This window comes from Budorcas taxicolor, chromosome 2, assembly GCF_023091745.1.
Source record: "Budorcas taxicolor isolate Tak-1 chromosome 2, Takin1.1, whole genome shotgun sequence".
Taxonomy (NCBI): domain Eukaryota; kingdom Metazoa; phylum Chordata; class Mammalia; order Artiodactyla; family Bovidae; genus Budorcas; species Budorcas taxicolor.
This window is the reverse complement of record NC_068911.1, coordinates 24,178,016-24,415,475: the sequence shown is the minus strand read 5'-3', so window position 1 is coordinate 24,415,475 and position 237,460 is coordinate 24,178,016. Positions and strand designations below refer to the sequence as shown.

Genomic DNA, 237,460 nt, shown 5'->3' with positions numbered 1-237,460 from the left:
TTAAACTAACACTATGATAATTAGAAAACACATGAAAATTAAAATCTCACTATAAAATGTAAATGTATAATGAAAGTAGTGAATCAGTTACTTATAAAGCAAGCAAAAAGATCGTGAGATAAAAGCAGTAAAATGAACCAAAGTTAAAATAATTAGTTAAGTAATACATCAAATAAAAAGATATAAAATGTATCCTCAAAAGAATAAAATGTTGGGGTGGGGAGTGAAAACATAAAGCTTTGGAATGTGCTAAAATTTAAGTTGCTATAAAGCAGACTTCTATTTAATAGAATGTTGTGTGTGAATCTTATGGTAACTACAAAGAATAAACTTATAGTAAATACACAAAAGAATTTAAATATAACACTAAAGAAAACCACCAAAACATAAGGGTAGAGAGAAAGAGAAAAAAGAAAAGAGAGGAAACACAAAAAGAACCAGAAAACAATCAACACAGTGGCAATAAGCACACACCTATTCATAATTACTTTAAATGTAAATGGACTAAATTCACCAATCAAAAGACACAAGTGGCTGAATGAATTTAAAAAAAAACAAAATACATTGATGTGTTGCCTAAAAGGGACTCATTTCAGAAGTAAGGACACACAGAGACTGAAAGTGAAGAGATAAAAAGATATTCCATGTAAATGGAAATGAAAAGCTGGAGTATCTATACTCATATTACACAAAATAGACTTTCAAACAAAAATTTTCAAGAAAGACAAAGAAGAGCATTACATATGATAAAGTGACCAATTCCGCAAGAAGATATAATTTTCATATGCATCCAACATTAGAAACATCAAGATACATAAAACAAATATTAACATCATACATCAGGAAAAAGACAAGGATGCCCCTTTTACATCATTTTTATTCAACATAATATTTGAAGTCATAGCCCTGATAATTAGGCAAGTAAAAGGAATGAAAAGCATCTAAGTCAGAGAGGAAAAAGTAAAACTATCATTATTTGCAGATGCTGCTGCTAAATTGCTTCAGTCGTGTCTGACTCTGTGCGACCCCATAGATGGCGGCCCACCAGGCTCCCCCGTCCCTGGGATTCTCCAGGAAAGAACACTGGAGTGGGTTGCCATTTCCTTCTCCAATGCATGAAAGTGAAAAGTGAAAGTGAAGTCGCTCAGTCGTGTCTGACTCTTAGCGACCCCATGGACTGCGGCCCCCCAGGCTCCTCCATCCATGGGATTTTCCAGGCAAGAGTACTGGAGTGAGGTGCCATTGCCTTCTCTGATTTGCAGATGACATGATCCTATAGACCCTAAAGACTGCACTAAAAGAAAACAATTAGGACTAACAAACAAATTCAGTAAAATCAAAGAATACAAAATCAATATACAAAAATCAGTGGCATCTATACACTAGTAACAAACTATCAGATAATTAAGAAAATAATCCCACTTACATTTGCATGAAATAGAATAAAATACCTAGTAATAAATGTAACCAAGGAGGTGAAAAACCTGTACACTGAAAACTATAAGACATTGTTGAAAGAAATAGAAGATAGAAAGAAATGCAAAGATATATAATGCTCATGAGATGTAAGAATAATATTGTTAAAATGTTCATATTACTTAAAACAATCTACAGATTCAATGTAATCTCTACCAATATGCCAATGGCATATTTCACATAACTAGAATAAATAATTCTAAATTTTACTTGGAGCCAAGAAAGAATAATAACCAAAAAATCTTGAGAAAGAAGAAAAAAGTTCAAGGTATCACACTTTCTGATCAAACTATACTACAAAACTATAGTAATAAAAACAGTATGGTGTAGAGGAGCTGGAAGGCTTTAAGCAAATACTGAAAATGTACTTGCTCCACTCATGACGCAGGTTGGAAGCTGGAACGAGCATAACAAAGGGTTATGAGCATTCACTGAGTGCCCAAGGCTGGGAACGGATAACGAAGGGTTATTCGCCCAGCCTTGAGGCATTCAGAGGCTTCCTTCTGACCACAGGTTTCTGGGAGCAAGGACTGTTGTTTCATGATAAGACTCCCTTTAAAGTTTCACCAAAGCTATGTTATGGCTTGGGCGGTGGGAACTGTATTTTATGCTTGAATGCTTTGATGTTTTATCGAGAAAGGCTATGTGCAAGTCTGCTTTATGCTCTGCTCCCTGAGACCATATATCTGCAAAAAGCTGGATAATAAAATTTGTCAGTCCACTAGAGGCTGTCCCTGAATGTCCTTTTCAGAGCGCGGTTCTCCGAGCCTTACAGTATGTTATTGGCACAATAACAGACACATAGATCAATGGAACAGAAGTGAGAGCCCAAAAACATACCATACACATAGAGACAATTAATTTGCAACAAAGGAGAAAAGAACATATTATGGAGAAAGGACAGTCTCTTCAATAAATAGTGCTGGGAAAACTGGACAGCCGCATGCAAAAGAATGAAATTAGACTATTACATTTGGGCTCCAAAATCACTGCAGATGGTGACTGCAGCCATGAAATTAAATGACACTTGCTTCTTGGAAGAAAAGCTATGACCAACCTAGACAGTATATTAAAAAGCAGAGACATTACTTTGCCAACAAAGGTCTGTCTAGTCAAAGCTATGGTTTTTTTCCAGTAGTCATGTATGGACATGAGAGTTGACTATAAAGAAAGCTGAGCATCAAAGAAGTGATGCTTTTGAGCTGTGGTATTGGAGAAGACTCTTGAGAGTCCCTTGGACTGCAAGGAGATCAAAGCAGTCAATCCTAAAGGAAATTAACCATGAATATTCACTGGAAGGACTGATACTGAAGCTGAAGCTCCAATACTTTGGCCACCTGATGCAAAGAACTGACTCATTGGAAAAGACCCTGATGCTGGGAAAGATTGAAGGCAGGAGGACAAGGGGATAACAGAGGATGAGATGGTTGGATGGTGTCACTGACTTGATGGACATGAGTCTGAGCAAGCTCCTGGAGTTGGTGAAGGACAGGAAAGCCTGGCATACTGCAGTCCATGGGGGTGCAAAGAGTTGGACATGATTGAGCAACTGAACTGAGCTGATACATCATACACAAAAGTTAAAAGGGGATGAAAAGCTTGTAATACCTGTAATAACCAAAATAATAAAATTTCTAGACCAAAAATGTAGGCAATATCTTCATTGACAAGGGCCTTAATGATATTTTTTTGTGGCTCTAACTCCAAATAAAGGGAAACAAAAGCAAAAATAAACAAATGGACTACATCAAACTAAACAGCTTCTGCACAGTGAAAGAACCCATTATCAAGATGCAAAGGCAACAGACTAAAATGGGAAAAGATATTTGCAATTCATATATCTGACAAGTGCTAATATCCAAAATACATAAAGAATTCATTTAACCCAGTGACAACAACAACAACAAAAAAAAAAACTAGGTGGAAAATGGGTACAGAATCTCAACAGACATTTTCCCAAAGAAGACACAGAGAAGAGGGAAAGATGTTCAGTATCTCTGATTATCAGGTAAGTTCAAATCAAAACCACAATAAGATCTTCAGACCTATGACTATCATCAAAAAGATAAGGAATAAGAAATGTTGGAGAGGATGTGGAGGAAAGGGAACTCTCTTACACAGTTTATGGGTATAGTCCTATGGAAAACAGTATGGAGATTTTTCAAAAAATTATTAATAGAACAGCCATATGATTCAGCTGTTTTACTTCCAGGTGTTTATCTGAAGAACAGAAAAAGCCACTAATTTTTAAAGATATATGCATCCCTATGTTCACTGCAGAATTATTTACAACAGAAAAGATATGGAAACAACCTAAGTGCTTATTGACAGATAAATGGAAAAAGAAGGTAACAGATAATGGATAAACATATATATGTTCATATATGTGTGTGTGTGTTTAAATAGAATACTACTCAATCCTAGAAATGAATGTAATCCTGCCATTTGTGACAACATGGATTGACTTTGAGGTATTATACTAAGTAAAGTAAGGCAGACAGAGAAAGAAAAATATCATATGATTTTTATTCATGTATGAGTGACTTCCCTGGTGGCTCAGATGGTAAAGAATCTGCCTGCAATGCGGGAAACATGGTCTTGATCCATGGGTCAGGAATATAAAACAAATAAGTAAAGAACTCACAGGTACAGAGAACAAAACAGTGGTTACCAGAGGGTAAGGTGGTTTAGGGTAGGTGAAATGCAAAAGTTAACTGTATGCTGATGGATGGTAACTAGTCTTGTAGTAGTAGTCACTCTGTAGTGAATATAGATGATGAACTATAATGCTGTACACCTGAAATGCATATAATTAAAAAAATATATCAGGGCCCCAGAGATCTGTGGGACTATCATTTAAAAAAAAAAGTAACATTTGTGTCATTAGAATCTCAGAAGTCAAGAAAACTAGGGCAGGTCTTTCTTCAAAGAATGGTTAAAAAGTTCTAAACTTTGGCAAGAAAAATAAACTATAGAATTTGGTAATATATGAAAATAATTATACAAAAGGACGAAGTGAGGTTTATTCCAAGGAAGCAAGGCTGTTTGGTATTTAAAAATCAGTCAACATAATCTACCTTATTGACAGGGTAAAGAAGAAAAAATCACGTGATGGTGTTAACTGATGCATAAAAGGCATTTACCAAAATTCAAGACTCATTGATTATAAAAACTCTCAGGAAAATAAGGATACATAGGAGAATTTCCTACACTTGATAAAGTTTTTTGTAGATGCTCTTTATCAAGTTAAACATGAAGGACTGAATGTTTTCCCATTAGTATCAGGAACAAGGCAGGGATGTCTGCTCTCAACACTCTTAATCAACATAGTGCTGGAAATTCTAGGCAGTCTAATAAGACGAGGGAAGTAAAATGCATATATCTGAAAGGAAGAAGTAAACCTGTCCATACTTGTAGATGATATAATTATCTACAGGGAAAATCCCAAGGAATCAACAACAACAACAACAAACTCCTAGAACTAAAAAGGGACAAATAAATTCCTCATCTTGTTTAAGTGAATTTGATTTGGGTTTTTGTCATGTGTAACCGAGTCATTTATCTTTTCATCTTCCCATCAAATATTTCTTGAATGCCTAAAATTTGCCAACAACTGTTCTAGATGATAGTGATGCATCCATAGAAAAAAGAATTGCTTACTCAGCCGGTAAAGCGCCTGTCTACAATGTGGGAGACCCGGGTTCGATCCCCGGGTCGGGAAGATCCCCTGGAGAAGGGAATGGCAATCCACTCCAGTACTATTGCCTGGAGAATCCCATGGACAGAGGAGCCTGGTAGGCTACAATCCATGGCGTCGCAAAGAGTCGGACACGACTGAGCGACTTCACTTCCTTTCTTTCTAAGGGTGGTAGTAAGAGATGTAAAAAGTTAAAATAGGGTAAAGAGACAAAAATGAGGGATGCTATTTTAGAAAATGTGGTAAGGGAAGACCTCTTTCAGAGGACATCTCATAGAAGAGGGATTTGGTGAAGGCAATAGTCCAGGGAAGAGTGTTCTAGGCAGTGGAAACTGTAAGTTCAAAGCTCCAAAGGCTGGAACACGTATGTTACAAGAAAAGTAAGGGGGCTGATGTGGCTGCAAGTAGAGTGAGGGAGAAAAGGAGAGGGCAGTGGGTCAGAAAGGACCCTATGCCAGATCATGCAATTTCTTTTAGTCCATGTAAAGACTTGAATTTTTACCTGGCATGAACTAGAAAGTGTTGAAGGATGTAACCAGAAGAGCAAGCTGATACAATTTATTCTTAGTCCTGACCGGTTCAACAGGTCCAAAAATAAACATGGCAACTGGTTCACTGAGACCTAGAGCAACCTATACCTTAATTTCTTTCCTTTTTATTCAAAACTGCTTTGTTTTCTTTCACCCTTTTTTCTTTCCTTCTTCTGAGAGAAAATTCCCTCAATCCCTTTATGAAACTAACCCCTCCAGCAACTCCATGGACATTTTCCCTCTAATAAATACATTATTTTCCCATTCCTGCAAAAGCCTGTGGTGTGTGTAAATTATTAACTATAAAAGGGATAAGTGACCCCAGGGGATTGTGTAAACTTACAGTGTAAACTTAGCCCAGAAAGTTTGCTCCTCCCTCCAGAATGTCTTCACCAATCCAAGCAAGACACTTCTGAGCATAATTTAACCTTTTCCAACTGTCAGGCTATTCTCTCTTCTTTTGGTTATTACCACCACCAAAGCAGATGCAAGAGTTCAAGTTTCAGGGATCCTCCTCTAGGAAATAAGTCTGCCGCCATCCGTCATCTCCAGCTGTGTCGGAAGCTGCCACTTGAGTGAGTACCACCTTATCTGTCTTCTAAGTAAGGTTTGCTGGGCTGGCACATGTACTTTTAAACAAAGACAGCAAACAAACAAGACCAACAAATCAAAAATGGTTTCACTGAAATCTTGGGCAGCTGGGGTGTTTCTATCAGAATTTGTCAGTGGTCGTGTAATACTATCGAGTAAGTGACCAGGAGTATGTACACAAAAAGGCTATAAACATAGCAGCTAAGTTTTTCATTTTAAGCTTTGATTGCTATTTAATTTTTTTAAAACTATGTTCATTTGTTAATTTCTTAAAATTTTTTTTAAAAAATTCAGTTGAGTCCAAGTAGCAGCTGAGTTTTTCACTGTACTACTTAGTTCCCTGCCCTGCTCAGTGGCAAATAAGAATCCATCTTCTGCATCATCCAGGAAGTATGCAAACTTTTTCTAGGAACTTTTAGGAAACATGCATGCAAACTCAAGGAAATAACCTGGGGGCAGCCACTTTTCTCTGCTATGTGGTCAAGCGTAGATCTAAAAACTCTGTATAGAAGTTTTAAGGTAGGATCTGGTTAGGTTGGGGAAAATAGTAGGGATTTTACCTTGCTTTCAGGCTATATATGCCAAGCTACCATTATTGCTTGGATTACTTGATAGGAAAGATAGTTATGGAGATGTGGGGTGGTGAAAACTCTCTTGGCACTGCAGCTTATATGGATGTAGAGGCTACACTGCAGATGAGGCCCTGAAAAGTTCATCTGGCCAGAAGTGGTAATGTCTTTATTACAAGAGTTTTCTATGGCTCATTATGAAAATCCAGGCTCACACTGGGAAACTTAGCTCTATCACCTATAAAGAATACTAAAAGCCTAGAAAATGGATGTTATGAAAAGTTAAAATCTGGCCAGAAATGGTACTATCTTTATTACAAGAGTTTTCTATGGCTCATTATAAAAATCCAGGCTCACACTGGGAAACTTATCTCAGCTCTGTTACCTACAGAGAATACTAAAAGCCTAGAAAATGGACATTATGAAAAGTTAAAATCACTGAAAACATAGGAAAAGAACTTTGTTGGCAAAAAGGTGGTCTTAGTTTTGGTGAAAAAGATGTTGGTATTTTCTTTTTGGTAGAACGAAATGATTAGGCCATTTTAAGCTCCAAATGCCTGGCCAATTTTCTTTTCAACATATGTTTGAAGGATTCTGAATGCAGAGGAGAAAATTGTTTGAAATTTTCACTTTATTTGCAAAATAATGGAAACAGTCCAAATGAAGATTGATAGGGGACTGGCTTAAGATACTATAGTACAGCTGTTCTGGAATGCCACACAGCTATTTAAAACAAAAAAGCAAAATAAGGAAGATCTGTGCACAGATACAGAAAACTCCAAAGTTGTATTACCAAAAAAAAAAAAAAAAAAATTATGGACAAAATCATGTGTATTCTGGACTACATGTGGTATAGAAGTGGTGGAGAAAAAAGAAACTATAGTCATTTGCTTAAATACATATAAAGAAACTTTGAAAAATACATAGAAATAATAATAAGGTTTTCTGAGGGAATAAGGATGGGATGATCAAGACCATCCCCAAGAAAAAGAAATGCAAAAAGGCAAAATGGTTGTCCGAAGAAGCCTTACAAATAGCTGAGAGGAGAAAAGAAGCTAAGGGCAAAAGAGAAAAGGAAAGATATACTCATTCAAATGCAGAGTACCAAAGAATATCGAGGAGAGATAAGAAAGCTTTCCCCAGTGATCAATGCAAGGAAATAGAGGAAAACAATAGAATGGGAAAGACTAGAGATCTCTTCAGAAAATTAGAGATACCAAGGGAAGATTTCATGCAAAGATGGTCACAATAAAGGCCAGGAATGGTATGGACCTAACAGAAGCAGCAGATATTAAGAAGAGGTGGAAAGAATACACAGAACTATACAGAAAAGATCTTCGCAAGCCAGATAAATCACAATGGTGTGATTACTCACCTAGAGCCAGACATCCTGGAATGGAAAGTCAAGTGGGGCTTAGGAAACATCACTAGAAACAAAGCTAGTAGAGGTGATGGAATTCCAGTTGAGCTATTTCAAAACCTGAAAGATGATGCTGTGAAAGTGTTGCACTCAATATGCCAGCAAATTTGGAAAACTCAGCAGTGGCCACAGGACTGGAAAAGGCCAGTTTTCATTCAATCTCAAAGAAAGGCAATGCCAGAGAATGTTCAAACTATTGCACAATTGCACTCATCTCACACACCAGCAGAGTAATGCTCAAAATTCTCCAAGCCTGGCTTCAACAATATGTGGATCAAGAACTTCTGGATGTTCAAGCTGGTTTTAGAAAAGGCAGAGGAAACAGAGATCAAATTGCAAACATCCACTGGATCACAGAAAAAGCAAGAGAATTCCAGAGAAACATCTACTTCTGCTTTATTGACTATGCCAAAGCCTTTGACTGTGGATAACAACAAACTGGAAAATTCTTCAAGAGATGGTAGTACCAGACCATCTGATCTGCCTCCTGAGAAATCTATATGCAGGTCAAGAAGCAACAGTTAGAATTGGACATGAAATAACAGACTGGATCCGAATAGGGAAAGGAGTACATCAAGGCTGTATATTGTCACCCTGCTTATTTTACTTATATGCATCATGTGAAATGATGGGCTGGATGAAGTATAAGCTGGAATCAAGATTGCTGGGAGAAATATTAATAACCTCAGATATGCAGATGACACCACCCTTACGGCAGAAAGCGAAGAACTAAAGAGACTTTTGATGAAAGTGAAAGAGGAGCATGAAAAAGTAGGCTTAAAACTCAACATTCAGAAAACTAAGATCATGGCATCCAGTCCTATCACTTCATGACAAATCGATGGGGAAACAATGGAAACAGTGAGAGACTTTATTTCGGGGGGCTCCAAAATCACTGCAGATGGTGATTGCAGCCATGAAATTAAAAGACGCTTACTCCTTGGAAGGAAAGTTATGATCAACCTAGAGAGGATATTAAAAAGTAGAGACATTACTTCGACAACAAAGGCCCGTCTAGTCAAAGCTATGATTTTTCCAGTAGTCTTGTGTGGATGTGAAAGTTAGACCATAAAGAAAGCTGAGCGCCAAAGAATTGATGCTTTTGAACCATGGTGTTGGAAAAGACTTGAGAGTTTCTTGGACTGCAAGGAGATTCAACCAGTCTATCCTAAAGGAAATCAGTCCTGAATATTCATTGGAAGGACTGATGCTGAAACTGAAACTCCACTTGATGCGAACAACTGACTCACTCACTAGAAAGGACCCTGATGCTGGAAAAGATTGGTGCCAGGAGGAGCAGGGGACGACAGAGGATGAGATGGTTGGATGGCATGACCCAACTCGATGGACATGATTTTGGGTAAGCTCCGGGAGTTGGTAATGGACAGGGAGGCCTGGCGTGCTGCAGTCCATGTGTTCACAAAGATTTGGACACGACTGAGTGACTGAACTGAACTGAAACTGGGCAGCTATTTGATGGGGTGGAAGGCAGATTTTTCACTGTGTACCTTTTATAATTTTTTAAGTCATTTGAAGGTATTATCCTCCAAAATTAAAAACAAGGTTATAGTACTAAATATAGTGTTGTGCTGTGCTCAGTCTCTCAGTCATGTCCGACTCTCTGTGGCCTAATGGACTGTAGCTGCCAGGTTTCTCTATCCATAGGATTTCTCAGGCAAGAATACTGGAACCAGGTTGCCAAAACTTAGTGTTGACTACTTAACTGTTTCCTTCCCATCGAAGGAAACATTGTTAATTCTGTAAGAAGGAAGAGAGCTGCAAAATGTGCAGAATATAACTTGCCAGCAAATAAGAGAAAAGGTTTGTTCCTTCCACTCAACCCTCACTGCCAAAGAGAATGATGTTTGAAGATTCAGGGGTTCATTTCTGTTCTAAAAAGCAGCCTCTTTTAGAGCCTAAGAGAACTGCCAAGGGATCTCTAGTTAATAGTTAACACTTTTCCTCACACAGCTTCAGACAAGAGGAAAGTGATGAGTAAATAATTTACTAAGCCTAAACTTTTAGAAGAAGGCAATGGCACCCCACTCCAGTACTCTTGCCTGGAAAATCCCATGGATGGAGAAGCATGGTAGGCTGCAGTCCATGGGGTCGCTGAGGGTCAGACACGACTGAGTGACTTCACTTTGACTTTTTACTTTCGGGCATTGGAGAAGGAAATGGCAGTCCACTCTAGTGTTCTTGCCTGGAGAATCCCAGGGGCGGGGGAGTTTGGTGGGCTGCCGTCTATGGGGTCGCACAGAGTCGGACACGACTGAAGTGACTTAGCAGCAGCAGAACTTTTAGAAAAATCTTATCTTAGGAACGCTTCCTCTCAAGTTTCCTGTATATTAATGTTTCATATCACTCCAGTTCTGAGCTATTATCAATATAGGTTAGCACTATCAACAAGAATTTTCTGCAATGATAGAAATGTTTTGTGATTCCACTGATATATGTATGGTAGCCACTGGCCACATGTGGCTATTGGGCACTTGAAATGTAGTTGCTGCTGCTGCTGCTGCTAAGTCACTTCAGTCGTGTCTGACTCTGTGTGACCCCATAGATGGCAGCCACCAGGCTCCCTCATCCCTGGGATTCTCCAGGCAAGAACACTGGAGTGGGTTGCCATTTCCTTCTCCAATGCAAGAAAGTGAAAAGTGAAAGTGAAGTAGCTTGGTCGTGTCCAACTCTTAGCAACCCCATGGACTGCAGCCTACCAGGCTCCTCCGCCCATCGGATTCTCCAGGCAAGAGTACTGGAGTGGTTTGCCAATGTGTTCTCCGTGAAATGTAGCTAGTGTGGCTAAAGAACTAATTTTCAAATAGTATTTAAATTAATCTAAATTAGTTGCACATGAACAGTGCAAGTTGTCACACAATTCTGGTTAAAGTAGGAGAGGCCCTTCTCAGGCCTACTATAATTCTGCTATGTTGTGTGTATGTGTGTGTGTGTGTGTGTGTGTGCTCAGTCTTGCCTGACTCTTTGTAATCCATTGGACAGTTCTGAGTTATTGGGGAAAAAAAAAAAAAAACCCACTGTGTTTAAAGTTTCTGCCTTCTGAATAAGTCATTTATCCATTCAACAGATATTTATTTAGCACTTACTCTGGCCAAATGCTCAGCCATGAAATTAAAAGACACTTACTCTTTGAAAGAAACGTTATGACCAACCTAGATAACATATTGAAAAGCAGAGACATTACTTTGCCAACAAAGGTCCATCTAGTCAAGGCTATGGTTTTTCCAGTGGTCATGTATGGATGTGAGAGTTGGACTGTGAAGAAAGCTGAGCACTGAAGAATTGATGCTTTTGAACTGTGGTGTTGGAGAAAATTCTTGAGAGTCCCTTGGACTGCAAGGAGATCCAACCAGTCCATCCTAAAGGAGATCAGCCCTGGGATTTCTTTGGAAGGAATGATGCCAAAGCTGAAACTCTAGTACTTTGGCCACCTCATGTGAAGAGTTGACTCATTGGAAAAGACTCTGATGCTGGGAGGGATTGGGGGCAGGAGGAGAAGGGGATGACAGAGGATGAGATGGCTGGATGGCATCACTGACTCGATGTACGTGAGTTTGGGTGAACTCTGGGAGTTGGTGATGGACAGGGAGGCCTGGCGTGCTGTGATTCATGGCGTCGCAAAGAGTCAGACATGACTAAGTGACTGAACTGAACTGAACTGGCCAAATGCTATTATAATTCCCATGAACATAATAGGCAATGTCCATACCGTCATAAACTTTACATTCTAGTGCAAAGATTAGCAAACTATGGCCCATGGGCTAAATCCAGCCCTCCACTTGCTTTTGTACAACCTGTGAACCAAGAATAAGTTTTGCATTTTTAACTATTTGGAAAAATAAAAAACAGAATAACAATTCATGATGAGACATAATTAGTATTTTTGGTAACACAGTTATGTCTATTCATTTATGTATTGTCAGTGGCTGCTATCTCAACTAGAATTGAGTGGAGCAGTTGCAAGAGAGACCAAATGGCCCACAAAGCCTAGAATATTTATTATTTGACCCTGTACAGAAAAAGTTTGCTGACTCCTGAGCTAAAGGATAGTAATATGCTAGACACCATGATAAGCATTTTGTCTCATTTAATCTTTGGGACAACTCTCTGAGGGTGATTCTACTAGTCTCTTCATTGGTAAAATGTGAAACTGGGGTCTGAAAATGGGTATTTCTAATAAGGTTCCAGGTGATGCTGATATTGATTGTTCATGGATCACAACCTCCAAATCAGTGACTCTCTGCCTTGGTTGCCCAGCAGAATCCTCTGAGGAAATTTTTAAAATTATGATTCCCAGGCCCTACTGAAGAAGGAAACAGAGCTGGACTCCATCTTAGGCCAGGCTGCGAACATTAGGCTACATGCATGATCACCCTCCCAATGGACTCTGAACTTTTTGCCCGGTGTCTATAGAAATGGCATACCAATGGAAAACCAGACCCCCAGATAAAAGAGCCTCAGGACTTGTACTTGGACTCTCCGTTGCCTAAAAGAATATGCTAATTATTTCTGTAACAGAACAAAATGGTAAATTCCATTATGTTTATCGGGATATGACCACAGGCCTATTGATAAATATCCACTGTTTATCTAGTCTTGTGACACGTGAATCATGGGTTAACTTTGATCGTATCTCTCTTTTACCTTGTCCAGACTAGTTTCAAGGAATTTGGGGAGGTGGGTTTGAGCAAGTACACTTAGGGTATATAAGGTTTTCACAAAAACTGGTCGGGGTCCTTGGCTAAGAGGAGATTCTGCCTTGGGCCCGCTGGTGTAATAAACTGCACTCCATTATCTGCATTGTCCTTCTGAGTGAGTTTGTTTCCTGGAACGCGTGGCTACAACACTAACCCCAAAGATTCTGATTTAATTAAGACTCAGGCATCAGTACATTTATAAAACTTTCCTCATGATTCAATTATATAGCCAGGTTTGAGAAGCACTGTTTGAATGAAATCCCATTGATCTGTAGACCAACATTCTAGTCCTAATTCTCGTATCACATTAATGCAAGTTGCTTCCCTTCTGTGGGATCCTGTTTTCTTTGCAGGTGAAAAATGAGGAGGTTTAAATCAGATGATTTAAAAGGGCTTATTCTCATTCCCTTGTCAGGTCTGCACACAAATAGATCAAAGGGTCAGACGAAGTACCCAGGTCTCCTTGGCTTACAGTAAATCTCAGTGAAATATTTGTTGAATTAATATCTTTATTATCATAATAAATCATTATATTAAGTAACTATGAGGATGCATTGAGTGCAACAATATGATGCCTAATTGCCAGGTCCATTTAGGGTTAAATGTATGGCTGGCATCCATTATTAATCATTGTTCGGAAATATATCAATACATAAATGCTTCCACACAGCTACTCTGCCTTACATACTGTAAAGTTAGAATTGAAGCTAAAAATGATGATTTAATGATTGTGAGCCAGAGAAGGCAATGGTGATTCGCTCTAGTACTCTTGCCGGGAGAATCCCATGGACAGAGGAGCCTGGTAGGCTGCAGTCCATGGGGTCGCTAAGAGTCGGACACGACTGAGCGACTTCACTTTCACTTTCATGCATTGGAGAAGGAACTGGCAACCCAGGCCAGTGTTATTGCCTGGAGAATCCCAGGGACTTGGGGAGCCTGGTGGGCTGCCGTCCATGGGGTCGCACAGAGTCAGACAAGACTGAAGTTACTTAGCAGCAATGATTGTGAAAGTAGTGTTTCATTGCAGGAAATTTGGAAGATTACAGAAAGTATAAAGAAAACCCTTAGTCCCTAAAACTGTTTTTAAATAGCCTCAATTATGAGACCTCAGCCAAATAAATGATATTGTGATCAAATGATTTCCCACAGAAGGAGGGAGGGCTGGCTGGCCCAGAGAGGCCTCTCCTACAAAAGGCTAAACTCTATTTTCATATATCTGGTAAATGCAGCTCCAAGCCTGAAGGTAGTGTTGGCTCCTATCTGGAGTGTGGGAATTATAGTGTTTAAACTAGAGGACTTTTGACAGTGCTTTCATGAGTAACTGGTACTTTGCTACCTGTTTCTTCATCTATGGATTATCCACTGGGAAGAATTCTCCTTAACATTTCTACACTCCTTTTGAAATCCTTAGATGAAAGAGATTAAAAGCTTAACTCTTTGCTTTCATTGAGAGTAACTGGATGACCCAGATCTTTTCTTTTTTAGAAATGTATATGGGAGGCACTAGCCCTTACTCGTCAGAAGAATGGGCTGGAATGAGACAGTTCTAGGTTCAAATCCAATCAATGCATCTGTTACAGACTGAATGTTATCCCAGTTCAAAACAGTTCTTATGTTAAAGCTTTGACCTCCAATGTGATGGTATTTGGGGATGGGGCCTTTGGTAGATAATTAGGTTTAGATGAGGTCATGACAGTGAGGCCCCTGATGGGATTAGTATCTTCCAAGAAGAGGAAGAGAGAGCAGGGTTCTCTCTCTCTCCATCATGTGAGATCACAGAGGGACAGCAACCATCTGCAAGCTAGGAACAGAGCCCTCATGGGATAACTGAACCAGCCAGCAGCTTGATCTAGGACTCCCTAGCCTCCAGAACTGTGAGAAATAATTATCTGTTGTTTAAACCAGAGACGACTGAAACAACCTTTTACTCATCATATTCTCCATCTGCAGAGACGATAATAGCATCCACTTTACAGGGTTACTCTGAAGATTTAATGATAAATTGTATGTAAGTAAAGCATTGCGCACAGTATTTGGGACATAGTGAGTTCTCAGAAAATAGTACTATATGATGATTAATAATAATAAAACTTGGCTGCTTGGGGATATGTCTGAAACAAATGCATGTCTTTTTGCTTGTCTTTTAGATGGATTGTATCTGTAGAAATTCTGGGTGCTAAAATACTTAGCCAGACTGACGTTAGCCCTTGTCACCATGAAGATATTACTTTGTGCCAAATATTTTCAGTGCCTAGCAATTCCTGGCTCTATGAGAGCATTGCATAAAGATTACAGAACCGTGACCCCTCAGAATTTCTCCAACTATGAATCCATGAAACAGGACTTTAAACTAGAGATCCCAGAGTATTTCAACTTTGCCAAAGATGTCCTGGACCAATGGACCAATATGGAAAAGGTATGGAGCAAGGACCAGTCAGACTGCAGTTTCTTAACAGAGAGTGGTTTTTTCCCCCCAGGGGACATTTGGTAATGTCTGGAGACCCTTTTGTTGCTATGAGTTGGGGGAGGGTGTATGCTAATCGGTGGAGGCTAAGGGGTGTTGCTAAATACCCTGTAATGCACAGGACATCTGGTTCACCATCAAGAGTTCCATGGTTGAAAAAGCCTGGATTATAAAAATGTATGATTATAGGTTAAATTTTTTTTTTGAATAAAAAGGAGTAGGGACTTCCCTGTTGGTCCAGTGGTTGGGAATCCACCTTCCAAAGCAGGGAACATGGATCTCACATGTCATGGGGCAACTAAGCCTGCTGGCCACAGGCCACAACAAAAGATCCAATGTGCTGCAGTGAAGATCCTGTGTGCCACAACGAAGACCTGAAGTGGCCCAATAAATAAATAAATATTAAAATTAAATAAATATAAAGTACTAAGAATGAAATGTGAATCCAAGAATTAAAAAAATGGTAGGAAATGAGGCAAAGAGCATTGAGAGAAATATAAAGGGATGCAAGAATTCTACCTTTATGGAAAGAAAAATAATCAGGCTAAATGAGAAATCACATGTGCTGAAAGAAGTGACATGGCTCCCAAAATCTAGAAATAAGGACCCCAGAGTTACTCCCAAATACTCCAAGTATGTCCTAACTAAAGACCTGTGAATTGTCTTCAGAGAAAATATTACATTAAGTCAGTTGAAATAGAATTTAGCTGCATAACCACCTTTAAATCTATGACTGGTTTGTCTTTTCTCAGGCTGGGAAGAGACCTTCCAATCCAGCCTTCTGGTGGATAAATGGAAACGGAGAAGAAGTGAGATGGAGTTTTGAGGAACTAGGATATTTATCAAGGAAATTTGCAAATATACTTACAGAAGCCTGTGGTCTGCAAAGGGGCGATCGAGTAATTCTGCTTTTGCCCAGGATCCCTGAATGGTGGCTTGCAAATATAGCCTGTCTGCGCACAGGTTAGTAGTGTTGGTGTTGCAATATTTAAAGTATGGTGGATGAGAGATTTTCCAGAACATCTAAGTAAACATGAGACATTTATTTTGGCCAATTATTTGAAGAACTATACACAACATGGTATTATTCTCAAGAACCTTAGAAATGTGTTGGAAACATGTCTTATCTTTTCACCTAACTATGAGTTGGTTTTTTATTTTTTTAAATAATGAAATACATTTAAGTTAATACCAATCAACAATTGAACACCTATATACCAACTTCTTCTCTCCTCCTATAGGATCCACAATCATCTGCAACTCAATCAGTCACAAACTCAAGGAACTCATCCTTGTTCTTGTGTCAAACCTTTATTCCTCTCATGGGTCATTACCATTCATCTAGTGCCCTAAGCCAGGCATCTGCTACTCCTCCTTCCTAATCAGTTCTTACATCTTATAAATTTGACTTCCTACATGGCTCCAAAGTACCTCCTCTTCTCCAACTTCATTGCTCTTTCCTTACTTCATTTTTACTACCTTTTGAGTGGATTTTCCCAAAAGAATCCCTACTCCTGATTCTGTGTGTGTTTATACCCCATCTCAATCCAATTCATCCTCCACAGCAGTGTTCTTTCTAGAACACATATGTTATCCTTTTATTTTGTTGCTTGATAGTATTTAGTAACTCTTTGTTGCCTACCAGATAAAATCTGAGGTGAATTGTGGAAGGCTCTAGATATCTTCCATTTGTTTTTCTCATTTTCCCATACTCCTACTCTTCAGCCATCTCAAATAGTTTCCTATAAGGTTTGTGATCTTTCTTGTCTCCTTGATTTTGTGCACACTATTTCCTATGCTTAGAAAGTCTTTCATTCACACCTAATCCCTTGACAACTCCTATTAAACTTAAAAGTCTCAGTTCTAATGTCACCTTCTCAGCAACATCACCCTGATCTCCCAGTCTAGGTGCTTTCTTTTTTGGGCTCCCCTAAAGAAATGGTATGTTTCTAATTTAACCTGTACTGTACTGTCTGGGCATACTATTTGTTTATAAAGCTGTCATTCTCATCATTTCATTTCAGTTTGGTCGCTCAGTCATGTCTTACTCTTTGGAACCCCATGGACTTCAGCATGCCAGGCTTCCCTGCCCATCATTCCTGGAGCTTGCTCAGACTCATGTCCACTGAGTCAGTGATGCCATCCAACCGTCTCATCCTCTGTTGTACCCTTCTCCTCCTGCCTTCAATCATTCCAAGCATCAGGGTCTTTTTTAATGAGTCAGTTGTTCGCATCAGGTGGCCAAAGTATTGGAGTTTCAGTTTCAGCATCAGTCCGTCCAATGAATATTCAGGACTGATTTCCTTTAGGATTGACTGGTTTGATCTCCTTGCAGTCCAAGAGACTCTCAAAAGTCTTCTCCAATGCCATAATTCAGAAGTATCAATTCTTCAGCGCTCAGCTTTATGGTCCAAATTTCACATCCATACATGACTACTGGAAAAATCATAGCTTTGACTAGATAGGCCTATGTTAGCAGAGTAGTGTCTCTGCTTTTTAACATGCTCTCTGGTTGATCAAAGCTTTTCTTCCAAGGAGCAAATGTCTTTTAATTTCATGGCTGCAGTCACCATCTGCAGTGATTTTGGAGCCCACCAAAATAAAGCGTCTCACTATTTCGATTGTTTCCCTGTCTATTTGCCATGAAATGATGGGACTGGACGCCATGATCTTAGTTTTCTGAATGCTGAGTTTTAAGCCTACTTTTTCACTCTCCTCAAGAGGCTCTTTAGTTCTTCTTCGCTTTCTGCCATAAGGGTGGTGTCATCTGCATATCTGAAGTTGTTGATATTTCTTCCGACAATCTTGATCCCAGCTTGTGCTTCATCCAGCCCTGCATTTCGCATGATGTACTCTGCATAGAAGTTAAATAAGCAGGGTGACAATATACAGCCTTGACGTATTTCTTTCCCGATTTGGAACCAGTCTGTTTTCCTATGTCCAGTTCTAACTGTTGCCTCTTGACTTGCATATGGATTTCTCTGGAGGCAGGTAAGGTGGTCTGGTATTCGAATGTCTTTAAGAATTTTCCACGGTTTGTGGTGATCCACAAAGTCAAAGGCTTTAGCACAGTCAATAGAGCAGAAGTGGCTGTTTTTCTGGAACTCTCTTGCTTTTTCGATGTTCCAATGGATGTTCCAATGCTGTACAGAAAAATAACTATTTCTGTTTTGTTGACTATGCCAAAGCCTTTGACTGTGTGGATCACAATAAACTGGAAAATTCTGAAAGAGATGGGAATACCAGACTGCCTGACCTGCCTCTTGAGAAACCTGTATGCAGGTCAGGAAGCAACAGTTAGAACTGGACATGGAACAACAGACTGGTTTCAAATTGGAAAGGGAGTACATCAGGGCTGTATATTGTCACCCTGCTTATTTAACTTATATGCAGAGTACATCATGAGAAACGTTGGGCTGGAAGAAGCACAAGCTGGAATCAGGATTGCCAGGAGAAATATCAATAACCTCAATATGCAGATGACACCACCCTTATGGCAGAAAGTGAACAGGAACTAAAGAGCCTCTTGATGAAAATGAAAGAGGAGAGTGAAAAAGTTGGCTTAAAGCTCAACATTCAGAAAACTAAGATCATGGCATCTGGTCCCAACACTTCATGGGAAATAGATGGGGAAACAGTGGAAACAGTGGCTGACTTTATTTTTCTGGGCTCTAAAATCACTGCAGATGGTGATTACAGCCATGAAATTAAAAGATGCTTACTCTTTAGAAGGAAAGTTATGACCAACCTAGACAGCATACTGAAAAGCAGAGACATTACTTTGTCAACAAAGGTCTGTCTAGTCGAGGCTATAGTTTTTCCAGTAGTCATGTATGGATGTGAGAGTTGGACTATAGAGAAATCTGAATGCTGAAGAAATGATGCCTTTTAACTGTGGTATTGGAGAAGACTCTTCAGAGTCCCTTGGACTGCAAGGAGATCCAACCAGTCCATTCTAAAGGAGATCAGTCTTGAATATTCATTGGAAGGACAGATGCTGAAGCTGAAACTCCAACACTTTGGCCACCTGATGTGAAGAGCTGACTTATTTGAAAAGACCCTGATACTGGGAAAGATTGAGGGTAGGAGGAGAAGGGGACGGCAGAGGATAAGATGGTTGGATGGCATCACCGACTCAATGGACATGGGTTTGGGTGGACTCCGGGAGTTGGTGATGGACAGGGAGGCCTGGTGAGCTGTGGTTCATGGGGTCACAAAGAGTTGGACACAACTGAGTGACTGAACTGAACTGAATGGGTGTTGGCAATTTGATCTCTGGTTCCTCTGCATTTTCTAAAACCAGCTTGACTATATGGAAGTTCATGGTTCACATACTTTTGAAGCCTGGCTTAGAGAATTTTGGGCATTGCTTTGCTAGCATGTGAGATGAGGGCAACCGTGCAGCACTGTGAATGCTCTTTGGTATATCCTTTCTTAGGGATTGGAATGAAAACGGACCTTTTCCTGTCCTGTGGCCACTGCTGAGTTTTCCATAGCTGGCATATTGAGTGCAGCACTTTCACAGCATGATCTTTTAGGATTTAAAATAGCTCAACTGGAATTCCATCACCTCCACTAGATTTGTTCTTAGTGATGCTTCCTAAGGCCCACTTGACTTCTGAATCTAAGTGAGTGATCACACCATCATGGTTATCTGGGTCATGAAGATCTTTTTTTACAGTTCTTCTGTGTATTCTTGCCACCACTTCTTAAAATCTTCTGCTCTGTTAGGTCCATATCATTTCTTTCCTTTATTTGGCCATCTTTGCATAACATCTTCCCTTGATATCTCTAATTTTCTTGAAGGAATCTCTAGTCTTTCCCATTCTATTGTTTTCCTTTATTTATTTGCACTGATCACTGAGGAAGCCTTTCTTATCTCTCCTTGCTATTCTTTGGAACTCTGCTTGCAAATGGATTTATCTCTCCTTTTCTTTTTGTCTTTAGCTTCTCTTCTTTTCTCAGGCCTCCTCAGACAACTATTTTGCCTTTTTGCATTTTTTTTGGGGGGGGGAGGGCGGCGGGGAGATGGTCTTGATCACTGCCTCCTGTGCAATATCACAAACCTCTGTCCATAGTTCTTCAGGCACTCTGTCTATCAGATCTAATCCCTTGAATCTATTTGCCACTTCCACTGTATAGTCCTGACGGATTTCATTTAGGTCATACCTGAATGGTGTAGTGGTTTTCCCTACTTTGCTCAATTTCAGTCTGAATTTTGCAATAAGGAGTTCATGATCTGAGCACAGTCAGCTTCTGGTCTTATTTTTGCTCACTGTATAGAGCTTCTCCATCTCTGGCTGCAAAGAATATAATCAACATAGTCATTAGTCATTCTCATCACTTCAGTTCAGTTCAGTGGGTCAGTAGTGTCTGACTCTTTGCAAACCAATGAATCTCAGCATGCCAGGCCTCCCTGTCCATCACCAACTCCTGGAGTTTACTCAAACTCATGTCCATTGAGTCGGTGATGCCATCCAGCCATCTCATCCTCTGTCGTCCCCCATCTCATCCTCTGTCGTCCCCTTCTCCTCCTGCCCCCAATCCCTCCTAGCATAAGGGTTTTTTTTTTTTTCCCATGAGTCAACTCTTCACATGAGGTGGCCAAAGTACTGGAGTTTCAGCTTTAGCATCAGTCCTTCCAATGAACACCCAGGGCTGATCTCCTTTAGGATGGACTGGTTGGATCACCTTGCAGTCCAAGGGACTCTCAAGAGTCTTCTCCAACATCACAGTTCAAAAGCATCAATTCTTTGGTGCTCAGCTTTCTTCACAGTCCAACTCTCACATCCATACATGACTACTGGAAAAACCATAGCCTTGACTAGATGGACCTTTGTTGGTAAAGTAATGTCTCTGCTTTTCAATATGCTATCTAGGTTGGTCATAACCTTCCTGCAAGGAGTAAGTGTCTTTTAATTTCATGGCTGCAATCACCATCTGCAGTGATTTTGAAGCCCCCCAAATTAAAGTCTGACACTGTTTCCACTGTCTCACCATCTATTTGCCATGAAGTGATGGGACCAGATGCTATGATCTTAGTTTTCTGGATGTTGAGCTTTAGGCCAACTTTTTCACTCTCCTCTTTCACTGCCATCAAGGGGTTCTTTAGTTCCTGTTCACTTTCTGCCATAAGGGCGGTGTCATCTGCGTATCTGAGGTTATTGATATTTCTCTGGAAACCTTGATTCCAGCTTGTGCTTCTTCCAGCCCAGCGTTTCTCATGATGTACTCTGTATAGAAGTTAAATAAGCAGGGTGACAATATACAGCCTTGATGTACTCCCTTTCCAATTTGAAACCAGTCTGTTGTTCCATGTCCAGTTCTAACTGTTGCTTCCTGACCTGCATACAGGTTTCTCAAGAGGCAGGTCAGGCGGTCTGGTATTCCCATCTCTTTCAGAATTTTCCACAGTTTATTGTGATCCACACAGTCAAAGGCTTTGGCATAGTCAATAAAGCAGAAAGAGACGTTTTCCTGGAACTCTCTGGCTTTTTCGACGATCTAGAGGATGTTGGCAATTTGATCTCTGGTTCCTCTGCCTTTTCTAAAACCAGCTTGAACGTCTGGAAGTTCATGGTTCACATATTGCTGAAGCCTGGCTTGGAGAATTTTGAGCATTACTTTATTAGTGTGTGAGATGAGTGCAACTGTGTGGTAGTCTGAGCATTCTTTGGCATTGCCTTTCTTTGGGATTGGAATGAAAACTGACCTTTTCCAGTCCTGTGGCCACTGCTGAGTTTTCCAAATTTGCTGGCATATTCAGTGCAGCACTTTCACAGCATCATCTTTCAGGATTTGAAATAGCTCTACTGGAATTCCATCACCTTCACTAGCTTTGTTCATAGTGATGCTTTCTAAGGCCCACTTGACTTGACATTCCAGGATGTCTGGGTCTAGGTGAGTGATCACACCATCGTGATTATATTGGTCGTGAATCTTTTTTGTACAGTTCTTCTGTGTATTCTTGCCACTTCTTCTTAATATCTTCTGCTTCTATTAAGTCCATACCATTTCTGTCCTTTATCAAGCCCATCTTTGCATGAAATGTTCCCTTGGTATCCTGAATTTTCTTGAAGAGATCTCTAGTCTTTCAAAGACTTTTAAAGACTAGATCTTTTGAAGATCTAGTTTTCTAGATCTTTTCTAGTCTCTAGAAAACAACCATTCTGTTGTTTCCCTCTATTTCTTTGCATTGATCGCTGAGGAAGGCTTTCTTATCTTTCCTTGCTATTCTTTGGAACTCTGCGTTCAGATACTTATATCTTTCCTTTTCTCCTTTGCTTTTCACTTCTCTTCTTTTCACAGCTATTTGTAAGGCCTCCTCAGACAGCCATTTTTCTTTTTTGCATTTCTTTTTCTTGGGGATGGTCTTGATCCCTGTCTCCTGTGCAATGTCATGAACCTCCATCCATAGTTCATCAGGCACTCTGTCTATCAGATCTAGTCCCTTAAATCCATTTCTCACTTCCACTGTATAAGGGATTTGAGTTAGGTCATACCTGTATGGTCTAGTGGTTTTCCCTACTTTCTTCAACTTAAGTCTGAATTTGGCAATAAGGAGTTCATGATCTGAGCCACAGTCAGCTCCCGGTCTTGTTTTTGTTGACTGTATAGAGCTTCTCCATCTTTGGCTGCAAAGAATATAATCAATCTGATTTAGGTGTTGATTATCTGGTGATGTCCATGTGTAGAGTCTTCTCTTGTGTTGTTGGAAGAGGGTGTTTGCTATGACCAGTGCATTTTCTTGGCAAAACTCTATTAGTCTTTGCCCTGCTTCATTCTGTATTTCATAACCAAATTTGCCTGTTACTCCAGGTGTTTCTTGACTTCCTACTTTTGCATTCCAGTCCCCTATAATGAAAAGGACATTTTTTTTTGGTTGTTAGTTCTAAACAGTCTTATAGGTCTTCATAGAACCATTCAACTTCAGCTTCTTCAGCATTACTGGTTTGGGCATAGGCTTGGATTACCATGATATTGAATGGTTTGCCTCGGAAATGAACAGAGATCATTCTGTCATTTTTGAGATTGCATCCAAGTACTGCATTTCAGACTCTTTTGTTGACCATAATGGCTACTCCATGTCTTCTTAGGGATTCCTGCCCGCAGTAGTAGATATAATGGTCATCTGAGTTAAATTCACCCATTCCAGTCCATTTTAGTTCGCTGATTCCTAGAATGTTGATGTTCATTCTTGCCATCTCCTGTTTGACCACTTCCAATTTGCCCTGATTCATGGACCCAACATTTCAGGTTCCTATGCAATATTGCTCTTTACAGCACTGAACCTTGCTTCTATCATCAGTCACATCCACAACTGGGTATTGTTTTTGCTTTGGTTCCATCCCATCATTCTTTTTGAAGTTATTTCTCCACTGATCTCCAGTAGCATATTGGGTACCTACCGACCAGGGGAGTTCCTCTTTCAGTATCTTATCATTTTGCCTTTCCATACTGTTCATGGGGATCTCAAGGCAAGAATACTGAAGTGGTTTGCCATTCCCTTCTCCAGTGGACCACATTCTGTCAGGCCTCTCCACCATGACCCGCCCGACTTGGGTGGCCCCACACAGCATGGCTTAGCTTCATTGAGTTAGACATGGCTGTGGTCCGTGTGATCAGATTGGCTAGTTTTCTGTGTTTATGGTTTCAGTGTGTCTCCTCTGATGCCCTCCCAGAACACCTACCGTCTTACTTGGGTTTTTCTTACCTTGGTCATGGGGTATCTCTTCACGGCTGCTCCAGGAAAGTGCAGCCACTGCTCCTTACCTTGGACGAGGGGTATCTCCTCACGGCTCCCCCTCCTGACCTTGAATGTGCAGTAGCTTCTCTCGTCCCTCCTGCACCCGCACAGGCACTGCTCCTTGGAAGTGGCGTTGCTCCTCAGTCATTCTCATAGGACTGTGAAAAAGCTTCTAAAAGGCAATGACTATGATATATTCATCTCTGGGACTCCAAATTTCAGTAAAATATTTGTTGAATTAATATCTTTATTATTGTAATAAATCATTATATTAACTTTCTTAATTTGCTATAATCATTACTTGCATTTGAGGAGAGCTATATGCTCTAATCTCATGTGTACTTGTAAATTATTCACTGGAGTTGCACCGTCCACTTTTGCATAGTTTTTTAATAAAATGACTGCTTTCATGAATACTGTTCAAGCTCACTGTCTTAATAACACAGGGCTTCCCTGGTGGCTCAGTGGTAACGAATCTGCCTGTCAATGCAGGAGATGCAGGCTCAATCTGGGTTGGGAAGATACCCTGGATAAGAAATGGCAACCCACTCCAGTGTTCTTGCCTGGGAAATCACATGGACAGAGGAGTCTGGTGAGCTACAATCCATGGGTCACAAAAGTGTTGGACACAACTTAGCAACTAAAAAACAGCTTAGTAACAGACTAATCTTTTTAAATATATATATTTATTTATTTATGGCTGCAGTAGTTCTTCTTTGCTGCACAGACTTTCTCTAGTTGCAGAGATTAGGGGCTAGTCTTTAGTTGTGGTGTGTGAGCCCTTTCTCATTGTGATGGCTTCTCTTGTTGTGGAGCATGGCCCCTAGGGCACGAGGTCTTCAGTAGTTGCGGTTCATGAGCTACAGAGTGCAGGGTCAGTAGTTTTGGCACAAGGGCTTAGTTGCCCCGTGGCATGTGGGATCCTCCCAGACTAGGGATCAAACTGGTGTCCCCTGCCTTGCAAGGTGGATTTTTAACCACTGAACCACCAGGGAAGCCTCAATAACAGACTGTTTGAGTACCAGGACCAGAAATCCATTCATATTCAATAGTTCAATAGTGAAGAAGAATTATTGAATATTTACTGGAGAATTTTACAGGGGAAAAAGTGAAGAAAGAAAAGCTGGCCTCTGTAAGAGGACAGGCTATTCAGCAGGCAGTTTCTGTCTCTACCTTTTTTGCTCTGAAGCTGTTGCACAAAGGAGGACCCCTTCCAGGGCCCGAAACTGGGCTCTTGTCTAACACTCGGAAATGAATTGTCTGAGGAGACACATGTGCTGACAAAGCAAGAGATTTTATTGCGAAAGGGCACCCAGGTGGAGAGCAAAAGGTAAGGGAACCCAGGAGAAAAGCTCTGTCACATAGCTTGCAGTCTTGGGTTTTATGGTGATGGGCTTAGTTTCTAATGGGTTGTCTTTAGCCAATCATTCTGACTCAGAGAACTTCCTGGCAGTGCATGCCTTGTTCAACCAAGATGGATGCTAGAGAGAAGGATTCTGGGAGGTGGTCTGACATGTGGTGTCTCCTTTTGACCTTTCCCGAACTCTTCCAGTTGGTGAAGGTTTATTAGTTCTGTGTTCCTTACCAGAACCTCCTGTCATAAAACAATTCATGCAAATGGTTACTATGGTGCCTGGCCAGGGTGGGCGGTTTCAGTCAGTGTGCTTCCCCTAACAAAGCCACAGGGCCTCTTGTCTCTCTGCTTCTCTCAAACTCCTGCTCCTTTGACCTCTTCTTTCTTGCTAAGGAATACTTTCTCTTCATTTTCGTTGGTGCATGGTTTTGATTTGCCAGACAAATATCTCAGATCCTAACCTACATATTACATCCTCTAATCCACTCAGTCTCTTAAAATTTAAGGCAGAATCTGATTGGCACAGCTTAGATTAGGCCAATCAGAAGTGATCAGAGGCAGCTTCAACTGATAAAGCTTGGTTATTGGGGCTGTGGGCAGAAGGAAGGCAGGTTCTCTTAGAATGAGGAGGAATAAATGGTAAATCTAATATACTAACAATGCTAGTCTTCATAGTAGAATTAAAAATGAACTTATAATTACTGGATTTCTTAATAATTTTTCCCTTTTAATAAAACTTAAATAATTTTTGCAAGTAGCCTCAGCTATTTATGTATTACATAGGGCTATATACATGTGACAAAATGATAAAGGAATGCAAAGGAATGGTTAACACAATATTCTGGATCATGACTACCTGGTAATTTGGGGCAGAGCTCACAGAATGCTTTAAACATATTGTTAAACTCTCTTTTTAAAGCTAGATGGTGGATAATTCTTATTTTCATATTTTTTTAAGGGGATACACAACATAAGCTCTGTTGCGCAATTGGCAGTTTTTTCAAAGAAATAAGAAAAATATACAACTGAACTGTGCCTTTGGAGGAGTCTTAAAATGTTTGGGGATGCATTACTAAAGGGTATAGTAGTGAAAAAACTGTTACTGTGCTTTCAAAAAAGGAAAAGTACATAGTACTGAAGAGGGATAATGTTACAATGTAGCATTCAAAATCAGAATTACTGGAAACTTGGAGAAATGTAAGTTCTTTAGCTCCATTCAAGGTTTACCAAATCTAAAACTGGGGTTGAGATATTAAAAACCTAGACATCTGTTTTATTAAGCCCTGCAGGTGATTCTGGTGCATGTCCAAGTTTGAGAACCACAGAACTAGAAGAAGTAAGCCTCTCTCCCTCTGGGGGCCTGGAGAATGACAAGAAAGACTTGGGTAAACTGGCAGATTTTGCTACTGGTCACTAACCAGCTTATGTTAGTGTGTGGAGAGTGGAGCTCTGCATCTTAGGAGAGGCTTCTCATTATCCTGTTTATGATTCAAGGTGTATAAAATTACCAATTTATTAATTTGCCTGAAGGGCCAGAAGACTCTGGCATGAGTAGCCCTCTCTCCCTGCTAACAGACCTACATAAGACAAAAATAAGCCAGACGTTTGTTTAGCGGACAAAACAAGTAACTTTCATAATTTAATTTATTGGCACTGGAGTTTGAAAGCTCAGTTCATCCACCTCATCTTATTATACCCATCATCCTTTCAAGCAATAAATGTTTATTGGTCAATTGCTATGTTTTAGGAGCTGTGGAGTTTATGATCCAGTGGGAGAGAGAGTCAGGAGTCAAGTCAACACAGAGTTGATAAGTGTGACAAGTGCTATCAAGGAAATAGCACAAGAACCACTGTAATGTTTGAGGGGTGCTACTACAGACTGAGAGAAGGCCAGGCGCATAACTTAAGCTGAAACTGAGGGATGAGTCAGCCAGAGGGAGAAGGTATGGGTGATGGGAGCATTCATTCTAAGCAAATGGAAAAGCTCTACAAAGGTCCCGAGGCAAGAAATAATTTGTAGATTTGAGAAAATGAAAACAGTGCAGTGTGAATATAGGTACTGGCTAGGGGCCACCTCATCCCAGGGACTACAATATGTAAAATCCCTTAACAGAGACTTCTCCTCTAGACAGGCTTAGATGAGTACTATCAGGATTTGCCCTAGTAAGTCTCCTTTTTCTATGTTCTGTGGCTGCAATATCCCTTTCTGAAACCAATTCTATATTAATATGTTATATATAAGGGTATGGCTTAATCTTGTTGCCCTGTGAATCATATGTCTGTTTATATTGACTATGAATATCTCTATTCTATTTTATATTGAGTTTACAGTTTAGCTCTTGGAAGGCAATCTATTTTCCTTATTTCCAAGTTCTTAGATATGCCTATAGTCTCCAGGGCCAACAACAAACTCATCATATTTTCGTTTTCAAACTTTTGCAAACGTATTGTAGGTCAAATTCCAACAGAAATCTCAGTATATAATCATTAAAAAAATAATAATTGCCAAGAATATGTTCCTTTAAGTGCCATTTACCACAAAAATCTACTATCCCACTTCAGTCTCTTGAAGAAGTTTATATAATACTTGTGGTCCCTCAGGAATTATAATAAACATTCACTCATTTTGAAAGATTGTTGCTGAGCTGTGAAGACGCTGGGATTCTTGGCCTCTGGAGGAGAGGAATTCATTAGGGGCCAGTGACGAGGCTTGATCGCTCAGAGCTTTTGTGTAATAAAGTTTTATTAAATGAGGAAAAACAAATAAATAAATAAATTTTTAAAAAAGTATAAAAGAGATAGAGAAAGCTTCTGACATAGACATCAGAAGGGGGCAGAAAGAATGCCCCCCCTGCTAGCCTTTAGCAGTATGTTATATACCTATCAGCAAGCTGCTAATTAGAGCAAGCAGATATTCTAAAATTCAGAGAGGTACCAGGTCCCTCACCCACACATGTATTTTAAGATAACATTGGCACCTGGTGAGTCATCCCGGGCCATAAAATGATTGACATGAATCTTGAAGAAAGACAGTTTTCCAAGTAAATATAGTTTTATTAACATAGATTAGGAGAACAATGTATGAGTAAAACATACAGGTTTGTTGAGCCCTTATCGTTATGAATCTTAATTGAACTGACTTGAAGAAAGACAGAGTCTAGGGTGAATACATAGTTCATTAACATAGCTTAAGACAAACATTTCCATAAGAAAAAATGCATTGGCTAGCTCAAGATTTGAGAAAAGTTAAGTTCAGGTGGAGCCAGGTGTCATCATGGCAACACAGAATTTTAAGTGAAACCTCCTTTTAATTTTGTATAAAGATGGGAAAAAATGTGACATTGTTTGTTTCCTCCTGCCGCTTACGAGAGAGAGAAAATATGTCTGACACTTGCAGCCTATTTCCTCTGTTTGGAGACCCCTGGGCTTCCTGCCTGTTACTCTCTCAATTTGCTCATTTTATCATCACAAGAGCCTTATGATTAGGAAGAGAAAATCTCATTTTATAAACAGAGAAGGGAAAGCTTTCATAGTTGGGGAAAAAGGAACATTAAGTCATTTGCCCAAAGGCATTCAGAAACTCAGTGTAGAGCCCAGTGTACCCTCTAGAATTTTCTAGAAGTTTTTATAAAATTTGAAAATAAGAACAGCTTTCAAAAAATCAACTGTATCTCAATAAATTTAAAAAAAAATTATCTAGATGTGGTAATTCAACATCATGGTAGTGTGAGATGTTTCCTTTTTCTCTCCCCTTCAATTTGCAACAAGTAAAACATATATAACTCTACAAAGGTCCTCTGCACAACACACCAGGATACCAGAGAGATCCACACATCTGTACATCTGAAGGTGGATGGAATGGTACATAGGAGGCAGAATCAAGGGAACAAGGTGAAGGAGTGCCCATAATCCTGGCTCTCCGACCACAGTGGATGAACACACATCTGAGAAAGAACTCAGTGGTAGCTGGGGAGGTGGTGTACACAACTCTAGCTTCCCAGTGGCAGCAGTACCTGCAGCTAAAGGGAACCAGGCAGCAGCAGCAGGGCCTGCAACCCCAGCCCTACCAGCTACAGCGGTGCCTAAGGCTCCAACACCCCTGCACAAGGCAGCAGTGCCTGCAAACCTGACAACCCCAACAACCCCAGATGTAGCAGAGGTGCCTGCCATCATGGTGCATCCAGTGGTGACATGAGCAACAACAGCAACACTTGCAGCAGAAGGCACCAAAGACTCCAAAGGCACAAGCAGTGACAATGAGGGCTCCAGGCACACCCCTGACAGGTAATAGGGTGGAAAATACTGATTCCGTAGTACTGTCAGAGGCTGGTCAGGTTAGGGAAAACAAAGACACGTGTTGTAGTGCCACCTGCTGGAAAAAAAAGAAGGTCCTCTAACTACCAATGTATTGAATTTTTAGAATCAAAGTAAACAAATCTTCCCAGGTGGCCCCTAGAAGTAAAGAATCTGCCTGCCAATTCAGGAGACACAAAAGATGCTGATTCAGTTCCTGGGTCAGGAAGATCCCCTGGAGTAGGAAATGGCAACCAACAGTATTCTTGCCTAGAAAATTCCATGGACAGAGGAGCCCAGTAGGCTACTGTTCATGGAGTTGCAAAGAGTTTGATATGTTTGAGCACACACACACACAACAATCTTACCTAATAAGAAAGATATTCACTCCTTCAAATGTGTGGGCAGAGGTACAAGATACCAAGCACTGTGAAAAACCACAGTAATAAGGTATCACAAAAAGAAAGTGACACTTCTCCAGAAACCAAACTTAAACTCATAGAAGATTGCAATCAGATAGAGAATTCAAAATAGCTGTCAATAAGCACAAGAAAACTCAGAAAGTCATTTCAATGAGCTCAGGAATAAAATAGAATAAAAACAGAAGGGATATTTTACCAAAAGGTTGGATCTCTAAAAGAGATACAAACAGAATTTCTAGAGCCAAAGAACTCAATAAATGATATAAATAATGCAATAGAAAGCGCTGGAAACAGAGCAGACCATAAAGAAGAAAAAATTAGCAAGCATGACTTCAGAAGTCTAGAAATGATCCAGACCAGAAAGGATAACTAAGTTTTATTTTTTCTTTTTATGCAGAATTTCTAAGAGATCTATTGATTCCATTAGGAAAGGCAACATAAGGAGGCTTCTGCAGAAAAACTAAAGCTGAGGGAGTGCATCACCTCTGAGCGACTTCATTTTACTTCACAGCGGCCTTACAGGAAATGTTGAGGGCTTCTTGAAGATGGCAGAGTAAGAGTACATGGCAGTAATATCCTCCATGAACATATCAAAAAAACTAATTGGAAACTGGCAGAAGGACTTCTATACAACCAAGGCTATAAGAAAGATGCACATATAAAAGGGTAGGATGGGAATAAGAGTGATTGAGCTGGGACCTGTGCCACTGGGAGGGAACTTAGAGGAAAAAGGAGATTTCTTGGGTGGACACCTGCCCTAGGGAGTGAGTAGGTCAAGTCACAGACTGGGCATCTCAGCCCTGGGGACCCATGTGGAGGAGGCAATACCCACTAGCTGCTTGGAGAACTATTGGTACAGATAGAAAGGCTGGAGAAGCTTAGATTCCTCTCATGAGGAGCACACAGATGCTGGTTTGTCCCTGGGCAGGGCAGAGAGAGGTTTGCCCTAGGGGTTACCAGGTTTTCTGAGACCACCTCACTGTGCACCCCAGTCCAAGATGACCAGTTCCTGCTCATTCCACACCACAGCATGGAACTAGATATAGGGTAACCACAACCCAGGAAAAGACATGACAATAAGCTGCATCTAAGTGGAGCCCCAGACACCTACATAGACAGAACACTGGACCTCTAGACACACGAGCCCTACTTCCTTTATCACTTCCCACCTTTGGGGCAAAGGTCCTGGTGTAGGAAGAAGGAAAACACACATTCAAATGGAACAGTGCCAGTTCCAAATGGCCAACAGACATATGAAAAGATACACAGCATTAGTAATTATTAGAAAACTATAATACAAAACTACTAGATATAACCTCATACCTATCAGAATGTCTATCATCAAAAAGCCTACAGATAACAAATGGAGAGGATGTAGAGAAAAGGGAACCCTTGTACACTGTTAGTGGGAGCTCAGATTGGTGCAGCCACAGTATTGAGGTTCCTCAAAAACTAAAAATAGTACTATCAGGTGACCCAGCAATTCCATTCCCAGGTAAATATCTGGAAAAAATGAAAACACTAATTCAGAAAAAAGATACATGCACCCTAATGTTAACAGCAACACAATTTACAAAGTCATGGAAGACATGGAAGCAACCCAAGTGCCCACCAATAGATAACTGGATAAAGAAGATGTGAGATATATAATGGAATATTATTCAGTCATTAAAAAGAATAAAATTTTGCTATTTGCAGCAACATAGATAGAGCTAGAGAATATTATGCTTAGTGAAATAAGTCAGACAGAGAAAAACAAATACTATATGTTATCACTTATATGTGGAATCTAAAATAACAAATGAATGTGTATGCAAAATAGGAACAGATTCACAGATATATAAAACAGAGTGGAGGGGAAAGAAAAACTACAGTGTATAAAATACACAAGCTATAAGGATATACTGTATAGCACAGGGAATTATAGCCACTATCTGTAATAACATAAAGGAGTATAATCTGCAAAAATACTGAACCATTTTGCTGTACACATGAAACTAATGTAATATTGTAAATTAACTAAACTTTAATTTAAGAAAGAAATGCTGAAAGGCTCTTCTACCAAAAACAAAAAGGCAGAAGTACACAAAACCTTGAGGAAGGTAACAGAATCAGAAAATTGCAACTGTACATCAGAATAGATTGTTAAACAATTATAGCATAAAGGTTAATGGGGGAAAGAAATAAAAAATAACTATAGTTACTTCAATTTGATAATGAACTCACAACACAAAAAGATAATTTTGAAACAACAAAATAATTTGAAACAATAGAAAAATAAAAGGGGAAGAGAGAAAGGAGAGAAACTGTATAACTAAATGAAGAGAAAGTGAAAGTGAAAATCTCTCAGTCATGTCTGACTCTTTGCAACCCTAGGGACTATACAGTCCATGGAATTCTCCAGGCCAGAATACTGGAGTGGGTAGCCTATCCCTTTCTCCAGCAGATCTTCCTGACCCAGGGATCAAACCAGGGTCTCTACCAACTGAGCTATCAGGGAAACCCCCAAGTGAAGACGATGTTATTGGTAGTAAAAGGACTATTGAGATACAGTACAACCAGAAAACAAAGATAAAATGGCACTACTAAATCCTCATTTATCAATAATTACCCTAAATGTAGATTCATGGGTAAAAACCTTAAAAAAACTTTTAATTAAAAGAATTAAGTTAAAAAAAAAAAAGAGTAGCTGGATGGATTAAAAATAAACCCCAACGCTATACCTCCTCCAGGAAACTTCTCTCAGCTCTAAGGTAAAAAACAGCCTCAAATTGAAGGGATGTTAGATGATACTTCAAGCAAATGGCAGCCAAAAAAAAGTGGGTGTAGTCATACTCATATCAGAGAAAATAGACTTTCAAGCCAAAAGATATAAAGCCAGAAGAGATAAAGGTGGACATCACATAATGACAAAGGGAACAATCCCTCAAGAAGATACAAATAATTGATATCTATCTATGTATCTATATATCTGTATCTATTTGTCTGTCTATCTATCTATATACATACACATGTAACACAGGAGTAGCAAAACATATAAAGACCTACATGGAGAAACTGACAGGAGCATAATAATGGAAGGGTACTTTAATGCCTCACTTACATCAACGGACAGATCATTCAGACAGAGTGTCAATAAGAAAACATTGACTTTAAATGAAACATCAGACCAGATAAACTTAATAGATTTATATGAATATAGCATAACTCATCCAGTGCAACAAAATACACATTTTTCTAAAGTGCACATGGGACATTCTCCAGGATAGATCACATGTTAGGTCACAAAGCAAGTCTCAATACAATCAAGGAAATTAAAACCATATTAAGCATCTTTTCTGACCACAATAAAATGAAACTAGAAATCAACTATAGGAAGTCTGGAAAAATCACATATATGTGAAGACTAAACAACATGCAATTTAAAAACTATTGGCTCAATGAAGAAATCAAAGGAGAAAATTTAAAATACCTAAAGACAAATGAAAAGAAAAAGATGATATGCCAAAATCTATGGGATGCAGCAAAAGCTGTACTAAGAGTGAGTCATCTAGGCCTACCTCAAGAAACAAGAAAAGCCTCAAATAATCTAAACCTCATACCTAAAGGAGCTAGGAAAAAAGAAAGAATAAAACAAGCCCAAAATCTGTATGAGAAAGGGAATGATAATAAAATGATAATAAAAGTTAGAGCAGAGATAAATGAAATAAAGACTTAGAAGACAATGGAAAAGATCAATGTGACTAGTTCATTGATCAAAAGATCAATGCAAAGAGCTGGTTCTTTGAAAGGATAACCATGACAAATCTTTAGCTAGACTCACCAAAAAAATAGAGAGAAGGCTCAGATAAATAAAATGAGAAACAAAAGAGGATAGATTACAATGGATACAATAGAAATACAAAGGATTATAAGTCTACTATGAAGTCTACTACTATACACCAACAAATTAGACAACCTAAAATAAATGAATAAATCCCTGCTGCTGCTGCTGCTGCTGCTAAGTCGCTTCAGTCGTGTCTGACTCTGTGCGACCCCAGAGACGACAGCCCACCAGGCTCCCCCGTCCCTGGGATTCTCCAGGCAAGAACACTGGAATGGGTTGCCATTTCCTTCTCCAATGCATGAAAGTGAAAAGTGAAAGTGAAGTCACTCAGTCGTGCCCGACTCTAGCGACCCCATGGACTGCAGCCCACCAGGCTCCTCCATCCATGGGATTTTCCAGGCAAGAGTACTGGAGTGGGGTGCCATTGCCTTCTAGAATCCTACAATCTTCCAAGACTAAAGCATGAAGATATAGAAAATCTGAATTGACTGATTACTAGTAAGGAGATTGAAACATTAATAGAAAATCTTCCCCCAAATAAAGTCCTCCAGCAGACAGCTTCACAGGTGAATTCTATCACACATTGAGATTTAGTAGCTATCCTTCTCAAACTATGGCTTCCCAGGAGGCACTAGTGGTATAGAACCTGCCTGCAAATGCAGGAGACTTCAGAGACGCAGGTTTGATTCATGGGTTGGGAAGATCTCTGGGAGAAGGGCATGGAAACCCACTCCAGTATTCTTGCCTAGAGAACCCCATGGACAGAGGAGCCTGGCAGGCTACAGTCCATAGGGTTGCAAAGAGTTGGACATGACTGAAGCAACTTAGCACACACACATGCACTTTTCAAACTATTTCAAAAATATTGAAAAGGAGGGACTGCTTCCCTAACTCATTTTACAAGGCCATCATTACCCTGATTACAAAATCAAACAATGAAAACACACAAAAAGAAAATTATAGGCCAATGTCTCTGATGAATATACATGCAAAAATCCTCAACAAAACATTAGCAAACCAAATACAAAAATGCATTAAAAGGATCACACACCAGGATCAAGTGGGATTTATTCCAGGTATGCAAGGATGATTCAACATCTGCAAATAAATCAATGTAATACACCACATTAACAAAGTGAAGAATAAAAATCATATAATTGAGAATTTCCAGGCAATCCAGTAGTTTGGACTCTACTTGCTCACTGCCAAGAGCCTAGGTTCAATCCTTGGTCAGGAAACTAAGATCCCATAAGCCACAGGGCACAGCCAAAAAAAAAAGTAAAAAAAAAAAAAAAAAAAAAAATCATATGATCATGTCAATAGATGCAGATGCAGGAAAAGCATTTGATAAAATTCAAAACTCATTTATGATAAAAACTCTCAAAAAGGGGATAGAACAAATGTACCTCAAAAGGCCATTTATGACAAACCCACAGCTAACATAATTCTGGTGAAAAACTGAAAGCTATCCCTCTAAGATCATGAACAAGACAAGAGTACCCAGTCTTACCACTCTTACTCAACATAGCACTAAAACTCCTAGTGACAATTAGGCAAAAAAGGAAATAAAACACATCTAAATTGGAAAGAAAGAAGTAAAACTGTCATTATTTGTAGATGACATGATTTTGTATATTGAAAACCCTGGAGATTCAAACGAATGAAAGACCATTATCTTACACCATTCATAAAAAATTAACTCAAAATGGATTAAAGACATGAATGTAAAAACTAAAACCATAAAACTCCCAGAAGAAAACATAGACAGTATGCTTGTTGACATTTTTCTTAGCAATATCTTTCTGGATATGTCTCCTCAGGCAAGGGAAGCAAAAGCTAAATTAAACAAATGAGGCTACATCAAAATAAAAAGCTCTGGACTGCAAAGAAAACCATCAACAAAACAAAAAAGAAAACCTACCAAATGGGAGATGTTTGCAAATCATATCTGATAAAAGGTTAATATCCAAAATATATTAACTCATGGAACTTCCCTGGTGGTCTATTGAAGGACTCTGTGTTTCCATTACAGGGGGCAGGGGTTTGATCCCTGGTTGGGGAACTAAGACCCCATGTGCCACACAGCATGGCCAAAACCACACACACATCCCAAAAAAAGTTAAGTCATGAAACTCAACAACAAACAATCCAATTGAAAAATGGGCAGAGGATCTGAATAGACATTTTTCCAAAGAATATATATGATGTTCAACACCTGTATGAAAAGATGTTCATCAGCGTGAATTATCAGGTAATTGCAAATCAAAACCACAATATCACTTCACATCTATTAGAATGACTATTGTCAAAAAAACAAGGAATAACAAATGTTGGAGAGGATGTGAAGAAAAAGGAACACTCATACACTGTTGGTGAGATTGCAAATTGGTGCAGTCACTGTGGAAAACAGTATGAAAATTCTTTAAAAAATTTAGAACTACCATATGATCCAAATATTCCAGTTCTGGTTATTAACCAAAAGAACATAAAAACACTAATTTTAGACATAAAAGACACACATACCTCTATTTTCATTGCAACATATGGAAACAGCGCATGAATCCATCAACAGATGAATGAATATAGGATATAGGGAATGTTTTATACACACACACACACAAACAATGAAATACTCAGTTCAGTTCAGTCACTCAGTCATGTCCAAGTCTGCGACCCAATGAATCGCAGCGCACCAGGCCTCCTTGTCCATCACCAACTCCCGGAGTTCACTCAAACTCACGTCCATCGAGTCAGTGACGCCATCCAGCCATCTCATCCTCTGTTGTCCCCTTTTCCTTCTGTCCCCAATCCCTCCCAGCATCAGAGTCTTTTCCAGTGAGTCAACTCTTCGCACGAGGTGGCCAAAGTACTGGAGTTTCAGCTTTAGAATTGTTCCTTCCAAAGAACACCCAGGTCTGATCTCCTTTAGGATGGACTGATTGGATCTCCTTGCAGTCCAAGGGACTCTCAAGAGTCTTCTCCAACATCACAGTTCAAAAGCATCAATTCTTTGGTGCTCAGCTTTCTTCACAATCCAACTCTCACATCCATACATGATCACTGGAAAAACCATAGCCTTGACTAGATGGACCTTTGTTGGCAAAGTAATGTCTCTGCTTTTGAATATGCTATCTAGGTTGGTCATAACTTTCCTTCCAAGGAGTAAGCGTCTTTTAATTTCATGGCTGCAGTCACCATCTGCAGTGATTTTGGAGCCCGCCAAAATAAAGTGTGACACTGTTTCCACTGTTTCCCCATCTATTTCCCATGAAGTGATGGGACCGGATGCCATGATCTTTGTTTTCTGAATGGAATACTACTCAGCCATAAAAAGGAATGAAATCTTGCCCTTGAAACAACATGGATGGACATTGAGGGTCCATAAGCCAAAGTTGTGAAATAAGGCAGACAAAAAAGACAAATATAATATGGTTTCACTCATATGTAGAACATAAAACAAATAATAAAACAAAATAAACAAAAATAAAATAACAAAAACAAACTCAGAGAACAAAATAGTGGTTACAAAGGGCAAGGGGTTTGGGGTGGGAGAAATGGGTAAAGGAGGTAAGACGAGCATGGAAACTAGTCTTTGGTTATAAGTTAAATTATAATGTTGTCAATTTATAAGTCAAATTATAAGTAAATTTACAATTATTAGTCAAATTATAATTTCTAAGTCAAATTAAAATGTGCACACAAAACATATGTGATAAATCAATGTTACTGGAATTTTAAAAAATCATCTAATTCACTATCTCAAGCCTTGATGTGCATATGAATCACTGGGTTCTTGTTAAAATGCAGATTCTGATCCAAGAAGCCTGGGAGAATGCTGAGATTCTGCATTTCTAACAAGTTCCCAAGTGATGTGGATGCTGCTATTTCAGGGAACACCCTTCAGTTCACTACAGTCCCTCAGTCGTGTACAACTCTTTGCAACCCCATGGACTGCAGCATGCCAGAATTCTCCGTCCATCACCAACACCCAGAGCTTGTTCAACTTATGTCCATCGAGTCGGTGATGCAATCCAACCATCTCATCCTCTGTCATCCCCTTCTCCTCCTGCCTTCAATCTTTTCCAGCATCAGGGTCTTTTGAAATGAGCCAATTCTTTGCATCAGGTGGCCAAAGTATTGGAGTTTCAGCTTCAGCACTAGTCCTTTCAGTGAATATTCAGGACTGACTTCCTTTAAGAATGACTAGTTAGATTTCCTTGCAGTCCAAGGGACTCTCAAGAGTCTTCTCCAACATCACAGTTTAAAAGCATCAATTCTTTGGCCTTCAGCTCTCTTTATATTCCAACTCATACGTCCAAACATGACTACTGGAAAAAACCATAGCTTTGACTAGATAGACCTTTGTCGGCAAAGTAACGGCTCTATTTTTTAATACACTGTTTAGGTTGGTCATAACTTTTCTTCCAAGGAGCAATCTTTTGATTTCATGGCTGCAGTCATCGTCCACAATGATTTTAGAGCCCAATAAAATAAAATCTGTCACTGTTTCCGTTGTTTCCCCATCTATTTGCCATGAAGTGATAGGACCAGATCCACGATCTTAGTTTTTTGAATGTTGAGTTTTAAGCCAGCTTTTTCATGCTCCTCTTTCACTTTCACCAAGAGGCTCTTTAGTTCCTCTTCACTTTCTGCCATAAGAGTGATATCATCTGCATATCCGAAGTTATTAATATTTCTCCTGGAAATCTTCATTCCAGCTTGTGCTTCATCCAGCCCTTCATTTTACGTGATGTACTCTGTATATAAGTTAAATAAGAAGGGTGACAATATATAGCTTTGAAGTACTCCTTACCCAATTTGGAATCAGTCTGTTGTTCCATGTCTGGTTCTGTTACTTCTTGACCTGCATACAGATTTCTCAGGAGGCAGGTCAGGTGATCTGGTATGCGAGACAGCAAAAGAGACACAGATGTAAAGAACAGTCTTTTGGACTTTGTGGGAGAGAGTGAGGGTGGGATGATTTGGGAGAATGGCATTGAAACAATGTATATTATCATATGTGAAATGAATCACCAGTCCAGGTTCAATGCATGATACAGGGTACTTGGGGCTGGTGCACTGGGATGACTCAGAGGGATGGGATGGGGAGGGAGGTGGGAGGGGGGTTCAGGATGGGGAACACATGTACACCCGTGGCGGATTCATGTCAATGTATGGCAAAACCAATACAGTAATGTAAAGTAATTAGCCTCCAATTAACATAAATAAATTTATATTTAAAAAAAAAGAATTTTCCACAGTTTGTGGTGATCCATACAGTCAAAGGTTTTGGCATAGTCAATAACGCAGAAGTAGATGTTTTTCTGGAACTCTCTTGCTTTTTCGATGATCCAACAGGTTTTGGCAATTTGATCTCTGGTTCTTCTGCCTTTTCTAAATCCAGCTTGAACATCTGGAAGTTCATAGTTCACATACTACTGAAGCCTGGCTTGGAGAATTTTGAACATTACTTTGCTAGCGTGTGAGATGAGTGCAATTGTGCAGCAGTTTGAACATTCTTTTACATTGCCTTTCTTTGGGATTGCAATGAAAACTGACCTTTTCCAGTCCTGTGGCCACTGCTGAGTTTTCCAAATTTGCTGGCATATTCAGTGCAGCACTTTTACAGCATCATCTTTCAGGATCTGAAATAGCTCAACTGGAATTCCATCACCTCCACTAGCTTTGTTGTAGTGATGTTTCCTAAGACCCACTTGACTTTACATTCCAGGATGTCTGGCTTTAGGCAAGCAATCACACCATTGTGGTAATGTGGGTCATGAAGATCTTTTTTGTATAGTTCTCCTGTGTATTCCTGCCACCTCTTCTTAATATCTCTAGCTTCTGTTAAGTCCATTCTATTTCTATACTTTTATGCCCATCTTTGCATGAAATGTTCCTTTGGTATCTCTAATTTTCTTGCAGAGATCTCTAGTCTTTCCCATTCTATTGTTTTCTTCTGTTTCTTTGCATTGATCACCGAGGAAGGCTTTCTTATCTCTCCTTCCTATTCTTTGGAACTCTGTATTCAAATGAGTTTTAGTTTCCTTTTCTTTTTGCCTTTAGCTTCTCTTCTTTTCTCAGCTACTTGTAAGGCCTCCTCAGATAACCATTTTGCCTTTTTACATTTCTTTTTCTTGGGAATGGTCTTGATCACTGCCTCCTGTACAATGTCACATACCTCCGTCCATAGTTCTTCAGGCACTCTATCAGATCTAATCCACTGAACTGATTTGTCACTTCCACTGTAGAATTGCTAAGGGATTTGACTTAGGTCATATGTGAATGAACTTAGCAACAACATATGTGAATGGTGCAGTGTTTTTCCCTTCTTCCTGAATTTAAGTCTGAATTTTGCAATAAGGAGTTCATGCTCTGAGCCACAGTCAGCTTCTGGTCTTGTTTTTGTTGACTGTATAGAAATTCTCCATCTTTGGCTGCAAAGAATATAATCAATCTGATGTTGGTATCGACCATCTGGTGAAGTCCGTGTGTAGAGTCGTTTCTTGTGTTGTTGGAAGAAGGTGTTCGCTATGACCAGTGCATTGTCTTGGCAAAACTGTTAGCCTTTGCCCTGCTTCATTCTGTTCTCCTAGGCCAAACTTTTCTGTTACTCCAGGTATCTCTTGACTTCCTACTTTTGCATTCTAGTCCCCATTGATGAAATGGCATCTTTTTTTTTGGTGTTAGTTCTAGAAGTTCTTGTAGGTCTTCACAGAAGCATTCAGCTTCAGCTTCTTTGGCATTAGTGTTTGGGGAACAGACTTGGATTACTGTGATATTGAATGGTTTGCCTGGGAAACAAACAGAGATCATCTGTCGTTTTTGAGATTGCACCCAAGCTCTGCGTTTCAGACTCTTTTGGTGACTCTGAGGGCTACTCCATTTCTTCTAAGAGATTCTTGCCCACAGTAGTAGATATAATGGTCCTATGAATTAAATTCACCCATTCCAGTCCATTTTAGTTCAGTGATTCCTAAAATGTGGACGTTCGCTCTTGCCATCTCCTGTTTGACCACTTCCAATTTACCTCATTAAAAAATTTAACTCATTTAATCCTTAATAATCCTATAAAGAAGGTAGTGTTATTATAATCCCCATTCTACAGATGCAGAATCTGAGACTCTCAGAGGTGAAGTAGTCTTGTTCAAGACCAAGCTTTAAGAGTATCTTAAAGGACACACTCTTGACCACTGCACTGTACTTTACTGTACCTTACAGTATAGTTTATAGCAGATGGGACTAGAAGCACAGAAAAGATGAATGCCTCAATCCTTCTCTTTGGAAAGAAGGTATAAAATTAATGTATGTTTTAAGAGGCCCTTTGGCCACCTGATGCGAAGAGCTGACTCTCTGGAAAAGACCGTGATGCTGGATAAAAATGAGGACAAGAGAAGAAGGGGGAGACAGAGGATGAGAAGTTGGATGGCATCACTGACTCAGCGGACATAACATTTGAGCAATTTCAGGGAGATAGTGATGGACAGAAAACCCTGGTGTGCTGCAGTTTATGGGGTCACAAAGAGTTGGACACGACTTAGCAACAGAACAACAACAAAAGATGCACTGAACCAAGGTGGTTCAATTACAGTTTAAGTCAGGGTGCAGTGTTCAGTCCATGCACTGCCCCTGCTACTTCAGTGATTCAGGCAAATTATTTATAGGGTGGACTAAGAATGCTGCCTGCCATATCAGCAAACAAAGGATGTTATGGCCATCAAGCCATCAGCTACTACAGCTGCCTCCAGTGATGAGCCCTGAGGGAACTCAGGTTGAGAAAGAACAGATTAGCCCTAGATAGTTAAATTAATGCTTTTGAACTGTGGTGTTGGAGAAGACTCTTGAGAGTCCCTTGGACTGCAAGGAGATCCAACCAGTCCATTCTGAAGGAGATCAACCCTGGGATTTCTTTGGAGGGAATGATGCTGAAGCTGAAACTCCAGTACTTTGGCCACCTCGTGCGAAGAGTTGACTCACTGGAAAAGACTCTGATGCTGGGAGGGATTGGGGGCAGTAGGAGAAAGGGACGACCAAGGATGAGATGGCTGGATGGCATCACGGACTCGATGGACATGAGTCTGAGTGAACTCCGGGAGATGGTGATGAACAGGGAGGCCTGGCATGCTGCGATTCATGGGGTCGCAGAGTCGGACACGACTGAGCGACTGAACTGAACTGAGTTAAGGTGCATATCAAAGGAATGAGATCAGTGAGCCTAGACTCTTACATCTTCCGGTACATAGAAAAGCACTAAATTGATTAACTTGCCATGTCTGGCTTTTAATTAACAGTAATCTTTTGATGTTCCAACTATGTGGCTTTTGTTGCAAAACCCCCTGTATATTCTGGCTTCTCCCTTCACCCTTCAGAGCAGTCCCTCAGAGCTATCCGAGAAAGCCCTCAGAAAGTCGTCCCAATAAAACATAATTCTCAACTTTTATGTTGTGTATTTTCTAGTTAACAATAACATTTGTGTTTTAGGTAGAGATTAAATGTTAAAATATGCAAACACTTACACAGCACCTGACACTCAAAGTACTCAATAAATCAGAGGTTAAAGCATCTGCTTCCAATGCGGGAGACCTGGGTTTGATCCCTGGGTCGGGAAGATTCCCCTGGAGAAGGAAATGGCAATCCACTCCAGTATTCTTGCCTGGAGAATCCCATGGACGGAGAAGCCTAGTAGGTTACAGTCCACAGGGTCGCAAAGAGTCGGACACGACTGAGCGACTTCACCTTCACCTTTATTATTTTTCAATTCAAAACCCTCTTCAAGTTAAATGTTATGAATGGTCTCCAGATAGAAAATAATTATCCAGGATTTAACATCCTTTCATGTTAGATCAAAAGGGTCCTAGACTTTGAGATTCCTTTAAAGGCAAAAATATAGTAATGAAAGGAAGACAAGTAGATATCCTGCCTGGAAAATCAACTAACTCACCCTGAGAAACACTGAATATACATGGGTTATCTATACTACCTTAATTAACATGATGAAGGAAATCCTTTCTAAATACTTTATTTTCTTCTCTTTTAGGGACAGTTCTAATTCCAGGAACCACTCAGATGACCCAAAAAGACATCCTCTACCGACTACAATCTTCAAAAGCAAAGTGCATTATTACCAATGAAGTTTTAGCTCCAGCAGTTGATGCTGTTGCATCTAAATGTGAAAATCTGCACTCCAAACTAATTGTGTCTCAGAGCCCCAGAGAGGGTTGGGAGAACTTAAAGGAGATGATGAAGTGAGTAACCATAATTGTTGTAGAACAGCTTTCCAAAAAGAAACACAACATTGATAAGATAGTCAGCCTGGATTAACCAGAAAAATGAAAATTAAAATAATAGACAAAGGGAACAACTGGTGATTATAGTGCAAAGCTCTGAGGCAAGGAACTGGTGGTGTTTTTCATAGGTTGGGATCTCAAGGAAGCACACTGTAAGACAGACATTAGTTGTGTAAGTTTATTAAGAAGTTACCTTAGGACCAATACCTGTGAAGGAAAGGGAACAATGTGGGATTGGGCAGCAGTTGAAATTTATCATCCATGTACTTCAAAAAAGCCATCAGTCAACCTACAGAGATCACTGTAGTTTGGATAGCCCTTCAAAGCTATGTCCAGCTAAAGCAAGAGATCCAATGCTAATCAGTAACTGGATACAAACTGTCTTTAGAAGGAGGCAAGACCTTGAGCAAGGCAACTATCTTCAGCCAAGGTAATATCTAAAGAGGGATCTTAGCACATGAAGGGAAGCATGTCTTAAAATTCTGCAGCAGGATCTAGGAGGTGCATCACAGCATCAACCACAGAGCAATTATCATCTCCCATAGGAACTAATCAGAATCAATCCTTCTGTGGGTGCTGTATTATTCCCTTGCTGACAGTGACATTTCTATCAGGTTATAGTAGGAAGAATACTTAATAGATGCAATTAATAAAACTATTACACAGATATTCAAGCCCCGCTATGGGGTGCTTCTAGGGGTCACTTGGAACTCTTTGTCAAGTATTGGTTATCTTAGCTTTAGGGTGGTAGCAAATTCCCTCTCTGGAATGAGCTTCCTACCTTTACTCAATGATTTTGGAGCAAGTTTGCAACTAGGGACTTGTTCTTTGTCATTGTTTAGTTGCTAAGTTGTGTCCGACTCTTTGTGATATCATGGACTGTAGCCCACTGGGACTTGTTCTGACTCTTCTAAAATAGCTAACATTTATTGTGTGCATACATGCTACATTGTTCAGTTGTGTCCCACTCTTTGAGACCCCATGGACTGTAGCCCACCATGCTCCTCTGTTCATGGAATTTTCTAAGGAAGAATACTGAAATTGCCATTTCCTATTCCAGGGGATCTTCCCAACCCAGGGATTGAACCCATGTCTCTTGTGTCTCCTGTATTGGAAGGCGGATTCTCTATTGAGTTCTTACCAAAGGCCAAATTCTGTTCTAATAAAAATAGTGTTATAATTGTATAATATCTAACACTTATATGGCACTGATTATGTGCCAAAAACTGCACTTCAGATATATTGGGTTGCCCAAAAAGTTCACTAGATTTTTTCAATAAGATATTATGGAAAACCTCGAACAAACTTTTTAGCCAACTCAATATTAACTCATTTAAATATCACAACAAACTATGGGGTAGGAACTGTTAAATATACAGATGCTCATGTTCAGTCACTTCAGTCGTATCCAACTCTCTGCGACACTATGGATGGGATTTTCTGGGCAAGAATACTGGAGTGGGGTTGCCATTCCCTCCTCCGGAGGTTTTTCCTGACCCAAGGATCAAACCCACATCTTCTGCATTGCAGGTGGATTCTCTGGTTAGACAGATAAATAAGGTCAAATGTTAGGATCTGGCAGAACTGGGTTTCACACTCAGGGAGTCTAGCTTCTAAGCCCACACTACTATCTGCTAGGTTTACTGCTTCTGAGAGATTGGTACAATAAACCTACCTTAGGTTTCATGAGCAATAATATCTGTGATAGAAGTGATAAGTACACAGTTATAGGTACTAGCTTAATAACAAAAAAAATTATAGAATCATAGCCTAAACATTTGGTTTAGCTATGTTAGGATTTAAAAATAGAAAGTTTTCATAGCTGAATATTTCTGATTCATTCATTTTCAGCTCAATATTTCCTAATAAAATTCTGTATGATTCTTAGACACTCAAATGTACAGAGTTTACTTCCTCTCAGCTGCCCTGATGTATGACATATATAAAAGCCCAATTATCCTTTGGAACAAAAATGTTTTCTTTCTTTTTCTGAAACCCTTCCTTCCCTAAGTGGATACTTAGATCCTCTTCAGTCTTTTTGCTTACTATATTCAGAACTATGTAGACTCTCTTGTGGGAAACAGAAAAACCATCCTTTTGAGGGGTCAGCAAATGGTTTTTTACAAAAGGGATGGATAGTAAATATATAGGATTTGCAGGCCATGTAGTCTCTATCATACCTACTAACTGTCATAGTGTAGAAAGCAGTCATAGGCAATATGTAAAAGAATGGACACAGTTGTGTTGCAATAAAACTTTATCTGGAAAACAAAAGACAGGCCATGTTTGGCCCATAGGCCTGTAGTTTAATGATCCCTGCCTTATACCATTACCCATGACTTCTATTTACATACTCATTTTTTAAAAATTACATTTTACCTCACATATACATGATTAGAAGATCATAGAATACTCATTCTGTAGAAGGTATGATAAAATTCTTTTTTTGGTAATGCTTTCACTCTTCATTACACAGTAAAAAGCTATGAAGTCAACCTGTTATAAATGGGCTATTGATGGCAAAGTTTAGCTTGTTTCCAGAAAGCACCTTAAAAGATGGAGTGAGATGGCTTTTACCTTGGAATTCAACCTAAGTCCCTGCAGCTTAATCAATGAGATGAAGAGGTCTGAGTAAATCCTTTTGTGTGGTAACAGTCTATGATACTGTGTTTAATGTATACAATCACTGTAATTCTTCCTTCATAGACATGCCAGTGACAACCACACCTGTGTGAAGACAAAACACAATGAGATGATGGCCATTTTCTTTACCAGTGGAACAAGCGGTTATCCTAAAATGACTGGACACACCCACAGCAGTTTTGGTTTAGGATTATCTATAAATGGAAGGTATTTTCACAGAACTGTAGTTTGAAGTGTCAATGCTACAAAAATGACGATTCCTTTATTTGTATTTTAAATGTTTCTATATATATATAGTTGTCTATATATATGTATCTCAAGTGTGTGTGTGTATATATATATATTTATATTTATATATTAAATGTATATATGTTGTTGTTGTTCAGTTGCTAAGTCGTGTCCAACTTTTTGCGACCCCACGAACTGCAGGACGCCATGCTTCCCTGTCCTTCACTATCTCCCAGAGTTTGCTCAGACTCATGTCCATTGAGTTGGTGATGCTATGTAGCCATCTCATCCTCTTCTGCCCTCTTCTCCTTTTGCCTTCAATCTTTCCCAGCATCAGGGTGTTCTCCAGTGAGCCTGCTCTTCGTATCAGGTGGGCAGAGTATTGGAGCTTCAGGTTTAGCATAAGTCCTCCAATGAATATTCAGGGTTGATTTCCTTTAGAATTGACTGGTTTGATCTCCCTGCTGTCCAAGAGTCTCTCAAGAGTCTTCTCCACAGTTTGAAACCATCAATTCTATGGTGCTCTGCATTCCTTATGGTCCAGCTCTCACATCCGTACATGACTACTGGAAAAACAATAGCCTTGATACAGACTTTTGTCAGCAAAGTGATGTCTTCTCTTTTACTGTGCTGTCTAGCTTTGAAATGGCTTTCCTTCCAAGGAGCAAGTGTGTTTTAATTTCATGGCTGCAGTCACTGTCCACAGTGATTTTGGAGCCCAAGAAAAGAAAATCTGTCACTGCTTCCACTTTTCTCCCTTCTAAGTGATGGGACCGGATGCCATGATCCTAATTTTTTAAATGTTGAGTTTTAAGCCAGCTTTTTCACTCTCCTCTTTCATCCTCATCAAGAGGTTCTTTAGTTCCTCTTCACTTTCTGCCATTAGTGTGGTTTCATTTACATACCTGAGGTTGATGATATTTCTCCAGACATTCTTGATTCCAGTTTGTGATTCATCCAGTCTGGCATTTCCGATGATGTACTCTGCATATAAGGCAAATAAGCAGGGTGACAATATACAGCCTTGTTGTGCTCCTTTCCCAATTTTGAACCAGTCAGTTGTTCCAAATAAAGTTCTAAATGTTGCTTCTTGACCTACATACAGGTTTCTCAAGAGACAGGTAATGTGGTCTGGTGTCCCATCTCTTCAAGAATTCCAGTTTGTTGTATGTATCAAGTTGATTCTTTGTACAGTTAGTGGCTCAGACAGCAAAGAATCCACCTGCAATGTGGGAGACCTGGGTTCAATCCCTGGGTCAGGAAGATCCCCTGGAGAATGAAGTGACAACCTACTCAAGTATTCTTGTCAGGAGAATCCCAAGGACAGAAGAGCGTGGCAGACTACAGTCCATGGAGTCGCAAAGATTCAGACATGACTAAGCACAGCACAGAAAATACAGTCAGCAAAAACAAGACTGGGAGCTGACTGTGGCTCAGATCATGAACTCCTTATTGCCAAATTTAGACTTAAATTGAAGGAAGTATGGAAAACCACTAGACCATTTACATATGACTTAAATCAAATCCCTTACGATTATACAGTGGAATTGGCAAATAGATTCAAGGGATTAGATCTGAAAGACAGAGTGCCTGAAGAACTACGGACAGAGGTTCATGACATTGTACAGGAGGCAGTGATCAAGACCATCCCCCAAAAAGAGAAATGCAAAAAGACAAAATGGTTGTCTGAGGAGGCCTTAAAAATAGCTGAGAAAAGAAGAGAAGCTAAAGGCAAAAAGAAAAGGTAAGATATACCCATCTGGACGCAGAGTTCCAAGGAATAGCAAGGAGAGATAAGAAAGCCTTCCTCAGTGATCAATGCAAAGAAATAGAGGAAAAGAACAGAATTGGAAAGACTAGACATCTCTTCTAGAAAATTAGAGATACCAAAGGAACATTTCATGCAAAGATGGGCACAAAAGTACAGAAATAGTATGGACCTAACAGAAGCAGAAGATATTAAGAAGAGGTGGTAAGAATACACAGAAGAACTATACAAAAAAGATCTTCATGACTCAGATAACCACAATGGAGTGATCACTCATCTAGAGCCAGACATCCTGGAATGCAAAGTCAAGTGGGCCTTAGAAAGCATCACTACGAACAAAGCTAGTGGAGGTGATGGAATTCCAGTGGAGCTGTTTCAAATCCTGAAAGATGATGCTGTGAAAGTGCTGCACTCAACAGGCCAACAAATTTGGAAAACTCAGCAGTAGCTACAGGGCTGGAAAATGTCAGTTTTCATTCAATCCCAAAGAAAGGCAGTGTCAAAGAATGTTCAAACTACTGCACAACTGCACTCATCTCACACACTAGCAGAGTAATGCTCAAAATTCTCCAAGCCTAGCTTCAACAATATGTGGATCAAGAACTTCCAGTTGTTCAAGCTGGATTTAGAAAAGGCAGAGGAACAAGAGATCAAATTGCCACCATCCGTTGGAACATCAAAAAAGCAAGAGAGCTCCAGAAAAACATATACTTCTGCTTTATTGACTATGTCAAAGCTTTTGACCGCATGGATCACCACAAACTGTGGAAAATTCTTAAAGAGATCAGAATACTAGACCACCCTACCTGCCTCCTGAGAAATCTGTATGCAGGTCAAGAAGCAACAGTTAGAACTGGACATGGAACAACAGACTGGTTCCCAATTTGGAAAGGAGTACATCAAGGCTGTATATTGTCACTCTGCTTATTTAACTTAAATGAAGAGTACATCATGTGAAATGCTGGGCTGGATGAAACACAAGCTGAGATCAAGATTGTTGGGAGAAATATCAATAAAATCAGATACACAGATGACACCACCTTATGGCAGAAAGTGAAGAACCAAACAGACTCTTAATGAAAGTGAAAGAGGAGAGTGAAAAAGTTGGCTTAAAGCTCAACATTCAAAAAACTAAGATCATGACATCTGGTCCCATCACTTCACGGCAAATTGATGGGGAAACAATGGAAACAGTGACAGACTTTATTTTCTTGGGCTCCAAAATCACTGCAGATGGTGACTGTAGCTGTGAAATCAAAAGATGCTTGCTCCTTGGGAAATAAGCTATGACCAACACAGACAGCATATTGAAAAGCAGAGACATTACTTTGCCAACAAAGGTCCATCTTGTCAAGGTTATGGTTTTTCTGGTAGTCATGTATGGATGTGAGAGTTGGACTATAAAGAAAGCTGAGTGCCAAAGAATTAATGCTTTTGAAATGTGGAGTTGGAGAAGACTCTTTGAGAGTCCTTTGGACTGCAAAGAGATAAAACCAGTCAATTCTGAAGGAAAACAGTCCTGAATATTATTGGAAGGACTGATGTTGAAGCTGAAACTCCAATACTTTGGCCACCTGATTTGAAGAATTGAATCACTGGAAAAGACCCCAATGCTGGGAAAGATTGGGGGCAGGAGGAGAAGGGGATGACAGAGGAATCAAAGCTCGGATGAAATCACTGACTTGATGCACATGAATTTGAGCAAGCTCCAGGAGTTGGTGATGGACAGAGAAGCCTGGCATGCTACAGGCTATGGGGTTGGAAAGTGTTGGACATGACTGGGTGACTAAACTGAACTGATTCTTTGTTTACCTAGGTTCTGGCTGGATTTGACCCCTTTGGATGTCATGTGGAATACCTCTGACACAGGCTGGGCAAAATCTGCATGGAGTAGTGTTTTTTCTCCATGGATCCAGGGAGCATGTGTATTTGCACATTATTTGCCACGGTTTGAGCCAACTTCCATCTTGCAAGTAAGGCGGAGCACAAGAGGTCAATATTTAGAAGTGAATTAGCACTATTACTGACAGGACTAGTGAATAAAGTAACTTGTAGAAATCAGAGTAGATAATGTTATTTAAGGTATTCCACAAAGGAAAATCAATAAGCCTGAAAAGATATACAGAGGAAAGCTGTGAGAGTGTTTGTGTGTGTGTGAAAGTCGCTCATTCGATTCTGACTCTTTGCGAGTCCATGCACTGTATTATACAGTCTATGGAATTCTGCAGGCCAGAATATTGGAGTGAGTAGCCTTTCCCTTCTCCAGGGGACCTTCCCAACCCAGGGATCGAACCCAGGTCTCCCGCATTGCAGGCGGATTCTTTACTAGCTGAGCCACAAGGCAAGCCCATCAGAGTGTTTACATTAGAATAAATAATGTTCCAAGTTTTATTATGTCTAGCATAGGTATTTAAGCACTTATTAAAAATTGTGTAAGACCACTTCTTCTAAATTGCAGACACTTTCCAAGTTTCCCATCACAGTCTTCTGTTCAGCACCAACTGCATATAGAATGCTTGTACAGAATGATAAAGCCAGGTAAGCAAAGTTGGTAAATGGGCACTTATGGGCAGAGAGGAAAGGAAGAGGAAGATACAAAATAAAAGATCTCTCTGCCTAAAAACATATCTCCAGATCAGTAGGTATGGTATTTAGTAATCTTTTCTCTTCCTCGTCCTTCTTGCTTATATTCTGTACATGATAACTTCTATATCCAGTTCCCTCAAGCAGAGACAGGAAAAACAGTTCCAGCCACATGTATAGCTCTGAGCCCAGTGTTTATCCTTTGTCTGTTACATGAGCTGAGAAAATACACGTCACCCTTATTCAAAACCCTATCCCAGCAAACAGGAAAGAAAATGAATGTCTTTTACTTTATTACTGATTCCATTTGAAAGTATTACTTGGTCACTACTTTTAAATTGATTTTATTTAATTTTTAAGTAGGAAACAATTCACATGACATAAAATTCAATAGGTATGTAAGAATATATAGTGAAAAGTCTTCCTCCACACCTTGTCTTCAGCCTTGGTTCTCCCTCTCCCTGAGATTTATGCAGGCACAAGCCAATATGCATATGTTCTCTCCCAACTCTTTTAAAATGAGACATGATATGCACACAGTTCTGCCCCTTCTTTTCTTCGCCTACAATACATCCTGAAACGGTGCTGTCCAATTTGGTAACCATTAGCTGCATATAGTTATTTACATTTTAATTAAATTAAAATTCAGTTCCAAACTATAATTAATAATACTGTATTACATATTCAAAGTTGCTAAGACAGTAGTCTTGTAACTATGTAGGGTAACAGATGTTAACTAGACTTGTGCAATCATTTCACCATATGTACAAATATTAAATCAAGACATTATAAACCAAAAAGTAAATAACATTATAAGTCAATTATATTTCAGTGAAAAAAAATTCAGTGCCTTGGTTACACTAGTCATGTTTCAAGTGCTCAATAGTCACACAGGACTAGAGGATATAACAGTGGACAGCTCAGTAGAGAAATTTCTGTCATAACAAAAAATTCTATTGGATAGTACAACCCAGGAGCATCTTCATTCCTTCTATTTTGTTTTAAACAACTGTATAGTGTTCTATTGTATAAATGCTCCACAGTCAATTTAACCAATTGGAAGCTTTTTATCACTGATTTAACATAATATTTTGTGGTACCTTCCCTAGGGATGGCATGGTCTTTCTCTGCAAAAAGTCACGCCACCCCCAATCCTCCCCCAACCCTCCGCCCTCCACCAATAAAATGGAGAAAAAGAAAAAACAAAACTTGGTGTTTGGGAGTCATTTCATGATAAAATGGTTTATTTTGTACCAGAAAGGAAACTTAGGGGAAAAACTAAAACATATTGTACTGAAATTTCACTAGAAATAATCCTAATTTTCATTTTTATCCATTTTCCTCCTAAATTTAACTCCTTATCTGTCTTCTGAGAAGCTATACGTTCAAAAGCTTGAAGCACTGTGTAAGTGCTGGGGAACCAATCAACCCTGAAGTGACTGAACAATGGAGAAACAGGACAGGTCTGGATATCTACGAAGGATATGGACAGACTGAAACGGTATACAGACTTCACTGAAAAGACACGGCTGAACTCAATTCAGCCAGATAAATAAAAACCAAAGTGCTACCATGTGTAAAATAGCTAGTGGGAAGCTGCTGCTATATAACACAGGGTGCTCAGCCTACTGCTCTGTGATGACCTAGAGGGGTGGAATGGGGGTGTGTGTTGAGGGAGGTTCAAGAGGGAGGGGAGATATATATATATATATAAACTATGACTGATCTGCATTGTTGTATGGGAGAAACCAACACAACACTGTAAGGAAATTATCCTTCAATTAAAAAAAAACAAATTGTTTATTGTAGCTTTGTGATTGAGGGATAGGGAGGGAATGGAGTGATTAGAAGAAACAGTTTCTTAAAAAAAAAATGAGGGAAGATGGTTACAAAAGAGCTCTGTAAGAGATGCAATTGTTTAGATAGTCGTTCACTGAGGAAAGCCACTATGTAATTGACTAGGACCAGGGCATTAACAAATTTTAATTCAAAAATACTAGGTCTATAAAAAGATTTCTCTTTGTATAATAAGGAAATATCTTAGGGCTTTGCTGAAAAAATAGAAAATGCTGAGCTCCTTGTTACTTGAAATATTAAGTTTGCTGGAAAACTCCTTCACAAGAACACTCTAAAAAGGTTTATCTAAAGCGCTCATAGAAATAAGAAGAAATTCTAGAGGAAATGAAACAACAAAAATTGTTACGTAGGAAAGAGAGGGATAAGATAGGGCAGATAAGGGAAAGACTGAAATAAATTTTTCATTATCTTTATATACTGCTTCAATTTATGAACCATGAGAAAGTAGTACCTGGTCAAAAATTAAAATACAAAAAATAAAATAAAAATGAAAATCAATGAATTTATTAAACAGAAATAGTATAACAAGTATCATGTGAATATGAGTATAAATGTTTTCATAAATATGAATGTTTTAGTAGTTACAAATTTACTTAATATTTTAACAGTATTAGTGTCTGTCTATAATTCTTGAGAGCAGAAAATATGTTTTAATGTGAGCCTGGTTCATAGTAAGCTCTGAATAAATATTTATTGAATGAATGAATAGTGGATAAATAGATATAAGTTATTTGTAATGTTACTTTACTCTTTTTCATTCTTAACTAGGTACTAATCTGTGGAAATTTTAAGGGAATGAAAATTAAGCCTGGCTCAATGGGAAAACCTTCTCCTGCTTTTGATGTTAAGGTTTGTATATCCCTTTCCAGGAAAATATTTAACAACCCAATCTGTTTACCCCTACCCCACTTCTACTTCCTTACACTATTAGTTTTCGTGATGATTATGCTACTTCCAGATATCTTAACCTCCATATAAAGATGGAAAAGGTTTAGAAACATTAGCTTGTCTTTTTTTCTCCAAAGCAGTTATTCGTGCCAAATAATTTTATGCATTTTATAAATATTTATTCCCAGAAGGAACCTATGAGAGACATGGCAATATCAGAACCATTTTACAGATGAGGTTGAGAGAGGTTAAAGGACTCACCCAAGGTTACATAGTTAGTAGCTGTTAGTTCTAGAATTCAATCCTAAGCAATCTGGTAGGAACATCCATACTCTTGACTGCAACATCATGTTGCCCCTTCTGGTTAGGGAGCTCCAGATCTTCTAAAAGGGGTGACTAGGACAAAAGAGGCTACAATTTAACAGAAGTTACAGGTTCTCCCTTTTCCTGCAGCATGCCTGGCCAGTTCCTGGAAGTCAAGAAACTGTTTTCATCACTTGATCCGGAGGGGGCATCCTATTACCTCATTAGTGTACTTTGCTCAGAGTTACAACTGTTCTCAGATCAATCCAGCCAAAGTTAAGTGTAGACAAAGGAACTTATATTAACACATAAAACAATACGGAACTTATATTAATACATAAAACAATACCAACAAAAACACAAAATGGATGAGTTTAAAGAGATATCAGTATCAAACTTAACTGAGGGTTAGTTGTAGATTAGACCAGTTTCCCAAGCTTATCTGATCATAAAGAATCACATAGGTACATATGAAAAACACAAATTCTCAGGCTTCTTCTTCTCTAGAGAGTCTGATTCAATAAATTTAGGTAGGATCCTAAAATCCTAAGGTGTTTTAAACAAGCACCTCAGGTAATTCTAACTCTGCTATGAAAACTTTTCTAAAGGTAGGATTGCCTGATGGCTTTTATTCCGGCTCTGCTATTCATTACTGAGTATCTCTGGGTAAGCTGTTTCCTGATATATAAAACAGGGACCAAGGTGAACAACTTGTTCCAGTTTAACTGGAACTTACTTAGCTTTCAGATCAATTCAATTGCTGTCGTGTCTGACTTTTTGTGACCCTAGGCTCAGAGGTTAAACTGTCTGCCTGCAATGTGGGAGACCCAGGTTTGATCCCTGGGTTGGGAAGATCCCTGGAGAAGGAATTGGCAACCCACTCCAGTATTCTTGCCTGGAGAATCCCACGGATGCAGGAGCCTGGTGGGCTACAGTCCACAGGGTCGCAAAGAGTCGGACACGACTGAGTGACTTCATTTTCTTTTTTTTTTCATTGACTGTGGTACACCAGGCTTCCCTGTCCATCATCAACTCCCAGAGCTTGCTCAAACTCATGTCCACTGAAGTCGGTGATGAAATCCAGGTCTCCTCCTGCCTTCAATCTTTCCCAACATCAGGGTCTTTTCAAATGAGTCAGTTCTTCGAATCAGGTGTCCAAAGTATTGGGGTTTCTGCTTCAGTATCAGTCCTTCCAATGAATATTCAGGACTGTCTTCCTTTAGGATTGACTAGTTTGATCTCCTTGTAGTCCAAGGGACTCTCAAGAGTCTTCTCCAACACCACAGTTCCAAAGCATCAATTCTTCAATGCTCAGCTTTCTTTATAGTCCAACTCTCAGGATCATTCATGACTACTGGAAAAACCATAGCTTTGACTGGATGGATATTTCTTTGTCAGCAAAGTAATATCTCTGCTTTTTAATATGCTGTCTAGGTTGGTCATAGGTTTTCTTCCAAGGACCAAGCATCTTTTGATTTCATGGCTGCAGTCACCATCTGCAGTGATTTTGGAGCCTAAGAAAATAAAGTCTGTCACTGTTTCCATTGTTTCCCCTTCTATTTGCCATGAAGAGATGGGACCAGATGCCATGATATTAATTTTCTGAATGGTGAGTTTTAAGCCAGCTTTTTCACTCTCCTCTTTCACTTTCATCAAGAGTCTGTTTAGTTCCTCTTCATTTTCTGCCATAAGGGTGGTATCCTCTGTGTATCTGAGCTTACTGATATTTCTTCCAGCAATGTTGATCCCAGCTTGTGCTTCATCCAGCCCAGCATTTGACATGATGCACTCTGCATATAAGTTAAATAAGCAGGGTGACAATATACAGCCTTGATGTACTTCTTTCCCAATTTGGAAGCAGTCTGTTGTTCCATGTCCAGTTCTAACTGTTGCTTCTCGACCTGCATACAGATTTCTCAGGAGGCAGGTAAGGTGGTCTGGTATTCCGATCTCTTTAATTCCACAGTTTGTTGTGATCTACACGGTCAAAGGCTTTGGATGGATCAATAAAGCAGAAGTGGATGTTTTTCAGGAAATCCCTTGCTTTTTCTATGATCCATCGGATATTGGCAATTTGGTCTGTGGTTCCTCTGGCCTTTCTAAATCCAGCTTGAACATCTGGAAGTTCACAGTTCACGTACTGTTGAAGCCTGGCTTGGAGAATTTTGAGCATTACTTTGCTAGTGTATGAGATGAGTATAATTTTCTGGTAGTCTGAACATTCTTTGGCATTGCCCTTCTTTGGGATTGGAATGAAAACTGAGCTTTTCCAGTCCTGTGGCCACTGCTGAGTTTTCCAAATTTGCTGGCATAATGAGTGCAGCACTTTCATAGCATCATCTTTCAGGATTTGAAATAGCTCAACTGGAATTCCATCACCTCCACTAGCTTTGCTTGCAGTGATGCTTCCTAAAGCCCACTTGACTTCACATTCCAGGATGTCTGGCTCTAGGTGAGTGATCACACCATCGTGATTATCTTGGTCGTGAAGATCTTTTTTGTACAGTTCTTCTGTGTATTCTTGCCACCTCTTCTTAATATCTTCTGCTTTTGTTAGGTCCATAGTGTTTCTGTACTTTATTGTGCCCATCTTTGCATGAAATATTCCATTGGTATCTCTAATTTTCTTGAAGAGATCTCTAGTCTTTCCCATTTTATTGTTTTCCTCTATTTCTTTGCATTGATCACTGAGGAAGGATTTCTTATCTCTCCTTGCTATTCTTCGGAACTCTGCATTCAAATGGGTATATCTTTCCTTTTTCTCCTCTTATTTTCTCAGCTATTTTATGGCCTCAGACAGCCATTTTGCCTTTTTGCATTTCTTTTTCTTGGGGATGGTCTTGATCACTACCTCCTGTACAATGTCATGGACTTCTGTCCATAGTTCTTCAGGTACTCTGTCTATCAGATCTAATCCCTTGAATCTATTTGCCAATTCCACTGTATAATCGTAAGGGGTTTGATTTAGGTCATATGTGAATGGTCTAGTGGTCTTCCCTACTTCCTGCAATTTAAGTCTGAATTTTGCAGTAAGGAGTTCATGATCTGAGCCACAGTCAGCTCCCGGTCTTGTTTTTGCTGACAGTATAGAGCTTCTCCATCTTTGGCTACGAAGAATATAATCAATCTGAATTCAGTATTGACGATCCGGTGATACCCATTTGTAGAGTCTTCTCTTTTGTTGTTGAAAGAGGGTGTTTGCTATGACCAGTGCTTCCCTGATAGCTCAGTTGGTAAAGAATCCACCTGCAGTGAAAGAAATCTTGATTCGATTCCTGGGTCAGCAAGATCCAGTATTCTTGGGCTTCCCTGGTTGCTCAGCTTGTAATGAATCCACCTGCAATGTGGAAGACCTGGGTTCAATCCCTGGTTTGGGAAGGTCCCCTGGAGAAAGGAAAGGCTACCAACTCCAGTATCCTGGCTTGGAGAATTCCAAGGACTATATAGTCCATGGGCCGCAAGACTCAGACACAACTGAGCAACTTTCACTATTTAGCTTTAGGCCTGAAAGTATTGATAGTATGTCCTGAGGATACACCCCTGTCTTAGTCATGGGCAAATCAAAATGGTTAGTAACTCTAATAATAAAAGGACAGATTTTATAGGTTTCTAGTGAGGATTAATGCAATAATATTTCTAAAGAGCATAGAAAAGTGCTTGGCACATAATAAAGATCCATAAGATAGGTATTATTAGAAATATAGACCAATGGAACAAGATACAAAGCCCAGAGATAAATGCACACACCTATGGGTTCCAAATAGGAAAAGGAGTATGTCAAGGCTGTATATTGTCACCCTGCTTATTTAACTTATATGCAGAGTACATCATGAGAAACGCTGGACTGGAAGAGGCACAAGCTGGAATCAAGATTGCCAGGAGAAATATCAATAACCTCAGATATGCAGATGACACCACCCTTATGCAGAAAGTGAAGAGGAGCTAAAAAGCCTCTTGATGAAAATGAAAGAGGAGAGTGAAAAAGTTGGCTTAAAGCTCACAATTCAGAAAATGAAGATCATGGCATCCGGTCCCATCACTTCATGGGAAATAGATGGGGAAACAGTGGAAACAGTGTCACACTTTATTTTTTGGGCTCCAAAATCACTGCAGATGGTGACTGCAGCCATGAAATTAAAAGACGCTTACTCCTTGGAAGAAACGTTATGACCAACCTAGATAGTATATTCAAAAACAGAGACATTACTTTGCTGACTAAGGTCCATCTAGTCAAGGCTATGGTTTTTCCTGTGGTCATGTATGGATGTGAGAGTTGAACTGTGAAGAAGGCTGAGTGCCAAAGAATTGATGCTTTTGAAGTGTGGTGTTGGAGAAGACTCTTGAGAGTCCCTTGGACTGCAAGGAGATCCAACCAGTCCATTCTGAAGGAGATCAGCCCTGGGATTTCTTTGGAAGGAATGATGCTAAAGCTGCAGTACTTTGGCCACCTCATGAGAAGAGTTGACTCATTGGAAAAGACTGTGATGCTGGGAGGGATTGGGGGCCGGAGGAGAAGGGGACGACCGAGGATGAGATGGCTGGATGGCATCACTGACTCGACAGACGTGAGTCTGAGTGAACTCTGGGAGATGGTGATGAACAGGGAGGCCTGGCATGCTGCGATTCACGGGGTCGCAAAGAGTCGGATACGACTGAGCAACTGAACTGAACTGAACTGAACTGATGGGTACCTTATCCACAAAGGAGTCAAGAGTATACAATGGAGAAAAGACAGCCTCTTCAATAAGTGGTGCTGGGGAAACTGGATAACTATGTGTAAAATAATGAAATTAGAACACTTCCTTAACACCATGCACAAAAATAAACTAAAAATGGACTAAAGACCTACATGTAAGGGCGGAAACTATAAAAGTCATAGGGGAAAACATAGGCATAACACTCTTTGACATAAATTGCAGCATCTATTTGACCCACCTCTTAGAGTAATAGAAAGAACAAAAGTAAACAAATGGGATCTAATTAAACTTAAAAACTTTTGCACAGCAAAGGAAACTATAAACAAGATGGAAAGACAACCCTTAGAATGAGAGAAAATAACTGCAAATGAAACAACTGACAAAGGATTAATCTCTAAAATATATAAGCAGCTCATGCATTTCAATATCAGAAAAACAAATAAACTAATCAAAAATGGGCAGAAGATCTAAACAGACCTTTCTCCAAAGACACATGGCCAACAAACACATGAAAAGATGCTCAAAACTGCTCATTATTTGAGAAATGGAAATCAAAAAAACGATGAGTATCACCTCACAATGATCAAAATGGCCAGCATTGAAAAATCTACCAACAATAAATGCTAGAGAGGATGTGGAGAAAAGGGAATCCTCTGGCAGTGTCGGTAGGATCAAACGTTGATACAACCACTGTGGAGAACAGTATAGAGATTCCTTTAAAAACTAGGAATAAAACTACTACATGACCCAGTAATCCCACTACTGGGCATATAAATCATATGAAAAAGAAAATCATAATTGAAAAAGACACATGTTCCCCAAAGTTCATAGCAGCACTATTTACAATAGCTAGAACATGGAAGCACAGTAGATGCCCATCAACAGATGAATGGATAAAGAAACTGTGGTACATATATACAATAGAATATTACTCAGCCATAAAAAGGAATGAATCTGAGTCAGTGGTGGTCAGGTAGATGAAACTAGAGCCTGTTACACAGAGTGAAGTTAAGTCAGAAAGAGAAAAACAACTATTATTTATTAACACATATATACTGAATTTTGAAAAGATGGTACTGATGAACCTATTTGCAGGGCAGGAATAGGGATGTAGAAGTAAAGAACAGACTTGTGGACACAATGGGGAAGGAAAAGGTAGGACAAATTGAGAGAATAGCATTGACATATATACACTACCAGGTATAAAACAGATAGGCAGTGGGAAGCTGCTATTAATATACAACACAGAAAGCCCAGCTTGGCACTCCATGATAACATAGAGGGGTGGGAAGGAGGCTCTAGGAGGGATAGTTATAGTTATGACTTATTTGGGTTGCTGTATGGCAGAAACCAATGCAACATTGTAAAGCAATTATCCTCCAATTAAAAATAAAATAATAATAATAATAAAAAGCAAAAGATAGGTGCTATTATTGTTATTATTCACCTCTCCCTTGAATTTGTTTCCTTTGAAAAGCTTTTCTAAGAAGGGATGGTAGAGCAGCACTAGTTATATTCAGTAGAAAGACTTAATAGTTCATTGGTTAATATTAATAGGCTGCCTTAAGTTAGAGAAATATATATTAAGCATTATCTGCAATACAAGTAATCAAGTTGGCATTTCACACAGATGTTTTCTCTTGACGACAACCCCCAACATACATGGCTATCAGGGTCTCACAGGCATAGCTGTATTCATAGCTATCCCAACTGCAATGTACCACCAGTTCCCCATTCATTCAAGCCCAGTGATTTATTAGAGCAACTGTCTTTGAATGAAAACTTGTGTGGGCGAGAGGACAGTGCAACAGCATCTCTGCCTTCATTTATTTATCCACATCTTTTTTATTGTGGTAAAAAACATGTAACTTAAAATTTATTAGTTTGACCATTTTTAAGTGAATCATTCAATGGTATTAAATAATACCATATTAAATAATGTTGTGCAGCTGTCACCACTATCCATCTCCATAACTCTTTTCATCTTGGAAAACTAAAACTCTCTATATACTGAACAATAACTCAATTCCTCTTCCCACCTGACCCTCACAATCACCATTCTACTTTCTGCCTCTATGATTTTAACTACTTTAAGTACTATATATAATACATACAGTATACTATATATAAGTATACTATATATAATGCTACAGTATACTATATATAAGTATACTATATATAATACATACAGTAGTCATTTTTTGTAATCAGCTTACTACATTTAACATAATGTCCTCAAAAGTTCATCCATGTTGTAGCATGTGTCGGGATTTCCTTCCTTTGAAGGTTGAATAATGTTCCATTGCATATATGTACCACATTATGCTTGTTCATTTGTTTACTGATGAGTGCTTGGGTTGCTTCCACACTTTAACCATTGTGAATAATGTTATGATAAACACGGTAAACCAGGAACTCTTTGAAACCATTTTTTATGCTTTTGAGTAGATACCTAGAAGTAAAGTTGCTGGATTATACGGTAATTTTATTTTTAAATTTTTTTATTGGAGTATAGCTGATTTATAATGTTAACACACAACAAAGGTATACAACAGGTATACAACAAAGTAAGTCACTTGTACACGTGGTAATTTTAATTTTTTGAGAAACTGCCCTACTGTTTTCCACAGTGGCTGTACCATTTTGCATTCCCACCAATAGTGCACAAACATCTTTACGAACACTTATTACTTTGTTTTTTTTGATAGTAGCCATTCATGGGAAATAGATGGGGAAACAGTGGAAACAGTGTCACACTTTATTTTGGGGGGCTCCAAAATCACTGCAGATGGTGACTGCAGCCATGAAATTAAAAGACGCTTACTCCTTGGAAGAAACGTTATGACCAACCTAGATAGCATATTCAAAAGCAGAGACATTACTTTGCCGACTAAGGTCTGTCTAGTCAAGGCTATGTTTTTTCCAGTAGTCATGTATGGATGTGAGAGTTGGACTGTGAAGAAGGCTGAGCGCCGAAGAATTGATGCTTTTGAAGTGTGGTGTTGGAGAAGACTCTTGAGAGTCCCTTGGGCTGCAAGGAGATCCAACCAGTCCATTCTGAAGGAGATCAGCCCTGGGATTTCTTTGGAAGGAATGATGCTAAAGCTGAAACTCCAGTACTTTGGCCACCTCGTGCGAAGAGTTGACTCATTGGAAAAGACTCTGATGCTGGGAGGGATTGGGGGCATGAGAAAAAGGGGACAACTGAGGATGAGATGGCTGGATGGCATCACTGACTCGATGGACGTGAATCTGAGTGAAGTCCGGGAGTTGGTGATGGACAGGGAGACCTGGCGTGCTGCGATTCACGGGGTCGCAAAAAAGTCAGAGACGACTGAGCGACTGAACTGAACTGAACTGATCCTAATAGGTGTGAGACTGTAGTTTTGATATGCATTTGTCTCATGTGGCCACCTTCCTTTTTAACTCTTTCCCATGGGCTTTTGTTATTGTGCCCCTCCTTACTTACCTAGGAGCATCTTTAGTGATATTCTAAAATCTGAGCATGTACTCTAACTAGCTGGATGTCAGACGTTTGCAATTTCAAAGATCAAAGCTCATAATTTTCATATTTAAACATTCTAAGACCCCTTGAACAGGGAGGTATGTGATTCTCCCCAGAGACAGAATATTTTATCTGTGTTCCTATCTACTAAATAGTAGTCTGTGTAAAGTAATCAGAACTCTTAACATTTCTCTTTTCTATTAGCTGTGGCCAAATATTAGATGACTCGGTGGGAATTTACACTTTTTTATTTGCAAAAATTTAAAAATAAGTTCTTACATTTAGAATTCCTTTGCCTTTTCAGTTTCCTATTGGGGACATAAGCCCTTTTTGTTCTGGAAAGGGCCAGATAAAAATATCCTTTGCTAACAAACTATATCTCAGATTTGAAGGGTGTATATAAAAGCAGTGTGGAGTTTTCATATTTAGAGACAGCTAAAAGAGCAGAATAGGTAAGCAAGCAATCTGAGAAATGCTTGTTATATTTTTAGAAAATGAATTTAACTCTCTGGAAAGATTACACAGAGAAGTATAATGATGAAAAGCACAGGTTCTACAGTATGATTGCTAAGATTTGAATTTCACCTCAAGCATGCACTCTGGCATTGCACTCTCTGTGCCTCTGTTTCCTTATACGTAAAATGAGCATAATACTCCTAACCAGATAGGGTTGTTGTAAGGACCAAAGAAGATAGCATATGCGAAATAGAGCATTAACATTTATTATTTAGGATGTGGTAAGTGCTTAATAAATGCCAGCTACTATTAGGTACTTCAGAGAACATGAGAGGATAAGAGAGCAAGGCTTCAGCTTACCTACCACTGTCTCAGCCACAAAACAGTTCCCTTTTCCTGATAACTCACATTTGGCTTCTGAGGTAAGATTTTGTTTGTTTCACAAAGTTGGAAAACCAGTAATGAAATACTTATGAAAGAAAAAGACAATAAGATATATCACAAATGATAAAAGCAGGTTGCAAAACACTATTTTTCTGTCTATATCATCTCAAAGGATATTACTAGAATGTGATTATTGCTGGATGACAGAATTAAGGAAAAATTTTATTCTTTCACATTTTGCTAACCTGTATTTTACAATATAATTTACAATAAGAATTTAAATAACTGTATTTCTCTTAGGAACTTAAAGTTTTTAATTTTAATTTTGCTTAATTTTTTAAACTTAAAATTTTTCTGAAGTCTGCATTCTTAAATAGCAACCCCCCCCCCAAAAAAAAACTGCAGTGCAAATATTTCAGATGTGGCGTTAAATAAAAATTTCCTTAAATAAATTACTCTGTTTCATCCTAGATTTTAGATGTAAATGGCAATGTTCTACCACCTGGAAAAGAAGGAGATATTGGCATTCGAGTTCGACCTAACCGACCACTTGGCCTTTTTACCCATTATATAGTAAGAGACATTACTAAATAGCATCTCATTTCCTAATTATTTCTCAGAATTGCCTGGTAATTATCCCTATTTGCCACAAAATACAACTAGGATAGGTATTTGGCCTTTTCTTGAGAGATTCGTTGTCCTGAACAGTAATCGCTTGGACAGGGAACTGAAGAAACACCCACATGCTTATTAAAGAAGGGCACGCTGGTCCCCACAGGCTAGATCACTGCTCCAAGCCCATGAAGGTAAAAGGGAGGGGGCCCTAGAAAGAAGACTGCCCTCTTAACATCATTAATCCACTCCACTGTAAATCAGCACGCAATAATTTTCCTGAAATCTGATTAGTGGTCTCTCTTCATGGAAAGAGTGAGAGAAACAAGGAATGAGGCAGTGAACTGAAGTAAATATCTTTTATTAGAGGCCTCCCAAGCTCCTGTTTGCAAACATACTTTCATTTCTAATTACAGTATACAAATTAGAGAAAAGTTTACACCAATATAATCAAAGGCCCAGGTTCTGTCAGTAATACATAATGTAACAATACTTCCTTTTGCTTCCTGCCAAATTTACAGAATCAATTTTCTATTTTTGTGTAAGCCAAACAAAATACATAACAAACACACAATAAAACCCTGTTCTTTGACTCATTAGGTATTGGTACTTTAACTCTGTGTATTGACTTCTCTTTTTTCCTATGAGTGTTGAGATATTACCAATTATCAAAAGACTTATTTAGCCTACTCCTCTGACTTCCTGCAATATTTATTTTGTGACCAATCTAAAAAAATTCCCAGCATGCCTAGTCTTTGTAGTTATAGTTTACCTATCTTATATTGGGCTGGCTCAATGCTAGACTTCCATCTCTATTTCTCATGTTAGCTCCTCTTCATTCTAAGAATTCTCAAAAACACTAAAATTTTTTTTCTCCTTAAATATTTAAAAATCCAACTGGATCAAAGAATAACATTCAAAATAAAATTATCATTTGTTTTACAGGATAATCCTACAAAAACAGCTTCCACTCTACGAGGCAATTTCTATATCACTGGGGACAGAGGCTATATGGATGAGGATGGATATTTCTGGTTTGTTTCAAGAGCAGATGATATCATATTATCTTCTGGGTAATTTTCATCTGTGGATATGTCTGTGTTGACTGCTTGTTAGTAGTTTGGAGTGAACTTTTTGCTCACCTTTATAAATTCCTGCCTTATGTTTTATTTCCCAGTTACCGAATTGGTCCGTTTGAGGTAGAAAGTGCCCTGATTGAACATCCTGCAGTTGCAGAGTCAGCTGTTGTCAGCAGTCCAGATCCCATCAGAGGAGAGGTAACTGATTTGCCTCTACCTTAGTTTATTGGCAGTCTAACACATACTTTTAAACAGTAGTTCATTGAAACAGAATTACCTAAATGATTCATTCACTAATTATGTAATTTAAAGACTCATTATTAAATATGCTAGTCAGATAGAAATACGCTAATTAGAATGAACTGCTACAGAATGAGACTGAAAATATACACTCTATAAAGAATTTGAATCATCTCCATGGAGTATTGGGGCAAGACAGTGTGAATGGCAACAACCCAGGTTCACACCAGAAACGACCCCATGGGCTGTAGCCTATCAGGCTCCTCCGTCCATGGGATTTTCCAGGCAAGAATACTGGAGTGGGTTTGCTATTTCCTTCTCCAGGAAATCTTCCCCACCCACGGACTGAACCTGGGTCTCTTGTATTGTAGACAGATACTTTACCGTCTGAGCCACCAGGGAAGTCAGAAGCTAATTAGATAGGTTCAAGTTGTTACCCAGATCTGGAAACTAGTGTAGCTGAGGATAGGCTGGCATCAGATATCAGGACTAGGAACAAGGTCAGAAATAGGAACTAAGTAACTAGAAGCAAGCTGGGTCGGTCAGTAAGTAGAGGCTTCAGGAAATAATAAATAAGACAGAAGTCCTAAAATCTCACTTCTGTTGGGGTTGATCACCTGGTAGTCTGGGTTTAAAGATTCCATGCCACTCTTCAGGTCCTTTTTGCCAGGCATGGTCAATAATATTCCACATTCCAGTAATTTAAGTAGGGAAAAGATTCAGTAATTATTGAAGTTTGTCCCTTTGTTCTGAATGCCATCAGTAGGTGGAATGAGTCTCTCCCTTAACATCAGTCATCATTTCCTCCTCTGTAAAAGGATTCTGTGAGGGGAATTACACTCCATATTTTATAATAAATCTATAAGGGAAAAGAATCTGAAAAAAACTCTATCTTATCTATATCTGAATCACTTTGCTGTACACCTGAAACTAACAACAGTTAATCAACCACACTTCAACAAAAAAAATTATAAAAAGAGAGAAGGATATAAAGTTGTAATGTACAGCAAGGTTCCATTTTTAAGTATAAATGTCTTAGGAAAAATAGGAATAATTCACACCACTTTGCTGGTTTTCTCTGGAGAATAAAATTTAAAATGATTTTTAATTTATTTTTTAAAAAGTTTGTGAGGATTAAATAAGTCAACATAGGTAAAGGGCTTATAACAATACTCAGAACATATTAAGTCATTAAAAATATTAGGTATTAGTTGTAATAGTAGAAATATAAGACTTTTTTAACCTAAAATCTGTAAGTGGGCTTCAAAGTTTCCCTGAAATTCTGTGCAAAAGAAATTACTACAACTGATACCTCATATTTTTAATGACTTAGTATATATGTTCCAGGTATTGTTATAAGCCCTATACCTATGTTAATTTACTTAATCCTCATAAACTCCTTTCATAGAGAAGGAAACTGAGGCACAGATGTGTCCTAACTTGCCTGAGATTATAGGCAAAGTGTGACTCAAATCCAGGTTGTGTACTTCAGAGTTCATACTTTTAACCATGTTAGATTTTTCTTTATTAATTTATCATTTTCTGTAATGGTTTATAAAGAATTCTATAAAGATAAAGTTCGATTTTATCCAAGGTGCATGAGTCACCAATATACAAACCAGTAATTACAAACACTAGTTCTTAAAATAACTTGCCTTTGCACAATTCACTTATAGCAAGGATGAAATTTTTTAATTCATAAAAATGTTGATAAGCAATAGAACAAGCATAAATACAAATAAATTTTATGAAATGTCAAACAATGAATACAAGAAAATTATATACATGCATAGACACACATACACAATTGCCTTGCATCAACAGAAGTGTCTATGGAATAGAGTGGACAGTCTCAGCGAACTGTTTCTTTTAACAAGGATATGGCAAACTCAGTCAGAAGACTGTTTATTAAGACCATACTGAGGGTGGTGACCTATAAGCTAGACTAGATCAGGATGGGTTGTTTTATAAAAGACTGTGCTTAGTGCACTACCAAGTTTCCAAAAGAAAATTTTTTCAAGGGGATAACAGATGAGGCAAGAAGTCAAGAGCAGAGATGATCAGAAACAGGTCAGAAAGTAGTTTAAGATGTAGTGAGATGAGGGAGTTCAACTACAGATCAAAATCAAAGTAGGGGTTCCAAAAGCTAGGTTGTATTAAGATCCCCTGGAGTAGGAAATGGCAACCTGCTCCAGTACTCTAGTCTGGAAAATTCCATGGACAGAGGAGCCTGGCAGGCTACAGTCCATGGGGTCAGAGTTGGAGACGACTGAGCAACTGAGCACACACACACACAATAGATATAAAATCTAGGTATGGGAGTCAACTGGATGACTTAAGAACGTAAAGCTGAGATCAGACCCTAATAAACATTTTGGCTCACCATATGAGGTATTTATTTAGATTCTCAAGTTAAGAGAAAGATACATTGAAACATAAAAATATACAACTCATCATTCAAATATTTATTTCAGGTAGTAAAGGCTTTCATTGTTCTGAATCCTGATTACAAGTCACATGATCAAGAACAACTGAAAAAGGAGATTCAGGAGCATGTAAAAAGAAATACAGCACCTTACAAATATCCCAGAAAGGTAGGTACTCTAATTAAGAACAATATTTGCTTAGTATTCTGGAAATTTTCAGCTGTTTATTTTTTCCATTTTAATGAACATTCTCTTGAAATGTGCTATACCAAACATTTCAAACTGAACTAATGACATGGATAAGAAACAGAATCTGAGATTAAAATGAAACTCTTAACCTAATTTGTAGGGTCATTTGGCTTACTGGACTTATAGTAAATACTAAAAAATATCAAATATCAAAAAAATATCCTCAAAAATATCCCTTTTTCCTTTTTTGGCTGTTACCAAAAAAACCCCCTAATTGGTGTCCTGATTCTTTCACTTAGAGTTGATAACATAATTGACTTTGTCTAAAGATGAAAACTTCTGGCCTAATTTTCTTCCCTTGGATATCTACAGGTAGAATTTATTCAAGAGCTGCCAAAGACTATTAGTGGGAAGATAAAACGAAATGAACTGAGGAAGAAAGAATGGGAAACAATTTAAGCCTATTCCATTAATTATGATGGTCTCTATAAAATAAGACTCTATAAAATCAAAGATTATGAAAAGGTGGTAAAAAATGTGATAGTATGCTTATAAACCAATTGATTTAAAATATCCTGTGGTTATCACCTCATAGGCTGGATTCTGAAATAAAACATTCAATAAATTCCTCTGCATCGGTGTCAATGTTTTTATAATTTGGTAATATAAAAAGAATACCATCAGTTGTTGAGGAATTTTTAAACACATAGTGTAGACGCAATTTCTGAACTAAATCTCTGACCTATTGAATTCCAGATCTTAGCTGAGTAATTCTACTGATACACTGACTATAAATCAGAACCAATTTTTAATGGTTGAAATAAAATGAAATAAGTTACAAAGTTTTTAGAAAAGTCTTAAATAATAGATTATCATAATTCCCAAAGTACAAGTGTCTACCTGAAACTGGTCTAGGGATTTTTTATTGGTCACATTGTTATCCAAACAATTTAAAAATAATTTAAAATTCATTTCAAGGTCTAAGTGTAAAAGGATATCATATATTGTATTCCTGAAACTGCTATAATATTGTATGCCATTATAATTCAATATAAATAAATAGGATATCATGTATTAATATTGCTATTATATTTAATCTAATAAATACAGTTTATCAAGTTTTAATTTGTGGTTCTTCAAAAAAGTGTGATGTTTGGTAACAGTTAATACATGAAATATAAATAAAATAGTATAAAACATTATCAGCATACTCATGTGTGGAAATTCAGGGGATAACCAGGATTCATACACGGAGAGAAGACAAATTAGATAACTGGTGAATGAAATTAGAAGGCTGTGACATAATTTTTTTTCTATTTTCAGTGTGTGTGTGTGAGTGTGCTGAATAGCCCCAGAGTAGCTTACAGAGCTCCGATATGCAGAGTCCTCACAACATGTAGCCCTATACACATTTTTTTCTCTTTACTGCACTAAAAGTCACATTGAAGTAAAAACATAGTTTAGACATAAAAAAGGTCAATTTCTCATTGAAGGTCTGAGTCTCAATGAACTTTCAGTAGAGAAATTTACATTTCTGTCATAAATAAGGTTTGTTTCTAGAGAACTAAAAGTGAGTCCTCCTGGGGAATGAGATAGAACTATACTTTTTGCTCTTTCCTTTTGAAGTGTTTGTTCCCACTTAAAATAACCACAACACTTTCTCTTTTCTTGGTACTTCCCAACAGGACAACAATAGAAGACTTTTCCATGGTTTGGTCCATTATTAGAAACAGTAAGTCTCTTAGATCTTCGGCCACACTTGCATAAAGGAGGTGTTACTTTCCCACTCTTCCAAGGTTCTTGCAGATTAACTGTAGAAGTTAAGACAGAAGGGAGAATCTTCCAGGAAGAAATTGCTCCTGGGGAGTCATTAGATGATGCAGGCTTTTCTTCATGAATAGTGAAAGTCTGCTTTTTTGCTGGTGGGAAAAGTGGAGGACTGGATGGATTCCTTTTACTATCATCTAAACAAAGAGGATGTTTCCCCAAAACTAAAGGATGAGACACATTGGAATTAACACTGTTGAAATTACTTGATTTACATTCAGGTAATTTAAAGCCAAAAGTATCTGAACCTGGATCTTTGGCTTCCTTTATATTATAAATAGTGGTATGGGGACTCTTATATACAATAGACTTAGAGGTAACAGATTTTTCAGGAGTTTCTTCTGTGCCTCCAAAGTTTTCATGACTTAACATTTCAGATTCTTCTAAAACCATTACTTTTTCTCCAGAATTAAGTGAAGTGTCTACATTTGAGTCACTAACGCGAGGTATACAATATATATTTTGCTCGGGCTGAGATGCTGGCAATAAAGCTACATCCTCCCAATCAGCCAACATAGGTAAACAGTCAAGAGCAGAACTCACTTCCATATCAGAAACATTATTAAAAGATGAAATGGTAGTTGAAACAGGTACCAGTTCTGAACCAACTGTTGAAGACTTAGAATTGGTATTAAATGCAAGATGTTGGTTTATTTGCTTCTGCATAGGTGTATTCCGGCTAGAAGACTGCAATTGCCCCAAAGAAGTCCAGGACTTAGTAGCATTAAAGAGAGATAAACAGTTTCTGACACTGCAAAGACCTGCTTTTATGCTGTCCTTTTGTTGTAACTGATCCTGCTGTACTTTTATAGGAGAATTCACACCAACTGACTTCATTTGAATTTTCTTGTAAGATTTTATTGAATTTTTAGGCTCCCCACCAAATATGCTGGGATCATGAGTGTTATTGGTACAGGCTGATGTTTCTTCAACTTGCTCCATATTCAAATTTCTGGTGAAAATATTAGGATTCCTCTTAGTGGAAACCTATGATTCCACAGACAAAACCAACAACTTTAGAAACTCCGCATTCATAATTTCTTTAGTATACATTATACGATATGACAAAAAAGAAAAACATCAGCACTGATTGATCTATAAAGGACAGCATACATAACATCTACATTTCAGTTAGCCTATAATTACTTCTGGAGTTTGAAATAATAGAATAAAGAGGCAAGACACCACTAACCTTGTTCAAAGACCTTGTAATCTTCATTAAGCAACCATCCCTGATCATTTTCCAAGCAAGAAGGGCAGTATTCCGAGAATCATCCAACCCTGAGGAAACAGATATCAAAGATTAAATTTAGTGGTACCTATGTAAAGAAACATACTAACACTTAAGCAGAAATTGGAACATACAGTTGGTTTTACGATCATCTGCTAATTTTCATCATATAAAATGGTCTTGTGGAAAGCTGTGGCAGCCTCACCAATGAAAGATTTCCCAAATTTAGTCATCTGGTCCTGAACTTTTGTTTGTTAGTTGATTAAATCAGTTTTGATTTCAGTACTTGGGATTGGTCTGTTCATAATTATTTTCTGTTTCTTCCTGCCACAGAGTAGCTGGTAGTCATCTCTTATGATCCTTTGTACTTCTGTGATGTCAGCCGTAATTCTTTTTTCATTTCTAATTTTGTTGATTTGAGTCCTCTCCCTTTTTTCTCTGGATGAGTCAGGCTAAAGGTTTCTCAAATTTATCTTTTCAAAGAACCAGCTTTTAGGTTAACTGATTTTTGCTATTGTTTTCTTGGTTTCTATTTCATTTATTTCTGTCTGATCTTCATGATTTATTTCCTTCTACTAACTTTAGGTTTTGTTTGTTCTTCTTTCTCTAGTTGCTTTAGGTATAGGAATAGGTTGTTTGAGGCTTTCTTGTTTCTTGAAGTAAGACTGTATTGCTACAAACTTCGCTTAGAACTTCTTTGGCTCCAGCCCATAGGTTTTAGATCACTGTTCATTCTTTTTGTCTCTAGGTATCATTCTTTAACACCATACATAAAAATAAGCTCAAAATGAGTTAAAGACATAGATGTGAGACTAGGCACTATAAAATTCTTAGAGAAAAACACAGAACACTCTTTGACATAAATCACAGCAATATCTTTTTTGATCTGCTTCTGAGTAATGGAAATAAAAACAAAAGAAATAAAGGGGATCTAATTAAATTCAAAAGCTTTTGCATAGCAAAGGAAACCATAAACAAAATGAAAAGACAACTCACAGAATGGGAGAAAATATTTGCAGATGGTATGACAGACAAGGTATTAGTCTCCAAAATTTATAAACAGCTCATGCAGCTAAATATCATCAAAATAAACAACCCAATCAAAAAATGGGCAGAAGACCTAAATAGACATTTCTTCAAAGAAGACATACAGATGGCCGAGAGGCACATAAAAGATATTCAACATCACTAATTATCAGAGAAATGCAAATTATCAGAGAAACGCAAATTAAAACTAGAGATCCCTCACCTCACACCGGTCAGAATGGCTATCTAAATTCACAAACAGTAAATGCTGGAGAGAATGTGAAGAGGAAACCCTCCTACGTTGTTGGTGGGAATGTAAACTGGTACAGCCACTATGGAAAACATATGTGAGTTCCTAAAGAAACTGAAAACAGAGCTACCACAGATCCTGAAATCCTACTCCTGGGCATGTATCTGGAGAAAAACATGGTCTGAAAGGATACATGCATCCCAATGCTCATTGCAGTGCTGTTTACAATAGCCAAGACATTGAAACAATCTAAATGCTCACTGACAGAACATTGAATAAAGAAGATGTGGTACATATATACAACAGAATATTGTTTGTGGTAGTTACAGTCACTAAGTCTTGTCTGACTCTTTTGGGCTGTAGCTCACCAGGGATTTCCCAGGCAAGAGTATTAGAGTGGGTTGTCATTTCCTTCTCCAGGGAATCTTCCCAACACAGGGATCAAACTCATATCTGCATTGCAGGCAGACTCTTTACCATTGAGGCACCAGGGAAGTCCAATGGAATATTACCCAGCCATTAAAAAGATAAAATAATGCCTTTGCCACAGCATGGATGGACTTAAGAGTCAGATACACTGACTGAAGTAAGTTAGAGAAATATCCTGTCATCACTTACATGTACAATCTATTTATCTATCTATACAAATGAACTTATTTACAAAATAGTAACAGACTCAGAGACTTAGAAAAAGAACTTACGGTAACAGGGGGAATGGTGGGGGGAGGGATAGTTAGGAGTTTGGGATTGACATATACATTCTGCTATATTTAAAATGGATAACCAACACAGACCTACCGTATAGCACATGGAATGCTGCTCAGTGTTATATGGCAGCCTGGATGGAAGGGGAGTTTGGGGAGAATGGATATATTTACATGTATGGCTGAGTCCCTTCACTGTTCACCTAAAACTATCATAACATAGTTTGTTAACTGGCTATACTCCAATACAAAATAAAAAGTTAAAAAAAAAAGAATAATAAAAATTAAAACAAAATAAAATGGATGGGGACTTCCCTGGTAGTTCAGTGGCTAACACTCTGCAGGGGGCTGGGGTTCAATCCCTGGTTAGGGAACTACATTCTGCATGCTGGTAACTAAAGATTCTGCATGCTGCAACAAAATACACAAAAAGTAAACTCAAAATGGATCAAAGACCTAAATGTAAGCCCAGACACCATAAAACTCTTAAGAGGGAAACGCAGGCAGAACATTCTCTGACATAAATCACAGCAGTATTTATTTTGATCTACCTGCTAGAGTAATGAAAATGAAAATAAAAATAAACAATTGGGACCTAATTAAATTTAAATGCTTTTGCATAGCAAAGAAACCAATAAACAAAATGAAAGGATAACTCACAGAACCAGAGAAAATATGTGCAAATGAAGCAACAAGCAAGAGATTAATCTTCAAAATAAACAAACAAACAAAATAAATAACTCATGCAGCTCTACGCCAAAAAACAAATCACTCAATTGAAAAATGGACAGAAGATCCAAACAAACATTTCTCCAAAGACATACAGATGGCCAAAAGCACATGTCTCCAAACAATAAATGCTGGAGAGGCTGTGGAGAAAAGGGAGCCCTTCTACCTTGTCAGTAGGAATGTAAATTGGTACAACCACTACAGAACAGTATGCAGATTCCTTAAAAAACTAAAAATAGAACTACCATTATGATCCAACAATCCCACTCCTGGGCATATATTCAGGGAAGACCATAATCTGAAGATATATGCACACCAATGTTCACTGCACCACTGTTTATAATAGCCAAGACATGGAAGCAATTTAAATATTCATCAATAGAGGAATGGATATAGAAGATGTGGCACATATTTACATTTTTTTTTTAAAGAAACTAGAAATCCACTAGATAACGGTCTTATATAAAACCTTACAATATTTTAAGGAAATGGTAATTTGAAAATCTTGGAAACAATCTGAATGTATAGACTAGGGCTTTTTCAGGCTGAGGATATTCTTTATTAATGACATCATTGAAAAATGAGATGCAAATGAAAAGTGTATAAAAATAAAATGACTTAATAATAAAATTAATCTCAAGATATACTAACCAAAATGTTCTCGCCCCGAGAATTGCATTCCCACTTCCTGCAGGGCACCACTGAGTCCTTTTGGTTTTCTTCTATAGAAAATCTAGTCAAATAAAAGACAATATATTTTTAAAAATAATTATTATGTGAAAGGCTATACAGTTAACCATTTACTTCTTATGATTTTTATTCTATTAGATTTGAAATGTGCTTATTTTTGTGTTGTTTTTATATACTTTAGGAAAAGTATTTATATGGATGCTTCAAAACAAAACATTTTGTTTGTAGAAACCCATACCCATGTGTGATTGACTATACCAAAGCCTTTGACTGTGTGGATCACAATAAACTGTGGAAAATTCTGAAAGAGATGGGAATACCAGACCAGCTGACCTGCCTCTTGAGAAATCTGTATGCAGGTCAGGAACCAACAATTAGTACTGGACATGGAACAGACTGGTTCCAAATAGGAAAAGGAGTACATCAAGGCTGTATATTGTCACCCTGCTTATTTAACTTATATGCAGAGTACATCATGAGAAACACTGGTCTGGAAGAAACACAAGCTGGAATCAAGATTTCTGGGAGAAATATCAATAACCTCAGATATGCAGATGACACCACCCTTATGGCAGAAAGTGAAGAGGAACTCAAAAGCCTCTTGATGAAAGTGAAAGAGGAGAGTGAAAAAGTTGGCTTAAAGCTCAACATTCAGAAAACGAAGATCATGGCATCCGGTCCCATCACTTCATGGGAAATAGATGCGGAAACAGTGGAAACAGTGTCACACTTTATTTTTTGGGCTCCAAAATTACTGCAGATGGTGATTGCAGCCATGAAATTAAAAGATGTTTACTCCTTGGAAGAAAAGTTATGACCAACCTAGATAGCATATTCAAAAGCAGAGATATTACTTTGCTGACTAAGGTCTGTCTAGTCAAGGCTATGGTTTTTCCAGTGGTCATGTATGGATGTGAGAGTTGGACTGTGAAGAAGGCTGAGCGCAGAAGAATTGACGCTTTCGAACTGTGGTGCTGGAGAAGACTCTTGAGAGTCCCTTGGACTGCAAGGAGATCCAACCAGTCCATTCTGAAGGAGATCAGCCCTGGGATTTCTTTGGAAGGAATGATGCTAAAGCTGAAACTCCAGTACTTTGGCCACCTCGTGCGAAGAGTTGACTCATTGGAAAAGACTCTGATGCTGGGAGGGATTGGGGGCAGGAGGAGAAGGGGACGACAGAGGATGAGATGGCTGGATGGCATCACTGATCCGATGGACGTGAGTCTTCTGAGTGAACTCTGGGAGTTGGTGATGGACAGGGAGGCCTGGTGTGCTGCGATTCACGGGGTCGCAAAGAGTAGGACATGACTGAGCGACTGAAATGAACTGATACCCACGTGTGAAGTGAAAGTAGCTCAGTTGTGTCCGACTCTTTGCAACCCCACGGACTATACAGTCCTTGGAATTCTTCAGGCCAGAATACTGGAGTAGGTAGCCTTTCCCTTCTCCAGAGGATCTTCCCAACCTAGGGATTAAACCCAGGTCTCCTGCATTAGTAGCCGAACCATAAGAAAAGCCCAAGAATACTGGAGTGGGTAGCCTATCCCTTTTCCAGCAGATCTTTCTGATCCAGGAATCAAACCGGGGTCCCCTGAATTGCAGGTGGATTCTTACCAATTGAGCTATCAGGGAAGCCTATGTATAGGATAAAGTTTAATAACTTTTCAATAGAAGGAAAGTGAACATGCCCCCTTACCTTGTAAGTTACTCTGAGATCAATCCAAGAATTAAGGAACACAGGTTTTAATAGTTGTTTTCTTTTACATTCATACTCCAGGCAAACCCCCAAGTCCCAGTCTGCATCAAGAATATTAGAACAAAGTCAATAATGCTAATGGTGTTTACTTATGCTATTATCTATAAACAAAATGCTGAAAGTCGACATAAAACAGAATAACAGGACTTAGAATAATACATAACATACACTATACTATATTTTATATCTAGTATATACATATACAACATATTATATATATTATATACTATGCAACATATAATAGAAGAGTAAGATTTTGTTGCCCTAGTATTTAAAAATTACTCATAACTTACTAGTAAGAAATTAGGTCAGTAACTAAGTTTCAAAATGATTTCTTAAAAGCCCAGTAAAACACATTGACATTTCAGAAAGAAGAGTTAGGTGTCACATTACAAGGCTTAGATGGAAAAGATGATCTGCTTTCAACATTCTAGAAAATATTAATGTAACTGAGAAACCAAACATCTTACAGGGACCCTGTTGGGCTGTACTCCACAGCCATGTAAGCACTGTACTTGCCCAACCTCAAGACCAAGGAAAGAGCCCAGAGTCAGTGACAGAGACATCAAGGGTTTAATGAACAGGGGGACTGTACATGTCTGAAGCAAGGTCTTGGAGCATACTCCATCATGTGAAGCAGATGGTGGGCAGGACATGATGGCAGCAGTCTTCGGCAAGGTGTTACCAGTTATAGAGGGAATTGACATCAGTTGGTTCATCAGTTATCAGGGAAACCAGCTGAGGAGAAAGCCCTTCATGTTCTTTTGATAAGTTATCATGGTGGAGATAAAGATTCTGGTCTAAAGATCTAAAGATTAGAACAATCACTAGCCGGGGCTAAGGGCAAGTATGTATTAAGAGGGGAGGTCAGTCATATGAGTAGGGTGTAGGTCAAGCAGTGGTATACAGAGAACAAAAGAACAGCCATCTTGAATGGCCTGATCATACAGACCCAAACACAATTATCAATGCTATGCGTCAATGACAGCATTGTTAACAATGACTATTAATGGTAATGCTCTATTAGGGCATATAAAAGATCTACTTTAAATGGCCCATTTTTTCCCCTTGGTGTCTACATTAGAAGCGTGAAAATATAAAAGCAAAGATTTCAAGGTGAATATGGATTTTTATCAAAACTGTAGAAATACCATGATAAAAAAACTTTTACCAGTCTTTGCCCAGATTCAAGAGAATAGAGAAATCCAGAAAGATTCTTAAAAGTTAGAGCTTAACTTTTAAAGGTATTTAAAATTTTAAAAATATGAATAAGTTTACTTTTGTTGGTTAATATCATGCTAGACATTAAAGATTTCTTTTTGTGGCCCAGGAAGGTAACAAGTATAATTCTTACTAGAGATAAAGAATTACCTAGTGGCAATGCTATTCATTAATGATGGCTAAATATAAGTTATTTTTTTACCTGACCAAGTAACAAATGCACATAATTTTACTTCAGAAGTGGAAATATCTGACACTGTAGTAGCAAAAATAATTTTCTTCTGTTGCTGAATCTTCTGAATCCATTTACAGAACTGAGATAAACAAATCTTCAGAGGGACTCCTTCATCAACCTGAGCCTGAATAGAGTCATATAATATGAATTCAATAACTGAATTCCATAATTATTGTGCACATAATTAGGCACTATGAGGAAGATATACAACAAGGAAGAAGAGGTTTTAAATGGCAGTTTATCTAGTGAAAAGATGTTAAAACACATAAGAGAGAGATAATACAACAATTAGAATTCTACAAGATAAGAAAAATTACATTGACTAATCTAAAATCACACAGAAATACAATAAAGATATCCTGATAGCTGGAAATCTGATATCACTTAATTTCCATAAAATATATTTGGTATACATTTTTATAACACTATTCTTTCCAGTTTTTTTTTGGCTGGGGAAATCTTAATTTCTCAACCAGGGATCAAACCCACGACCTCTGCAGTGGGAGTACGGAGTCATAATCATTGGACCACCGTGGGAGTCTAATTTTTTCTGATTTTTAAAGATTCCAGTGGGCTTCTGAAGGGGACAGTATTTCTAACAGTGAACAAATCTAATTCCACATGGCATATAGCTTTTATTTTCTTTCTGAATTTTAATATTTACATCTTTCCTGCTTATTTTTTGTTGGAATGGGAGGATGAGAAGTGGGGAAAAGAGAGGGCATACCTGCCTTATGCCTGTCAGTTCCATGCAAAATTCAGAGAGCACTGGATGTTCCTGAGGCTGAACATAAGCATGGAACTCAGATTCAATCTCTCCAGTTGATGTGTTCAGTAATACAGCTGGAAATTCAACTACATGAAAGAATCATCAATTGACAGCTGAATACATAATTGCTAAACTAATGCTGCAATCATTTTAAATTAAGTATATATTGATATTACCTTCACATAGTATTATTAAATAATCATTGTTTTAGTGAAAGCACATTAAAATGACCAAAGCAGTGTAATGTAACGGTTATATAAAATTATGCCAAAGAATAAATCAAACTATTAAAGTTACAGGTATATCTATTTAAAACTCTTGAATGTATTTCCATAATTAGAAGACCATATGAAAGTTGAAACATAGTTCTTTTTACAAAGGTATTTTTTTTAATCAGTTTCTATGTAGTTGAGATTTTGAATATAATCCCAAAACAATTATTTTATATGGTGACACACTTAAGTATTAGGTTTGTGGGGTTTTTGTCATTAGATTTCATAGTAAATTACCAATCCACAGATCATTTTGTTTTCTTATTTAGCATTGCTTGTACTGTGTGCTAAGTTGCTTCAGTCATGTCCAATGACCCTATAGACTGCAGCCCACCAGGCTCCTCTGTCCATGGGATTCTCCAGGCAAGAATACTGCAGTGGGTTGCTGTGCCCTTCTCCAGGGGATCTTTGGCCATTGGCAGGCAAGTTCAGACTTACTTATTTCCTGACTCCGGTGGCGTTTCCCATCATTCCAACATGTTGACTCAAAATCAATGATGATTAAGTAGTCAAACAACTGCTCTGCAAAAGATCAGTGTCCTTATGTATTACCAGTGTTAAAAGTACAAAACTACAGAATGTAAAGAAATGAGGCACAATACTTACTAGATTTGCTTCTTCCTAAGTTTCCATTTGCTGGTGGAATTGATTTTCTCCTAATTAATCCAAGCTGCCTAAAAATGTAAAACAATCCAGGTATGTTCAACAAAATCATTCATATTCCTGTTTACATAAATTAACAAACTGATGGTATAACCCTCATTATTAATGTACTAATGTATTGTGATTGTGAGGAAACTAGACTTTGAGGGCAAAAGACTTTGGTTCTTTGCACTCTTCTGACTTTAGCAGTCATTCTACCAAAGAATATTCAAATTACTACACAAACTACTACACTCATGCTCAACATTCTTCAAGCTAGGCTTCAAACAGTATGTGATCTCAAAATTTCCAGATGTACAAGTTTGATTTAAAAAAGGCAGAGGAACCAGAGATCAAATTGCCAACATCTGTTGAATCATAGAAAAAGGGAATTCCAGAAAAATATCTACTTCTTCAATGACTACATTAAAGCCTTTGACTGTAGATCATAACAAACTGTCAAAAATTCTTCAAGAGATGGGAATATCAGACCACCTTACCTGCCTCCTGAGAAACCTGTATGCAGGTCAAGAAGCAACAGTTAGAACTGGACACGGAACAACAGACTGGTTCCCAACTAGGAAAGGAGTAAGTCAACGCTGTATATTGTCACCCTGCTTATTTAACTCATATGAAGAGTACATCATGAGAAATGCTGACATGGATGAAGCTCAAGGGGGAATCAAGACTGACGGGAGAAATATCAATAACCTCAGATATGCAGATACCACCACCCTTATGGCAGAAAGTGAAGAGGAACTAAAGAGTCTCTTGATGAACATGAAAGAAGAGAGTGAAAAAACTGGCTCAAAACTCACCATTCAAAAAATGAAGATCATGGCATCTGGTCCCATCACTTCATGGTAAATAGACGGGGAAACAATGGAAATAGTGACAGACTTTATTTTATTGGGCTCCAAAATCACTGCAGACAATCACTGCAGCCATGAAATCAATAAATGCTTGCTCCTTGGAAGAAAAGCTATGGCCAACCTAGACAGCATATTAAAAAGCAGAGACATTACTTTGCCGACTAAGGTCCATCTAGTCAAAACTATGGTTTTTCCAGTAGTCAAGTACGGATGTAAGAGTTGGACAACAGAGAAGGCTGAATGCTGATGAACTGATGCTTTCAAATTCTGGTGCTGGAGAAGACTCTTGAGAGGTCCTTGGATAGCAAGATCAAACCAGTCAATCCTAAAAGAAATCAACCCTGAATATTCACTGGAAGGACTGATGCTAGGGCTAAAGCCAATATTTTGGCCACCTGATGCAAAGAGCTGACTCACTGGAAAAAATCCTGATGCTGGGAAAGATTGAGGGCAGGAGAAGGGGGCAACAGAAGATGAGATGGTTGGATGGCATCATCGACTTAATGGATAAGAGTTTGAGCAAACTCTAGGAGACAGTAAAAGACAAAGAAGCCTGGCATACTGCAGTCCATGTGGTCACAAAGAGTCAGATATGACTAAGCGACTGAACAACAAGTCATTCTACCTGCATGGGCTTCAAAGTGCATATCTGCAAACAGACTGTTTCTCTGTGCTCCTATTATTTTATAGCAATAATGAGGAACTCAAGTGTTTGTAAAGATGCACTGAAAACCTAAGTTAATTTTGCTTTCGTATTTTTCCAGCCTTTGCTATGTGAAGAGCACAGTGGAGAGGAGAGAGGGCAGGTCCAGTCTTCTAGGAGTTTAAAAAATCCGGGTAAATAAACTAGATATTCATGGAAAACTAGTGTAAGGTAATATATAATAAAGGATCCTTATGGGCGATATTCTAAGTCCACAGAAAGGGAAGAGCTTGTTACCTGAAGCCTCTTGGTAGATGTCAAGCCAAAAGACCACCAAGGCAAAGAGCAGAAGGAAGGATTTATTACTTGCAGCAAGTAAGTATAACACCAGGGATATTTCCTGGTGTTTCCCACACCAGTGTTGCCCCTAAACTGCAAAACTGGGTAAGTTTAAGCTAAGGGTACATGCATATTTCATGTAGGGGCTTAGGTGGTTGAGATTCCAAACATTAGCTGATTGAAGTCAAGAGAGTCAAAAAGCTCAACATTATCATCCCTTGGGTTCCAGGTGATCGGGTGGTTGAGTGCTTCAGGCTAATCTATACCATTGAAACAGAACTAGGAATTTTTTTTTTCTTTTTGGCAGCTTGCAGGATATTGGTTTCCAGAGCAGGGATCAACCTTGTACCCTCTGCAATGGAAGCTGGGAGCCCTAACCACTGGACCACCAGGAAACTCCCAGGACTGAGTCTTTACTTCTGAGATATTATCTTTGCCACTGTTACTTCTCTTGCCTGGTAACAGTTGTTTCTGCATTCTTTGTTTCTTTAATACCAGTAATTTCTAAACTTCTCTGGTAGTCCAGTGGTTAGGAATCCACTTGCCAATGCAGGGGACATGGGTTTAATCCCTGCTCCAGGATGACTCCACACGTTGAGGAGCAACTAAGCCCATGGAGCCCAACTACTGAGCTCGCCCTCCCCAGCTACCAAAGCCAGTGCACCCTAGAGCCTGTGCTCTGTAACAAAGAGTAGCCACCTCAATGAGAAACCTGCAGACCACAACTAGAGAGTAGCCTCTGCTTGCTCCAACTAGAGAAAAGCCTGGGCACAGCAACAAAGACCCAGTGCAGCCAAAAACAAAATAAATTTTTTTTAAAAAAAGGATCACTGTGGCCAGCCTCAGACCACAGAATGGCTTATGCCAAACATGACTTCTCTAATATTGAGAAAATCATGTCTGGTTGTCTTTCTCCAGCGAATATCTGCTTACATGCTTATTGCGGTCTTAGGCTTACTGACATCTTAAGTGTCCTGAGACAAAACTATTCAATACTTTGCTAGGTAGTTTAACCAGGCAGACACCACTCATTCTAGTTTCCCTGTTTGACCTGTGATGGGAAGTTGAGAATAACGGCTAACATCTATTGACTGTTTACTATATAACGCTGGTGGTAATTTAGTCAGTCTTCTGACTCTTGGAATCCTCTGTCCATGGAATTCTCCAGGCAAGAATACTGGAGTGGGTTGCCATTTCCTTCTCCAGGGTATCTTCCCAATCCAGGGATCAAAACCCGGTCTCCTGAACTGCAGGCAGATTCTTTATGGACATATTACGCACTGAATCAAGATGGTGATCTCATTTCATCCTCAACAACCGTACAAAATAGTCCTTTCTGCTACCTACATTTAATCAGTGAGAAATCAAATTCGGCAATTTGCTAGAAAACACGTATTTAGTATGTGAAACCAGGATGATCCAACTGTGAAACCCATGCTTTCAATAATGCATTCCACCGTTTCTATTAATTAGAATGTGAAAAGCCTGTCCAAGAATCAGGAAAAAGGCCATGATTCACACTGTGAATTAAACAGATCACTAGCATGATTCACACTGTGAATTAAACAGATCACTAGTAAGTGGTAGGGTGAACAGCTTGATAGGTGGAGTGATCTTGACAGCTGCCGGTGACCTCCACAAGGTCCCCTAGGGCCGTTCTTAATGTTCCCGGAGACCTAGAATAAGCAGACACTGGCGCAGGGGCACAGAGTAAAGAGCCCTCCCTAGTCCTTCCACGCTCCAACAAAAACAAAGAGCCGACAGGCTCGAGACTGAAGTCCCAGAAGAGTGACCTTCCAGTTCAGGCTGGCCAGTGCACGCCCAAACTGCAGAGAATGGAGGCTGAACACGGCGGACACTGACGCGGACGCCAGCGCCGGATCAGGAGCGATCCCCCGCCACCGCCCAGAACCGCCTTGCATACCGTGCGAGTCTCTTGGTCGCCATTCCTGACGTTCCTTCCTTGCCGCCGGAAGTCGCTGTAGCCCCACTTCCGGCCCATTCAAACTCCCCGCGCGGTTGGGGAGGGTGCAGCAGCCGCTTCTCTGCCTGTGGCTGAGGCAGAGGCGGAGGTTATCTTTACTCTCCCTTCCGGCTTTTTTCGGCGTTTTCGGGGATACGGGGTTTGGAGAGTGGTTTTTGGCAGAGAAGCAGTTAGAAAGGGCCCCCTTCTCTCTTCCTAACTGACGGAGGCGCGTTTGCACCGTTGGGGGACCGTTTCGAATTCGGCCTCCAGCGTCGGCAGTAAAGCCGTTTGGCTTGGTGCTGCGTCGTTTTCTGCGTGGAGTAACGGGGAAGACGGTTGGCGCCCTCGCTTTCTGCGTTGGGCGGGGAGCGCTCTGTAAACTGATTTGAGAGGATCTGAGAAAGGTGCTAGGTAGGCTGTCGAAGCCCTTGCTCCTCCCCACTGTGGAGACAGCCTGGGCCATCAGGGCGTCGGGGTTTTCTCACAGCGCTTAAAAGCGATCTTTCTCAACAAGCTCATGGAGCCAGAGAGGGAAAGGAGCGGGAGCACCCTCAAGAAGGGCAGAAAGAGGAGGCGGATTCCGAGCAAGCTGGTCGGGGCCGCTGAGGCGATGAGATCCCGTTGGGATCTTGAGGAAAGGCAGCAACCTGTAGCCAAGGTGAGCAGTGGGGTGGGGGGGGGGGGGGGTTGGGGGGATCCCGACAGGGCAGCCCGAGGCAGTTTGGGGCTCCCAATAATAATACAATACCATTTACTTTGGGGCTGGTATTGGCGGTTTAAAACCGGTATTGTGCCTGGCACGCGAGAAGAATGTTCAACAAATATTTTGAAGTCTTCTGTGTGCAGGAATTGTTCTAGGTTCTGCAAATATACCAGTGCATACACAAAATTTCCTGCCCCCGTGCAGTTTACATTCCAGTAATGGAATAATAAGGCTGATAATCTATCATTTCTTGAGCATTCTGTGGCATTCATCCCCATAGTCATCAGATTTCTATTGTCTTTCTAGGCACTTGGGGAACATTAGTGAGTAAACAAAGATCAATACTGCCTTTCTAGTGGAGAGAGAAGATAAACAATAGTAAGGGAATTAGTGCTATGAAGTCTTTTAAAATGCGATTCCTCGCCAGTCTATGTCTGACGCAGGATACAGCATGCTTGGGGCTGGTGCATGGGGATGACCCACAGAGATGTTATGGGGAGGGAGGTGGGAAGGGGGTTCATGTTTGGGAACGCATGTAACAATTAAATATTTTAAAATTAAAAAAAAAACTAATAAAAAATTAAAAAAATAAAATAAAATGCGATTCCTTTTGGGGGAGCCTATCAGATTGGCAAAACAGATTTTTTTTTAAAGGTTAACGTGGTAGAAAGTTGAAGGAAGTTGACAATCTCATCACTTTGTTTTGAAACCGTGTCAAACTTAAAATTTGCGAGGACAGTATCAGAAACTTTTATCCACCCACATATTTTAGTGTTTACATATTTTCTAATATCTACATAACTAAAATGCAACCAGCAAAATCAGGAAATAACATGGATATATGCTACCATCTAATTCTCAGATCCCATTCAGGTTTCTCCAGTTCTAATAACGTCCTGTTTAGCAATAAGATCTAGTTTAGAATAAATGTGGTACTTTAGTTGTTATGTTGCCTTCGATGCAAACAATTGTTCAGTCTTTGACATTTGTGGCTTTACTACCTTTGAAGAACCTGTACCAGTTATTTTGTAGAATGTCAGAATGTCCCTCAAGTTAGGTTTGTTTTCTCATTATTAGATTCAGGTTATACATCTTTGACAGGAATTTCACAGAAGTGATACTATATTCTCTTGTATTTTATCAGGTTGTACCCTAATTTGACTTGTCCCAGTACTGATAATATGAACCATGATAATTTGATTAAGAAAATACGTGCTAAATTTCTCTAAAGTTGCTCTTTTTCTGTTATTTTGTGGGGAGATGCTTCCTCATTAAACTTTCAGTTTATTCATTTTTTATTAGTATGAATTTGTGGATATTTATTTTATTCAATTAATTATAATTCATTACTATATTTATTTTGGTGCTCAAAATATCCCAGATTTGGTCATTAAGCTAGCTTCTGTGTCCCTTTGACATGGACCTAATCATTCTTGAGCATTTTCTTACTTTTCTGGCACAAAAAGATATTTCAGACTCTTCTGTGCTTCCCCTGTCTTAGCCCTGAAATCAGCCCTCTCTGAGGAGACTTGGTTATTTTTAGTGGAGAATGACATTTAGAAATTCAAGATCTGGGTGCTAGATATGCTGATTGCTGTTGGGATGTCAATATTCCAAATGAGAGCTAAGAAATATGTGTGTATAGGTTTATACACACATAGATATGTTTACATTAAAATATATATATATAGATATATCTATAAATATTGAAAAACTGTCAATTCATATCAGAATCTTTGCTTCCAGTCCAATTCCACTGAGTTCATTCTAGTTGTCTCCCTTTTCATATTTATAACTTCCTTATATAGCTGAAAAATTTGACTCTTGTTACCTTGAAATATATTTGATTTGGTCCCCTCTTCCTGCCGTTGCCTCACACCCTCACACCCTCCTCACCCAGCTTAGGCTCTGGTCATTCTGCATAATGTTCCAGGTCACTCTCCATTGTGGATGCCTTCATTGCTACTGTGACAAGCTACTCACTTGGTGGATGCCTGCACATACCCTTTACAGGCTCTGAATTCAGTGACACTACTATTTGTCCCTTGGGACTGGTGCCCTCCTTACCCTAAATAATTTCTTACATCTGATGCCAGCTTCACTGCTCTCTTCCTCATACTACTGCTCAGGCTTTGACACTTCACACTGGGCCACTGTCCTGCAATGTATGTTCTGATTTCCTAACCCTTGTTGTTCAGTCACTAAGTCATGTCCAACTCTTTGTGACCCCATGAACTGCAGCATGCCAGGCGTCTCTGTCCTTTGCTAATTCCTTGAGTTTGCTCAAACTCAAGTCCATTGAGTCAGAGATGCCACCCAACCATTTCTTCCTCTGTTGCCCCCTTCTCTTGCCCTCACTCTTTCCCAGCATCAGGGTCTTTTCCAATGAGTTGGCTCTTTGCATCAGGTGCCAAAATATTGGAGCTTCAGCGTCAGTCCTTCCAGTGAATATTCAGGGTTGTTTTCCTTTAGGATTGACTGGATTGGTCTCCTTGCTGTCCAGGGGTCTCTCAAGAATCTTCTTCAGCACCACAGTTCGAAAGCAACAACTCTCGGGCATTCAGCCCTCATGCAGCCTTCTTTATGGTCCAGCTTTCACATCCATACATGACTGCTAGAAAAACCATAGCTTAGACTGTATAGATCTTTGTTGGCAAAGTGATGTCTCTGCTTTTTACTACACTGTCTAGGTTTGTTACAGCTTTTCTTTCAAGGAGCATCTTAATTCCATGGCTGCAGTCCCATTCACAGTGATTTTGGAGCCCAAGAAAATAACATTTGTCACTGTTTCCATTTTTCCCCATCTATTTGCCATGAAGTGATGGGACTGGATGCCAAGATCTTTGTATTTGGAATGTAGAGTTTTCAGCAGGCTTTTTCATTCTCCTCTTTCACCTTCATCAAGAGGCTCTTTAGTTCCTTTCTGTTTTCTGCCATTAAAGTGGTATTATCTGCATATCTGAGGTTGTTGGTATTTCTCCCAGCAATCTTGACTCCAGCTTGTGAGTCACCCAGGCTGGCACTTCTCATGATGTACTCTACATATGAGTTAAATAAGCAGCATAACAATATACAGCCTTTGACGTACTCCTTTCCCAATTTTGAAGCAGTCCGTTGTTCCATGTCCGATTCTAACTATTGCTTCTTGTCCTGCATACAGGTTTCTCAGGAGGCAGGTAAGGTGGTCTGGTATTCCCATCTCTTTAAGAATTTTCCACAGTTTGTTGTGATCCACACAGTAAAAGGCTTTGGCATAGTCAAAGAAGCAGAAGTAGATGTTTTTCTGGAACTCTCTTGCTTTTTCTATGATCCAAAGGATGTTGGCAATTTGATCTCTGGTTCCTCTGCCTTTTCTAAATCCAGCTTGTACATCTGGAAGTTCTCAGTTCACGTACTGCCGAGGCCTAGCTTGAAAGATTTTCAGCATAATCTTGCTAGCATGTGAAATGAGTGAAACTGTATGGTAATTTGAACATCCTTTGGCATTGCCCTTCTTTGCAATTTGAATGAAAACTGACTTTTTCCAGTCCTGTGGCCACTGCTAAGTTTTCCAAATTTGCTGACATATTGAGTGCAGCACTTTAACAGCATCATCTTTTAGGGTTTGAAATAGCTCACCTGGAATTCCATCACCTCCCCTAGCTTTGTTCATAATATAATGCTTCCTAAGGCCCACTTGACTTCACGCTCCTAGGATATCTGGCTCTAGGTGAGTGACCACACCATCATGGTTATCTGGGTCATTATTTTTGTAGAGTTTTTTCTTTGTATTCTTGCCACCTCTTCTTTATATCTTCTGGTTCTGTTAGGTCCTTACCATTTCTATTCTTCATTGTGTCCGTCTTTGTATGAAATGTTTCCTTGGTATCTCTGTTACCGAGTCCAAGCTTGCTCTGCTCACTGCACAATAGGCCAGTGAATCCGAGACGAGGTGTTGAGGCAAGGAAGAACTGGCAGACCGAGAAGATGGTGACTAGCACCTCAAAGTAACCATTTTACTGGGGGCTGGATCCAGGTTCTTTTAAAAGTAGAGAGAAAGAAGCAAAGTAAAAAGGCCATTAATTTTGCAAACATCTAGAATGGCAAGCCTCAGGCAGGGGATGTGTTAATTTTTTCCTTCCTGCCATCCACAGGTGGACAGGGTTCTGACAAAGACATTTTAGTTCAGAACAGTCAGGCAGAGGGGCAGGATTCTCTGAGGCAAACCATTCTGTATGGTTATATATAATAACAAAAGCAACGAAAACCAAGTCAAAGAAACAGTTCCAACATGGAGTCAGAATTGGCTGCCTCTCTGCAACATCTCCCGTTTTTTTGAAGAGTTCTGTAGTTTTTCCCATTCTATTATTTTCCTCTATTTCTTTTCACTGTTCACTTAAGAAGGCTCTCTTACCACTCCATCTGGAACTCTGCATTCACCTGGACTTCCTCCTGTGTAGTATGCTCTCCCCATCCTACTCAGGCTCTGACATCCCATGTTTGGGAACTGTGATTACTTACTGCTACATATAGAGTCCTTCATACATAGTCAATATTGTATATTTTTATTTGATAAGTATAAATTTGTATATTTTTTCAGGAGTTAGCAATATTGTCAGAATGTAAGGTATACATGATTCAGTTTAGTTCAGTTCAGTTGCTCAGTTGTTTCCGACTCCTTGCGAACCCATAAATCACAGCATACCAGGCCTCCCTGTCCATCAGCATTTCCCAGAGTTCACTCAAACTCACGCCCATCGAGTTGGTGATGCCATCCAGCCATCTCATCCTCTGTCGTCCCCTTCTCCTCCTGCCCCCAATCCCTCCTAGCATCAGAGTCTTTTCCAACGAGTCAACTCTTCGCGTGAGGTGGCAAAAGTACTGGAGTTTCAGCTTTAGCATCATTCCTTCCAAAGAACACCCAGGGCTGATCTCCTTCAGAATTGACTGGTTGGATCTCCTTGCAGTCCAAGGGACTCTCAAGAGTCTTCTCCAACACCACAGTTCAAAAGCATCAATTCTTCGGCTCTCAGCTTTCTTCACAGTACAACTCTCGCATCCATACATGACCACAGGAAAAACCATAGCCTTGACTAGACAGACCTTTGTTGTCAAAGTAATGTCTCTGCTTTTCAATATGCTGTCTAGGTTGGTCATAACTTTTCCTCCAAGGAGTAAGCGTCTTTTAATTTCATGGCTGCAGTCACCATCTGCAGTGATTTTGGAGCCCAAAAAAATAAAGTGTGACACTGTTTCCACTGTTTCCCCATCTATTTCCCATGAAGTGATGGGACCAGATGCCATGATCTTCGTTTTCTGAATGTTGAGCTTTAAGCCAACTTTTTCAGTCTCCTCTTTCACTTTCATCAAGAGGCTCTTTAGTTCTCTTCACTTTCTGCCATAAGAGTGGTATCATCTGCATATCTGAGGTTATTGATATTTCTCCTGGCAATCTTGATTCTAGCTTGTGCTACTTCCAGCCCAGCGTTTCTCATGATGTGTTCTGCATATAAGTTAAATAAGCAGGGTGACCATATACAGCCTTGATGTACTTCTTTTCCTATCTGGAACCAGTCTGTTGTTCCATGTCCAGTTCTAACTGTTGCTTCCTGACCTGCATATAGATTTCTCAAGAGGCAGGTCAGGTGGCCTGGTATTCCCATCTGTTTCAGAATTTTCCACAGCTTATTGTGATCCACACAGTCAAAGGCTTTGGCATAGTCAATAAAGCAGAAATAGATGTTTTTCTGGAACTCTCTTGCTTTTTCCATGATCCAGCGGATGTTGGCAATTTGATCTCTGGCTCCTCTGCTTTTTCTAAAACCAGCTTGAACATCTGGAAGTTCATGGTTCATGTATTGCTGAAGCCTGTCTTGGAGAATTTTGAGCATTACTTTACTAGTATGTGAGATGAGTGCAGTTGTGCAGTAGTTTGAGCATTCTTTGGCATTGCCTTTCTTTGGGATTGGAATGAAAACTGACCTTTTCCAGTCCTGTGGCCACTGCTGAGTTTTCCAAATTAGCTGGCATATTGAGTACAGCACTTTCACAGTATCATCTTTCAGGATTTGAAATAGCTCGACTGGAATTCTATCACCTCCACTAGTTTTGTTCGTAGTGATGCTTTCTAAGGCCCACTTGACTTCTCATTCCAGGATGTCTGGCTCTAGGTGAGTGAGCATACCATCGTGATTGTCTTGGTCATGAAGATCTTTTTTGTACAGTTCTGTGTATTCTTGCCACCTCTTCTTAATATCTTCTGCTCCTGTTAGGTCCATACCATTTCTGTCCTTTATTGAGCCCATCTTTGCATGAAATGTTCCCTTGGTATCTTGAATTTTCTTGAAGAGATCTCTAGTCTTTCCCATTCTGTTGTTTTCCTCTCTTTGCATTGATCGCTGAGGAAGGCTTTCTTATCTCTTCTTGCTATTCTTTGGAACTCTGCATTCAGATGCTTATATCTTTCCTTTTCTCCTTTGCTTTTCACTTCTCTTCTTGTCTCAGCTATTTGTAAGGCCTCCTCTGACAGCCATTTTGCTTTTTTGCATTTCTTTTCCACGGGCATAGTCTTGATCTCTGTCTCCTGTACAATGTACATGATTATTTGACCAGGAATTTATCCTGAGAAAATAGATGTGCAAGGATGTCTATACAAGGATCCTCATCATAATATTGTTTATAATTTAAACAAGTGTCATCAATAGGGAATTTTTTTTAGGTAAGCTGTAAGTTTTTAGGTGAATTGAAAGAGTAGACTATTAAAATTGATGTTTGTTATATTTAACAGCTATGGAAAGATATTTACAGATTTCCGCGCACCACCACCCCCCGCCCCCCGCCCCCGCCCCATCCCCATACCAAGCGGCTTGCAGTATCTCTTTTCCCTTACCAGGGATTGAACCCTGAGCTATAGCAATTATAGTGTGCCAAATCCTAACCACTAGACTTCCCTGGGGTTTTTTGTTTTTGGTTTTTTGTGGTGGAGGGAGTTGGTTACAAAACAATGTAAACTGTAATCCCTTGGGGACAGTATAGGATAGAGATTAAAAGAGTTTGAGCTTTGGAGCCTGCATTCTGATTTTGGTTCTGCACTTATCTGTCGTTCCTCCATTTCTTTATTTGTAAAATGGGGTTAATAGTAGTGCCCACTTACAAAGAATTAAATGATTTAATAAATGTGGGTAAGGAGTGGGTAAGTGCTCAGCATTAGCTTTAAATAGTCACATGGGAAAATAGCAGTAATAATATCTGGTGTTTACTTATCTTAGGGTATGTTGGGCACTGGCTTCAGTACATTACTCTTGCCTCAGTACATTACCTTGTTGGTTTTCCCAATAATCTCATAAGATAGAATTATTATTATTCTATAAATGAAAAAACCTTAGTCTTAGATCAAAGTACTTGTCCCTAACCTCTTAACATCTTATGGCACTTAGAATGGTAGAGCTTGGTATTTGACCTTAGGTAGTGGAACTCCGGGGCTTGAACTCCTAACCACTGTTACTCTGAGGCCTCTCAGACCAAAGGAAAAATGATATGAGTTGTACTTGAATTGTACAAGTACAGGTGACTTATTTTCACCTATCTATTGTCAGTTTTCTCTATTATCTGACTCTTTTTTAACAAGCATGAATAACTTTAATAACTTTATGTAAGTACAAAGCTGTTTTAAGGAGAGGCTTAAAGTCTGACTCCTTTGTTTAGGCCATGTTGGTCTTCTATGATCTGACTCCAACTTCACTTTCCTCTCATATCTCCATTGCTCTACGAAACAGGCAGTCTTGGCTCCATCCAAACCAAACTACGCATTTAGGCACAATGTTTCCTCCTACCTGGCTGACTCATTACTTTCAAGATCCAGTTCCATTATTTTCATCTCAGTTATGCTGTCTCTAAAATTCTCCAACCCCCCAAGACAGTTAGTTTTAGCCTCTTTGCTCCTTTATCTTTAGAACAGCACCTATATCTTAAACAGGAATTACCTGTTTCTGCATTTTTTCACCCTGGTAGAATGGGCTTCTTAACAGCATATTTTATTCATCCTGCTATTACTAGCACATAACAAGCTAGGGATATCTATAATTAAGGTTCTGTATCAGTGTTTATTAAATATCTTAGTAATACTGTCATATCACAGGTTGTTTTAGACCTTCATTTCTAATTAATTAGAACCCTCCTTATGTTTATATTATGGTAAAATAATAAGAAACTAGAGTATTTTAAAATTTGCCTTGTTTTTGTTGCTGTTGTTTATAATCATAATCTGTCATGCCTTGATTTACTTTTGTAGAAAGCTCGATTATCTACCATTTTATTTGCTGAAAACTGTGAAGTAACCCATGGCCAGCTATGTGAATTGCTGAAGTATGCAGTTCTGGGCAAATCCAGTTTTCCTAAACCCAGGTATGAGATGAACTTTAGATGGATATAGACCTGAGGTTTCAAATTTGTATCTAGGGAACCATATCTGCCTGACATTTTTTATTTGCCCACCCAGAATGTCCCAATTTTTTAAACAAAATTACCAACAATTTAAATTGAAAATTCCTTTGTAAAAATCCATATTTCGAAAATTCCTTTGTAAAAATCCATATTTCTTGAAAAAATTCTGGCAACTGTCCCTATGAATATTGGCCTCTCATTTTAGATGTATACTTCAATGTCCCACCTGGCCTGCTTCCCTTATTTATATTATCTGTTTGGCTGCTATAGGTATTTTAGTTTATAACCTCTGATGGAGACCTGTTTGAAATAACATCATATATTAAGAATTCCAATCTTTTTTCTTCTTTACAAATCAAGGGCAAAGAGAATATGACTGTTCTGGTATCCTTAGTGCCATTATTAAATGTCTAATGAAAATTGTGTTTGTGTATGTGCCAATAGCGAGATTTTCAGATATATACTTCTGTCTGGGGGTTGGGTAGCTAAATACCTCAAAAACCCTCTCTGCATTAACAGATACTGCCATTGCTCTCTCACTTTATCTAAAACTGGCTTTCTTGAAGCCAGTCATGTGCTTATTACTTGCGTAGAAAGGATTGTAGAGCAGATTAGGATGTTGAAGGTATGCCTTTGTAAATTGAGCTTAATTAGTTCCAGTTTAAAATACATCTTAATAAGATTTTGGATTTGAATTCATTGTGTTTCACTTGGTATTCTACTTGATTTGAATGAAATAAATAATTACCTCAAGAGATCTTTGTTTAAATTCTGTGCTGTAATTGCTGTTCTTCATTTCCAGGCAGTCAATGAGCAGTGATAAACTCTGATAGATGTTGCTCAGTGCTTTTTTCACACTTCCCTTCTGAATGCCTGTAACTGACTTAAAAGTTTCAGTTTTAGCTGTATTGGTTTGATTTTTCAACAGCTGGTGCCAGCTTTTTCACCAAAACCACCTGAAAAATGTGGTGGTTTTTATACTGCAGGGATTGAGTCAGCTACACTTTTACAAGTTCTATTTGGAATTTGGATTTCTCCGAAAGGCATTCAAACATGTAAGTCAAGAAAACTTTTTATCTGGACTTGAGTCAGGGTCTCACACTTCGAGACTAGTGCATATATTTCAAATTGTGCTGCTTGGCAGCCTGATTGAACAAGAAGTAGAAGTTGTAGAAAGCTAAAAAGGCTACAATTGATACCTTGTGTTGGGATTAGATTTGTCTCTGATTTTTTCTTTTGGTTATCTAGGCAAAATCTCAGATTGCAATCTATAGTTCCCAGGCTGTAATCTATAGTTCCCAGATTGTAGATGACATTGTCACATATTATTTGGGCATTGGTGTTTTTGAAAATTATAAAATTTATATAAAATCCATATTTCTTGGCCTCTCTTGACAATATCACAAGATTGAGTTCCCTTAAAACAGTATCTGGAGCTGAATAGCAGCTGTCTTCTTTAGAAAGGGCATGTACTCTTCATTTTCCCATAGCCTCCTCCATTCTTTATCAGACTGTTTCATCCATTTACCCTGGAGAGCATTTGAATTTGTTAGCCCTAACCTAATTCTCCTTGGGTCTTCATTTTCTTTTCTGCTTTAATTTGTTGAATACTACCTATGTGCTCAGCCCTTTATTACTCATACTTAGCATGCATCATCTTTAATTCTCAAAATAGTCTTATAAGAGATACTTTTTAAAATTCCCATTTTATTCGTAAGGAAACTGAGTAATGCGTCCAGGTTACAGCTAGTAAGTGGTTGAGCTGGAATTTAAGCCCAGGTGAGCCTGAGGCTTGATCTCTCAATCATTGCTTTTCTGTGTCATTTTTACCTGGCATGTTATTCCACTAAAGTAATGCATATGAAAGTGCTTTGAAAAATAAAGGGTACTTTGCTTTTCTGAGTTACAAGTTTTTTAATGTTTGTTTCTTTAGTATAATGTGTAGTCATGGAAGCAAAGAAAATTGCTAGAGTAGGATAAATGGTATTTCACTTATTCAGTCATTTTTACACATTAAGAAAACAGTTCCCATTTTACAATGCAAACAGTTAAGGTCCAGATTTTTCATAGCGCTGAGCTGAGTCTACATAGCATAGCACTGAGTCTAGACCTTTGACAGTTTGAAAGTTTAACTGCTTTCAAACATTTTTGTAAAAGCCTGTTATGTATTTTCAGAAATTCCGCTTGCCTCCCCCTTCATCTGATTTCCTAGCTGATATCATCGGGCTGCAAAAGAAACAAATAATTGGGAATCTGCCCAAAGCAATGGAAGGTATGTTTATGACTCTGGTTTGATGATCTGCTCATATGGATATGCTTTGTTGTTCCTTAGTCACTAAGTCATGTCTGACTCTTTGCCTCTCCATAGACTGTAGCCCACCAGGCTCCTCTGTCCATGGATTTGTCAGGCAGGAATACTGGAGTGGGTTGCCATTTCCTTCTCTAGGGGGATCTTCCTGACCCAGGGATTGAACCCCCCGGTTCCTGCCACATCTGCAGGCAGATTCATTGCTGCTGAGCCACTGGGGAAGCCCTTGGATATGCTTACAAGTAGGTTTATCAGTCAAGTTTATTTTTGCAAACAACAAAACTCAATTCCAATTAAATTAAGCAGAAAAGCAATTGTGTGTGTGTGTGTGTGTTTAAGGAAAAAGAAAAGTATATTCCCTGGTTATCACTGACAGTAGATTCTTATGAATCACTGTGAATCATTTTTAAACTGTCCCTGGGTCTTTGTACACACAAGTGTACAAATGGGAAGGAAGATCTTACCTCTTACTAATGAGGGGATGCTCACTAATACTACTCACAATGGGGAATAGGCAAGTTTAGATGCTGGCCAGCTAAAGTATAAATATCCACAATAGCAGTGTTTGTCAGACTGGGTTGTGTCCCATTAGCAAGTTATAGCTGACCTTGTCTTTTGAGGGGCAAGGAGGTGAGTGATGGAATAGACCTTAACAGTTCATTGCAGATAGTAAGGTAAGTATTGTTCAATAATGCTTTTTGTATGTATATTCAGAAATCATTTAAATTATTGAATAGTTGCACTGAGGGAACATGAAAAAGTGGTGAGGAAGAACCAATGATTCCTTTCCGTATTCTCCATCACTGTTTCCTATTATCTTCTAGCTCAAAAGCATCTTACTTCCTATCTTTGCATTGTTTCCCTTTGCTTCTTTCTAACAGATGTCCATATCAGACCTGCAACTTCGTTTAATTTGACATCTACTATGTTTTGACATATTTGAGTGAATTACAGAGTAGTCATTATGAGATTCAAAACTCATGTAAAAGCATTGAGTTGTAAAAGAAAGGATGTAATCTGAAAAAAGAAATTGATGTGACTGAAGAATATGGATTGTTGAGGGTGACTAGGGGTGGAGATGGAATAAGAGGGGATGTAGTAGTGAGAGATGAGGCTTAGAGGTAGGTTTAAATGTTTTGCAGGCTGTAAATGCCATGCTAAGAATTTTGGGTTTATTCTGTAAGCATTGAGGAACTAGAGGGTTATAGCTAATTCTCTGTCCTAAGGATTTTGCTTCAGTTTCCCAACCTAAATATCAAAGTCCAAGTTATAGTCCAAAGTCCATAGCACTTTGATCTTTCTTCATTTTAGTCTTTCTTTGAAATATTCATCTATTCTTCTCCAGTTTACCCACCTCTTCTGGGGATAACTCCCGCATCTTTAGCTTTGATGTCCCAAATTCCAGGCCTACATTTTCTCAGCTGCCTGCTGGATGTTGCTACCTGGATATTCCATTGTACCCTCAATCGTAGGATAATTAAAAGCATTTTTTTTTTCATCCTTAAATAATAGACTTCCACCTTCAAATCCTCTTTCCTGTTAGTGTTGTTTTTCTCTAAGATACCAGTCTTGAATTTTAGAATTTCTTTTATTTTGGCTCCCCATACCCAATCTGCATGACTCATTCCCTTTGCTATTAAGAATCTCTATTCAAATGTTACTTTATAAGAGACCTTCCCTGATTATAAAATGTATGACATTGACCCTTTTCCTGCCCTAGCACTCCCTTTCCTCCTTTACCTTATCCTCACCTAATATATTATGTATTTGTTTATTGTATATCTTCTCAACTAGCATTTAGGAGAATTTGTTGATTTTGTTCATTGGGGAATCTACTGGGTAGAGCAATTCCAGGCATATAATAAGTACTCAGTAAATATTTTGTTGACTGAACTGAATTATTCGGTCACTATGCTTTATCAGTTTTTCTTCTGTAATGTTTCTTTTATCCTTTTTCTTCCATCCCTCCACCATCTTAATCCAGACTTTTTTTTTGCCAGAATTATTGCAAAGTCATTTTTCTCTCTACTACATTTTCTACATATCTTTGAGATTGATCTTTCTTAAAGTAGTGTTTGGTTATGCCACTTCCCTTCTCAGGAGCTTTCTGTTGCTCCGTAAGTCCAAACTCTTGAGCCTGATATTTATAGTGGTCTACAGTTCACTTTTTCCCTCTTCTTTCAATTTGTTTCTTATACTGCTCTTCTACAAAGATCTTTTTACTCCCTGACTTGTCGTCATTACCTTACCAAGTTTGGTTTGTACATTTCTCTTACTTGGAATGCCCTCTTTTCTTATTTCTGATATTTTGGCTGTTTGGGTTGCCAGGACCAGATACCCATTTAGGCCACCTTAAGTGAGAGGATATTATTTGAAGGATGCCTATGGACTAGAAAGACATCAAGAATCTAAGTGCCTCTGGTGAAGACCTTTTCTTTATCCTTTTCATGGCATCTTAGCTTCTTTGTTTTCTGTTCTAACTAGTCTGTTCTCTGTATTTCTAGTTCAGTTTTGGAAGCAAGAAAGCTGATCAGCTTAGCTGATACCCTTATTCTTTTTGAGCATGGCAAGGAATACCAAATTACTGGTCAGTTTATAACTGGCTCCCTTTTTAGCCAGGTGCCCACTCTTAATCCAATCAGTAACTGCTGCTTCTTAAAGAACAGGCTTGTGTTTGAGCAAGTGGTTAGGGGTGCAGTAGACTTATTAGGAGTGGCAGACACTGTAACAGACTAGTTTCAGTTCAGTTTAGTTGCTCAGTCATGTCTGAGTCTTTGCATCCCCATGGACTGCAGTATGCCAGGCTTCCCTGTCCATCATTAACAGGCTAGTTTAGTACAGCAAATATCTGAATTCTGCCCTTTAAGACTAGACTCAGCTAGTCTTTTCCTCTCTTGAACCATTTCTGACTATCTCAGCCAGTGTATTCTCCCTTTCCCTTTTATAGCTTTTATTGTTACAACCCATTTGAGAGTTATTTTTGCTTTGTGCTTCTGTAAATATATTAGAATGCAAGCTCCTTTAAAGTTGGGATTGGGCCTTATAAACCTTTTGATCTATACATCATTAAAAGACATGTCCTCTGAGGTCTTATAAGTATACTTTGTAACATATGTAATTGTCTTTGTTTCAGGGTCTTTACATTTTGCTAGCTCAAAAATTAGCATCAACTTGCAGAAAGACCCCATCATTCAAAAGTATGGCTCTAAGAAAGTGGGCTTGACTAGATGCCTTCTCACAAAGGAGGAAATGAAAACATATCACTTTCCATTACAAGGTTGGTATAGATTTTATCCTGTGTTGGCAACAATGGAAGAATATCTGTCAGTTTGTTTAAAAATATTACTGTTGAAAGTTTGTTTTTATGGACTGCTTTCCAAGTGAATTATTCCCTCCTCTATTAAAGAGGAAATACTTTAAGTGCAATGTTGTGTAAAGTATACGATGTATACTGTGACTGATTTTACATAGTACATGAACATGACCTTAAATAACATTGAAATATTTTGTGGGAATAAAAAAAATTCCTTTTTTATTTTTCTTTCATTCCTTTTTAGTGTATTGAAGTCAATATGTCTTTAACATTTTAACACTTCTCTAGTACTTCTAATCTTCCTCCCACCCACCCCCACCTCCATTTTCTTTAATAAATAGGTCTAGGCTCAGAGCCTTGGTCAGTTATGTAGTAAGACTTTAATAAAAATTCTTTTATTTATTACCTCTTAATCACAGCAGTAATGTTATAATTTCTTAAAAAAAAATAAAGCCCTATTGAGATATAATTAACCTATCATACAGTTCACCCATTTAAAGTATACAATTTCAATAGTTTTTAGTATGTTTGCAGAGTTCATCAACTATTGCCACAATCAGTTTAGAACGCTTTCCTCACCCCAAAAGAAACCTTGTACTATCATTTCCTGCAATGCCCTTTAGCCCAAGGCAACTACTAGTTACTCTCTGTTAATAGATTTACCTATTGTGAATATAAATGGAATCACACAATATGTGGTCTTTTGTAACTGTTTTTTTTAGCTTAGCATAAAATTTTCATGGTTTATCCATGTTGTTGCATGTATTATTATGTCATTTATTTTCATTCTAATGATATTCCATGTATGTTTATACATTTTATTTATCCAGTCATCAGTTGATGACATTTGAGTTGTTTATACTTCGGGGCTGTTGTGAATAATGCTACATCCAGATGAAAGTTTTTGCAAGGGTATATGTTTTCATTTTTCATAAGTATGTAGCAAAGGGTATATACCTACCAAATCGTATTGTAACTCTGTTTATCCTTTTAAGGAACTACCAGACTGTCTTTTTTTTTTTTCCTTTTTAAAAAATTTAAAATAATTTACTCATTTATTTATTTTAATTGGAGGCTAATTACTTTACAATACTGTGGTGGTTTTTGCCAAACATCAACATGAATCAGCCATGGGTGAATATGTGTCCTCCCATCCTGAACCCCCCCACACACATCCCTCCCTACCCCATCACTCTGGGTTGACCCAGCTTCGAGTGCCATGCTTCATGCATCAAACTTGTACCGGTCATCTGTTTTACATATGGTAATATACATGTTTCAATGTTATTCTCTCAAATTATCCCACACTCGCCTTCTCCCACATAGTCCAAATCTCTGTTCTTTACATCTGTGTCTCTTTTGCTGTCTTGCAGATAGGGTCGTCATTACTGTCTTTATAAATCCCATATATATTCCATATAAATTACATATATACAGTGTTAGTATACTGTATTGGTGCTTCTGTTTCACTTCACTCCATATAATAGGCTCCAATTTCATCCACCTCATTAGAACTGACTCAAATGCATTCTTTTTTTATAGCTGAGTAATATTCCATTGTGTATATGTACCACAGCTTCCTTATCCATTCTCTGCCGATGGACATCTAGGTTGCTTCCATGTCCTAGCTATTGTAAACAGTGCTGCAGTGAACATTGGGGTACATGTGTTTCTTTCAATTCTGGTTTCTTCAGTATGTATGCCCAGCAGTGGAATTGTTGGGTCATATGGCAGTTCTGTTTCCAGTTTTTTAAAGGAATCTCCACACTGTTCTCCATAGTGGCTGTACTAGTTTGTATTCCCACCAACAGTGTAAAAAGGTTCCCTTTTCTCCACACCCTCTCCAGCATTTATTGTTTGTAGACTTTTTGATGGCAGCCATTCTGACCCACATAAGATGGTACCTCATTGTGGTTTTGACTTGCATTTCTCTAGTAACGAGTGATGTTAAAACACTCATTCATATTTTCATTTTTGTTAGCCATCTGTATGTCTTCTTTGGAGAAATGTCTGTTTAGTTCTTTGGCCCACTTTTTGATTGGGTCTTTTGTTTTTCTGGTATTGAGCTGCATGAAATGCTTATATATTTTAAAGATTAATTCTTTGTCAGTTGTTTCATTTGCTGTTATTTTCTCCCATTCTGACGGCTGCCTTTTCACCTTGCCTATAGTTTCCTTCATTGTGCAAAAGCATTTAAGTTCAATTATGTCCCATTTGTTGTTTTTTGTTTTTATTTCTGTTACTCTGGGAGGTGGGTCATAGAGAATCTTGCTGTAATTTATGTCAGAGTGTTCTGCCTATGTTTTCCTCCAAGAGCTTTATAGTTTCTGGTCTTACATGAAGATCTTTAATCGATTTTGAATTTATTTTTGTGTATGGTGTTAGAAAGTGTTCTAGTTTCATTCATTTACATGTAGTTGACCAGTTTTCCCAGCACCACTTGTTAAAGAGATTGTGTTTTCTCCATTGTATGTTTTGCCTCCTTTGTCAAAGATAAGGTGTCCATAGGTGTGTGTCTTTGTGCCAGTACCATACTGTCTTGATGACTATAGTTTTGTAGTATAGTGTGAAGTCAGGCAGGTTGATTGCTCCCGTTCCATTCTTCTTTCTCAAGGTTGCTTTGGCTATTTGAGGTTTTTTTGTGTTTACATACAAATTGTGAGATTATTTGTTTTGGTTCTGTGAAAAATACTGTTGGTAGCTTTATAGGGATTGAATTTAATCTATAGATTAATTCGGGTAGTATACTCATTTTCACTATATTGATTCTTCAATCCACAAACATGGTATTTCTCCATCTATTTGTGTCATCTTTGATTTCTTTCATCATTGTTTTATAGTTTTTTGTATATAGGTCTTTTGTTTCTTTAGGTAAATGTATTCCTAAGTATTTTATTCTTTTCATTGCAGTGGTGAATGGGATTGTTTCCTTAATTTCTCTTTTTGTTTCTTCATTGTTAGTGTATAGGAATGCAAGAGATTTCTCTGTGTTAATGTTATATCCTTCAACTTTACTATATCATTGATTAGCTCTAGTAATTTTCTGGTGGTGTCTTCAGGGTTTTCTATGTACAGGATTATGTCATCTGCAAAAGGTGAGTTTTACTTCTTTTCCATTCTGGATTCCTTTTATTTCTTTTTCTTCTCTGATTGCTGTGGCTAGGGCTTCCGAAACTATGTTAGATAGTAGTGGTGAAAGTGGTGAACAAGACTTGTCTTGCTCCTGATTTTAGAGGAAATGCTTTTAATTTTTTGCCATTAAGGATAACGTTTACTATGGGTTTGTCATATATGGCTTTTATTATGTTGAGGTATGTTCCTTCTATGCCTGCTTTCTGGAGAATTTTTATCATAAATGGGTGTTGAATTTTGCCAATGGCTTTCTCTACATCTATTGAGATAATCATATAGTTTTTATCTTTCATTTTGTTAATATGGTATATCACATTGATTGATTTGCAAATATTGAAGAATCCTTGCATCTCTGGGATAAAGCCCACTTGGTCATGATGCGTGATCTTGTTAGTATGTTGTTGGATTCTGTTTGCTAGAATTTTGTTGAGGATTTTTGCATCTATGTTCATCAGTGGTATTGGGCTGTAGATTTCTTTTTCTGTGGCATCTTTGTCTGTTTTTGGTATTAGGGTGATGGTGGCCTCATAGAATGAATTTGGGAATTTACCTTGCTCTGCCATTGTCTGGAAGAGTTTGAGTAGGATAGGTTTTAGCACTTCTGTAATTTTTTGGTGGAATTCACCTGTGAAGCCATCTGGTCCTGGGCTTTTGTTTGTTGGAAGATTTTTTATTACAGTTTTGATTTCCATGCTTGTGATGGTGGGTCTGTTAAGATTTCTCTTTCTTCCTGGTTCAGTTTTGGAAGGTTATACTTTTCTAAGAATTTGTCCATCTCTTCCAAGTTGTCCATTTTATTGGCATATAATTGCTCATGGTAGTCTCTTATGATCTTTTGTATTTCTATGTTGTCTGTTGTGATTCTTCATTTTCATTTCTAATTTTATTGATTTGATTCTTCTTTTTTTCTTGATGAGTCTGGCTAAGTTTGTCTATTTACCTTCTCAAAGAATCTGCTTTTAGTTTTGTTGATCTTTGCTATAGTCTCCTTTGTTTCTTTTTCATTTATTTCTGCTCTGATTATTATGATTTCTTTCCTTCTACTAACTTTGGGGTTCTTTTCTTCTTTTTCTAGTTGCTTTAGGTGTAAAGTTAGGTTGTTTATTTGATGTTTTTCTTCTTTTTTGAGGTAGGCTTGTATTGCTGTGAACCTTCCTCTTAGCACTGCTTTTACTGAATCCCATAGGTTTTGGGTTGTTGTGTTTTCATTTTCATTTGTTTCTATGCATATTTTGATTTCCTTTTTGATTTTTTTCCATGATCTGTTGGTATGCAAAAGTGTGTTGTTTAGCCTTCATATGTTTTTAAATAGTTTTTTCTTGTAGTTGACATCTAATCCTACTGCATTGTGATCAGAAAAGATGCTTGAAATGATTTCAATTTTTTAAAATTTACCAAGGCTAGATTTATGGCCCAGGATGTGATCTATCCTGGAGAATGTTCTGTTTGCACTTGAGAAAAAGGTCAAATTCATTATTTTTGGGTGAAATGCCTTATAGATATCAATTAGGTCTAACTGGTCTATTGTATCATTTAAAGCTCATGTTTCCTTGCTAATTTTGTTTGGTTGATCTATCCATAGGTGTGAATGGGGTAGTAAAGTCCCCCACTATTATTGTGTCACTGTTAATTTCCTATTTCATACTCATTACCATTTGCCTTATGTATTGAGGTGCCGCTATGTTGGTTGCATATATATTTATGATTGTTATATCTTCTTCTTGGATTGATCCTTTGATCATTATGTAGTGTCATTCTTTATCTCTTATCATGGTCTTTATTTCAAGGTCTGTTTTATCTGATATGAGTATTGCTACTCCTGCTTTCTTTTGGTCTCCATTTGTACGAAATAACTTTTTCCAGCCCTTCACTTTCAGTCTGTATGTGTCCCTTGGTTTGAGGTGGGTTTCTTGTAGACAGCATATATAAGGGGTCTTGTTTTTGTATCCATTTGGCCAGTCTTTTTCTTTTGTTGGAGCATTTAACCCATTTATATTTATCATAATTATTGATAAGTATGATCCCATTACCATTTGCTTTGTTGTTTTGGGTTCATTTTTATAAACCTTTTCTGTGTTTCCTGTCTAGAGAAGATACTTTAACATTTGTTGAAGAGCTGGTTTGGTGGTGCTGAATTCTCTCAGCTTTTGCTTGTCTGTAAAACTTTTGTTTTCTCCTTTATATCTGAATGAGATCCTTGCTGGGTAGAGTAATCTTGGATGTAGGTTATTCTCTTTCATAACTATGTCCTGCTATTCACTTCTGGCCTTAAGAGTTACTATTGAAAGATCACCTGTTATCCTTACGGGATATCCTTACACAAGAGGAATCTTGTGTGTTATTTGTTGCTTTTTCCCTTGCTGCTTTTAATATTTGCTGTTTGTGTTTGATCTTTGTTAGTTTGATTAATATGTGTCTTGGGGTGTTTCACCTTGGGTTTATCCTGTTTGGGACTCTCTGGGTTTTTTGGACTTGGGTGGCTATTTCCTTCCCCATTTTGGGAAGTTTTTTACTGTTATCGCCTCAAGTGTTTTCTTATGCCCTTTCTTTTTGTTTTCTTCTTCTGGGACACCTAAGATTCGAATGTTGGGATGTTTAATATTGTCCCAGAGGTCTCTGAGGTTGTCATCATTTAATTCTTTTCTTTTTTCCTCTCTGCTTCATTTATTTCCACCATTCTATTTTCCACCTCACTTATCCTCTCTTCTGCCTCAGTTATTCTACTGTTCGTTCCCTCCAGAGTGCTTTTAATCTCAGTTATTGCATTGTTCATTATTAATTGACTCTTCCTTATTTCTTCTAGGTCTTTGTTAAATATTTCTTGTATCTTCTCAATCCTTGTTCCTAGTCTACTTATCTGTAACTCCATTTTGTTTTCAAGATTTTGGATCATCTTTACTATCATTTTGAATTCTTTTTCAGGTAGACTCCCCATCTCCTCCTCTTTGGTTTGTCATGTTCCTTCACCTGCTGAATATTTCTCTGCATTTTTGTTCTGTTTAGATTATTGTGTTTGGGGTGCCCTTTCTGCAGGCTGGAAGTTTGTGGTTCCTCTTAATTGTGAAGTCTGCTCCCTGTGGATGGGGTTGGAATAGTGGCTTGTCAAGTTTTTTTTTGGTTTGGGGAACTTGCGTCTGGGTTCTGGTGGGTGGAGCTGGATCTCTTCTCTCTGGAGTGCAATGAAGTGTCCAGTAGTTAAAGAGTCGGACACGACTGAGCGACTGAACTGAACTGTACTGAATGGGTTTGGCATGGCTTTGGGCAGCTCGTCTTGTAATGTTCAGGGTTGTGTTCCTGTTTTGCTAGAGAATTAGTGTGGCGTGTCTTGGACTGGAACTTATTGGCTTTTGGTTGGAGCTTGGTTTCAGTGTAGTTGTGAAGACTTTTGGGTGAGCTCTTGTCTATTAATGTTCCCTGCAGTCAAGAGTTCTCTGATGTTCTAAAGTTTTGGAGTTAAGCCTCCTGCCTCTGGCTTTCAGCCCTTCTCTTACTGTAGCCTTAAGACTTCTCCTTCCATACAGCACAGAAGATAAAACCCTTAGGTTAATGGCGAAACAATTCTCTATAGCCAGGGACACCAGGGAGATTCACAGAGTTATGTAGAGAAGAGAAGATGGAGGAAGGAGATAGAGTTGACCTCGAGTGAAAAAGGGAGAGTCAAAAGGGGAGAGAGCAATCAAACCAGTAATCAAATCCCTAAATGAAAATGGATACTGAACACTAGATTCTGAAAGGTACAAAATTGCTAACAAATATCAAGAAGCAAAGATTAAAAACCTAGAATAGAGGTTAGACTCTTATAAGTACAATATAAAAAATTTAAAACAAAATCAATCACAAAATTAAAAAAAATTATATATATAGAATTTGTTTTTAAAAACTAAGTTTTTTTTTGAAAGGTAATAGTAGGCTATAAAAATGAAAGTTAAAGGAGTAATAAAGAACTAAAATTTTTTTAAAAAATTAAGAAGCGATAATAGTAAAAATATATCTAGGAATTTCTATGGAGCTGTTATGAACAGTGTGGGGTCAGTTCAGTGTCAGATAGTCCCTTGTTCCAGCTTGTAGTTCTCAAGTTCTATAGGTGCCCCTCAAATGTGCACAGTCTCAGTATTAACTGCTGAGTTTTAATCTGAGGCACCTGTCACTTCCAGAGTGGTTCCTCCTTCTTTATTTTGCTTCCTCTGTTTGCAAATCTCTTCAGTGTATAATTTCCGCCCTGACACAGGGGTCAAAGGTGGCCACTTATTTAGGCTCACTTGTTCAGTTGTGTTGTGGGGAGGGAGGGACACTGCAAACAAATACTGCTGGCATGTGGGGAGTGCTCATGGTGGATAGACCACACTGGGTTTGCCACAGCCCAAGGCGGCATGTACTTCCCGGGTCCACACTTCTCAGGCTCCAGGGTGCTCTGCAAGGGCGCTGTCCCAAGTACGCCCTGCATTCCGTGCACTTCCCAGGTCTAAGCTGCTCAGGTTCTTGGATTCTCCACGGAGGGACAGACCCAGATGGGCTGTGTGTTTTGTGCCCTTCCAAGGTCCAAGCAGCTTATGTGAGACCTGGTGTTTGGCGACTACACTGTCCCAGGTGGGCTGTGTGTCTTATTCACCTCCCAGGTCCTGGCTGCTTGGTTTCCCAGGTGTGCAGTGAGAGCACAGTCCCAGATATGCCATGTGTCTCCTCTGGGGAGCTGATCTCAGGCTGCGATACTCCTGGCAGATGTCAACTGTCCAGGATCCCAGGAAGACATGGTTAGCAACTGGGGGCCTGCTCAGTTTGTTGGAAGATGTTATCTCTGGGGCCAAGATTGCAGCAGCCGTTTGCCTTCCAGCTCTGGCAGTCACATGCCTATCTTTCTGCCTTCAGGGAGGGAGAGCCCTATACAGCAGCCAGCTTGCTGTCCTTTGGTATTTTCTCAATCCTCTGTTATGTGAGTACACCAGGGGTCACCATGTGTTGTTAGAGCCTTTTGAGGGAAAGGTCTTTTTTTCTTGTCTCTGTGGAGCCCATGGTTTGGGTTGCTGTCTCACATTAGCTCCCTCAGATTGTCCTCAGGGCATTCAGGCCCGATCCTTGTCATGAGCCTCTATGCCACTTCTCCATCTCCACTTGTAGTTGCACATATTCTGTGGGTTTTTTTTTTTTTTCTCCTGGTTGTGTTGCCCTCTAAGATTCCAAAACTCCCCACAGACATGCCTGTGAGAGGGTTTCCTACTGTTTGGAAACTTCTCCTCCTTCATGACTCCCTCCCCAGGATGGGTCTCCATCCCTAAATCTTCTGTCTTAGATTTTGTCCTACCTCCTTTCAAACAGATTGGACTGCCTTTGTGGGTGCCTGGTGTCCTTCACCAGCGTTCAGAAGTTGTTTTGTAGAAGTTGCTCAACATTCAAATGATCTTTTGATGAATTAGTTGGGGAGAAAGTGGTCTCCCCATCCTATTTCTCCTCTATCTTTGGACTGCCTCCCCCCAAACTGTTTTACAAGGCAGCTGCACCATTTTACATTCCCTCCAGCAATGTATAAGGTTTCCAATTTTTGCACATCCTTACCAACACTTGTTATACTCTTTTTGATTATACCCATCCTAGTGTGAATTAGTATCTCATTGTGATTTTGGTTCATATTTCTCTGATGGCTGATGATATTCAGCATCTCATTATATGCTTATTGGCCATTTGTATATCTTTTCAGATCCTTTGTCCATTTTTTAATTGGGCTGTCTTTTTTTATTACTGGAGATCTTTTTGTATTCTGGATACATAAATTTCCTCTTAAAATAGATTTACTTAAAGTAAAAAAGCTATTTGTAAGATGGAGTTAACAGTTCATATATCATAGGATTGCCATGAAGATTGAGTTAATGTACAGAAAAAGCTTAGCATGGGGCACATAGTGCTTTAAAAAAGTTATTTTGTGGTATTATTGATACTAATACTACAGATAAGGAGGTCAGCAAGTACCATGTCTCTAAGATTTGAGAATATTCCTTTTGGGTTAGACTGTTTTGATTCTTTGAATTGTAATCAGTTGGAAATTTCAAGGTACTGTGACATAGAAACTGGTCAAAGCTTTTCATACTCCCCTTAGTTTCTTGTCAGATAAAATCTAAATGTTACCTTTAACTGTTTCAGCTTCTCTCTGAAGGTAGGAATCTTCAGTGATTCAGACATTTTTAGGCTTCTGAGATGAATGTGCCTGACTTATTGACTTAGGAAGGGGTATCCTAAGCCTATATCTGAGCCTCTGTAGGGAATTTTCAGGCTGGGAGTCTAGAAAATGCAGCACATTTCTAAAAAGAGATCTCAGAGAAATTTTAAGGGTACTAGAGTGTATATGGTGAATGTTAGTTAAACTTTCGACCTTCAGTGAAATCCTTTCAGATCTCTGCTATGGTGGAATTTCATTCCTACTTTTTCTTGTTTTGTTTCAGTTCAGTTCAGTTCAGTTCAGTCACTCAGTCGTGTCTGACTCTTTGCGACCCCATGAATCGCATCACGCCAGGCCTCCCTGTCCATCACCATCTCCCGGAGTTCACTCAGACTCATGTCCATCGAGTCCGTGATGCCATCCAGCCATCCCATCCTCTGTCGTCCCCTTCTCCTACTGCCCCCAATCCCTCCCAGCATCAGAGTCTTTTCCAATGAGTCAACTCTTCGCATGAGGTGGCCAAAGTACTGGAGTTTCAGATTCAGCAATACCACATACAGTCATTTGCATACTTTATTCATCCTCTGTTAGTGCATACATGGAAAAGGTCCCGTGACTTTGGATTTAGGTACAATTTGTTATTGCTAATAAGGAGGAAGAAATTGTTACTTGGTAACTGCAAGGAAACCTAGGCCCTAGCATCCCCAATAACAGCAGCCTACATTATTCTCCCCAAATATAAAAATGAGTAGATGGATAAAAAATTAAGGACAGAAATTATCTCATTTAATCTTCATATTTCAGGTGTCTAATATAGAGAAATGCCCCACAAATGTGGAATCTCAGTTTTCCCTGAATAAATATAGGAGTGATATTTACCATTTCTAGTTCTAAAGGTAAATGTTTTATTCCTTTTCCTCCTAGGTTTTCCTGACTCTGAAAACTTTGTACCTACCAAATGTAATGGTTCTGTAACAGACAACAGTCCTCTCTTTGGCCTTGACTGTGAAATGGTAAGTGCTACTTTTGATTTTCAACTGGAGTGTTGCACACTAGGGTCTAGTTGTCTTGATTGTGTTCAGTTCTAGCATTCAGTTTAAATAACTGAAAGTGGACCCATTTCATGACATTTTAGGAAAATTGAATCTTTGCTTCAGGATGAGGAATAAATATCACATAAGTTTTCTAACTAGTCAATCTAATTTTTGATTATTACTTGAAGTTGATTGCTTCTTTTTTTTTTTTTTTTTTTGCTGCACTGAGACTCTCTTGCTGTGTGCAGGCTTTCTCTAGTTGCAGTGAGTAGGGACTACTCTGTAGTTGCAGTTCAAGGGCTTCTTGTGGTGGCTTATCTTGTTGCAGAACATAGACTTTACAGCACATGAGCTTCAGCAATTGGAGTTCTTGGGCTTAGTTACTCTGTAGCAGCATGTGGAATCTTCCCAGACCAGGGACCAAACCCATGTCCCCTGCATTGGCAGGTGAATTCTTAATCACTGGACTACCAGTTGAAGCCTGCTTCTGTCTTTTGCACAGGTTTTTTCATTGTTGCCTTGAAGACTTGCCGCAATTACCATTGATTTGACTTGGTTTTACACATTTAAGATTAGAAGAAGGATTTCCCTGCTTAAGCTTCCTTTATGTTTTACTTTGTCTAAACCTTCTTTCAAATGCTGTGTATTCCCTCTCACTTAGTGCTCAAGTAATAGTTTCTCAACTCTTTTAACAGTGGATAAGATCTAAGGATTTGGAGTCATATCAGGGTGTGTATCCTGGCCTTGCCTATCTCCTTGGACAAACTAATTCCCTAATTCTCCCTCTGTGAAGTGAGGATAATGTTAGAGGCTATTTCATGGGGTTATTATGAGATGGTATATGAAACACCTAGTATTGGATTAGATAATAGTGCATGCTAATAAAAATTACTTTGTAGTGATACTTAGCATGATACTGGGTTGTAGTACACAGTAAGTGGTACAATTGTAATTGATGTTATTGTTTCTGTCCCTCTTAAGCACATCCTTCCCAGAGAAATTGTACTGTGTTGGTTACCTATAACTATAATAATGTTCAGTAGTCTGCCTAGCTTTAATTTCATTCATATTGGATCTTTTAGTCAGCAAACAGCTGTGCTGTTGTCTCAGGGACCCCAGCAGATTAGAATAGATGACAGCTGATATAGTCTTAAATAATGAGAGAAAGCAAGAGCTTCCACAGTTTAGCAGCCTAACTACATCCTAATCTTTCAGTGCCTTACATCCAAGGGAAGAGAACTAACACGTATCTCACTGGTTGCTGAAGGAGGCGGCTGTGTTATGGATGAACTTGTTAAACCTGACAACAAGATTGTGGACTACCTCACCAGGTATTTTTAACCCTGCTTCCAGCTCTCGATAGATGTCAGACTGGAGTGGAATGAGACTTACCAGGAATAGCTTGTAGCTTCTATTTAGTTAAGTATTATCTACTTACTATCAAAGAAAAGGCTGGGGTACCACAACTGTAAATTTTAATACTGAAATTGTACAATGTTGGTATATAATGCTCTTATCCTTCTTGCGCTCTAATCTTCCTATGACTTTAAGTTGCCAGAATATTATCTTCCTTGTCAGAATCTGAAAGTTGTAGCAACTGCCAAATATCTTTGCTCTCTGATAAGACCCCATCTGAAAAATCTATAAATCATCTTTTGGTTGTCAAATGATCTTAGGCCTTAATCTCCCTTGGCCCCAGAAACCAAAATGAAACTAAGTTTTTCCACAGCAGAAATTTTAAGTTAAAAAAATTTTTTTATCATTCCAAAGATTAGCATGCAATTTCAGAATGTACACAGTACTGTTATTAGGCAAAGAAAAGCCAGGGAATATTACTGTTGTTGCCCTTTGTAGTTACATCTATCAGTTCAGGCTTACTTAGGCACAGAGAGGCCATGATAATGATAAAGACTGTCCTATTAGTAGACAAGACAACTACACGATATTGTTAGGGAACAGTTATATGTACCAAAGCTGTATGTATAAGTGTGTTTGTCATAGTATTGCAAAAATATGGGAATATGAATATAGGGGGTTGGTTAAAATGAAAATGGGGGGTTGGTTAAAATGTTATATCTACTTAACGGAGTACTCTAACCATTTAAAAGGATGTGCTAGAATAGATTTATTGATATGAAAATTTGTTCATGACATACAGAAAATGTTATATTTATATTATATGGTAATATGCATTATGATTGCCATATAGCTTGTGGGATCTTAGTTCCCCAATCAAGGATCAAATCTGGCCCACTGCAGTGAAAGCAGGGAATCTTAACCTCTGAACCACCAGGGTAGTCCCATGATAACATTTTAAAATTTTTATTTATTTTTTCATTTTTTAAACTTAAATTTATTTATTTTTAATTGGAGGACAATTGCTTTACAATATTGTGTTGGTTTATGCCATACATCAACATGAGTCAGCCATAGGCACACATATGTCCCCTTCCTTGTGAATCTCTCTCCCACCTTCTACCCCATCCCATCCTACTTGGTAGTCACAGAGCACTGGATTTGCACTCCCTGTATTATACAGCAGATTCCCATCAGCTATTTATTTTACATATGATAATATATATGTTTCCATGCTACTCTCTATTCAACCCACCCTCTCCTTTTCGCCATGTCCACAAGTCTGTTCTTTATGTCTGTGTCTCCATTGCTGCCCTGCAAATAGGTTCATCAGTACCATATTTCTAGATTCTATATATATGAATTAATATATGATATTTGTTTATCTCTTTCTGACTTACTTCACTCTGTATAATAGACTCTACGTTCATCCACCTCATTAGAACTGACTCAAATGCATTCATTTTTATGGGTGAATAATATTCCATTCTATATATGTACCACACCTTTATCCATTTGTCCATGAACATCTTAAGTTGCTTCCATGTCCTATCATAAATAGTGCTGCAATGAACATTTGGGTACATGTGTCTTTTTCAATTATGGTTTTCTTAGGGTTATATGCCTAGTAATGGGATTGTTGAGTCCTATGGTAGTTTTATCCCATTTTTTTTTTTTTAATTAATTAATTTATTTATTTATTTTACAGATTATTTTTATTTTTATTTTTTTTTACTTTATTTTACTTTACAATACTGTATTCGTTTTGCCATACATTGACATGAATCCACCATGGGTGTACATGCGTTCCCAAACATGAACCCCCCTCCCACCTCCCTCCCCATAACATCTCTCTGGGTCATCACTGTGCACCAGCCCCAAGCATGCTGTATCCTGCGTCAGACATAGACTGGCAATTCGATTCTTACATGATAGTATACATGTTACAATGCCATTCTCTCAAATCATCCCACCCTTTCCCTCTCCCTCTGAGTCCAAAAGTCCGTTATATACATCTGTGTCTTTTTTGCTGCCTTGCATACAGGGTCATCATTGCCATCTTTCTAAATTCCATATATATGTGTTAGTATACTGTATTGGTGTTTTTCTTTCTGGCTTAATTCACTCTGTATAATCGGCTCCAGTTTCATCCATCTCATCAGAACTGATTCAAATGTATTCTTTTTAACAGCTGAGTAGTACTCCATTGTGTATATGTACCACAGCTTTCTTATCCATTCATCTGCTGATGGACATCTAGGTTGTTTCCATGTCCTGGCTATTAAACAGTGCTGCGATGAACACTGGGGTACATGTGTCTCATTCAATTCTGGTTTCCTCGGTGTGTATGCCCAGCAGTGGGATTGCTGGGTCATAAGGGAGTTCTATTTGCAGTTTTTTAAGGAATCTCCACACTGTTCTCCAAAGTGGCTGTACTAGTTTGCATTCCCACCAACAGTGTAGGAGGGTTCCCTTTTCTCCACACCCTCTCCAGCATTTATTGCTTGCAGATTTTTGGATCGCAGACATTCTGACTGGTGTGAGGTGGTACCTCATTGTGGTTTTGATTTGCATTTCTCTAATAATGAGTGATGTTGAGCATCTTTTCATGTGTCTGTTAGCCATCCATATGTCTTCTTTGGAGAAATGTCTATTTAGTACTTTGGCCCATTTTTTGATTGGGTCGTTTATTTTTCTGGAATTGAGCTGCATAAGTTGCTTGTATATTTTTGAGATTAGTTGTTTGTCAGTTGCTTCATTTGCTATTATTTTCTCCCATTCAGAAGGCTGTCTTTTCACCTTGCTTATAGTTTCCTTTGTTGTGCAGAAGCTTTTAATTTTAATTAGATCCCATTTGTTTATTTTTGCTTTTATTTCTAGTATTCTGGGAGGTGGATCATGGAGGATCCTGCTGTGATTTATGTCGGAGAGTGTTTTGCCTATATTCTCCTCTAGGAGTTTTATAGTTTCTGGTCTTCCATTTAGATCTTTAATCCATTTTGAGTTTATTTTTGTGTGTGGTGTTAGAAAGTGATCTAGTTTCATTCTTTTACAAGTGGTTGACCAGTTTTCCCAGCACCACTTGTTAAAGAGATTGTCTTTACTCCATTGTATATTCTTGCCTCCTTTGTCAAAGATAAGGTGTCCATATGTATGTGGATTTATCTCTGGGCTTTCTATTTTGTTCCATTGGTCTATATTTCTGTCTTTGTGCCAGTACCATACTGTCTTGATGACTGTGGCTTTGTAGTAGAGCCTGAAGTCAGGCAAGTTGATTCCTCCAGTTCCATTCTTCTTTCTCAAGATTGCTTTGGCTATTCTAGGTTTTTTGTATTTTCATACAAATCTTGAAATTATTTGTTCTAGTTCTGTGAAAAATATGGCTGGTAGCTTAATAGGGATTGCGTTGAATTTGTAAATTGCTTTGGGTAGTATACTCATTTTCACTATATTGATTCTTCTGATCCATGAACATGGTATATTTCTCCATCTATTAGTGTCCTCTTTGATTTCTTTCATCAGTGTTTTATAGTTTTCTATGTATAGGTCTTTAGTTTCTTTAGGTAGATATATTCCTAAGTATTTTATTCTTTTCATTGCAATGGTGAATGGAATTGTTTCCTTAATTTCTTTTTCTACTTTCTCATTATTAGTGTATAGGAATGCAAGGGATTTCTGTGTGTTGATTTTATATCCTGCAACTTTACTATATTCATTGATTAGCTCTAGTAATTTTCTTGTGGAGTCTTTAGGGTTTTCTATGTAGAGGATCATGTCATCTGAAAACAGTGAAAGTTTTACTTCTTCTTTTCCAATTTGGATTCCTTTTATTTCTTTTTCTGCTCTGATTGCTGTGGCCAAAACTTCCAAAACTATGTTGAATAGCAGCGGTGAAAGTGGGCACCCTTGTCTTGTTCCTGACTTTAGGGGAAATGCTTTCAATTTTTCACCATTGAGGATAATGTTTGCTGTAGGTTTGTCATATATAGCTTTTATTATGTTGAGGTATGTTCCTTCTATTCCTGCTTTCTGGAGAGTTTTTATCATAAATGGATGTTGAATTTTGTCAAAGGCCTTCTCTGCATCTATTGAGATAATCATATGGTTTTTGTTTTTCAATTTGTTAATGTGGTGTATTACATTGATTGATTTGCGGATGTTGAAGAATCCTTGCATCCCTGGGATAAAGCCCACTTGGTCATGGTGTATGATCTTTTTAATGTGTTGTTGGATTCTGATTGCTAGAATTTTGTTGAGGATTTTTGCATCTATGTTCATCAGTGATATTGGCCTGTAGTTTTCTTTTTTTGTAGTATCTTTGTCAGGTTTTGGTATTAGGGTGATGGTGGCCTCATAGAATGAGTTTGGAAGTTTACCTTCCTCTGCAATTTTCTGGAAGAGTTTGAGGAGGATAGGTGTTAGCTCTTCTCGAAATTTTTGGTAGAATTCAGCTGTGAAGCCGTCTGGACCTGGGCTTTTGTTTGCTGGAAGATTTCTGATGACAGTTTCAATTTCCATGCTTGTGATGGGTCTGTTAAGATTTTCTATTTCTTCCTGGTTCAGTTTTGGAAAATTGTACTTTTCTAGGAATTTGTCCATTTCTTCCACGTTGTCCATTTTATTGGCATATAATTGCTGATAGTAGTCTCTTATGATCCTTTGTATTTCTGTGTTGTCTGTTGTGATCTCTCCATTTTCATTTCTAATTTTATTGATTTGATTTTTCTCTCTTTGCTTCTTGATGAGTCTGGCTAATGGTTTGTCAATTTTATTTATTCTTTCAAAGAACCAGCTTTTGGCTTGTTGATTTTTGCTATGGTCTCTTTTGTTTCTTTTGTATTTATTTCTGCCCTAACTTTTAAGATTTCTTTCCTTCTACTAACTCTGGGGTTCTCCAATTCTTCCTTTTCTAGTTGCTTTATGTGTAGAGTTAGGTTATTGATTTGACTTTTTTCTTGTTTCTTGAGGTATGCCTGTATTGCTATGAACTTTCCTCTTAGCACTGCTTTTATAGTGTCCCACAGGTTTTGGGTTGTTGTGTTTTCATTTTCATTAGTTTCTATGCATATTTTGATTTCTTTTTTGATTTCTTCTGTGATTTGTTGGTTATTCAGAAGTGTGTTATTCAACCTCCATATGTTGGAATTTTTAATAGTTTTTCTCCTGTAATTGAGATCTAATCTTAATGCATTATGGTCAGAAAAGATGCTTGGAATGATTTCGATTTTTTTGAATTTATTAAGTTTAGATTTATGGCCCAGGATGTGATCTATCCTGGAGAATGTTCCATGAGCACTTGAGAAAAAGGTGAAATTCATTGTTTTGGGGTGAAATGTCCTATCGATATCAATTAGGTCCTACTGGTCTAATGTATCATTTAAAGTTTGCATTTCTTTGTTGATTTTCTGTTTAGTTGATCTGTCCATAGGTGTGAGTGGGGTATTAAAGTCTCCCACTATTATTGTGTTATTGTTGATTTCCCCTTTCATACTTGTTAGCATTTGTCTTACATATTGCGGTGCTCCTATGTTGGGTGCATATATATTTATAATTGTTATATCTTCTTCTTGGATTGATCCTTTGATCATTATGTAGTGGCCTTCTTTGTCTCTTTTCACAGCCTTTGTTTTAAAGTCTATTTTATCGGAAATGAGTATTACCACTCCTGCTTTCTTTTGGTCTCTATTTGCGTGGTATATCTTTTTCCAGCCCTTCACTTTCAGTCTGTATGTGTCCCTTGTTTTGAGGTGGGTCTCTTGTAAGCAGCATATAGAGGGGTCTTGTTTTTGTATCCATTCGGCCAGTCTTTGTCTTTTGGTTGGGGCATTCAACCCATTTATGTTTAAGGTAATTATTGATAAGTATGATCCCGTTACCATTTACTTTATTGTTTTGGGTTCGGGTTTATACACCCTTTTGTGTTTCCTGTCTAGAGAATATCCTTTAGAATTTGTTGGAGAGCTGGTTTGGTGGTGCTGAATTCTCTCAGCTTTTGCTTGTCTGTAAAGCTTTTGATTTCTCCTTCGTATTTGAATGAGATCCTTGCTGGGTACAGTAATCTGGGCTGTAGGTTATTTTCTTTCATCACTTTAAGTACGTCTTGCCATTCCCTCCTGGCCTGAAGAGTTTCTATTGAAAGATCAGCTGTTATCCTTATGGGAATCCCCTTGTGTGTTATTTGTTGTTTTTCCCTTGCTGATTTTAATATTTGTTCTTTGTGTTTGATCTTTGTTAATTTGATTAATATGTGTCTTGGGGTGTTTTGCCTTGGGTTTATCCTATTTGGAACTCTCTGTGTTTCTTGGACTTGGGTGATTATTTCCTTCCCCATTTTAGGGAAGTTTTCAACTATTATCTCCTCAAGGATTTTCTCATGGTCTTTCTTTTTGTCTTCTTCTTCTGGGACTCCTATTATTCGAATGTTGGAGCGTTTCTTATCGTCCTGGAGGTTTCTGAGATTGTCCTCATTTCTTTTAATTCGTTTTTCTTGTTTCCTCTCTGATTCATTTATTTCTACCATTCTATCTTCTGTTTCACTAATCCTATCTTCTGCCTCCATTATTCTGCTATTTGTTGCTTCCAGAGTGTTTCTGATCTCATTTATTGCGTTATTCATTATATGTTGACTCTTCTTCTAGGTCCTTGTTAAACCTTTCTTGCATCTTCTCAATCCTTGTCTCTAGGCTATTTATCTGTGATTCCATTTTGATTTCAAGATTTTGGATCATTTTCACTATCAATATTAGGAATTCTTTCTCAGGTAGATTCCCTACCTCTTCCTCTTTGGTTTGGTTTGGTGGGCAACATTCCTGTTCCTTTACCTGCTGAATATTCCTCTGTCTCTTCATCTTGATTATATCGCTGCGTTTGGGGTGGCCTTTTTATATTCTGGTAACTTGTGGAGTTCTCTTTATTATGGAGCTTCCTCACTGTGGGTGGGGTTGTATCAGTGGCTTGTCTAGGTTTCCTGGTTAGGGAGGCTTGTGTTGGAGTTCTGGTGGGTGGAGCTGGGTTTCTTCTCTCTGGAGTGCAGTGGAGTGATCAGTAATGGGTTATGAGACGTCAAAGGTTTTGGAGTAACTTTGAGCTGCCTGTATATTGAAGTTCAGGAGTGTGTTCCTGTGTTGCTGGAGAATTTGCGTGGTATGTCTTGTTCTGGAACTTGTTGGTCCTTGGGTGGAGCTTGGTTTCAGTGTAGGTATGGAGGCTTTTGATGAGCTCCTATTGCTTAATGTTCCCTGAATTCAGGAGTTCTCTGATGTTTTCAGGCTTTGGACTTAAGCCTCCTGCTTCTGGTTTTCAGTTTTATTTTTACAGTAGCCTCTAGACTTCTCCATCTATACAGCACCGATGATAAAACATCTAGGTTAAAGATGAAAAGTTTCTCCACATTCAGGGACACCCAGAGAGGTTCACCGAGTTACAAGGAAAAGAGAAGAGGGAGGGGGTAGTTAGAGGTGACTGGAATGAGATGGGGTGAGATCAAAAGAGGAGAGAGCAAGCTAGCCAGTAGTCACTTCCTTATGTGCGCTCCATAGTCTGGACCGCTCAGAGGTATTTACGGAGTTATACAGGGAAGAGGAGAGGGAGGAAGTAGACAGAGGTGGCCAGGAGGATAAGAGAGAGGAATGAGAAGGAGAGAGACAAATCCTGCCAGTAACCAGTTCCTTAGGTGTTCTCCACCATCTGGAACACACAGAGATTCACAGAGTTGGATAGAGAAGAGATGGGGGAGGAAAGAGACAGAGGCCACCTGGTGGAGAAAAAGGAGAGTCCAAAGGAGGAGAGGGTGGTCAAGCCTGTAATCTCGCTCTCAGGTAAAATTGGGTAGTGAAGTTTGGGTTTTTAAATGTACAAAATTGACAACAAAAACCGAAGAGCAAAGATTAAAAATCTAGAGAAGAGGTTGGATTTTCAAAAATACAATCTTAAAGAAAAGAAGCAGAAGGAAAAAGGAAAAAAGAAAAAAAAGCCACAAGAATTATTAAAAACAAACAAACAAACAAAAAAAAAAAACACAAACACCAATAACCACCCAGACTATATATGGTGTTTGCCTTAAAAAAAAAAATAGTCTTTTTTTTTGAATATTAATAATAGTTTATAGAAATAAAAATTAGAGGAGAAATAGAAGACTTAACTATTAAAAAAAAAAGTCAGGAAAAAAAAGAGAAAAAAAAGAAAAAAAAAAGGAATGATTTTAAAAATAGTAAAAATACATCTGGCCATTCTCTGATGTTGTGGGCATTGTGGGGTCACTTCCAAGGCGGTTCCCTCTGTTTAACTTCTTCTTTATGCTGGTTTTTTAGGATCACTAGTTCAGTCGCACTGTGGGGAGGGGGGATGCTGCAAACAAATAGCGCTGTCGTGTGCACACAGTGTCTCAGCCCTGCTGGACCTGTCCCTTCTCGCGGCGTACAAACCGCTCCGGCTCTACGATGCTCAGCCGGGAACCATCTGAGGCTGGTCCTAGGCTGCGTGCACTTCCCCGGTCTAAGCCGCTCAGGTTCGGCACTCAGGTAGCCCTCAGAGGCACAGATTCGGTTGGGACTGCGTTTTGTGCCCTTCCCGGGTCCGAGTAGCTCAGGAGTTTGGCGAGTGCGATCGCTGCGACTTGTCGCCTTTTCTGCCTCTGCTGCTCAGTTTTCTGGGTGGACTGCTGGCGCCCCTTGTGAGGCAGATGGTGACTGTCTAGCACCCCCAGAAGTCTTAGCAAAGAAGCCTGCTTGCAGTTTGGTAAGTGAAGTCTCTCTGGCTCTGCAATTGCCCCTTTCCAGCCCTTACGGCTCTGGCTGCCTGTCCCCAGTGGGGGACGGTCTGCAGCCAGCTTTTTCCGTTCCGTCCTTTGTTCTGTGCTCGGTCCTGGAGGTGTCTTATGTTTGAGCTTTTCGCGTGGTAGCTATCCCACAGTCTGGTTTGCTAGCCCAAGTGTGATCGTTCTGGTTGCGCGTGGGGCATTCCTGCCCGATTCTTACAAAGCACTGCAGCCCGCGCCTCCTGCGCTTCCCTGCCCTGCCCCCACTTCCCAGTGGTGGATGCAGGTGTCTGTGCTGCTTTTCCGCTGGGGGAGTTACTGTTGGGCTTGTAATCTCTTGGTTTTAATTATTTCTTTATTTTTCCCTTCCTGTTATGTTGCCCTCTGTGTTTCCAAGGCTCGCCACAGACTCGGCAGGGAGAGTGTTTCCTGGTGTTTGGAAACCTCTCTTCTTAAAATTCCCTTCCTGGGACGGGCTTCCCTTCCCGGGATGGAGCTCCCTCCCCAACTCCTTTGTCTCCTTTTTCGTCTTTTATATTTTTTCCTACCTGTTTTTGAAGACAATGGTCTGCTTTTCTGGTTGCCTGATGTCCTCTGCCAGCCTACAGAAGTTGTTTTGTGGAGTTTGCTCAGCGTTGAAATGTTCTTTTGAGGAATTTGTGAGGGAGAAAGTGGTCTTCACGTCCTATTCCTCCGCCATCTTAGGACCGCCACCTATCCCGTTTTTTAAGGAATCTCCATACTGTCTTCCATAGTGGCTGTATCAATTTATATTCCTACCAACAGTACAAAAGTGTTCCTTTTCTCCATACTCTCTCCAGGATTTATTGTTTGTAGATTTTTGGATGATGGCCATTCTGACAGGTGCATTTCTGAAATAATGAGCCATGTTGAGCACTTTTTCATGTGCTTATTAGCCATTGCATTTTTATAAAAATGAAACATACATGAATATATATGTATCAAAAAATATGAAAGGGTATTTATTAAAGTGTAAAAAGTGATCTCTGGGTAGTGGGATTATAGGCAGTTTTTAATTTCTTCTTTGTTTATTTTCAACTTTATTACACTAAGCATTTATTAATGTTTTATCAATTTTTTAAAATATTCTTTTCAAGTGGCTTTCCAGGGAGGAAAACTTAGTAATATCCTGGTTTTTCCATTTCTCTGATTTTTTTTGTTGTTGTTGAAAGTTTCTCAGGAATCACAAAGAAGATTCTTAAACCAGTGACAACCAAACTCAAAGATGTACAGAGACAGTTGAAGATCCTTCTTCCTCCTGATGCTGTGTTAGTGGGCCACTCCTTAGATTTAGATCTCAGAGCACTGAAAGTGAGTATCTGGTTTAGGACTTAGTTTTTCTAGCATATGAGCCTGTTTTATCTATCTTAGATCTAAAGCCTTCAGTTTCCCAGTCCACTTATTTTTTCCTTTAGCATAGTATGCTACTCATTCTATTCTCTTTCCTCCTCAGATGATACATCCATATGTTATTGATACATCATTGCTTTATGTCAGAGAGCAGGGCAGAAGATTTAAGCTCAAGTTCTTAGCCAAAGCTATTTTGGGGTAAGTTTGTTTGAATATTATAATATTATCCTGATAGACTGCATAGAAGTTAGCAGATTGTATCTTATTTAAAGCATATTGCAAAAGTTTGGCCTCTCTGCTCTTCCTCTCTCTTAGTTTGTAAATATTATTAGGAATTCTGAGATCCTAACTTCAGAGAGAAGTATGATTCATAAATGAAAAAACTTTGGGAATACAAAAAGGAGTTGCATTCGTATCTGAAGGTTGATGGATAGAACTGGACAGAAGAGGAAGAAAAGTTACCCAAAACTTTGAAACATAACATTCCTATATCGATAGTATCCTACTATGTATAAACACATGTATAATGATGTTCATTATAGTGTGGTTTAAAATAGCTCCCAAATCTTCAGATATTTTATAAGACTAGTTAAATAAATTATGGTTATCTGTATAAATGATGCTTTTGTTATTGAATGTGATGATATGTGCTAATAGTTCAGTTCAGTTGCTCAGTGTGTCTGACTCTTTGTGACCCCATGGACTGCCCCACACCAGCCCTCCCTATCCATCACGAGTTCCTGGAGTTTACTCAAACTCATGTCCATTGAGTCGGTGATGGCACCCAACCATCTCATCCTCTGTCGTCCCCTTCTCCTCCCGCCTTCAGTCTTTCCCAGCATCAGGGTCTTTTCAAATGAGTCAGTTTTTTGCACCATGTGGCCAAAGTATTGCAGTTGCAGCTTCAGCATTACTCCTTCCAATGCATATACAGGACTGATTTCCTTTAGGATGGACTGGTTGGAATCCTTGCAGTCCAAGGGACTCTCAAGAGTCTTCTTCAACACCACAGTTCAAAATCATCATTTCTTCAGTGCTCAGCTTTCTTTATAGTCCAACTCTCACATCCATACATGACTACTGGAAAAACCATAGCTTTGACTAGATGGACCTTTGTTGGCAAAGTAATGTTTCTGCTTGTTAATACACTGTCTAGGTTGGTCATAACTTTTCCAAGGAACAAGTATCTTTTAATTTCATGGCTGCAGTCACCATCTGCAGTAATTTTGACTGTGACTGGTGATGGAAGTAAAGTCTGATGCTATCAAGGGCAGTATCACATTGAAACCTGGAATGTTAGGTCCATGAATCAAGGCAAATTGGAAGTGGTCAAACAGGAGATGGCAAGAGTGAATGAACATTGACATTTTAGAAATCAGTGAACTAAAATGGACTAGAATGGGTGAATTTAACTCAGATGACCATTATATCTACTACTGTGGGCAAGAATCCATGAGAAAAAAATGGAGTAGCCATCATAGTCAACAAAAGAGTCTGAAATGCAATACTTGGATGCAATTTCAAAAATGACAGAATGATCTCAGTTCATTTCCAAGGCAAACTGTTTAATATCACAGTAATCCCAAGTCTAGCCCTGACCAGTAATGCTGAAGAAGCTGAAGTTGAATGGTTCTATGAAGACCTATAAGACCTTCTAGAACTACCACCCCAAAAAGATGTCCTTTTTATTAGAGGGGACTGGAATGCAAGGGTAGGAAGTCAAGAAATACCTGGAGTAAAGGCAAATTTGGCCTTGGAATATGGAATGAAGCAGGGCAAAGGCTGATAGAGTTTTGCCAAGAGAATGCACTGGTCATAGCAACACCCTCTTCCAACAACTCAAGAGAAGAGTCTACACATGGACATCACCAAATGGTCAATACCGAAATCAGATTGATTATATTCTTTGCAGCCAAAGATGGAGAAGCTCTATACAGTCAGCAAAAACAAGACTGGAAGCTGACTGTGGCTCCGATCATGAACTCCTTATTGCCAAATTCAGACTTAAATTTAATGAAGTAGGGAAAACCACTAGACCATTCAGGTATGACCTAAATCCAATCCCTTATGATTAGACAGTAGAAGTGACAAATAGATTCAAGGGATTAGATCTGATAGAGTGCCTGTAGAACTATGAATGGAGGTTCATGACATTGTAGAGGAGGCAGTGATCAAAAGCATACCCAAGAAAAAGAAATGAAAAAAGGCAGAAAGGTTGTCTGAGGAGGCCTTATAAATAGCTATGAAAAGAAGAGAAGCAAAAGGCAAAGGAGAAAAGGAAAGATATACCCATCTGAATGCAGAGTTCCAAAGAATAGCAAGGAGAGATAAGAAAGACTTCCTCAGTGATCAATGCAAAGAAATAGAGGAAAACAATAGAATGGGAAAGACTAGAGATCTTTTCAAGAAAATTAGAGATACCAAGGGAATATTTCATGCAGAGATGGACTCAATAAAGGACAGAAATGGTATGGATCTCTCAGAAGCAGAAGATATTAAGAAGAGGTAGCAAGAATACACTGAAGAACTATACAATAAAGATCTTCACAACCCAGATAATCACGATCACGTGATCACTCATCTAGAGCCAGACATCCTGAAATACGGAGTCAAGTGGCCCTTAGGAAGCATCGCTACAAACAAAGCTAGTGGAGGTGATGGAATCCCAGTTGAGCTATTTCAAATCCTAAAAGATGATGCTGTGAAACTGCTGCAGTCAATATGTCAAGAAATTTGGAAAACTCAGCAGTGGCCATGGTACTGGAAAACGGCAGTTTTCATTCCAATCCCCAAGAAAGGCAATGCAAAAGAATGCTTAATCTACTGCACAATTGTACTCATCTCACACACTAGCAAAGTATTGCTCAAAATTCTCCAAGCCAGGCTTCAATAGTACATGAACCATGAACTTCCAGATGTTCAAGCTGGATTTAGAAAAGGCAGAGGAACCAGAGATCAAATTGCCAACATCCGTTGGATCATCAAAAAAGCAAATGAGTTCCAGAAAAACATCCCTTTCTGCTTTATTGAGTATGCCAAAGCCTTTGACTGTGTGGATCACAATCAACTGTGGAAAATTCTTCATGAGATAGGAATCCCAGACCACCTGACCTGCCTCCTGAGAAATATGTATGGCAGGTCAAGAAGCAACAGTTAGAACTGGACATGGAACAACAGACTGATTCCAAATCGGGAAAGGAGTACATCAAGGCTGTATATTGTTACCCTGCTTATTTAAGTTATATACAGAGTACATCATGAGAAATGCGGGACTGGATGAAGCACAAGCTGGAATCAAGATTGCCAGGAGAAATATCAATAACCTCAGACGTGCAGATAACACCACACTTATAGCAGAAAACGAAGAAGAACTAGAGAGCATCTTAATGAAAGAGGAGAGTGAAAAAGTAGGCTTAAAGCTCAACATTCAGAAAACTAAGATCTTGGTATCTGGTCCCATCACTTCATGGCAAATAGATGGGGAAACAGTGACAGATTTTATATTTTTGCGCTCTAAAATCACTGCAGATGGTGGCTCCAGCCATGAAATGTGCAATAAAGGGATGTCTAAGATGTTACTGAATAAAAATCTGGGGATTATTCTCCAATTTATAGATTAATCTCCCTAAAATGGAGATTCAGAAAAAGATTCAAAGATTTTGAGATATTGATATGATGTAGCTTAGATTTAGATACATCTATAGACAGAAGTATAAGTGAGTGAGTGAGTGAAGTTGCTCAGTCGTGTCTGACTCTTTGCGACCCCATGGACTGTAGCCTAACTAGGTTCCTCCATCCATGGGATTTTCCAGGCAAGAATACTGGAGTGGGTTGCCATTTCCTTCTCCAGGAGATCTTCCTGATCCAGGGATTGAACGCATGTCTCCCACATTGTAGGCAGACGCTTTACCATCTGAGCCACCAGGGAAGAGATGTATTTAAAAATTTTTTTTTAAATAATGAGACTTCTCTGGCATTTCAGTGCTTCCAGTGGAGGGGGCACAGGCACCATCCTTGGTCAGGGAACTAAGACCTATATGCCACACAATGTAGTCAAAAAATTAAAATAAAAGAACTTTTAAGTATATAATAGACATGCATGCATGCATACCAAGTTGCTTCAGTTGTGTCCAACTCTTTGCGACCCTGTGGACCATAGCCCACCTGGGGCTTCTATCCATGGCTTCTCCTGGCAAGAATACTGGAGTGGGTTGCCATGCCCTTTTCCAGGGGATCTTTCCAACCCAGGGTTTGAACCTATGTCTCTTAACTCTACCTGCATTGTTAGGAGTGTTCTTTACCACTAATGCCACCTGGGAAGCCCGTATATTAGACGCTTGTATACAAATAGAAAATTTCTGGAAGATAACTTTAAAACCACAGCTATATCTAAGAAATGAAACAAGGGATTGACTAGGGAGTGAACCAGAGACTTTTTATTAAATAGCCATTGATGATATGCTTACTGTAGACAAAGCCATTCCTGATCATTCTGTATTCTCAGAACCTCTCAGATCTTGGCACTAAGGAATAAACAAATCTTGATTGTTAACATTCAGATCTAATTACTGGGATGCTAAAACTTTACATGTAGCTAGAACTTTGGGGTTGAAAGAATCTGTCATTAAAAATGCTCTCAGGACTTTCCTGGCTTTCCAGTGGTTAAAACTCCATGCTTCCAACGTAGGGGGTGTGGGTTCAATCCCTGGTCGAGGAATCCCACATGCCACACCTCACAGCCACAAAATTAAAAAAGAAAAAAAGAATGCTCCCAGTTAACTCAATTTTACCTTGACTTTCCAGGAAGGATATACAGTGTCCAGATAGGCTTGGTCATGATGCTACAGAAGATGCTAGAACAACCCTTGAATTGGCTCGGTATTTCCTCAAGTATGGCCCAAAGAAGGTTAGTATCTTTGCTTTCCTTAAAATTATGAGACTAGAACAGTGTCACAAACCACCATATCATATTTCTTTACAAAAATGGGAGTGTAATTCAAAGTGAATATATATTTGAAATTAAGATGTGTATCACTAGCATAATATAGTGGTTAAATCTCTATGAAGTTAGACTTAACCTGTTTTTAAGTAGGTGAAATGGTGTGTTATAGGTGAAATGATATATATTATAGGTGAAATGATATATGATATCTAAGGCAATTTCTCTGAAGAACTTTAGTTTATAGTTTTTAGTTTCTAGATCTGTAAAATGGGAACACACTTCTCTGGGATATTGGTGAGGGTAAATGAGATATTATATAGTATCATGCTCTTAGCACAGTGCCATGAATATATTAAGCACCATAAAGTGGTATTAATCAATATAGCTGATAGAATTCCAGTGGTTAAGACTCAGTGCTTCCATTGCAGGGGGCATGGGTTTTATCGCTGGTTAGGGAACAAAGCTAGTGGAGGTGATGGATTTCCAGTTGAGCTATTTCAAATCCTGAAAGATGATGCTGTGAAAGTGCTGCACTCAATATGCCAGCAAATTTGGAAAACTCAGCAGTGGCCACAGGACTAGAAAAGGTCAGTTTTCATTCCAATCCCAAAGAAAGGCAATACCAAAGAATGCTCAAACCACCGCACAGTTACACTCATCTCACACGCTAGTAAAGTAATGCTCAAAATTCTCCAAGCCAGGCTGCAGCAATACATGAACCGTGAACTTCCTGATGTTCAAGCTGGTTGTAGAAAAGGCAGAGGAACCAGAGATCAAATTGCCAGCATCTGCGGGATCATGGAAAAAGCAAGAGAGTTCCAGAAAAGCATCTATTTCTACTTTATTGACTATGCCAAAGCCTTTGACTGTGTGGATCATAATCAACTGTGGAAAATTCTGAGAGAGATGGGAATACCAGACCACCTGACCTGCCTCTTGAGAAATCTGTATGCAGGTCAGGAAGCAACGGTTAGAACTGGACATGGAACAACAGACTGGTTCCAAATAGGAAAAGGAGTACGTCAATGCTGTATATTGTCACCCTGCTTATTTAACTTATATGCAGAGTACATCATGAGAAACGCTGGACTGGAAGAAACACAAGCTGGAATCAAGATTGCTGGGAGAAATATCAATAACCTCAGATACGCAGATGACACCACCCTTATGGCAGAAAGTGAAGAGGAACTAAAGAGCCTCTTGCTGAAAGTGAAAGAGGAGAGTGAAAAAGTTGGCTTAAAGCTCAACATTCAGAAAATGAAGATCATGGCATCCAGTCCCATCACTTCATGGGAAATAGATGGGGAAGCAGTGGAAACAGTGTCAGACTTTATTTTGGGGGGCTCCAAAATCACTGCAGATGGTGATTGCAGCCATGAAATTAAAAGATGCTTACTCCTTGGAAAGAAAGTTATGACCAACCTAGATAGCATATTCAAAAGCAGAAACTACTTTGCCGACTAAGGTCCGTCTTGTCAAGGCTTTGGTTTTTCCTGTGGTCATATATGGATGTGAGAGTTGTACTGTGAAGAAGGCTGAGCGCCGAAGAATTGATGCTTTTGAACTGTGGTGTTGGAGAAGACTCTTGAGAGTCCCTTGGACTGCAAGGAGATCCAACCAGTCCATTCTGAAGGAGATCAGCCCTGGGATTTCTTTGGAAGGAATGATGCTAAAGCTGAAACTCCAGTACTTTGGCCACCTCGTGTGAAGAGTTGACTCATTGGAAAAGACTCTGATGCTAGGAGGGATTGGGGGCAGGAGGAGAAGGGGACGACCCAGGATGAGATGGCTGGATGGCATCACTGACTCGATGGATATGAGTCTGAGTGAACTCTGGGAGTTGGTGACGGACAGGGAGGCATGGCGTGCTGTGATTCATGGGGTCGCAAAGAGTTGGACATGACTGAGCGACTGAACCAAACTGAGGGAACTAAAGATTCTGCGTGCTACGTTTAAGTCACTGTAACTGATGTTAATAATTGTGATAATTATAAATACATAGATGTTTGCTCTCTTGGGGTAGCACTGTTTCAACAGCAGTTGCCACTTGATTTCTAGGAAGAACTGCATATACTTGAGTAAAATCTAAGGAAATCTGAATTAAGCATAGGCTTTAGTTAATAACACACTGGAAAAGAATCTATAAAAAAGTTGATATGTGTAACTGATCCACTTTGGTATAAGTAGAAACTAATACAACACTGTAAATCAACTATACTCAAATAAAAAATTTAAAAAGAAAAAATTAACATTAATAATTGTGTCAAATATATAATACTAATCTAAGATATTAATAATAGTTGAAAATGGCAGTTGAATATGTTTGGGAACTCTATACTTTCTTTATAATTCTAAATTGAATCTAAAATGATTCTAAGTAACGAAACTTGTATCTCTATACACAAAAACTCCCAAAGGGCTCTCACTTTATACAAGGAGAATAAACTAGAATACTTTTAATAATTTTGTATTAATAAAGTCTTTTTTTCTTTATGTTGCCATGAAAACCATTCTTTTTTAATTTCAAAAGATTGCATGTTTACAGAGAAGTAAGTTTTAAGTGACTTGGGAATGAATGAATTGTCACTACTTTTCACTAAGCCCTGCTTGGTCCTTTCCCATATTCATGTCACATCAGCAGGTGGTAACAGATTGCCATTCTTGGCTAAGCAGCCAGAAGCAATCTGGTAAGTATTGAAGCCAGTCTAGGAATGTGGCATCAGCAAAGTTCACTATCTACAGAAGCAAAGAACACCACTTGAGTAGGTTTTTCAGGTTTGAGCATTTTGTTTGTTTTGTTTTTTAGCCTCAAATACTTTCAGTTCAGTTCAGTCACTCAGTCGTGTCTGACTCTTTGCGACCCCATGGACTGCAACACGCCAGGCATCCCTGTCCATCACCAACTCCTGGAGTTTACTCAAACTTATGTCCATTGAGTCGGTGATGCCATCCCACCATCTCATCCTCTGTCGTCCCCTTCTCCTCCCGCCTTCAATCTTTCTCAGCATCAGGGTCTTTTCAGATGACTCAGTTCTTCACATCAGGTGGCCAAAGTATTGGAGTTTCATCCAATGAATATTCAGGACTGATTTCCTTTAGGATGGACTGGTTGGATCTCCTTTCGGTCCAAGGGACTCTCAAGAGTTCTCCAACACTACAGTTTAAAAGCATCAATTCTTCGGCGCTCAGCTTTCTTCACAGTCCAACTCTCACATCCATACATGACTACTGGAAAAACCATAGCCTTGACTAGATGGACCTTTGTTGGTAAAGTAATGTCTCTGCTTTTGAATATGCTGTCTAGGTTGGTCATAATTTTCCTTCCAAGGAGTAAGCATCTTTTAATTTCATGGCTGCAGTCACCATCTGCAGTGATTTTGGAGCCCCCCAAAAATAGTCTGACACTTTTTCCACTGTTTCCCCATCTATTTGCCATCAAATATTTTACAAGATATTAAATGATTTTTACCACTTTATTTTCTTTTAAGATTGCAGAACTAAATCTGGAGGCACTAGCTCGTCACCAGGAAAGCCAAGAGCCAAGAAATACAGCAGAAGTAGTTCAGCAGCTAAACACAAGGTAATATTTTTCATTTCTAAATAGTTACAAAGATAAATGGAGTATCTGATTGCTTATTTAACAACAAAACCTGGCAATTTCTTTCTCCTTTTGGGTCTATTGAGAAATGTTTACCAATAATATGAGTAACATTCTTCCATTACAAAAACTATGGAGGGAAAACTACCATCTGCTTCCCTGAATAGCATGTTTTTCTAATTATCTGAATATATTGACTTGTCTTAAAATAACTCATTTTACAAAAAATGTGAGACATTGAAATAACATCGAACTAAGTAGCATGAGAGGAGATATAGACTAGTGAGTATTTTGATTAAAGGAGTCAGCTATAGTCTTGATGTCTTGCCCAGATTGGGGAAAATACAAACAAAAAACAGATTCAGAAGGGGGTTGTCTCTGCAGCATAGTAAACATATCAGATCCTTAGAATCTAGCCTAAACTTTGATAAACAGCTTTGAATATATTTTTTGTTTATCCTTCCTCTCCCTGAATCGAGAGCACCAATGAAAATATAATTTCTATAATGGTGGAAATGTTCTGTATCTGTGCTATCTACATGTGTGAACCTTTTAATATATGTGACTACTGTGATTAAGGAACTGAATTTTCATTTTAGTTAATTTTAGTTAAAATAACCATATGTTGCTAATTGCTACCATGTTAGGCAGTACAAGTATAAAGAAGCAACTGTTAGGTTAGGGAAAACTGTTATTCCTACCTTAACCTCTCCTTCTTTACAGTGTTTTAGAATGCCTAGACTCAGTGGGCCAGAAGCTCCTTTTCTTGACCCGGGAGGCAGATGCTAGTGCACTTTCTTCTTCCAAAAACTGTCAAACTATTAAGTGCCTTTCAAATAAAGAGGTGAGTGACCTACTGTGTCTTTGAAGGTTGTATTCAGAGTAGAGGGTAATATAACCCTTCGTAACCTATGCCAGTATCAAACTGTTATTCATCAGCAACCTTGTGTACCATTAGCCAGTCTTACTTCTGTCTCAAGTTTTGTCTGGAGCACTTTTAGTCTTAGTTACCCAATAGGAGCAGAACTGTCAGCTGCCAGTGTCTTTTTCCAGATTCCAGCAGGCCTGTGGCTTTGGCTGTTAAAGTTCTGTCTCTCATGACATTGGTAATTTCATTTTGGTTTCCTTATAATTAGATTCAGGTTATGCAGACTATAGGTTTTAGCCTGATCATACATAAGTAATATGTCCTTTTCAGGGTACCACATCAAGAGGCATATCTGTCTATCTGTCCCTCTCTTGTTTTTATTTTGATGATCTTAACAAGATGTTGTCTGCTTTCTCTGTTAGAGAGTTACTGCTTCTTCCTCCTTACTTCAAATAAGTACTATGTGAGGATATACTTTAAGAAAAGCAGATACCCTGCTTTTCATCAAAATCCCCTCTTGCTCTTATCAGACTGGTTCCAAATAGGAAAAGGAGTACGTCAAGGCTGTATATTGTCACCCTGCTTATTTAACTTCTAGGCAGAGTACATCATGAGAAACACTGGGCTGGAAGAAGCACAAGCTGGAATCAAGGTTGTTGGGAGAAATATCAATAACCTCAGATATGCAGATGACACCACCCTTATGGCAGAAAGTGAAGAGGAACTCAAAAGCCTCTTGCTGAAAGTGAAAGTGGAGAGTGAAAAAGTTGGCTTAAAGCTCAACAGTCAGAAAACTAAGATCATGGCATCTGTTCCCATCACTTCATGGGAAATAGGTGGGGAAGCAGTGGAAACAGTGTCAGACTTTAGTTTTTTGGGCTCCAAAATCACTATAGATGGTGATTGCAGCCATGAAATTAAAAGACACTTACTCCTTGGAAGGAAAGTTATGACCAACCTAGATAGCATATTCAAAAGCAGAGACATTACTTTGCCAACAAAGGTCCATCTTGTCAAGGCTATGGTTTTTCCAGTAGTCATGTATAGATGTGATAGTTGGACTATGAAGAAAGCTGAGCACTGAAGAATTGATGTGTTTGAACTGTGGTGTTGGAGAAGACTCTTGAGAGTCCCTTGGACCGAAAGGAGATCCAACCAGTCCATTCTAAAGGAGATCAGTCTTGGGTGTTTTTTGGAAGGAATGATGCTAAAGCTGAAACTCCAGTACTTTGGCCACCTCATGCGAAGATTTGACTCATTGGAAAAGACTCTGATTTTGGGAGGGATTGGGGGCAGGAGGAGAAGGGGATGACAGCGGATGAGATGGCTGGATGGCATCACCGACTCAATGGACATGAGTTTGAGTGACTCCGGGAGTTGGTGATGGACAGGGACGCCTGGCGTGCTGTGATTCATGGGGTCGCGAAGAGTCGGACACGACTGAGTGACTGAACTGAACTGAACTGATGATTCTTAGCTGAACCAACTTTACTGTGATCGTTGTACAAGGATGACTTTCCAACTCTATATAATTCCTCCATATTTACTAGTTGTTACTCAGCATTCTATGAGCAAGAGTCCTCCCATTACCTTATTTATTTGTTCATTCATTAATTAATTTCATGTGGACCTGTGGATTCGTTTTATTTCAGTATGCTCAGTTGTTTCTGACTCTTTGTGACCCATTGAACTCTAGCCCACCAGGCTCCACTGCCTGTGGAATTTTCCACACAAGAATACTGGAGTGGGTTCCAATTTCCTACTCCAGGGGATCTTCCGAACCCAGGGATTGAATTCACATCTCTTGCGCCTCCTGCACTGGCAGTCAGATTCATTACCACTGCAGCTTCTGGGAAACCCTATTGATGTCTATACATTTATGCAAAATAACTACTGTGAAGCCAAAATGGGTATTTCACTTCTGGACAATTTGAGCTTTTTTTATATATGAAACTTAAATATTAGTAGGTATCCTCCTCAGAGGATATTTTATTACTCTGGTTAGGACTCTCAATACTGTGTTGAATGGAGGTGGCAGGAGCAGGCATCCTTGTTCCTGATCTTAGAGAAAAAATTTTTAGTCTTTTTCCTTTGAGTATGATGTTCAGTTCAGTTCAGTTCAGTTGTTCAGTCGTGTCTAACTCTTTGCGATCCCATGAACTGCAGCACGCCAGGCCTCCCTGTCCATCACCAACTCCCAGAGTCCACCCAAACCCATGTCCATTGAGTCAATGACGCCATCCTGCCATCTCATCCTCTGTCGTCCCCTTCTCCTCCTGCCCTCAATCTTTCCCAGCATCAAGGTCTTTCCAATGAGTCAGCTCTTCGCATCAGGTGGCCAAAGTATTAGAGTTTCAGCTTTAACATGAGTCCTTCCAATGAACACCCAGGACTGATCTCCTTTAGGATGGACTGGTTGGATCTCCTTGCAGTCCAAGGGATTCTCAAGAGTCTTCTCCAACACCACAGTTCAAAAGCATCAATTCTTCTGTGCTCAGCTTTCTTTATAGTCCAACTCTCACATCCATACATGACCACTGGAAAAACCATAGCCTTGACTATGTATGATGTATCTGTACATATGTATGATGTTATCTGTGGGCTTTTCATATATGGCCTTTATTGTGTTTGGGAAGTTTCCTCCTATTTTTAATTTTTTATTGTTTTTATGAACCAGTGTTGAATCTTGTCAAATGCTTATTCTGCAGTTGAATTGTCATATGGTTTTGTCTTTCATTTTCATACACTGAAACATCCTTGCATCCCAGGAATAAATTTCACTGGGTCATGGTGTGTAATACTTTCAATGTGTTGTTGAATTCAGTTTGCTAATGACATTTTGCTGTCTAATCATTGGATTGGAAGGATTATTTCCATTTTGTTGTTTTCTGTATCTTTTACAGCTTTTTGTCCCTCCTCTCTTTTCTGCTGTCTTCCTTTGAGTTTCATTGATTGTATTTGTATGTGGGTGTGTAGAAACAGACTTTGATACCCTTTTCATTTCCTTTTGAGTATGTTCTGTAGATATTTTCTTAGTAGTCATCATTGCAGTTACCTTAAAGTTAAAACATTCTATTTTAAACTGATAACAACTTAGTGTGTTAGTTAGTGTTAGTCGCTCAGTCGTGCCCGACTCTTTGTGAGCCCATGGACTACAGCCCACCAGGCTCCTCTGTCCATGAGATTTTCCAGGCAAGGATACTAGAGTGGTTGCCATTTCCTTCTCCAGGGGATCTTCCCAACCCAGGGATCGAACCTGGGTCTCTTGCACTGCAGGCAGATTCTTTACCAACTGAGCTACAAGGGAAGCCCCTTGCCTTGATAACAACTTAATTGCATACAAAAATACTCCTATAAGCTCAACACCACTCAACTTTATGTTACTGATATCATAAATTGCATTTTTATATATTATATACACATAAACGACCTCAGATATGTGGATGATACAACTCGAATGGGAGAAAGTGAAGAGGAACTAAAGAGCCTCTTGAGGGTGAAGAGGAGAGTGAAGAAGCTGGCTTAAACTCAGTATTAAAAAACTTAAGATCATGGCATATGGTCCCATCATTTCATGGCAAATAGAAGAGGAAAAGGTGGAAGCAGTACCAGATTTTCTCTTTTTAGGCTCTAAAATCACTGTGGATGGTGACTGCAGCCATGAAATTAGAAGGCAATTGCTTCTTGTCAGGAAAGCTGTATCAAACCTATTTGTTGTTGTTCAGTGGCTCAGTCATGTCTGACTCCTTTCAACTGCATGCACTGTACCATGCCAGGCATCCCTCTCCATCACCATCTCTGGGAGCTTGCTCAAACTCATGTCCATTGAGTTGGTGATGCCATCCAACCATCTTATCCTCTGTCATCCCCTTCTACTGCCTTCCTCCTTTCCCAGCATCTAGATCTTTTCCAGTGAGTCAGCTCTTCTCATAGGGTGGCCAAAGTATTGGAGCTTCAGCTCCAGCATCATTCCTTCCAATGAATATTCAGAACTGATCTCCTTTAGGATGGACTGGTTGGCTCTCTTGCAGTCCAAGGGACTCTTGAGAGTCTTCTCCAACACCATAGTTCAAAAGCATCAATTCTTCGGCCCTCAGCTTTTCTATGGTTCAACTCACATCCGTACATGACTACTGGAAAAATTATAACTTTGACTAGACGGACCTTTTTGGCAAAGTAATGTCTCTGCTTTTTAATGTGCTGTCTAGGTTTGTCATAGCTTTTCTTCCAAGGAGCAAGCATCTTTTAATTTCATGGCTGTAGTCACCATCTGCAGTGATTTTGGAGTCCAAGAAGATAAAGTCTGTCACTGTTTCCATTGTTCCCCATTTATTTGCCATAAAATTTTTCACTCTCCTCTTTCACTTTCATCAAAAAGCTCTTTGGTTCCTCTTCGCTTCCTGCCATAAAGGTCATGCCATCCGCTATCTTAGGTTATTGATATTTCTCCTGGAAATCTTGATTCCAGCTTGAGCTTCAACTACCCTGGCATTTTGCATGATGTACTCTGTATGTAAGCAAATAAACAGGGGGACAGTATACAGCCTTGATGTACTCCTTTCCCAATTTGGAACCAGTCCATTGTTTCATATCAGAACAACAATTAACATAGGCATGTAGTTATTTTTTCCAGATTTTTGTCAATTTAAGTTCTGGATAATTAAAAGTGAATTTATGCACCACAATTACATCAATACAAGTGTATTATGTTTATGTGTGTTCATGTATTTACCTTAAGTGGAATACTTTCATGTTGTTGTCTAGTATCCTTTCATGTTAAAGGACCCCCCCTGTAGCATTTCTCATAAGAGCAAGCATAGTGATGATAAACTTCCTCAAGTGTTTTTTTTTTTAACCTTCGTTTTTAAAGCATAGTTTGCTGGATAGTTTTCTTGGTTGATGGGGTTTGTTTGTTTTTTAGCTTTTTGAATTTTTCACTCTTTTCTGATTTACAAGGTTTCTGTAAAGAAATCCACCGATAATCTTATGAAAGCTTCCTTGTATGTGATGAATTGCTTTTCTCTTGCTGATCTCAAGATTCTCTCTTTAATTTTGTTTTTTAACAAATTTGACTGTAATATGTCTTTGTGTTGGTCTCTTTGCATTTATCCTGCTTGGAGTCCTTTCAGTTTATTGAATTTGTATGTTCTTTCCTTTGCTCAAATATAGGGGGTTTTCAGCCATTATTTCTTCAGATAAGCTATCTGTCCCTTTTTCTCTTCTTCTGGGATGCCTATATTTTTCTGTATTAGTCCTCTAGATGATGTCCTGTAAGCCTCTTAGATGCTATTTGCTTTTCTTTATTCTTTTTGCTCTAACTTAGTGATTTCAAAGATATATTTTCAAGTTTGCCTAATCAAGTCTGATGTTGAAACCCTTTAGTGAATTTTTCAATTCACTTAATGTATTTTTCAGCTCCAGAGTTTATTTATATAGTTGCTGTCTCTTTAATGAAATTCTCATTTTGTTCCTGATTTCATTAGTTGTTTATCTTTGTTCTCTTTTTAGTTCACTCTGTATTTCTTTAGGGCAGCTACCTCTCCCATTGTTAGGGCCTGGCATTGTGGAAAGGAAAGCTTTCACTGATCAGCTCAGAGTGAGGTTTCAGGACCTCTCAAACCTACTTAGAGGATGTGTTGTCACTGAGCTTGTGCAGGTGCTTTTAGTTGTCTCATACTCCCCGAGCAGCTTGTCCCTGTTTCCTTTCAGAACTTGTAATCTGTTGCTCCTCCTGAGATCTGCCTTTGGAACTACAGCTCTAATGTGCAGTGATTACAAGTTCATAAGATGTGATTACATCTGTTTTCAGTGGCTTACAAACAAGGCTGCCAGTCCTATCAGTGGTTTGAGTCAAGTGAGACAGAAACTAGTCCCTCAGGCAATGCCCAATCTAACCATGACATTGAGTGCATGGTCCACTCTTGTTTCTGTCCAGAGGGAAGATCCTCAGTATGGGAAGTTTCCTCCATGTTGAGCTCTTCTAAGTCAGATAGTGCAGGCATAGATGGGTATACAAAACTGCATATTTCCCTTTTCCTTTTGCTGGGATCCCTTGTTGTTTTTGTGTCTGGTTGCTGTAATTCTCCACTGGTCTCTTATATTCTTGCAAAGATATTTTGGCTTACGTAGTATTAAAGTGGCGTGTGTGGGAAACTGAGGGCCTAAAGCTTCCTTGTACTCTTACTGATGTCAGGCTCTCTTTTTTCTTTTTTTAAAGTGTTGATGGTTTTTTTGAGAAAGATGTACGAGGAAGAGTAAATTTATAATGCTCTTGTGAGGGATTGGTATTTATCTTTTCCTATCTTTTATTTCTCGTTTTTCCTTAATTTCTGTCTTGATTTTTTTTTTTTTTTTTTTTTCCTTCACTGCAGTGGCTCCAATAGGGTATTGCCTCTTCTCTATATATCTGATTTTTCCCCAGAAACACTGTTTCTCTGAGGCTGTCAAGTCTCTTCCTTGTAGTCAAGGGCTTGAACCTTCAAAGTTGTGACCTGTGTTCATTGTTTTGGCATTTAGTTGTACTTTTTTCTGGGGCTGATTTTGTTTGTTTCACCCAAGCCTTCTGTGCCCCTTGGTTCCCTGCCCCTCAAAGTCTCTTGTACCTCTTCTCCCTCTTTATTCACAGGCTTGCAGCAGTGTGGGGTGATGGTAGCTCTGTTGGAATTTAACTTGTTTCTTTACTTACAGGTAATTTGAAGGTTGTAATAGTCTGCTTCTTAGTAATGCTAGAGATCTGGGTCATATGTGATTCTGTTCTTTTCACTGATTAGATGGTTTTTTACAAGGCTGTGTGGTGTCACCATTTTTTTCCAGACCTTGAAGTCAGCCTCATATTGCTTTTTAATATGGGTAAGAAGACAACCATTGTTTATATTACTGTGGCTCACCTCCACAAGCCACAATAGACTAGATTCTTGCCTCATCCAGGCTGTGCTATTTTCTACAGGTTCTTGAGCAGGCTAGAGTGGAAATCCCCCTGTTTCCCTTCAGCATCGTGCAGTTCTCTTTTGAACCCTTTTCACCCAACCTCACTGAAGAGATGAACAAGAGGGTAAGTGAATGGGTTCTACTAGATGATTTATTTGATGACATTATAATCTCCTCCAATTAAGGAAAGTAATACATACTTATATTAAGTTTACTATATATTTATCTAAATTTTTTCTATAGGTATATTACCATTTACATTTTTATGATGGGAATCAGACTGTATTCTATTTTGCAACTTTATTTTTTCACTTAACAGTATATCTTAAACATCTGTTCATAACACTATATAATCTTAGTTTTCTATTGTAGGATATACCTATTAATTTCAGCATTTGGATTTGATAAAATTTTGTTATTCCGAATAATTATGCCGTGAAATCCCTGTAAACAAATCCTTATACATTTGACAGGTGTTTGTGTTGAGAAATTCCTTGAAAGGATTTATCCCATATTTCAACTTAGGGTTTCTTTAGATTTGACTTGATTCTCTTTCCACATCCATCTCCTCACTGTATTCTGTTGTTTCTCTTGTAGATAAAGGTCAAGTGGACAGAGATGTCAACTGTCTACGCTGGGCCATTTAACAAAAATTGTAACCTCAGGGCTCTGAAGAGGCTGTTTAAGAGTTTTGGTCCAGTCCGGTCAATGACTCTTGTTCTTGAAACACATCAGGTAATGAGACAAGAAAACTTAGATTTTTGACCTTCTAATCTATTGTGGTAAATTCAGATGCCTTCTAGGGCCATTCAGATACTAGTGATTTGTCACCAACTGGAATATGAGACATGCTCTGTTTCATGGGAACAGTGTTGACCCACAAGAATGTGTGCCCAGTATTGACAAGATCTGATTTTTTGAGAATCAAGAAATCTGCCAATACTCATATTGCCTCCAATTTTCTTAAATATCATGTTCAGTTCAGTTTCAGTTCAGTCGCTCAATTGTGTCTGACTCTTTGTGACCCCATGAACCACAGCACACCAGGCCTCCCTGTCCATCACCAGCTCCCAGAGTCCACCCAAACCCATGTCCGTTGAGTGGATGATGCCATCCAACCATCTCATCCTCTGTCGTCCCCTTCTCCTCCTGCCCTCAGTCTTTCCCAGCATCAGGGTCTTTTCCAGTGAGTCAGCTCTTCGCATCAGGTGGCCAAAGTATTGGAGTTTCAGCTTCAACATCAGTCCTTCCAATGAACACACAGGACTGATCTCCTTTAGGATGGACTGGTTGGATCTCCTTGCAGTCCAAGGGATTCTCAAGAGTCTTCTCCAACACCACAGTTCAAAAGCACCAATTCTTCAGTGCTCAGCTTTCTTTATAGTCCAACTCTCACATCCATACCTGACCACTGGAAAAACCATAGCCTTGCCAGACAAAAATTTTATCTACTGGTTTAATGTATCTTATGTACATTGGGTACCTGCTTGTGACCTCAGCTTTTAAATGATAAACTGCCCTTTCAAAAAGACCAGTAGCTTCCATGTGTTGTAAGTCTGTTTAGGGCTTAAAATCCAAAGTATGCTCATAACTGGGTTAAGATATCGGAGGAACACGACCTCTTTTTTTGTTGCTATTAGCTCTCAAATCTCTTGGAGTTAAGGTTTGTTTATTAGTTTGTTGCATGTGTTAGTGCATGTTCAGTCGCTTCAGTTGTGTTTGACTCTTTGTGACCATATGGACTGCAGCCCACCAGGTGCTTCAGTCCATGGGATTCTCCACTCAGGAATACTGGAATGGGCTGCCATGCCCTCCTTCAGGGGATATTCCCGACCCAGGGATCAAATCCACATCTCCTGTGTCTCCTGCATTGCAGGCAGATTCTTTATCACAGAACCACTGGGGGAAAAAACCTGATAGTTTAATTACTTTTACTTTTTAAGAAATAATACTTATACATGGTTTTAAAAACTCCTACTTTTTTAGAAGGATGTAATGAGCAAGCCTCCATCTTCACGGTTTAGAAGAAGTTGAATAAAGACAAATTTTTATATGAAGCAATAATAACATTATAAGCACAGTACATAGAGACAGAAAACCATGAAAAGAATTGAAAATAAAAACTTAGAATATCTGTAGAATTATATACAAAAACTGGTAACAATGAGGGCCTCCAGGGAGAGAGGAACTAGGTGATTAGAAACAGGTTAGGGGAAGACTGTTCACTATAAATTTTTAGTACCTTTATAATTTTGACATAGGTAACTGTTATCTGGTGCAATAAACTATTACATGTAATGGCTATTGAATATAACATTATAATAACTATTAAGTTTAGTAACTATTAAAACGAAGCAAAAATTAAAGTCTCCATAGTGATCTAAGTGCAGAATCCTAGGTGTTTAAAATGTTCTTTCCACAAATATTTTATTAATGTCTTGCCTACACCTAAAAATAGAAATAAAAAGATCATCCCTGGGAAGATAGAATGAGGGATAGAAAGGGCATGTCAAGGGACTGTAACTCGTTCCTTTAAGTCTTATTTTTTTTTCTTTCTTTTTGTATAGTATACATACAATTTGCCTTTTTAGCCATTTTTAAATATAGTCGAGTGTTATTTAAGTACATTGTCTTCAGAACTTTTTCATCATCTCATACTGAAACTCTGTACCCATTAAACAGTAACTCCCCAGTCCCCTTTACCCCAGTCCTGTTAAATACTATCATATTTCCTGTCTTATAAATTTGACTACTCTATATTACCATGTAAGTGGAATCCTACAATATTTGTCCTTTTATGTCTGGCTTGTTTCACTTAGCATAATATCTTCAGGGTTCACTCATGATGTAGTACGTATCAGAGTTCTTTTCAAGGCTGAATTATATTCCGTTGTATGATTATACCACATTTTGTTCATCCATTCATCCATTGATGAATATTTGAATTGTTTCCACCTTTTAGCTATTCTGAATAGTGCTACTATGAAGTGAGCATGGATGTAAAAGTATCTAAGTCCCTGTTTTCAGTTCTTTTGGGTATATACACTAAAATAGAAATTCTGGGTTAAATGATAATTCTGTGTTTCATTTTTTGAGGAACTGCCATACTGTTTTCTATAGCAGATGCATCATTTTACACTTGCACCTGCAATGCCAAGGGTTTCAGCTTCTCCATATTCCAGCTGACACTTGGTGTTTGTTTTTTTGGGGAGGAGTGGAGGGGTAGGAACCCCATGTGGGATCTTAGTTCCCTGACCAGAGATCAAACCTGTGCCCCCAGCATTGGAAGCACAGAATCCTAACCACTAGACCCCAAGGGAATTCCGCCAACACTTGGTTATTTTTGTTGTTTTTGGTTTGGGGGGCATTTTTTGTTTTGATCCATCCTAATGGGTGTGAGCCAGGGTGGCTTCCCTGATGGCTCAGAGGTTAAAGCGTCTGCCTGCAATGTTCGATCCCTGAGTTGGGAAGATACCCTGGACAAGGAAATGGCAACCCACTCCAGTATTCTTGCCTGGAGAATCCCGTGGACGGAGGAGCCTGGTGGGCTACAGTCCACAGGGTTGCAAAGAGTCAGACACGACTGAGCGACTTCACTTCACTTCACAATGGATGTGATGTAATATCTTGTGGTTTTTCTTGACTTCCATCTCCCTAATGATTAATGATGTTGAGTATCTCTGTATGTTTATTGGCCATTTGCATATCTTCTTTGGAGAAATGCCTCTCCAAGTCCTTTGCCTATTTTTTAATTGAGTTGTTTGATGTTTTTGTTGAGTCTTAGTAGTTCCCTATATATTTTATTTTTTAATTCTTATTTATTTGGCTATACCAGGTCTTACTTGCAGTTTGATCTTTGTTGGGACATGAGACTTTTTAGTTGCAGAATATGGGATCTAGTTCCCTGACCAGGGATCAAACCCAGCTCCCCTGCCTTGGAAACACAGAGTCTTAGCCACTGGACCACCAGGGAAGTCCCCTATATATTTTGACTCCTTCAGTAGATATGTGATTTGCAAATATTTTCTCCCATTCTTTCTGCTGCCTTTTGACATTGTTGATGGTTCTTCCTTGATGCACATTTTGATTTAGTTCTCTCTCTCCTTTTTTTATTTTGTTGCTTGTGTCTTTGGTGTCATATTCAAGAAATCATTGTCAAATCCAATAAAATGAAGGTTTTCTATGGGAGCACTTTAATCTCTATGATGATGTTATGGCTTAGACTATCACATAGATTTAGCTATTCTGGTTTGATCAAATGGAAAAGCAGTAAATTTGAAGACACAAATCCAGTGGAAGAACTTAACCTCCAGAAATTTGTGGGAAAGCTGCTTATTTTAAAAATTAAGCTAATAAGACAAATGGGAAGCTCTGTCTGTGACTTAGAGTGATGACTTTAGTGATTAATAACAAATAATATGAAAAGCAATTTAGGCAGTAAATAATTCTGTTGCTTACCCCATAGCACCCAGAGAGAGAAAGGCTTCAATTTTAAGTGACAAATTTAAGGTTATTTTCTGAGAAACCAGGTCCTGCATGTGGTGATTCTACTTAAAATGACAGTTTGTGATCACTGTCTAGCTGAGCACAGCAGGGACATCCATTCTGGTGACTTTGCCACTGTAGTTTAGGGGGACTCTAGTCCCAGCCCCTTCTCTGGCAGTTTGAGCCTACAAAGCCAAAGTAAGAAAATCTTGGTGTTCCTGCAGCCACATCTCTGTATACAGTATGAAGTCCTGGAAGCTGCCCAGCTGGCCATAGAGTCTTTGGATGGCGTCCTGGTAGAGGGTTCCTGCATCAAGGTAAGGTCACCAGAGAAAGCATAAAGTAGTACTCTTCACTCAACCCTGTATTTTCCATATCCATATTTACTCAACCTTGTATTTACAGTGCTGTAAGACATAACAGCTTAGAAAAGCACCCTTCAGAAGCTTAGACATGAGACGTTCTATTATGGAAAGGCTTCATCCAAGCCTGGTATTCTTATAGTGGTGACCTGGCACATGATAACTTTCATTTTTGTCAAAATCAACCTGGGCTACATTGGCATTGTTCTACTCTTTATCACTCAGTTCAGTTCAGTTCAGTCGCTCAGTCATGTCTGATTCTTTGCATCCCCATGAATCACAGTACACCAGGCCTCCCTGTCCATCACCAACTCCCGGAGTTCACTCAAACTCAAGTCCATAGAGTTGGTTATGCCATCCAGCCATCTCATCCTCGGTCGTCCCCTTCTCCTCCTGCCCCCAATCCCTCCCAGCATCAGAGTCTTTTCCAATGAGTCAACTCTTTGCATGAGGTGGCCAAAGTATTGGACTTTCAGCTTCAGCATCAGTCCTTCCAATGAACACCCAGTACTGATCTCCTTTAGGATGGACTGATTGGATCTCCTTGCAGTCCAAGGGACTCTCAAGAGTCTTCTCCAACACCATAGTTCAAAAGCATCAATTGTTCAGCACTCAGCTTTCTTCACAGTCCAACTCTCACATCCATACAGGACCACTGGAAAAACCATAGCCTTGACTAGACGGACCTTTGTTGACAAAGTAATCTCTCTGCTTTTGAATATGCTGTCTAGGTTGGTCATAACTTTCCTTCCAAGGAGTAAGCATCTATTAATTTCATGGCTGCAGTCACCATCTGCAGTGATTTTGGAGTCCAGAAAAATAAAGTCAGCCACTGTTTCCACTGTTTCCCCATCTATCTGCCATGAAGTGATGGGACCAGATGCCATGATCTTCATTTTCTGAATGTTGAGCTTTAAGCCACCTTTTTCACTCTCCTCTTTCACTTTCATCAAGAGGCTTTTTATTAGTTCCTGTTCACTTTCTGCCATAAGGGTGGTGTCATCTGCATATCTGAGGTTATTGATATTTCTCCCACCAATCTTGACTCCAGCTTGTGCTGCTTCCAGCCCAGCGTTTCTCATGATGTACTCCGCATAAAAGTTAAATAAGCAGGGTGACAATATACAGCCTTGATATACTCCTTTTCCTATTTGGAAATAGTCTGTTGTTCCATATCCAGTTATAACTGTTGCTTCCTGACCTGCATATAGGTTTCCAAAGAGGCAGGTCAGGTTGTCTGGTATTCCCATCTGTTTCAGAATTTTCCACAGTTTATTGTGATCCACACAGGCAAAGGCTTTGGCATAGTCAATAAAGCAGAAATAGATGTTTTTCTGGAACTCCCTTGCTTTTTCGATGATCCAGCAGATGTTGGCAATTTGATCTCTGGTTCCTCTGCTTTTTCTAAAACCAGCTGGAACATCTGGAAGTTCACGGTTCATGTACTGCTGAAGGCTGGCTTGGAGAATTTTGAGCATTACTTTACTAGCGTGTGAGATGAGTGCAATTGTGCGGTAGTTTGAGCATTCTTTGGCATTGCCTTTCTTTGGGATTGGAATGAAAACTGACCTTTTCTAGTCCTGTGGCCACTGCTGAGTTTTCCAAATTTGCTGGCATATTGAGTGCAGCACTTTCACAGCATCATCTTTCAGGATTTGAAATAGCTCCACTGGAATTCCATCACCTCCACTAGCTTTGTTCACAGTGATGGTTTCTAAGGCCCACTTGACTTCACATTCCAGGATGCCTTGCTCTAGGTGAGTGATCACACCATTGTGATTATCTGGGTCGTGAAGCTCTGTTTTGTACAGTTCTTCTGTGTATTCTTGCCACCTCTTCTTAATATCTTCTGCTTTCTGTTAGGTCCATACCATTTCTGTCCTTTATTGAGTCCAGCTTTGCATGCAATATTCCCTTATATCTCTAATTTTCTTGAAGAGATCTCTAGTCTTTCTCATTCTGTTGTTTTCCTCTATTTCTTTGCATTGATCGCTGAGGAAGGCTTTCTTATCTCTCCTTGCTATTCTTTGGAACTCTGCATTCTAATGCTTATATCTTTCCTTTTCTCCTTTGCTTTTCACTTCTCTTCTTTTCACAACTATTTGTAAGGCCTCCTGAGACAGCCATTTTGCTTTTTTGCATTTCTTTTCCATGGAGATGGTCTTGATCCCTGTCTCCTGTACAGTGTCACGAACCTCCATCCATATTTCATCAGGTACTCTGTCTACCAGATCTAGTCCCTTAAATCTATTTCTCACTTCCACTGTATAATCATAAGGGATTTGATTCAGGTGATACCTGAATGGTCTAGTGGTTTCCCCTACTTTCTTCAATTTAAGTCTGAATTTAGCAATAAAGAGTTCATGATCTGAGCCACTGTCAGCTCCTGGTCTTGTTTTTGCTGACTGTGTAGAGCTTCTCCATCTTTGGCTGCAAAGAATATAATCAATCTGATTTCGGTGTTGACCATCTGGTGATGTCCATGTGTAGTCTTCTCTTGTGTTGTTGGAAGAGGATGTTTGCTATGACCAGTGCGTTCTCTTGGCAAAACTCTACTAGCCTTTGCCCTGCTTCATTACGTACTCCATGGCCAAATTTGCCTGTTACTCCAGGTGTTTCTTGACTTCCTACTTTCGCATTCCAGTCCCCTGTAATGAAAAGGACATCTTTTTTGGGTGTTAGTTCTAAAAGGTCTTATAGGTCTTCATAGAACCGTTCAACTTCAGCTTCTTCAGCGTTACTGGTTGGGGCATAGGCTTGGGTTACCGTGATATTGAATGGTTTGCCTTGGAAATGAACAGAGATCATTCTCTTGTTTTTGAGATTGCATCCAAGTACTGCATTTCAGACTCTTTTGTTGACCATGATGGCTACTCCATTTCTTCTAAGGGATTCCTGCCCACAGTAGTAGATATAATAATGGTCATCTGGGTTAAATTCACCCATTCCAGTCCATTTTAGTTTGCTGATTCCTAGAATGCCAACGTTCACTCTTGCTATCTCCTGTTTGACCACTTCCAATTTGCCTTGTTTCATGGACCTAACATTTCAGGTTCCTATGCAATATTGCTCTTTATAGCATTGGACCTTGCTTCTATCACCAGTCACATCCACAACTGAGTATTGTTTTTGCTTTGGCTCCATCCCTTCATTCTTTCTGGAGTTATTTCTCCACTGATCTCCAGTAGCATATTGGGCACCTACCGACCAGGGGAGTTTCCCTTTCAGTATCCTATCATTTTGCCTTTTCATACTGTTCATGGGGTTCTCAAGGCAAGAATACTGAAGTGGTTTGTCATTCCCTTCTCCAGTGGACCACATTCTGTCAGACCGCTCCACCATGACTCTCCCGTCTTGGGTGGCCCCACACGGCATGGCTTAGTTTCATTGAGTTAGAGAAGGCTATGGTCCATGTGATCAGACTGGCTAGTTTTCTGTGATAATGGTTTCAGTGTGTCTGCCATCTGATGCCCTCTCGCAACACCTACCGTCTTACTTGGGTTTCTGGACTCTTTATCACTACTTAGATCCAAATGGTTTGTTTGTTTTATGGTTGCCCTTTAGCTTTTAGGGAAATCAATGGTATCTTCATGTTTCTTATGTAATTAAACCAGAATTTCATTGGTGTAGAAGGCAGAGAACTGATTCCCATTGCAGGTGGTGAGGTGAAAAGGAAAGGTAAGAGAGTATTATTTACACAAAAATATTTACATTTTGTATTTATTTATCTATTTTGTAAGTTTCTACCATAGTCCTTTGGGGCAGTTATCATTAGCCTCTGTATATAGATAAGGAATCTGAAGAATTAAGTTACTTGCTAGTATGTACCAGGCCTGTGGATTGAAGTAGTGACTTTTCTAGCACTAATGCCATCTTTCCTTGGTTAGGTGCAGAGGCCTGTGACAGAACTCACCCTTGATTGTGACACCCTTGTGAATGAGTTGGAACAAGATTCTGAGAACCGAGGTACTATATACCTGTCTGGAGTGAGTGAAACCTTCAAAGAACACCTGTTGCAACAGTGTAGCCTCTTCCTGGGCCTGGAAGCTATGATCTTGCCTAAAGATCTTGAAAGTGGAAAGCATAAAAGATATTGTTTCTTGAGTAAGTCTATGCCACCAAATATACCCTTGGGGAAGGAGATTAAAGATGGTGATAACATGAGATCAGAGAAAGGAAATGTTCACCAAATAGGCTCTCCTGGGCTGGATCAGGTCAGCATCTCCTGATTTTGTCCTTCTTCGTTGGCTCTGGGTGAGCTCCAACTTGGATGGTGATCAGTTTTGTTTTGGGTTTGTGGTGTTTTTTTTTTTGGTCCTTAATAACAGAACAGAGTATTCTTGTTTTCAGGGTTCAAAACATTTGGCAGTGCCCAGAGGGCCCTCAACATTCTCACGGGCAAGGACTGGAAGCTGAAAGGCAGGCATGCCCTAACACCCAGGCACCTCCATGCCTGGCTCAGGGGCTTACCTCACGAATCAAGGCTACCAGGGGTTCGTGTCATACCTCCCCCTTCGGAGCAGGAGGCCTTGCAGGTGAGTGAGTTAATGAGTGTATCCTGGGGCTTGAGGGGGAAGGTAGCTCAATACTTTAGTTTTCTTGGTCTTGGTGTTGGCCTTCTTATATTTATGGAAATTAGTCATGAGGGTCCTGGCACTAATCTTCACTCTCCCGCTTCTTCCAGCCCTGGACACACCTTTCTTTCTCCAGGATATCTCATACTTTGTCTCCTCCAAACTTGCTAAAATCAAGTTTTCGAGGTGGCTCTCCAAGGGATTTTGAGGGGTTGATACAGGAAGTTGGAGAGCTGGACAAGTCTTAAGTGATCTAAGGTTTCCTGCAGTGTATATATACAGAAGATGATTTTTGGTGGTCATAGGTGGACCTCATTTTTCACTTTTTTTTAGTTATGAACTTTTTTTTCTAACATTTATTTAAGGTAACAACCATGACATTGAACCTATGATTACATGGATAGTATTATTTTAAAAGTGAAAGTGAAGTCCCTCAGTCATGTCCAACTCTTTGCGACCCCATGGAATGTAGCCTGCCAGGCTCCTCCATCCATGGGATTTTCTAGGCAAGAATACTGGAGTGGGTTGCCATTCCTTCTCTAGGGGATCTTCCTGACCCAGGGATTGAACCTGTGTCTCCTGCATTGCAGGCAGACTCCACCATCTGAGCCACCAGGGTTCCCTAGTATTACTTAGATGAAGCTAAGGAAGAAGGTGATTCACTTTAAAGAAAACCATTAGGGAATATCCAGCAGAAGGGTGAAGATAGGAGGTGAGTGGCTTAAGTTTGGGAAACTCTGCCCTAGTCTCATGTCCCACATTTAGCAGATGAGAAATAGAGATGAGAACTAGTGAATGATTTGCCCAGGTCACAAATATGCTTAATAGCAGAGGCCAGACTAGAGCTCTCCTTAGTGTTTTGGTTCCCCTAACTCAGGGCCCTGGAAGATCCATCTGGAGGAATGGACAGCAGCTGTCCTAAACTGACTTGAAAGCCTGGGGAGGCTGGGATGGGCCGGGAACCCTATAGTATAGATTCTGGCTTCACACTGAGGATTTGAACAGAGCCTTTCCTGGGAGCCTGAGGAGGAATGTTGACGTCTGTCCAAAAGTGAGCAGTGGGTACCCTGGCTGAGTGTCTATATTTGGCTTTGATTCTAGATGCTGAAGGTGGACCACCCAAAGATAGCTGCCTGGCACTGGGGCCGGAAGATAGGAACGCTCTACCACAACCTGTGTTCAGGCACCCTCTGCCTGATCTTGCTGCCAGGAACTAAAAGGTAAGGATTGAAGGGTTGTTCCTTCATAATTCTGACCTCTGGACTTAAGCTTTTATTGGAGAAAGGCCTTTGGTTGTTGATATCCAGGCACATAAATGAAGACTGAAATGAATCATCTCTTTAACTCTCACAGTTCTAAGAGATAGGTTATTGTATTCCTATTTTCCATGTATTTGCTCTTCTATAACTACATTTTGTGGTCCCTCAAGGAGATGGCTCATCCCAGTTTAAAAGGCAGAGATCTTAGATCCTACAGCCTCTCTAGAACAAGAAGCATTTGAGTAAAAACTGGTCAAGAAGTTCTAGGCAAGGCACAGGCTCAGATGTGACCAGAGCCTACCTTTCCCACATATAAGGAATGTGTTCCTGTCTTCCCTGCCCTTTCCCCCATTACCAGTTCTGTTAACTTTTAAGAGATAAGGCCTGTTTTGTTGATTCTAAGCCTGAGGAGTAGTGGAGCAGGACTCTGGGTCTAGTGCCAGCTGTATCACTTAACTTTTCTGACAAGTAGTGGCCAAGCCACCTTCCCATTACGGATCTATTTCCCTTTGGTAAGATGAGGGATTTAAAATAAATCAGTAATTTTCAATACTTTAAACTATAAAAATGAAAGTGTTAATAGCTCAGTCATGTCTGACTCTTTGCAACCCCAGACCTGTAGCCCACCAGGCTTCATGTACTTTCCCAGGCAAGAATACGGGAGCAGGTTGCCATTCCCTTCTCAAGGGGATCTTCCCGACCTGGGGAGCGAACCCGAGTCTCCTGCATTCCAAGCAGATTCTTTACCACTGAGCCACCAGAAATCAGTTCTTTAAACTATAAAACCCTTTATTAAAGAGAAAAATTTTGATGTTAAATCTTTACTGAGGCATAAAGATGAACAGTTCTGAAATGGGTGAGTAGGTATAATGAACATGTGTATTGAGGGAGGAGGGAAAGAGGGCAGTGGCTCTTTTGAAATAAGCAGTTTGAAAATCACTAGACTGTATTATTTCTAATAAGTCCCTTAAAATTCTGACATTCTAGGATTATTTCACAGGCCTAGGGTTCCAGGCGGTGAAACATGAATGCCTCAGGCTTTGAATCGTGGATCAGAAGTTAATTTCCTGTCATAAAATTCTTATAATATGTATTAGGGCTACTAGTGAAACAGGCTACCTGCTGGGCAGCTTATGAGAATTACTGTCTCTGAGAAACAGAAATAATTACTAGGTGTTTACAGCAAAAAAACAAAACAAAACAAAAAAAAAAAAACAAAAAAAAATCTTGGACTGATACACTTGAAACAGGCTTACACTTGAAACAGGCTTATAGGTAGACTTAACAGTAAGAGGTTAAAAAAGTGACCCAAAATTGCCAAAGAAAAAAAATGCTTTTTGGTTAACAGTGTGGTCTCTAAAAGGGGCAAACTTGAACTTACCTGGACCTAGTGCTATGGAGGTTGAGGTAAAATAGGCAAGTCTTCATGTACCAAGTAGAATACTTAGCCTGTAAGTATTCTACCCCCATTGTATAGGTAAATTAAGCAAGAGAGGGTCAAAGCTTCCTTCTTCTAGAAGTGGTTGGGATGTTCTCAGGGGATGAAGGCTTAGAGGCGGGAACATTGAGTCAGGGAGCAAAAAAGCTTAAGTTCTGACTGAGGCAAAGGTCCCAAAGGCATGTTTGACAAGTCAGGAGAAAACTGGAAAAAGCAAATCCTGTAGTAACACAACCTGATGTTAGTCCTTTGTTTCAAGTTACACTCTCATTTCTGTAGTCATAATGATCTGTAGCCAGCAGCAGGAGCATTTTATTTCCCCAAGCTATAAGGCTTCTGTGTGACTGACTTCTTTTGGCCTCTTCTGTGCAGTGTCTCCATGATGCCAGCAGATAACATTTGGGAAACAGTAAAAGTGGCTCAGGAAGGAGTAGCAAGGAGAGTAGAAGGTTTTCCCTCATGCTGGGAGCTTGACTCAGCTCTTAATAATTACTGCAATTCATCAAACCCTTAATAAATGTCAAAGTACTGCTAAGTGTTTTACATGCAGTTTTGGTTAAGGTTATTGCATCTCCATTTTAATAAGATGAGGAAAAGGCTCAGGTTAAGCAACTTGCCTAAGGTCATACAGCTAGTAAGTGCACAATTAATACTTGAATTGTGAAGTGTGAACTGTTACTTGTTCAGTCATGTCTCTTTGTGACCCCATGAACTAGAGACCACCAGGCTTCTCTGTCCATGGGATTCTCCAGGCAAGATTACTGGAGTGCGTTGCCATTCCGTTCTCCCAACCCAGCGATCGAACGCTGGTCTCCTGCATTGCAGGCAGATTCTTTACTGTATTTGAATTATGATTGTCTCTAATTCCAGAGCCACTCTCCAGCACTCAGAACTCCAGTTCTCCATACCCAAAAGGCCTGTGGCTTGTTAGCTTAGTTCAGACATTAGGTGGAGACAGATTCTGTGTTTGTCTTTGCTGATTTCTGCCTCCTCCGCCTTGGAGAGCACCTCAGCCCTCTCACCCAATTCCATGAGTATTCACTATGATGTCGTAGGAAACTAAAATATATCAGGTGGCTCCTAAATTCTACGCAATGTGCTAGGTGTTTCACAACATAATTAAAAGTTAACATAAAGTTTTTAAACAGTGCCTGGCATGTGTTAGGTGCTACAGAAGTAGTTTTAGCAAAACAGCATTCTAACAGCAGTTTTAAAAGGATTCTGATGACAGACTGTTGTTACCTACAGCAGTACCTACTCAAGGTACATAAGCTGTTTGGGAGGAGTAAACGAGGACACATCTACAGTTCTTACTGCTTGACTTGCAGTAAGTGCTCCATCGACATTAATATTAGCTGTTACAGTCTACAGTCCTTCCCAAAGCCTCGTGAGATAGTAATTTAAATATTTATCACTGAAGAAACTGAGTTTGAGATCATTCACCCTTAGTTGAGATGTGCCTCACATCTGTTAAGTGGCAGAGCAGTGATTTGATTCTGGGCATCTGGGACTAGTCAGTATTCTTTCCACTGAACTATTTTCAGCAGGCACCTTTCCATAGGCTGTCTACCTACCTGACCCTCACCCCCATGGCACACACACATACAAAAAAACCGTTTCTCCTTTACCTTACTTTTTGTCAACAGGGTTGAATGAATGGTTAACTGTCTACTCCTCCTCCATTACAGCACTCATGGATCACTCTCTGGCCTAGGACTGATGGGAATAAAAGATGAAGAGGAAAGCACCACTCCAAATATGTGTGTGTGAGTCTGCCCACCACTTCCAGGTGTCATTTCTTAATCCCTTGTGGGCAACGGCAGAAAATGTGGTCAGGCTGCAGGCACTCCACAGGCTGCCAGACCTCTCTATATAGCAGATAGTCCATTTATATGGCATGTACAAATTTTCAATAAATACCTAAAATTCAAACCTCATCTTAAGAGTGAGGGGAGGCTACCGGTTTGTACTTTCTTTGGTGTCAGTGGGTTTATATACAAGTATTCTAGCAGGTGCTTATTTCATGTAGCACTCCTATTAAATGGTATACTGTACATAAGTAAGGAAACCAGGAAGAGAAAACCCAGACAGTATGTGGTTTGTTAAAGTTGTAACATCTGTGGAGCAAATTTCTGTAAGGCAAACTACTTTCTATTGAATGACTGTTATAAAATTGAAAGAAAAAGGCTGACTGAAAATCTGGCAGGTCCACAGAGGAAAATAGAAGGCTCTTAGCTTTTAACCAACCCAGGAAACCCTCTTTCAGTTCAGTTTTTAGGAATGCTTCCTTCCAGAGTGACTGCAGTGTTACCCTTTACCAGTAGGTGCCTCCAACACCAGCAGTCCTAACTTAGAAGCTTCAATTTCAGTTAAAAAAAACCTTTGCTTTTTAAAAAATTAACTTTCAAATTATCAACATTCTGTGTTGGAAAGGACATGGGCACAGGCACACACAGTTCCAAAACTGATAGCTGATACTAGCTGCCCTTCTGGAAAGATGAACTAATCTGTCAAGCAGTATGTATCATTCCAAAAAGCTCTAAGTTGCTCCCTACCCTGGGACCCAGCAGTTCTACTCCTAGAGTATTATCCTACAGTAACAAGATAGTTTCTCAAAAACATGTATGGAGGATATGCTAAAGGGTTATTTGGTGGAATTCTATTCTTTAAAAATTATGTGTGTGTGTAAATAAAATTTAGTGAAAGATCTACAAGCAGCAGCAGCAGACCTCTGGATCCAGACTTCTGACTGTGAATTCCAGCTTTCCTACTTTTAGTTGTGTGAACCTGAATAAATTATTTAACACCTCTGTGCTTGGTGTTAAAGATGATGGTATACATCTTACAGGATTGTTGTGAAGATGAGATTATGCATTCATAGTATATCATAGATTGTATAATGCATGGAGAGTTACAGAATACTCTGTATAGTTGAGTAGAAAGATATGCATAGGCTTGGAAGAAAACCTGGAAGGCTATATGGCAAAATATGAACAGTTTTTATCTCTGGCTGGTGGGACTGGCAGATTCAGTTTTACCAAATGCTTTTCTGAAAGTAGGCTGGTTTGTTTTTTAAAATCAGCACATATTTGTTTTATAATCAGAAAAAAATAATTTACTTAAAATTAACTCTTAAGGTTGGGCATTTGAGTCCGTGTTTAATCCTTTAAATGCAACTTCCACAAGATTTGAAAGTTGGGAACCAGAAGCTAGAACTGAAGAGCTTGATTTTGGATTGAGATACTACCATTTGAAGTTCCCTTGTAAATTCCCTAGGTGGACTGTTGGCCTCAGCTGCAAGGCCTTGAGAACATCTTGAAACAGTGTTGCTGGATTCTTTCCTCCTGCAGAACTCCAAAGCTGTGGGAGTTTAGCTGCTGTTTACCTCTTGAGACTCCAGTCCTGAGACACAAAATAAATGTCCGCATGAAGGTTGGCACTTCAGCTCTGCTGCTGGGCCAGTCACTTAACCTTGTTTGAGCCCATTCCTACAGCTCTGTAAAATGAGGATGTATCTACTTTTAAGGATATGAATATTCAAAGATTCAGTTTGTGAAAAATGACTTAGTGGAATGTGTTATGAGTTATTTTCCCTTTCTGAGCCTGTTTCCTCATTTAAAACTTTTTTTCATTTTGGCCACGGCACACACCTTGACAGTTCCCCAAACAGGGCTGACCAGGGATTGAACCCAGGCTACAGCAGTGAAAGTGCAAAATATTAACCACTAGACCACCAGGGAACGCTGTTTCCTCATTTTAAAGATGGCAACATAATTACCTACCTAATAAGGTGGTTATGAGAATTAAATTAGGGAAACCCTACATTTTATTGAGGATCATCTTTGAACTGCAGACTCACAGAACAGATCAAGGCTCCCTGTGCCAAGAGCACTCCCTTTGCTCCTAGGGGCAGCCAAGGCTTTTCTTTTTCTTGATGGGTGGGGTGAAGTTTCCCCATGGGCCCCCAACTCTAGAACTCTGCAGAGATGGGCCCAGACCATAAAGTCTCTTGAGGCTCCAGTCTGCACACATTGTTCTTTCTGATGCTCCCACCTTTTGGAAGCCAAAGCTGCCAACTTGGCCTCTTGCAAAACACATTCCATTCATAAGTGCGTTTGTGCATTTTTCCTCCCACACCCTTCTAGGCAGCCACTGCTGAGCTGCCAAGGCAGCTGCTAGAGAAGCAACTTCTCATTTGGGGGAAAAAAGCAACTTGAAGGATTTTCACAGAATACTTGGTTTATGCTTTGAACATACTACTCCCAAACTTTCTAGCCTCCTCACCCATATGGGGTTGTTTAGTAAAACACTCAGCCATGTTATTTTCATTTCCTTCTGTCCCCCATTTTGTAAATTCTCATCTCTTGTTATGAAGGAAACCCATTAATGGAAACTTGAAAAATCCAGAAGTTAAAATCATACCTAATCCCACCAGACCACTATTTTACAATCTTCTATCATACACTTTCCACTATTCAAAAGCAGTTTTTAATAGCTGCATAATAATCCAACATTCTGATGTGTGCCATAATTTCTAAACCAGTCCCAAGTTATCCCCAAATGATGCTGCCAATCATATCCTTGCACATCTTTGGCAGATAATTATTTCTTGAGGAAAAATTCCTAGAAGTGAATTTAATTGGGCTGAAGAGTATGAACTACTGAAGGTTTTTTTAATTCCAGAAAAGTTTTTACCTTGCTAGCATTTTTTCAAATCTCTGTCAATTTGATAGATTTAAGTTTTTCATTTTAGGTTTAATTTAGGACTTAAAATCTATTTATTCAAATACCCTTTAGATTGTCACCTACTATTTTTTCCAGAAGCTTTTGGCCAATTGTTTTTCTTTAGAGTTGTCCATATCCTTTGCCCATGTTTCTGTTGTCTTTTCCATAATGAATTTTCCATTCTGAATTTTTAAGTTCTCTTTACAAATGTAGTGTTCATTTGTCAATTATTGCAAAAATGTTTCTAGTTTTTTAAGAGTTTTAGAAGTCTGTTCTTGTCTACAATGATATTGTTCTATTTGCTTTTATGCGTAAAAAGTCTTGACTGATCCAGAGATAATTTAATATCCACTGATTATATTACATACATTTTTTAAATGATTTTTTACACATATACCTTTATTCCTCCTAGAACTTACTTTGGCATAACTTTTCACCAAATATTTAGATTTTATCCAATTACTCATCTTTACTTACACAGTAAAGGAGGCTTTATTGTAGTCTGTGTATTCCAGAGCCTTATGTCTGTGTCTTTTGTCCTGTCTCACACTAGGACCGTATTATTTTGTAGCTCTGTATTGTAATACACTCACATTCTCAGCAGCAACACCCCAGATAAACATGGGCCCAGAGTCCTCATCAGCACGGATTACAAAACATTAGCGTTAGAGGCTCTGCTGCTGACTGCATTGCTGCCATATTTCACTAACTTTCCCAGCATCCCACAAGCTACGAAGAGAATCAAGGAATATTACATAGGAAGAATGTAATAGAAGAGCCTTATAGCTTTCATAAGAGAGGGCATCCTTGGAAGTAATAGCAAAGGAGGTGGGAGAGGTTAGGCTGGCTCCCTTGCCTTAACTTCCCAGGCAGAGTAACCCTTTAGGGTCTAGGTCAAGATCCAGAGTTAGAGAATGACTTCCAAAGCTAACCTAGCCATGTACTTTGAGGGGAAGGAAGAGGCCAGTGCTGAGTTGACTACAGTACTCTGAACCCTCAGAACTACTTTCAGTATACCATTCCACATACTTATCTGGTAATAGTATTAGTTGCTTATCCCTTATCTAGTCAAAAATTGGTTTTTAGCCATATAGCACCATGACAACACTTTGAATAAATGGTCCTGTATTCTATACAAGCACCCAAATCAGTAATCTTCACTTTATTATTTCCCATACCTCTTATTTGTAAGGCCCTGGTTGGGCTCATTAACTCAAGAAGCCAAAGAAGACACAAGCTCAAGAGCCAACTGGGAAAATAAGTCCATTTTTTAAGTGAGGAAAAAGTCATCCCCTAGATTTCCTGATGGCTCAATGGTCCAGAATCCACCCATCAATGCAGGAGATGCAGTTTCAATCCCTAGGTTGGGAATATCTACTGGAGAAGAAAATGGCAACCCACTCCAGTATTCTTGCCTGGGAAATCCCATGGACAGAGGAGCCTGGCAGGCTACAGTCCATGGGGTGGCAAAAGTCAGACATGACTTAGTGACTGAACAACAAGGCCTACCACAGTTAAGACTTCTAGAGTGTAAGAGCCAGAGGGAGCCATTAGGGACCATGTTATTCTAAGCCCACCATCCTCCCAATTTGGCATAGGGAAGTTGAGTCCCCAAGAAAGGCAGTGACTTTTGAAAGGTCATGTGACCATTCCAATCCTCCTAATATCTGGATTCCCTGCATTACCTAACAGCCTTTGGAAACCTTAAACTTTTGTGTCTTAGGTGCTTTATAAATCATGGATGTTCTTTTAAATCCTAACATTGATAGAAATAACCGTCTCTCTTGATTTTATAGATGACTAAAAGGAAACTCAGAATTTCACTAACTTGCCAAAGATCACAGAACAGTAGCACCTAACAGTTTTCAGCTTGCCTCCTTTGCTTTAATCACTGCCAACCTAGTAGATATAGGAGCCAACTATTAAGAGTTCTAATTCACTTTTTATTCTTCATGGGAATCCACATCAGTTGGTAAGACAGTTTAGGTAGTGGCCCTGTGAGGACGCATTTGCTTCTTGCCTGTAAGTACTGGGACTTGAAACGCCATTAAACTTGGTGAGTGGGAGATCAACATCCATATTTGTAGCTGGGGATCCTGTATGATCTGGACGGTTTTCCAAAGCACAGGATTTGCCATCCATTATGTTGGAAGAGGCTCCTGGTGGGTAAAGCTCACCCCAGAATGAAGTCACAGATATTTTTTTGTTTGGGGGGTGGTTTTTTGTTTCTTGCAGAACTGTCATTAGTCAAGTAAACAAATTTATTAAGTCCAACAGCAGATTACCTTCCAAATAAAAAAGTAGACAATAATGTGTGTAACAAGTTAATAAAAATATTCAAGGAGCCATTTGGAGAGTGCAACAGTGCAGAGAATACAAATCAAAGTATTGACTTTTGTCAACAAGTTTGTACAACTTCAAGAAACAGACACGCTGGTCACAAACCAAGAGGAATCCACAAAGGTGGAGGGTCACATGAGCAGTGGACTCATCACCTCAGCGGGATAAGGCAGGGTATCTTATTTGTAGGACCAGTTTATCCAAGCCCCATTTGCCTATTGCTTCAAATCCCTCCTTTGAAACCTAGAATCATATCCATTAGTGCAACAGGTAAGAGCAATTAATAACAGACTCAAGGGGCTAGGACCAGGGTCAGAAGGAAGACACTTCTCGCAGAATAAATGTGTTGGGGGAAAAAACCACAGCAGCTGCTGAATGGCTTCCTTTGGCAATATGCAAGATTTATGTTGAAAGTTGTAGGGAAGGTGGGTGGTAGAAGAGCAGGCTCAGTTTTCAAAGAGAGGAATAGGGAGAAGGATGTGATAACTCCAGCACCTGAATCAGAAACAGAATCTGATGGTTACTCAATTTTGTTTTTCAGTGAGGAAAAACACCTGCAGATCCTCAGTGTAAGGCAGTGCTAGTCAAGGTTAACCTGGATAAATGCTAATGATTACAACTTAACAAAGGTGTAAACTCTGAATGGGGAGTGGGCGGGAAACCCCTCTATATGATTCAGAAAACTGTGGAGTAAGAGGAGGATCAATGTTACATGTTCTCAAATGAGTCCCAATTAACACTTTAATAACTTAATAGTCCTTTTAGTCCATCTTGTTTAAACAAGGGCTTCCCAGGTAGTGCTAGTGGTATAGAATCCACCTGCCAATGCAGGAGACATAAGAGACGCCAGTTCAATCCCTGGTTTGGGAAGATCTCCTGGATGAGGGCATGGCAACTCACTCCAGTATTCTTGCCTGGAGAATCCCATGGACAGAGGAGCCTCGCTGGCTACAGTCCACAGGGCCACACAGAGTCAGATATGACTGAAGTGAATTAGCACACACACACACATTTAAACAAGATACTCTGAGTCCCCCAGGGAAGACCTTTGTCAGTTAGGCAGTTACCAAGATGTTCAGGTCATCACTAACCAAACAGACACACAAGAAGAGTGGCAAAGTGGGCTACTACAGCAAAACAAACCTAGCAGCAGCTTTCTTCCAGCCTTTATACCTTTGGGGCTCACTGCACTGAAGACTTTACTTTAAATGCAAACCAAACATGGCCCAAAATACAGATGTTTTGGTTTTTAAACTTTTATACCAGATCCTTCTCTAAGTAATTTCCCGTCACTATTTAATAGTTTGGTGTAGTATACTATATGCGGCCATCACATGAACTGTGGAGTCCCACACCCGGCAGGCTCCAGCACTGAGAACTGAATTTCCATACTGTTTTAAGACCCACTAATAAATGTGTGGCTTAATCCTTTCTTCCTCTCCAAGAAGGCTAGTTTGTGCCTTCCTTAGGAAAGTTTAATATTGAAAACACTGCCTTGTACATTTTCTGTTGGATTTCCTTGAACCTGAGGGCTTGGCTGAAATTTGGATCTCTACCTAGCTCTACATTTTTCTTACCAGAAGGGTAGAAATGGAATCTTGAACCAAACTCACACATGTGAGCACATCTGGCAGGGAGAACTGCTGAGGCTAAGTACAGCAAAGTTTCATTACAGGAGGCAGGGTTAAGAATGATACATTCACATTTGGCAGGTATAGGGGAAGAGCAATGCAGTGAAGCACACTTCATCTCATATTGCTTTCTAATCAATTGCTAAAGAAATACCGTAGAAGCTCACACACAAAACTACTGCCAAAAAACAACTTCCCAACACACTCCGTTTGTTGTAGTCGCTCTGGTATTTGCCTGTTTTCTAAATAGCATCCACATCCTGCCCCTGACCAACCACCACCACATCACTCTGGTGTCCTATTGTTTAAAGTGAAGTGTGCACTGGCTTACCTGAGGGGCATGCATTGACCTCTTCAACACAATTACTGCTCACTCATTAAGCAGCAAACCTATCTGTAGGTGAAGAACAGGAACCTCTCATTTCCCGGAAGTGTAACTGCAAACCCTACACAGACACTCCATCTTGGATTCCTCTGCAGAAAACTGCTTTTCCTATAGCCACGAGAAAGTCAAGCATTGGTCCACGTGACTGCATAAGTTTGAATTCTTTGCATCAAAGACTCAGACTTGGAAGGAAGCTAAGTCCCTCCCTAACCATTCCCTTTTCAGGTTTCTAATTTGCATTTGTTAACAAACAGACCATTAAATATATAACCAAAAATATTTAAATGGCTCTTTGTTGATGAGGAAGCTGAGTGTTTTTTTTTTTTAAATCCATCATAGCACACCTAATGCATGGAATGCTTTCTTGTAGGCTGGGGAAGGAATCCAGTTCCTCCAGAGTCCTTAGGATACTCAGCATTTTGTGTCCTCTCCATACACCCTTCTGATCTGAGACAGAAAAAGCTTTACCTGGCTAGAAGCAGCTTGCTAACCTTAACCTCTGCCCAATCCAGAACTGAGGAAAAATGGGGTTGTAAATTGACTGGATGAGATGGCAGTCTCAATACCTCAGCCTAGGTACCTTGACTTCAACTGAGCCCACAGAACCTGCTAAGACCCTTAGAAACTGTCTACAAGGATCTGTGTCTTAGGCTAGAACAAAGCCAGATATCTGGACTGGGACCTTTCCAGCAGTATTGCGAACTACTGTGGCTGACTTTAGTTTCCCATCCACTCCTGTAAATGGGGCAACTCTCAGGGTTCGGATTAAAAAATATATATATGTTCCCTATGACAATACCAATCTTACAAAAGCATTGACTGCAGAAGCTCCTTAAATCATCTTTGTAAAGACGGGAGCCCAGAGCCATAGGTTAGTAATAAAAGAACTCAAAATAAGCAATTCCTGCCCAGGCTAAGAAACATATACCTGGGAGGGAGATGGGGGGTAAGTTGAGGGAGGAAACTCCAAATATTTAATAGACAAACTCTCACTGCCTCAAGAGTATAAATATTTTTATAAATTTTTATTTAAAAATTCCCTTTTCAATCTGTTCCAAAGTATTGGAAGCTGAACGGTACAAGTTCCTGCCATCCATCCTTCCAGTACAGTTTTATGAAGACCTTTTTTTTTTAATGGAAAAATAAGAGGACCCTCTACTAAAACTAGGTAGGACCAGTCAGCTCCTGTGTGACAGTTTAGCCTAAGCTGGCCTTACAGAGCAAGCACGTGGAGGTGTCTAGGGAACTGGGACTCCCTCTTGTGAGGAAAGGACTGAGAAAATTCATCTTTAATGAAAATGATCTAAATTCAGATTCAAAAGCCTTCACTATGATTCTCCCTGACACTCTTATACTTTGTATATTGAAGGCAGCTCCCTTTTATAGCTAGTTTTAGCAGGCAAAGAAATAAAGGAATATAGATACATATATGTGTATATATATATATATTATATAGGTAAAATATATACATATATATGTATATATACATATTTGGGGGTAGGATAAGGTGAGAAGGGTCATGTAAACCTAAATAGTCATCACATTACCCCAAATAAGCCTGACATTAACAAAGAAGAAAATAAATAACTTCTGGGGGTTAAGTGATAACACAGGTGCAGCAAGAAGGGAAAGGGCACACGTTTAACTATTAAATACACTTATGTATTTGTTTGGCAGAGTTCAGGCCAACCACAGGCTCCTGCACTTGCCAGACAAGTAAGCTGATGATACTAAAGGAAAAAAAAAACAACAACAAAATTCAAGCAGAGCTCCATACCACAGTTTTCCTTCAAGTCAGTTGGCCGGCAGGCACAGTTTTCCGACCACCAGGAACAGAAACTTTGGCTCCAAAGCAAATGAAAAAAAAAAACAAAAAAAAAAACGTATTTCCACTTACAACATGAAAATACAGAAAATTCATCAAAGAAAGAAAACTATCAAAGTCTACTTCCAGCAAAACTGAGGTAGCACTGCTTTCTCTGCATTCAATGCTTAAGTGGTTCTCAGTACAATGTGTTCTAACAAAACTGCTCACTTGACTGACAGGTGTAGCATGTTGATGGATAAACTCAACATGAAATGCAATAGGTCAAAGAAGGAATGAGCAAGAAGTGAGAAAAATAAAGAGTTTCAGATAAATTAGCTTAAAAGGGGGTCGTCACCAGACTACAAACGCTCTTGGCCGGCCTTGGCTCTCCAAGAACTTTAAATCGCCTGGGAATTAATGCAATGTGGTTAACAGTTAACACTGCTAATTCAAAATTCAACTCTGTGTAAATCTTTAAAAGTAATTATTACAACCTAAATTCAACCATGTAAACAGCACTACACACAGTACAGACCTGCCCTGAAAAACAAGAATATGCAAAACTGAGATCTGGCACTATCATTTTATAATGATAATTCAACCTAACTGTCCCATTCCCTACTACCTGCTCTACACCCTCCCCCACCAAAAAAAAAAAAGTCTAACTTGTGCAAGAAGTGGCAGGCTTATTCTATCTGAAGGCTTCAAAAAAAAAAAATATACAACATGTAGCCAGGTTCAAATATTTTGGGGGACCCCTCCCCAAAAAAGGGAAATAACCAAAAGTGAAGAAAGTGCCTAAAACAGGATACAGCATTTTAGAGCCCTTTCAGATACAAGGCAGAGAAAGGTGTGAAGTAGAAAATATCCGGATCTTCAGTAATTTCCAGAAAGGTCCAATTCCTTGGTTGACTGCAGGGCAGCAGGCAGATCCTTGCTGCTGCTCCTGAGACAGAGCCACTAAGTCTGCTCCTCGGGACACAAGCCCTCGGGCCCTGAGCTGAGTGTACCTCTCCCTTCCCCTTCTCTTTTCCTTCGCTCCATTTCCCACTCCACAAAGGTATCGAAGAGACTTGGCCAGGCCTCATCTTCGCTGTAGTTGCTGAGGTCAGGGCCAATCACCTGAGTGAAGTTAAGGAACATATTCCAAGTGTCCCTGGAGATGCCCTTGATCCCCGAGGGGTTCTCTGTTAGGAAGTTTAGCCACTGGTCCAATACCGGAGGATTGTTCTGGGTAAAGACGAGTTTCCACAGGGCAATGGCTATTTCTCGATGCAGTGACCGCTGCCCTTCTTCAGAGTCCAGGCCAAACTGAAATGTAAACCGGTAGAGATCCTTGAATTTATCCTCTTGTTTGGCTTCTGTTAAGAGGCTAGGGAACCGTGCACAGATCCCATCAATGCTGTCTGCACTTATTGCTTTGCAGCCATCAAAAAATTCCTTCCTGCAACAGGAAGGAGGGGCACAATTAATAATTGCAAATGATATCATTTACTGAGAGGCGATACAGTATCATAATTAAGAGCATAACTATGAGGCTGTCCGGATTTGAACTCCAACTCCTCTACTAATTGCGATCCTATTTCATCTGCCAAATGGTGAGAATACTACCTTACTTCATAGGGTTTAACTAAACAAGTTATTATATCAACTTCTAATAGTGCCAGGCAGCTGATAATAGTTCATTCATTCATATATTCATCTTTCTAAAGCTTAACTCAAAGTCTCCTGCTCTGTGCCGTTTTTCATTCTACAATAGTGATTAAGCTGTAGACTTTCCCTGGAGATGGGGAGGGAGTCTTCCTGTTTTCCTTTTGATTCTAGAGGGGTTGTTTGTTTTGGGAATATTTTTGGTTACTGCCAAGGAAAATTTTTGGAGTCCAAAGATTCTGGATGAACCTGGGGAAACTGCCACCAGAGATCAAAGTTCTGTTACTAAAAAGCAAAAGTTGTATGCATATTTTTTAACATCTCTATCTAACACTTCTGGCTTACAACATGGTCTCACACTGATCATGTTCTTCGAGATTCTGTATGTTCTGAAGATAGAACATCTGAGATCTGCTGAGTAACCTACCCAGGGACTAAACGTTTTATCGAGGGGTTCTCAAAGTCAATTCTTCTTACTTACAATCCAGTGCTCTGCAAACCACACTTTGCAGTGACCCTGCCATGTTGTCTCCCACAAATAATCTCTATCAGGATGCATGATCATAACAATGGACATAACTACAGGTTGACAGGACTTCCCAGGTGGCTCAACGGTAAAGAATCAGCCTGCCAACGCAGGAGATATGGGTTCGATCCCTGGGTTGGGAAGATTCCCTAGAGGAGGAAATGGCAACACAGTCCAGTATTCTTATCCAGAAAATACCACAGACAGAAGAGCCTGGCAGGCTATGGTCCACAGGGTCAGAAAGAGTTGGACATGACTGAGTGACTGTGCACGCACGCAATAGCTGATAACTGGGGCCAGTTGTCCTTACTGGCACATGGGGTGGCTAAGGGTATTGTTCGGAGAGCTAAAAGGGGAAACAAGCTTCATACAGTGACTAAAGCACGTCCCCAGTGGCACTCAATGCCTGACACATGATAGGTGCACAATAAACCCTGAGTAAGGAAGTAAGTGAATTGACAAAAGGAGTGAAAGAAAAGATAAAAGTCTGAAATAGCAGTGGGGTGGGAGAGCAGCTTGGCAACATGGATTTACAACTTCAGGCAAGGATTGCTGGTGCCCACTTCTATCCTAGCTGGGCACCACTGCTCAATGGTGCTCTCTTTCCTCCTCTGTTCACCTGGTGACACCAAGTATTTGTGACTAACCTGGTAAATTTGCACATGGTAGCAGCCTGGAACTTCCAAGCCAAAAGCAGCACTCGAAATTCCGTGGGGTCCACACATAGATCATTGCAAAAGCGCTCCATGCCTTCCTCCAAAATTGCATCCTCCCGTTCATCCTTATAGCGCCTGAACAGTTCTTCCAACCTCTGCAAAGAAGACTCCTCGGCATTTGACTTGGGCTCCCTCCCAGCATCTCCGGAGGATGTTGGCAGCTGGCAGGCCTCAGTAGCAGCCTCTGCCTTCTTGGTCCCATTGACAAGGATATCTCCACCTGGCTTGCCACAGGCTGGCAGCTGTTCCTCACGGTGGCTTGCACTCCGCCTACCATGTGACTTGCTGCTGGGGTCACGGTCTCCATTCTTGCTACCCAGAGTTGATGAGGGATTCTTACACTTGGTGACACACTGGCCCATGATGCTGGTGGCCTGGCCTCTAGAGCGGCCCTCTCTGGATTGGATGCCCCCGTTGCCACTGGCCCATGTGCCTCAACATGCCATCAGCCAGAGGAGCCAGCCAACCTAGAAGAAAATTAAAGAGCAATCACCACTGTACAGGAAGACAGAGTATGCAAGCTCTCCTCCAGAGACTGCACAGTGCAACATCATTCTTGCAATGAGTCAACCATGAACTAGCAGAAATACCCCAAGTTCACCATCACCTTCCTCATAAGCCTACACTTTCACCTTGGAAATGCAATGGCTATAACATAGATCACAAAGAATTCATGTGCAGAATGCATCAGGAAGACTATGGGTTTGCCAGAAATATTCCAAAGAAAATTGTCTTGCCAATTTGCCATCACATAAGAAAGTTATTTGAACCTGTCTTAACACCAAAGGTACAAATTAAAGGTTCATTTCTAGGCTCTAATGTCAAAATTCCCAGATTTTCTTTATAAGTAGGATGAACAAGGAGAAAGAGTGGTCACATCCAAAATAACTATATATAGTTTCATAATGCCCTAAAGATGAGGTAAAGAATTTGCAAGCCCTTTCTCCACCATCCTGACTCTATCCACCTATGGGAGCCATCCACCAGGACTGTATTCCATGCCAAGGGTCCCAGCCGCTGAGCTGCTTCTCTAAATACCCCTCTCACAAAGGTAGTATGTAGAAGGAAAGTCAAGTTCACACTAAATGTGAATGCCCTACAGGGCCTGCAGGCTTAGTCTTCTAAGAAGGTGTCTCCATTTTAAAAGAAGGGCTGATTCACCCAAATACAATCTCTAAATGATAGGATAACACATAGATGAAAAAGAAAAGTCTGCACTAATACATAACATCACAATGATTTACTTATTTTTAACTAAAAAGTGTTTTATAGGAAGATTGCTAGAAATTTCTTGGCTAGGAAGGAGTGATTTCTCTGGAGACACTTTATCTACTTAGACTCATTCTTACCTTCAACTAGGCTACCAGAAGATCCATCTAAAATTTAGTGCTTGTAAAATTTTGCTAACTAAAGAATCTGCCTGCAATGCCGGAGACCCCAGTTCAATTCCTGGCTCAGGAAGATCCCCTTGAGAAGGGACAGGCTACCTGCTCTGGTATTCTTGGGCTTCCCTGGTGGCTCAGACAGTAAAGAATCCATCTACAATGCGGGATACCTGGGTGCAAGTGCTGGGTTGGGAAGATCCCCTGGAGAAGGGCATGGCAACCCAGTATTCTTGCCAGTATTCTTTCCACTATTCTTGCCTGGAGAATCTCCAAGGACAGAGGAGCCTGGCAAGCTACAGTCCATGGGTTTGCAAAGAGTTGGACACGACTGAGTGACTAAGCACAGCACAGCAGAGCATAATAATTGCAGCCTCTGAAATTATGTTAATAGAAACTTGGAAGTATAGCAGGGAAAGTGGACCAAATCAATGTCAGACCCATGTCTTACCAGCTCTAGAGTCATGGACCTTCACAATCCAAATCCAAAGCTCTAATGAGACTGGCAGTAGGGTAAAAGGGTGTTTTAATGGAAAGTTGAAGCTTTAACCTTTACTTCCTCCAAATAATACTTGCATAAATTCAGAGTTATTTTCAAAAGGGATTCTAAGGGTATGTTCTGAGTGTACAAGTTTAAAATGAAGACCATAATCATTCCTGTGTTAACTGGAATCATATAGTATCAGGGTGTGTCCCATTCTCTACCTTCAAAAAGAATAAATGACAGACATGACTATACATGCCCTTTTTGGATTTGCAGTTTCACTTAGGTTTCAAAAACACACTGAAGCCCCTTCAGAAGAGTTTTAGTGTGGAAAATGACAGACCCAAGTAAGTTTTTTGAAGCCTTTTTATGCTTTTAGAGTACAGCCAGTAAGTCATAGCACAGCTTATTAATAATTTTTAAAGGCAAGGGGGTTAATTCTTAGAAGACCAGAATACATGAGAAGCAACCTGTTCAAGCCAAATTATCCGAAACAAACAGCACCATACCACATGGATTGTCTGGTTTCCAGATCTGTGGTTCTAAGACTGAAATGCTGAAAGAAACAAAAGGCCCAAACTTACACAAATCCCACATGCTCACAGACTGGCAACTCTAATTCCCAGACACGCTGACTCACCAGATTTTGCTGCTCAGTTCTTGCTGCTGAGGAAAGCCCAGGTATCTGGCACGATAAGAGGATTTCCTGGTTTCTGACTGACTCACCTACCCTAGGCCACTCACCTCTGCTCCCATTGGACAGATGCTATATTATACCAGCTTCCTCCAAATCCTGGTGCCAAGGCCTTCAAGTAGGGACAGAACAGATGGACCTACCAAAGAGGTTCTAATCCATTTACCCATTTACAAGCCCTCCACATGAGAGCATCTTTGATGACCTGACATAGCAGAACCAGCTGAAACCTGAAGATATTTTACATATCCAAAGGATAAAAAGAAAAAAAGGAGTAGGAAATCAATTTAGACAGATGATTAGTCAGAAAGTGCCAGAAGGCTGGATCCCCTCCTTCCATTCCAGTCCTTTCCTTTGAAGCAAGTGATGGTTTCAGCCAGTTACAGATCTGATGGTGAGTGTGGTCCCCTGATTACCTAATGGGCTCCCTTCTTTACTGTCTACCTTTTCTTTGGGAAAACAGTTCTGCACCAAGAGATTTCTCAGGTTCAATCAGGGGCTCAGCCCTGTGTCACAGGATGGCCACACTTCAAGTGTTTTAAAGTTGCAAGCTTCCCTGAACACACTAGCTGTTGGCTAATTCCCAATAAGAGTAATTATCAATTACTGAGCACTGGATATCACAGCATGCATTATACTCATATATGCTTACCACAACTCCATTCAAAGACAGAAAAGTTGGGGTACAAAGAAGATTACCCAGGATCACAAGAAGAACCTGATATGTCTGACTTGAAAAACCCCTGATAGCTCAGTTGGTAAAGAATCTGCCAGCAATGCAGGAGACCCCAGTTCGATTCCTGGGTGGGGAAGATCCACTGGAGAAGGGATAGCCTACCCACTCCAGTACTCTTGGGCTTTCCTTGTGGCTCAGCTGGTCAAGAATTCAAGCATAATGCAGGAGACCTGGGTTCGCCTGGGTTGGGAAGATCCCCTGCAGAAGGGAAAGGCTACCCACTACAGTATTCTGGCCTGGAGAATTCCATGGACTTCTACTGTATAGTCCATGGGGTTGCAAACAGACGTGACTGAGCTGACTTTCACTTTCAATTTAACCACCAAGCTAGACTGCTTAACACCCATATCAGAAGCCCCTTCATAGATCACAGCATGGTCTTGGTGAAGGGGCTTTGTTATGCAATGAAGCTATAAGCCATGCTGTGCAGGGCCACCCAAGATGGCCGGGTCATAGTGAAGTGTACTGACAAAATGTGGTCCACTGGAGGAGGGAATGGCAAAACACACCAGTATGCATGCCATGAAAACCCCATGAGCAGTATGAAAAAGCAAAACACGTAACACCAGAAGATGAGCACCCCAGGTTGGAAGGTGTCCAATATGCTATGGGGGAAGAGCAGAGGGCAATTATTAATACCTCCAGAAAGAATGAACTGGCTGAGCCAAACCAGAAACGACACTCAACTGTGGATGTGTTTGGTGGTATTGCATAGAAACCTGGAATGTTTGGTCCATGAATCAAGGAAATTGGATGTGATCAAGCAGGAGATGGCAAGAGTGAATATCATTTTAGGAATCAGTGAACTAAAGTGGACAGGAATGGGTGAATTTAATTCAGGTAACCATTATATCCACTACTGTGGGCAAGAATCCCTTAGAAGAAATGGAGTAGCCCTCACAGTCAACAAAACAGTGACCTCGGTTCCTTTCCAAGGCAAACCATTCAACATCACTTTGCCTCAACCACTGATGCTGAGGAAGCTAAAGTTGACTATGAAGATCTACAAGACCTTGTAGAACTAACAGCAAAAATGATGTCCTTTTCATCATGGGAATTGGAATGGAAAGCTGGAAGTCGAGAGAAACCTGCAGTAGCAAGCAAGTTTGGCCTTGAAGTACAAAATGAAGCAGGGCAAAGGCTAACAGAGTTTTGCCAAGAGAACACACTGGTCACAGCAAACTCTCTCTTCCAACAACACAAGAGATGACTCTACACATGGACGTCACCAAATGATTACTACTGAAATCAGATTGATTATATTCTCTGCAGCTGAAGATGGAGAAGCTCTATACAGTCAGCAAAAACAAGACTGGCAGCTGACCGTGGCTCAGATCATGACCTCCTTATCGCAAAATTTAGTCTTAAATTGAAGAAAGTAGGGAAAACTACTAGACCACTCAGGTATGACCTAAATCAAATTCCTTATGATTATATGGTGGAGGTGATGAATAGGTTCAAGGGATTAGATCTGGCAGAGTGCATAAAGAACTATATATGGAGGTTTATAATATTGTGCAAGAGGCAGTGACCAAAACCACCACAAGGAAAAAGAAATGCAAGAAGGCAAAGTGGTTGTCTGAGGAGGCTTTACAAATAGCTTTACAGGGAAAAATATACCCAACTGAATGCAGAGTTCCAGAGAAAACCAAGGAGAGATAAGAAGGCCTTCTGAAATGAAGTGTAAAGAAATAGAGGAAAACAACAAGATGGGAAAAGATTCTCTAAGAAAGAGAATTTCTCTTCAAAAAAAATTAGAGATAGTAGGGGAAACATTTCATCCAAGAATGGGAATGAGTAAGGACGTAACAAGATATTAAGAGGTGGAAAGAATACACAGAAGAACTATACAAGAAAGGTCTTAATGACACAGATAACCACAACGATAGGAGTGTAGTCACTCACCTAGAGCCAGACATCCTGGAATGTGAAGTCAAGTGGACCTTAGGAAGCATTACTAAGAACAAAGCTAATGGTGCTGCTGTTACGTCACTTCAGTCGTGTCCGACTCTGTGTGACCCCACAGATGGCAGCCCATGAGGCTCCCCCGTCCCTGGGATTCTCCAGGCAGTAACACTGGAGTGGGTTGCCATTTCCTTTTCTAATGCATGAAAGTGAAAAGGGAAAGTAAAGTCACTCAGTCGTGTCCGACTCTTCGCAACCCCATGCACTGCAGCCTACCAGGCTCCTCCATCCATGGGATTTTCCAGGCAAGAGTACTGGAGTAGGTTGCCATTGCCTTCTCCACAAAGCTTATGGAGGTGATGAAATTCCAGCAGACCTATGTAAAATCCTAAAAGTGTTGAAGTGCTACAGTCAATATGTCAGCAAATTTTGGAAAACTCAGCAGTGGTCAAAGGACTGGGAAAGGTCAGTTTGCATTCCAATCCCAAAGAAGAGCAATGCCAAAAAAAATTCAAACTATGGCACAATTGCATTCATTTCACATACTAGCAAGATAAGGCTCAAAATTCTCCAAGCTAGGCTTCAGCAGTATGTGAACCAAGAAATTGCAGATGTACAAGCTGGCTTTAGAAAAGGCAGAGGACCCAGAGATCAAATTGCCAACATCTACTGGATCACAGGAAAAGCAAGGGAATTCCAAAAAAACATTTACTTCATTGACTATGCTAAAGCCATTGACTGTGTGGATCACAACAAACTGGACAATTCTTAAATAAATGGGAGTACCAGACCATCTTATCTGTCTCCTAAGAAACAAGTGCAAGTCGAGAAGCAACAGCTAGAACATGGACAATAAACTGGTTCCATATAGGGAAAGAAGTATGTCAAGGCTGTATACTGTCACACTGCTTATTTAACTTACATGCAGAGTACATCATGCAAAATGGCAAAGTGAATGAATCACAAGCTGGAAAAAAGATTTCTGGGAGAAATACCAACAACCTCAGATATGCAAATGATACCACCCTAATGGCAGTAAGTGAAAAGAAACTAAAGAGCTTCTTTATGAGGGTGAAAAAGAGTGAAAAGGTTGGCTTAAAACTCAACATTCAAAAAACTAAGATCATGGCATCTAGTCACACCATTGCATGGCAAATAGATGGGGAAAAAATGGAAACAGTGACAGATTTTATTTTAGTGGGCTCCAAAATCACTGTGGACAGTGACTGCAGCCATGAATTAAAAGACACTTGCTTCTTGGATGGAAAGCTATGACAAACCTAGACAACATATTAAAAAGCAGAAACATCATTCTGCTGACAAAGATCCGTAGAGTCAAAGTTATGGTTTTCCAGTAGTCATGTACAGATATGAGAACTGGACCATAAAGAAGGCTGAGTGCCAAAGAATTGATGCTTTTGAATTGTGCTGAAGAAGACTCTTGAGAATCCCCTGGACTGCGAGGAGGTCAAACTAGTCAATCCTAAAGGAAACCAACCCTGAATATTCATTGGATGGACTGAGGCTTAAGCTCCAATACATTGGCCACCTGATACAAAAGAGCCAAGTCACTGGAAAAGACCCTGCTGCTGGGATAGATTGAGAGCAGGAGGAAAAAGGGGCAGCAGAGGATGAGATGGTTAGACAGCATCACTGACTCAGTGCACATAGATTTGAGCAAACTGTGGGAGACAGTGAAGGACAGAGGAGCCTGGCCTGCTGCACTCCATGGGATTGCAAAGAGTCGGACATGACTTAGGGACTAAACAACAACAACTACTGGAAAAAGAACAGCACATGGTCTGTGCCCAGAGCTGAGAATGATGTCCTAGCCACTGTTCTCTCTCCCACAAGCCATACCTGTGAAGCAAGCAGGCAAGATGCCCTCACCAGAGTCTGAGGACTAGAATTAGTCCAGAGTCCTTAAACCTGTGATGTTTCAGGACCCCATCATGGCTAAAAGCTCTAGCTCTTTAAGTCCAACTCTGCTACCAGCTGTTTGACCCTGATCAAAAACCTGAATTTCATCAACCTGAAAAGCGGTACCTACTTCATAGAGCAGTTGTAAGGTTTCAGTCAGGATACACTGATAAAGAGTACCTGGCACTATGACTTCCACAGAGGAAAGCTACTATTAAAAGCCAAGTAGTATCTGCTTACCCTGATGGAAATCCCAGCTTGTCCCATCTGAACAATGGGTCTAGGCTTCAGCTTCCCCAGGCCCAGACAGGACAGGATGCCTATGCTTGAGTCATGCACATGAGTATCGCTCAAAAACAGTTTCTTAAACTACAGAACTAACCCTCCTCAAATGCACCACCAATCAGAAATACATGGGGGGAGGGGTGGTCAGATTCTCCATAGGATAAGACTTGTGAATAATCCTGAATAAAATCAAGCTGGCTATTTGCTGTGCCCTCTGGATATCTGAATTGTTGCTCACTTTCTGTCCCTAACTGCAGAACAATTATATCAAAGAAATTCCTGCACTGTTAAGAAAGTTCTAGGACCCACAACAGATTTCCCCACCTAGGGAACCAGCAAAGGGACTGAGAACACCCAAAGAATTTGACTTTGGAGACCAGTGGGATTTGATTACAGTACTTTAACAGGAATGGGGAAAGAGACTCTTGGAGTACATTAAGAGCCAGGAGAAGAGTCTCCTGTGAAGGCATGGGTCAAGTTTGCCCTCAGTCTACAACAGGGAGGGAACAGCCCCACCCATCAACAGAAAACTGCATTAAAGATTTACTTAGCATGGTCCTGCCCATCAGAACAAGACCCAGATTCCCCCCAGTCAGTCTTTCCCATGAGGAACCTTCCATAAGCCTCTTATCCTTATTCATCAGAGGTCAGACAGAATGACAACCACAATCACAGAAAACTAACCAAACTGGTCACTTGGACCACAGCCGTCTCTAACTCAATGAAATTATGAGCCATGCCGTGTAGAGCCACCCAAGATGGATGGGTCATGGTGGAGAGTTCTGACAAAACATGGTCCACTGGAGAAGGGTATGGCAAACCACTTCATTATTCTTGCCTTGAGAACCCCATGAAAAGGCAGAAAGATAGGACACTGAAAGATGAACTCCCCAGGTCAGTAGGTGCCCAATATGCTACTGGAGAAGAGTGGAGAAGTAACTCCAGAAAGAATGAAAAGATGGAGCCAAAGTGAAAACAGTATCCAGCTGTGGATGTGACTGGTGATGGAAGTAAAGTCCGATGCTGTAAAGAACAGTATGGCATAGGAACCTGGAATGTTAGGTCCATGAATCAAGGTAAATTGGAAGTGGTCAAACAAGAGATGGCAAGGATTTGAACATCGACATTTTAGTAATCAGTGAACTAAAATGGACAGAAATGGGCGAATTTAACACAAGTGACCATTATATCTACTACTGTGGGCAAAAATCCCTTAGAAGAAATGGAATAGCCCTAACAGTCAACAAAAGAGTCCGAAATGCAGTACTTGGGTGCAATCTAAAAAACAGAATGACCTCGGTTACTTTCCAAGGCAAACCATTCAATATCACAGTAATCCAAGTTTATGCCCCAACCACTAATGCCGAAGAAGCTTAAGTGGAACGGTTCTATGACGACCTACAAGACCTTCTAGAACTAACACCAGAAAAAGATGTCCTTTTCATTATAGGGGACTGGAATGAAAAAGTAGGAAGTCAAGATTTCCCTGGAGAAACAGGCAAGTTTGGCCTTGGAGTACGAAATGAAGCAGGGCAAAGGCTGGTAAGAGTTTTCCCTAGAGAACGCATTGATTTAGCAAACACCTTCTTCCAACAACACAAGAGATGACTCTACTCACTGACCATATGGTCAGTACTGAAATCAGACTGATTATATTCTTTGCAGGCGAAGATGGAGAAGCTCTATACACTTAGCAAAAACAACACTGGGAGCTGACTGTGGCTCAAATCATGAACTCCTTCTTGCCAAATTCAGACCGAAATTGAAGAAAGTGGGGAAAACCACTAGACCATTCAGGTATGACCTAAATCAAATCCCTTATCAAATACAGTGAAAGTGAGAAATAGATATAAGGGACTAGATATGATAGAGTGCCTGATGACCTATGGACAGAGGTTCAAGAAACTGTACAGGAGACAAGGATCAACACCATCTCCATGGAAAAGAAATGCAAAAAAGCAAAATGGCTGTCTGAGGAGGCCTTACAAATAGCTGTGAAAAGAAGAGAAGTGAAAGGCAAAGGAGAAAAGGAAAGACATACCCATCTGAATACAGAGGTCCTAAGAATAGCAAGGAGAGATAAGAAAGCCTTCCTCAGTGATCAATGCAAACAAATAGAGGAAAACAATAAAATGGGAAAGACAGGAGATCTCTTCAAGAAAATTAGAGATACCAAAGGAACATTTCATGCAAAGATGGGCACAATAAAGGACAGAATGGTATGGACCTAACAGAGGCAGAAGATATTTTAAAACGGTGGCAAAAATACACAGCAGAACTATACAAAAAGCATCTTAATGACCCAGATAACCATGCTGATGTGATCACTAACCTAGAGCCAGACATCCTGGAATGTGAAGTCAAGTGGGCCTTAGGAAGCATCACTATGAACAAAGCGAGTGGGGGTGATGGAGATGCAGCTGAGTTATTTCAAGTCCTAAAAGATGATGCTGTGAAGGTGCTGCACTCAATATGCCAGCACATTTGGAAAACTCAGCAGTGGCCACAGAACTAGAAAAGGTCAGTTTTCATTCCAATCCCAAAGAAAGGTAATGCCAAAGAATGTTAAAACTACTGCACAATTGTACTCATATAACACACCAGCAAAGTAACACTCAAAATTCTCTAAGCTAGGCTTCAACACTATGTCAACTGTGAAGTTCCAGATGTTCAACCTAGATTTAGAAAATGCAGAAGAACCAGACATCAAATTGCCAACATCTGTTGGGTCATCAAAAGAGGAAGTGAGTTCCAGAAAAACATCTACTTGTGCTTTATTGACTACACCAAAGCCTTTGACTGTGTGCATCACAACAAATTGTGGAAAATTCTTAAAGAGATGGGAATACCAGACCACCTGACCTGCCTCCTGAGAAATCTGTATGCAGATCAGGAAGCAACAGTTAGAACTGGACATGGAACAACAGGCTGGTTCCAAATTGGGAAAGGAGTACATCAATGCTGTATATTGTCACCCTGCTCATTTACCTTATATGCAGAGAACATCATGCAAAATGCAGGGCTGGAAGAAGCACAAGCTGGAATCAAGATTGCTGGGAGAAATATCAATAACCTCAGATATGAAGATGACATCACCCTTATGGCAGAAAGTGAAGAGGAACTGAAGATCCTCTTGTTGAAAGTAAAAGAAGAGAGTGAAAAAGCAGGTTTAAAACTCAATATTCAAAAAACTAAGATCATGCCATCAGGTCCCATCACTTCATGGCAAATAGATGGCCAAACAATGGAAACAGTGACAGACTTTATTTTCTTGGGTTCCAAAAGTCACTGTGGATGGTGAATGCAGCCATGAAATTAAAGGACGCTTGCTCCTTGGAAGAAAAGCTATGGCAAACCTAGACAGCATATTAAAAAACAGAGACATTACTCTGCTGACAAAGGTCTGTCTAGTCAAAGCTATGGTTTTTCCAGTAGTCACTGGGCCTTAGAAAGCATCACTACAAACAAAGCTAGTAGAGGTGATGGAATTCCAGTAGAGCTATTTCAAATCCTGAAAGATGATGCTGTGAAAGTGCTGCACTCAATATGCCAGCACATTTGGAAAACTCAGCAGTGGCCACAGGACTGGAAAAGGTCAGTTTTCACTCCAATCCCAAAGAAAGGCAATACCAAAGAATGCTCAAACTACCGCACAACTGCACTCATCTCACACGCTAGTAAAGTAATGCTCAAAATTCTCCAAGCCAGGCTTCAACAATATGTGAACCGTGAACTTCCAGATGTTCAAGCTGGTTGTGGAAAAGGCAGAGGAACCAGAGATCAAATTGCCAACATCCGCTGGATCATGGAAAAAGCAAGAGAGTTCCAGAAAAACATCTATTTCTGCTTTATTGACTATGGCAAAGCCTCTGACTGTGTGGATCACAATAAACTGGAAAATCCTGAAAGAGATGGGAATACCAGACCACCTGACCTGCCTCTTGAGAAATCTGTATGCAGGTCAGGAAGCAACACTTAGAACTGGACATGAAATAACAGACTGGTCCCAAATAGGAAAAGGAGTATGTCAAGGCTGTATATTGTCACCCTGCTTATTTAACTTATATGCAGAGTACATAATGAGAAACGCTGGACTAGAAGAAACACAAGCTGGAATCAAGACTGCCGGGAGAAATATCAATAACCTCAGATATGCAGATGACACCACCCTTATGGCAGAAAGTGAAGAGGAACTCAAAAGCCTCTTGATGAAAGTAAAAGAGGAGAGTGAAAAAGTTGGCTTAAAGCTCAACATTCAGAAAACAAAGATCATGGCATCCGGTCCCATCACTTCATGGGAAATAGATGGAGAAACAGTGGAAACAGTGTCAGACTTCATTTTTTGGGGCTCCAAAATCACTGCAGATGGTGACTGCAGCCATGAAATTAAAAGACGCTTACTCCTTGGAAGTAAAGTTATGAGCAACCTAGATAGCATATTCAAAAGCAGAGACATTACTTTGCCAACAAAGGTCCGTCTAGTCAAGGCTATGGTTTTTCCTGTGGTCATGTATGGATGTGAGAGTTGGACTGTGAAGAAGGCTGAGCGCCAAAGAATTGATGCTTTTGAACTGTGGTGTTGGAGAAGACTCTTGAGAGTCCCTTGGACTGCAAGGAGATCCAACCAGTCCATTCTGAAGGAGATCAACCCTGGGATTTCTTTGGAAGGAATGATGCTAAAGCTGAAACTCCAGTACTTTGGCCACCTCATGCGAAGAGTTGACTCATTGGAGAAGACTTTGATGCTGGGAGGGATTGGGGGCAGGAGAAGAAGGGGACGACAGAGGATGAGATGGCTGGATGGCATCACGGACTCGATGGACGCGACTCTGAGTGAACTCCAGGAGTTGGTGATGGACAGGGAGGCCTGGCGTGCTGCGACTCATGGGATCGCAAAGAGTCGGACACGACTGAGAGACTGTACTCAACTGAACTGTATGAATGTGAGAGGTGGACCATAAAGCAAGCTGAGTGCCAAAGAATTGATGCTTTAGAACACTGGTGTTGGAGAAGACTCTTCAGAGTTCCTTGGACTGCAAGAAGATCAAACCGGTCAATCCTAAAGGAAATCATTCCTGAATATTCATTGGAAGGAGTAATGCTGACGCTGAAGCTCCAGTACTTTGGCCACCTGATGCGAAGAACTGACTTAATGGAAAAGACCTTGCTGTTGGGAAAGATTAAAGGCAGGAGGAGAAGGGGACAACAGATGAGATGGTTGGATGAAATCACTCATTTGATGGACATGAATTTGAGCAAGATCTGGCAGTCGGTGAGGGACAGAGAAGCCTGGCATGCTGCAGTCCATGGCGTCACAAAGAGTCAGGCACGCTTCAGTGACTGAACCGAACTAAATTTTGTCCCTAATCTGGGGCAATCTTCCAGTCAGTTCCAAATTTCATTCCCTTTCCACTAGGTTCCAGGTGTGTAGATCTGGAGAAAGCCAGGATTCTAACTTGGTACTGATTTATACTCATTTAATGGAACTACTTTCCCAGTAGTCCTCCTGCTATCCCTCTGAATTGGATAGCCTCAGCACAATCTGGGCTCTCCAGAACCAAATTTCATTACTAACAGAATATCACCATTAATTAATCCCACTTTTCATTGTCAGTATATTGTAAGAGCTACACTGAAGTGTAGCTCTAGGAAATAATTACTGCCATTTCATAGTAAAAGAAATGTAAGTATACAGAGGTCAAGCAGCTATCTAGAAAAGGAGAAACTGGAGCAGAGTAATGAACAGGATGAGCTCCACAAGCAGACAAACCTGTATCTGAATCATGGTGATGCACCAAGTTTGTGACCATCAGCATATAACTTTAAAATGGGACAGGTGTACCTCATGGACTGGTGGATAGAGGAAATGAGATGTCCCATGTAAAATGCTCTGCCCTAATACCTGACTCATAAAAAGTATTCAGTAAGTGTTAGCTTTTATTGTAATTGTTATTATCAGAAAGCTGGTGACAGGATCAAGCTCCTCTTTTCCTCGAAAAGTGCTCGTCAGCAGCCAGGCCAGGTCTCCTGGGGCAGTTCAGGAATGCTGATGTCCCAAATGCCCACAGTAGCTCTCCTGTTCTTGCAGTAAGTGTCTCTAGTCTCCTGTTTCAGCTAAAGTGGCATACACGAGTGAAATGGACAGAAAAGAAGGGGTGGGAAGAAAGGAAAGGCAGGAAGAATAAAGGGAGAAAAAAAGCTACAAACCAGGAAACATAGTTCTAGGCATAGCTTTGAGGGTTTACTTGAAAGATCAAAGGCAGTAACTGCTTAGTCTATGTTGGACCAAGATAAGCCTCCAGCTTTTCTCCTCCAATCTCAGCTCTAACTGCTTCTGCCTCTCTCTTTCCTTCTCTGCATCAGCTTCCAGCCTCCCCCCTCTCCTGTGGCAGACCCAGCTGCTATTCCTGGGGATGGGCTTGGTTGCTTGCTTGGCCCCAGGTCTGCAGCTTGCACTGCTGGGCTAAGGGCAGTCCCAGAAATCATGGTCCCAGTGAATGCTCTGGCTCCACAGACAGCCAGAGAAGGGAGCTCAGGAAAGTGTTTCTAATTCTTAGGCAGCTCCATGAAGTGACAATCAGGCAAGTCCCTGTATTCTAGGACTCACAGTCTGCCTTTGAAACAGAATCACCCCTTATGGACAGAAAGACCATGAAGGGCTCAACCACACAAAGACAAATGGAGACAGCTTAAGGAGAGAGGAGTATGAACCAGTGTTATGGAAAGGAAGGTGGAGGGACTGATGAAGAGGAATTGGTATTTGTTATATGCTTCCTATACATCATCATCTTCAAACTTCACAACAACCCATGATGTCAGAGGTCTTACAGATTAGGAAACTGAGGTTTCTTAACCACTAAGCAATGGGACTAGGAAATAAAATCAGTTTGTCAGGCTCCAAAATGTACTCAGTGGGAAAATTTCACAGAGATGATGAGTCTTGTTCTGGTCCTTCAGTGACTGGGAGCATAAAAGTGGAAAGGAAAGAGGCAAACGGTCAATCTGGTTGGTCCAGGTTGAGAGAGGATTTTAAAATGTTTATTAATAGCAATAATCTTTTAAGTTGGTTGCATGTAATGAGGAGACTGACATGAATTATCACTTTTAACCAATTACAACTCTATGAGGAAGAAAATATAATCTTCACTTTACAGGGGAATAAACTGAACAAAGTTTAAGGGATTTGGCCTGAGGTCACACAGCCAATCTATAAATGTAAGGGATTCAAACCCAGGAGTCTGATTCTAAACTCATCATATTATATCACTGGTCTCACTACTTACTGTTCTTCACTATGCTGTTCCAGGTGGCATAGTGGTAAAGAATCTGCCTGCCAATGCAGCAGACACAAGACACAGGTTCAGTACCTGGGTCGAGAAGATCCCCTGGAGTAGGAAATGGCAACCCACTCGAGTGCGCTTGCCTGGAAAATTTCATGAACAGAAGAGACTGGTGGGCTACAGTTCATGGTCGCAAAGAGTCAGACACAACTGAGCAACTGAGCATACACAGACATGCCAGGATATACTCTTCCCCTAAGGAGACGATAATGGCCCAAGAAGCAAAAATACATTATCAATACGTGATTGTACTCCAGAGGTACTGAATCAGTAGGATCAGAGTAAAGTCTCAGAAAGCCTTCAGTTCTGGTCTGGGATGTCCCTAAGTGACGAATGTCCTTGAACAAGTCTCTTAACCTCTCTGAGTTTCTATGTGCCCAACATTAAAATCCTTTGAAGTCCAGCATTCTGGGACAACCTTTATTTTTTGACATGCAAAGAGGCAGAAGTTCTAAATTTGCAAGCCTTCTGAGGACAGGGCTTTTGCCTCCTCAGTGAACAGCTTTCATACTTCTTGCCCAAGCCTACTAGAGCCAAAGGAAAATGGGAAAGTCAGTCTATTCCAATCTGAACAAGAGGTGAGAGGTGACACTGTTTTTGCAGCCTTCCCTCTCCTAATCATCTTAGTTTGATCTCTGCAGGCTAAGAAAAAGGCCCTGACATAAAACATATGGGCTTCCCAGGTGGCGTTAGTGGTAAAGAAACCGCCTGCCAATGCAGGAGATGCAAGAGACGTGGGTTCAACTCCTGAGTGTGGAAGATCCCCTAGAATAGGAAATGGCACTCCACTCCAGCATTCTTGTCTGGAAAATTCCATGGGCAGAGGAGCCTGGCAAGCTTGTCTAGGGGGGGTCACAAAGAGTCAAACACAAGACTAAGAATGAGCACAGGTGATATGGAAAACAGATCAAGCAAGCTGGTTCATTGTTGTACCTGGTTGGGAGCTTAAAAAAAATGAGGCAAATGCTGGTACCAAAAGCCAATGTCAGCAAGGCACCTGAGGTCTACTCTGATGACTTCTTTGAAAGAAGGAAATGATCCAGTCCACCTGTCCCATTTGTTCCCACCTAGATAGAGTCTATTCAGAAGCAAGAAGCCACTAGCAAATGTTAGTGCTTTTACATATTATAGCAGTAAGAAACCCATCTTTCCAACTTTCATCCAAACAATCTGTATAGCTAATTGGGCACATGTTTTTACTTCTCATTATATATGCCAGACACCCAGCTGCCAGGGGCTGAAGCAGCTATAGTGGCAAAAGCCATCCCCCTGAGGAGTCTCAAAGCAAGACCACAAGAGTCTCTTGATACCAGCTGGCAAATGTAAATGCTGAATGACCTGAGAAACAGTCAGGAAATGGGTAGTATCCATTTCTAAACTACCTCTTAGAAAGTAAACTTGCGAAAATAACAAACAAGGAGGAAAGACTGGAGGGAGTACTTTAAAACACAAGGTCTTCTGCTTTCTGTCATTTGGAACTTACAAGATCACCTTTGGAGATTAGGTCTTACCTAGAGCTACTTGGAAGAAAAAGCTGTTCCCTCTGCCAAAGCAAATGAGGCGTGTCTGCTATTTTCATGTTTTTAAGACTTTTTGTCCTAAAATGTACTGCAAGCTAAGACAGCAGTTCCAGTTAGGGATGGGTAGGAACACATGACTTTCTAAATCCACCAATCTCAAAACTACAAAAAGAAGAGAGGGATGGGGGAAGACAGGGAGGAAGGAAGGGAAGATAAATTTTTTTTTAAAGAAAATAAACCAATTGGTTATATTTCTGTAAAATAATCTTAGGTCACAGGACTAAGACCAGTTAGCTTTATACAAAATAATTTCTCTCTTCTTTTTGAAGGATTCTTATGTTCCTTACCTTGCATACTTCAAATATACTGAGAATATATATGCAGTTGAGGTCTGAGGACTGAGGCCACTGTGGGCTGGCCAGAACAAATACTACTTGCCAAATTCAACAAAGTCAATACATACATATTATAAAGTTCCCAAATACCAAAGAATCAAGCATTTTTGGTCTCTGGGTTCCAGGGCTCCTACATATTTAATCCCACATGACTCTAAATAACCAAAAAAGAGCTGAATTATTTTAGTGACCCACACTTGGAATATTTTTGCTGTCACTACTGATCTGGATAAGTCTGACTGTACACTTATGTGCAAAGTGGACATCATAAGGAGCATCAGATTTCTAAGCTGGTTACTCTCTGTGTTTCTGCACCAGCTTTTCCTTAGCTAAATTTACTGTTTACAAACAGAGGGCCATCTTGGGTTTATGTTCCATGAGTTCAGTTCAGTCACTCAGTAGTGTCCCCATGGACTTTGTGACCCCATGGACTGCAGCACTTCAGACTTCCCTGTCCATCACCGACTCCCAGAGCATACTCAAACTCATGTCCACTGAGCCAGTGAGGCCATACAACCATCTCATCCTCTGTCATCTTCTTCTCCTCCCACCTTCAATCTTTCCCAGCATCAGGGTCTTTTCTAATGAGTCAGTTCTTTGCATCAGATGGCCAAAGTATTGGGTGTTTCAGCTTCAGCATCAGTCCTTCCAATGAACATTCGGGACTGATTTCCTTTAGGTTAGACAGGTTGGCTCTCCTTGCAGTCCAAGGGACTCTCAAGAGTCTTCTCCAACATGACAGTCCAAAAGCATCAATTCTCTGGTGCTCACAGTTCAAAAGCATCAATTCTTTGGATTTCCTTGCAGTCCAAGGAACTCTCAAGAGTCTTCTCCAACATCACAGTTCAAAAGCATCAATTCTTCAGCTTTCTTTACAGTACAACTCTCACATCCATACACGACCACTGGAAAAACCATAGCTTTGACTAGACGGACCTTTGTTGGCAAAGTAATGTCTCTGCTTTATAATATGCTGTCTAGGTTGATCATAGCTTTCCTTCCAAGGAGTAAGCGTCTTTTAATTTCATGGCTGCAGTCACCATCTGCAGCGATTTTGGAGCTCAAAGAAATAAAGTCTGTCATTGTTTCCATTGTTTCCCCATCTATTTGCATGAAATGATGGGACCGGATGCCATGATCTTAGTGTTCTGAATGTTGAGCTTTAAGCCAACTTTTTCACTCTCCTCTTTCACTTTCATCAAGAGGCTTTTTATTAGTTCCTGTTCACTTTCTGCCATAAGGGTGGTGTTATCTGCATATCTGTGGTTATTGAAATTTCTCCTGGCAATCTTAATTCCAGCTTGTGCTTCATCTAGCCCCGCATTTCACATGATGTACTCTGCATATAAGTTAATAAGCAGGGTGAAAATATGTAGCCTTGATGTACTCCTTTCCCAATTTGGAACCAGTCTGTTGTTCCATGTCCAGTTCTAACTGTTGCTTCTTGACCTGATGTTGCTCCACGGTACCACGATAAAAATAGCCTGACCGCTATACTCTTTAACTCTGGTTTTAGCTTGTAGCTCATCCTCAGAATACAGGCCTCATTACGTCACACTGAAGGTAAAACCACTGGTTAGGCACCAACTGCCTGCTTCCAATTAGCATATGGTACCAGCAATCCCAGACATCTACCAGATAATTTACATTTACTAGATAATCATTCCTCAAACACCCAATCTCCACATCAACTGTTCACTTTTCAGTCACCTGTAGAATTCGGTAGTTACTGATGAAAAATAGTTAACTGGAGTTGAGATATGGTCTTTGTATCTAAGAAAGGCAAGAAAGGAAACTATGAAATGAGTCAAAAGATGAGAAAGGAATCCAATATACAGATGATAAATGACTGCATGCAGCTGTCTTCTTAGAGGGGCACCTGAATGACCACAAATGTGCAGATGTAGTTTCTAGAGCCACATTTCTACTAAACAGCTCTCATGTTCATCACATGGTAACAAAGGTGATGTTTGCTAACATTTAAATGTTTGCTGATTCTTAAAAAAAAAATCCAAATTCATTAAGGCCACATTTATCATTTTTTTCCAGAGCTCCATGATGGAAGCTGATTGCTAAAGCTTAGTAGATAAGAAAAGGAAGAGGGACAGAAAAAAGATCTGTATAATAAAAGAATATCTTTTTTCAATTACATCAGTAAGCTGGTCAGAGAAGTAAGACCACTAAGGCTTTCTTTCCCACTGCAAAATTCAAAAACATTACACAGTTATTCTGTAAAGTTTAGAAAACATGGAGTAGCATAAAGAGAAAAAGTCCCCTAGTGCCCCACCACCTGCCGCTTCCCAGGTGGCTCAGTGCTAAAGAATCCTCCTGCCAATGGAAGAGACTCTGGTTCGACCCATCTTAGGAAGATCTCCTGAAGAAAGAAATAGCAACCCACTCCAGTATTCTTGTCTGGGAAATCCCATGCACAGAGAAGCCTGGGAGGCTACATGTCATGGGGGTCCCAAAAGAGTTGAACACAACTTACCAACACAATCCCTCCACCTAAATTAGTATTTTGGGATATATCCTTTCAGTGGTCTATATAAGCATATATGTGGCACACATACATAAATACATGCATGTTCATAGTACACATATCCAACTTTTAAACAGAGTCATAATGTACATTCTATTTTGCAAACTGTTTGAAAAGACTTTTTCATATAAATCTTTCCTCATCAAATGCTTTAAAAGAGCCGCAAATCAATGGCTGTACTACCAAGACTGTGGAAGTATTACCACTGACACACCAGCTATTTCACATAACCCATAAACTATTTATTGCCTACGACTTCAATCTGTCAAAAATTTGGTGCTACACTGCAGAAGGGTTGCAGAAAGGTTGAGACACTCTGTTAAAACATATTTAATTGCCAGATATGTCTTTCATTGATAATTTGACAGTTTAAACTCTAATGGTTGGACATTTAGTTTGCTTCCAACAGTTCACTATTATAAACAATATTGGGATAATAAACAGAACATGCAGCTAAAATTCAGCTCCTGAGAATAAACTCCCAGAAGTAGAACAACAGATCAAAGACTATGCAAAAACATATTATACGTGTATGTGTGTGTGTATGAAAAGTGAAAAGTATTAGTCACTCAGTATCTGCCCCTTTGCAACCCCATGGACTGCAGCCCAAGTGCCTCTGTCCAGGCAAGAATACTGGAGTGGGTTGCCATGCCCTTCTCCAGGGGATCTTCCTGACCCAGAAGAGTCCCCATATCTTAAGTTGAAACTCCAATACTTTGGCCACCTCATGCGAAGAGTTGACTCATTGAAAAAGACCCTAATGCTGGGAAGGATTGGGGGCAGGAGGAGAAGGGGACGACAAAGGATGAGATGGCTGGATGGCATCACCAACTCAATGGATATGGGTTTGGGTGGACTCTGGGAGTTGGTGATGGACAGGGAGGCCTGGCGTGCTGCGATTCATGAGGTCGCAAAGAGTCAGACACAGCTGAGCAACTGAACTGAACTGAATAGAACTATTGTAAGTTTACCATTGCGGGTAGAAGGGTCTGACCCATGGACTTGAACCTGAGTGAATCACATGCCCAGGGAGCAAGTATTTCATTCAAAATGGAACTATGGTGCACTTGAAATGGTTAATAGTCTGGATTCAGACCACAGACTTAATATATGGCCTTTTAGCTTCAGATTGGATAAAAGGCTTGCAGCACAGACTCATCTGCTCCCCCAGTATCCAGGTTCTTCATCAGTTGGCCACTCAATTTTCTTCACTAGAAAGATCCAACTCCCTCACTCTTAGTCATGTATGTTGGGTAGGGCTGATAATGAACTATGTGACTCAAGCCCACCAAAGTCTCCCTATGTCCTCGGCTTTCAACAACTGGGTCAGGAATATGCAAGAGACCTAAGTCAGACAAAGTGAATCTCTGCACTAAAGGCAAGGAAGGTTGGAGCTGCTTTGATCTTCTTATCAGAAAGAGCACCAAAGAAAACAATAATGCCTATCCAAGGGTCACTGTGAAGGTTAAACTGTCTCTTATCAGATGGGTCTCAATTTAAATGCGTGTAAGACACAAGAATAAAACCAGTGCCAAGAAACAAAATCAGTTTTAAAGACATTATTTGAACCCTGAATCCAACTGTACCTAAAGTCAGATCAAAGCCTGAACCTCACAGTTGTATGAGCCAATTAATTCTCCTTTAGCATAAGCCAGATGGCCAGTTTTCCTGTCACAACAGAAACAGTCCCGACCAAGACACAACTATGTCACTCAGATCTACTTACAGAGCAAAGAAACAGAAGATCTGATACCATGGTCAGAGACCACCTTAGCAGGCCACAATTTCAACCAAATATATCAAGAGACTTCTTAGTTGAACACTAGGACCAATGATCCCAAGCTTGAGCAAATTGTAAAATCTCATGACAACTGGGTGGACCATGAGGATGCTATTTGAAAGATGATATGACTAAGAGAAAAAGAATCTTTCTTGCAATTCTTACCATCTTAAGCCTCATTCAAGCAAAAGTACCACAGAGCACTTTCAGCTGCTTTATCCTATTGTGTATGCTTCTGTCATCTTCACATTTCCAAGGAAAAACCTCCTCCCAGCACTCAGACACCACGTGAATGACTGCAAAGTAAAAACTCCTGTAAGTCTTTCCCTATGCAATAATAGCATGATCAATCTTCTGACTAACATAGACTACTGGATCTAAACCACATCCTACGAAACTGAAAGACCAGACCTGACCATAACTTTGCTACTCTCTTGGTTTCAATTACTATGGTGGAAACAATTTCTCTTCGGTGTCAAGTACTAAAAAGTCTATTTAGAAAGTATTCAGGTTTTGAAGACAGTGATAGGAAATGCTCACATTAGTGTGTCTTTATTGGAAATATATTCCCTGTAGGTTGAAACCTGAGGCCCCAATGTTTGGACGTTTCTTTTTTTTTGGTCAAGTTACTTATTTCACAAATGTGCACTCATATGGCATGAGACCAAAGGGTACATTAATGAGGGTAAAGATAAGCAGATAATTAAATTAAAAATATTGGGGACTGGAATGCAAAAGTAGTAAGTCAAGAGATCTGTGGAGTAACAGGCAAGTTTGTTCTTGGAGTACAAAATGAAGCAGTGTGAGAACGACATCATCCCCAACGTTCTAGAGGCCATGATTTCCCAGGAGCTTGACATTCTCAAAGACCGGTGCTATGAAGCTGTCTACAGCCAACTGGCCAAACTGATCCAGCAGGCCAAGGGTATGGCCCTCCAGTTGCACTCCCATATCGTGGACACTAACAACATTGATATGGCCATGGGCATGATAATGGAGCAGGGGTCTGTGCTGATCATCACCTTCCAGGCCCAGACGGTGATGGTGATCAAGAACTCCAAAGGCAAGGTGGTCTAGGGCGACCCGGAGACGGTACTGCAAATGCTGTATGTGTGGACGCTCTGCCAAGACAAGGACGAACTAAACCCCTATGTGGCCAGGCGGCTCCTGGACATCTCAGCCTCCAGCACAGAGCAGGTCCTCTGAGCACGGCGGCCACACCTGGGCCCTCTGGGACTGACCCTCACTGAGGACACGTGGGGTACTGGCGTCTACCTGCAGCAGCAAGACCTCTGTCAGCTCTGCCCCCACTCTGCCAGGCCAGCTGCAACCCCAGATGGATGAGGTGGGAGGGTAGGGGGCTGCATCAGCCCCTGGCCCCCTGGCAGGTTGCTGGCCAGAGGGCTCCAGACCAGGCACTCCTTCCCAGGACCGAGCAGTGGGGCCTGGGCCCACTGGCCACATCAGCGATGCCATTTTATCTCATTAAAAAAAAAAAACAAAACAGTGCAATTGTTATCCTGTATAGAAGCAGAGATTTGTAAATATTAAATCACCAAAGTGAAAAAAAAAAAAAAAACTCTGCCCTAGCAAGTAGGCCTTACTTTCCAAAAAAAACAATATGAAAAATATCCTAAAAGAAAGCAGTGGTACACAGGCTGTTTTTGTCATCACCTTTGAGAAGTTGAAGATGGCTTTGGATTCTAGAATAAAATATACATACATACACACACTCATACTCAAATTTTGCATCCCAGGATTGTGGGGGTCCATGCAATTACAACTTTTCTAAACTGCCTGAGGGTTTTACCTGTATTGCAACCAACTCCATTTCTTTTACTCAAAACCAACTGCATATAGTTCAACTCCTACAGCTGCCCTTCTGGGAAGGACATGATATGCTTTGGATGCAGAATGATAGGGTCTGTACAGCCCAGCTCTATTCACTTTCCACACATACTTAGTCACCCTGCATCTCTGTTTTCTCACCTGAAAATTGGGACAAAGGGTCACTGTGAAGAATAAATGGCTCCTTCGTATCAGAGGATTTCAGTTCAAATGCTGAGATGTATTCCTTGTCCAACCAATCTAAAGTACCATCTCCCTCTGATCCAGCACACTATTTTATTTCTTTAGCACATACCACTCTCTGAAATTCTTGTTAACTTATTTATTTTCCACTCCCCCTACTAGAAAGCAATTTCCAGAAGAGTGGAAATTATTTTATTCAACATTTTGTCCTGGGCACCTAAGCTTTATCATGTAAGTAAATGTTTTGATAATATCTATTGAATAATAATCTCTGATATTTATTGAGCACTCTGTACAAGGTACTAGTCTATGCACTTAAATGTATTAACTCACGATTGAATAAATGATGAGTACGACATGCTTAGCATTGTCCCTAGCACAGTTAGTTTTCAATAGATGATAGCTATATATACCAATTCTATGTTGTTATCAAAACTCAACAGTCAAGGAACTGAAGCCCTAAGGATGTAGAGTAGGCCTTAATTTCACCACTCAAGAGCTGGTTCCTAAGATCCAATTCCTGGACACCTTGCCTCTCAACACCCTACTACCATCAGAGAGAAAAGAGGAAATCGTCTCATTGTTCCAAATTATTCCCTACCTCATCAGTTAACCAGATAATGTGATACAAACACAGCTTCTCAGTCAGCAGTATATAGTCCTATCTCTCCTTATTCTGCAAGTTAATTTTCACCTCGAACAGCAAAAGCCAAAATTTGAAGCTAAAACTGGGAGATGTTCACCCTGTAGTACCTCTTTTTGACCTGCAACTTAGTCCCCTGGGAAAAATCCACATAATAATGGAAATCACTCTTGCCTGTCCTTCAAGCAAGGGTGAAAGTCCAGACAGTTTATGCAAGCCATAGCCATGCAGCACTGTAGGAAGCTCCAAGGGTTCTCCAAGCAATGAAAAACCTTCTGGTGCTGGTCCAAACTGCTTTTTCTCTATCACAATAAACAAAGGAATGACTTTTAAGGTGTCTAGAGATGTAAGGGCAAAAGCCAACAGCTTGTTTGCATGCTATATAGTGAACATGAAGAACTCACAGCAAGTTTTACACTACTTATTTTTTTACACTGTAGTATTTTAAAAAGTTTGCTTGATGACAGATTGGCTTTTAATTCTGAGGGATGAAGCACATTTCCTGCAAAGAGGATAAGGGATGTGGACCATCAAAGGCCCTGCATCTCTTCAGAACCACTGGAGACAACAGACTATGTTTCATATAACTGCCAGGAAAAGGCCAAAACCTAAAGTCCTAATCAGGGCCTTCACAGCCAGTTGTACTTGCCAAGAAAGCAAAGGGCAGCTTTCACCTCTGCTGGCTGGCAGACCAGCCCACACATTCTGCTTAGCCATGTGAAACAGTCAGCTCTTGCTCTTCCCACCCTTAGGCCTAGTATTTCCCTTAGGCCTAGTATTTGGGGTAGAGACACCAGCAACTTTTCTAGGAGAGTATTTTCTAAAAATAGAACTTCCACCTTTAGGTTTAAAACTGAAAAGAAAAATATCCAGAATTAGAAGTCTGTTTTAACACAATACATTGAAAATTATAAGTTTAAGCACTGGTAGTTGGGGACAGGGATCACACTACCACATGACTTCTCAGCAAGTCATAAAGAATAGTACAGGCTTGTTTAACAGCAGGCATCTACCAGTAATAGAGTTAAGAAGTCCATGTGCCAGATGAAGGAAAACTAAACTGACATTCCTCCTGCATTTGTTTCAGCAGTGACGGGACTGACACAAATGAACTGCAGCAGCAATTTACAAGACAGAATCATTAATAAACCTTTTTCGGAGGCTAGTTGAAGAAGAAATGTTTGAAACCCTGAATTGACTCATTTTTCTGAAGTTAAATCGGTTTAATGGGGGCGGGGGGGGGGGGAACCCTCTAAATGACAATAAATCACTAATTGAAACATTACAGGATTCCTAACAGCCATTCTTGATTAGCATACCTTTGTGTCAAAAGCAAAAACCAAGTGCCAGCATTTAACAGCAAGTTGATGTTAAATCAGTCTGGTGGAACTAGATGAGAACAACAAAAATTAATCTTCAGGCCTAGATGGATACTGTCCGGATAATAAGATGATAAAGACCTCCTCAAAGGGCTTCTGGGTACCATAAATTATATAACAAATCTACTTCTGCGAGGCAGCCAGGATTAACTCCTATTCACTCAGCATGGGCTAATCAAAATGGAAGCATTATTATCCACCACTGCTCTGAAAAAGACACAGCAGGTTGACATCACTATTCATTGTAAGAGAAGTCACTTAAATACTTTGTTAAACTTAAATACAACTATCGTACTTGTTTCTTACAGGTCAAAAAGAGAAAAAACAGAAAAAGAAAATATTCATTAACTCCTTCCTCAGTAAGTTCTTCTGACTATTTTTTATTGTCTATGATGACCCCCTATTATAATAAATAATTATATCTACTATGGATTCAAGGCTTGAATGCATTATGCTTTTTACCACTATGGAACATATATATTCATGGCTCTCAAGGAGATAGCAAAAAATGACAAGTACAGAAAAGATGTTACTGTTTTAGTGACTACATCTTGGATTAAAGTTCCAAGAAGGCAGGAAGTGTATATGGTAAAATGGAAAGGGCTAACTGGCATCTAACAAACACTGGAAATTCAAATCCATGTTCTACTCTTTCTCAAAGTTAAGGATGGTTTTTTCAAGCCTACTTTTTAAAACTATAGACTTCTCTGGTGGTACAGTGGATAGACATCTGCCTGTCAATGCAGGAGACATGGGTTTGATCCTTGATACTGGTAAATTCCACATGCTGTGGAGCAACTAAAGCGTGCTGCACCACAACTACTAAGCCAGTATGCACAACAACTGGCACCCACACTTTCTAAGGCCCATGAGCCACAACTATTGAGTTCATGTGCAGCAATTACTATAGCCCAGGCACCCAGGAGCTTCACAAGAGAAGCCACTGCAATAAGAAGCCAGCACACTGCAACAGAGAGCAGCCCCCACTTGCCACAACTAAAGAAAGCCTGCGCACAGCAACGAAGACCCAGAGCAACCAAAAATAAGTAAACACATTAACGCAGTTTAAACTGCCTCTTTCAAAAAAGTATAGTAGAATACAATCATTTTTTTGTTTAGTATATTTAAGTCTTTCAGTCACTGTAAAATGAGAGCTTGAACTAAATCAGTGTCTTTCCAACTTGAACTGCAACAATCAGTGACGAAACAAGTTACATGCTGACCAAATGCATACACACACACACACACACACACACACACACACACACACAACTTATGAAGCATATTTACTCTCACTTCGATGATGAACTCTAATTTACGCTGCTTCTTTTTTTAACTTGGTTTTTAATTGTTGGTTATAATCCACTAAGTAAATAATCACAGGTGGCTCAGTGGTAAAGAATCCCCCTGCCAATGCAGGAGAGTCAGGAGACTTAGGTTTGACTCCTGTGTTGGGATAATCCCCTGGAGAAGGAAATGGCACTTCACTCCAGTATTACTGCCTGGGAAATCCCATGGACAGAGGGGCCTGGCAGACTATAGTCCATGGGGTCGCGAAAGAGTCGGATATGATTGAGGACACCCACCTACGGCACATAATAAGAAAAGTTCAAGATCAAACTTAGATTCCCTCCAATATCTTTATTGTGCCAGACACAATGCTAGGCGTTTTAGAGTTGTGACAGCAGTTAATCCCTAAAGCTGCCCTATGAGGCTGGTACTTTTTTTAACTGAAAAATTTAAAAATACTGTATTAATTCACTTAAAACATCACTGCTATATTTAAAATAGATAACCAACAAGGACCTACAACAAGCACCCCCAGAGAATTCTGCTCAATATTCTGTAATAACTAAATGGGAAAAGAATTTGAAAAAGAATAGATACCTGTGTTTGGATAATCACTTTGCTATATATCTGAAACTAACACAACACTGTTAATATAACAATTTTAAAAATAAAAATAAACACACATAATTGTTATTATATATGTATACATTTTAAGCAAGGTTATCGAAGCATGTATAGTACAAAGAATAAAAATATTGAAGAATTAGGGAAAGGAGAAGTCTGCATAAGAAAATAATAGCTTCTAAAAACTAAATATCAATAATAAATCATTCTATGGTAACATAAAAGACAATTTTATGAAAAATAACTGTATTTCCAAAAACTTAATAAGAACAGCGACACTGTTTTACATTTTTGAAAATGTCTCTAAGGTCTGGCTTAGAAGACAGCTAATTTCCCGTATGTGCTTCTCATTCAATCTTTTGTGATATAACACACCATGTAGACTCAAAGTCTAAAGGACAAATGATGTCAGTATTACTAAGAAAAGAATCTGGTCTTTCAGATTCTACGAAAAGTGTCTTGGGGACCCTCTAAGAGTCTTCGGGAGTGAGGCTGGTACTCTTGATATTCCTGTTTTACAAATAAGGGAATACACTCAGAAATAAAGCACCTTATTTAAGACCCTACACTGTAGCACAGAGAAGCTCATCCAATATGCCATCAGTTCCCCCAGTTTCCCAGCCTCTTCAGTTAGATGAGGAAATGTATCCATTTCTGGCCAAACAGGTATAGGCAGAAATGACATGATGAGCTGTAGGCAGATGTGATACTTATCATTTCCAAGCCCAAGCCTAAAGGTGGCACAAGACATCTCAGCCATCTTTTCCCTTGCCATGGTAACCAAGACAATACAGATGGTACAACACATGATGGCGGAACCCACATCAGCTTGGGTCTCTGAGCAACTTCAGGAGCTGAGCACCTTTTAGCCTAAAACCCACGTGGGATATGCAAGCAATAAACTTTTCAACAGATTATGCCAAACTTTGTTAAGCTCTAACTCCTAAATATCTATCCCTCCCTCAATAATTTTACAGTTCAGGCCTCTGCCATCTTTACTGCAGTATTTACCTGCTTCTGGGATTGCTCCCTTCTCTCTCTCTTCCAAACTGCCACTGGAGTGATCTTTTTAACACACACATAGCCCATGTGAATATGCCATGCCTCTACTCAAAATTATTTAATAGCTCCCCTTCACCTACAAATCCAACCTTAATAAGGTATACAAGGTTTTTTTTAAAATTTGGCCTCAATTACTGCCATTCTCCTGTTCTCACTCCACATCCCTCGGGCATACTGAAATGTCTGCCGCTTCCCAAGATGCCATGGCTTCTCAACCCGCTGTAGTTTTACACATACTGTTACTTGTGTTTGGAATGCCTCCTCCCTCTCTACTCTTGGTATTTCAATCCCAGCTCAGATTTTACTTCTTATAGGACTCCTCTCCTGACTCCTTCAAGTTGACCTAGAGTCTCTGTCCCTTCACACTTTCACTTATTTTTATATCTGTTTTCTTACCATAAAGTTTTTAAAAACAAGGTCCACAAAAGACACTCAAATTTACTCGAATGAAAATCTGGCAGCATATAAACACGTTTATTTTCCCTGAAGCACTATGCACCCCATCCTAGAGTTTATCCTTAAGAAAAATTCAGACTACACATACTTTACTTTGAATATAACGGTGAAAGAATCAAGTCTGGAGGCCAAGACTTAACAAGATGAGTTTTCAGCTTCACAAGTTCTCTATGAAAGACCCACGTTCCATCTGGGAAAGCTGCTTCCCTGCTCATGTATGTCTAAGTTGAAAACCACAGAGACTGGCTCTTCTTTGAAAACAGTCTGTATCTGTTTGGAAATCTTGAGTAAAAACAACCTTCAAGTGTGTTTTTAAAGATTTTGTCCTGTTAAACCACTATTATAATCTTTTGCTGCCTGAGTCAAAGGTACTACTGCTGGAGACATTCAGAACTTGGTGGTAAGTGAATCAATTTAAACACTGTATGCAAATAGTAAAGTTTCAAATCAGAAAAAGGAGGAGCTTAGAGGCCAAACTGCCCAGAGGGAAGGAAAAACTCTGCTTCCAACTGGGGAAAAGGCAACTGTAAAAGATTTTTACCTGTTACTTAACTTTTTATTATCTCTTTCTGCTAGGCCATGGAATGGTTGTGAGCTGGAAACTTAGAAAAGCAAATGCTCTAATAAATTAAGCAATTCTGGTTCTCCAATAGGAAGGTTTGAAGTCAAGAAAAGTCTCTGAGTATACCCCCCCTTTTTTTTTTTACTTTAACTTACCATGAAAGTTCAAGTTTCAGCATCCTAAAAGGGCTTTATTTTAGAAGTGAAAAGGCTCCCAATGAATAAAAGGTTAGTCTACCAAGAGAAAACCAAAGTGGCGCTGGAAACATGTTAAGAATGGCCTGAAAAGGTTTTGAACTCTACCACTACGTTTGCACATCTTTCATTCTGACTCAGTATTAAATTTATCTTTTTAAATGTGTGGTCCTGAGTACTTACACTCCATAGATGGAGATTATACTATCATGGAGATAACTATTTGTATGATTGGGAAAGAAGTGGTTTTTATATGCCTTTCATTTTTAAAAGTCCAACTATTCAGCTGCCCACAAGAGACCTGAACCAAGACTGACTGATCCAATGGCAATTTCCCAAGAAGAGAAGGTATTAAACAACCTCACTCTAGGTTTGCAAATTCTAGTCTACAGATCAAGGATGAAAGTCACAGTCCTTACATATCCCCTTTCAGAATTTCTCCTGACTCATCAGCAATTACCTGTAAATAATGACTAGCCTTTGCACCTAGGGAAATAGTTGTTATTCAGTTGCTAAGTCGTGACTGACTCTTTGTGATCCCATGGACTGTGGCATGCCAGTTCACTATCTCCCCAGGTTTGCTCTAATGCACGTTCATTGAGTTAGTTGGTGATGCCACCCCTTTACTCCTCTTCAATCTTTTCCCACATCAGGCTCTTTTCCAAGTCAGCTCTCTGCATCAGATGGCCAAAATGTACTGGAGCTTCAGCTTCAGCATCATTCCTTGCAAAGAATATTCAGGGTTAATTTCCTTTACAATTAACTGGTTTCATCTCCTTGCAGTCCAAGGGACTATTAGGAACCTTCTCTCTAGCACAATTCGAAAGAATCAATTCTTCAGTGCTCAAGCCTTCTTTATGACTCAACTGTCACATATATACATGACTACTGGAAAAATCTTAGATCTGACTATACGGACCTTTGTCAGCAAAGTAATGTCTTTGCTTTTTAATACACTATCTAGGTTTGTCACAGCTTTTCTTCCAAGGAGCAAGCGTCTTTTAATTTCATGGCTGCAGTCACCGTCCACAGTGATTTTGGAGCCCAAGAAAAGAAAATTTGCCACTGCTTCTACTTTTTCCCCTTCTATTTGCTATGAAGCGATGGGACTGGATACCATGATCTTAGTTTTCTGAATGGTGAGTTTTAAGTCAGCTTTTTCACTCTCTTCTTTCACCTTCATCAACAGGCTCTTCGTGAAAGTCGCTCAGTCATATCCGACTCTTTGTGACCCGATAGACTATACAGTTCATGGTATTCTCCAGGTCAAAATATGGAGTGGATAGCCTTTCCCTTCTCCAGGGGATCTTCCCAACCCAGGGATCAAATCCAGGTTTCCTACATTACAGGCAAATTCTTTACCAGATGAGCCACAAGGGAAGCCAAGCCCAAGAGGCTCTTTACTTTCTGCCATTAGAGTGGTATCACCTGCATCTCAAGTGATTGATATTTCTCCCAGCAATCTTAATTCCAGTTTGTGCTTCATGCAGGACGGCATGTCACATGATGTACTCTACATATAAGTTAAATAAGCAAAATGACAATACACAGCCTTGTTGCACTCCTTTCCAAATTTGGAAACAGTCAGTTGTTTCATGTTCAGTTCTAACTGTTGCTTCATACAGGTTTCTCAGGAGACAGGAAAGGAGCAAGATACTGGAGTGAGCTGCCATTTCCTTCTCCAGAGGATCTTCCCAATCCAGGGATAGATTCTATACCTCCTGCATTGCAGGTGGATTCTTTGCCACTGAGCCATCAGGGAAGCCCCAAGGGAAACAGACTGTCAAAAACCTGACACCTACCCTGAGTAAGGTGGGTCTTGTAAATGTGTGTATAGGATGAGTATTGTGCAAGTCATGAAACAGATTTTAGTAAGAAAGAGATTTTTTTTAATCCTGCAAAATACAGTCTTGAATACAGATTCTTCCAATATGTTAAGTAATACAGTTTACTACTACTTCTCGGGAGACAAGATAGTATGGATGACAAAACCAAAATTTACAAAGTTTGAGAGCTTGTGGCTTGGAACATTAGATGCCACCTCGATTGGGGAACATCTGAGAGTTTCTCATTATGAAATCATGTAAAAACTTTGTATTAAACCAATGACAGAGAAAAAATGAAGGAAGAAAAGAATCTTAAGTTACAGCACTGTCACCATTTTGTTCTATTTTAACCTAATTTTGACTAGATAGCTAAAAGATTCTAAAAGATGATGCTGTTAAAGTGCTACATTCAATATGCCAGCAAATTTGGAAAACTCAGCAGTGGCCACAGGACTGGAAAAGGTCAGTTTTCATTCCAACCCCAAAGAAAAGCAATGCCGAAGAATGTTCAAACTACCACACAATTGCACTCATCTCACATGCTAGTAAAGTAATGCTCAAAATTCTCCAAGCCAGGCTTCATTCAACAGTACATGAACTAAGAACCTCCAGATGTACAAGCTGGATTTAGAAAAGGCAGAGGAACCAGAGATCAAATTGCCAACATTCACTGGATCACAGAAAAAGAAAGAGAGTTCCAGAAAAACATCTACCTCTGCTTCACTGACTATGCCAAAGCCTTTGACTGTGTGGATCACAATCAACTGTGGAAAATTCTTCAAGAGATGGGACTACCAGGCCACCTTACCTGCCTCCTGAGAAATCTGTATGCAGGTCAGGAAGCAACAGTTAGAACTGGACATGGAACAACAGACTGGTTCCAAATCGGGAAAGGAGTACATCAAGGCTGTATATTGTCACCCTGCTTATTTAACTCATCTGCAGAGTACATCATGAGTAACACTAGGCTGGATGCAGCACAGGCTGGAATCAAGATTGCTGGGAGAAATATCAATAACCTCAGACAAGCACCGTTATGGCAAAAGTGAACAGGAACTGAAGATCCTCTTGATGAGAAAGAGGAGAGTGAAAAAGTTGGTTTAAACTCAACATTCCAAAAATTAAGATCATGGCATCCGGTCCCATCACTTCATGGCAAACAGATGGGCAAACAACGGAAACAGTGACAGACTTTAGTTTCTTGGGTTCCAAAATCACTGTAGGTGGTGACTGCAGCCATGATATTAAAAGACGCTTGCTCCTTGGAAGAAAGGCTAGATAGCACATTAAAAAGCAGAGACATTACTTTGCTGACAAAGGTCCATCTAGTCACAGCTGTGGTTTTTCCAGTAGTCATGTATGGATGTGAGAGGTGGCCCATAAAGAATGCTGTGTGCCGAACAATTGACGCTTTTTTACTGTGGTGCTGGAGAAGACTCTTCAGAGTCCCTTGGACTGCAAGGAGATCAAACCAGTCAATCCTAAAGGAGATCAGCCCTGAATATTCATTGGAAGGAGTGATGTTAAAGCTTTGGCCACCTGATGTGAAGATCTGACTCACTGGAAAAGACCCTGATGCTGGGAAAGATTGAAGGCCGGAGGAGAAGGGGATGACAAAGGATGAAATGGTTGGATGGCATCACCGACTCGATGGACAGGAGTCTGAGCAAGCTCCAGGAGTTGGTGATCGACAGGGAAGCCTGGCATGCTGCAGGGGTTGCAGAGTCAGACATAACTGAGCGACTGAACTGAACTGACATGGATCAGAAAAATAAAAGACTTGAAGCCATCTTTATAGCAATTTTTAAAAACTATACAGTTTGAAACATGCAACAATTTATTACAAGATGCTTTATCAAATGAATAGCCCTTTACGTTGAGAATGAAACGTATCATTTCAGAAGAGAGGTCATTATCATTTACAGAAGAGAGGTCAACAACTAAATGTAGATAATGAATGATGACAGTGTTAAGATACACAGAAAATGTCAAGGTAACACAGATAATACTTTAAAAAAGAAATCTAAACCACAGACTACATCTGAAAGCAGATTTCTTGGCTCCTACTACACAATCAAGATTGCACTATTTTTTCTGGGTTTTGCTTAAAAAGAAAGTACCTCCCACAAGTTTATTTCATTTCCACCACTGCTTGTTTTACTTCTCAAGATTCCCACTATGTGAAAACCAATACAACAAAAAGTGATATGAAATTTTCAAAAACCTTGCCTCAGAATTTATGTTCATTTTAGGGCACACATCACACTGCACCTTTAAAGTGGCTTCCAGGAAGAAGTAAAGCAGAGATCATTAGGATGGGGCAGCCTCAGCATCTCCAGAACAGAGAAAGCAGGCACAGGCAAGCATTCAAGAGATAGGGGGTGGCTTTTTCTTCCCCCTCAACAGAACAAATGGGAACCCCTAACTCCTGTCTTAGGGAGTTCCCCGACAAGGAGTGAAAAGAACTAAAGATCAATCCAGGTTTTGAGGAATCTGCTAAAAGTGAGAGGAAGCAACATTATTCATTCTTTGTTATTTAAAAAAAAGCCACCACTTCTAAAGTCTATGCTAATTTAAATTCTACACAACAAACTCATGGGCATTTTCACCATGAATGCATAAGAATAAATTTGTCAATTTGCTTAAGTTAGGCAAGTTTTTTAAAAGCCACTCAAATTTAGACCTGTCTACTGAGTCCATCACCACAAAGGCTTTATGAAAGTATGGCAATGCACTAGAATTACTCAGTCTTAGAGCTTCTAAACACATCAGCTATTCCTACACAACCTTTATGATCTTCTATATCCGTTTACCATCCCAACTATCGTTCCTCTAAGGTTTTTCTTGAAAGGATAAAAAAAATCCACTTTAATATCACCCTACCGACTCGATAGACATGAGTTTGAGTAAACTCCAGGAGTTGGTGATGGACAGGGAGGCCTGGCGTGCTGTGATTCACGGAGTTGCAAAGAGTTGGACATGACTGAGCGACTGAACTGAACTGAAAGTAACATTATCCATGAAGTCATAGGTCTAATATGCTAGTTACACTTTCATTAATACACGTTAATAAAAATATAGGATAAAAAGTATTCATCAGGCAAAAATCATCTCGTGTATTAAAAAACACCCCTTTGTACACTCATTTCAGCAGCACATACACTAACAATGTAACCAAAGCCACACTTTGGGGAACAGTGATTTAGTACCAAATCCTTCATTGCAGCTAAGAAAACAGGCTCACAGAGGGGGTGTAACTTGCCCAAGGACACACAGAACTGGTGCCAGACTCTAGACTAGAACTTAGTCCAGTGGTGGTCTACTAAAGTAGAATCTACAGATGGGTAAGATACAGGGAGAATTAGTCCTTGGGGACTTCCCCAAGAAGTGAACTTCAAGGAGTTGCTAAGCCCTTTGACAGCAGATCCAGGTTTTTCATTTTCTCTGAGAAGCAATACACTAAACATGGTATTTGCCAGTGGACTCTCAAAGAGTGTCTCAATGGGCTGAAATAAATCTGTTGCTTCCTTCCTGAACTCTCATGTGGTTTTCCCAAACTCACTGAATCTCAAGGCATGCTGCCAATGATAAAAATGTCTCCTGGATCAGTTTCCCACTTTTGGATCCAACAATACCCTAGCCACTGATCTCCTGTCCCCATTGCTAGATTCATGCATGCTCTATATGGTTTCAGGAGGAAGATTTTCCATCTCTGGGTTTTAGGCTAGCTTTGGAAACAAGCTGGAAGTTTCCATTACAGAGTTACTCCAGTATTTCCCAGACACCCAGACCAGGTTTTATTTTCAAGTGCTAGATAACGTGTGTCTACTATGTGCCCAGCAATGTTTTATACACTGTCCCATACTTCCCATATAAGAGAAGGCAAAATAGTATAGTTCCTGGCCTGTTGGAAGCTGCCAATCCATGTTAGTTTCACTGTACATGCAAGCAGTTAATAATAACTACCATTATTAAATGTTTATCTATATGCCAGGCATTGTGCCATGTCCTGCAAATGTCTTATTGACTCCTCACAACTATTTACTGTGATTATTTTCACTTAATACATGAAGAAAACAAGGCTTAGAGATGCTAAGTGACTCATCCAAGGTCAAGTGACAAGTACATGGCAAAGTTCAGATGCAAACCCAGACTCTACACAGATGCTCTTACCTGTGCACTATGTACATTTGAAACTTTAAATTCACAGTGAAAGGAAATATGATTTCTGTGTATCTAATTTCCTAAAAGTGAGCTGCTTTATTGCATTAGGGAATGCATGTATTAAATTAAAACATATATATAACACATTCTGAGTGCCATTTCATACTGATTGAGGGAAGAGTTTGCTCCTTGTAATCTGAAACTATGCAATTTGCACTCTCTTGACCAAAAAAACACAACAAGTCATCAAATTAAAATTAAATGCATGTTGTTACTTATCACCGAAATCAACTTTCGGTAACCTTACTCCTGGTGGCTCAGTGGTAAAGAATTTGCCTGCCAATGCAAGGAGATGGGATTCAATCCCTGGGTGGCGAAGATCCCCTCAAGGAGGAAGTAGCAACCCACTCCAATATTCTTGGCTGGAGAACTCCATGGAGAGAAGAGACTGGGTTATAGTCCACAAGATCACAAAGAGTTGCAAAGAGTTGGACAGGACTGAGCGATTGAGCACACTTGCAACCTTATTCCTACTTTTGGGATATAACTGGAGTACTAATGTGGTATAATAAAAAACATTTGGTCTTTGTCCCCAGTTACTACTTTGTCCCCAGATAGACTTCTTGTTATTCATTAAGGAGCAGGGTTTGGACCACACCTGAGTTTCTTTTTGATAGTTTGAAGAGAAGCTACCTTTGTCAGAAAGCCCAGGCAAATGACTAGAACTTTCAGTCCCACCTTTAGCCCTTAAGGAAGGGAAGGGTGGCTGAAGTTTCATCAACAAAGGTCAATACTTTAATAAATTATGCCTACATAAAGGAACCACAACTGAAACTGAAACAAGGCTAGGGGAGCTTCCGTATAGTCAAAGCTATGGTTTTTCCAGTAGTCATATATGGATGTGAGAGTTGGACCATAAAGAAAGCTGAGCGCCAAAGAATTGATGCCTTTGAACTGTGGTCTTAGAGAAGACACTTGACAATCCCTTGGACTGCAAGGAGATCAAACCAGTCAATCCTAAAGGAAATCAGTGCTAAATATTCATTGAAAGGATGGATGCTGAAGCTCCAATTCTTTGGCCACCCGATGCGAAGGTCTGACTCACTGGAAAAGACTGTGATGCTGGGAAAGATTGAAGGCAGGAGGAGACGGGGATGACAGGGAATAAGATGGTTGGATGGCATCACCAGCACGATGGACATGAGTTTGAGCAAGCTCCAGGAGTTGCTGATGGAAAGGGAAGCCTGGTGTGCTGCAGTCCATGGTGTTGCAAAGAGTAGGACATGACTGAGTAACTGAACTGAACTGAGGGGAGCTTATGGATTCCAGGTGGCACGAGTGGTAAAGAACCTGCTTGTCAATACAGGTAGACGTAAGGGATGCAGGTTTGATCCATGGGTTGTGAAGATTTCCTGGAGAAGGGCATGGCAACCCACTCCAGTATTCTTGCCTAGAGAATCCCATGGACAGAGGACAGAGGACCCTGACAGGCTAGTCCTTAGGGTTGCAAAGAGTGAGACATGACTGAAGCAACTTAGCACACAGGGGAGCTTCAGAATTGGTGAATACACTGATGTGCTGGGAGGCTGGCATGCTCAGAGGGGACATGGAAGCTCTGTGCCCCTAATTCAAATCTTGCCCTATTCAGGTCTTCCATTTGGCTGTTTCTGAGTTGTAGCCTTTATAATGAAACTGAATTCAGAAATATCATGTTTTACCAGCTAAATGAGTCATCTGTTCTAGCAAATCATCCATAGTGGGGGAGGGTGGTCATGGGAACCCCTAAATTTGAGGTCTGCCAGGCAAAAGTGCAAGGAGGAATTTGAGACAACCTGATACTTGCGGCTGGCACTTGAAGTGGGGCAGTCTCCTGAGACTGAGTCACTAACCTGTGGGATCTGCACAAACTCCAGGCAGTTTGTGTCAGAAGTGAATTGTTGGATTCTCAGTGATGTGAGAGAATTGTTGAAGGGACAGCATAATTAACCTCAGGAGAAGAGGTCCATATTACAACCAACTTAACTGATATTTATTTAATTGAAGCCACCTCCCTTGATCTAATCATTAAATCTGTAGCTGTCACCAATTCAGAACAGTACTTGCCATTTTCAGCACTAGAAGAAAATCTGGCCTTATGTCAGATTCACAAGTACCTGGTAGAATAAAATTTCTTTTAAAAGACTAACGATTTAATGTGACCTGCTAAAGACACCATGTAATGTTACAGAAATATTAAGTCAAAATATATTTTCTTTAATTATTTTAGTTGTGGTTTAACTCACATTTAGTCCCCATGAGAGAATCATGAATTACCTCAATAGTTTACATCTAACTGTTTCCTTTGGATAACAGACAGTGTTAAAATGACAATCACCACCACACAGTATTATGTACTTAACTCAAACTCTAATGGACCCAGGAACAATACGTTACCTCTGGTTTGCCAACTTCTTATTTGTCAAAAACAAAAGTCAAGAGAGATCTCAAAGAAGTTAGGCTTAGGCAGTCAATCATGACCAACTAGTCAATCTTGAAGACCAATCTCGTCAAACCAGACACTGCATCAATGCACTCATCCCTTCCCATCAGGAACAAACACACTTTTCAATCAGGGGAGAGAGTACTATTGTCAGAGACCTGGTCAGGGGCACTGGATTACCCAACTCCAAAGGTCCCCATTCCCCTCCTTGTAAATGGTGTTGTCCAGCATTTGGCAACCTTGTGGGCCTGTTCCTTCCTGACCCACTTTTCTCCTATCAAGTGCCACTGTTAGCAATTTCCACCTTTTCCCAGCTGGACAAACAATGGAATTTCTCTTCACCCTGTGCACATGGCCCACAATATCATCACTGCCACCACTCTGCACTCCCAAAGGCCTGCTTCCTGAAATGTTCTCCTCCCAAGCAACTGAACCCACATATCGAAATGCCTCTGGAAAGGTCTTCAGACTTTTCTCTTTCATATAATGTTAGTAAACCCCCAAGCAAAATTCTCCTACCATTGACATCAGCGATAACCAATTGTTTTGAGTAAATGACTGGACAAGTGACTAGTTACTTCAAAGAAAAACTAATTTACTAGGAGAAAAAGAATCACAGAAACATCCTTTAAAATGAACACATCACTCCTTACTTTTGAACTGTACTCACTTAGAATAAAGAAAACGTCACCACTCTAAGAATCTGGAACTTGTAGCATGTCTAAATCTTGGCCACCCAGAATACATGCTGCTAGAGTCCCAGCACCCTCACTGGAGTGGTATTCCTTGCCTTCCCTTCCTGTTTAAAGGCAGCCACTAGGTAGTCATCAAGTAGATATAAAGTAAATGTTTAATTGGAAACAAATTTGTTTCACAGATTTTTTTTTTTTTTTAAGAACAAAGCAATTGTAGATATTTTCACAGAGCCATTCTAAAAATGTTTTGTCCATGGATATACCTGGATTTTCCTGTTCATATTCCAAGGCAGGTCACTGGAAATGGGAATATGCAGGTCAGCATTTTGCATAGGCATTCTGGACAGCATATAGAAGAGACAAAACACCAAGGATTCAATTAAACTCAAACAAACTGTATTGAGTGCCTACAAGGATATATTTAAGGCAGTGTAAATGAGAAATCAAAATCAGTGCAGAGAAGTCCTATACCTGCCAGTACCTTCTCTGTAACTTTAAGCAAGTTTACTAACCTTTATAGATTCCCATTTACCTTCTGCTTTTTGATCTGTTTTCAGCCTCAAAACATTCTGATCGACTAAAATCTTATGGGGAAACCCAATGTAACAGCAACTTTAGCAGAGTCAAACATGGATGTGGTGGTGGGGAGCAGGAGCAGTGAAATGGAAGCTAGACACCAAGATGAGGGGGTTTTCCATGTCTACCATGGATACACTCCAGAAATGACCCCTGAGAAGGCTCTATATAGCCCAGTTTGAAAAATTATCATGCCAGATATTCTAAGATTCTTTGAGGGTCTTCTTCCTGCTTATTCTTAGCTGGACAAAGAATTAAATGCATTCAATATAGTAAATGCTATGACTTGAGTTTTGTTCAGAATCAAAGTTATAGCTCACATATCAACTCACTTTTAGGCAAACATTGCAGAATCCAAATACTTCATCAACCAAAAAGAGCTAAAAGCTATAACCAAACTCTGTGATCTTGATATGGTGGAAGTGATCTACTTTTAAAATAATGAGAGCAAGTTTTTCCAAAACACTGTATCCTAGACTGACCAGCAGAGATTAAGGCAAAAATGACAAGTCCTACACTATGCAGTGTTGCTACCCAAGATCCTTGGTCAGTCATCGTATCTGGTCTGGATTTGCAGGCCTTGGTGACAGAATCATTTCCAGTCCCCAGGTCCTGAGGCTGAATCCTCCAGCAGAGCAGGGAGAACAGGAACAAGGATTATGCATTGCAGCAGTATGCAACCTAAGCTTCCATGATGCAATCCAGCCCAAAACCCAACAATACACTTCGGTCAAAGGACACTGCTGAGCAAGGACAGGCCCTCAGGAAGTCAGGAGTCATCAACATGATGCCTACTTTTTTCATATAATCAGGCTGGTATCAGGGCACTCACTGACCATAATAATTTATTTTGGTACAAGGGCTATTCACCACCTCAAGATCCCTTTACTGACCTTCCCTATTCTGATGTATGGCATTTAAATAGTTTCATCTTAAGGAAGAGGATTTGACATTTATCTCCTCCCATTTTCCCCTTTCTACATATCACAACTTCAAAAGATTAGTTTGAGCCACTTCAGATAATTAATATGCTAAGTTCTTACTTGCAATCATTCACTAATTGAATAAGACAGGTGCTATAGTAATCTCCTTTCCCCCCCAAAATAAGTAGGTTCCTCCATCACCAAGAAAAATAGATATAAGAACTGGTAAAACTAGATTTGAATTGAAAGACACTAACTCAATGAAACACTCTGGTCCATTGTGCAGAGAACTTCAGAACATTGTTCCGATATTTAGGGAGAATTGATCCTGGTTCACTGGTATCAACATCTGTAAATAGACACAAAGAGGTAGCTGTAAGTAATCAAGAGCTGGGGGAACAGGAGTCACCACGTAATTACCATTGTTTCACTCAGAGTTACCACATCTTCACCTTAAAACAACTGGCAGCCAGTATACAATTAATTCTTCTTACTGCAGCACAAAACAGTAGCGAAATCAGATTAATTTTAAGTCATCTAATGCAATGCAAACCCACAACTCCAAAAGTAAGTGGCATCAACTCTTCTTTCAGATGAGTTTGTCCAAAAGCCCCAGGAGTTTAACAAACTCACTGGTACTCTAGATTAAAAGGCCAGTTCAGCTCTGAGAATCTAAATTCATTTAGGTTTGTAGATTCTTTCCCCAAACACAATTAGTGGCTAATGCAGGAGTCAATGGCTTCTCCCTGTATTCAAGTTCCCCTCCTACCTATCCAACTCATTTCACAAATAAGAGCCACCTGTCCCCAAACTGACTGATGAAATTTCGGCCTACAGGGCATTTTCATAGTCAAGTTATAACTGAAGATGAATAGTGGACAGCTTAATAATCCATTAGCTAGATTAAAATCCAATATTAGGATACAACCTAGACCAAAGCCACATGTGTGCATGTGTGTATGTGTGTGTGTGTGTGTGCACATGTGCACTGTCGCTTCAGTCCTGTCCAACTCTTTGCAACCTGATGGACTGTAGCCCACTAGGGGCCTGTCCATGGGATTCTCCAGGCAAGAATACTGGAGTGGGTTGCTATGCCCTCCTCCAGGGGATCCAGGGGAGGGATCTGACCCAGAGATCGAACCCGAGTCTCTTACATCTTCTGCACTGGCAGGCAGGTTGTTTACCACTAGAGCCACCTGGGAAGCCTGTGTGTGTGTATGTGTAAGTTAAAGTGTTACTCAGTCATGTCTGATTCTTTACAATCCCATGGACTGTAGCCCATCAGGGACCTCTGTTTATGGAATTCTCCAGGCAAGAATACTGGAGTGGGTAGCCATTCCCTCCTCCAGGGGATCTTCTTGTTGCAGGGATTGAATCCGGGTCTCCTGCATTGCAAGCAGATTCTTTACCATCTGAGCTACCAGGGAAGCCCCCATATATAATCAATTCTCAGTTCTTTGAGTTACTCTGCAGTATAAACGGTAGAGTCTATTGTTTGCCTAATTCTAGCTGTTCACTTGCCTGCTAACCAAAGACTTCCTATTTACATTCAAGTTTGGGTTCAGTAAGTCAGTTCAGGCTCAACTCCAACCCCTTCATTACCCCCAGGACTGCCCAGGACTCCATCTACTTATGTTAGAACTTAAAACAGGTGACAAGTCCAAAATTTCTGATTCATTTTTCGCAAACACGAAAAAGTTTTACATAGCATTTCTGATACTAACTTTACTACAAATAGCCCAGGCAACATTTAAGTCTCTCAACTGCCTAGCTCAAAGAGCCAATTCACTCAAAGAACACACTAGTCACTGTTGTGGTGTTCAAAAGAAGAAAACAGCATATTCTAACTGTTTCAGCCCACTGAAACATTTGGCTCAACAGGGCCAAATTAAGGAGGAGTCCTGATTGGGCCTCTCAAGTGGACAGTCTGATCAAGGTGAGGCTGAGAAGCAACTGGCCTACTAGAGATGTATGGCCCCAACAGAAGGCAAAAGTGGGTTACATCACTTGGTTACATGCCAGCCCAAAGATGCCGACAGAGTGGGATTATGCCCACAATGGTCACTTATCTAATGTAATCCAGAGTGAACTTTTAGCACCAACCTACACACACACCTCAGCTGAATGTTATTAGTCATCAGACAGACCAGACAAAAATGGAAATAGCGCAACATAAAATCTGCCTTCCTATGAAAAACAACTTCAAACTTAGATTGTAATGGTCATCTTGTAGACCAACAGGGGCATTTTATTATCATCTGCCCAATCTTCAGCCCTAAATTCACAGCTAGAAGCAAAAGAGGATTCATATACTAGAACACATTTGGGGTACCCATTATGCAATTTTAAAAAGCATATAAGACAAAATCCTGTAAGGAAAAAGGCAACCTCTCAATTGAACATCCCACTGAATTCTTAACTCATGGCTTGAGATTCATCTGCCAGAAAAGACCCAAATGACCACTGCCTCCTCCTCTCCCACTCTCAGCAGGGTGACCTTTTTTCCCCTACAATACTCTAAGTAAAGTGAAAGTCGCTCAGTCGTGTCTGACTATACAGTCCATGGAATTCTCCAGGCCAAAATACTGGAGTGGGTAGCTGTTCCCTTCTCCAGACAATACTCTAAGAGTATCCTTAAAATAGTATGTGGCAAGACTCTGGGAAAAACAACAGAATTAAAAGGAACATCATTTTCTATATCCTTCTCCTTCTTGCTCTTATTTTGCCTACCTATTGGAGAAGGAAATGGCAACCCACTCCAGTGTTCTTGCCTGGAGAATCCCAGGGACGGGGGAGCCTGGTCGGCTGCCGTCTATGGGGTCACACCGAGTCGGACACGACTGAAGCGACTTAGCATAGCATAGCATTCTGAGCTCAGCCTCCATCTCTCTGACCTAGACTCTTTTCACTCTTCTCTTTGATCACGAGGCTCTAGCTATTACTCCTACCCCTAATCCTCCCTGACCTCCTCTTCATCATCCCTTTCTTCCCACTCCTTGGGACTTGCCATACTCCAGCCCAGTTTCTGCACTAGCTAGTCCCTAAACCTGGAAGGTTCCTCCTGTATTTTTGCAAGGCTGGCTCCTTTTTATTTAAAGCTCAACTTCAGTGCTGCCTTCTCAGAAAGGTCTAGACTGTACCTCAGTCAGACACTTCCTATCACAGCACTCACAATTACAGATAAGAGCTGATTTTCTTCAGCTCTTATCAAAATCCAATTTGCTTATGTATCTGTCCCCACCCCACTCCAATGTATGCTCCATGAGAGCATGGACCTTACTGCTATATTCCTCTGTGTATGCCCACTGCCTAAAATACTGGCTAGCAACCAGTAGCCCTGTCAATAAATGTTAGTTGAATGAATGAAGTTTGGGCTTTTTATTCAAAGATTCCAAATCAGTTAAGGTGAGAACAGTAGTCATTTTTTTCTTTTGTTGCATTTCTGTGAAACATCCAAACATGCTGTTACTTGTACAATGAAAGCATTAAATATTGTTTTATCAGGCCTGAAAGCCCTGATGAGTAGGATGGAACCCGTTATGATAATTCTAGCAATATGCACATAAACTCAGTTACAGAGGGACAGGATTTACAGACACTTTCTAATCATCAAAGGATCCCTAAAATTTGGGAACCACCTCTTCAAGTTCTTTAGAAAACAGTTCCAGACTCAAAAGGACTTCCAAAGAAAATATCAACACCAAAGTAGAAATCATTACACTTCACTCTGAAATCCGTACTACAGGCTAAAGAAGCACTACTGTTTTTCCCCCCTTAAACCAACAAAACATCAACAAAGAGATCTTCTTTTCGAATCATTCTTTGCCAAATAATTTTTTCACATCCGTTACTGGTTTGTATTCTTCCCTGAAAGAAAACTAAGCAAATCATGCTGTCTCATGTAAGACCACCTATACACAAAGAATAAGCTAAATAAATAATATGGAAATCTGCACAAGCCAAATGTGTCACTGAAGACTTGTGTGCCAGACACACAAAAGAAAAAATAAGAGAGCTATTGTCCAACTGTAGAAACAAAAGAGTAATACGGAGTTTTCTGTTCTCCAAAGTGCATCATGAAGTGTGGGTGGAGAGAAACAAGCAATCTAGAATTAGCCTAACATCAAATCATTTTGGAAAGAGTTGACAACATTTAAATTCCTCACACATAAAGTATTTAGAGCAAGAGACTTGATTCCTGGGCTATGATGCCATTTAGGAATCTTTGCAAGGGCTTTGGAATTCCAGTATTCAGAGGATAAAACGCTCGTTTAATCGGAAGCAACCACGGATTGAGAGGTACTCCCAAAGACAGACAGCTTGTAACTGAAGTATTACAAAGCTTGCAGTTAAGACCTGGGATGGAGGCGGAACACCAAATTCAAAAGAGGTAACCAAGATACCAAGCAATAAAGAAAAAAAAACCACCACAATTACCACCTAGTCACGGAGAATTAAAGTGGAAAGGAGGGCTATGCACGGGAGAAGATGGTGGGGGGTGGGGGGGAAACGGGGAAAAAAAAAAAATACATTTGTCACTCTGTCCCACTTCCTATACAGGATAGGGGCAAAGCTTCCAGCCCCATCACCTCAGGCACAGATGGTTATCGTATACAGCAAAGGTGCATAGGAAGGACTTCAGGTCTGAGCCCCTTAATTCCAGGGCTGTTAATGATTAAAGAGGAAGATGGGGGTGGGGAGGTAGATGAGGGCGGAGGGAGCTGGAGATTCACCCACCACCTCTCGTTTGGGCTCCTACCTCACGGCGCTTACAAGGCGCAGAGAACCAGAGTCTGTACCCCCTCCAGGGCAGCTCCGGCCACCAGAGCCCCAGGCCCTGGGTTGAGGGGTGCTGGCGGTGAGGAGGCAGGGACAGTAGGTAAGTTTTCTGAGCCCTGCGGCTGACACGCCACAGGCTCCCCTCACAGCCTCTCCTTCCAGCGGGACCAGTCCAGACAAGAAGCTGATTTCCACGCCTCCCCTTCCACCCCCCCTCCCTTTCTCGAAGGTACCCAGCCCCCGCCCCTTCATCTCCCAAAGCCTCCCCTTTTCCTCAAACCCCCCCTCAAACTCACAGCTGCTCCAGAGGTTCCTCCAGTCAAACCCTTTCTGGAAACGACGGCGGCCCGGCGAGTCCAAAACACCTACCATCCCCGCTCGCGTTTCCAGGTTCCCTACCCGCTCCGCTGCCGCCGCCGCCGCCTCTTCTCCCACCACAGCCGCCGCCTCCCCTTCATCTGCCGCCCACCAGCGGCGGCCGCCCCGAAGCCCCGCCCCCTCCATCGCCTCCTGCATCATCACTTCCGGTAACCCCGCAGGCCGCCCGCTTCGGCAGGCGGAATAGGAAAGGAGAGAGGAGGGAACGAGTGGCAGTTTGCGTCATGACGTACGCAAAGACGTACGAAGCTGTCGCCAAGTAAGGGCAAAGACTTAGCAACGCGGAGGGAGGGCTAGGAAGAGATGGAGTGGACCATTTTTTTCGCTGGAATGGGGTGGCGAGAGGAGAACGGAAAGTGGAAAAGAGAATTAAAGAAAGGATTAGTTTGGCTATCTTGTTGGGTATACGGCGGAGCGTGATCTAGAGTTTGAAGTTTAACGAAAGGTCGAGCCTACCCTCGACTTGGGGCTAATGCTCCCACAGAAGTCCGTCCGGTGGTTTGGTCCGGTCTGGCCTACCAGACCTGCTAGAGAGCTCAGTCCGCCGCCGCTCAGCTGCGCTCCCGGCGCCGCCTCCTCCCAGCCTGCAGGAGGCTGCGGGGCTTCTGTGGGTGGGGGAAGGCTGGACTGACGCAGAGTGAGTGTTGAGGATGGAGACGCCGACTCCTGGCGCGGGAAACGGGGAAGGGGTGGACTTGTCAGGGGCAGGGATGGGGTGGGGGTGGGGGGTACGACGTTGCTAGGAGACGAGCCAGTGTGACCCTAGCCTCGCGAGGGCTGCTTGGTGTCACCGCCGCTCGCCTCAGGAACCTGCTAAAGGAAGCGGCTTGAGGGCCAGGAAGGGGAGGCCTGGTTTGGGAACGCTGAAATGCCGATTTGGGGCGCATCTCTGAATCCTTTGGATTCCCCCAATGTATTGATGAATGGGAGATTAATAGGGGCAAATCCGGAGGCGAGGCGTCTAGCCGAGGAAGGTTGACAAACGAGTACCCTGCACGATACTGAGATTTTCTAAGATAATGAGAACTAGCTTCTTAAATCCGTTGGTCCACGAAAGACGTTGCTACGTGAATTTTTCGAGTCCGGGAGTAAGTTAAAAAGTAAATCAATAAGGTAGATATCAGCAAGTAAGAAATGCCCCAAAGGAAGTAATATCAGGGGAAGTGGTAGAAAATAAGGGGAACGTGAAAGTCGCTCAGTCGTGTCCGACTGTTTCGGACCCCATGGAGTGGGTTGCCGTTCCCTTTTCCAGGGGCTCTTCCCAACCCAGGGATCGAATCCAGGTCTACCTCATTGCGGGCAGATTCTTTACCAGCTGAGCCACAAGGGAAGCGCAGAAGATGAGGGGAGGACCACTCTAAATCGGATAGGGCTGTTCAGAGGAGGCCGGGTTTGCAAAAATCCCAGAAAAGAGGGAAGCTAGGGAATGAGCTTTATAGGTGGAGAAAAGAAGCAACGGGAAGGTATCTACAGAAGGAAAAGGCGAGAAAGTCAGATGCTTGGATCAGAAAGGGAAGAACAAGAGCCAGAGTGGTCTGTGATGGCGAAGTGGCATGGCCTGATCAAGCATAGCTTAGCCCAAGGCGAGAGCTTAACTGTTGGGCTACTGGAGGGTTTAAGAAGGAGTGACAAATCTCATTTACAGTTTTAGAAAATCATTCTTAGCTCCTGGATAGAGAAGGGTACAAGTGGTCAGACCTGTTTGGCAGGTATTGCAGTAGGCCAAGGGAGAGGTGACAGTGAACTGGAAGAATTAAATTCAGAATGTATTCTGAAACTAGAACTTGCAGGACTTGTTGGCAAATTGGCTATGAAGTGTATGTGAAAGAATGGAACCAAAGATGATGACTCAGAGAAAATAGTTCGGAAGGCACTCTATTCTTTTAAACATACTAGTTTTGATAAGTTTGTTAACTGCCCAGGTAAAGACGTTGAGAAGTTAAGTATGAAAATCAAGGGAAAACTCGAGAGATAATAAATGTAGCGGTTTATTCCTAAATCACCTAAGAAGAGTGCAGATAGAGAGGAAGTCCTCTGTGGGAAGCCCTATTTTTCTTTGTTAATCAAGGAATAAAAAGTAAATTTAAGAATGCTGGTGAAGTTTTGAAATTGGGCAATTTTGGCTTAGCTATTGTGCTGTTAAATGTTTATGTGTTAAAACATATTCTTGGCGGAGTGGGAGAGAGGAAGGCCACTAAACTCCTTGGGGCTCTTTACATTAAGAGATGATCCAGAGAAGGAAAAGCCAGCAGAGGAGACTGTACATATAAAGCCTCAAAGATAAAAGAAGGCCCTGTAATATTCTTGAATAATAGGACCCACCCTCATAATCATTGAGACTCAGCCTGGAAGTTCTGGCTCAAATCTCTTTCTTCCTTTCCTCTGCCAGCTGTCAGTGCTTTTGGACTCCTGCTTAGATGGTTTGTGTTTACTGTAACAAACCTTACTTTGCTTATTGTTTATGGGTCTGACTATCCTGTGAACTATTTCTTCTTTGTGCCCTGTTGACTCCTAGTTCAGAGCTTTGCCCATAGAGCCCAGTGTATAGGAACTGTGTGTCCTTAATGTATAAACCATGAATTTCAACACCTTCTGACAAAGGAACGTTTGTCCCTGATGTTGCTGCTGCCTCCATCACTAGATATGGTTGATTTCATAAAATCTAGAAAGAGTATCAGAATAATCAGAAGGGACTTCTCTGGCTGTCCAGCGTTTAAGACTCCTTGCTTCCACTGCAGGGATTGCTGGTTTGATCCCTGATTTGGGAACTAAAATCCCATATACCAAAAAAAGAAGAATCAGAAGGCTCGGATTTCAATCTTGGGTCACTACTGACCAGCAGAATGGCCCTGTTCTTTGAGCTTAAGGGGTTACAGATTGGCCTAGATTACAGATTACAAACTGCCTGAAAACATGGTTTGGCCCATAAATTGATCTAAATTATTTTTTTTAATTTACTTGCCAAATTAAAAAATTCAATTTTCAGCTTCCTTTGAAAAAGTGACAATCTGGCAACACTAGCCTGAGTTTCCTGCACAGCAGTAGTCAGCTGGAGCCAGTGAGATTCTTTTCCCTTCCTCTACCTGCCTGACCCCTATGGACATTTGATTTGCAGTTCTTGGTTTAGAGCTCTGCTGTCTGTCTGTAGGCACAAACTACATGTAACTATTTCAATTTAAATGAAGTAAAATAAAAAATGCAGTTCCTCAGATGTACTCACCATATTTCAGGCGCCCAGTGCCAGTGGCTACCCTGTTGGACAGCAAAGATAGAAAATATTTCCAACATTGAAGGAAATTCTGTTGGACTGGGAGAACTTAAAGATGCTCTCAGGTCTAATCATTCTGCACACTAAAGATAGATTGTGCGGGTATCCATGGCTAGTAAAGTCATTGCTCCTACTCTGAAGGAAATTTGTCTAGTAAAGAGCTCCTGTGCCTCTGCAGATGGGGAAAGTGGTTCATTCAATAGTTGGCGGGTACTTGGAAACTGTCATGAAGGCGGAGACCCCCTGTGCCGAGTAAGGGCTATATATCAGATGGTTGAATCAGGGGTCAGGTGTATCTAAGGTTATAACCAGAGCCCTTTTGTCTGCTTCTTAATCCAATTCCTTAGGACTTATCACAAAGAAGGGGTTTGAATGTCTTAAATGTTTCATGTTCTCTGACTTACCTAGTTCCTTTGAAGGGTTCAAATCTTGGATATTTAAGTTATGAATGAATGACTGGGGTTGATCTTTAGCATTGACCAAGTTCCCTGATGGCTCAGATGGTAAGGAATCTGCCTAAAATGCAAGAAACTCGGGTTCAGTCCCTGGGTCAGGAAGATCCCCTGGAGGAGGGAATGGCTACCCTCTGCCTGGAAAATTCCTAGGACAGAGGACCCTGGCGGTTGCAAAGAGTCAGACACGACAGCAAATAACTCAATGCCTAGTGCCCGCACATACAACACACTTCCACACACACCTCCTACTTTTGGTAACTTGTTCTCATTTCTCTGATTGATCTGGTCTTTGTCTCTTAAAATATGATAAGAAAGCAGTTACTTCCACTTCTTTTTAATTGAGAGACTGAAACTTGGTGTCCATTTAGAGTTTCTATCCCTGAGGGGGCAAATAGCTGAACATCTCAATGGTTACTATAGCCTGATTGGAGTTCCCCTTACAAGTATAATCTTGTGTGTGCTCCTGTGATGATATATTTAGAATGAATATATGTGCCTTATATGATCTTGTTTGGGATAGTTTAGAAACCTTCCAGACATAAATATTTTTAGTTTTTCCCTGTGTTCTAAAGATTTCCTGTGTTACAAAGCCTAACTTAATTTCTCTTTATGTACATAATCTATCCTCTCCTCCATGACCCTTAACTCTGACATACCGTATTGTCAATTTATTGTAAAAAGATGCTGTTTCAGAGAATAGCTGTAGTATGACTAAGTACACCACACAAGTATATCCTGAGATATGCAAAGCAGTGTGTGGCATTACACTTCCCTTTTTGGATTCTAGTAACCAAAAACTGAATCCCAATCAGGAAATCAGTCCATGGGGTATGTGTGGGGCAATGAGATGAGGCCCATAGTTTATCTTGAAAGTTATTCAGTTTAGATAAGATGATACTGTATAGGATATGGAAATACATTAGAAAGTAGGGAAGGATAACAGATGTAGGAGAAAAGTGCACTGAAGGGTAAGCAAGGAGTAAGAGATAAAGGAAGAAAAATAGGAAGGGAAGCTTGGACATGCTCTTGATATTGGCACCTGCATTGTATTTCCAGTAAGAAGTATGTGCTGTGGTCTAAAGATAAGCAATGCCTCCAGCAGGGTTGGTTAGTCATAATGAAGAACAATAGCTCTTTACTGTACATGGATTATTAATAATCAGAGGGAAACAGCTTTAGGAAAATCCATTACTACCACAAAGCAATAAATTCACCAACAGACAACACATTTCTTTTCCCTCCTCTGCAGACAAAGTTTAGCATAGATAAAAGAGGCCTGACTGTTCCTCCTTTATTTCCTATTTCAGGTAACATTTTGCCTTTGTTAACTCCCAATGCTAAGTGATTTACATGGATAATTATGAATAATCCTTACAGCAACTCTTTGAAGATTCTATTTTTACCCCATTTTAAGAAATTGAGGCTCTGGAAGATTAATATCTTGCCTAATGTGGTGAAGTCAGTATTCAAACTCCAATTAGTTCATTGTTTGCATTATATCTCTCTTCTTTACATGTGTGGAAAATTTTTGAATGCCTGAAATCAAGGTAGTCATTCTCTATTCTGCTATCCTGGGCAAGAAAATCTGTTTGCTTTGACATTATAAGAACACTTCAATTCCCTGAGGTTTTTCCAGATGACTAAAGCTTTAAATTATAATTTTGGAAGCTGGTTTTGAACCCTGATCATTTGCGTGCAATGGACTTTATTCCCCCAAAGGATTGTTTTTATGAAAAAAAAGTACCAGAACCTCATTTTTCTATGTGTTTGTTTCTGTCGACCACAAATACATTCACAACCTGAAAGTAGAGTGTTTTACTTGGTGGGAATGTTAGGACTCCAAGCCCTGGAGACTTCTCTGAGGAAGCAGGAGAGTCAGGCTACATACAAGTTTGCAACAAAGTGGACAGGCAGACTGAACATCAATTATTGTTAAGTAAGGAAAACCAGATACCAAGTTAAAGGAATTTAGCACTCTTCTACGTATGGGAAGATGCAAGAATATGAGATTATTGAAGTCATCTCTTCATATGCATCTCAGCTGTCTGGGGCCAGCATCCTGCTCTTTTTTTTCTTCACTATTCCCTCCTCCCCACCCCCTCAACCCCAGAGCTCCTCAGCAATCACCATGGAGAGTGGGGGGGCATGTGATCTATTAGATCATAGGCATTGTGTCCCTTTTTGGAAGCCCTCATTCACATTTGGAGGCCGGAAATTGCTGATGGCTTTTACATCCTTGTTTATTGATATGGCAGGAAATATTCAATTTCACAGTTCAAAGCTTCATGGAAACATAGTATATCATTTCAGTCCTATAGGCAAACCCTAAGTGGCCTTAAAAGAACTTAAGAGTGAGGGTTAGGTAATAGCTCTGTAGACTGCTCTGCTGCTGCTGCTGCTAAGTCGCTTCAGTCTTGTCCGACTCTGTGCGACCCCATAGACGGCAGCCCTCCAGGCTCCGCTGTCCCTGGGATTCTCCAGGCAAGAACACTGGAGTGGATTGCGTGGAAGTAATAAGACTGCTTTCCCAAATAACACTTAAATCTTCAGTTCTTCATGTTGATACCCACAGTGCCACTCTTGAAAACATCATTGTGAGGGTTAATTAGTATTTTTAAATGCCTTAGGGTCTTCTGTTGTGAAACCTGGCCCAAATACCTATGCAAATATCTCAGGATGAGAATGAAAATTACTGGTAATTATTCTGTGTGGGTAATTTTTTTTCTTCTAACAAAGGTATTTTAAGCTCCAACTCTGCCAGGCATGGGAATATAATGGATAAGACAAGGTCCCAACCTATTCTCTCTCCCCCTCCCAAAACACAGTGAAGGAAGAAATGCAGGTCAAACAGAAAATTACAATAGAGTAGGAAGAACCTAGTATGAAGACATTGGCTTAGTGTGAAGAAGACAGTCTTAAAAGTGATGAGAGCCAAAGGATGAGAATCAGCAATTAAGCAAAAAATAAAAGAATATTTCAGCTATATGAGTTGGAATCTTCCATTTGGCAAAAAGGAGGACTCCCAGGTCTAAGGAGACAGGGCAGCATACAGGATAGGCAACAGCTGGTGCTTGGTGAACATAAAAATGGATTTCTCTGTGAGTTTCCCTGTCACCCTCCCCCCACAAATCATAAAGTAGTTGGGAGAGAAATTTGGCTACATTATATTCATTGGTGACGATTTTTAAAATTTTATACATAGGGACAGATCTTGAAAGAATGGATGGAAAGAGTCTCCTTCCACTTGGGGTTTGGAAGTCAGTTAACTTCCCTTGCCTTTCTGTCCCTTGTTTGTACTGCAATACTTTTTCTTCAGTAGATGGCAAAGCCTCCTGGGAGCGCAACATTTGAAATTTGGACATTCCTGAGACCAGAGTCATTCTTCTATAAATTTCATCTGAGGAAAGGGGATTTTCATCTCTGCTCTTAACTCCTTAGTGTTCATGTGGTTGATGTCTTTCCAAAGGTGAAAGAAAGTGTTTCAGGAGTGGGGAAAATGGTAAAGTGGATAAAGCCCCTAGTCCTAGCAGATTTTCCCATGCATGCATACTTGCTAAGTGGCTTCAGTCATGTTAAACTCTCGGCCACCCATGAACTGTAGCCTGCCAGGCTCCTCTGTCTATCAGATTCTCCAGGCAAGAATACTGGAGTGAGTTGTCATACCCTCCTCCAGGGGATCTTCCCCACCCAGGGATTGAACCAGCATCTCTTTTGTCTCCTGCATTGGCAGGCAGGTTCTTTAGCCGTAGCTCTACCTGGGAAGCCCAATCTTCCCGTAGGCCTCCTGCAAAACTAGATTTAGACATGCCAAGTGCTTAGCATGTATTTTCATTCTCAATAGCAAGTGGAAGAGTGAGTGGGTAGTGCTTTTCTTTTTAAAGGAAATTGATCACTGCTTCTCTCAAGTCCCCATTACTGACTCCAAAATGAAAACAGGGGAAAAGATGCAGCTAGAAAAATAACCATATAGCTTTTTTGGCTCTTAATCCCAGCTTTCAGGTCAATTAGGTAGCATTAAGCAAGACTCTTCACCATCTGCAAGGTTGGTAGAATCACAAATACTTACGGTATAGTTTGAAATATAGCATGTTTTAAAAAATGTAAATCAGGTCAGACCAGTATACTGTTACTTGCCTAAAACCTACCAGTGTCTTCTTTTGCTCTTAGACTACAAATCAAACTGCTTTTCAAGGCCTGCTTTCCCAACCTGTATTGGATTCTATACACCTATCACCTCACTTCCCCCATAGACTTTCAATTGTGTTGACACTGAGATTGGTTCCCACTTCATAGCCTTTGTCCCTACTGTTCTTTCTTCCTGCATCTTCTTCCCCTGAACTCTTACCATTTATAGGTTCCTTGACACCATTCAAGACCCAACTCAAATATCACTGACTACCCAAAATAATCACCACCTCTTCTCATCTATATCATATTATTATTTCATTCTTTGAGAATACATATCACCAAGAAAAATTGTTTTTCTTGTATATCATTTGCCTCTGCCGCTTGGATATAAACTATAGATCAGAGACCATGGCTCCTTCTTTATCACTGTATACCTAGAGCTGCATGTACCTGGCACATGGCACTGAATAAATATTGGATGGATGGATGGATAGATTCTTGGGAGGGAAGAGTAAGACCTGCAGGGTAGTAGTACTGTAATGAGTGCTGGTATCTCTTCTGTGATGTCAGCTCCCTTTGAAGTGTCAGGAACAGTGTTGGTACAGGGAACAGAAGATTAAAGCAGTCCAGCCAAGTGCACGGCCTCCTCTAAAGGTGCTGATGTGTAACAATCATTACTGAGGAAGGACAGTTGCACGGGAGGGGTGGATAACATATTTATAAGGTGGAGACCTTATAAAAGGGTAATTGCAATTCATATCTAGGTGCAAAAAGAATGGTTTTTTGCTCTTTGTAGGAAGGGAATAGAATTTAGTTCCCACTGTCACAACTGGCTAAGTTCTTCAAAGCAATCAGCAAACATTCAACCACATTTACTTAAATTGATCAGCCTATTTAGTGATTAAAAGTTGGTGCTCTGACTCCAGACTTTGATTTTGAATCTGGCTCCACCTCTTCCTTTCCTTGTGGCTGTACTCAAGTTACTTAACCTCTTTTTGCATCAGGATACTCTTTTATAAAATAGGATAATGTGTTTACCTTATAGAACAGTGATGATTATGGGAATTAATATATATGTATATAAAGTACCTAGAAAGCCTGGCACAGATTACAAAGTAAGTGTTTTTGTTGATTAGTCACTAAGTCATGTCTGATTCTTTGTGAAACACGCCAGGCTTCTCTGTCCTTCACTGTCTCCCAAAGTTTGCTCAAATTAATGTCCATTGAGTTGGTGATAGCTATTACTGTTATTTTTATTCCTTTAGTGAGCAAAATGCAGTCCCTGCCCTCCAGAAGAAGGGAAGAAAGGAAGAAAAAGACACAGTGAAACCGGATGTGATAAAAGCAGAGAAAGAGGTGCTCCAAAAAAGGCTTGAGAGTAAACTAGTGTCTACAAGTTGGCATGGCCAGCCAAAACAAGCATCCTAAGTGAAAAGGTTAGCCAGAACAAACACCGCAGTAGAGTGCCATAGAGCTCCATTTCCCAAACTTGGTTTTTTGGGGGGCTCCACATCATAATTTTTACTATTATATTGCTACATTTTATACCAGGTTAAAATTTTCTGTAATATGTGTAAAGGTAGAACTACAAAATACAAATCACTTTAAGTCATGGGTTTCAGTTCAGTTCATTTCAGTCGTTCAGTCGTGTCCAGCTCTTTGCGACCCCATGGACCACAGCATGCCAGGCCTCCTTGTCAATCACCAACTCCTGGAGTTTACTCAAACTCATGTCCATTGAGTCAGTGATGCCATCCAACCATCTCACCCTCTGACGTCTTCTCCTCCTGCCTTCAATCTTTCCCAGCATCAGGGTCTTTTCTAATGAGTCAATTCTTCACATCAGGTGGCCAAAGTATTGGAGTTTCAGCTTCAGTGTCAGTCCTTCCAATGAATATTCAGAACTGATTTCCTTTAGGATAGACAGGTTGGATCTTCTTGCAGTCCAAGGGACTCTCAAGAGTCTTCTCCAACACCACAGTCCAAAAGCATCAATTCTTCGATGTGCAGCTTTCTTTATATTCCAACTCTCACATCCATACCTGACTACTAGAAAAACCATAGCCTTGACTATATGGACCTTTGTTGGCAAAGTAATGTCTCTGCTTTTGAATATGCTATCTAGGTTGGTCATAACTTTCCTTCCAAGGAGTAAGTGTCTTTTAATTTCATGGCTGCAATCACCATCTGCAGTGATTTTGGAGCCCAAAACAATAAAATTAGCCACTGTTTCCAATCTTTCCCCCATCTATTTGCCATGAAGTGATGGGACTGGATCTTAGTCTTCTGAATGTTGAGCTTTAAGCCAACTTTTTCACTCTACTCTTTCACTTTCATCAAGAGGCTCTTTAGTTCTTCACTTTCTGCCACAAGGGTGGTGTCATCTGCATATCTGAGGTTATTGATATTTATCCCAGAAATCTTGATTCCAGCTTGTACTTCATCCAGCCCAGCATTTCTCATGATGTACTCTGCATGTAAGTTAAATAAGCAGGGTGACAATATACAGCCTTGATGTACTCCTTTTCCTATTTGGAACCAGTCTGTTGTTCCATGTCCAGTTCTAACTGTTGCTTCCTCACCTGCATAAAGATTTCTGAAGAGTCAGGTCAGGTGGTCTGGTATTCCCATCTCTTTAAGAATTTTCCATGGTTTGTTGTGATCCACACAGTCAAAGGCTTTGGCATAGTCAATAAAGCAGAAATAGATGTTTTTCTGGAGCTCTTGCCTTTTTGATGATCTAGCGGTTGTTGGCAATCTGATCTCTGGTTCCTCTGCCTTTTCTAAAACCAGCTGGAACATCAGGAAGTTCACAGTTCATGTATTGCTGAAACCTGGCTTGGAGAATTTTGAGCATTACTTTACTAGCGTGTGAGATGAGTGCAATTGTGCGGTAGTTTGAGCATTCTTTGGCATTGCCTTTCTTTGGGATTGGAATGAAAACTGACCTTTTCCAGTCTTGTGGCTACTGCTGAGTTTTCCAAATTAGCTGGCATATTGAGTGCAGCACTTTCACAGCATCATCTTTCAGGATTTGAAATAGCTCCACTGGAATTCCATCACCTCCACTAGCTTTGTTCGTAGTGCTGCTTCCTAAGGCCTACTTGACTTCACATTCCAGAATGTTTGACTCTAGGTGAGTGATCACAGCATCATGATCATCTGGGTCGTGTGTTTGGTGGGCTATTAAAACACATTAAGAGAGTCACAGTAAGAAAATAAATATTCTATTATACATGAGAAATTACCTCACCAACCAATCTTTGGGATACTTGCTTTAGGGGAAAGTTCTGACTATGTCTTGAGGCCAAAATGTACTAGCAATGACATTTATCAGCCTTTTCTTAATAGTACAGGCTGCACATGGTAGGTGCTTGATAACAAGTTTTATCCTGGCACTGTGCTTATAAATGAAGTATGACTTGAAGAAAAGAGCCCAATTTCCAGTCACAGTTCCTCCCGGGCACACTTCTTATCGCTCATCTTTCCTCATTCTGGGATTTGATGGTTAAGGAAGTGAAAAGCAGAATTTGAAGAACTATCAGTCTCAGAATAAAAGTTACAAAACTTTTCAGTTCAGTTCAGTTGCTCAGTCATGTCTGACTCTTTGCAACCCCATGAATTGCAGCACACCAGGCCTCCCTGTCCATCACCAACTCCCGGAGTTCACGCAGACTCACGTCCATCGAGTCAATGATGCCATCCAGCCATCTCATCCTCTGTCGTCCCCTTCTCCTCCTGCCCCCAAACCCCTCCCAGCATCAGAGTCTTTTCCAATGAGTCAACTCTTTGCATGAAGTGGCCAAAGTACTGGAGTTTCAGCTTCAGCATCATTCCCTCCAAAGAAATCCCAGGGCTGATCTCCTTCAGAATGGACTGGTTGGATCTCCTTGCAGTCCAAGGGACTCTCAAGAGTCTTCTCCAACACCGCAGTTCAAAAGCATCAATTCTTTGGTGCTCAGCCTTCTTCACAGTCCAACTCTCACATCCATACATGACCAGTACAAAAACCATAGCCTTGACTAGACGGACCTTTGTTGGCAAAGTAATGTCTACTTTTCAATATGCTATCTAGGTTGGTCATAACTTTTCTTCCAAGGAGTAAGTGTCTTTTAATTTCATGGCTGCAATCACCATCTGCAGTGAATTTGGAGCTCAAAAAAATAACGTCTGACACTGTTTCCATTGTTTCCCCATCTATTTCCCATGAAGTGATGGGACCAGATGCCATGATCTTCGTTTTCTGAATGTTGAGCTTTAAGCCAACTTTTTCACTCTCCTCTTTCACTTTCATCAAGAGGCTTTTGAGTTCCTGTTCACTTTCTGCCATAAGGGTGGTGTCATCTGCATATCTGAGGTTATTGATATTTCTCCTGGCCATCTTGATTCCAGCTTGTGCTTCTTCCAGCCCAGCGTTTCTCATGATGTACTCTGCACAGAAGTTAAATAAGCAGGGTGACAATATACAGCCTTGACATACTCCTTTTCCTATTTGGAACCAGTCTGTTGTTCCATGTCCAGTTCTAGCTGTTGCTTCCTGACCTGCATATAGGTTTCTCAAGACTTTTAAGAAGTTCTAAATATAAGAACTGATTTCACAGGCAGTTGTGACTGCAGTTCATTTGTGGTCCTCTAAACAACTGAATATTCCTTATATCGCCCATGGTAGAATCCCATCAGACCCCGCTGCATCAGATCAACCCCTGATACTAGTGAAGAAGGATAAGGACTGATTTAGCCCTGCATCAATAGTGACAGATAATTGATAATTTAGAGGAGTAAACGTTGGTTTCAAGCCATTAAATCCAAAAGGAGGAAAACTCTTAGGGAAAAGGCACTTTTCCTAAATACGTTCCTTCCTAGGAATAGAAATATAAACCAAAAAGAAAATAGCTTAATTTTTTTATTTTTATTTTTTTACTTACATGGCTGATTTTTTTTCTAGAATCACAAGCTTTGTAACACCCACTTGTTAATAGTATGTAATACAGCTTAGTCTGTCTGTGGAAATCTTTTGGACTTGACTTTTCTGGGTCACCTAGTGTTGGAAAGGGAGACATCACTTATTTCCCTTTCAGGATTAGGGTTTTTTACAGCATGTGACCCTCTCTTGTAGAGCACAGGCTCTAGAGCGCAAGGGCTCAGCAGTTGCCCCTAGGCATGTGGGATTTTAGTTCCCTGACCAGGGATCAAATCAGCTTCCCCTGCATTGGGAGGCAGATTCTCAATCACTGTATCACCAGGGAAGTATCAGGATTAGTTTTCAAAACACTTAAACATTAAAGTGTTTTGAAAATGGTCCTATTAAATACGAGTTGTTAGTTCTGCTTGTTACCTCAAGTATTGTAATGGTAAGGCTTGTGTATCAGATATATATAGTATGATCAGTTAAAGTATGAAGCTGTGGTTCTTAGAGTAGTTGAAAGAAAGAAATGAAAGTCAGACTTTGGAGAAGGCTGCTGCTGTTTTAATATGCCAGATCGCCTTCACCTTCCTGTTTCGGTATTGTGCAGTCAAGGAAGTTTAATCTGTTAATGACAGGGAAGTGAAGCAGTTGTGAATAGAAGTTTGTTGCAGACTCTGCTCCTCACAGGAACTGACTCATGTATTTTTGTACGAAACCATGGAGTTTTAAGGATAGCCAGCAACTCAGAAACCTGTTTCTTTACCAGGAAAACATCATCAATTCTATGAGTTTTCATTATGACTAGCCATAATGCATGATGATCTCTCTTAATTTGTATGAATTCCTTTTAAGTGTTTTTTCCTGTGAGGTGTAACGGATGTTGGGCTTCCCTGGTAGCTCAGCTGGTAAAGAATCCGCCTGTGATGCGGGAGACCTGGGTTCGATCCCTGGGTTGAGAAGATCCCCAGGAGGAGGGCATGGCAACCCACTCCAGTATTCTTCTTGCCTGGAGAATCCCCATGGATGGAGGAACCTGGCGGATACAGTGCATGGGGTTGTACAGAGGCGGACACGACTGAGCGACTAAGTATAGCACAGCATGCTGCTGCTGCTAAGTCACTTCAGTCGTGTCCGCCTCTGTGCGACCCCATAGACGGCAGCCCACTGAAAGGTTGAATCACGACGCGGGAGGAGAAAAATTCAATCCGGGGCCAGAGATGAGGCTTGATCACTTAGAGCTTTTGTGTAATAAAGTTTTTATTAAAGTATAAAGGAGATAGAGAAAGTTTCTGACATAGGCATCAGAAGGGGGTAGAAAGAGTACCCACTTGTTAGTGTTAGCAATGAGTTTATATACTCTCCAGTGAATCCAAAGAATGTCTGGAGGTTGTAAACACCTCACCAGACCTACTCCCATAATTTACATTTTAAGATAACAAAATTAGCCAGAAGGTTTAGTCCAGAGACTGTCCTCAGGCATAATACATTGTTGTTATATAATCCTAAGGAATGTAGAGAAGGAAAAAAACTTTGTCCTTTCTTCCTCCTTGAGAATTCCAGACCCCTCTCTCCTTGGGGACCCCTGGACTTCCTATCAACCTGCCTAGGAAATGACTCTCTCACCACCAGGCTCCCCCGTCCCTGGGATTCTCCAGGCAAGAACACTGGAGTGGGTTGCCATTTCCTTCTCCAATGCATGAAAGTGAAAAGTGAAAGGGAAGTCGCTCAGTCGTGTCTGACCCTTAGCATGGACTGCAGCCTACCAGGCTCCTCCATCCATGGGATTTTCCAGGCAAGAGTACTGGAGTGGGGTGCCACTGCTTTCTCCGAAAATAGCCTCTGAGTATATTAAAAAAAATTTTTTTTTCACTGTCAGATCATAAATATAAGAAGGTTGACTTATTCCTGACCCTCCAAAGTAAGAAAATCTACTTTAAAAAATAAGTTAATTATTTTTGTAGTAAGAACTATGAATAACATTTAGTGAGTAGAGGTCCTTCAAAATTAAGGTAAGAAAGCTGACTAATGCTCAACACAGCTCTGCCTCTGCCTTCTCCAATTTTGTTCGTTTCATGACATTAAGCTACATGTTAACACAATATTTTCTAAGGTTCTTTACATAAGGAAGACATGTTTTGCTTTCTCATTTTTTTTATGACTTTCAGGAAGCCCTCTTAATTCCTTAAAAGGTACTGTCATTCTGAAAATCTCAAGAAGCCTAGCTACATATTCTACTCTGTAGAAGTACATAAGCTGACTTTTAGGTAATACTTGAAAAACAGTTGATGCTGCCAAGTGTGAATTCTTCATGTTGACACTTAACACTCTAACCTGATTCAAGGTCATCTTTCCTGGAAGGTCAAGGTCTAGCCTTTCAGGAAAGATGCTACCAAGCAGTGAGTTATAGAAAGAGGAAAAAAATAAAATCACAGCCTTTTCTTCTCCCCTCAACTCTTAAGAGCCTTCTTTCATGCTAGGGGTTTGGGGGATAAGTCTTCTGTGGATAAAACTTAAGAATGCTCTCTTTTATGTAGTGAAGTGGTACACATGACCCATTTCCCAAAAAGCACCAACTAGAAATGCACAAGGACTAAATACTGTACTGAAACAATATACCCATTTGTTCACGGAAATCGGACCCATCACACTGTGCTTTCATTTTCTAAAAACAAGATCAGACCATTTTAAAAATGTGCTTCCAAAATAAATTATTTCTAGAATATAAAATGCTTTATATTTTTCCAGGCCACATAATAGCACAGCATAGTCCATGTCAAAATGAATATCAGGTATAATGGATATAACTTTAGCCCTTTTAACATTTGTATTTGGGTGAAGTAGTGATTTCTTAACCATTTGAAGAAATGGTTAAGCCATGATTTATTCCTCATTGCTTAAGAAAGGTCATCAATGTCAAGATAAGTAAGTACTTACTCCTAAGTAAGTTAGGAGGTGGAGCCATTCAGACATTCTCTCTCAGGTGAATTCCTTGAATTCCTTCAGAATTTCTAGATAACACAGCTCCTTCCAGCTCCCATCTGCTTTCTTTAGCTGCCTAAATCCTCATAAGCTTAGGACCAACCTAAAGTGTGGAATCTCCATGTATTACCTGGGGTTTGAAATGGGTCTTGTTCTCAAAGGGCAATGAGCAGCCTATTTCTCAAAAGATGACCTGTTTGAGAAAAGTCCTGGACTCATAATGAGGTGTACCACTGCCTGGTCTTGCTACTCACTTGCCAAATCCTCATCTTCCCAGCCTGCTAATTTGTTTTAAAGGCAAATATAGTATTCATTCTCCTAAATCTGACTAATCACAGCCCTCCAGTAGTGAGCTTTCTTTTCCTATCTTCTTTGAATTTCTTTTTTAAATCATTTTTTAAATTGAGGTATTGTTGATTTATAATATTAGTTTCAGATGTTCAACATAATGACTCAAAATTATTATAGATTATACTCTGTTTAAAATTGTTATAAAATATTGACTCTAACCCCTGTGCTATATAATATATCCAGGTAGCTTACTGATTTTATACTTCATAGTTTGTGCTTTTAATCCCCTACCTCTCTGATGCCCCACTGCCTCCCCACTGGTAACCAATAGTTCATTCTCTATATCTGTGAGTCTGTTTGTTTAATTCATTCATTTCTTTTTTTTTTTTAGATTCCATATATAAGTGATAACATAGAGTATTTATCTTTCTCTGTCTGATTTATCTCACTAAGTACAATACCCTCCAGGTCCATTCATGTTGTTGCAAATGGCAGAATTTCATTCTTTTTATGGCAAGTAGTATTACATTGTGTATATTACATCTTCTTTATCCATTCATCTGTTGATAGACACTTAGGTTACTTCCCTATCTTGTCTTATAAATAATGATGTTACGAACATTGGGTGCATTTATCTTTTTGAACTACTGTTTTTCCCAGATACATACCCAGAAGTAGAATTGCTGGGTCATAAGGCAAAAATACACAGAAGAACTATATAGAAAAGATCTTCTTGACCCAGATAACCTAGAGCCAGACATCCTGGAGTGTGAAGTCAAGTGGGCCTTAGGAAACATCACTACGAACAAAGGTAGTGGAGGTGATGGAATTCCAGTTGAGCTATTTCAAATCCTAAAAGATGATGCTGTGAAAGTGTTGCACTCAATATGCCAGCAAATTTGAAAAACTCAGCAGTGGCCACAGGACTGGAAAGGTCAGTTTTCATTCCAATCCCAAAGAAAGGCAATGCCAAAGAATGTTCAAACTACTGCACAATTGCACTCATCTCACACACTAGCAAAATAATGCTCACAATTCTCCAAGCCAGGCTTAAACAGTATGCAGACTGTGAACTTCCAGATATTCAAGCTGGATTTAGGAAAGACAGAGGAACCAGAGATCAGATTGCCAACAATGGATCATCAAAAAAACCAAAAAGCAAGGGAGTTCCAAAAAAAATCTGCTTTACTGACTATGCCAAAGCCTTTGACTGTGTGGATCACAGCAAACTGTGGAAAGTTCTTCAAGAGATGGGAATACCAGACCACCTTACTTGCCTCCTGAGAAACTGGTATGCAGGTCAAGAAGCAACAGTTAGAACCAGATATAGAACAGCAGACTGGTTCCTAATTGGGAAAAGAGGCTGTATATTGTCACCCTGTTTATTTAACTTATATGCAGAGTACATCATGAGAAATGCCAGGCTGGATGAAGCACAAGCTGGAATCAAGATTGCTGAGAGAAATGTCAATAACCTCAGATATGCAGATGACACCACCCTTATGGCAGAAAGAAAAGAGGAACTAAAGAGCCTCTTGATGAAGTGAAAGAGAAGAGTGAAAAATTTGGCTTAAAAGTCAACATTCAGAAAACTAATACAGCATCCAGTCTCATCATTTCTTGCAAATAGTTGGGGAAACAATGGAAACAGTGACAGATTTTATTTTGCTGGGCTCCAAATTCACTGCAGATGGTGAGTGCAGCCATGAAATTAAAAGACCCTTGCTCCTTGGAAAAAAAGCTATGACCAACCTAGACAGCAGGAACATTACTTTGCTGACATAAAGTTTGTCTAGTCAAAGCTCTGATTTTTCTAGTAGTCATGTATGGATGTGAGAGTTGGACTATAGAGAGAGCTGAGCACTGAAAAATTGATGCTTTTAAACTGTGGTGTTGGAGAAGACTCTTGAGAGTCTCTTGGACTGATTCAGGAAATCAGTCCTGAATATTCATTGGAAGGACTGATAGTAAAGCTGAAACTCCAATACTTTGGCCACCTGATATGAAGAACTGACTCATTGGAAGAGACCCCGAGGCTTGGAAGGATTGAAGGGAGGCAGAGAAGGGGACAACAGAGGATGAGATGGCTGGATGGCATCACTGACTCAGTGGACATGAGTTTGAGCAAGCTCCAGGAGATGGTAAAGGACAGGGAGGCCTGGCGTGCTGCGATTCATGGGGTCGCAAAGAGTCGGACATGACTGAGCGACTGAACTGAACTATGTACTTATTGCAAATATAGATGAGTTTATTCCTTTTGTCTTTTAACCTTCCTACTAGCTTTGTATATAGTTGATTTACTACTTTTCCTATATATTTGCCTTTACCAGTGAGCTTTTTACCTTTTGTAATTTTTATGTTTCTCGTTGTGGCCTTATTTTTCACTTAGAGAAGTTCTCTTAACATCTTCTAAACTGTTTTGGGTGGTGCTGAACCCTTTTAGCTTTGCTTCTTTATAAAATTTTTGATCTTTCCATCAAATCTGAATGAAAATCTTTCCAGGTAGAATATTCTTGGCTGTAGGTTTTTCCCGTTCATCCCTCAAAATACTAACGTATTATTATGCCACTCCTTTCTGGCCTGCAGAGTTTCTGCTGAAAAGTCAGCTGATAGTCTGATGGGAGTTTCCTTGTAGGTAATTTGCTAGTTTTCCCTTGCTGCTTTTTATATTCTCTCTTTATCTTTAATTTTTGCCATTTTAATTGCAGTGTGTCTTTTTGTGGCCTCCTTGGGTTGATCCCATTTGGGACTCTGTGCTTTCTGGAGCTGTACGTCTGGTTCCTTGCCCATGCTAGAGGAATTTTCAGCTATTATGTCTTCAGATATGTTCTCTGCCCCTTTCTCTCTCTCTCTCTTCTTCTAGGACCCTTTTTTTGTGAATGTTAGTGTGCTTGTTGTTTTCCTGAATGTCTCCTGGATTTCTTTTTATTCTTCTTTTTTCTGTTCACCTTCAGTGATTTACTTTACTGTGTCTTTTATTTCAGTTATTATACTCTTCATCTCTATTTGGTTTTCTTTATATTTTCTAACTCTTTCTTTATATTTTCTCTTTGTTAAAAACATCTAACTTTTCAGTCTGTTTATCCACTTTTTTCCCATGTTCTTTGATCATGTTTATGTTTATTACCTTGAGCTCTTTATTGGGTAAATGCCTATTTCTATTTCACTTAGTTTTTCTTCTAGGGTTTTGTCTTATTCCTTCATTTGGAACATGTTGCTCTATCACCTAATTTTGCCTAATTTGCCATTTTTATGTCTATATATCTGGTAGATTGATTTCATTTCCCGACCTTGGAAAAATGGTCTTTTGTAGGAAACATTCTGTGCATCCTGCCACCATACTCTTATCTGGTCATCAGAACTATATGCTCAAGGGGTACCCACTAGGTGGACTGCATGGGTCCTTCAGTTATGGTGGGCTGACTGCTGTGGGCAGTCTGGTAGGCATGGCTGGCCCATTGTCTAACTGCTAGTTAGGCCCTGACTTGTTCTGATACTGCCAACTGCTGATTGGTGGGACTGGGTCACGAGACAGCTGGCTATAAAATCATGAGGGGCTGCAGGGCTAATGCTGGCTCACTGGTGGCTAAAGCCAGGTTCTAGGGTGGGTGTTCGCAGAGTCATGGTTCCCCAGTCTAGCATCTACCTGTTGATAGGGGCAGCTGATTCCTGACACAGCTGGCTACAGGGCACAGGGTGTCCCAAAGCTTGTGTTGGCTGCTGGTAGATGAGGCCTGATCCTGGGGCAGCTGGCTCTAAAGGTCCCAACATGTCTCAGAGCTGATACTGGCTTGGTGGTGGTAGCCTAGGGATTCTGCGCCTGGTACCAGCCTGATGGTAGGTGGGTTGGGTCCTGCCATGGCAGGCTTCAGGGCTGTAGTGTAGTGGTCCTGAGGCTAGTGTTGCCGCACTGGTAGGCAGAGCTAAGTCCAAATGTCCCTTCAAGGTAGGCCACAGGGTGTTGGAAGTCCTGGGGCTAGTGTGTGTGGTGTGTGGGGCAAGTTCCTGGCCCTTTTGTGGATAGAACCATGTCCTGAGATGGCTGTGGGTTCAGGGAGTCTTAAGGCAGCTTGTTTGGTGGTTGGTGGGGTGTGTCTCTGCTCAGCTAGCTACTTGGCCTGAGACATCCCAGACAGGTTGGTGATGTCTGGTTGATGTCTAATAAGCTAAAGGAAGAATTCCAAAGTGACACTTGCCAGCAATAGGTCCACGTGGTGAAATGAGCTCCCCAAAACACTTTCCATCAGTTTCTATGACTCCAGGATGAGCTCCAGTTGCCTCTTGTCCCTCCAGAAGACTCTTAAAGATCAGCATGTGGCTCCTTCACATAAATGCTTCTGCCCATGTGAAAGTCTGTATGTACCCTTTAAGAACAGTCTCTACATCCCACCACTCTCTGGATCTCTAAAAAGTAAGCCTCTCTGACTTTCAAAGCCAGTCATTCTAGCGGCTTTTCTTCCTTGTGCCAGACTCCCAACCTGAGGAACCTGATGTGGAGCTTGTAGCTATTGCTTCTTGAGAACTTCTGCACTTGTAATTATTCTTCTGTTTGTGGGTCATCCACTTAGGGGTATGGATCTTGACTATACCACAGCTCCACCCCTCCTACCCATTTCATTGTGTTCCTTCTTTATATATTTAGTTGTAGGAGATCTTTTCTGTTATATTCCAGGCTTTCTCATCAATAGTTGCAATTTTGGTGTGCCTGTAGAGGTGAGCTCAGAGTCTTCCCACTGTGCCATCTTGCCCAAGATCCCTGAATTTCTTTTAGATATAGAAGTTAACAGTAAGGAGATAGGCTGGGGCTTCCCTGGTGGCTCAGTGATAGAGTCCACCTGCCAATGCAGGAGATACAGGTTTGATCCCTGGTCCAGGAAGATCCTACATGCAGTAGAGCAACTAAGCCTGTGCACCAGAACCATGCTCAAGAGCCTGGGAGCTAAAACTACTGAGCCCACAGGCTGCAACTATTGAAGACTGTGTGCCCTGGAGCCAGTGCTCCAGAACAAGAGAAGCCACGAGATGAGAAGCTCGGGAACCACAACTAGAGAGTAGCCCCCATTTGCCAGTCTAGAGAAAAGCCCACACAGCAACAAAGACCCAGCACACCATAAATAAATAAATAAAATTATTTTTAAAAAATAGGCAGAAGTTTTTGCATAAGTAAAAAAGAGAGGGAAGGGGAAATAATTCAACATCCATCAGTAGGAGAATAGACAAGTATGTTGGGATAGCTTCATGCAGTGGACTGAATTGCAGTAGTTAGAATATATGAACCACAGCTGCAGGATATGGATGAATTGTACAAGTATGAGCAAAAAAGGCAAGTGGAAGGATATAATACCTCATATATATATAAATTTTAACTGGCTAAGCAATATTATGTTAAGCATAAAGTAGCACTCAGTTGTGTCTGACTCTTTGTGACCCCATGGACTATACAGTCCATGGAATTCTCTAGGCCAGGATACTGGAGTGGGTAGCCTGTCCCTTCTCCAGCAGATCTGACCCAGGAATCGAACCAGGGTCTCCTGCATTGCAAGTGGATTCTTTTACCAACTGAGCTATCAGGGAAGCCCAATATGTGAGAAAGGTAAACTAATTCAGGATAGTGATTCCTTCTAGGGGAGAGGAGAGGAAATTTGATTTGGAAGGGGTACAATGGGGTTTTGACTATATAAATAATTTATTCTTTAAGGTTCTTTAAGAATATATGACTGTTAATTATGTTATTAACTATATTTTCTATATCTGAAAAATTTTATAATAAAAATGACTTTAACAGGAATTTAATATTTAAAAATACTGCTAGCTTTCAGGAATATACTTGGGTTGGTTCCCTTAGCCAAATCCTCTGAAATTAAAACTGATGTATTTCAGAGTGAAAACTCAAGAGGGGCCACAAGATCTTCAGTCATCAGAAAGATTTTCAGTTGTATTTATTATACAGTTCTTATGTGGACAAGGAAGGAAGGAAGTAGGCCAACAATTTTGAGAAATATTTTCAACAAGATTATGATGAACTAAAAAAGATTGCAACCTGACAAGCGGAATTGAGCCTGCAGACTCATTTTATTTGGCCCTCTTGGTACTTGCATTTTCAAAAATAAATACTGTGTTTTTTGAAATTTCTTATTTTAAACATCTTGACTGCCACCTATTGTTAAGCTGTCAGGAAATCTGGCACCCTTAGGACCTCAATTCTACATAAGAATAGCTGGCTGGGACTGAGTAGAACTGTTCTGTTTCAAGGGGGCACATCTCTAGTTGGCCACTGTCCTCACTAGCCAAATTTCCTCATTTTGTTGCCTGCTAGGCCCCAGAGGCACTTCAGTTTACAACCCCTGCATTTAACTCAAGTTCTCACATAACTAGAAAATTCAGTTATTCAAAATGTGCCTTCGCCTGTGCACTCAAGTTAGTAATATGATTTTATCAGTATATACAGTAAAAGCATCATTTCTGAGATATTCTGGGAAAGAATATACTGGTTTAAAGAACATTAAATGTGTATTTTTGATTTGTCATAGTCATAAAAATAGTCATCATGGCAAACAGCAAGGTTGAACAACCTTCAACTAAGGGATGATGCACAAGGCTATCTAAGAGATTGCTGATATTCATACAGCACCATTCTGGCAATGTTACCAAACATATCTGTTGAGAAAGAGCAGTTATTTTCTAGACTAATTAAAGAGCTTGATTTTTTAAAATGTACAGCTGCTGTACTGCCTACTGTCAAAGTGAATTTTTATGCAAATTATCCTCCCTTCTATTTTGGTGGGTCGGAAGATGACAATGGCAACACGACAAGAAGTTCTTGGCCTCTACCGCAGAATTTTCAGGCTTGCGAGGAAATGGCAGGCTGCATCAGGGCAGATGGAAGACACCATTAAAGAAAAACAGTACATATTAAATGAAGCCAGAACGCTGTTCCAAAAAAACAAAAATGTAAGTAGGCCCCGTTGGATATTGCAAGGAGGAGAGCAATTCTTGTGGTGTTTGTTCATTTCTTTTCTATCCTATAGTTGAGAGGACTGAGCAGCACAAATTAGAGGGACAGAATGTGGAGCAAGAAGGGGCCAGAGGCACAACCTAGCTGGCTTACCCAACCACTGGAAAACAGAGGCCAGCCTGGGTTTCTCTCTTCACTTTCTTCAAGTTTCAGTCCAGCTGGTAAGTGGCTCAGCATCCTCAGAAGACTGCGTGAGCCAGGTGACCTAAATCAGTCCAGTGAGACTTTTCAGGGTAGAATCGGTTCCTCACACACTGTGCCTGTTGTCGGTCACTCCCACAGGAAGTGCTCAGAGTTGTGTTTGGTTTTTTCAATTCATAAGCTATTCAGAGCCTCGAAGTATAAACCCATTCAGAGGAAAGAGAATAGGATTAAGGCAAAAGTTCCCTTTATAACTTAGCTTTGAACTCAAGCCTCTTTGGCTAACAGAGAGGCTTTGCCCTTTGGGACCTCAGAATTGAGTAAAATAGTGCCTCCATTAGCTAGCTGAACCCAAATACCAGGGAGCCAAAAACCATCTAAAAGGTTTGATTTGACAAACCATAAAGTATTATCTGTCAGCTCTTGGGAAGACTGTCTGGCTCTAAGCGTGGAAAGACGTTTTCAGCTCCTGACTTTCCTTGCCTCTTTCTTGTTGATCTCATGGATTCAGTGTTGTCACTGTTCACTTTGTGAAACTTCCTGACAATCTACTCTCCTTGCTTTTCCCCCTCTGACCCCTGTCTCAGTCTCCTTTCTGCCCTGTCTTTTTCACACACTCTCCTACCAGCTATAAGAGTCCTCTAAAGGTCACCCCTCCATACTGAGGCCCAAAGACCATGGCTCCAGATCCCATATCTTGGTCTCTCATCAGCCACCTGTAGGAACTCACCACAAGCATAATAGCCCAAAGCAGAATTCATCTTTCCACAAGAACACCTCCCTTTCCCATTTTGCCCATTTCCGCCATAGCTTCTGCCACTACTTTGTGACCCTTTGCTCTCATTCTTTTATTCAACAAGTTGCTGAGTGTCTACCATGTTCCAAACATCAGACTAGACATCAGGGATATAACTGAGGAAAACCAAGACAGGATCCCTGAAAGATGTTTCAGAGTTAGATGGAAAGAAGTGTAAAATTACCACTGGGGTTAAGTGCTACCTGAGAAACCCTCCCAATCTATAATATCCTTCTCTTCTTATAATCCCTGAAGCCTACATGCTTTTAATACCAACCTGCTTGTGAAACTCCTTTCCTCTCTTCTGACCATCCTCCAACTTCCCCAAACTTTTTCTGATTTCATGCATACCACATCAGTGTGTGTGTACCCTTTGAGGTCCTGAACAGTCCTCTGAGAAATAGAAATAAAATATTGTAAGTGCTGTTTCTATTTATTTATATTGCTCCTTTAAAAATGTCTATTATATATATATTATTGATTATTAATAGTTTAATAAATTTATAAATACACATATGGAAGCTATGGGCTCAGGATTTTCTTTTTTTTTTTTTTTGCCACACTGTGTGGCTTGTAGGACCTTAGTTCCCTGGGACACGGCAGTGAAAGTCCTAACCACTGAACCACCGTGGAATTCTCAGGGCTCAGAAGTTTTTTTATTGAAAGAAGTAGATGATCAAAAACTTTGTAGACCACTGACCTATACCTTTCCCTAATTAGACAGTCATAAGTTTTTTACTTATTTGTTTCATTTATGTTGGTATGGTCTCCTTAACCAGATTGTCAGTTCCTTGAGCACATAGACAGTTTCTTATACCTTTCTAGTGTATCTCATGGCCCTGTCTGTGGTTGTCACTAAATTAATGAGCACTTACAAATACTTTGATTCAATTGATCTTCTCCAGGAAGTCTTCCTCAAGTCCTCTGCCCTCAACCAACCCCATGATGACCACCTACTCTGAATTCCTATATAGTAGTCTGCAGTCATTGCCCTGTTGATTATGTACCATTGTGCCTTTTCTGTAGTTTCATGTGTCAGATTTGTTCTGCACAGGTACCATCCTTGATAGTTGAAGGCAGGTACCATGGCCTCACAGTGTCTAACCTGGGGATGGGGATATCATAGTAGTATATGACCAGTAAAGCTTTGCAGGTTCAATCACCTAAGGACTACTCAATACCCTTTGAGCTTGCAGTTAAGGTAATAATAATTCTTCATTTGCCTCTGCTTGAATTGGCCCAGTGTGGTACGAGCCAGAGAGAGGTGTATGTGCTAGTACATGAATGAGATAATGTTGTTGTGTTGGGGGAGGTACATGGGTTTGTCATTTTAAAATATGTACTGTTTTACCATGTTTTAGAAAGGAAACATAATATCATATAATTTTGAAAGTACTGTACTTAACAGAGTCCATTTAAAGAGAAAGTTTAATATTAGTATAGGTAGTTGTGGAGATGACAAAATCACAAAGGCAGCCTCTGAATGACTGAATTTGGAGAACTCTAATCCAGCTTGTTTAAATGGACAGCTGGAGCCCTAGAAGCCCTCAGTCCCTATATCTTTATTAGGGGCTTCTTTCTCCCTAATCCCTCATGTAGACCTAAGTAGTCTCCTGTAACCTTACTTGCTATAAGAGCTTAATAATAACCCAAATGTATTTTATTAATTTCTCTGAATCCCAGTAGGCAAATGAGAACATGGAAATCTACCCCCAAGGTAGACAAGCAGAAGAATAGCTTCTGAGAAATACAGAGGTCAGAAAGCTGAGCCTCTGTCCCAAGGGGCTCAGCTGTGGTGTTTTTTTTTTATGCATTGCAGGTCCTAGAACTTTTCTGTGCTCCAAGAGGTACCACAGGACAGGAACACCCTTGGAATTTGCAAGCCATGGTAGCCCAGGCTTCACTGTGGGTGTCATCTGGGGCTGATGCAACCCACCTCTGCTTTGAAGCCCACTTTCAGACTCTTGGTAGAGTCATGTGTTGACTCATTTTCCATCCTCGAAACATTGTCTCCTCATCTACTCCCTGGCTTTCTGTTTTCAGAATGAACTTTTTATTCCTTTACTTGAAATTGGACTACCACAGTTTAACTGTTTGGAAATTTCAAACGTCATTTCTTCTTCTCAGTAATGAGCAAACAGTTTACAGTTCAAAATAGAAGGTGGATCATTCTCCAATATCTTACTCAGGGGGTTTCTAGACAGCAATTGCTGAAACACTTGATCAACATGGGGAGGGTATGAAGAAGCACTCTCGTTCTTTGTCTGTAGGAATATAATTCATGGATTGTTCATAGGAATATAAATTGGTATAACCTCTTAGAGAGTAATTTGAATCTGCAGGGACTATCTGTAAGAGTTAAAAATACGAGATCCATTGTTTAAAATGGCAAAAGATTGGAAATAACCTAAATGTCCATTGGTGGAAGATTGGTTAAATTATAATTCAGTCATATGTTGGTATTTTGTGCAGCTGTTAAAAAGAATGAAGCAGCTCTATACGTGTAAATATAGAAGGAACTTCAAGTTGTTTGTGAAAAAGCAGGGTTCAGAGGTTTCATTTTTATAAGAAAAACTACTAGGTCTTATAGAAGTATACTTATATATGCATAGAATATCCCTGGAAAAACAAACAAACTTGTGATAATGGTCTCTGAGAAGGGAAATTGAGAGACAGGAAGAAGAAGAAGATGATTTTGTTTTATATTATATCCTTTTGTGTCATTTGAATTATTTTTACTATGTGCTTATATTAGCTAAATGATTTTTTAAAGTTTAATCCACAGGAAATCTTAAATTGTTTTTGATTTTTCAAATGACCAATATTTAATTTAGTGGCTGATGAACTGAAAAAGTTTAAGAAAATGTGCACCTCTACTTTATGTAGCCTTGGAAAGACGCTAACAATCTCACCTCTTTTTCCCTTTTAATAGCTCACAGACACAGACCTGATTAAACAGTGTATAGATGAATGCACAGCCAGGATTGAAATTGGACTACATTACCAGATTCCTTATCCAAGGCCAGTAAGTGTGACTTCAGTTAACATGTGGTGTGTACCTATCCTTGTCAACCTAGTTATCTCCAAGAATATATACCAGGAGGGCTCGTGTTTGCCGAAAAGCCTAGAGCCCCTGTAGGAGGCCTGTTGGAAATAAGTTATGCTTGCATGGCCACCAACCCATTACAACAAGCTAAAATGTCAATGAATGCCTGACTTCTCCTACTTGTAAAACTTTCCCCTAGATGGAAAGGAAATCCAGCTCACATTTATATAGTTTTCTAACTTTTACCTTTTCTTTGGAAAGATTTTTATTTCTATTATTTTAAAAAACAGGTTTATTGTTAATGAAAAAATAAAATTCAGGATTTCCCTGGTTGCCCAGTGGTTAAGGATCCACCTGCCAATGTGGGGGACATGGGTTCAATCCCTGATCCAGGAATATTCTACATGCCACAAGGCAGCTAAGCTCGTACATCACAACTACTGAGCCCTCACTCTAGAGCCTTTGAGCTGCAACTACTACACCTGGGTGCCCTAGAGCCCATGCCCTGCAAGTGGAGATGCCACCACAATGAGAAGCCTGTGCACCACAACTAGAGAGTAGCCCACATGCAGCATTGAAGACCCAGCACAGAAAAATGTAAATAAATAATTTTTTAAAAAAGAATGAATAAAATTCAAACTTTAAAGGAATGCATAAGACAGTGAAAATTGTCAAAAATTCTCACCCTGTGGGAGTGACCACTATAACTTTTAAGTTAGACCATATGAAATTGCCAATATTTTACTCTTGACCTACAGAAACAGCATTTTTATATTTTATTGGCTCAGCCTAATAGTTTGGTACTATATCCTTTTAGTCTTTTTTTCTATACTTGCGTACATACATTTTCTTTACTTAAAGTACATGGGAACCTAGGCATACTGTTATTGCCCATTTATTTTACTTCCCTTTTTTGCATATCTCTGCTTCCATCTTTTAAAATGGATGCATTGTATCCTTTTGTAAGAATATACCCTAATTTAACCAGTACCCTTTCAGTGGACATTTATGTTGGTCCAGTTTTTCACTCTGCACAGAACAAGTTTGTATACACACTTCTCCTCACCTTCTTTGGATTCTCATTTCACTATATGATCTGTAGTTCTTCCCCTCCATGCAGGAAATAGGGCAAAGAAGAGCACAAGCTTTGGAGTCCGATCAGGATTCTAATCCTGGTTCTACCACTTAATATATAATCATGAGCAAGTTATTCATCCTTCTGAGCCTTCATTTTCTCATCTATGAATATTAGAATAATATTTTTGTGAGATTATATTGAGAATTAATGTGTATAAGGACTATAAGGAATAATGAATCAGTATAGAATTACAAGCTGGATGTACTAACTGGATTTAGAAATGGCAGAGGAACCAGAGATCAAATTGCCACCACCCATGCTTCATTGACTATGTTAAAGCCTTTGACTGCATGGATCACAACAAACTGTGGAAAATTCTTCAAGAGATGGGAATAGCAGATCACCTGACCTGCCACCTGAGAAACATGTCTGCAGGTCAAGAAGCAGCAGTTAGAACCAGACATGGAACAGCAGACTGACTCAAAATTGGGAAAGCAGTACATTAAGGCTATATATTGTCACCCTGCTTATTTAACTTATATGCAGAGTACATCACGTGAGATGCCAGACAGGATGAGTCACAAGTTGGAACCAAGATTGCTTCGAGAAATATCCACAACCTCAGATATGCAGATGATACTACCATAATGGCAGAAAGCAAAGAGGAACTAAAGAGCCTCTTCATGAAGGTGAAAGAGGAGGGTGAAAAAGCTGGTTTAAAACTCAGCATTCAGAAAACTAAGATCATGACATCTGATTCCATCACTTCATGGCAAATAGAAGGGGAAAAAAAAATGGAAACAGTGGCAGATTTTATTTTCTTAGGCTCCAAAGTCACTCTGGATGGTGACTGCAGCCATGAAATTAAAAGATGCTTGCTCCTTGGGAAGAAAAGCTATGATAAACCTAGATAGCGTATTAAAAAGCAGAGACATCACTTTACTGACAAAGGTCCATATAGTTAAAGCTATTTTTTTTCCAGTAGTCATGTATGGATGTATGAGTTGGACCATAAAGAAGGCTGAGCATGGAAGAATTGTTGCTTTTGAGCTGTGGTTGGAGAAGACTCTTGAGAGTCCCATGGACTGCAAGGAGATCCAACCAGTCAATCCTAAAGGAGATCAGTCCTGAATATTCATTGGAAGGACTGATGCTAAAGCTGAAGCTCCAATACTTTGACCCTGATGCAAAGAGCTGACTCACTGGAAAAGACCCTGATGCTGGGAAGGATTGAGGGCAAGAGGAGAAGAAGGTGACAGAGGATGAGATGGTTGGATGGCGTCATGAGTCAATGAACATGAGTTTGAGGAAACTCTGGGAGATAGTGAAGGACAGGGAAGCCTGATATGCTGCAGTTCATGGGGTTGCAAAGAGTTGGAGATGACTTAGCATCTGAAAAACAACATAGAGTTAGCACTTAGCAGAGAACATAGTACCTAGTAAATCTTTGGTGAATGTAAGCTACTGCAATGATTGCAATTCTTTTATTATCTTTATTTATTTATTTTTGGTTGTGCTGGGCCTTGATTGCTTTTGTGTGGGCTTTCTCTAGTTTCAGCAAGCAGTGTCTACTCTTCGTTGCAGTGCATGGGCTTCTCATTGCAGTGACTTCTCTTGTGAAACAGACTCTAGGGAGCACGGGCTACAGTAGTTTCAGCATACAGGCTCAGTATTTGTCATGTGTGGGCTGTAGGGCACACAGCTTCAGTTGTCGTGGCACACAGGCTTAGTGGCTCCCAGACCAGGGATCAAACCCATGTCCCCTGCACTGGCAGGTAGATTCTTATCCACTGTGCCACCAGGGAAGTCCTATAATTTTTAATATTATCATTATTCTTATTATTCAGATTCATCTGCCTCCGATGGGCCTTACCCCACTACGAGGCCGGGGACTTCGAAGCCAGGAGAAACTGAGGAAATTTTCCAAACCAATATATCTCAAATCTCATGATGAAGTTTCCTAACTCAGAATAAAGTTGTTTTTTTCTGAGAATGATGAGCCAACTAAGCCTTGAATATAAACCAGTTAACAATTCTTCTTGATTAGGAGCAAAAATCCAATTATCTTCTTAAAACCTCTGAAATATTGGTACTGTCTGAACGATGTGTGTTCACACATCACTACAGTTTTTGAGGATCTTGCTGCCTGACGAGACAAACACTAACCTTAGAGGTCATGGACCTTATATCCTCACTGAAGCACCACTTGGAAACAAAACTAAGGCCTGTGGGCAGAAGACTGAAGGGTGACAGAAGCTTTCAAGGGAACGCCAATCACCAGACATGCCAGCTGATATGAAGGAATTAGCCAGTTGATGGAAGTTCTCATGGCTACTTTAGGATTATACACTACCCTTCAGAATATTTTTAGGCCTTATTTTTTTTTCCAAGTTATAGATTTACTTAAAAGTGGACTTTTTGTGTGTGCTTTGTTGTCTTTTGGAACTTACCATTTCCAGATAAAATTCCCTTAAAAAGTGCATCACCTTTGGATCAATCATGGTTTTTCATTGAAATTTTATGAGATACATCTCTGCCCTAGATGTACACATACACAAAAGTGCATATCTTAGGTAAATGCATATATTTAGTTTATCTTAAAGCCTGTGATTACTTTGGATACACCCAAGACCTGAAATGCTCACTAGAAACTCATACTGCGTTCATTATGAGAATTTTATCTTAACATAATTAGGAAGTACAAGAGCTAAGCTGGCTTTCAAATTATGTCCAAACAGAAATGGAACAAGTAGAGATCAAAACAATTTACTTATACCCTTGCATGTGTGGATACAGATGAGATTCCCATGGCAGGTCATTTGTATATCAGCATCATTCCCTCTTAGGGCTTCCCTGGTGGCTCAGAGGGTAAAGCGTCTGCCTGCAATGCAGAACACCCAGGTTCGATTCCTGAGTCAAGAGGATCCCCTGGAGAAGGAAATGGCAATCCACTCCAGCACTCTTGCCTAGAAAATCCCATGGACAGAGGAGCCTGATAGGCTATAGTCCATGTGGTCGCAAAGAGTCGGACACGACTGAGCGACTTCACATTCACTTTCCCTCTTACCTCCAGAGCGGATGGGTAATCACCAATAAAGAAAAATCTCTATTTATTTTGGTCT

General features: G+C 40.0%; 5 protein-coding genes across 11 annotated transcripts; 3 read left to right on the top strand and 2 right to left on the bottom strand.

The window, feature by feature from the left end:
* Positions 1–15,204: 15,204 nt before the first annotated feature.
* Positions 15,205–67,707, top strand: ACSM3 (acyl-CoA synthetase medium chain family member 3). The gene is made up of 13 exons (XM_052660623.1): positions 15,205–15,414; positions 16,215–16,425; positions 43,141–43,348; positions 46,097–46,240; positions 49,846–50,002; positions 50,488–50,567; positions 51,990–52,113; positions 53,238–53,318; positions 63,174–63,275; positions 64,260–64,387; positions 64,492–64,591; positions 67,108–67,227; positions 67,621–67,707. The coding sequence occupies exons 1-13, from the start codon at positions 15,214–15,216 to the stop codon at positions 67,705–67,707; spliced, it is 1,743 nt and encodes a 580-aa protein (XP_052516583.1). The 5' UTR covers positions 15,205–15,213.
* A 1,017-nt stretch (positions 67,708–68,724) lies between these two features.
* On the bottom strand, positions 68,725–82,401 carry ERI2 (ERI1 exoribonuclease family member 2). The gene is made up of 9 exons (XM_052660622.1): positions 82,379–82,401; positions 78,565–78,632; positions 78,397–78,480; positions 77,645–77,772; positions 76,885–77,041; positions 75,402–75,502; positions 73,667–73,748; positions 70,268–70,356; positions 68,725–70,062 (listed from the first exon to the last, which is right to left on the bottom strand). The coding sequence occupies exons 1-9, from the start codon at positions 82,399–82,401 to the stop codon at positions 68,725–68,727; spliced, it is 2,070 nt and encodes a 689-aa protein (XP_052516582.1).
* A 446-nt stretch (positions 82,402–82,847) lies between these two features.
* On the top strand, positions 82,848–149,272 carry REXO5 (RNA exonuclease 5). The gene is made up of 19 exons (XM_052635535.1): positions 82,848–83,078; positions 91,393–91,505; positions 92,473–92,599; positions 93,720–93,816; positions 96,986–97,129; positions 107,370–107,458; positions 108,695–108,810; positions 118,784–118,922; positions 119,065–119,159; positions 123,765–123,867; positions 127,392–127,483; positions 128,225–128,345; positions 135,316–135,420; positions 135,894–136,031; positions 140,006–140,098; positions 144,031–144,247; positions 144,494–144,678; positions 145,819–145,937; positions 149,103–149,272. Exons 1-19 carry the CDS (start codon positions 82,938–82,940, stop codon positions 149,182–149,184), a joined length of 2,316 nt encoding a protein of 771 aa, XP_052491495.1. The 5' UTR covers positions 82,848–82,937; the 3' UTR covers positions 149,185–149,272.
* Positions 149,273–154,188: 4,916 nt separating this feature from the next.
* Positions 154,189–206,289, bottom strand: DCUN1D3 (defective in cullin neddylation 1 domain containing 3). 6 transcript variants are annotated; one of them, XR_008201514.1, is made up of 4 exons: positions 199,843–199,895; positions 161,126–161,661; positions 158,273–159,746; positions 154,189–154,974 (listed from the first exon to the last, which is right to left on the bottom strand). XR_008201514.1 is itself a non-coding variant. In XM_052661999.1 (3 exons), exons 2-3 carry the CDS (start codon positions 161,554–161,556, stop codon positions 159,263–159,265), a joined length of 915 nt encoding a protein of 304 aa, XP_052517959.1. In that variant the 5' UTR covers positions 161,557–161,661; positions 199,843–199,895; the 3' UTR covers positions 158,070–159,262. The 6 variants fall into 6 exon arrangements, 1 of the variants encoding a protein (XP_052517959.1); XR_008201509.1 differs by lacking the exons at positions 154,189–154,974; positions 199,843–199,895 and adding exons at positions 157,817–157,849; positions 206,154–206,289 and having other exon boundaries at positions 158,210–159,746; XR_008201511.1 differs by lacking the exons at positions 154,189–154,974; positions 199,843–199,895 and adding exons at positions 157,817–157,849; positions 206,227–206,253 and having other exon boundaries at positions 158,210–159,746.
* A 467-nt stretch (positions 206,290–206,756) lies between these two features.
* On the top strand, positions 206,757–236,698 carry LYRM1 (LYR motif containing 1). 2 transcript variants are annotated; one of them, XM_052635708.1, is made up of 5 exons: positions 206,774–206,872; positions 215,352–215,522; positions 229,055–229,213; positions 233,147–233,239; positions 236,186–236,698. In XM_052635708.1, exons 3-5 carry the CDS (start codon positions 229,055–229,057, stop codon positions 236,300–236,302), a joined length of 369 nt encoding a protein of 122 aa, XP_052491668.1. In that variant the 5' UTR covers positions 206,774–206,872; positions 215,352–215,522; the 3' UTR covers positions 236,303–236,698. The 2 variants fall into 2 exon arrangements, with proteins under 2 accessions (XP_052491667.1, XP_052491668.1); XM_052635707.1 differs by lacking the exon at positions 215,352–215,522 and having other exon boundaries at positions 206,757–206,872.
* The last annotated feature ends 762 nt before the right edge of the window (positions 236,699–237,460 follow it).

What these genes read in the sequence shown, in the direction of transcription:
- DCUN1D3 (XM_052661999.1), bottom strand. Translation starts at nt 161,556, where the DNA reads ATGGGCCAGTGTGTCACCAAGTGTAAGAATCCCTCATCAACTCTGGGT. An exon ending in ACCATGTGCAAATTTACCAG is followed by an intron (nt 159,747 to 161,125) that starts GTTAGTCACAAA and finishes TTCCTGTTGCAG; the next exon opens with GAAGGAATTTTTTGATGGCT.
- ERI2 (XM_052660622.1), bottom strand. Translation starts at nt 82,401, where the DNA reads ATGGCGACCAAGAGACTCGCACG. An exon ending in CCACCGGAGTCAGGAAATAA is followed by an intron (nt 77,773 to 78,396) that starts GTAAGTCTGAAC and finishes TCTTTCATGTAG; the next exon opens with TTGAATTTCCAGCTGTATTA. An exon ending in AACTGACAGGCATAAGGCAG is followed by an intron (nt 77,042 to 77,644) that starts GTATGCCCTCTC and finishes GACTCTATTCAG; the next exon opens with GCTCAGGTTGATGAAGGAGT.
- ACSM3 (XM_052660623.1), top strand. Translation starts at nt 15,214, where the DNA reads ATGAAGATATTACTTTGTGCCAAATATTTTCAGTGCCTAGCAATTCCT. An exon ending in AATGGACCAATATGGAAAAG is followed by an intron (nt 15,415 to 16,214) that starts GTATGGAGCAAG and finishes GTCTTTTCTCAG; the next exon opens with GCTGGGAAGAGACCTTCCAA. An exon ending in GGATTATCTATAAATGGAAG is followed by an intron (nt 46,241 to 49,845) that starts GTATTTTCACAG and finishes TTGTTTACCTAG; the next exon opens with GTTCTGGCTGGATTTGACCC.
- LYRM1 (XM_052635707.1), top strand. Translation starts at nt 229,055, where the DNA reads ATGACAATGGCAACACGACAAGAAGTTCTTGGCCTCTACCGCAGAATT. An exon ending in TGTTCCAAAAAAACAAAAAT is followed by an intron (nt 229,214 to 233,146) that starts GTAAGTAGGCCC and finishes CCCTTTTAATAG; the next exon opens with CTCACAGACACAGACCTGAT. An exon ending in AGATTCCTTATCCAAGGCCA is followed by an intron (nt 233,240 to 236,185) that starts GTAAGTGTGACT and finishes CTTATTATTCAG; the next exon opens with ATTCATCTGCCTCCGATGGG.
- REXO5 (XM_052635535.1), top strand. Translation starts at nt 82,938, where the DNA reads ATGGAGCCAGAGAGGGAAAGGAGCGGGAGCACCCTCAAGAAGGGCAGA. An exon ending in AGTGCCTTTCAAATAAAGAG is followed by an intron (nt 128,346 to 135,315) that starts GTGAGTGACCTA and finishes TATTTTCTACAG; the next exon opens with GTTCTTGAGCAGGCTAGAGT. An exon ending in CGGAGCAGGAGGCCTTGCAG is followed by an intron (nt 144,679 to 145,818) that starts GTGAGTGAGTTA and finishes CTTTGATTCTAG; the next exon opens with ATGCTGAAGGTGGACCACCC.